Here is a 251272-nt window from a genome sequence, read left to right as displayed (position 1 = left end):
TTCCTCTCTCTGAAATAAATAAAAACACATTAAAATTTTTTTAAGTACTTAAGAATTTTTCTTTTCTTTTTTTTTTTAAATATATTTCATTGATTTCTCACAGAGAGGAAGGGAGAGGGATAGAGAGTTAGAAACATCGATGAGAGAGAAACATCGATCAGCTGCCTCCTGCACACTCCCCACTGGGGATGTGCCCGCAGCCAAGGTACATGCCCTCGACCGGAATCGAACCTGGGACCCTTGAGTCCGCAGGCCGATGCTCCATCCACTGAGCCAAACCGGTTAGGGCAGAATTTTTCTTATATATGTAGATTTAAAATTACATTTTTGAAAAAAGTTTTCCACTGCCATCTATTTTTCATAAGATCTATTACTGTCTTATAAATCCCAAGTGTTTCATGGTACAGTTTTGGGGAGATGCTCCTCTAAGTAGAGAGGGACAGGAGGCTCTTGAGCAAGATAGAAGCATGATGGGAACAGAGCACAGGAGCAGAGAACAAGACCAACTGTCCCCTTATTGTTGGGTAGGAATGCCTGCCTCTGCCCTCTTACGCTTACAGAGTTATTCAAAAAGCCTCGAGTGGCTTATACAATGGCTAAATTTATCATTCCATCAAAAGGCCTTGTCTCATCCAGACCTTTAACCAAGCTGACATCATCCTGCAAGCTTCTCTGCCCAGGAGCTAGCAGGGGCCTGGGAACCTTCTTTCCTGCATACAGCACTGGGAATTCTGTATGCCTACCTTCACAGGTGCACTATTCTGGCTGTTCTAAAGGTTTGAACATTCTGGAATGGAAGCGAGGGGATTCAGTCCGGTGTGTTCATTGTAGTGTACCTAAATGACTAAGGATTATCAATTGATCACTAAATGCCTAAACTCTAGCATGGCAGAGGAGGCTTTGAGCCCCAACTTCCTTTCCTCAGATTGTCAAGGAAACATTTCAGAGTCCTTGTCAAGTTTCATCCTTTACAGATAGAAACAGGAAGAGGCTCCTTCGTGTAACTCAATTCTGACCCTCTTCCTTCTGTCAATTACAGTCTCAGGTGGCCGACGTTGATCATTTAAGTGATTTTTACTTGTCTCATTGTTTTCCACCTACTGTTCTTTTGACTTCTGTTCATCTTAACACAATTCTAAATTCTAGATTAATGGAGTTAATAGTAAGGTTTTCTAGGCATGGTCAGCTCAATGATAAATATCACATTCATAGCAATAAAAAAGTTACTAAAGCATAAACTAATTTAATTTAGAGATTATCTTTTCAAATATCATAATTATTAAAAATGTTTTAATGAAAGGAATTATTGAATAATTAAACCAAATATTAAACAATTAAGAGAAAAATACTAAGTAATCAGACCAACACAATTAATAAGACAAATTACTAAGGACATGAGATAAAACCAAGGCATAATTTTAAAGCTTCAAAGTAAATGCCTATAGCTTCACATGTACATAAAGAAAAAAATAATTTAATAATAAATTAACTAATAAATAAGAGCAGTGATTTGGCTTGTTTCACTATAACATACTTATTTTAATATTTTATCACCACCTTGTAAGCCCCATTTTCTTTTCTTTTCTTTTATTATTATTACTAGAGGCCCGGTGCGTGAAATTTGTACATTCAATGGGGGTGGGGTCTCTCAGGCCGGCCTGCACCCTCTTACAGTCTGGGGGCTCAGGGGATGTCCGACTGATGGCTTAGGCCCGCTCCCTGGGGCTGGCAGTTAGACATCCCTCTTGCAGTCTGGGCCTAAGCTGGCAGTCGGACATCCTTAGCGCTGCCGTGGAGGCAGCTCACCAGCTGTGAGCCTGGCTCAGGTTTTCTGGCTGAGTGGCGCTCCCCTTGTGGGAGCACACTGACCACCAGGGGGCATCCGCTGCCCCCTGGTGGTCAGTGTGCGTCATAGCAACCAGTCATTCCGCCATTCGGACGATCTACATATTAGCCTTTTATTATATAGGATTATTATTAGTAATCCTCAGCCGAGGATATTTTTCCATTGACTTTTAGAGAGAGTGGAAGCGAGTGAAAGAGAAATACCGATGTGAGAGAAACACATCACTTGGTTGCTTCCTACACCAACCCTGACCAGGACTTGGGCCAGGGAAAAGCCTAGAACCGAGGTACATGCCCTTGACTGAAATCGAACCTGGGACCCTTTGGTCCACAGGTCGACACTCTATCCACTGAGCCAAACTGACTAGGGCTTTCTTTTATTTTCTAAAACATATGTTTCATTTATTTTAGAGAGAAAGGAATAGAGATGGATAGAGAGACAGAAACATCGATGAGAGAAAAACATCGTTTGCCTCCTGCACACCCACCACCAGGGACTTATCCACAACCCCAGTATGTATCCTGACTAGAATCAAACTCAACCACTGAGACATGCCAGCCAGGTTCTTTTATTCTTCATTTTTGCACAATCCCTCCTCTTCTCCCAACACCCTCCCCACCAAAAAACACACACAACAACACTGTCTATCTGATCTCTGAAAGGTTCGGAATGGGCCAGGGTCGCACACCTATGACTTGAGGCCACAATGTATCAAAAGACTTTTATTCCAGGCACCTGGGTGCAGGTGGGTTGAGTCAGAAAAAGGATATTTTTCCATTGATTTTTTTTTTTTTTGAAAGTAAGGGGAGGGAGGAGGGAAGGGAGAGAGAGAAACATCAACGTGAGAGACACGTCAATTGGTTGCCTCCTGTTCGCACCCTGACCGGGGCCCAGGGTCCAGCTTGCAACCCAGGTACATGCTCTTGACCGGGAATTGAACCTGTGGCCCAAGGATCCTCCAGTCTTTGGGCTGACGCTCTAATCACTGAGAAAACCAGCTAGGCTACATTTCTAAAATTAACTCTAAAAAAGGAAGTTATGTGTATACAAGGGGATATAGCCATTGTTTGTCGGTATTTTTAATATTCTCCTTTTCTATTTTTTTTCTTTCTTAATTTTCTAATTTTGCTGGTTCCTTGTCTTTCCCTAGGGCTCAGTTCTTAACAGTGTTTTCTCTGCATTCTCTTGGTGACCTCATCATGCCTCATGGATTTAAATATCAACTATGTGTTGAACAAATGTATATGTCCAGGCTAGAGCAGAGCTCCAGACTCAAACATACAACTGTTTGCTCAATATCGCCACTCGGACATCTCAACGTCATCTCAAGCATAACATCCCAAAGTGAGCTTCCGGCAACCCCCCTCCAACACACAAGTCCTCCCATCTTAGTCCATGGAAAAGCCTTCCTTGCAGTTGCTCAGGCTCAAAACGTGGGAGTCATTCTTGACTCATCTTCTCACATCCCACATCTCAGGAAACCTTGCTGGTTTTACCTTCAAAATGGATCTAGGTTTTCACTACTTCTCATCACCTTCACAGCTGCCACCTGGTCTGGCACCACCGTGTCTCGCCTAGATCACCTAATGGTCTCCAAACTGGTCTCCTCTCCTCTGCTTTACCGCCTATGGTCTACTCCCAACAGCAGCCTGAGGCAGTGCTCTATCACACTGCAGGCCCAATCATGTCACATTTCCACTCAAAACTCTTCAGATGCTTCCATTTCTCAAAGGGAAAAAGCTCAGACCCTTAAAGTAGCCTACAAAGCCCTAAAAAGTTCGTCCATCCCTTCCTCCACTCCCACAGTCTTACTCACCGCTTCCTGCTCTTTCTCACACTGATTCCTCTCAAGCCAGCCTGGCCCCCTTCCTGGGCTCTACCCTCCAGGCAAGCTCCCACCTTAAGCCATTGTGCTGGTCCTTCCTCTGCTCTGACCCCAGGTAGTCTCACAATTCATCTCCTCCCTCCCTTAAACTCTTAGCTTAAACCTTACCTGCTCAAGTAGATCTCCTACTGTCCTATCTAAAATTGCAACTGCCCACCCATAATCCAATTCTTCTTTCCCAACACTATTTTTTTCCCTATAATACTTATCCCTGTTTATTCTGTAGAAATGTTTTGATTATTGTAGTTATTTTTTTTAATATATCTTTTTTGATTTCCAAGAGGAATGAAGAGGGAGAGAGAGATGAAAACATCCATGATGAGAGAGAATCACTGATGGGCCATCTCCTGTATGCCCCCCACTGGGGATTGAGCCCGAAACCCAGGCACCTGCCCAGACTGGGAAATGAACTGTGGCCTCCTGGTTCATAGGTGGATGCTCAACCACTGAGCCACGCTCAACCACTGGGCATTGTAGTTATTTTTTAAAATAATCTGCCATGCTCACATTAGAATACAATCTATCTCCATGAGAACGGATTTTTTTCTGCATTGTTCAGTTCCAAAACATGTGGCATATAGCAGATGCTCAATAAATATATGTTAAATGAATAAGCTTGTATTATCATGTAATAAAGAATAATTTTGAAATGAAAGTCACTATATGAATGAATGCTACAGTATCTATTTATTTATAAATTGAAGGTTTTTTGGAACATTTACCCATGGTATGTTTTGCTTTAAAAAAACTTCTATTTTTGTTTCCTTAGGAAAAAATATTTCTGAGCTTTATTAGTTTCTCCTCCTTATTTATCAGGACTGGAGTAGCAAAGGCTTTTTAAAATTTTCATTCTGGATAAAAGTGTACACCATTTCATTTCAGCGACTGCATTTTCTCCTGTAGGCAGCAATGCAGAGGGAAGATCAACCGCGCGAGGGCTAAACGATCGGGGCGCCTATGTCCACCACGATACTAGCCCTTATGTGCTTTCAAACAAGTACCTTCACCCCCTGAGCCTCATTTCCCACACCCATAAAATGGGAATGTACCTCACAGGGTTGTGAAGATTAAGTGGAATCACAGTTAATATTTGCCAGGTGCTGACATCACGAGGTGGATAATATCATCTCTGTTTTCATAGCTTAGGAAACAGGGGCCAAAGGTTAGAGAACTAATTAGGTAGCAGGGTCAGGACTCTGCTCCCCAAACATTAAGTCCAGAATTCTTTTCCCTCCACCCTCACTACCTCTTCTCTCGGTGGGAGAAGATAAAGGGTGGACAGAGTGTCTAAAGACAACTAACTGGGGATGGGGATTTGACGCCTCCTTTGGCACGAGAGAGACGGTCTCCTTGAGCCGGGCCTTTGGGAAGTCCGCTATTGCCACCACTGGGTGGTACACGAACCACCTCGGGTTCTCGCGAATCTGAGCAAGTTAAATAGGACTAATAATATCCCTCCCACTTCTCCTTTCCTATTCATGTAGATAATTATGGAAAGCCAAACTGTCCGCTCTTTGACTTTTCTTTTTAGGTATCGGCTCAGTTATTTGCACTCCAGAAATCTCTTTCTCATACCCCACTGCCATCTCTTTAATCCACTGCCATCTTTCATTAATTCTTATCCAGTTACATCTGGATAAATCTTTCTCCCTCTTTCTAAAATCCTTTGTTCCACTTACAAACTCCAAAATAGTTCCATTCTGGTCAGAAAGCACAAAAGTAGTATTCATAATACAGCTAAATTAAGGGAAAGACCAACCATCCACTTTGAACTCCTCTAGGTTCAGTGTACTACCTCGGACAGTGAGCAGCTGTCCCTTCAGAATCTTCTCAGACCGTTCACTTCCCTCTTTATTCTAAACGAGGGTGACTGTGGGATACAGTGGTTAATGCAGCTGTGGGCTGGCTCAGAGCCCAGCTCTCCCACTTAGAAGCTGTATAACTATGGGCAGCCATTTGACTTTTGCCCCAGTTTTCTCATCTGTCAGGTGGGATCATAATGGAATCTACCTTCCAGGGTTATAATGAGGATCAAAAGGGTTAATTCACTTAAAGTGCTGAGAATGGTTTTTGGCACAGACAGAGCAAGAGCAAAATACACACAGGTATTGATATGTCTTCAAACCTGAATATTCAATATTCAAAATTTTTTACTCTTTAAAATACTACTATTGCCCTAACCGGTTTGGCTCAGTGGATAGAGTGTGGGCCTGCGGACTCAACGGTCCCAGGTTCGATTCTGGTCAAGGGCATGTACCTTGGTTGCGGGCACATCCCCAGTAGGGAGTGTGCAGGAGGCAGCTGATCGATGTTTCTCTCTCATCGATGTTTCTAACTCTCTATCCCTCTCCCTTCCTCTCTGTAAAAAATCAATAAAATATATAAAAAATTTTTTTTTAAAAATACTACTATTAAAATAACCTTTAAAAAATAACAATTTTTGACTACAAATAAAGTGGTTCAGTCATATGATCATTTAAATACACTCTCACCAGGAAACCTGAAGATCCGATTACCATTCATAATATTGTTTCTATGAAAAGCTTATTTTGAATTCAGAAATATTTACAGCCCGGCCGGTGGCTCAGTGGCTGTGTGTAGACCTATGAACCAGGAGGTCATAGCTGGTTCCTGGTCAGGGCACATGACTGGGTTTCAGGTGGGGGTTGTGCAGGAGGGGGAGTGCAGGAGGCAGCCGGTAAGTGATTCTCTCTCATCATTGATGTTTCTATTTCTCTTTCCCTCTCCCTTCCTCTCTGACATCAATAAAAATATATATTAAAAATATTTACAAATGAAATTTTGAAGTGCATTTTATTTGAAAGATAATGTTTATATTAAAATGCAAATACATGTCACATAAAACTGTGACATATGATTTACCAGTAAATTCTTTTTGAAATAGGACTTACATCATAAGCAATTTGTTTTTTTCCATTGACATAGCTGGTATGGATCAGGTCCCTCTGAGAAGTGTAAATCAGAGGTGAAGGGTCTGGGATCTCCTTCCTTATTCACAGAGTGGGGCTTTCGCAAGAAGATTCACAAGTGCTATAAAACAGTGCTTGCATGGTAGAGCTGCGTTAGGCTGCAACAATGGCACTTGCCAGGGTGGTCAGTTTCCTGCAGATGAATGACTTCGCTAAGGAGCTCTGCGCTGCAGGGGGAAAGTCCCAAGAGTGTTAAAGTCAGACTCAGGAGGAAGAAGCTGACCCCACCAGCTGTTTCCCTTTTCTCTCTCCGGGCTTGGTAAAGTTCTGTTTATTTTGGAATTAGCAACACCAAAATATTTGTCAGTAAGATTGCCAGATTTAGGTTAAAAAACAGATACTAGTTAAATTTGCTTTTCAGATACACAAGAAATACTTTTTTTGGTATAAGTCTGTCCCAAATATTATATGAGACATATAAATAAAGTATCTTTTGTGTGTCTGAAATTCCAATTTAACTGACCATCTTGTATTTACTCTAGTCATCCTAAATGTTGGGAGATGGTTTACTTTTAGACGTTTTACTTCTCTCTTTTGCTCTCTCTCTCACACGTTTTCATACCCTGAAAAAGTACATGTGTTTTGTAAACAAAGTACACCAATTTGTATTTACCTTTAAGCTTCGAAATTACTAGAATAAGAGAACTACCAGTAGTTTTCATTTGTGTTTAAGTTGGGGAGAAAATCCATAATAGCATGTAATTATATTTTATTTCTTAGTTGGCTCTGCACAATTACAGAAATAAGCTACAGAATTGTTTTTAATTCATACTTGTTCTCAAAAGTTAAATGGAATCTGGTCTTGAACCAATTTAACATGAGATAATACTGCCACCTAAAGATCAGAGACAGGCATGACTAAGAATCCACCTAATTTCTAATTCCTGAATAAAACATCTGAGTTATGGTGACACTTGATCTAATTAATAATGCCATTCTGCCACTTGCCATCACATAAGTCTAATTGTCCCTCACTTATTCATTCATTTAATGAACATCTTCTACATTTCTACTGTGTTCCAGACACTATGCTAGACTTTGAAAAATTAAAGATGTCTAAAACCTAGTTCCCTTAAGTAGCTAAAAACTACTGGGAGATACAAGCAGATTATCAGATGTCATCCCAGGTACCCTAGCCCAGTGGCCGGCAAACTGCGGCTCGCGAGCCACATGCGGCTCTTTGGCTCCTTGAGTGTGGCTCTTCCACAAAATACCGACTTCTGCGCATGGGCCACGAAGTTTCAACCGCACTGTACGTGCGCGCCTGTACAGTGGTATTTTGTGGAAGAGCCACACTTGAGGGGCGAAGGAGCCGCATGTGGCTTGCCAGTCGCAGTTTGCCAACCACACTGCCCTAGTCCTTTAAGAGTAAGTGAAATTAAATATAATCCCAATATCCATATGGTAGAAAGCTCATCTCTCTCGCTCTTTTTAAGATTGTACTCTAGCCTGCCATTTGTAAGCTCCACATTTACCTTGGTCTGTAAGCTCCGACTTCATCCGACATAGTGCCTTTGATGGATACTTCATTGTTATACACACATTGCCCTTGTTTGCCACTCGGTCTCCTACACATGTAGAATTTGATATTTCCCCCTTGGTTTCCATGAGTAATTCACACAAAACTCTGAGTTTGGGGGAATTTATCTTGATGTTTGGAAGCATGGAAGGCTGTGTGTGTGTGTGTGTGTGTGTGCAGAGCAACATTAATGATTACAAATCGAATAACAGACTTCATTGCTCTTTTCAAAGACCTTCCCACCATCTGACTCTCCTTTCTCCCTTGCTCCCTTTCCTGCTCTTTCCCCCCAACCCCCACACTCGACCAGTGACATTCTTCCCACTTCGTCACACACACTGAGTGGCCAGATTATGACCACCTGGTGTTTGTAGGCAGATTAGCCGTACACGGCATCATATAGGATATGGAAGCCGAGGGCCTGTCCGAACACCTTTGCTGTCTGCAGTCACCAAGGTAAAACGTCTCCAATTCGCACAGGAACACAAGGATTGGACAGTGGAGCGTTGGAAAACAGTCATGTGGTCCGATGAATCACGTTTCCAGTTGCATCATGCAGATGGCAGCGTGAGAATTTGGCGGAAACAGCATGAAAGCACGCACCCCACATGCATGAGTACAACCCTGTAAGCTGGTGGGGGCAGTGTTATGGTTTGGGGCATGTTTTCCTGGCATGATTTGGGCCCTTTAATTCGTGTGGAACAACGTCTGAATAGCACAACATACCTAAGTATCATTGCTGATCAAGTTCATCCTATCATGTTGATGGTGTATCCCAATGGAGATGGCTTCTTCCAACAAGACAATGCGCCATGCCACGGTGCTCATATTGTGCAGGAGTGGTTTCAAGAACATGAGGGAGACTTTACCTTGCTTTGGTGGCCCCACAATCACCACATCTCAATCCAATTGAGCATTTGTGGGACGAAGTTAAAAGAGCCATCAGGCAGCTGGTTCCACAACCATCAAATCTCACAGAACTGTACAGTGCTATTCATCAGGCATGGTGTCAGATTCCTCGCATCACCTTTCAACATCTCGTGGAGTCAATTCCAAGAATTGCCGCAGTATTGAAGGCAAAAGGTGGCCCACAAAGTACTGATGGGGTGGTCATAATAATCTGGCCACTCAGTGTAAAACAATTCAAGATTCTCAATCTCACGTTCCCAAACTCAGACTCCTGCCTATGTGTGCACATACAACTCTCACTGTTGTAGTATGGCACACAATGGGCCATCTACCTGGGGCCGAGTCTCATCCCTTTTCCTGCCCCTATATAAAGATTTATGTCTTCACTGACAGGAATTATGGCAACCCCTTAAGAGACAGAGTGATAACAGTTTAAGTTTTTAATGACGTTTTAAAATTTCCTCTTTAAATAGAGATATAAACAAAGCCTCATGGGAGTCCTTCTTACTCCTCCATCCCTTTCTTCCTTCTATTTTCTCTGCCATATTATGAGCTATTCGTATGGGTATTTCTTAGCAGTCTGTAACAGTCCATGGTAATACTGCTGAACTTGAACTAAAATTCAAGAAAAGGAGAGAAAACTGATGGAAGGGTTGTATAGCTAATTTGCCGGTCCATGGTACACATTCTTTTCTGGTTAAACTTGTAACACAAGGCTTCTCTCAAAAGCTGGACATGACAAGAGCTTGGAGAAAGGATATTAGATGAATCATCCTCACGTCTTGCTGATCATCATTCTCTAATCCTGTTAACTACTCTTGGTCTTAAAAAGGAAGTGTAATGTGAAATTGGACTAAAATGTTAATTTTGTAGTCATAAACTGAAACTATCCCAATATTAAGTTTAACAAGAATAACTCAATTACAGTTGGCATTCAATATTATTATTATTATTATTATTATTATTATTATTATTATTTTTAGTTTCAGGTGTACAGCATAGTGGTTAGATAATCATAAACTTTACAAAGTGATCCCCCGATATTTCAAGTATCCACCTGACACCATAGGGTTATTACAATATTACCTACTATGTTCCTTATGTTATAACTTACATCCCTGTGACTGTTTTGTAACTACCAATTTATACTGCTTAATCCAGTGGTTCTCAACCTGTGGGTCATGACCCCTTTGGGGGTCCAACAACCCTTTCACAGGGGTCGCCTAAGACCATCGGAAAACACATATATAATTATATATTGTTTTTGTGATTAATCACTATGCTTTAATTATGTTCAATTTGTAACAATGAAAATGCATCCTGCATATCAGATATTTACATTACAATTCATAACAGTAGCAAAATTAGTTATGAAGTAGCAACGAAAATAATTTTATGGTTGGGGGTCACCACAACATGAGAACTGTATTAAAGGGTCACGACATTAGGAAAATAATTTTATAGTTGGGGGTCACCACAGCATGAGGAACTGTATTAAAGGGTCGCAGCATTAAACCAGTGGCTTAATCCCTTCATCTTTTCCACCCAGCCTCCCAAGAACCCACCTCTCTGTTAATCAACAGTCCATTCTCTGTGTCTATGAGTCTGTTTCTAATTAAAAAAATTTTAAAAGAATCACTCAGTCAACAATTTTCCTAAACTTTTGGATTAATTCTCCATTAGAGCCCTTTGGTATGTTTGGTATGAAGGCTGATGTACCAAAACATAAAGCAGCATTTGCCTGGGCATTAGTGATGCCATCTGACTGGCAATGTGACTGGGCCTATATCATTGGACTTTGGGATATAAAGAGGGATTGCATGAATCACTTCACTATCAGAAATAAAACCAGAGGACTCTGATATACTCTTTCTCTCCTACTTTTTGGGAGGCAACCTAATTTTTGGAGGCCTTGTTTCAACAAGTTGAAAAAATAAATTAATAAAGCCTGTGGATCTGTTATGTTTGCATCACCATCACTACCAATTCACACCAACACTCCTCCTTGCCTACCTATGCTATAGAGTGTATTAGTGTTGGGGTGGGGGTCTTGTTGATCCTCTAAATATCATCCTTGGGAAGAAAGTATCTGATTAGAGCTATGCATTTAACAATCAATCCAAAGGAGGGATTTTGCAGTTGAAGGAAAATCTAGTAAATCTCAAAGAATAAAATTTCTTTCAGGAAGAACTCTAGATGTCAAGTAAAGAAATCACACTCAAAAGTGTGCCTCTGTGACTCATGTCACTGTGACCCTAAATCAATACAACCCAGCAACACCAAGCCCTTGCTTCCTCAAACATGCCAAGCTCATTTGTGCCTAAAGACCTATGGTTTAATGAACAACATAAACTGATGAACAAAAATAGAGCCAGAGTCATAGAAGCACCAAACAGACCATCTAACCTATGAGGGAAGGCGGAAACTGGGGGGTGGGGGGGTGGGGAAGGGTAAGAGATCAACCAAAGGACTTGTATGCATGCATAATTAGCATAACCAATGGACACAGACAGTAGGGGGGTGAGGGCATGTGCTGGGTGGGGGCGGCGGTGGGATGGGAGCGGCTGGGGAGAAGTCAATGGGGGAAAAAGAAGACTTATGTAATACTTTAAACAATAAAGAATTTAAATTTTAAAAAAGACCTACTGTTTAGCCATACGTTTTGCCCAAGAATGCTCTTCCCCCAGACCATTCTATGGCTGGCTCCTGTCTTTCATTGATATCTCAATCCCCAAAGTTGCCTTCTCAGTAAGGCCTTCCCTGACACTCCCTCTTCAGTACTCCGACCCCTTAAAACAACTCCCTATGACCTTAAGCTATTATTTCACATAGGCACTTATCACTAAATGAAACTGTTTTGTTTACTAATTTATTGTTCATCTCCTTATCAGGAATGTAAGATTTCTAACTTTAAGGTTCTTATCCATCTTGTTCATGGATGTCCCCCGACATCCTATGAGAGAGAGAGTGTCTGGCCAAAAGAGGGACTCAATACAGAACTTTAAATACCCAAAATATGTAAATTTTGAAGGTCACCTCCTGGTGTCCCTATTTTATATTGAGGGTTGCAGATTCAAATACCACAGGACTCAGATGCGCACTAAAGGCGGAGGGACTGAGAGAGAAACTAGAGATCACTTGAGCTGACCCAAAGGAGGCAGCTGCTCATCAGCTTGAGCTGTTGTTTCTGGGCTGCAGTGCAGACGTAGTGTGGCCAGAACTTCCCATGATTATTGGGATGCCAAACGGATGGGATGACATCATTTTTTTTAGTCTTCCAATTTTAATTGTTAGCAACCAATGTGAAAAAAATAAAATAGCATGTAGATCACCAGTTTGCCAGCTCTGCTCATACAGATAAGACAATTCAGAAATTAGTTAAGAGACAAGATTAGTTTTGAGGAAAGATACTGAGAAGACTGTACCCTCCTGCACTGTTTGTAATGGTGAAAAATGAAAAACAACCTAAATATTGATCACTATGGAAATTCACAAGTAATTCGTGGCAAAGTTATTTAATTGAATACTATCTAGTTAAAAATTTGAAGTCTAGCCATATGTATCAATGTGGGTAGTTCGCCAAGACACAGAATCGGGTGAAAAGGTTAAGTTTTAGATCAATATACAAAATATAACAGCATTCCTATAAAACTTCAAAAGCCCCAAGTCATTCTCACTATTGTTTATAAATACATAGTAATAGTGAAAGTATACAAAACCTAGATTAGCAAGATGCATATCAAATTTAAGATCGTGGTTGCCTTTCAAAAGGGAAGTAGAATGGCACCGGGAATAGGTGGCTCCTGCTTTATCGGTCATGTTCCACTTATTTCATTAAAAAACTTAAGACAACAAAACGTAACATCCATTCATTCTGGAGAGAGGGCACATGAATGTTTACTCTGTTTTTCTTTGTAAAACATTTCAGAATTTGTAACTATGGGCAATCAGGGCCGTCTGTGCTCTGCTTCCCTGGCACTGATACACTCTCTAGGCTCGGTATCCCATTTCCTCACCAGCAGATGCGGGGGAAATGCGTGGTGCACTCCTGCGTCTCTTCAATCAAACGGTCTGAGTCTAAAACCTCCCCACCCCCATCCCCGCGCGGGAAGGATGTGAATGAGGCATGATGTCTCCCTTCAGATAGACTAGTGCCATCCCTTTCAATCCGCAATTCGTTCTCCAGAAGCACGATGTGTAGTGGATTTATCAATCCTTCTGAGTGTTAGAGCCCTCTTTTCTGAAAAGAGTTAGCGAAGTTTAGAGAAAACTTCTGTCTGGTGCCTGAACAGAGTAGCTATTAAGAGTAATAGAGTCGCATTTAGGTTCTAATGGGGCTCAGCATCACGGTTTTTCACGTTGCCTTTCAAATTTAAGTTGATCTACCTGGCCAAATACGGGCAATGTATCGGAAACAAGCCAGGAATGGTTGCTATGGCGACACTCTGGCTCCGCCCCGGGCTTACCAAATAGCATGCTGGGAAATGTAGTGCGTAAAAGAGGACACTCGCCGAGGGGCGGGGCAACTTCCGGAAAGGGTGCCTCCACCGCCATCCTACCTTTCTCTGCTTTTGGGCCACAAAACCCTCAATGAACACCCAGCTATGGGTTCTCCTTCCCACGCCCGCAGAAGGCATGGCTGGAGGCAGGCCAAGTGAAGGAACACGATTCCCAAGAGCGGTGACCCGCGCGGGACCGGTGCCGCCGGAAGAGGCGAGGCTCCGGCTGGGGCACGGAGGCTCCACCCCCTGACGTCACTTCCATCAACAAAGGGCGCAGTGGCGGCGCGGGGTCTGGGATGTGACCTCTGCCGAAGGTGCTGCAGCTGCGGCGGTGGCTTCCGAGGCTTCGGGTGTTTGCAGGTCGAGGACGAGGACAGATCCCCGCTTTCCTCAGGTATGAAGTGTAAGCAAAGGCACCCCGGCAATGGCCCCTTTAGGCCCCTCCCACCACCCACTCAGGCCACTGCTGGATTCCGGGCGGTGAAGGGTCGGCTGATGGGGAGGCGAATGGGGCGAAGTCGGGAGGGACGCGTAGTGGTCCGGCTTGGAGGCTGTGGGTTCCTGATCTCAAACCAGTGAGTAAACCACGAGCTGTTTGTAAAGGCCTTTTCTGAATGGTCCCTCGCTTCTTGGTACACAGGAAGGATTTCAGTGCTCTTGCGACAGAGGTCTTACCTTCCTTAACGGGTACTTTTCGAGCCCCTCGGAACATCTTGGTTTAGACTTCTATTGGTCTATTTGCATTGCTTTGATTCCTCAGTTTTTCTTCATTTTCGAGTATCACCAAATGTGTATTAGCATTAACTTCAAAGGCCAGTGTGTTTATATGTATCATAATTTTATACAGATCTTGCCACTTTGGAGAACTTATATCCCATTGTCTCTATTCAGTTGTGTGTGTGTGTGTGTGTGTGTGTGTGTGTGTGTGTGTGTATTGATTTCAGAGAGAGGAAGGGAGAGGGGGAGAGAGAAAAGAGAAACATCAGTGATGAGAGAGAATCATTCAAGGGCTGCCTCCTGCACGCCCCCTACTGGGGATCGAGCCTGCAGCCCGGGCGTGTGTCCTGATGGAAATGTGAGCTCCTGCTCATGGATCAGTGCTCAACCCCTGAGCACACCAGCCGAGCACTATTCAGTTTTTTTGTTTGTTTTTTTAGAGTTCCATTCCATTTCATTTCATTTGTGCTGCATGCTGAAACAACGCCAAAATGGCTGTTCTGTTACTAAAAATGCTTCCTTCAAAGGAAAATTGTTAGCCACGATTTCAGGGGATTTTCACTGAGTATCTGGGATTAGAGACTGGGCATTGGAGCCTTTCCTTTAAAACCTCCCCTTTGGAGGTATTATAGCTCCAGTTATGATTGTCTAGAGTCAGCCTGAGCCAACTGAGCTCATGGGTTTAAATTCCAGTGCTAGGCGCACCAATTTCAGACAGTGGCACAACATCTGTTTTTATTATAATGCTGAATTATTTAAGTGACATCAGTGGATCTGAATCTTTCTGAACATCATAGCATGATTACATCCAACTCAACATACAAAACAAGGCCTAATGCTCCTAAGGCACTTTAGGATCTGGTGAGGGAAATAACCATATACATTTCTCATGACACATGAAGCAATATAATTAAGAATAACTTAATATTATGCATAAATAAAAAGGAAATGTAGGGGATATTTTTAGATGGATGACTTAGGAAAATAAAGCTGGTTAATATGTAAAGTAAGGGGAAAGTATTGAATAAACACAAGACCTTACTTACATTTATACTCTATGGGAGGGCCAGCTGTAACTTCATAGTGTAACCTTTTTGACATTAGCAAAACTAAATATATATAGTAAAGTTCCATGTTTCTGTGGCAATAGGTAGAGAAAGTCTATTAAAAATAGTTACGGAATAAATTTAATTTTACATAACTTCACTCTTGGTCAAGGAACTAGAATCAGTATTATCCCTAGGCAGACACTGAGTTTTTGCTTGGTGGTTGAAATAAGGTTTCTAGTTACTAGTTAAAATGCAGATACCCCTGTCAAGTATACATCTGTTTGAATCTAGTTGGTTCTTCTAAGAATACATATATACATATTAAATATATTTTTATTAACTTCAGAGAGGAAGGGAGAGGGAGAGATAGATAGAAACATCAGTGATGAGAGAGAATCATTGATTGGCTGCCTCCTGCTCGCCCTGTACTGGGGATCAAGCCCGCAACCCAAGCGTGTGCCCTTGACCAGAATCGAACTTGAGACCCTTCAGTCTGCAGGCTGGTGCTCTGTCCACTGAGCCAGACCAACTGGGGCTAAGAATATATTTTTGAAGGGAGACCTAAAGGCCATTTGAAGCTTGAGTCAGGCTGGGAATATGAAGTGGCTGTTTTGTTTATTTTTTTAATGTATTGTTCCCCTTCAGTAATGTAGGTTTTGGAGGGCAGGGACTTTGCCATCTCCCCAGTGCTCAGAATAGTGCCAGGAAACTGGAAGAGAGTTAATATTTATGGGATGAGTGAATAAAGGGGTGAAAAAAAATTTGTCACTTTGGCTTAGGGCTTCTGTGTAAAAATACGGTAGATTAAATGTAAGGCACCCTGTTCTAACTTTCTTTAACAGTCTCTGAATTTCTTGATCGTCTTTAGTCTCTGAAGTGGGTATCGAACCTTTTTCATTTTGGCATATTACAGCATGCATGTGTATAATTTTGCCCTGTTTCCTTAGGTCATAGGAAGCTGGCCGTGGTGCAGTAAGGAACTTACTGCAATGGAGGAGCGGAAAGTGAAGAGGAGAAGTCCTAAGTCTTTCAGTGCCCACTCTACTCAGGTTGTTAATGCCAAAAAAAATGCCATTCCAGTTAGTAAAAGCACAGGGTTTTCGAATCCTGCATCACAGTCAACTTCACAGCGACCAAAGTTAAAAAGGTGAATATTTTTTCTTTCATATTATCACAGCAAAATGCTATGGAAGTAAATACTAAATCCTTTAATTGTTATATTTTTTCTCTTGACTTTTAAACCGTTGAGGCACATATTATATGTGTTTTAGGAACACATTATGAAGTTTAAAGTGCATGTATAGAGATTAGACAGTGCAAAATGAATGATGGGTTTGAAGGTCCTAACTTTGTCTCAGATTAAAATAAACAGAGCACGAAAACTTGTAGAAAAAGTTGGTGAGCTAGCCAGAAATGAGATAAAGGACATACGGGATTTTTTTGTTTGTTTGTTTTTTAACTAAGATGAGTGTTTGTGCTTTGGTAGTTTTTATGTTTTAGAAAGTGTGGTTTCATTGTTTTTGTAGAAATGGTTTGTATGGATTGTAAAAATTCAAACACAGGAAGAATTCAAAGCAGAAATTTAAAGCACTAAAATTTCATCACCTAGAAGTAATCATTACTGTTTGGTGAACATCCTTCGTCTTCAGGCTCTAAAGGAAACAGGAATGGTGTTTAGATGTGTTACGTATTACTGTTGTAAATGTGTGAATATTTTGTAGTATTAAATATTTGGAAAGCAAGATAACATTTCTTGAGAGAAAAAAGCATTTCATAATCTCAGTTGTTTTTCTAGTTAGGATTAAAGAAACTTACTTCCAATTGCAAGCACCTGGTGGACAGTCGGTTGAGGAAGTAATGCGTGTAGTACTCTGTGGCCATTGGGTTTCCACTGAAGAAAAGATTCTTGCCTTGATGATGGTCTCTCACTCTGAGGAAACAAAAGGAACATTCCAATAGGAATTAAATGATAAACAACAAGAGTTATGAGGGTTTCATAAATTATCCCATTGGAAAAGGGTTTTCCTTCTGGAGGAGTTTGACTTAGAGTCAAATTTTGAATATGGTTTATGGTTGGTGGAAAAAGAAAACTAGGAGACTTAAAAGGCAATCACTCCTCTTCCTAAATTCTTACAGCAGTTTATTTATATCTCATGGTCAGTTTCTACCTTGTACTTTATTTCCTACCTTCCTCAGGAGTGTAGGCTTCCTGAGGACAGGGAAATCTTGATAATCCTTATGTGTCAGACAGTACTTACAATGTGGCTTTGCACCTAGTATGATCTCAATGAGTGATTTTTTTATTGAATTATTTTAATATAAAATGAGACAGTGTAACAGATCAAAAACATTGAAGTGAAAATAAAACAAAGCTACTGAAGGGTTTGAATTAAGTAAATTTATATGATCTGATTTTACTTTTTAAAAAATAAATTTTCAATGTGAAAGAAAAGATAAGCATTTGATATACTAAAACCTTATAGTCAAAAGTAGTTTATCTCAGATTTAAAATATATATATATATATATTTTTATTGAATTTAGAGAGGAAGGGAGAGGAAAAGAGTGATAGAATCATCAATGATGAGAGAGAATCATTGATTGGCTGCCTCCTGCATGCCCCCCATTGGGGATCAAACCCGCAACCCAGGCAGGCGCCCCTGACTGGAATCGAACCTGGGACCCTTCAGTCCGCAGTCCAACACTCTATCCACTGAGCCAAACCAGCTAAGGCTATCTCAGATTTTACTGTGAAGATAGATCTCTTGGGAATCTTTTTACAATGCAGATTCCAAATCAATTAGTCTGGGGTAGGGCCCCAGATAAGCATTTCTAATAAGCTCACAGGTGAAGTTGATGCCAAGGTCCTAAATAACAATATTAAACCTAATATGTATATAAGACACAGGTCTTGCTTTGTGACGAGCTGTTGCTAACCTACTGTCTGCAGCTGATTTTTTCTAAGTTGATTTCTTGTAAAGAGTATTAGTTTCTTTCTTGCTACCCCCTCTGCCTCACCCACCATCTTCATTTTATCCTTATTGTGGTGAGTGCAGTTGTGGAAAAGATGTCTTCATGCAACATTACAAAGAAACTAATTGAGTACTGAATATGTGTGCATGTCAGGATTATAGTATGTAGTGGGGTTCACAGATAATATACAACCCTTCTTCCTTTTTTGCCTGGTGAGCTCCTACTTATTCTTTACGGCTTCACTCACATGTCACCTTTAGGAAGTTTTCCCTGGCTTTCCCTTGGTTGAGCGAACTGCTGTCTCTGTCCCCGTATCACGGTGTGTATAGCACCATCACTCAAGTGTTGGAGAGCCTGGTATACGCTAGATACATGTAGTAAGAACTAATCTAGTCTAGGAGTCCTAAAACGGCCTTCCGGAGGAAGTTGCATTTGAACTGAGATAAAGATGGCGGTGAGGAGGAGGATGCTGCTGCAGACAGAGGGTTAGCATGTAGTTAGATAAGAGACTAGAATTCTAGGGAGCAAACGGGACTCAGAATGTCTAGAGCAGCGGTTCTCAACCTGTGGGTCGCGACCCCTTTGGGGGTTGAACGACCCTTTCACAGGGGTCGCCTAAGACCATCGGAAAACACATATATAATTACATATTGTTTTTGTGATTAATCACTATGCTTTAATTATGTTCCATTTGTAACAATGAAAATACATCCTACATATCAGATATTTACATGACGATTCATAACAGTAGCAAATTACAGTTATGAAGTAGCAACGAAAATAATTTTATGGTTGGGGGTCACCACAACATGAGGAACTGTATTAAAGGGTCGCGGCATTAGGAAGGTTGAGAAACACCGGTCTAGAGCATACATAGACAGGAGAGGATAGGGCTTCTTAAGGATATTGGGCTTTATCCAGCAGGCGGTGCAAAGCTACTGAAGGGTTTGAATTAAGTAAATTTATATGATCTGATTTTACTTCTTTAAAAATTGACTTGGCTCCTCTGTAGGGAGGCTTCATAAGGGGCTCAGAGACAACACATAGAGACAGGAAGACCAGTTGGGAAGTGTTAGAGGGTTCAGTCAAGAGATAGGGTAGTGGCAGTGGAGAGAGAGAACTAGAAAGATTAGAGAGATAACTATGATTATAATCAATAGGACTTCATGACTGCATGTTGGGGCCTTAGAAGTTGGAGGAGTCAAGGTTAATAACAGGCTTTTAGCACTCCATCATATGGTGATTTGTAATTTATATGACTTCCTTTCTCCTTAGACTGGGCACTCTTCCATGCAATGATTGATGTCGTGTGCATCTTTATATATCCAGTATCTGGCATGGTGTCAGCTACGGAGTAGGGACTCCATAACCACTCGTTGAACGACTGATAGATAGTTCAAGAAACAAATAGGGTAAAGTTTAAAAGGGAAAGGTGTATGTTTTACTGAGAAATAAAATATGAAACATGGCCTTGGCTGGTGTGACTCAGTTGATTGGAGCGTTCTGCACACCAAAAAGTTGCGGGTTTGATCCATGGTCGGGATGCGTAGGAGAGGTAACCGATCTATGTGTCTCTCTCATATTGATGTTTCTGTCTCGCCCTCCCTCTCTAAAAAACAAATCTATTAAAAATATATGAAACCATAGGATAGTAAAAATACTAATTTTCTTTTCAGTTTTTTGTAGTCCAAAGAATGAGCACAATATATAAATGTATTAACTAAACTTTTTATCTACCTTAGTAGTTATGTTTTATACATTTGTTTGAGATTTTTCACAACTTGTTCTTTTAATTTCTAGCTTGGTTTTATTTAATACTGAATTTGTTCTGATTTCTTGTTTTTAAGGGACAATTTAATTCAGAAATTTTGCTTAACCGAGAACAGTCTGAAAATAACCATCTCTTTTTAAAGACAGGTATATGCAACCAACTTTTAATTGTATCTTATTTGCAGGGTGGTGAAGGAAAAGACAAAACCTCAGGGAGGGGAGGGAAAAGGAGCTCAGTCAACCCCGATTCAGCATTCCTTCCTCACTGATGTCTCAGACGTTCAGGAGATGGAGAAGGGGCTTCTCAGCCTTTTGAATGATTTCCACTCTGGGAAACTTCAAGCCTTTGGTAAGCAATAGATGTTTGTATTTGCCACTTTGCTTTTCAACAGGTTTACATCCTATTTTCTGTATGTATTTTGTTATTCCTGTTTACGGTGTCATTTTCTTTTGTTTTTTTAAAAAAAGAGTCCAGAGGCATAAAATGCAGTCCTCTTAGATTTCATTTATCAATTAAGTTGTACTACTGTGTAAACAATTGGAAATATTGCATTGTGTGCTTCATAACATTCTACATGCTTCATGAATGTTTTCATATATTTTTCTTAAAGGAGGAATACCTAATTGGTTGACAAAGGATTTGTAGTTGAAGTATTAATATGACTCTTAATTTCATCCAGATTATTATAAAGTGTTGGATTACTTGATTCAAATGAGAGTTGTCAAATTGGAGATAATTATACCTGAGGGATAGTTTGTTGTTTTTTTATCTTTCCTATCTGATTTGTTTAGTGCTCATGGTCATTTCTTAGGTTGTCATTGTTTTTCCAGTCAGAAATTTGACTTACTATGTCCAGAAAATATTCAATCACTAACAAAACAATTTATAAAAGAAAATGATAATCAATTTCTTTTGCAGCACCTAGAGTTTAAGAGTGTTTCCTCCATCTTAATCTTTATTAATGTTTTGGAATGTTCCCCCAGGAAATGAATGTTCCATTGAACAGATGGAACATGTTCGGGGAATGCAGGAGAAATTAGCTCGCTTGAATCTGGAGCTGTATGGGGAGTTAGAGGAACTTCCTGAGGATAAGAGGAAGACAGCTAGTGACTCTAATCTCGATAGGCTTCTTTCTGACGTGAGTATAGTTCTTTCTCTTTATTCTTTTTTTTTTTTTTAAGATTTTTATTGATTTCAGAGAGGAAGGGAGAGGAAAAGAGAGAGAGAAACATCAATGAAGAGAGAGAATCATTGATCAGCTGCCTCCTGCACACCCCACACTGGGGATCAAGCCCACAACCCAGGCATGTGCCCTGACCGGGAATCAAACCATGACCTCCGGGTTCATAGGTCAACACAACCTCTGAGCCACGCCAGCTGGGCTCTCTTTATTCTTAAAAAATATTTTTGTTGAGATAAAATTTACTATTTTAACTATTTTAAAGTATAAAATGCAGTGGTTTTTAGTATATTCACAATGTTGTGCAGACATCACCACCAATTTCAGAACATCTTCATCACTCCAAAAAGAAACCCTAATAACTCTCTGTTCTCCCCTTCCCCACCCCCTAGCAACCCTGAATCTACTTTCTGTCCCTATGAATTTGCCTATTCTGGACATCTATCTGTAATAATAAAAGCATAACATACTAATTAGACTGGACATCCTTCCGGATGACCATCTGGATGAAGTTGGGCTGCGAGGGAAGCCCGGGTCCTGGGTGCCAGAGGGAAGCCGGTAACGGCAGCCAGGGGAAGGAAGGCCTACTCTTGCATGAATTTTGTGCTTTGGGCCTCTAGTATATATGTAAAAGCCTAAGCTACTGTTATGACAAAATGACCAGAATGACTGGTTGACCAGTTGCTATGATGCGTACTGAACACCAGGGGGCAGACACTCAATGCAGGAGCTTCCCCCTGGTGATCATTGCGCTCCCACAGCCAACCTCCCAAGGCCAGCCAACCTGCCCGGTCCTCCCCCTTCCCCCCTCCCGTCCAGCAGGCCGGTGGCTGGCAGGCCCCCAGGTCACAGCCCGCAGCCGGCACACCTCGCTGGCCCAGCCCCTATTGGGACTGGGCGAGATGGCCCCGATAGGCCCTGATCACTGGCCAGGCCTAGGGACTCCACCCGTGCACGAATTTCATGCATCGGGCCTTTAATTTCATATAAGTAGAATCATACAACATGTGGTTTTTTGTTGGGATTCTTTCACTTAGTTCAGTGATGGTGAACCTATGACACGCGTGTCAGAGGTGACACGCGAACTCATTTTTTTGTTTGATTTTTCTTTGTTAAATGGCATTTAAATATATAAAATAAATATCAAAAATGTAAGTCTTTGTTTTACTATGGTTGCAAATATCAAAAAATTTCTATATTTGACACGGCACCAGAGTTAGGTTAGGGTTTTTCAAAATGCTGACACGCCGAGCTCAAAAGGTTTGCCATCACTGACTTACTGTAATGTTTTCAGGTTTCATCCATGCTGTACTTTACTCTTTTTTTAAAGAAACCTAATCCAAAGAAACTATGCATATATTCTGAGAATGCTGGCTAACCTTCAAGCAAAATATTACCTCCTGTGCATATATGATAATATCTTAAGATGTAGAAAGGTAGTATGTCAAAAAATCCCAACATGATTAATATATATTGCCTTATTTATTCAGGGTAGTTACTTATTTTTAAATATAGAACTACGCTTGGTAATTATGGTAGCTTAACACATTTCCATGTGTACTAGCTTGCTAGAGTTGCCATAACAAAGTGCTGGGTGGCTTATACCACAGAAATACATTTTCTCGTAGTTCCGGAGGCTAAGAATTGAAGATAAAGTTTTGGCAGGGTGGTTTCTTCTGAGGCCTCTTTCCTTGGCTTGTAGATGGCCACCTTCAAGTTCTCCTTCTCTGCATGGGTACCTGTGTGCACATTTCCTCCTCTTGTCATTTTGGATTAGGGCCCAAGCTAATAACCTCATTTTAACTTAATTACCTCTTTAAAGACCCTATCTCCAAATACTGTCACATTCTAAGGTATTTGGGTATAGGACTCAAAAATGGATTTTGGGAGGACGTAAGTCAGCCCCATAACACCAACTATGATTCTTACACTGAGAATTGTGAACTAAATTTGCCTCTTTAAATCTTTTTTTGAACAAGAATAGATAAAAATTGAATTCAATGTACTTTAGTTTCAGAATAGTTTCCTAGTCACCAATGACATTTTATTGCTTTTCTCTATCTTTTGAATAAGTAAAAGTGAGGGAAATTATATGCCCATACTTTAAAAATTTCATGCTTATACTTTTTATTTCAAGTCTACTATTTTCAGTGTTGCAACTATTTCCTTTTACAAATATAAGCTTAATGTATAATACATTTAGGAGAGTGACTGTGGTATGCTGAAAACAACACTGATTTGAAACCAGAAAGCCTTGGTTTAGTCCAGGGTCTGCATTTGTAACTCTGAGCAATTTGACATTTCTGTAACTCAGATTTTTCCTTGTACGAATGATTAATTAATTCTACCTCATACTGAAAACTGAATGTCCTGTGCAATCTTTTTGTAGTCCATAAAGGTTTTAAAGATTTTGATTATTAAAATGGCAACTTTTGTCTTTTAAAAACTATTATTAGAGAAGACTATAATTATGCATGATTTTAAGCATAGTTAAGAAACTCCAGTTGTATCATCTGATTTAATTCCCTCCACATATTCTTATTTAACAAATGCTAAAGCTACTTTATAAGTGAATTTTCCAGTCTGGAAATTTTAGCATTTTGCTTTTTCATTTAAAGAAAGCTTACATGAAAAAGAATTTATTTAAAAATGCATAGTTATGATATTTATTATGTTTATATTATAAAAATTAAAATTAAATGTGTTTCTTTATGTTACAGTTAGAAGAATTGAATTCTTCCATGTATCCTTTGTCTAATGTCAACAGTGAAAAGTCTACAAATTATAATTTCTGGTGAATAATCCCAATCGTGTTTTAGAAAGATGTGATTTCTAGATGTATTGAACAAAGATACCTATTATTTACTAGGGCCATCTCTCTTCCCCTTTGTTTTCCAAATGGAATTTTCTAGTTGTTTTGTTTGTTTTGGTTTGTTCTGCTTTACTTTGTATTGTTTTGTATTTTTAAAACAAATTAAAAATACTTTTTCATCAAGAGAATTGAGGATTAGGCTAGTTGTCATATAAATTATTTTGAATCTTATATTCTGAGGCTAAATGGCAGTTGGATAACCCGATATACTATGCTTAATTTAATATTATTACATATTGTAAATGCATAAAATTGAGAATCAGACATTTAAGGGATACTTCCATAGCTTGTGAAGTGACATTTTCACAATTAAGTGTACAACGTGTATTATAAGATTGCTTAAAGGAAAGCACCAAGGTACATGTAAAATATTCAGGGTTTGACATTTTAATTCAGAGCAACTATTTCAGGAACTTAAAAAGAATTTTTTTAACATAGTGATAGGCGCAATGTGAGGTACATAAGAACACTAAGAAATGATTCTACCTACAAAATAATTTCATTTGAGAGGTAGGACATCCCCTTTGAACCAAAAATGAGATATTAGAAAGGTTAGAGTCAAGAGATTTAATTTTTGAAATTTGGTTCCACATTTTGGTAATGTAACCTTGGTCAAACTGTTTAACATCTCAGTGTCCTCTGTAATATGTGGTGATTGCTACACATAATAATGTGTATGTGAAATTTTCCAAACCACATTGTATATATGTAAAATGTGTATATATATATATATATATATATATGTATGTAAATTACTCTTATTACTGTAACATATACTGTTATTAATTGCTGAATTTTAGTCTTGAGTCTGATTTTTTCTTGAAGTCTTCAAATTCTAGGTATAGTTATAATTACTTCACTACATTTAAAAATTGTCTTACCACTTCTAAGCTTCTCAACAGCACATAGGCACTTTCCCTTTAGACATACTTCTTTTTTTTTAATGCCCCTGTCTCTTAGCTCCCGAATGTAATTTTCAGAAATTTAAAATAATTACTTATTGTAGAATGAAAATCTTAACTCATGAATTCAGACAAAAACTGCATTTGACAGATGCACAAGACGTTCCAAATACTTCTACCAGCTAAAATGAAATGCAGTTGTTTTCTTGTGGTTTGAAGAAAAGCAGCATTATTTACTTTTCCAGCTGAATCCAGCAGCAGAATCATCTCGCACAATAAGGAATTAAAGTAATTAAAGCGCAAGTGTAATGATTTTCTCATAACTGCTTGTGGTAAACTTGACTTGCTGTAATTCACCACAACTGGAGGCTAGGCCTTGTGGAAGGCTTAATCAGGAAACATGGTACACAGGCTGTGCTGCTATGCTTATTATTGTTGCCTTCTGGGTTATACTTGAAATGCATTGTGCTAAATGTTGTTGATAGGGCCGAGGGATTATCCTTCCTGAGCTCACCAAACTTACTCCACTGTTGATCTAAGTTGATGATGCCCAGGCTTTTGTGGCAGCCCAGCTTCAGTTTACGTCAGACAATCATACACACACTGGTGTGTTTGCCAATGGCCAGTGGTAACAAAATGTGAAATGAGTATTTGTGAAATTTGCTATTTTTAATAAAGTGATTGTTTTAAATTTGTCTCTGTTGTCTGTTTGGAAGAAACCCATAGTCTTCGATCTGGGAATGTAAGGTTCAATTCTCAAAAGTAAACTGTTCTTATAAAATTTGAGGTTCTGTAACTTCCTTGCAAATTTTGCACCTTGTGCCCATTTACATGTGGGTGTAATGAAAAGAGTATGGGCTCTAAAGTCAGACCTTGATTTGAATCCCCATTCTGCTCCTTAGCTTTGTGTTCATGAACATTTAGTTTATCTGAGTTTAATGTTTGTTTTTATCAAGAAAAAGAGGTTAATAACCAACTCCCAGAGGTTTTAGGAGGAAGTAAAAAAGTGTGGACTAAGATGCTGAGCACAGTAGCTGACACCAGTAATGTTCAGCCAACAGCCTCATGACCCTTTTTAAAACAATTTGATTGAAATAACCCATACACATATACCGTAAAATTTACCATTTTGGGGTGTATAATTCAGTGGTTTATAAGTGATGGTTTTAGCAATTTGGGGGATTCTGAGTTAAAAGAATTTTGATCAATTTATCAGTCTCTTGAATATCCCTTTTAAAAATGAGGAAATCACTAGAACATCAACTACAATCCAGGAAATGTTTCTGTTGGGTGGAGAGAATAGGGATTTGGGGGGAGAACTAGCACTCTAGGGTCTGACAGAATAAAAGGAAACTGGCATGAGACATGTTTTTCCTGGATGGGTGCTGCCACGGAGAGCTGAAGCTGCTTCCTGTGGGTCAGTGACAGAGCAGCAGATTGGCCTTGTTTACCCATTTGTCCTTCCATCAAGGGACCCCATGTCCCAGCTAACAAAATTTTAGCTTATCTAATAATTTGTATCTCTTTACACAACTTTTACATGTTAAAGGCAACCGGGAAAATAATGAGGTGCCTGGCTTAGAATAAAATGTATAGATGTTGCATATTATGTATAAATTTTAATTAAAGTGACTTTTAAAAAATTCTGCCAGAGCACACCAACTTCCAGACATCTTAAACTTGTTCATTTATAAATATTTGATCATACTATATATATATATATGGTTTTCTAACCTCCTCATATTATGGATCTCTTTCCATGGTTACAACTATTCATCTCCATAGAAAAGAAAAAAACTTGCAGGCCTCACAATAACTATTTAAAGATATTTTGACCAGAATCATTAGAAATCGATTAGGAAGGGTGCGTTTTGGTTTTGGTACCTTCTGTATCATTCTAAAATTGACAATAATAAGTATTAGAATATTCTGAGGATTTAGTGAAGATAAGAAACTGCCTTTCCCACGCGTGGCCTTAAAATTTCTAGCTTTCTTTGGGACCAAGCAAACGCTGGCTTGGGCATCCAGGTCTCCTCCCATAGCCCGGCCTCCCGGCGGCTTACCCCTGCTCCTGGGCCCTCAGGCCAGGCGTGCCCAGCGGTTCTGCGGGTCTCGCTGCAGCCCTGGCCCTGGCGCCGGCCCAGGGGAACTGCGACCTTCCCTCCGGGTGGGAAGGGAAGGGGGCGGAGCAGGTCGCTCCCCTGCTGTCAGGTCTCTATGGCGACAGCGTGGGGCCATCTTTTCCACCCTCCGCCCAGGCTGCAGCGGAGGTCTTGCTCCAGATTTTCACTACAAGATCCAAAAGGAGGCAGCCGTGGGCGCCGTCTCTCGGCCACCTTCCCGAGGTAAAGCCCTTGGCTGTGGCCGCGTCTTCTGCTTGGGGACATCACGGGCACTGCGCCCGGGCTGGGTTAGTTCCCCCTGCAGCCTAGGACGATCCCACGCAGAGCTGAGATAACCTGGAGAACCTTGGAACTCTCCAAGATTGAGGTGGCGCTGGGGAGAAGCTAACCGGTTTCTGAGCAGGGGCAGGTCTGAGTTGCGCGGTGGCAAGTAAGCGCTAATCTCCCCCGCAGCACTCACTGGGGGATGGAAATAACGTCAAGTTATGGGGCCCCATGGAAAAAAATGATTTTCTTAGGACTCCAAAGTGGGTTTTCTTAGGACTCCAAAGTGGTTACACCATCAAACTCCCTCCATCTGCCAGTTCTCACCCTCTTTCCTACCATGGAGTCCAAAATGGGAGGGGGGGGGGGCGGTAGGGAGGGGATCCCCACACCCCCATCCCCAATGAGTACCCTGGGGGAGGTGAGCGTTTACTTGTCACAGCCCAGTCCTAACCTGGTCCAATGCAGAGATTGTTTTGTTTCTCCTGGAGCCACTTCAGTCTTTTGGAAAATGATGAAGCTGCTCAGGTTCTCCGAGGTCATGGGTGGGGAGCCCAGTGCCCTGCCTGGGAGGGTAGTGAAGGAGAAATAGACTCTACAGCGAATACGGTGCGTGGGAATAATTGTATAGCTCTGAGTTCATATGCTAAGATTTGAGGAATAGGACACATAATTAAACCGTGGTAGAAATATTCATCTTTTTAAAGCACTTACCCCGTGCTTAACAAATCTCGCCGTAAGCATCAGAACAGAATCTCCAGACCTCATCTGTATTAGAGTTAGCACAACCCATCTTGGTTACAGGCCCATCCCGATATTTGTGCACCTCAGGAACCTCAAAAATCACACTCTAAAAATTATTTCAGTGAGAGAAAGTAGGGTTAGAAATTTGAAAGTTTTAGAGCAACATAATTGGTTACTCTTCCTGAATGAATTTAGGTAGGACAGTTGCTTCTCGTTATAGCTTTAATTTTACAGCTTTAAATTGAGCAAATCAGCATTTGATTATGTCCAGTTTGGGCTTACAGGCGCGCAATTTCCTATCACCTCCTGTGCTACCCAAAAACAAAAATTTCCTCAAAACGTGCTATTGCTTTCATTACGTGTGTGCATTTAATAAAAATGATATACTGGTTTATGCTCAAAATAAGCCATGCCTTGAATAGGACATTTTATTTAACTGGAATAGTCTTTAATTTCTGTTTTTTACTAATCACATGCACTTTTCTTTTACTCTGTCCCCCCCCCCTCCCCCCCACCGCGATCTTTAGAACCAGATTACTTCTTGGGGAGCATATTTAAGGGATTAATTTTTTTCTCCACCCCTAGTAGTTTATTTCTTCTTCATGCTTCAGGAGGAAGGACTTGCTAATAGATTTTTCCCCAATGCATAGAATCTAAAAGTTTCCTAAGGAAGAAATGCCAGGTACATATTTCTAAAGGTATGAGAAGATATGGACTACTACCATGTAGTAAGCATAATTCAGTCAGTGTTCTTGCCCCAGAGTGAATTCTTATCTCAAGTACCCTCAAATACTTCCCTTTCTTCCAATTCACTAAAGTCATGAAAGAATAATCTGTCAGACCTACCTAATACTTCAATTCTAACCTGATTTTACCATATAACTCATTTAACATAATGATGAAAATTTTACTAATAAGAAGATCACATAAGTTGATAAATTGCCACCGTGGCGACATAGTTGTCAAATCCTAATAATCAGTGAAGGAATTTTTCTTAGCTAGTAACTTGCTTTTCAGTCCTGGAATTTGGAAAATTGATAAAATGTGAATAATTATTCAATTACTCATCAGATACTCATCAAATGCCTACTCATGGGCAGGTGTTATGTGGGAGGCAGCTTCTAAATGACTCCCAGTGGCCTTAGCTGGTTTGGCTCAGTGGATAGAGGATTGGCCTGTGGACTGAAGGGTCCTGGGTTTGATTCCAGTGAAGGGCACATGCCTGAGTTGCGGGCTTGATCCTCAGTATGGGACGTGCAGGAGGCAGCCGATCAATGATTCTCTCTCATCGTTGATGTTTCTAACTATCCCTCTCCCTTCCTCTCTAAAATCAATAAAAACATTAATCCTATATAATAAAAGGCTAATATGCAAATCTACCAAACAGTGGAACGACCAGTCGCTATGATGCATACTGACCACCAGAGAGCAGACGCTCAATGCTCAGTCAGAACCCCTGAGCCAGGCTCATGGCTGGGGAGGGCAGCAGCCATGGCGGGAGTCTTTCCCGCCTTCACAGCAGCACTAAGAATGTCCGACTGCCGTGGGGAGCAGGCCTAAGGCATCATTCGGACATCCCCCGAGGGCATGAATTTTGTGCACCAGGCCTCTAGTATAAAATAAAGTAAAATGACTCCCAATGATCCCAACTTCCTGGTGTCCATGCCCTTGTGAGTCCTTCCCTTGTGGGTCGGACCTGCTTCTAATGCAGGAGAGCCAAAGTTTTCTGTAAAGGGCCAGGTAGCATATATTTTTGGCTTTGTGGGCCATATGGTCTCTCTTCCAATCACTCAACTATGCTGGTGTAGTTATATTAGCTGTGTTCCAATAAAACTTTATTTACAAAAATGAGTGGCAGGCAATTATGGCCTGCTGACCACATTTGCTGATCTCTGTCTGACTAATCAAAAGTGATGTAATCACTTCTGAGACTATGCTACACAAAGACTCTGGCTTCCATCTTGCCTACCCTCTCTTGCTCTTTCACTTGCTCACTTGGCCAGATACCATTTGTGAGCTAACCTATGGAGAAGCCTCCATGGGAGGGGAGCCTCCAGCCAATAGCCAGCAAGGAACTGAGGTCCTTGTTCCAAAAACCACTTTCATGAGCCTGGAAGTAGATCATCCTCCCATCTGGCTTTGGGATGACTTCAGCCCCAGCTGACACTTGGAGCATGAGAGATCCTGGCCAGGGGATCCAGTTAAGCCATGCCTGACTCCTGACAAAACTGAGATAATAATGTTTGTTTTTTGAAGCCACTAAATATTGGAACTATTTGTTACACAGCATTAGATTTGTTACACACAAGATAACCAATACCATTTTCTCCTCTTGGAAATATTAAATATTAAAGTTTCCAAAACATCCTACAAAATGAGACATGTTTAATTTTGTTCAATCAAGTCTTTCTCAAGCATATTGAACCATGGATCCTGTTTTTCCTGGGAAACACCTATTAATATTTTATGGATCTGTTGGAGAAATAGAAAATGCTTGAATATGAAAAGAAATCATTCCATTTAAAGAAGTAGTGATTGTCAGCATTCCATTTCTCCATGGGTTAAGAGTCAGCAAAGTTGATATCTTAGAGAATAAACATAATCCTGTGGGAATTTATCTCTGTCCATATCTACATTAATAATATCTATATCTATATCTATATCTATCTATCTATCTATCATCTATCTATATATGATGTAGTGTACACCAGCAATGTTTGGCTCAGTAAGCCGTTAACATGAGGATAATAACTCTGAGAACTGCCTACATAAAATTCCCTTGTTTGGGCTCTTGGAGGGATTTCACATAACAACAGCTGGGCATCTGATGAAGCTAAGGGTTTGTTTTGATTTAATGTTGATTCAGAAGTAGGTATTCCCACATTGCCATGAGGTTTTCCTCTGAACCTCACATTATTACACTATAGTTCAACAAAACACATCACTGCCTTGATTTACACACGAGGAAACGGAGGCTCAGAGACTAAGTTACTTGTAAAGCTTCAATTGGGGGAGGAGTTAGAGCAGGGACACAAATTTGGTGCTGTCATACTGCTCTTATAATATTTCTAAAATTGTTCCTAATATGGTATATGCATTTCCAATATATTCATTTTCAAAATGTGCTTCTATCTTATAGAAACGTAGTAAGAGTAGAGGCACTGCAAATGTTTGTCTTATGCTTGAAATCTTCTGGCTCTCCAATAAAATGTTCTCAGCTACTCCAGGCCCCATTGTTCTCTGCTTCTTGGAATTTATAGCAACAGATGGTTGCTTAGAAACATAGACATTTCTGATGCTCGAATCCCAGCTAGAATTTCACTGACAAGTGGTCAGTGAATTTGTGTTTTAATATCTTCAGTAATGGACATAACCTCCTGAGACAGCTAAAGCTGCTGAAGTGGTTGTTTTCCCACTTAGATTGATCCAAAATCTGTTTCTCTGACATCATCCATTGTTTCTAATTTTGTCTTCTGGGGATTTACAAACCATATGAAATTGATTATATATATAAAAAAACCTTCAAATAATTGGTGTGTGTGTGTGTGTGTGTGTGTGTGTGTGAGAGAGAGAGAGAGAGAGAGAGAGAGAGAGAGAGAGAGAGAGAGGGAGAGAGAGAGGTCCTTTTTTTTTTTTTTTAAAAAAAACAGATACTCTGTTTTCTATAAATGTAAGAATCCACCTCTTCCTCTTTGATTTATCATCTTACCAGTGTCTGTCTCCGTACTAATACCATGTCATCCTATTACTCTAGCTTTACATTGAGTCTTGATATCTGGAAACACATCTCCCTCCCTTGTTCTTCCAGACTGTCTTGATTATTTTTGGCCCTTTAAACTTCATAAATATTTTAGAATCAGCTTTTCATTCACACACACACCCCACAATATTTCTTGGGATTTTAAAAATCGAGGTTGCATTGAATCTGTAGATCATTTTGAAGAGAATTAAACTCTTCATTCTTCCGAGTCTCTAATTCATGAATAAAATATCCCTCTCCAGTTATTTAGGTCTTTGAAAACGTTTTTCAATAAAGTGTTATAATTTTCTTCATAAAGTTTGTACTTTTATTTTTTTAGGTACTTCATAATGTTTAATGGTATCATTTCTAAAACACCTTGGTTGAAAGAGAAGACATAGAAAAATATGCAACTCATAAGTGTAGAACTCAGTGAAGGCCAAATGACTGACATGGGCTCCCACCACTAGATGGGTACCAGCACCTCAGAATCTCCTTTCGCGTCCCTCCCTGTCTTTACCCTCCTTTTTCTCCCCAAAGGTAACCGCCATCCTGACTTCTAACACTATAATGTAGAACTCTGTATAAATTAAACCATAGAAAATGTGCTATTTTGTTTTCAGCTTGTTTTGTTTAATGTCTTCCGTATGTCAGCCCTACATATTTTTGTGTGTAGCAGCATCCTGTTACATGAATATATGACAACATGGTTATCCATTCAACTGTAGATGCGTGCCTGGGCTTTTTCCAGCTTGGAGCTCTCTGACACAACTGGGAATATTGTGGATGTAACTGGTCCACATGTTCATGTTTTTCTGTTGGGTCAAATGTATGCACATGTTCAACTTTAGGAAACAATGCCAAGCAGTTTTTCTAAGCGCTGATGTCACACCAGCTGTATGTGAGAGTCCTGGCTGCACACCAGCACATGGCTTCGTCAGTCTGTGCTGGATAACAAACCACCCTGACATTTAGTAGCCTGAAACAGGAACCTAAGAAGAGGTCATGAAAGTTAAATGAGGTTGTAAGGTGGGACCTTAATCCAACAGGACTTTTAAAGAGAAGAAGAGACAATAGGTCTCTGTCTCTGTCTGTCTGTCTGTCTCTCCCATCCCCTTCCCTGTGTGTGCACAGAAGAAAGGCCTTATGAAACTACAGTGAGGAGATGGCCATTTGCAAGCCAGGAAGAGAGGTCTTACCAGAAACCAGCCCTGATAGCACCTTGATCTTGGAAGTCTAGCTTTCAGAACGGAAAAAAAATAGAGCCACCCAGTCTATGGTATTCGTTATGGCAGCCCTAGTAGACTAAGACAGTATTCCACTAAGCTGTGCCTAGACTCCTGACCCATAGAAACACTGAGTTTTAGGTAATTTGTTATATAACAATGGAAAACTAATATGTTAGCCTATTTTTCCCTCTACATTCTGTTTGACTTGTGTCCTCAAAAGATAGGCAGGTGAGGTGCTGTCTTTGTGGCCTTCTTGCTTTCCAGGGTGGGGGTAGGGTGTGTGTGTGATGGGGGAGTCAAATCCACATCCCTGTCTGATACGGAATCACTCCAATTTTGGAGTCATTTCCCAGCCAAGGGGAAAACAACTGGCTTTGATTCACATTTGGGTGAAATCAGAGGAGGATAGAATAAATTACAATCACTTGGAGTACATGAACTTCCTGTGTATATTTGTATGGATTCTCTTCCATGGATATATATGTCCATGCATTGCTGTAATTATGTAATTTCTATAAGGACAATATTAATATACTGGATGTTTCTAGGTGATCTTAATGAAACATCTTTTGAAAGGAACCTATAGTTTCTAGGACTGGAAGAAAATAATTTGCTGGAATGTCAGCTGGGGATTCTTCCAGGAAAACCCTGGAAATGGAGAGCTTCCACACGCGATTCAGTGCCTGGACACCATGTAGCAACAAGGCATTAAACAAACAGGTGAGTTACACACTCTAGAATAGAACAAGTTTAATTTGTAAGGCTCATTTTCTATGACATTTTGGGTCTCATGTTGCCATATATTTTCTAAAAATACCCCTAAAGGATTTAGTTTTTGAGTCACTTTGAATAAAAATCAACCTACATTTGTCTCACCCTAATCCCCAACTCCTACCTTATGGAAGGCTCCAGATCTGTTTCCCTTTGCTCTGTACCTCCAGGGACAAAACAGAAACCTCCAGAACACACACTGTTTACAGTGACAGGAAAGAGAAAAGCGAGGTGCTTTTGGTGTGGAGTGTTAACATTCCAGGGTGGGCAAAGGTTTACAGCCCTGGTCAGGTGGCTCAGTTGGTTGGAGCATCTTCCCGTGCACCAGACAGGCTGTGGGTCCAGTTCCCGTCAGGGCACATACTTAGGTTGCAGGTTGGATTCCCAGTTGGGGTATGTATGGGAGGCAACTGATCGATGTTTCTCTCTTACGTGGGTGTTTCTCTTTCTCAAATCAATAAAAACATATCCTTGGGTGAGGATTTAAAAAAAAGTGGGTTTACAATTGTGAGTATGTGAAACAGAGTTTATTCTTCTATTATTTATTTGTATTATTAATATTAGTTATTATTTCATATCCTTATTTATGATTTATCTTTTAGGAAATAATGAATGGCAATTTAAACCGCCCTTGGATAGTTGTCTGTGTATTTCTTTAATCCGCTCTTCCCTCCTGTGCCAGCTGTGTGGCCCGATGGCCTGGGGATGTCCCCTCTGACAGGTAGCGCAGGAAGTAGTCCTTGAACGGCTCTGTCAGACCTTGATGCGGAAGGCTGGCTGGGCCTTCAGAGCTCGTGCGTGGTTCAGGCCCGCTCACAAGGGAGGGAGACCACACGAGCTGGGACCAAGGCCTGACTGAGTAATACTACAGCGAGTGTGTCTATGTCATCTGGGCAAAGCTGGGCTGACACCCAGGTTTGGGGGGATGCTGGTTCTTGGTGAATGACCTCCTGGAGACACGTCTAACAATGGCTATTTAGCAATATTTATTAACTTTCATTTTGGTGGGTGCCATGAAGCTATAGGACTGTGGGTTAGTAAAAATCATGCCTACTTCAAATGGCCTCGTTTTCACAGTTCAACAAGGGTAGGTAGCCTGCTTGTGCTTTCAAGATGAAATATTTGGAATCTGTTTCCCCAGGCTATATCAGCCAAGGTAGAAACAAGAGCCAGGATTCCTTACCTCTGTGTGTTGAAAGAGGCCTCCATGGGCCCCTCTGTAATTATATCTCCCACCAGCACATCCAGCAAGCCTGGGCTTGTCTGTGCCCCGGGATACAAGCAGGTGAAGCTGGAGGGAGAGACCTCCACTACGCATGTGCTCTGTGAACTGTAAACTGCTGTGCAAATATGAGCTGTGAGGTGGTTAACTTGCTTAGCAACTAAGAATATATTAAACTACACAGAAAAATGTCATTCCCCCTCCCCTACAGCTCTTTCAGGAAAGAGTTGCTCTTATAAGTCATTGGTTTGACCTCTGGACTACCAAGCAACGTCAAGAGTTCTTATTCACGATACTTTTACGCTGCACTAAATCACAACTAAGGTAAATGTAGCTGATTGATGTAGTTATTATTGGTTCTTAATGAAAACAAAATGTTTCTATAACCTTTAAGGGTATTTTCCCCTGGAAATAAAACAAAGCCATTGGTATTTTGACGTTTGAAGGTTTATAAACACGCTTCTGCTGCCGATTCCTTGAGAGCGACACGGAACCTCTGGGGCTTTAACATCTTCATATCACGGGGGGATGTTTAGTTTTTGCAAAAACTTGTCCACAGCCTCAGCCGGTGAACGTTTAACAATGCCGTCGTGTATTAAGTCCCCTTGGGAACTATTAGATGATGAGATACATCAAGTAGATACCTGGTACATAGGAAGACACTCCACAAATATTTGTTACCTGAATGGTTGTATCGGAAACACATCTGAGCAGTAACCATGGCAGCAACACATAGGGACATGGGCAAGACTTGCACAGCAGTGGTCACTGACGACCTGTGTGTCCTTGTTCTCGTTCGTACCCTTCTCTCCTACTATGTCTACTGTCTCCTTGAAACCCTGCAGCAAAGACGGTGTGCTCTTTGAAGGTGTTAGTTGAAATGCCAGGGGTTGCTCATATTTTGATCAGGAATTAATACTCGGGAGGTAGTTAGCTAACTTTGTACTGTCTCAGTCATTACCAAATGTCTTACTAATTAACGTAGCAAATATCTGGCATTAGTTATTATCAGAGCAACTAGCGGCTGGTTAACTTGCCAGATGAGTGTTAGGAATGGAGTGTCTCTGGTGAAATTGAAGATGTGGGACAGACCCGAATATTCTAGAGAGCCCTGCAGTGTGCTTGGACATGGTTGAAGAATCCAGCCCCGCTGGTAGCTGGTAGAGAAAGGATGGTTTCTCGGGTTTCATCCCCAAACAAACAGCCTTATCAGTCTGGGGATTTCTGGGAGTCTGAGGTCAATCACGAGGGTGATGACAGACTTGTTTCTGGAATGTGAACTGCTTCTCGTCCTTTCTCATCCGAGTGAACCTTTCACCCAAAGGACAGAGCGCTGGGACTTCAGCCTACAGGAGAGGCCGGCTTGGGCTTATTCACCCAGGTTTGCTTCGTAAGCCTCTAAGTATAGCATCACTCGGTGTGAGTAGCTTTCCCTACCACCCGGTGGGAAGGCTGGGGGGACTCTGAACCCCTCAGGTAGCCACTGAAAAGCACTGGAGACTTGCGCAAGACCAAATTGGCTTTTCCAGTTTGCAGTACCCGCCCCCCACTTTTTCTCGCACTTTTTCCTGCCCATCTATTACGCTCAGCCATTTCCTCTCTCCTACCCACTCGCTCACCTGCTCCGTTGCCAGCTTTCTCCTGCATCCTGGGCACATAGTGGATTGTTCATCGACTGTCCCTTATGAAGCCACTGAGTCACTGGAGACAGACAGACACCTTCTTGGTTGTGTTTAAAGAAGCTGCAAAAACAAGCCACAGAGAAACAGCTCTCCAGTCAGTGCTGAAAAGTCAGGGAAGGGAACTTTTTATGGCAGTCATTGGCCAGGTTTGCTTCTACTCCAGCTTGACAGCTCTCAAGATAAGAAAATTATAGGCCTATCCCCATATCCATATTGCTTTGTGGTGTAGTCTCATGTATCATAGACCAAGCAATTTTTGTTGTAACCACTAGAGGTCACTAGAGAACTTCTGGTATATTTTGAGGCTTATTAACATTCTGGCTGACATTTTGTCACTGGAAATTGCATCCTTTGTCTAGTACCTGAATTCTTCTTTCTATGGGACAAGGGTATGGGACTAATCTATTCAGGTAGATTACTTTTCTTTGTTTCCTAGCAGCTGTGTTTCTGCAGGGCGCTGTTTGTATTTCATCATTCCACAAATCTGTTATTACATACTCTGGGCTGCTGATTTTAGGGGAAGTTGTATGTCAATTTCTGGTCTCTATATTTGGCATCCTGAATCCATCTTTAATTGGTAGTGGTGGCTTTTCTTGTTTAACATCAGTCAGTTCACTCCCCAAAGTCTGGATTCAATCTTTCTTGTACCACCTCCTCCCCATTTCTTTCAGCTAGCCATTCCTTCTCTCCTACCAGCATCTGCAGATCCCATGGGTTCATAGTGTTATCCAATCTGAGTGGTGCTAAATTTTAATTAAATCTTAAAAGCCCAACTTATTTTATTTTTTAGATTAAAGTAAGATCAATCACCTTTCTTTGAAGCATCTTTATTGAGAGATAATTCACATACAACAAAATGTATCTACTTAAAGGGTATAGGCCAACGGTTTTAGTAAGTTCGGAGTTGTGCAACCATTACCACAACCGAAGTTTAGAATGTTTCCGTCACCCCAAAAAGAAACCCCATACCCATTAGCAGTCACTCCTTATCCCTACCTCCCAGCACTGGGAAACCACTAATCTACTTTCTGTTTCTATAAATTTGTCTTTTCTGGGCTTTTCATATAAATGGGATCATACACTTTGTGACTGCTACTTTCAAGTATTACAATATTCTTACCATTCACCCATCTTGTATCATATATCAGCACTTCTTTCCTTTTTATTGCCAAATAATATTCCATTGTATTGATATGCTATATTTTATTTACCCACTCATCAGCTGATGGACATTTGGGTTGTTTATGCATTTTGGCTACTGCGAATAATGCTGCTATAAACATTAGTGTACAAGTTTTTCTATATGGATGTGTTTATTTCTTTGAGGTATATACCTAGGAATGGAATTGCTGGGTCAAATGGTGGCAGGACAATTGACTTTTAACTATTAAACATTTCTTTTGAATCACATTTATTCCTCTAGTCCTTGTTCCTTGGTAACTGTGAATAAGCCTGTGAATAAACAGGAGGATTTAGCATTTTTTATAAATAAGCCAAGCTATAGTTATTCAAATTACCTTGTTATCAAGGCAGAGAAGCCAAGCTTTAGGTGTTTTGCAATTCCTGAATAAGATTTTTTAATTGTTGACAGTATTACAGATGTTCCCCATTTCCCTCCCGCCTTTTGCCTCCCTTCACTCAGCCCCACCCCATCCCAGACCTTCCTCACACTATTGTCTGTGTCCGTAGGTTATGCATAATATTGTTTTTAATTCAGGCAGTTACAGCTATAACGCTTAAACAAGATATGCAGTATTGGTCAGAAACATGCTATCACCTTTAAAAGTTTCCTTTAAAAGCTTCTTCTTAATCTCTATGAGATGTAGTCAAACATCTAATATTTTTTTTCCTAATAAATATTCCGTATTGTTATGATTTAAGAAGATTTCTTAAATGGAGTTTATGATAGATAAGACATTTTTCAAAGGTTCAGCTTCTGAAATTACCCCCTTGGCAGAGATTCTCCCTCTCACCTCGACTTAAATGTCACCTCTCCCGGGAAGCCTTCCCTGCTCGTTTTTCACCACCAGCAATTTTTACAAACCTCTACCACGGCATTTCCCCAGTACATTATGCTTATATGGCCACGTGTCTCATGGTTTCCAGTGATGTCGTCCCCCTGCCGCTTGACTGGGCTGACCCCTCCTGCCACTCCTTAAAGGAAACGGGGCTGCTATGGCTGTCACACTCGGAGAACCCTAGGAGAAGTTTGCTTCGGTCTCCTAGCCACACTGGTGAGACCGGTTCCAAATTGCCTCTGCTCAGTACCAGGGAACGCCCCACGCGAAGGCCTCTCTGGAGCTGCTCAAACTTGTCGCTTTCCCTGGTGGGTGCGGCCACATTCATGCAAATTCATTCCCCAGAGATGGATGGAATTTCTGTGGGTGTGTGTGTCTCAGGGGAGAGAGGGATAATGATCAGTGACGGGCTCTAATTATTGGTTTCCCTCGGAGCCACTGGAAATGGGGTTGCAGGGCAGAACACCCACCAACCAACATACAGATGAGAGAGCACCCCCCCCCCCCACCCGCATCACCTCCCACTTCAGTACACCCGCCCCTCTTCCAAACACCCCTGGGAGGGCTCAATGCAGGATGCATAACTCAGTTGTGAGGGAGTCTTGTATATAAATTTTTCAGAGACAATGTACTTCTAGGTTAATTTTGAATACAGAACAGCTACATCACTGAGTTACTGCACACCCGTTAGAGAGGATATTTATGTGAGGAGGCAGTGGAGAGGAGAGGAGAGTATTAAGAGACACAATGGGTTTCTGACTATCAAACACAGTCTTGAAATTAGAGTCATCTTGACTCTTCCCTCCCCTCAGCTCGTAGTCCGGACATGTTCCTGTCCTTTGATATAGACCAGATGGTCATAGGCAATTGTATGGAATACTGTATGTCAAGCATGTCAAACTCACGGCCTGTGGGCCGCATGCCTCGTTTATTTGGCCCATGTTAGCCTTTGAGTTTGACAAGCTTGCTGTATGGATTAACATTCATTGTTGGGGTGGTTTTTAGGGGTGGATAAAGTTAAGAAAGAAAACCCCTGAGTTTAAAAGAAAAAAAGGAGAAACCCAATTAAAAACCCTAAGCTGTTTAATTGGGTGGGAATGGGGACAGAAGGAGAGCAGATGGCAAACCTGTGCATTGACGTTCTCACTTCCTATTGGGTAAATGATGTCTCTACTTATTAATGTTTCACTTATCTTTGTAGACTAAGCACCACCTGGCATTATGCTATATACAGTGCTTGCTGGTTTATTTCCTGTCTACATGTCCATGGAATGTAAGAACTTCTTCTGGTGACTCTTTCTGTCCCTAGCACTTAGAGCAATACCAGCTTCAGAGTAGCCATTCAATAAATGCTTATCGAATGAATGAAGATGTTTAAAACACACCCATTACAACAATAATCAAAAGGTGATCAGAAAAAAATATTTTTCATTTGATAATTTGTAGGAGGAAACATTTTTTAAGATATGCCAAGTTTTTGAATAGAGGCGATTACTAATACTTTGCTTCATTCAAAACTTTTCATTATTTAATTAATTCCAGACCTCTATAGAGCAATCCAAAGGAATTGTGCACAACAATACGACCTAAGGGGCTCCTGCCACACAACTCCACGGGCTGCTATTCCACACTGTCATCTGTGTGAATGGCACCTGTCGAAGTTCGTTGCACAGCTTCCCAAACGCAGCAGCCCAGATAGTACGACCAGCCATTTATAAAGTACATGATATTAGCTTTCAGCTCCACCCAGTGTCCTCTTAACCTCTGTGCAAGAGGAGTCAAATTCACAGATAATCAGGGGAAATGGAAACAAGGTTTTAAGAGACTATTTGTGCTCTGTATTTAAGAATCTCTTTAAGAAATGTCCAGGAGGGTCGCAGCAGAATCAGGTTAGAAGTGGCAGCCCGGGAGACCTGCATGGCCTAGCAAGTCTCAGAAGCAGAAGTGGCCTGCCATGGCGCACAGTGAATGTTCAGTGACGTATGCCATCACTCCTCCTACTCTCTCTATTATTCTTTTAAAAAAATATATTTCATTGATTTTTTACAGAGAGGAAGGGAGAGGGATAGAGAGTTAGAAACATCAATGAGAGAGAAACATTGATCAGCTGCCTCTGCACACTCCCTACTGGGGATGTGCCTGCAACCAAGGTACATGCCCTTGACTGGAATCGAACCTGGGACCCCTTAGTCCACAGGCTGATGCTTTATCCACTGAGCCAAACTGGCCAGGGCTCTATTCTTTTATTTCATAGTCAGAATGCTTTCAGGTGCAAACAGCAGAAATGGAATTCAAACCAGCTTAAAAATAAATGTGAATTTATTGACTTAAGATTGGTCTAGCTGCCTGGCCCAGTGGTTGAGTATTGACCCATGAACCAGGAGGTTTGATTTCCGGTCAGGGCACAGGCCCAGGTTTCAGGCTCGATCCCCAGTAGGGGGTGTGCAGGAGGCAGCTGATCGATGGTTCTCTCTCATTATTGATGTTTCTATCACTCTCTCCCTCTCCTTCCTCTCTCTGAAATCAATTAAAAAAAAAAAAAAGGTTGGTCTAGCTTTGGGCTGGGCTAGATTCTTGGAATCAAATGATGTTACTAGATCTCTTTCTCTCTGTGTGTCTGTTTTTCCTTCCGCCCCCCCCCCGTGCCTCCTCCTTCTTTCTCTCCCTTCTCCCTGCTCTGCTTCCCTATCTGTGTTGTATACAACTAAAAAGATAAGTGCAAGGCCATTAATCAGGAAATTATAAATTAGTAGTAAAGGGTAATAAGAAATAATCCTGGATACTATGTTTAAAGATGCCAATTTTCTCTAAGTTAATCTTCAAGTTTAATTAAATCTCAGTAAAAATCCCCCAATAGAATTTCCTTATGAACCTTGAGAAACTTATTCTAAAACTAATCCAGAAAAGAAATGGACATAGTTAAGAAAAATTTGAATATAAAAAAAATGAGCAAGAATTGTACTGCCAGATAATAAAAGCACTTTTATCCATTTAATAAATACTCCTTACAACCCAGCAATTTCACTTCTGGGTATTTATCTGAATAAAAACAAAAACACTAATTTGAAAAGATATACACACCCCTATATTCAATGCAGAATTATTTAAAATTCTCTAAAATTTTTTAAAATAAGATATGGATGCAACCTATTTGTCCATCAATAGATGAATAGATAAATAAAGCGGCGGTACATATATACAATGGAGTATTACTCAGCAATATAAAGGAATGAAATACTGCCATTTGCAACAACATGGATGAACCTAGAGAGTATTAAGCTAATTGAAATAAGTCAGACAGAGAAAGACAAATACTATATGATTTCATTTATATGTGGAATCTAAAAAAAATAAAACCAACAAACAGAAACAGACTAAGATACAAAGAACAAACTTATGGTTGCTCTCTTAATCGCTGAAGACTTTAGCACTTGGTTCTTCATTTCCTTTGTACCCCAATCCCAGTCATTATTCTATGTATCACTGGAATGCACACGGAAACCCATCTCATACACACTCTTACCATCCCATAGAGCAGTGATGGCGAACCTTTTGAGCTCGGCGTGTCAGCATTTTGAAAAACCCTAACTTAACTCTGATGCCGTGTCACATATAGAAATTTTTTGATATTTTGCAACCATAGTAAAACAAAGATTTATTTTTTTGATATTTATTTTATATGTTTAAATGCCATTTAACAAAGAAAAATCAACCAAAAAAATGAGTTCGCGTGTCATCTCTGACACACGTGCCATAGGTTCGCCATCACTGCCATAGAGTGTTTGTAAAGCCACCAGACAAGACTCAAGAGGTGCTACCTTGGCAACTAGGAAACGGGTACCTCTACCAAACCCACTTGCCCCCCTCTAGGCCACCTCCCCAAGCTCTTCCCCAGTCACTTTCATCACAGTTTTGACAGCTTCTTTCCACTTCGTATCAGAAAAGAGCAGAGAATTCAAGTCCCATATTACTAAGCCTTGTTATTTTTGCAAAGTACACATTGTACATTCAGTAGCACACTGCAAAACATTAGCATGAATTATTTAAAAGAAGCTTTCCTTGTCACAATAAATGAGCAAAGCACATTTTGTTCATTGTCTCCTTTCTCTTCACAGATTTATTCCTTTGCAACACTAACTAAAATGCAACTAGCCACGGTGTCATTACTGCAAACTCGCCCGTTCTGCTGCTCATGCACTGATTTCTTAAATGTGACTGAAGCATTTTCTTTCCTTCTTGCTTAGGATTCATTCATTATGCTTTAATGTGTCCTTGTAGGCACAGACTAGGAAACATCTATAAAACATGTATAATTGGGGTTTTTCTTTAAAAAGTAATTCAATTCTTCCCTTTTGCTCTGCTGGTATGAATCAGTAGAAGCAGTGGGGTGCGAAGGGGATGGGAATAAAAACTCCAGAGATACTGAGTCCCCTCTTTGAAAAGGAGGCTGAAGACATTCCTGCTTTGCACCTTATTTTATTGATGTGTTTTGTAATTCCAAATGAGAGCAAATTGTCTGTCAAAAGCCAGTGAAATGACTGAGAAGCCTGCCTCAGACAGTGATGAGTTAGATCAGTGATCCATTGGGGTTAACTGTTCTTGGTGTTGGCATAGTCTCATTCAACTTGAATGTTAATCTCTATCAATACTGAGAAGAGCCCTAACCGGTTTGGCTCAGTGGATAGAACGTTGGCCTGCGGACTCAAGGGTCCCAGGTTTGATTCCGGCCAAGGGCATGTACCTTGGTTGTGGGCACATATCCAAGAGGGCGTGTGCAGGAGGCAGCTGATCGATGTTTTCCTCTCTCATCGATGTTTCTAACTCTCTATCCCTCTCCCTTCCTCTCTGTAAATAATCAATAAAATATATTTTAAAAAAATACTGAGAAGATTCCCCAAGGGAAATTTCTGTCTGCAGACACTATATGCTGCAGGACATGCACCACTCCATTCTTTGCCCTCCTGCTTACATCACGCGTACATGCATACATGAGCACACAGGGACACATGTGCGTGCGCACACGCGCGCACACACACACACACACACACACGTGCTTTCCCCAGACTGACATGCCAACAGGTTCATTTTAAAGCCACTTTGTTTTGTCTCAGGTTGTGACAAAGCTGCATGGGCAGGAATCAAGAGAGCTGGGCCTTAAAATAGAGCCAGGGGAATAGAAACACACACAATAATAGGCAATCATTACACCTTGGAACTAAAACAGGCAGCCTCTTTTCTTTTTTAAAAAAAGTCCTTTTTGTTTTGCAATAACTTTAAACTTACAGAAAAGTTGCAAAAACGGTATAAATAATTTATTTACACTGTCCATCTGGATTCCTCAATTGTTAACATTTTTTGCCATATTATTCCAAATCATTTGAGAGTAGATTGTAAACATGTTGCCCCACTAACCCTATGCCTTTCAGTAAGTCCTAAAAAAGCAAGGACAGTCGGCTGAAAAACCAAGTACATCCTCTAATACCAGGACATCAGCATTTATTGAGCACTACCATCCAACTCACAGACTCCGTTCAATATTCCTGATTTTTCCAACAATGTCCCTTATAAATTATCCTTTCCTTCTCATTCCAGAATCCAATCCACAGTCACCGATTGTATTTAATTTTTATGTCTCTATAGCCACTTTCAATTTCTCAGTGTTTCCTTGTTTTCTCTTGACACTTGAAGAGCAGATGTGCTACTTTGTTGAATGACCTTCAGTTGGTGGTTGGCTGACATTTCCTCAAGATCACATCCAGGTATTACGTTCTGGGCAGGAAGAACACAGACGTGATGCTGTGTTCTCAGTGGATCACATGGGGGGCCAGCCATGTCCATGTGTCCCATTGATCATGATGTTGACTTTACTGCTTGGTTAAGATGACTAATTATGGCCCTAACCGGTTTGGCTCAGTGGATAGAGCATCAGCCTGCGGACTCAAGGGTCCCAGGTTCGATTCTGGTCAAGGGCATGTATCTTGGTTGCGGGCACATCCCCAGTAGGGAGTGTGCAGGAGGCAGCTGCTTGATGTCTCTCTCTCATCGATGTTTCTAACTCTCTATCCCACTCTCTTCCTCTCTGTAAAAAAATCAAAATATATTAAAAAAAGATGACTAATTATGAAGTATTTTGTACTGATTCATTAATAAGTAAAAAGTATTGGAGTAAAGATGACTAATTATGAAGTATTTTGTACTGATTCATTAATAAGTAAAAAGTATTGGAGTGATTACTTTGAAATGAATTAAAAATATTTGAATTCATGCAAATATCCTGTTTCTCATCAAACTTGTTTGCTGCATCCATTGGTGATTCTTATCTGAAGCATTTATTACTATGATAGCTACCAAGTGGTGATTTTTCTAACCTAATTCCTCTACATGTGTGAGCTGGTGTTCTGTTGCAAGGTAGAATTTGCCCTCCTCTCACGACTTGTAGATGAGGCTCTAGCTAAGCCAGCAGTTTGGGTAAATTCCTGGTCAAGACTCTCTCTGGGTCTAGTGGATGTTCAGCAACTTGTTCATGAATGTAGCTAAGGTCTTTTTGTCCCTAACTGGAGGTGCCATTTTCATTTCACTTGGAAAATTTCTGAGGCTTGACCCACTCTATGGGAATGTAGGTCAAAGAAGACCCACAGGAGAATGAGATCTGTTCAGAATCATGACTTTTCTTGCATCTGTCCTTTAGGATCCAGTAACAGGGCAGCAGTAGCCCCTTAGAAGAGAGAAAAAGTTCTAGTCTCAATGGCCTGAGGGAAATGATTTCTGGTAGATTCTTATTGTCAAAGTTTCCAATCATCTGTGAGACTGGTCACAAATGCCTGTAATTCCTTGAAGTTTGGAGGAGATGAGAAGTTCCAGAGAAGAGTTTGATTTACTGGTACCTGGATTGCTCCCAAACTTTCTTATTCTAGAGATTCTTATTCAAGATGACCATCCTCTGGTAGCTTGGGACTGTGGCAGATGTTTATGCTAATATCCAAAAAGGACAGTCATTTTTGTTATTTGTTTTTATACAGTTGGTGGCTGCAGGGCCAGCAATGCATTTTTCATGGGCTGTTGAATGTCTCTTTGGCCTCTATAGCCCCAAGATGATCACTTTAATAGGGCCTTAGATTTTGTCTTTATTCAAGAGCTGTGCTGAGGCAGCTTGAAATGCAGTGTAAGAAGTTTTCTTGATGGATGTCATATAAAAAAGTTTTCTTTATAGATGTCACATTAAGAAATTATTGAATTTCTTTAGGTATGATGATAGTATTAGATAATATATTTTTTAATGTTCTCATTGTTTAGTATGCACACTGAAATGTTTACTGATAAAATATGATGTCTTGGAGTTATTTTAAAATAACATGGAAGTGGGGAAATGAGGAGGAGGAGGAGGAGGAGGAGGAGGAGGAGGAGGAGGAGGAGGAGGAGGAGGAGGAGGAAGAATTTTAAAAAGCTGTGTATCTGTCTCATTGTGAATACCTTAGAGTAGGGGAGCGCCATAACTGACACAGCTCTATTTGAGAGGTGTCTGTTGCCCACATTAGGATTAATTACACAATTGGATCATGATCATATGTAGTCTCTTAAAGTGCCCTAGAAATTGTCAGTGGTTTACATGAAGTGGCCCTGGGTGTCTGAATGCCGGGGTCCAACCCCAGCAGGTCCAGGGGTTCCCAAAGGTGTGGACGGAGTTGGCGAAGAAGGAATGACACGGAGAAGCGTTCAGTTGATCAGCAGCCTAGCCAGGATCTCCAGCCAGGATCTCCAGCCAAGTTCTGGTCTGGATCTCCAGAGAGGTTCTGCTTAGGATCTCCAGCCAGGTTCTGTGTCCATGTTCTCTTGCTAGGTTCTCCAGGTTCTCCAGCCAGGTTCTGTAGTCATGTTCCCTCGCTAGGTTCTCCAGCCAGGTTCTGTCCAGGTTCTCCAGCCAGGTTCAGTCACCAGGTTCTAGTCAGGTTCTCTTGCCAATTTCTGTAGTCAGGTTCAGTCCAGGATCTTTTGCCATGTTCTCTCCAGCGAAGTTCTTCTGTCTCTAGGTTCTGTGTAGGTTCTGTCTTCTAAGTTCTGTGTGTAGGTTCTGTCTTCTAAATTCTGTCTTGTTACAATTGTATTTATACCAGTTGATTCCAATCCTATCAATCTTTATTCCAAAGGTTAGGGCGTTTCTTATCTCCATTCCAGGGAGTAAAGATTATGTAGCTTAAGCATGATTGTTTGTAGTTAAAGTGATTAATTACCCACCTGGCACTTAGTTAAGAGGTTTTATTCCTTCCCTAACTTCAGGGGAAAATCCCTACTTGGGGAAACAACCTTTCTCAGAGACCTTGGTTAAAACACATAGTGCCAAGAAGGTGAGCAAACATTTTAAGAACAGTATGCCATATATGCCAGGTCCTTTGAAACAGCAAGGATGGACCGGCTCCCAGCATCTGAACTATATCAAAGTTGTACATATTTCCAAACATTTTTAAATGAAAAGGCTCTCGTGTTCTCCTCACTCCGTGCACTTTGCAGTTGATGTGAGAAGACATTTAAAGATGTTTCTGGCATTTTCTTTTTTTTTAATCTGTAAGGTGGTGTTAACTATTTGGTTATTGGCTAGAAGTTCTGAGTTATCTATATCTATAGTTTGTAAAAAGAACAAAACAACCGAGACAAGCTCTTGATGCTTTTTGCTTGGCATCGAGGCTGTGGGCAAGGTGCTGTGAAGAGTGGACCATGGACACTGCAGTGGGCATCCATTTAGCTTCAGGTTGTCCTGTTTTTGTTCATAGTGACATAACACTCTGCTATTCTTAGCTCTGGAAAAGGGGGGTCAGCTGGCGTGAGAAGAGTTTGGGTCTTTTTTAATTAAGTGTGGTAGTTTTAAACTGTTCTTAAACTGTATAATTTTTTATTTTCAGCAAAGTGAAGACTCACTGCATCAATGAAAGTTCAAGAACCTTCTGTACTAAACACAATTTGGAATTTTTTTTTTAACTTTTATATACTTAGAATACCAAAATATTTTTTGAAGTTAAATAAACAGTATTACATTAAAAAATATTAGAAAAAATAGCAATTTTTACCCAAAGCAAGTAAAAGGAAAAGAATAATGAATAGTAAAAATAAATAAAATAGAAAATGAACAATTTAAAAAATCTATGAAAACAAAAGCTGTTTTTTTTTTTTAAAAAAGTAACTAAGTTGACAAACTGAGTAACAAAGAAATAAAGAGAGAAAACATAAATTATCCAATGTCAGGACTAAAAAAGGGGGTATTGCTATAAATCCTACAAACATTAAAGGGTATTATAAAAAAAGTTTCAATAATTTTATACTCATAAGTTCAACAATTTAAATAGATGTTTTGTTTTGTACAGTTCATGGATATTAGTGTTCTGAACTAAATTTCTGTATCTTTCTTCTTAGGTTTGTTCATGACCAGTTTTCAGAAAGGATGAAAGTGTCCAAAGTGGATTTCTCCACAGTGTTACCACGCTTCATTTCTCTCTACATCTTTTCCTTTCTGAGTCCAAAAGATTTGTGTGCAGCTGCACAAGTCAGCTGGCCCTGGAAGTTTTTAACTGAACAGGTTTACTACTTGTTACTTCCTAGCTAGGGTTCAAATACAACAGTCATCTGTAATGAGGCTACTGGGATAACTTTCTTCCCAGAGATAAACAGGGGTATCTGAACCATACCTAACTTATCCTTAAGGAAAAAAACAGGGATAAGTATATTACTTTATTTTGTAAGTAACAGATATACATTATTCTAATAATTCATGTAATTATAATATTTTTAAGTACTCAATTATTTAGAAAATATTTTACCTTGGCTAAAAATGTCCATTCTTTCCTAAAAATTATTTAAGCTTTGGTTTTTATATAATACTAGAGGCCTGATGCACGGAATTTGTGCAGGGAGGGGGGCTCCCTCAGCCAGGCCTGAACACTTTCCATTCCAGGATCCCTCAGGGAATGTCCGATGGCCAGTTTGAATGACATCCCTCTCACAATCTGGGACCACTGGCTCCAAACTGCTCACCTGCCTGTCTGCCTGGTTGCCCCTAACTGCCCTCCTCTGCTGGCCTGGTCACCCCTAACTGCCCTCCCCTGCTGGCCTGGTCACCCCTAACTGCCTCTGCCTCAGCCCTCGCCACCGTGGCTTTGTCCGGAAGGATGTCTGGAAGGATGTCCAGTCTAATTAGCAAATTAACCTTTTATTAGTATAGACTAGAGGCCTGATGCATGAAATTCGTGCACGGGGGATGGTGCTCCCTTAGCCCAGCCTGCGCCCTCTCGCAGTCCGGGAGCCTCGCGATTGATCTTCCCACAAAGGGAGGCCCTGCCCACCCGCCTCAGTGCCACCCACCAGGTAGCCTGGGCCTCCCTCTTTGGGGTGATCGATTGTGGGGTTCCACAGTGGGCCCCCAAAGAGAGAGGTCCTGCCCACCTGGCAGGGGCTCCGCAATGGATCACACCCCGCAGAGGGAGGCCCCACCCACCTGCCACAGCCCGCTGGTTGGTGGCCTGGGCCCCCCTCTTTGGGGCAATTGTGGAGCCCCTCCATTGATCGCCCTGCCAGCCGGTGGCCTGGGCCTCCCTCTACAGCAGTGGTTCTCAACCTTCTGGCCCTTTAAATACAGTTCCTCATGTTGTGACCCAACCATAAAATTATTTTCGTTGCTACTTTATAACTGTAATTTTGCTACTGTTATGAATTGTAATGTAAATATCTGATATGCAGGATGGTCTTAGGCGACCCCTGTAAAAGGGTCATTCGACTGCCAAAGGGGTCGCGACCCACAGGTTGAGAACCACTGCTCTACGGGGTGATCATGGGGTGATGGCAGGGCCCCCCAACCAATCACATCATACCCACCTTGGCTGGCCTGGCGTCAGTGGGTATCATAGCGTGGTCAGTCCAGGTGGTTGTTCTGCTATTTGGCTGTTTGGTCAATTTGCATATTACAGTTTTATTATTATAGACTAGAGGCCTGGTGCACGAATTCATGCACCAGTGGGGCCCCTCAGCCTGACCTGTGGGATTCGGCTTAAACCGGCTCTCCAATATCCCCTGAGGGGTCCCGGATTGCAAGAGGGTGCAGGCCAGGCCAAGGGACCCCACTGGTGCACGTTCGGAGCTGGCAAGATATGCGAGAGGTTGGCTAGCCAGGAAGAGACTGTAGGAGGGCTCCAGGGCATATCTGGCCCATCTCACTCAGTCCTGATCGGCTGGACCCCAGCAGCAAGCTAACCTATCAGTTGGAGCATCTGCCCCCTGGTGGTCAGTGCACATCATAGTGAGCGGTTGAGTGGCCTTAGCATATCATTAGCATAGTATGCTTTGATTGGTTGAGTGGCTGACTGAACAACTGGACACTTAGCATATTGGGGTTTTATTATATAGGATTATTTTATCCATGGTAATTCACAATTTCAACTGAGCTCTCTTTGGCTAATATCTGTAAAGAAGATAAGCCTGCCTCTGACATATTTGTCCCTTCATTTCTTTTTAAAAGGCTTAATAAAATGTGATGGGGACATACTTTAAAAACAAGTCAATAACTTATTTCTAGAACCTGTACACACTTACCAGGGTGGCTTATGGGAGATTCTGATCCCAGAGGACACCTCACTGTCTGTGATGGGGCCACATGCAAGAGCCAACTGTGGACTTTTTTATTGCTACAAAAAAGCCCAGGCTTAGTGTTTGCATGGTATATTGTTCTCTTTCTATTTTCAACCTTTCTATGTCCTTATGTTTAAAAAATATGTCGTATAAGCAGAATATGGTGGTGGTGGTTGTTTTTTAACATTTAGCAGTCTTTGACTTTTAGCTGGGGTAATTTGGTCTGTTTACATTTATGTAAATACTGATATATTTGGGCCCAACTCTACCATTTTACTATTTATTTTTTGTTTGTTCCATGTGTTTTGTATTTCATTTTTCTCCTTGTCTTCTTTTGGAGTACTTAAATATTTATTTATTTTTATTGTTAATTATGAATTCTTCAGAAGTTCTTTCATGGCTGCCCTAGCGATTACAGCGTGCATGCTAGGATTATTATTTCACCACTTATGAGATAAGGCAAAGAGCTTAGAATCCTTTAACTCCATCCCTCTCGTCCCCCTTGGTTTCTATGCTTTTGTTGTCAGATATTCTAATGCCATCTATAATCTACAATATAAAAGACAAAGATGTTAATTGACCGTACCTTTGCTATGCCCTAAGCCATGCCCACCAGCTAATCAGAGCGACTATATGCAAATTAACCCAGCCAAGATGGTGGTTTGCAGCTACAGAGCTGGAACAAGCAGGAGGCTTGGTTGCTCGGGAGATGGAGGAAGCCAAGCTTCCTGCCTGCCATGAGCCAGCTGTGGCCTTCGCTCATAGCAACAAAGTTTCAATTATAGAAGACAAATAAACCACAGATACCTGCTTCCAGCCAGCCTCCACTGGGAGCTTGGGTGGCTGGGGGTTGTGGCCAGCCTGCAAACAGCCATCAACCCCTCACCCAGGCTGGCCACACCCTCATGGGGTGAGGGTCCCCGCTGGGGGGCTTAGCCAGCCTGAAAACGGCCCTCAGCCCCTCACTCAGACTGGCCAGACACCCCAGGGGAGACCCCCACCCTGAAGTGGCTGTGGCCAGCCTGCAAACAGCCATCAGCCAAACAGCCAACATATGTAAAAGATACAAACACTTAAATATATATGTTAATCTCACATGACTTTATTACAATTATTTTTTAATTATTATTTTTCAATTACAGATACATTCAATATTATTCAGTATCAGTTACAGGTGTATAGCATAGTGGTTAGACAATCATGCACTTTACAGAGTGGCCCCCCCTGTAATTCTAGTATCCACCTGGCACCATGCAAAGTTATTATTGACTATATTCCTTATGCTGTAATTTACATCTCTGTGTCTATTCTGTAACTACCAATTTGTACTTCTTAATCCCTTCACCTTTTTCACCAACCCCTAACCCCCTTAGTAGTATTATTTTATATAGTCAATATATATTTTTTATATAGTCAATATTTATAAGTAACAACATATTTACTTTTTTTGTTGTTGCTCTTCATACCTTCCTACATCTGAGTTTCCATTTGGGATCATTTTCCTTCTGAATTCTCTTTAATATTGCGTTTCATGCAACATGCTGATGACAAATTCTTTTAGTTTTTATTTTTAAAATGTCTCTTTTCACCTTCATAACTAAAGGCTAGTGTCACTGGAAATTTGAACTCTAGGTTGGCAGTTAATTGTTTATAGTATTTGATATTTTTCCATTGTTCTCTGGCTTCTACAACTATTTTTTGAGGTGTAGGAAGTTTTATAGCTGTTCCTTTAAAGGTAATATTTCTATTTTCTCTAGTTGCTATATGTTTTTTCTCTCTTTTGTTTTGTGTAATTTTATCATAATGTACCTAGAGTTTGTATATGTGTGCATGTGTGTGTGTTTGTACATTTATCCTGTTTTGTGTTTTGCAGTGATTTTTGAATCTGAGATTTAATGCTCTTTATCTATTTTGCAAAGTTCTCAGATGCTATCTCTTTAGATATTGCTTCTGCCCCATTTTATCTCTTTTCCTTGTGGGATTCCAATACTTATCTTAGACTGACTCACCATATCCCATAAGTTTCCATTTTCTCATATGTCTTTTCCTTCCATTGACTGTCATTGTTTCAGTCTGGACTTTTCTTCTGGCCTGTCATTTAGTTGACTAATTACCTCTTGAACTGGATTCTAATTTGCTCTTAAACTGGTCCATCGAGTTCTAAATTTTAGTTATATTTTTCAGTTCTAGAATGTTGATTTGATTATCTTGCCAAAATTTTCTACCTAGCCATTTCATTTCTTAGACATATTAAGTATAGGTTATTTTTTTTAAAAAGTTTATATCTGATAATTACAACATCTGGATCTCCTGAGGGTCTCTTTCTATTTACTCAAAGACAAAAGAAGAAATGAATAATTGTCTTTTTGGTGGCCTGCTATTTTTGATTGAATACCACATACTGAGTATAAGTAGTTAATGTGATCATTTGAGTCTCTGGATGATGTTATCTTCCTCCAGAAAGAATTTGCTTTTGGCTCTGACATTTGGTTTGGTTAGGAATAGATCCCTGAAATCCAATCAGAGAATGAGCTGTTTCAAAGCTAGCTTCAGTCCTGGTGATAGTTTTCCCAATTCCTCATCGTCCTTGCTGAAAAGGATCTCAACTGAAAGCCTGGTGTGGTTACCAGGGTCCCTCCCCTTAATGAGCCCTAAATTTTAATTTGTTTCCTCTCCTCCCTGTGAAAATGCCTAGAAGTCTTCACAGCTTCTAAGTCGTTCACTTGTGGCTTTCTGCTCAGCTTGTCAGCCTGAACTTCACTTTGGAGCTGTCTGACTCCCTGCTGTGAGAGTGATGCCCAGGATCAGGCTTCTCTGGATTCCCTGATCCCTGTGTCGGGGCTCACAGTCCTTATTGCCCTGGTAGCTCTACGATGACTTCAAATAATCGTTGTATAATATTTTGTCAAGATATTTAATTAGATTCAACCACATGAAATCCACTGTTTTTATATATCAAAACTGGTCGCATATGGGCAATATCATATGGTTCAATCAAAGTTGTTCTCTCTGGGAGGATTGGTCTGAAACAAACAACTACATCATTGCTAGAAGCAGAAGTCCCAGAATCTAGGCTTAAAGTAACCAAATGCTATGGGGCACTGGATGTATAGACCGAAATGACTAATACATATATTCATACATAACCAAAGGATAGTTTTGCTATGGAGAAATGAATGTTATTTCTCGGCATCAAGATTAGATGGCAAATCAACTGCACTAGAAATCTGAAAGTATTAAAAAACATTATTTGTGTACCTAAAAGCATTATAACTAGGAAACTGACCTTTAAAAAACTCACAACTCATCTTTCTCCGAAGGACTGCATATGGATGCCCAAATGCATCAAGCTGGGATGGTTTCTGCCCTATACGCCAACGGATCATGAGTACGGTGCTTGGAAGCACCATTACATCGCGTGTGTGTGCAACTTAGACTGGCTGACACCTAGGGAAGCCGCTGCTGTTTATGGGACCCTGAATGAACCCAAAACAGACGACGAGGAGCTACAGGAGAGACACAGAGAAAAGTGCCTACGGAAAATAATTTGGGGGGAAATTGCACTGCGTAAGAGTGAGTAGCGTTTAAAAACTTCACATCCTAACCAAGTGCTGTAGAAACCAATGGGTTTTCATACAACTTCCCAGAGGAACAGCATGTGGATGGCATCCTCTGAAGTATGTTCAGAACAAGCTCTTTTTTTCTTCACTGTCTATTTCAAGATAATGGATAAGCAAAAGGGATTTCAGATGAATTATATAAGGTCAATTGTCATACCTCCATTGCTGTCCTAGTTTTTCTTTTACTTATAAGACCAAAGATAAGGAGGAGAGAGAAGTACAAACACAGGCAAAAGCAAACAAATAGGTTCAGAACAGTGCAGAAGAATTGGGATTGGTGAAAAGGGAGGAGAAATGAAAGGGAATGAAAATAGGAAGAATGGCTTTTTTTTTTTTTTAAGTGGAAAGGGAGCTGGGACAAGACACATGTCCAGCTAAGCCTACTGATTTGTGTGTAAAGTTAATTGACAAGGCTGACTTGAGTTCTCCCATTTTGTTTTTGTCTTTTTACTGAATCGCCCTCTGTGAGATTATAACAAACGGGAAATTACTTGAAGCCCAGAAGAAGGACAGAAATGGACGGGAAGCCTATAAATTAACTGGCTTCCACAAGAAAAGAGTTGCTTGTTTTCTGAGCTTTGTTTCTTGACCTCAAATGACTGGGAACTTGCAGCCACAGTGCTGACAGGATAAGAAATCCAAACAGAGTCCATGAAAGTGGCTATAATGATTGTCGTTTGGAATACTGCCCTGGGACAGCTTTATTTTTGATGCCTTTATCTATGGAGCCTTGGCTGGGAGAAGCGTGCAGTCAACAGCCAAGCCGGCTGCTGTTTGTTTTTCAGAGGAGTTATTCCGAGCCCGACCCCCCTGGGTGAGCGGAACACGCTGCTCTAGATTGTTCAAATCCCGATGCCAACCACGTCTCCCCCAGACTGTGAGGGACCGAGTGGGATTACATGAAGCTTTGGAGAAACAGCTTGTTTTGGCTTCCTTAGAAGCTTTGCCCAAGCGGTAAGCAAACCTCCATCTACTGAAGGCTCAGGACCATCCCCTGATACCAGTTCTAGAATAATCTAGCTAACATGCAGGATCTCTCGCCATTATATGGCTCTTAACCTTTGATATAGCAAGAACAGTTGTCTTTTTTGTTGTTGTTAATCCTCACCTCAGGATATTTTCCTGTTGATTTTTAGAGAGAGTGGAAGGGAGGGGGAGAGAGACACAGAGAGAAACATTGATACTAGAGAAACACATCAATTGGTTGCCTCCAGCACACGCCCTGATGGGGGCCGGGGATCGAGCCTGCAACTCAGGTACATGCCTCTGACTGGATTTGAACCCAGGACCATTCAGTCCGAGGGCTGATGCTCTATTCACTGAGCCAAATAGGCTAGGGTAACAGTGGTCTTTAGCATGCTTTCTGAAGAGAGTAATATATAACAATGGTCTTTAGCAAGCTTTCTATAAAAAGGCTGTATGGTGGATATAGTATATTTTCCATATAAAGTTATTGAGCAGAAATATCCTTTTTTTGCAGAAGTGTGTTTAGGGCTTAAGCATATCCCAGTGGTAATGTGGGGGTGGGAGTGAGTGGAGAGAATGGAGTTGTCACTCAGAAAACCGTGAGGCCTGGATGACCGAGGAAATATAAAATCTCCCTGCTGCCCCTTTTCAAAAATGTAGTCTTGAACCCCTAAGTAAGCCACTACCTTCATGTTCAGAGCCCCACGAAAGCTAAGCTGCAAGAGAACTTTCTGGCATCCCACAGATGGAGGGAGGGAGGCCTAGAGAGCCGCTTTGGCCCCAACCTGCCCAGGAGACCCATTTGCTTCTGTCCCCAAACTACAGGGAGAAACGGAAGTGCTGAGGCCACTTGCCTTGTGTACAATATAACTGATGACCACAGACGACATATTATCAAAGTCAAATGAAGAGAACATGAGCCCTGCCAGGGTGGCTCAGTTGGTTGGAGCGTCATTCCCACACCAAGGGATGGCCGGTCTGATTCCCCGGCGGGGCACATACCTAGGCTTGCGGACTCAACCCCGGACAGGCGCATGCAATGTTTCTCTCTTGCCCTTCCTCTCTCTAGAAATCAATAAACATTAAAAAAAATTTTTTTTTAAAGAGAGAGAAAATGAGAACTTCATTTATTTCCTCTTCCCCCCTACAGAAGTCATGTTTTTGGAAGACATTCCTACCCTTCATTATCGAAGAAAAATTGGCGTGGAGTTTTAAAAAATGATGACAGCCCTTCGCATGCTTTCCAGACACACTTCATATTAATATCATCTCGGATTCCTGCGCATGAGGTATAGGGCTAGAAGGCCAGTCCTTTCCGGAATCAAGTTTTTTCACTGACATTAGAAATTGTATGGCAATCTTTTGGCCACCATGTGTGTGAAAATGATTCATCTAAAAGAAAATTGGTATGATCTAAGTGGAAATTTACAGGCCCAAGACAGTTTTAAAAATGAGAAGCAGTAAAGATAACCATAAATTAAAATTATTTTTTAAAAGGCCTAACCAGCAGGTATCCAATAAATTCTTATTGAATTGAATTTGTTGCACTTAAACCACAAAAGAGCAAGGTTATTACAGATTATTTTAAAACTTCTTTGGAATACCAAGGAATTTGATAATATCACGTACCCACTATCTCTCAAAAAAATAATGACAGAAATCCTATTTTTCGATCTATTTAATGAGGGTGTCATTAAATTAAATATGCTCTTTCTATAATGAAGTTATATATTTTAATTTTAATATGAATAAGAAAAATAAAGGAAGTACACATATACATGAATATACACGCAGGGCATATGTAAGCGATAACATTTAGTAGGTTATATCCATTGACCTACTTAAAGTTTTCCAATAAAATTTCTATTTACAACAAAATGTTTGTTTTCAAGATATGAAATCACTTCTATCTCTGGGCATCTAGGAGTTGACCTTGGTCATTCACAGTGGCTCACTTAGCATGTCCACATGGAAGCAAGGTCAGAGTTTTGATCTCCACATGGGCCACAGATAGTTTCCCTAATTGTTTAGAAGTGCATCATGCTGCGTGCACAGAGGATAATTGGTGACAGGGTATGGGTGAATAAGCAGGTATGAAGTAAGTCCATTCTCCTATTTGTCTTCTCTATAAAAGACTGTCATAATTACTTATTTGATTATCAATATAAAGGGGGGTTAGGTAAAAAATAGGGTGTAACCATGTGGTAATTCTCTATTCTGTTGAACTGTGACCTCTAGAAAGTGGCATGAGGTTTGAGAAAGAAAAATCAATGACTTCAATTACTTTTTGACCTGTCTGCTCCTAATAAAACTTTATCACAATGAAAAGTTTACTTGTTGAATTCAAGGAACAGTGTTTTAAATTTTTATTTAAATAGAAAATATTTATAATTTAAAAATTCAGCCTGGCCAGTGTTGCTCACTGGTTGAGCGTTGACCCAGGAACCAAGAGGTCACCATTCGATACATCGTCAGGGCACATGCCCAGGTTACCTGCTTGATCCCCAGTAGGGGGCGTGCAGGAGGCAGCCAATCAATAATTCTCACTCTTCGATGTTTCTATCTCTCTATCTCACTCCCTTCCTCTCTTTCTATTTTTTAAAAAGTTCATAACTTAGGAGAAAAAAAAATCTAAGAAGTCTGTTGCAAAATTGAATGATCTCAATTTTATTATTTTTTAAAAGTTGTATATATGTCTCTGTGTCTAAGTGGAAGAAAATAACTTAATAGAATTTATCTCTAAGTGCTGGCGCTACAAATGTATATAATTTTCTCCTCTTATAATTAGAAAAGAAATAATTTTTAAAAATTCCAGTGAAGGAGAAAGCATATCGTTCTCTTTCCATAATTTCTGAAAAAAAAGTCTTTACAAATCACAGATTACAAATTCATTAAATTCCTTTCATTAGCAATAGTCTAAGGTAATGGGCTTTGGTTCCTACAGCTTCGGTTTTATTTTCTAGATGGTGGTGGACAGTGTTAAGGCAGGTGTCATTTCTGTGGTGTACGAACACAGTGGCATGACCTTGGAGAGCCTGCTGTATCTCACAGATAAAGCCCTGGGTAGGCAAAAGGCACAGAGCATGGGAATATTCACCGATGGAGATAGCAGGGAAATCAATTTACTCCAAGGTAATATGGGGTTGGAAAGAACAACCCACTTTACACTGTTGTGGTATTTGTCCCAGTCAGTGTATGACCTTCAGAGTACCATTGAAATTCCAATTTGTTAAGAAGGTTGATAACCCAGCTCAGAGAAATCAGGCAGGAGTTCTATTCAGGCCTTCCACTGATTTCATGAGGCCCACCCACACTAGGGAATCTGCTTTACTCGGTCTATCTATTCAGATGTTAATGTCACCCCAAATCACCCTCACAAACACACCCAGATTAATGCTGGACCAAATTTCTGGGGAAAGTGACAGGTTAAATTAACCATTACCATTACACCATTAAACAACAACTCCCTTTTCCCCCTCCCCTGAGCCCCTAGGCATTACTATCCAACTTCCTGTTCCTACGAGTGTGACTATTTTAGATATCTCATATAACTAGAATCATACAGTTACTTTTTGTGACTGGCTATTTCATTTAACATAATGTCTTCAAGGTTCACCCATATTATAGCATGTAACACGATTTTCTTCCTTTTTTATTTTTTAAGGCTGAATAACATTCTACTGTACCCATAACCACATGTGGTTCATTCATTCATTAATGAATGCTTGGGTTGCTTCCACCTCTTGGCTATAGTGAATAGTCCTGTTAAGAATATAAATACAGCCCTAACCGGTTTGGCTCAGTGGATAGAGCGTCGGCCTGCAGACTGAAGTGTCCCAGGTTTGATTCTGGTCAAGGGCATGTACCGTGGTTGTGGGCACATCCCCATTAGGGGGTGGGCAGAAGGCAGCTGATCGATGTTTCTCTTTCATCGATGTTTCTAACTCTCTATCCCTCTCCCTTCCTCCCTGTAGAAAATCAATAAAATATATATTTTTTTAAAAAAAAGCCCTGACCGGTTTGGCTCAGTGGATAGAGCATTGGCCTGCAGACTCAAAGGTCCCAGGTTTGATTCCAGTCAAGGGCATGTACCGTGGTTGCGGGCACATCCCCAGTAGGGGGTGTGCAGAAGGCAGCTGATCAATGTCTCTATCCTTCTCACTTCTGCTCTGTAAAAAAATCAATAAAATATATTTTTAAAAAAGAATATAAGTACACAAATATATCTTAGAGATCCTGTTTTTAATTCCTTTATATATACCCAGAAGTGAAATTGGTGGATATATGGTAGTTTAATTTTTTGAAAAAACATTATGCTGTTTTTCATAGTGGCTACACCACTTTACAATCCCATCAACAGTGCACAAGGGTTTGAATTTCTTTACATCCTTACCAACACTTGTTATTTTCTGTGTGTGTTTGTTTTTTTCATAGTAGCCATCCTAATGGGTATGAGATAATATCTATTGTGGCTTTGATTTGCATTTCTCTGATGATGTTGAGCATCTTTTCATATGCTTGTTGATCATTTGTATAAGTTCTTTAGAGAAATGTCTATTTAAGCCTTTGCCCATTTTTTAATTTGGTTCTTTGATTTTTTTGTTATTGAGTTGTAGGCATTCTTAAATAGTCTGAATATTAACCCCTTATCAGATATATAACTTGCAAATATTTTCTTCCATTTTTTAAGGTACCTTTTACTCTGTTGATTATATCACTTGAACAAAATTTTTCAAATAGCAAATAACCAAGACCTATACATTGGTGTGCACTCACAGCATTCATTATACTTCCAATGGCTATGCCACAAAGGAAAGGATTGGCTGATAGCATTAACTTGTTATGGGCCATCTTTTAAAAACTTTAATGGTTACCTTTTTTGGGGGGGAAGGAGATGATAAATGTTTTAGAAATAAACTTTTAGTTTCTATTCTTCCTCATACTATAACTCGCATCCTTCCTTGCTTATACCTAAAATAGAATTGTTTTAAGTTTTGCTAACTTGGAATCTTCCATCTCTGTGGGATGAGGGAAGGAGATGGCCAAGGATCCAGCTGGCAGGGATCTCACTAGATGGCAGAGTGAGTCCCTGAATCACCCATCAAACTGCCATCTCTGCGCTGGAACTCAACAACTTGGAATAGTTTCACTGAATTGTATTATTAGCAAAAACTAACTGCTTTTGGATCAGTTTCACCTTATTTTTGGCTTTTCTTGTTTAGTTTACCTGTGCCTGAAGCAAGTTGTGTTCCACATTAAACTTTTATGCCCCAACAGTAGAGCACAGATGCTATTTGGCATTTAAATTTATGATTAATTACATGGTGGCTCCTCTCTAAATGGTGGAGAAGTAGCAAGTGCAAGTTTACACTGTGGTAGTTGGTTCACCTCCTACGGAGCATAAGAGGCTGGTGGGGTTTCCTGATCTCAGCTTTGTTTGTTCTCCAGGTGAGAAAAGTTTCCAAACTCTGCTTTTCTTTGTTTTCTTTTATTAAAGAAATAGTAACAATAACAAAAATACCTCAGGAAACTAAAGTTTCCTTTTATATAATTGTGGTGTTTTCTCAAAAGCTTTTGCCTTAAAAACAATAGAATGAAATCTCTTAGTCCAGTCACCTGAAGAGGACCTTTCCTTACGTATTTAGACATCAGGATTCCTGTGACTGACTTGATTTGCATTATGTTTCTGGGGTTCAGGAATGCAGAGTCTCCAGAACTGGTTCAGAAATGGGTCCAGACACACTCAGTTTAGCTGAGTCATCACACAGATTCCTAGGGAGGGGGCTCCTTCTCCTGGAGCATTACTTCTGCTTGGAACAATTTATTTTTTTTAAATGATCTGTTTAAATCCTCACCTGAGGATATTTTTCCACTGATTTTTAGAGAGAGGGGAAAAGAGAGGGAAAGACAGAGAGAAATATAGATGTGAGAGAAACACATAGATTGGTTGCCTCCTGCAGGCGTCCCAACCAGAGTCTGGGCCAGGGAGGAGCCTGCAACCAAAGTACGTGCCCTAGACTGAAATTGAACTCAGGACCCTTCGGCCTGCAGGCCAATGCTCTATTCTTTGAGCCAAACTGGGTAGGGCTGAACAATTTATTTTTTGATTGACAACTGTGGGAAACATTTCTACTTTGGAACTTGGTTGTAAAATCCCAGGACTTGACTGGCCATCCATTCTCAACCCTGTTGTGAGCCTGGTACCTCACACCGCTACACAGCGGAGGCAGAAACAACATCGTAAACACAGTGCACAGTGTCCAATAAATCCAGAATGTGAAGGAGACCGAGGCCACGCTGAAGTCCAGCGGTACCTTTGGTGGCCTTAGCATGGCATGGCGTTGAAGCAGAGGTGCCATACGGATCTTGTTCTTAGGAGCAGAGGTTGGCTTTTTCAATTGTGGTTCCATTTTCACAAACTGCTGAGAGTTTCTTTCTGTCCACGATAGTGTTACAAATTGATGTGACTTTTCGATTTTTTCCTCAGGTTATAAAATTGGTATTAAAAATTTATTGAGGCCTGATGTGAGAGACTTCTGGGAGAAATTAGGAAGCTTCGTGGCCCCTAAGGAAGAAGGGGGTCACATGGACCTCTTTGTACCACTGGGAGCATCCGGTCAGTTTTGAAAGGTCGTGGTCATGCCTAGTTTATGATGATATTTGTTCAAATGATTCTGTCACACTTACTCTTTATTTCTTTTTTGCTTTATACATCATATACTTGGGGGCTTAGGGGAAATGGGCATTGGGGTTAGTAGTCAGAGTAACCTGTTCCTGTAGAAATAAAGCCACTAGTGACAAGAGCCAGCCAGGAACATTATTTCTATTTCTTCTGGAAAACACAGTAAAATCAGCCTGCACAACACAGAGGAAAGGGCCTGACCAGCACGGAAATCTGAGAAAGCTTTCCCTGCTGTTTCTGAACCCGGGATGCGTAAGCCCGAACTTGGTGACAAGAACCTGGACTGGAACCCCACTCAGCCCACTTCAGCTGTGTGGCCTTAGGCAAGTTTGTGAACCTCCATTTCCTCCTATGAGTGTTAGGGTAGTAGCACCTTACCTTATAGGACTTGTGAATACCCAAATAACAAAACTTCAATTACACAAATACATAATAATATAAATACCTAATATTAGAATATTAGAAACAGTGAAGTGCTTTGTGAAGGTGAGCATGGTTGCTGATATAAGTTTAAGTGCGAACTTATCTAGTATCAAAGTTGATTTCAGTACTTGAAGGGAAATTTTGAAACATTAAATTAAATTCACTTTTGGGTTATCTGTTAAATAAAAGCTCTGCATTCATGGGCACTGGGTTTGTTTGTTTGTTTGCTTGTTTGTTTGTTTACTAAGCAGAACAGGGGAGAGGGAGTGTGAAATTCAATTTTCTCATACTGTTTCTTATTACCCATTCTTTAGAGCATTGTGTGTTTTTAAAGTTCTTAATTTTCAAGTTTCACTGTCAAGCTTCAACAAGGGGAAAGGATAAAAACCAAAGGAGGTGAAGGGGTTTAAAAGAAAATGAAATACAAGTTATTGTACAAAATTTTTTTACAGTTATTACAATTATATAATCTCAACTATGCATAGAAAAATCGATGCGGAAATATAGCAAAATATTAACAGAATCTATACATTTTCTTTTATCTTATTTGCCTCTATTTTCTGTAATAAACTAGTATTACCTTCTTTTATAATGAGAACAAAGCCAATTTTCTCGTTGGAGTAAGAGGAGAAAAAAAGGATGCGGGAAAGTATAATATTGAAAGGCAGACAACAAAGGCAAAAGAGGAAAAGAACAATAGTTTTGTGATATAAAAACTGTCTCAAGTGAAATTTAATGGCACTCAAACACTAGATTTTCCACCACTATTCTGGGCCCTAAAGCCATCCCTAAACTTCTTGTCAAATGTAATTTCCACTTGGATGAACCCTTAAGACCAGTGGTTCTCAACCTTGGCTGCACATTAGAATCACCTGGGAATCTTTTATAAATCCTGATTTCTGGGCCTCATCTTCCGGAAATTCTGTTTCTTTGTTATGGGATGGGGCCACAACATTAGTAACAAAGAAACAGAATTTCCGGAGGATGAGGCCCAGAAATCAGGATTTAAAAAAGATCCCCAGGTGATTCTAATGTGCAGCCAAGGTTGAGAAACACTGCTTAAGACCCTGGTTCAGTCAGAAGACCCTGACTTCTCTTTGAGAACCATTGTTCTGTGCTGACTGCCTCTACCTTCCTCACCTGTCATTCGCTCCTCAAGCTCCTACAAGTCGTCTATCCCTGGTTTCTCAGCCCAAAAACCTCTTTCCCATCACCTCAGGCATCACTCTTGAGCTTGTCATCCCTGGTAGCTGTGTCACCTGTGATATCTTGGATTTCAAGCATATGTCTCTCTGAGTCCCACTTCCAAATCATGTACCAAGTATTCCCATTCTTTATCGATTTTTTGCCTGAAGACCTCCAATCCATACTCCCACATTTTCAGTCTCCACTATGCTTACATGCTTGGTTTCTTCCTTATTAAACTTGGACTTAATGGTTTATTATTACAGTACTCTCTTGCAAAGACTCTGAACCTCTTTGTCTTTTTCCTGGCGAAATCCCCACCATTTGGCTAAATCCCAGTGCTGGTTAAAACACAGCCATCTGCAAAAATCTATGCCTGCCTGCACGGAGACAGCTGAAGACTGTTAGAAAAAGGAACACACCTGTTTGTATGGATCTAACTTTATTTAATGGCATAAATATCAAATGGGATTGCTGCACTGATAAGCAATCCTACCACATTTCCTGGTAAATTCATTCTTCTACTCTTTGAGATGACTGTTTATTACATCCCTTCTCCTCCCTAGTCAAGCTTCCCAACAACGCTCTCTCAGCTGTTGACCTCACCTTCGACTTCCCTAAGAAAGCATCCTAATTTCCCTCCCAACACCAAATCCACCACCTACTTCCCTCTTACCTTCATTCTCTGTCTTCCCTTCTGTTGACGACGGAAGAAGCACCCCTGTTCATGTCAAAGTTTGACTACTCCACTTAGACTCTGTATCCCACCGCCTTCCACCTTCTGACTGCACTTCCATGCTTCAAGCTTCTTGGGTAGCCTCAGTCCCCTGTCTTTATTGGATCATTCATATTCAATCAGGAACACCTGTAGTAACTCTGTCCTAAAAAAAGGAAGGAGAGATCATAAACTTTTCCTCACCACATTTTGAATTGACTATACCAGTGGTTCTCACACTTTAGTGTGTTTTTTAACCATTTAAAGGTCTTGTTAAAATACACATTGCTGGGCCCCACCCTAGTGTGTCTGATTCAGTAAGTCTAGGATGGGGCCTGAGAATTTTCATTTTTAACACGTTCCCAGGTGCTGCTGAGGCTGCTGATCCAAGGGCCACACTTTGAGAACCATTGTTCTATGCTGCCTCTACCTTCCTCACCTGTTATTCGCTCCTCAAGCTCCTACAAGTCGTCTATCTCTACTGAAATTGCTTTCGAAAGAATATAAACAACTTCCACGTGCCCAAATCCAGTGGTCCCTTCTCCATCCTCTTTGCTTTGACTTCTCAGCAGCACTTGATGCAGATGGACACTCCTGAAACTCTCCTTCTTCTCTTGATTTCCCTAATACCACGCTCTCCTTGTTGTCCCCCTGCCTCAGCCGCAGCTGCTTCTCATTCTCCTCTGTTGGCTTCTCCTCCTCAGCAAGACCTTTAAATGTGCCCAGATCTGGGCTCTCCTTTTCCATGACTACACCTGTTTCCTAGGCAGTCTCATCTATTCCTAAGACTCTAAATTCAGTATATATGCTGGACACTCCCAAATTTATGCTTCCAGCTCTGATATCTCTGAGCTGCAGACTCATATCTAGCTCCCACTTGATATCTTCATAGTGTGCATTTCTGCTAGCTTCTAAAGTTAACACAAACTCCTGGTTGCCTCTTCAGCACCAGACCTCCTCCTCCCCAGGATTCCTCAGTTAAGATGTTGTCACTCTCCCAGTTACTTCATAAGCCAAACACCTAAAATTCATCTTTTGGGAGCATTGTTAAAATTTTAAAACAGCTTTATTAAGGTATAATTGACATACAATATTTAAATGTATAATTAGATAAATTTTGACATGTGTAATATACCCTGTAAAGCCATAAAGCAATAAAGATAATGAGCATACTTCCATCTACACAGGTTACTGAAGGAGTGAAATTAATGCCATGCTAAACTTTGACCATTGTATCCATTCTGTGTTTAACAGTTTTAAATCTGCCCCTTTACAATGAGACTTCTCCCTGGTGTCACGCTATTTTAGAAAATACATGCAGACTTTCTGTCTGTGCCCTGAGTATTCCAGATTGAAAATAAGCCCCAGGTCAGACCTCATGCCCTCTTTTCCACCCTGTTGTGCAGTCCTCATAAATGAAGTGTTTGGACTTCAGCTCTCAGGGGTGAACTGTAACATGCTGATAAACTATTCCACGAGGGATCTGAATTGAGAACAAGAATTGCTATGGCTTTTCCTGGCCAGCTCATTAGTGCTCTTCAGTAACACTTAACTGTTCCCTGGCAAAACCTGTGAGTAAACTAATGAAAGTGTTTTTGTGCAGAGGCAGGAATAGAAGTTCTTTCCCAGCTGTCTCAACTAACCGGCACACTCTTTACTGCCCCCACTGGGATTGCAACTGGCTCTTACCAACACAGTAAGTGTATATGGGGCTGACCATCGTGCCCACGCACTAACACGGGGATCACCAAAGATGAAGCGCCGCTGAAGGATACTGGTTCTGGCTGATGCCAACAACTGTCTTGCATTCCTTCTCTGAAACTGTCATTTCCCAGCACTCAGTCATTTGCTTAGAAGGGGATTATTTTTTGCAAATATTTGCTTCAAGCCATCATTTGTAAAACTCAGTTGAAAACATCATCTTTAACAGTTAAACAAACATGTTTAGTTGCTGATCTAGAGACATAATAAGTACAAAGAATAGTTTTTTAGTAAATATAATTAATATGGTTTCATTTGGAAAAATGAACAAAGAGATGATTAAGAAGAGGCTTGCTCAGGTTCCATTGGTGTAACATTATCTGAGAGGAAAAACAGTCAATGATATTATACACACAAAAATGTGTGTGTAATATCCCTTTGGATATGAAAGCTGAAGATATTGGATCAAAACGTAACATTGGCTGACCAACAGGAGAACCAAATTTCTTCGTTTGCTCATCATTCTCCCCTTTAAAACTCCCAGCCTCTTATCAAAGAAGGTTTGGGGTGATGCAGAAACTATATAAAGCATTTGTTCTCTGGTCTCAAATGCCAGGGGCCTTTGAAGACGGGAAAGCTGCCATGATTGGGGAACTTGTACGGGAAATGATGTAACAGAGAGCACATTGACTTAATAGAGTTTTATAACAGAAGTCACTTGTTAGCTGTAGTTTACATTATGATAACATATTTGGCCCCGTGGAGAGAGGAATCCCCCTAGCAGAGCAGAGCAGGGTGCAGACACTGTCGTTTACAGAACAAGTTTTCTTCTTTTCTGCTCCTCTGTCCCCTTTTCCTCCTGTTCATCCTCTTTCCCCTACTCTTCCTATTCCCATCTAGAAGAACTGTTATATAGATTTTTCACATGTTTAGCAATAAACATAATGGGAGGAGAGTCAAACAAGTCTATTCAGGAAAGAAAATCAAATTTAACACGGCACTGTGTCTTTCAGTAACTGGTTTTCAAGGAGAGAAACTTGCATAAGCACCCACTAGAGTCGTGAAGAGATATATAGAGAGATAGCAGCTTGTAAGAAAGATACAGGGTTGGCTATGACACGGAGGACTTTGGATGGCATGATGGGGAAGCCAGGCAGAGTGGATGTCCCTGTATTTTCATTTTGAAGATATAAATATAAAACAGTATATTCTTATTCAGATGCCTACTTCACTTATCGATGCACAAATCCAGCAGCTATTTAATTTTTAATGTCAAACATAATGACAACCTTATCTATCAATGAATAGATAGGCATTTGCTACTATTCATTGTAGTCTTTTTGAGTTTCTAATTTTATCTCTGAAAGCAGACTATCTTAGTTTTGTAATGAGAAAGGATAATAAGCTTGATATAAATACAGTTATAAATAAGAAGTAGAATTGTTTCACCCAAGCTTATGTCTGCAATAATAAAAGAAGAAAATAATGTCAGTTCTTAGTGACTGGCTGGGACAACAGCAGGAAAGGGCGCCCCCCTCCATCTACTTCAGCGAATCAAAGCTGCAGACGTGGTCCAGCCTCATGGACTTCCTGGAAGACACCTTGATATCAGTGCGGAAACAGTTCAGACCTCTCTTCAAGGAGCTGCAGAAGAACGCCAGTGGCAGGATAATAGGTGAGAGCTCTTGCTACTCCTGTTGCAGATGTCTAGTTGACTCCTAAACATCTTCAGTACTACTTTATTCCGTTTGGTTTTCATATCTTCCTTCAAATATAACAAATGTACACTAAGAATAAATATTAAATATTATTTACTAAGTATTAAATAATATTAAATAAACATTAAGTATTATTTAACAAACATTAAATATTCTCTAATAAACATTAAACCTTACTTAATAAATATTAAATATAAAGATGAATAGTTATAGTCATCTTCAAAACACTGAAGCTAGTTCCTGGTTTCAGATTTTACCATCTTATTAATCCTGTGTCAGTCAATTATTTACCTAGACAAAATTCACTATTTGCTCAGCCATTGAACTCTGTCCTTTTCTCATTGCAATTTGCTCTCAAAGCTAAGCAACTCTTAAATCACAGCACCCATTACTTAAATTGTTCTGCAATTGTGTTCTATTTATTTTTTTACTTAAAACGTATAACTGGGTGATGGATTCCATGGCCTTCTGTGGAACCTGTTGGGCATTATTAAAGCTCTCATTTATGTCCCATATCCATGATCAAATTATCACAATAGAGGCTTTGGAAACAATGTCCTATGTCAACTGCATCTTCACCTAAATCAGAGGTTCTCAACCTGTGGGTCGCGACCCCTTTGGCGGTCGAACGACCCTTTCACAGGGGTCGCCTAAGACCATCCTGCATATCAGATATTTACATTATGATTCATAACAGTAGCAACATTACAGTTATGAAGTAGCAACGAAAATAATTTTATGGTTGGGTCACAACATGAGGAACTGTATTTAAAGGCCAGAAGGTTGAGAACCACTGACCTAAATCAATCCATTATTTAAATAACTTAAAAAAAATTTTTCTTATTGATTTCAGAGAGGAAGGGAGAGGGAGAGAGAGAAACATCAATGATGAGAATCATGTATCGGCTGCTTCCTGCACACCCTCTAACTAGGGGATCGAGCCCACAACCTGGGCATGTGCCCTGACCAGGAATTGAACCGTGATCTCCTGGTTCATAGGTCGATGCTCAACCACTGAGAACACCAGCCAGGCAAAATCAGTCCATTGTCTAAAGTACTTTTTTATCATATGGGTGAATGAATTTTCCCTCCATCTTTACCTGTTCGGCTTTCCCCTAACTCTTCCCATCTAACTAAATAAAACACCCTATAAATCAAGTCTTTAGATATCTATATCCTTATTTTTTTCCTTCCCTTCCCTAGCACTCCTTCTTATTTAAAATCTATTTATACAGTCACTGTCTATGCAAGAGCAGGAAACACAAGTAAGTATGCAGATATTTTCTGTCAATATATAACATATTGTCAGTATATATCTTTACATAAATGCCTCTAAAACAGGGATTTGTCTTCTTGGTTTTAACTCTACCACATTTAGTAGATGTTCAACCAGTATTTTCAAATAGTTATTAAATAATAAATAGGGAGAAATTATTTTTCCTGGTATTTCCTTGATATAAAAACTATACATAAAAGTAGAAAGATGATCTCTTTAAAGATAGAAGTATTTTTTGATGATATATGTAAGCATAAGAAGTAGAATAGAAGATAATTCTTTTCATATAAATTCAAGTTGTCTAAAACATTTTTAAATGTAAAAGATATCTGTGTATGTATGTTAGTATATTATTTTCTGTGTGCTTGAAATCTTTATGTATTTGAGTGCACAGAAAAAGGGGAGTGTGGAGGAATCTTTGGTGGGATTGCGATTCTACAATTTAAACTTATTCCTGGCTGGTGTGGCTCAGTGGTTGAGTGTTGACTTATGAATCAGGAGGTCTCAGTTCGATTTCCAGGTCAGGGCACATGCCTGGGTTGCAGGCTTGTTCCCCGGTGGGGCACCTGTGGAAGGCAGGCAATCAATGATTCTCTCTCACATTGATATTTCTATCTCTCTCTTCCTCTTCCTTTCTCTCTGAAATCAATAAAAAAAATTTTTAAACTTAAAAGTTTCATTTTCATGTGTTCTCTCCTTACTGTTCAATTTATAGATTTTATTCAAGACCAGCTCTGTCAGTGTGGGTACTTTTTATGCGCTGCGCATTTAGTTGCTATTACTTGTTTTATATTTTATCATGGAAGATAATCCTCATGGCATAATAGAATTTTAATTTTTATTCTTTGCATTTTTATCCACTAAAAAGCAACTGTGAGGACTGAGCTGTGTTCTTTTTGACCACATCTCTTACATAAATTAATTACAGCGCATATGGCTTTATATTTACAGGACAGTTTATGTCTGACACCATGAGTGTGACTAACATTCTGAATAACCAAGAAATTGCACAAGCTCTGGCAGATGGATTGGCGGCTCTTTCAAAAGAAAATCCTGTAAGTATTTTTTTTTAAAGAAAGCACACTACAAAAACCCTAACACTTAAATAAATTTGTAGTTTGTGTTTATTTATTGTTTAATTTGTATATCCATCCAGGGGCGCAATTCCTTAGAGAAATTACATCCGTTTGTAAAAACAGCTACTGAGAGATTCTGGGCCCAAGATCTATTAGGTACACAAAATAGGCAAATAGTAAAATCTAGGTTATTTAAAAGTTGACTCCATGGTGCACTGTTTTCTGTCTTGTGATAATTTCAGTCAGAAGTGACTTATTTAAACACATGAGTGGCTTTATATTTCACATAAACATTATTCAATAGTTAAAACAATTAAGCGTATGAAAGGGTAAAAAGGCTAGATGAGAAGAAGGAAAGCGAACACAAAAGAACAGATCTTCTGAGCAACTGGAAAGTGCAGTAAGCCGCCTGGCTGGGGAAGTGGAGAACAGGACAGGGACTAGGGATGACATTAACACGCTGGATGCTCTTTCAATATAAAACATTTTGCCAGGTCTTTAGTTTTCAAAGGAGAGATTCTCAAATCCTTCTCTTTCACTGAGGTAATTCAACTTTGTGGGTAGACTTAACGTTGTCTTTGCATATGTTTTCCTTATCTCTCATGTGTGTTTTGGTTTCACCTTGGCTTCCTGGGTAGCCACCAGGTGTCCCCAGGGTTAGCTGTCCAGTGTGGAGTCGGAGAGACTGCAGGTGGCCATGATTTGCCTCTGGAGTCTCAGCTCCCAACACTCGCCAACCCAGGGCAGCCCAGTGCTGAAGGCCCTGGTGAGCTTTGCCGATAAAATGATCAGGGGAATTCACAGGGATAACCCCGAGGCTTTGAGAGATCCTGCACTGTCTCCCGAAATATCAACGATTTACTAAATGCGTTTGGTGTAAGTTCAGTGTACTTACTGCCACCTCATTATTTAAAAGTAACCTGGTATGATATACTTTCGATGGTGCTCAAACTATAGCCAGAGAGGGAACCAAATTTGAGTGTTTTTCCCAGTAATTCAGCTGCTGTAGCCTCTCTCAAGCCTTCTTTCTCCTGAAAGACAAGATCCCTCCTGTCCCCTTCCTCATCTGGCCAAGAGGCCGGTAGGGGCCACTTTGGTTCTGACGATATTGAGACCCATACCATGAGGCCTTGGCAACCTAACTGAATGGTGACAATCGGTTGAGAGCCAACAGTGTACATGGTAATTGGAATATGTGATGAAGTCAGAAGTCCCATTTACTGACTACGTGAACAGTCCTTACTTTGCTTTCTGGACTTATACATAAAAAAACTGAAAACTCTACCAGAAAAAATCTGTCCTCTTTTCTACTGCACTTTTGTTGCCCTATATTTCCAATGAATGCTTTAAATATGAATTTTTGGGGTTGGGGGTGTGGATTTTTCAGGACAAACCTCTGGAATTTTTGTCATATTTTCTGTTGAAGAAATGTAGTGAAAAGAGCAAAGATTTGGAAGAAAATGTTATTCTGGAAAAATCTGACCCAAAGGCAACATTCAATTTATACATGAAGGTAAAGTTATTGCTGCATTTTTATGCCATTGCTTCGCTGTAGAGTTAGACACATGTGCTTGAGAAATTCATAGACAATAATGATAATTATTGTCTTCCAACTGGTCATTTCCTCTAAGAACTTTATTTTCTTGAAAAGGTATTTGTAGGATCATGAGTGACATTAAAGCCACTTACAAGCATCAGCTACACCACATTGACTAGAACAGTGGTCGGCAAACTGCGGCTCGGGAGCCACATGTGGTTCTTTGGCCCCTTGAGTGTGGCTCTTCCACAAAATACCACGTGCGGGCTCACATGTACAGTGCGATTGAAACTTTGTGGCCCATGCGCAGAAGTCGGTATTTTGTGGAAGAGCCACACTCAAGGGGCCCAAGAGCCGCCTGTGGCTCGCGAGCCGCAGTTTGCCGACCACTGGACTAGAATATACTCTGGGTCATGGAGGAAAAGTCGGACATTTGCATTTTGCTCTTTTTCAGTTGAGTCCCGAGATAACATAAAGTTTTTTGGTTTTTTTTCATTTGCAGCCCAGGACAGTGTGTGTGTGTGTGTGTGTGTGTGTGTGTGTGTGTGTGTGTGAAACTAAGAATTCTTCTTCTTTTCTTAGTTGAGATTCAATTTCATAACAGAAAAGTGGGTTTGAAGCTAGTACTTCAGGCAAAAAGTAATATTCTGCCAGTACTGTATTCAGAACCCATACTTTCTTAAGTGAAATCATCAGGATTCAGAAAACACGGAAAATTGCATTGTCAGAGAGCCGATTTCTATAAAAATGTCATTTTAGAACCATTTTATGCCCATAGAAAGTCATCTACCTGTCTTGCATGATCACAGGCTTGGGTACCAGCCCCAACACAACCCCCCCACCCCCCCCAATGGAGCCTGGTAATGGGTGTAGACTTCTGGCATCTTAATAAAAGTCAGGTACCCTGTGTGCCTTTGACTGACAGGAGCAGAGCTGAGGCAGAGGCCTACCTGGACCATGTGGGACCCCCTGCCTGTGAGGAGCTTCTGAGCAGCAGACTCACTCCCCCAGCTCCCGGGGTAAAGGGAGCTGCCCGGAATTTACTTTCTCAAGCGTAATGCAGTGCAAAGGAAGCTAAAGGGTTTTTTATTTTTCACATAACATTTGTTTTAAAAGAGGCATCGATTTTGTCCAGTGCTGCTTCACTGACTCAGAACACCGTAGTTAGGGCTGAAAGGCAGGGCCACCGAGCCTCCTGCGGGCACAGCACCAACTCCGTGTAATCAAGTCCGCATTGAATCCTCAGGAAAGAAATGTTCTGGAAGACAGTCCTCGGGACACAAAACCAAGTCTTGGCAAAAATGATCCAAATGTTGAGGTGCTGGTTCAGCTGGTAAGCCAATTATTTCATAATAAAAATTTTCCACTTGTTTTCCTCCTGAGGCCCACTCCTCCCCACCAACCCCCCCAAAAATCCAAACAAACCCCTACAACAACACCCAACCACTTCCACCTTTATTCTGGTTAGTTCTTTTTTTCTTGAAAGTTTCAAGAACAAAGTAAAAATATTTAAAGGGAGGAAAAACTCCCAAATGTAATTGGGGGAATCCAGTCAGTAGCTTTTTCTTTTCTTTTATTTGTTTGTTAGTGAGAGAGAAACATTGATGTGAGAGATACACATTGATTGGTTGCCTCCCACACAGGTCCCAGGACTGGGGATCGAGCCTGCAACTGAGATATGTGCCCTTAACTGGAATCGAACCTGGGATGCTTCAGTCCCCGGGAGAATGCTCTATCCATTGAGCCAAACCAGTTAGGGCAGTAGCTTTTTCTTTTGAATATTTCCTGGTCTGAAGTGAAGTTGAGTTGAGGAGATGGAGGTATCACATCTTGGGAGCAAAAGCCACCTCTGCTACTCCATGCTTTTCTAGCTAACATGGCACGAGGACAGCAGGCACAAAGGAACAGTGCAGGCACAAAGTTTTACAGGCTATCCGATCCACCAATTCACGGTCTGACTTCAAACGCTGAGTAGAACCAGTATAGCGTTTAGGGCTCCGTCTCTCAGGCCAGAACGGTAGGGCTCAGTACAGCAGAGCCTTGGTCCATCCTGCCCAGTACACAGCTGTGCGTGCTGTTTTGCTTTTCTTCAACACATATCCACATTTATCATCATATTTCATTCTCGAGATCCTCTAACATAGGTATTAGTAACCACATTTTTGTAGATGAGGAACTAAAGTTAGAAGACTTAAATGACTCCTCTAAGGTTAAATAATTGGCAGACATTTGCCAACCATATCCAAGGACAGATGAAGAGAATAAACCTCATTTTGGTACATGAGCATAAAGCTTCTGAATATTCTATTAAGATCCTCCCCTAAATACCCAGCCTTTAAAACCTCCCAAAACAAAGGTGCCTGGGCATGCTCTCCCTCCCAGGATCACACCCACATCCCCCCCTTGCCCCCAAACTTCTTTTCCCACAGGCACGCATCTCCTAAACTCTCAGGGACCCCTGAGACTTGCAACCAGGACAGCAAAGGGAAGCAGCATTTCATCCCTGGAAACCCCCGAGCCTGTCCCCAAGGCCCCTCTCCCTCTGACTTCATGGCCAAAGCAGCCCAGCTGAGGCACGTTTCTCCGGCCCTTTCTGGTTTCACTGTCCCCAGCTTTAACAAACGTCCTCTAAAATTAAAAAACAACAACAGCTGGCAGGAAGAAACTTGAATCCCATGGCCCTGGCCTCAGCCCCGAGGCTGTTTTTCAGCCGACAACACCTAGGTGGGTACACCTACTGCAGTGCAGGCCAGCCTCACTGGCTGGGTGTCAGAGAGTATGACTGGGAAATAAATACCTGACAACAGTCTTAAGACTACAAAAAGTTTGACAACTGAAACCTTAAGTCAAAATCATTATAAATGTTGGATGGCCCCAATGAATAAAAAATATGCAAATACACATAAAAATATAATATGGGCTGCAAGCCAATCCTCAAGTTGGAAGCAGTTGTATTTTTTAACTCATTAGATATATCTAAATAGGCATTATATACAGACCATGTGTTTGAAAGATAAAATTAACATAGAACTGCGTGTTTATAGTATTACAAACAGAGAGTTTTCTAATTTTTCTCTTAAGTTACTTTTCCATTTTAATTTTAGTTCATAAACTTCTGGTTGACTTGTTTTGAGTGAACATCGTGTGGCACTAGGCTTTACTCCTGTCATTTTATTTGAGGCTTGGGGTATACTAAGGGCTGGAATGGAAAGAGGAAATTGTGTTCTAAGAGTATTAATAGTTCTAGGCTCAAATACAAGTCCACTAAATTTTTAAAATTTAAATATTATAATTGTTTTCTTTTGTAAAGGCATTGCTCATTTTACAACTTTTGAAAGTACAGATAAAAGGAAAAGAATTACCTATTCCCAGGAATGAAAACTAATTTCTCCAAATATACACATAGCACACATAATAATAGGGTGTGGAATTTCTTTACACCAGTGTATGACCTTTCCCTCTGCATTAAGAAAAGAAAACAAGACTTTGAAATATAGGAAACAGGACATTTGGCAACCTAGCTACCCAGGGAAGATGGGTTCACAGTTCCCAAGCTAGGTGCTTCTCCCTAAATACTGAAAGAAGTGCATGAGTTTCCATAGTTCATAACGTGCCCGTGGGAAGCAAATTACTTGATAATGAGAGGGCTAGCTCATTTCAGTCTCCTGACTGCGGGATAATCAATAAAACACTACTGGGGGAAAGCACGCACAAACAAGAGTGGGCCACCCAAAGGCCTCCTCACCAAGCACGAAGGCAGGACGCTGTCTTCTCATCACTGTACAGCCAGCAGCTAGCACAGGACACAGCATGTATTCAAAGGACAGATTGAGAAAAGTAAAGTCTTAATCTGCCCTCTCAGGATCCAAGAGTAAAGTCCCATCTCTACCACAGCATCACACTGGCCCGGTGGGAGGGGCTATTTGGAGATACTACGGACAAGCGATGTTCAGCGAGGTCCTCCATAGTCCCCTGTAAAGATTCCCTTCAATCCTGCATGTCACAGACCAGCCAGGGCCATCTCAGAGTGACTGCCCGACTGCTAGTACTTCCATTGCTCTGTCTCCCTCCACTTTCAGGCTTTTGGGGGGCTGTAAGCCTGGAAAGAATCACTATGCTTTCTGAGTTCTTAATGCTTTTCTACAGGAGAGAAAGCTCCAGGTGGACTGGGCCGCAAAACGAACTAGAGTTGCCGGGGAACTCTTACAGAGTGAGAGAAAATACGTGCAGATGCTGGAAATTGTGAGGGATGTTTATGTTGCACCACTAAGAGCAGCGCTGTCCTCAAACAGAGCAATTCTGAGTGCTGCAAACCTCCAGATCATTTTCTCTGATATCCTGCAGGTTTTAAGTCTCAACAGGTAATTCCTGAATACGTATTTTCTGAAATACTATGTGGTGGGAGGAACCCACACTTACCTGGACCAAGGCTCAGGCAGTCTCTGCCTCTCCTGGGGACCCTGATTATTGCACAGAAGAGAGAGAATTTTTGCCACTGGGCTGCAACCAGTAGTGATGATTCTCAGGGGCTGATCCCTGCCTCAGTTCAAACCCCTGGGACTAGGAGTGCAGGTCAGTGCCAGGTGGTTTTGTAGTCAACCTATTGTTCATGCAAAAGACAAGACAGTGTGTTTAGTTGAGCAATGAGAAAGAAACCGAAGGATTTGAAAGGACTAAGTTACTAGGATATTTTGCTTGGAGAACCCATGGTCAGCTTAATAACAGTAGATGTTTTGAGAATATCATAGGACACAGAGGAAGTGATCATTTGATCTGTGGTAAAGACAAACTAAGCTTGTGGTTCTCTGCCAGTAACCTTCCAGAAGAAGCATGTCAAACTCAAAGGCTAACTCGGGCCAAATTAACAAGGTTTAAGTCTATGTGGGTCGAAAAAACCCAAAAGCTTCAATTTTCATAGAAATGCAGGTTTATTTCGATAGAGACATGCTGAATACAAAGGGCTGAAATAAATGAGTAACTGTTAACATAAAATAATAGAACATTTAAATAAAAATTAATATTTTTTCTTAAACATTAGCTTACCAGAACTGAATAACTGCACAAATTAATAAGCATAATGCAAATAAGCCTATTTTTCTTGTTCTCCAAAAGCAAAGTATTTCCTGTTGCGCACACCAAACAAGTCAGTCCAAGACTAATGACTTGGCCATCGGCTGCTAAAATATTTGCTGCTAGTGTTAGTGGAGAGAAATGGTGTGCCTGCGCGTAAGGCGCGTAAGGGAAATGAATGCAACACGATTACAATAATCAGTTATTAGCAAACGTTGTAGTTTGTTATTAATAATTATGTATAACAGGATATTGTAAAATTAAGCTAGGAAATTTTTATTAAACCATTTCTTACATACTGTTATATTGGCTGGGCCGCGAGTTTGACATGCTTGTTCCAGATGACTGGGAACAAGTTCCTTACCTTCCCTGGGCACAACTCCTACAAAATAAAGAGGTTGAACGAGGTCTGTTCTGTTTTCAAGGCCTGTGATGGCTGAAGGAAGGACAACCTTAGATTTACAGGGAAATGGCCTGAGGGAAGATTGTGGCCATTTAAAATGAATTGAGCACTCTGCTCTGGGGACTGTAAGAAACCTTCCTTGCCTGCCTGGCCGTGTGGGAATGGGAGAGTCAGGGGCAGCCTATGGAGGCCAGCGTGGGGTTCAGCTTCAAGGGATTAAGGTGAGGGGGTGGGATTCCCCCACAGTCAGCCTAGTTCCTCCCTTCCCAGCTCCTCCTGTCCTGTCGAATCTGTACGGCTCTGTCTTAGCACAAAAGTATGTGACAAAAGCCCAACCATAAAATGACTCGGCTGAAGCAAGCAGCAAACTGATTCATTTGTTAAGTTTATAGGTTATCACAGGCCAATATTTCATGGTCATGCCTTTCCCGTTTTGCAGGCAGTTTCTAGATAACCTGAGAGACAGACTACAGGAATGGGGCCCAGCTCACTGTGTGGGAGAAATATTCTTAAGGTTTGGAAGCCAGCTGAACACATATACCAATTTCTTCAACAATTACCCTGTTGTTCTGAAAACCATTGAGAAGGTAAATGATTGAGTTACCATCAAGCATTTATGAGACCTGAACTTGAAAGGAAGTGCTGTGTGCAATCCAAAGAACTAAGACTAATAGGGCTTGGCTTCCAGACCCACGCCTCCAGTTTACTGTGTACGCCGAGGACGGGGACCCGAGATTTAATTTTGTGTCACGAGTGGCTAGCACAGTGCTTGACAAAGCAGGGCCCAGAAACTGGTCGTCGGACTGAACTAATCCTCATGCAAATTGCCAGACTTCCATTAGCTGCAGATACCCTGTGGGTCACTTACAGGGAAGTGTTTAACTGTTAGATACAGTGGCGCCCGTGAGCTCCGATCCCACTTTGCCCCCACAGACCTGTGGACCTTGACAAAGGTGGCTGTCTTATAAAGAAAAGAAATTAATTGTCCATGTTTCTTGGGGTAAGGCTACTCAATTTGTGAAATTTCACTATGCATAAGGAATTTCTTTGTCGTACATTTCTCAGAAAGTCCATTGTGACTTGTGCCATCTGTAGTTGAGCAGGAATATTCGCTTCCCTCTGCATCCCTTGCTGTTCTGGTTGGGAGCTCTTCTAACGGCAGTAAGAGCCCTTTCTTCCCTCCTCAATTTGTATCAGAAGTGCAGCCGAAGGGCTACCTTGAGACTTGGGGCACACTTCTGCCAGTGGCTACTTCGGCTGTGTCCCCTTGGCTGCACTGAGCCCCCCGGGGCCGTTTCCTGACCTTGGGCACCTCCCTTTATGGTACACCTTCACCCTGCCCAGAGAGTTTAACACTGCTAGACATACTAATTATGTATTGGGTGAAAATTGCACAAATAAGGCAATTTCATAGAACTGACCATGAGGACAAGAATTGGAGTAAAGTGTGACATATTATCAGAAACAGATTTGTGCCAAATTTTTTACAGTTGTGGATTATAATGATATCTGGCTCAGTAAAATAGGGTGTGCATTTAAGTACTCAATAACTGTTAGCTATTACTCTTATTGAAATCAGTCAGTATTTATTTGATTTCTAGAAATTAGCTTTACTGTCATCTTTTAGGCATGTCCCCACTGAGAAAAATGGGTACTTCCTGGGCACTTTACTGGTGATGAATGAATACACTTTAAAGCAGATGTTAAATACAATGGAACACTTTTACAATGATTAGCAGCAGGTATTATAGGTGAATACCATCAATTGTCTTTTACTATAAGGAAATAACACTTACTGTGCAACAGGCATGTTGTGGACAGGATTTATTTTTCCTTCACAAGTGTTAGGTATGCTATCCATGAGGAAACTGAGGCTCAGGGAGTTAGGTAACTTAACAAGTTCACAAAGAATGAGGTAGAATTAGATTAGAATTCGAATTCTAATCCAGGCCTCCCTGGTTGCAAAGTCTGTTTTCATTTGTCAACACTGATTAAGTTCAATGAACAGGGTTATCTCCATGGTATGAATAAATCACTATACTTAGTGCATTATATTAGTCAGTACTAATAGTACTTTGACTAGAAGTAGATGTTGCCCTCTTGCTTTGAGAGCTTCATAGATCATGTCTGCCCGGTGTAACAGAATGCTTTACAACTGTCGCACAGAGCGAAGTTTTGACAATATTATGCTCACCTTTAGTGCAGAGAGATGGTACCAGCATTCCGAGCTTTCCTGAAGAGGCATGATAAAACCATTGTCACCAAAATGCTGAGGTAAGTTCTGAGGGAGAGCACAGCTGAGGCACCCGAAAGGCAGGGCCTTCTTTGACCTTCAGAAAGAGACCAGGTTCCTTTCTCTGTGCCCCACACAGCCTGCCGGAGCTGCTCCTGTACCCGTCCCGAAGATTTGACGAGTATGTTCATCTTCTCTATGCTCTGAGGCTTCATACTCCTGCAGAACATGCTGACCGTGGGGACTTGACCACTGCAATTGACCAAATGAAAACATATAAAGGTTATATAGATCAGGTTGGTTGCTGACAAGAGTCTGTGTCCTTTAAAAACGCCACAATGCTTTTTTGGTAGTCTCACTCAAATTCTTCAGCCTTTGCATGTGAAATTGTTGTGTTCAGAGACTTGGAGCACTACAGGCATCTATTTTAAACCAAGCAACATGAGACAGAATGTTTTCATATAACTATACAAGTACAAGAAAAGCTTTATCAGTATGAAAGTGTGAAGAATGGGGTATTTGGATTGATTTTTCTAGAGGACTAAAATAAAAAAGTAAAATCCTTTTTTGCTGAAAGAACTTAATGTATGAGATTTCCTGAACTAAGTCAGCACCTGAGTGTGGTACTATCGTTCTGAACAATTTTTGTGATGAGCACCCTGCACAGGTCCAGGCTGAGTGTAAACTGATGACATATTCTGCCCAGAAGATGCTTTTTGAATACAGTCTTGTCATTTGCCTCTTTGTTTTAAAACACTGGGTCTATGAAATTAGATTCTTATTATAATGTATGGAAATAGCAAGCCCTGTATCAAGTGCCCTTTATGTTTACACATTTCACAATTTTATTTCCCTTAAAATCACTTTGTTTTCTAGATGAAGCAAAACATCAACATGAAAGATCAGCTGTCAGACATACAGAGAATCATCTGGGGGTGCCCTGTACGTATTCTGATGTACTTGCTACATCTCATGCTCATGGGCAAAACCTCATATCATTGGGAACAGGAGACATTCAGATATCCAATCAGCTAACCTCTGTTGAATGCCTGCTGTGTGCCTGGTGCTGCCAAGCCCTCATATTTCACATCCTTCTATCGGCAAGGATGCTACGTGGGCTTGACCCCATCCCTTAGCTCCTTTCGTGGTACTACTGTGATCATGACCCCCTCTGAGGAAAGGGCCATGTATTCTATTGCTTCATATTTCTCTATGCAGAGTACCTGGTTAGGATCTTGCACACTGAGGATACCTGAAAAATCTTAGAAGCCCTCTGTTGGCTGTTACCTACAGAATATCACCTGGTCCCATTCTATCTTTTCTTTTACTGCCCTGCCTACCACTTTATGAGCCAACCATACAGATCTACTCATGATTCTCCAGTAACGTTAGCCTCTCCTCACACAGTTGTGCTTTGCCGATACTCTTTCTTGAAAATAACCTTCTTTCCTACCCTGCTGGATATACTCCTATTCATCCTTTACAAATCCAGTTCAATCATCATCTTCCTGTAGTTGCTCCCACCATCTCCTGCTGGGAATTGCCCCTTTCTGGGTCTCCTGCAGGACCTTGAACATCTGTCACATTTTATTACAATCCTTTATTCACCAGACTGGGAACTCTATCAGGTGTGAGCTACGTTTTACTTGTCTTCTAGCGCTTGGCATATAACAGGAGCTCGATACATGAATTATATTGAATTAAATTATTAATTGATTGGAGATGTTATTTTTATTTGGTCAAATTGGGGAAGCAAGATGGAGTTATTTTGTTGTAACTTAGATCTGCATATTTTGGTAGGGAAAATTAAGTGGAGTTGATTGAAATACAAAAAGTTCAAAATCTTGGAACTCACAGAGCCCATGGAACTTCATCTCTAGATGACTGTTCACACCAAGTGACCATCTCCATGGCTACCGTACATCAGGGCAAAGGCCTGACTTCTTAATTTGTAACAATTCATTCCCTTCCTTTTCTTGATAGTTTACTTCTTTTTCACCCCACTTCCACTTTATTTATTTATTTATTTTTTTATATTTTTTTATTGATTAAGATATTACATATGTGTACCCTCTACCCCCCCCCCCCCCCCCGCTCATCCCCTCACCCCCCCCCCCCCCCGTTGTCCGTGTCCATTGGTTAGGCCTATATGCTTGCATATAAGTCCTTTGGTTGATCCTTCCCCCTTGCCCCCACCCTCCCCTACCTTCCCTCCAAGGCCCGACAGTCCAATCAAAGCCTCTCCGTCTCTGGATCAGTCCTTGTTCATCAGTTTATGTTGTTCATTATATTCTACAAATAAGTGAGATCTTGTGGTATTTATCCGCTCTCCAGTTCCATCGATGCTGTGGCAAATGGTAAGAGTTCCTTTTTCTTCTTCCTCTTCTTATGGAATACCTTTCAGCATTTCATATAATGCTGGTTTGGTGGTGATGAACTCCTTTAGCTTTTTCTTATCCGTGAAGCTCTTTATCTGACCTTCCATTCTGAATGATAGCTTTGCTGGATAAAGTAATCTTGGTTGCAGGTTCTTGCTATTCATCTCTTTGAATATTTCTTGCCACACTCTCTTCTGGCCTGCATGGTTTCTGTTGAGAAATCAGCTGACAGTCGGATGGGTACTCCCTTGTAGGTAACTGACTGTCTTTCTCTTGCTGCTTTTAAGATTCTCTCTTTATCTTTTGCTCTTGGCATTTTAATTATGATGTGTCTTGGTGTGGTCCTCTTTGGATTCCTTTTGTTTGGGGTTCTCTGTGCTTCCTGGACTTGTAAGTCCATTTCTTTTACCAGGTGGGGGAAGTTTTCTGTCATTATTTCTTCAAAAATGTTTCCAATATCTTGCCCTCTCTCTCCTTCTGGTACCCCTATAATTCTGATGTTGGTACCCTTGAAGTTGTCCCAGAGGTTCCTTACACTATCTTCATATTTTTTGAATCTCTTTTCTTTTTTCTTTTTCGGTTAGGTCTTTTTTGTTTCTTTGTATTTCAAATCTTTGACTTGATTCTTGGGATCCTCTTGTCTGCTGTTGGATCTCTGTAAATTATTCTTTATTTCAGTCAGTGTATGCTTAATTTCTAGTTGGTCCTTTTTCATGTCCTCCATGGTCTCACTATACTCCTTGAGGGATTCATTAAATTTATCGGCGGTTTCCATAAAATTCTTGACAAACCTTATAAACGTGGCCTTGAACTCTATATCCAGTCGTCTGCCCTCCTCCGTTTCTGTCAATTGTGACCTGTTTCTTTGTCTCCACATTTTGGCTGCTTCCCTGTGTTGATAGAGTGGCCCTGCGCGCCAGGTGTCCTGTAGGGCCCAGTGGCTCAGCCTCCCCAGTTACCTGGGGTGGACACTCTTGGTGCACTCTTGGTGCCTTGGTTGTTGTAGGATCACTGGGAGGAATTGACCTCCAGGCCAATTGGCTGTGGGAAGCAGCTGTGTCTGAAGTGGGAGAATGGTCCCCCTCTGACCACTGGGTACAGTGGCTCCTGGATCTAAGGAGGTGCTAATTCAGCCCCTGCCTGAGGCCACACAGCCGGAGCCATGGAGAGGTTCAGCTGTGAAGCAATGCAAGCCGCTGCGGGGCCTTGGGCCTTCTCTTAGAAGTTCCGGGTCTGCTTGGCTGGGCTGTAGTTAGGTACATTCACATGCAAAAGCCTCTGCTGCAGCCTGGGTGGGGCGGGGTTTCAGGGAGTCAAAAGGGAGGAGAAAGAAGCTATGGCTGATTCTCCGCGCCCGGAGTCGCGCGTCTCAGTGTCCCCGGCTGCAAGCACCTCTGAGGGAAATCCGCCCTCAAGTTCGCCCGCTGCCGTCTGACAGAGCAGCCTCTCCCCGTATGAGTCCTGGGTCCCCAGAGACTTCCCAGAACCGAAGTTCAGAGCAGTCGGGAGCTTGTGATTCAAAAAGACAGCCGCGTCCTCAGGTGCCACCCCCCTTCCGCGCACGCGAGCCGCCGCCGTACCTCTGCACTCAGCTTCCGCAGCTCCTCTGGCTCTCAGCGTGCTTTTCTTTTCTTCTAGTTGTAGAAATTACACTCAGCCAGCCTTCCTGTTGTTCTGGACGATGTTTGCTCCGTCCTTTGAGATATTTTTCAATTGTTGTGGGAGGCGACTATTTCCCGGTGTTTATCTATGCCGCCATCTTAGTTTCTCCCCCACTTTATTTTTGATGCTAAGAAAATATTTATAAATAAAACAATTTCAGTAGCTTAAGAAATTAGACAACACCCTAAAATAAAGTTTTCATTGTTAATTCTGTGGTCTTTATCTAAAGAATGCCTATTTTATAAACAAAATCATTGGCTTTTTTATAATTGAACTGAGTTCTACCCAACACTTGCATATTCTGGGATACAAAATGGTTCTGCAGTAGTGGGGCCTTTTATTTTCTAAAAATGTATGTATGTTTCTAATTTTATTTTATTTCATAGATTCTATCAGAAGTAAACAGATATCTGATTAGAGTCCAAGATGTAGCCCAACTTCACTGCTGTGATGAGGAAATAAGTTTCTATTTAAGGTAAACATCTAACTATCTTGCAGCTGTCACTGTGTCTTACTCACACCCTGTATCCTGTACAATACAATGTCTGACATAGTATAAGTTTATGATAATCTGTATGTTGAACTGAAAAGTTACAACCTCCCCCCCCCCCCCCGAGATGCTTTATCACCTTATGTGAATTCCAGGCAGCTACTGGGCAAATGGGAGAAAATAAATAGTTTCTGCCAGGACCATGAACTACACAGAAACAGATATTCTAGTTAGTCACTTCCCTACTGAGAGATGATCCAAGTGTTGTGGGATAGCACATGTATGATCTGCTCAACTATAAGAAAGAAAACACCAGTTTATCCTCATATTTACTATGGTCAGTATTTAAAAGGTGTCACCATAAGATCACCATGATATTGCGGTCTCACCATATCTAGTTTGCACACTGCTCAGAGTAATGTAAGCACAAAAGATGGGAGGGTGTCAATTTCCATAAACTAGCATCCAATTTTCTCCTGTGGAAAAAAGATGGGCAATTTCTGTAAAGGGTCAGCTAGTAAACATGTAAGTCTTGCTGGCCAAATAATCTCTATGGCAACTACCTAATTTAGTCATTGAGGCACAAAGGCAGTTATATAACCAACACAACACATAACAAACACCATCTTTATAAACAATATAATACATAAATGAATATGGCTGGGTTCCAATAGAACTTCATTTACAAAAACAAGTGGTGGGGGTGCCTGGCTGGTGTGGCTCAGTGGTTGAGCCTCAAACTACAAACAAGGAGGTCACAGTTCAATTCTTGGTCAGGGCACATGCCTGGATTTTGGGCTCAGTCCCCAGTAGGGAGCGTGCAGGAGGCAGCCTATCAATGATTCTTTCTCATCATTGGTGTTTCTGTCTCTCTCTTCCTCTCCCTTCCTCTCTGAAATAAAAATATATATATATATTTTAAACACACACACACACACACACACACACACAAGTGGTGGGGCCAGTCTCAAACAAGTGGTGGGGCAAGAATATGGATGGAGTTCTTTTGCCTATTTGAAGTGGCCTTTCACTGCATATCACCCATCACACATACTTGAAATGCACCCTCTTTCTTGCTTCCTTTCTTTTATACTTAGTTCTATTTGATCCATTATTGTTAATTATCTAGATTAACTTGATCTAGAACATTATTTTTTGTAAGGTATCAGTGTATGTGCAGCAACCCACTTCTTCCAGCTAGAGTCATAACCAGAGATGGGAAGGAAATATATGAGAGTTGGCTCTAGGGATTGGATGACCATGTCCACCTATTCATGCAACTAATACGACCTGAACTCCTAACACTTGTCCAATAGCTGAACCCGAGGTATAGTGCTCTTTAGAAACGTTGAGCTCCCTCATCCAGTCCTCTGCCCAGTTTACAGGATGGTTGTAACTGGTAAGTGCCTCACTACTCAGTATGGCCTGCTTACCAAAATACCCAGGGCGCTTTAGAAATAGTCTCAGGCTACTCTTGCTCTGTTAAATCAGAATTTGCATTTTTAACAAAATCTTTAAGTAATTCAAATGCACATTAAAATTTGTGCTATGTACAAGTCAGAGACATTTGTCACATGAAGTAGACTCTAAATATGAAATTTAGCAGCTTCTATGGAGAACAATCTGGAAGTCTTTGATTAAAATGAATACACCCTTTCGCCAATCAATCCTACCCTTGGTAATCCTATGATAGAATAGCACATATAAGAAATTTGTTTCTATGTAAGGAACAAAGCAAATGTCCATCAAAAAGGGACGAGTTGAATAAATAATGGTCCATCTACACCAGTGGTTCTCAACCTTCCTAATGCCGTGACCCTTTAATACAGTTCCTCATGTTGTGGTGACCCCCAACCATAAAATTATTTTCATTGCTACTTCATAACTGTAATTTTGCTACTGTTATGAATCGTAATGTAAGTAAGTATCTGATATGCAGAATGTATTTTCATTGTTACAAATTGAACATAATTAAAGCATAGTGATTAATCACAAAAACAATATGTAATTATATATGTGTTTTCCGATGGTCTTAGGCGACCCCTGTGAAATGGTTGTTTGACCCTCAAAGGGGTCTTGACCCACAGGTTGAGAACCATTGCCATATTGAGTCACGGAATCTCTCCAGTCTGCTTTTCCAAAGCTGGAGAAGGCTTATCAACTGATGAACTCAGTAGTACACCAAGGTTAAAGTCCCTTAGAGCAACTCCCAAACAATAAGGGATGTGAGTCAGTGGATGAATGCCGAATCTTTTCTATCCTCAAGCACGACAACTCTGTGGTGCATTCTACATGAATCTTTAGAGAGCTCTTAGCAAAACTAAATCCCGATTGTTTATAGCTGTAATGAGCTCATTAATACCTCTTGATTGTCTTTCTTTCCTAACTTGCCTCACTGTTACCATCCCCTCACTTTTGTTTTCTGAAATTGTCTCTCAACAAACTAACTGTACTCAAGTCCTTATCTTAGGTCACCTTTGAGAGAAAAACTAAAATATATGATAAAATAAATTTGGGAAATCTTCATTTAACTGTAGTTAAACATGTTTTCTTTGCTACAGAAATTTAAGAGTTTTAATATGCTAATGTTGATCATGGCTCTCCAAGAGGGGATAAAGAAATTCGGGCTTCCCAAACTTGAACTGTAAACTTTTATCCCAAGGCAACTTGCAGAACTAGCACTCCCTGAAACTCATGTTAGGGATGCTCTCATGTTAGAGATGCTTGATCTAAAGTTTTTGCAACTTCTCTTATTTAAAAAACACACATGATATTTTATTGATTTTTAGTACAAAAGGGGGAGAGAGAAAGAGAGCGAGAGAGAGAGATATGTGGGAGTGAAACATCAATCAACTACCTCCTGCACACCCCCAACCAGGGATTGAACCCACAACAGGGGCATGTGCCCTGACAGTGAATTGAACCATCAACCTTTAGGTGCATGGGATGATTCCCAACCAACTGCGCCACACTAGCCAGGGCCAACTTCTCTTATATTAAAGAAAAATATATATTTAAAATACTAAAGGTGCTTAAGAGTAGATAGGGGAGTGAAAAGGATTTAAAAATGTATCCAAATACAAGTACCTCATTTTGTACCACCATCAAGAAAAAAATGGCTACTGTGCTGGTACTTAACCCCAAGAAGATGTCCAGTGGCAGGTCTGAAGAGGGGAAATTAAATGGCTAGACAGTCCATGGAAAACTTCCTGCAACTTCCATTGGAAGATGGAGCAATGTGCTCCTTAGTTGAAAAGAGCAAACTCCTCTCACCGCACCACCCACCTCTTCCCTCTAATTACTGTGCTGGATGGTGAAATTAAACCCAGCAGGTACGCAGCTCCTATACAGATTTCTAGAGCTATCTCATGCTCTGGTTAATTGTGTCAGCCTGCAGAGGCTGATTAGCATAATTAATCTTATCTTGTGATTACCCTGAGGAGGAAGTTCTGAATGCCCAGGTGGGATGTGGTGAATGAATGACTGTGTCTTCTTCCAAGTGACAAAGCAGCACAGGATGGAGAAGTTTGAGAACAAGAGCTAGAGTCATTTGGGGGAGCTTGGAACTAGGCTTCCTGGGATAGGAGAAAAGAGCTGAGGAAGGGCTATTTGCACAGGTCAAGGCTCATGGGCCAGATGTGCCCACACATCTGTATACATCTGCGGAGTTCCATATCTCCTCTCTTTGCTAGGAGCTCCCTGAGAACCAGGTCTTTGTCTTCTATATTTCTCTCATCACTTAGTTCAGTGATGGACCTCCTGTTAGTTTTGGGCAGAGTAAGATATCTATAATAATAAAAGGGTAATATGCTAATTAGATCAGACAGCCGAACGACCTTCTAGATGTCCTTCTGGATAACCTTCCTGTGAGGCAAGCCGCCACAGCTTTGAGAGACATGGCTGCGAGGGTTGAGCCCCTTGCACGAATTTAGTGCATTGAGCCTCTAGTTTAAGATAAGATGGGAAAAGCAAATAGAAGAGAAGAATAGGATGGAATCAGATGGAGAAATGAAAGTACTATATTAGAAAAGATGGAGAAAGATAGATGGTTAGGGAGACAGATGGTTAAGTAGATGGAAAGATGGACTGGTGTGTGGCACCAACCATGTGCCAGGCTCTGTGCTATAAAATGGCTCCCAAATCCTTTATATAGAGCATCTTGTTCAATCATCACAACCCACTACACCCATTGGCTCTCAACTTAAAGGTGCATAAGAATCACTAATAATACTTGTTAAAATGAAAATTGCATGTAAAGAGATTTTAGTTTTATAATCTTCTCATAGGAGCTAGGAAGCTACATCATTAATAAGTAGCCAGGTAGTTTCCATGCAGTTGGTCCTAGGACCTCACCTTGAGAAATGCCATTTACTGAATAAATGAATGAATGGATGGTTGGATGAATAAATAAACATACCCTTTGAGGCAGTTATTCTAGGAATCATTGGAAAGGTAGAGACTGAGGGGCAGAGCAAGTGAGTACTTCTTCATCTCTCACTGTTAGTAATTGAGAGCATTTGTATTTGCCCTCCCTACTGTAGGAGACATTTAGAGAAGGTTATATAAGAGACTGTCCATGCTCTTCAAAGCATTTTCTTAGAGTAGAAAAGGGCAGAGGCTCAGGTAGATGTATCTGATTTGAAGAATTTCTACCCTTATTCATTCAACCAATATTTTAAGCACACACTCCATACCGGGCATGGAGGTTATACTAATGAACAAAAACAACAACAGAAGGACAGCCTTTTTGGAGTCTAGAACAGATAGACATTAATAATCTCACAAATACAACCTTATAAACTGCTCCAAATATTTTTTTATAAATGCCCTGTTTATGGTGTTAACAGAAGCTAAGAGTCAGGGAAGGTTCTTATTTGCGTTGTTGTCTTAAGTATGAGTCTGAGTTAACCAAATGAGCAGAGTAGGAAGAATAGTCCTGGCAGTGGAAAAGCATATGCGGAACGCTGGGGGTTGAGGGAGCAAAGGACTTGAGAAACTGAAAGGCCAAGAATCAGGCTGGAGTATCCATAGAGCTGCATTTGGGGGGAACCAGAACATGGACAGGCACATCTTCAGCTAAGAAGGATGGAGCTCCAACCATGGTTGGGGATGGAGAAAGGCAAAACGATTTGGAGGCAGTGTTATATGCAGGAGAAATGAAATCAGAGAAGGAGACTCTCAGAGGTGAGAAGCTGTCCTGGAACATAAGGAGGCCTAAGGAGAAAGATTTTGAAGATTAGCTTGTAAATGAAATGAGGGTATTAGAGACCTGCTTTCTTTGATGCCAGCTACAAAATCCAGGAGCTTACTGGGGTCCTGTGGGACCAAGGGATTAAACAAGCCTTTTGAAAGGCCCATCATAAAGGAGAGTGGACAAATTCCTACCAGTCCCATTGTCCTTTATAATGAAAGCAGCTGCTTTTTTCTCCTCCACCCCAGAGCCTGAAGGCCACATTGGCTAGTTCGTCAACACATGACTACTTCTATGGCGATGAAGAGAATGACTAGCTCCGTTCTCATTTTCATGAGGTTTATGGAGAAGTGGGAGAGACTCTCAATTAAATAATCACAAATGTGATCAGTGTGATGAATAAATGGTACAGCTGGCTATATTTCTGATAGTCTGAGAAGTCAGTGGTTGATGGTGGTTGCCTTGGGGACATTTAAAATAAGACCTAAAGAATGAGAGAGGATTAGGTGGGTGAACAGTGGCTGGTAGGGTGGGCTAGGACGATTGAATGTGGGAAATACATAAATGCACAGACCCTGTGATGGGAGGTATTATAAACAGTACAAGGAATGGACAGAGGGTGTGTGTGGCTACAGAGAAGAGGTCCATTGAGAGAATAAACCAACCATTGAGAGATCACCAAGGTTTGGACTATGGGGTTTTCAGCCATGGTCCAGTGAGTAACTCTCTCCTAAGGGAAACAGGTGAATATAGAGAGATTTACACCAGACAATAGCAACAGCTGAACATGTTAATTCTCTAGGGTGCTATATCTCGGAAGAGCATAGGACAGGAATTCTTATTCCAATCAGAGTCTGGGTCTCACTTCAAGGGAAAGTACCCAATAGCTATGAGAAGAAAGAAAGTACACAGGTGACACACTAACTTAGCTATGTGACTCTGAGCAAGTCATGTCCCCCTTCTGAACCCCACCTCCTCCTCTAGCCACCAAGAATTTGGGTCCAACACTTCATAAGAATTTGTTGAATCTTTGGAGATAAATAGACTCACTTTCCAGCCATGAGCTTTGTCTAGAGTGGAGCTATTATTTTTCCCCTTTAAAAGGTGTCTTGAAATACAACATCATTTAAAAGTGAGATCTTGCTGTAGATGGGTATGTTCCAGTATTAGATGAGAAGGGGAATAAAACCACATCCATTTAAAATCTGACAAAGGACCAGGGAGAATAAAACCCTCTTGGTCTAATGACAGGACTAAATTGGGTTCTGTTTCAAGTTGCCATTAAGTTTCTGAGTTCTTTAGAAGGAAGATAAAACAACCTCAAAAAGAATGATGCATATAACGGATTAGTTTCCAGCGCATTCAAAGATGCCATTTATGTTGCAAGTCTTCCTTCCTGAATTGTTTTCAATTTTCAATTGAGGGCTTATTTTAAAGAAAATAGATGAACCTGGTGAAAGGGAGAAAGGGAGAAAGAGAGTGAGGAGGGAGTGTGGGAAAGAGAGGCTTTGTAATGACTTCCATGTGAGGACAGCCTGGAACCCCTTTCTCCAACCTCATCTCCTTCCATCCTTTCTCTCACTTTATGGTTGCAACACATCATAATTCCCCAACTTATACACTATTTCAAGCCTCTGGGGTCTTACTTAGACTGCTCTATGTCCAAGTAGAGTTCTTTTTCCCTCCTTTTGGTATGGATTGAAAACCCTCTGCCTTTCCACTTTCCTTCTACTAGGGAAAAAGCAGAGAGGAGAATAGCCGTGACTGGTTTGGCTCCCTTCTACTAGGGAAAAAGCAGAGAGGAGAATAGTGGATTGAGCGTTGGCCAATGGACTGAAGGGTCTGAGGTTTGGTGAGAGAGAGAGAGAGAGAGAGAGAGAGAGAGAGAGAGAGAGAGAGAGAGATATATGAATATTACCATTTTTGTAAAATAATGGCAAACTACCTAGGTGTGTATATGTTCATCTGTGTGATTACCTGAACAGATAAAAAATAGGAAATATATGTACTAGCTTGGTATCTAGGGTGATCTAAGTGGAGGGATGTGATGTCACTTTACATTTATTGAAACTGTATGTGGATGTAAATTGACAAATTAAAAGTTAAACAGAAAGTGGTGAAAGTAAAAAAAAAGAGGTTTCCTCTGAACAAGCCAGTAAATTGACTCCCTTCCTCAGAGTAACCAAGGTTGCTTGATACTTTTAAGAGAAAATATTTTTTTTGGTAACCCTCCATCAAAATATTGACCTTGCTTTACTTAGTGACGCCTGGTGGGGTGGGCCTCCCCCACGCTCCTCCCTGGCATGTCACTTGATACGCGGTTGAGTACTTATACCACCCATTTAGTACACAGTGACACCTACCTGACCTGGCTCCAACAACAGAACAGCAAAGAGGATAATAAAGAGATGGAGGCTGTGGACACATTTTGCCTGTTGATACGTATGTCTACATTTGACCCTGGTGGCAACCTCAGTGAAAATCAAGAGCTACTTAATTCTAACCTATCATACTCATGAGGTTACACATCCATTTCCCTCTCTCCAATCAAAATTAGAAATTAGTATTTCCTACCAGCAGTTCAATGCTTTCTACTTAAGACACCTTGCGCCTCCCTAATTCTTCACCCCAATCTGTTACCCTTAAAAAATGAACCCAAACAATTTATTTTCCCCAGGTTGCCCAAATATATCATACACAAAATATCAAACTCGACAAAAGTTTAAAAACACCTTTAGCATGATGCATGTTATAAAGGAGGGAAAGCTGAATGTTCACTTTCCCCACATTGCCTATGGAACGCTTCTGAAAGCGTGCCTTCTGCATTTTAACACAGGCTCTATGAACACACCCGAGACCTCAGTCTTTTCCTCTTCAATGATGCACTGCTTGTTGCTAGTCGGAGCACTTCTCACACCCCATTTGAAAGGACTTCAAAATCAACCTACCAGTTCATTGCATCAGTAGCTCTTCATAGATTACTCGTAGAAGATATTCCAGATTCCAAATGTATGTATTCTTTTCCTACCAAGACTTTAATACCTTTTGAAAGCTTTATTATGTAGTAAAGCTCATTAACTATTACAATAGAAAAGTGGAAAAAAGACTGGAATTATACTTGGCAGTTTGCAAATAATTCCCCAAATATTTTTAGGATTTCATTCATGTAAATTTTCATCTACTTAAAAGAGCAAAAGAAGGGAATGCAGACATGCACTCTAGACATTAAGACGTTTCAAAATTCACAAAGGGGCATGACTCGACATCATCCCAAGGGATTCTTTGAAGTAGTCTGAGAAGAGTGGGAGCCCCTAACCACTACCCCATACCCTATACTGCCTGTGGATGTTACAATTGTAGACTTTTATCTATTACTTTTCCATTCTACTAGAACTAAGTGATTATTACATATTTGACTGTACCTTTTCTTAAATTCATATTTAAATTGCAAGTAAAGAAAGAATAAAAGAAATCAACAGATTTGCAAAGGATGTTTAGTAACAAACATTTCATTCATAATAACCTCAATAGAAATAGCCTCTATAATAATAATAAAGCATAATATGCTAATTAGACCAGACATCATTCTGGATGACCATCCAGATGAAGCTGGGGCTGCAGGGGAAGCTGGTGCCAGTAGCCGGGGGAAGGAAGGCCTACTCTTGCACAAATTTTGTGCATCAGGCCTCTAGTTTGTTATAAAAACAATTTTGACTTAAACCTAAACCAACTGTGCCTATTTTTAGTTTTCCTACCCTTTACTTCCCACACCTGAAAGGACCTATGTCTCTTTCTTTTATTTGTTGGGCCAGACAACCTGAAGGGAGCACTCTCATTCCAGTATTTTTCATGCATGTAAAGGCAGGACTCAAGGTTAAAGTGGAACCAAGATCTCAGAGAAAAAAATCTAAAAAGAATTGCTTCTCATTAGCTTCAGTCTCATTTTAAATATGAGCCCAAGAAAAGAAGAAAACCAAGTGTGGGAATAAGTATTTCCACCTAGAAGACACACTCAGATTAAATGGGTTACCTATAACCACTGGGTATGTTTAAAAGTGTATGACTCCCCTTAATTAGCTATGCCCTATGTTAAAATATCATCATGTACCCTAAGAGATAGTGGCCATTCATCTAAGTAGTTGCCTTAATTCTGTCATCAGTCCTCCTAACAAAGTTGTCTAGGTCTAGCTCTCCACATCTCCATCTATTAACTCTCAGTGAAGACCTTTACAAGTTCCAGTTCTTTCTGGAGTGGCTAAGGCAAGGATTTAAATAACATTACTTATCTATCACTTAGTCTTTAAATATAATTGTTAATTAAAATCAGTTATAATATAAAGACAATATTATTTTAGATGTCATATATTTGAGTTATTCTAAACTTGTTATATCCTAAACTGTATTTGTTTGAATTCCTTTTAATATTCAAAATATTCTTGTAAATAGAAGACACTGGTCAATTCTTGAATTTTAAACAATTTCTCCTTTTGATTGTTACCTGCTAAGATTAATTAGTGAACCTCAAATATTTTTACAGATATCAAGAATGCCTTTATTCTTCAAGATCCAAAACATGAATGGATTTGTGCCACAGAAGCTGAAGATGACAAGTTCCTATGGTTGTCAGTTCTCCTAAATGCAATAAAAAGTACCATGGAGAAGTGAGACTGGACTTTAAGAAAACATCAGGGCTGCCAATTCTCCTGGCAAAGATAGACATGTATTTTTTGTCCCATGCGAGGACAGTCCATAAGTTTCCTCCTATCTTTTAAACTTTATCATCTGTGTTCAAGTATGTGAAATGCACAGTAAGTTGAGTCCAACATTTTGAACCACCTCTTTTGGTAGTTATTTTTCATGGACACTATTAGATAGAGTTACCTAACTGACAAAACCTAAGACAGAACAAGCATATTGTATATTTAAAGTTTTCTTTTATGATCTAGTAAAAAAATAAAATCAGAATGAAGTTTCTTAAATCATCAGTCTAGGCTAGCCGTGGGCAAATTACGGCCTGCAGGCCGGATCCGGCCCGTTTGAAATGAATAAAACTAAAAAAAAAAAGACCGTACCCTTTTATGTAATGATGTCTACTTTGAATTTATATTAGTTCACACAAACACTCCATCCATGCTTTTGTTCCGGCCCTCCGGCCCAGTTTAAGAACCCATTGAGGCCCTTGAGTCAAAAAGTTTGCCCACCCTTGGTCTAGGCCATGGTCGGCAAACTGCGGCTCGCGAGCCACATGCGGCTCATTGGTCCCTTGAGTGTGGCTCTTCCTAAGCCTTAGGAGTACCCTAATTAAGTTAATAACAATGTACCTACCTATATAGTTTAAGTTTAAAAAATTTGGCTCTCAAAAGAAATTTCAATCGTTGTACTGTTGATATTTGGCTCTGTTGACTAATGAGTTTGCCGATCACTGGTCTAGAGAAATATTTCAATTTGTTGGTGATTTATCAATCATCTTTAACATTTTCATGCATTATTAATTTAAAAATATGTATAGGAAATATAAATGGCAATTCACTCAGTAACTTGTCACATATATCCTTAATATGAATGTAATCTTCCAGAGAGCATTAAAAATATACCACTACAAAGTACTAAAAAGTTTTCTGTAATTTTTAAGTGTTCTTTGATTGCTAAATAAAATTCTTAGATCTTCCAAATAAAAAGCTTTAACATTTGGTGATATTATTACATTGAAAAGCTGCTGGAAAAAAACAACAACACTTTTAAAAAAAGAAAAATAAATGGAAGCCTACCAAAACTTACCTGTAATGGAATTTAGTTGAATAACAATAAGGAAATGAAGACAAGTCTATTTCAAAACAGAGAAACAGCAAAGTAGGTGTTGCGCAGTTTTCTGGGCTGTTCTTTAAAGTCTTCATTTATGTATTTAAAAAACTGAAGCCATAACCTTTTAGGTACTTGGAAACTTTAGCTGATATATGTAGTAAAAATATTTTTATTTAGTTAATGGTAGATAAAAAGGTATATTAATCTAGGAAGGTTTTGGTTGTCAGCTTCCTTTTAGTTTCATATTCTCCTGTAAGGTAATACAATCTATTAGTACACTATAGGATTGTGAAATAGGCTATTTGAAACATTTTCTTTTTTTCAACAATGAAAATATAAATTTACTCTAATTATTAAAAATTTAAATTCTTGTTAAAAATTGTATAAAACTTTGAAAGTTTCATTAGTGTAAAACCACACTTTTGATTCAGTTATGATATATCCATGCAGCTTACTATGTATGATCTCACAGACAGAATAAACCATTAAAGGGAACATCTGCCATTAGTCAGCAGTGAATATAAATTTACAAATTTGACCAAATGTATATATATATCATGTGGTCTGAAACAAATCCTAAGACAGTGTATCATCCTAAATAGGGCACACTTCAGAAACTCCGTTAATAAGAAAAACCTGTCTACATGGCAAAAGAGTGACAAGACAGCTGAAGATAAACTAGAAATCCTAAGACATTTCTATTTATTTTGTGAATAATTAATGTCCTCAGAAGTTTTAAAACATATTACTTGAAAATAATCTCTGTAGAGACTGATGAGTATAAGCTTTTAATTGAGAGTTAAGTGTATAAGTCATGCAAAAAGCAGTGATGTTTGCAAGTGGATGGTACTTAGGTTGTTTGTGAAAGTTCAACACTTTCTCTTCAACTTTTAGGGTATCTACTTACATAAAAACCCTGGGTGTAACATCACGGCCAGATGCGTGACCAACTGGAAGGAAGTCAGTCCTGCAGGGGTTGTCTTGGAAACGGCTGGGCCCTCCCCCAGCTGTTTCCTGGAGGGTGAAGTTTCAGGCAGGAACCTGCCCATGGAGCAGAGCATGGAAGTGAAATGATTTGTAATGGATCTATTATTGAAGCTACCTTTGGAAATACTGTATCTATAGATCAGTGGTTCTCAACCTTGGCTGCACATTAGAACCACCTGGGAATCTTTTTAAAATCCTGATTTCTGGGCCTTATCCTCCGGAAATTGTTTCTTTGTTACTAATGTTGTGGCCCCACCGCATAACAAAGAAACAGAATTTCTGGAGGATGAGGCCCAGGAATCAGGATTTTAAAGATTCCCAGGTGATTCTAAGGTGCAGCCAAGGTTGAGAACCACTGCTCTAGATAATATTAAAATATATCTAAATGTGCAATTCTTTGTCCAAAAAATGAGCATGTTCAAAAATTAAATGAAGAAAATTTGGATATACTCGGAGATTTTCACACATATTTGAGTGATGATTCCATTGATTCCACAGATGATGCTGAAAAGGAAAATTTTTCCCATCAAATTTCTTAATAGTATTACTCCTTCGGGAATGCCGTGTCATAAATTAAAATTGAAAGTGGGTGTAATCATCATGGTATTGAGAAATCTCAATAGTAAATGGGGTCTTTGTAATGGTACCAGATTTATTATCTAAAGATTACGACCTAACATTATCGAAGCTGAAGTATTAACAGGATCTGCAGAGGGAGAGGCTGTTCTGATTACAAGAATTAATTTGTCCCCGTCTGATCTGGCCTCCCATTTAAATTGATTCGACGACGGTTTCCGTTGATGCCAGCATTTGTGATGACTATTAATAAATCACAAGGACAAACTCTAGACAGGGTAGGCACGTTCCTACCTGAACCTGTTTTCGCACATGGTCAGTTATATGTTGCTTTCTCTCAAGTTTGAAGAGCATGTGACATTACAGTTGAAGTTCTAAATACTTCATCACAAGGGAAATTAGTCAAGCACTCTGAAAGTGTTTTCACTCTCAATATGGTGTGCAGGGAGATATTAGAATAAGTTTAATCACTTTATCAGACATTGTTTGCATCACTGTTGTTTTTATATCATGTTTTTGTTGTTTTCATATCATGCTTTTGTTTTCATATCATGCCTCTGTTGTTATATCCTTTTGTTACTGTTTATTAATAAATTTATATATTATTTTCATATACATTTTACTAATTTCCTTTCATCTCTCACACTTCTATTATAGAGAAAGGGCAAGTAGCAATATTAAAATATCTCTGCTAATTAATTCCCTTTTTTTAAAAAAAAATATTTTATTGATTTTTCACAGAGAGGAAGGGAAAGGGATAGAGAGTTAGAAACATCGATGAGAGAGAAACATCGATCAGCTGCCTCCTGCACACTCCCCACTGGGGATGTGCCCGCAACCAAGGTACATGCCCTTGACCGGAATTGAACCTGGGACCCTTGAGTTAGCAGGCCGATGCTCTATCCACTGAGCCAAACCGGTTAGGGCAATTAATTCCCCTTTAATGTGCATGAATGTCGTGCACTGGGCTACTATTAATTAAGAAAGTTCTATATTCATAGCTATTTCATATGTTTGAATGCTGCTGAATTAAAATCTCACACAAAACAATTTTAAGTTACTGGTGAAACTGATAAAATTTTCATAAAGAAAATATAGAACCTGAACTCCAAGTTGACATGGAGAACGCTGAAAATACCAAGGACTCCAGAGAATGTTGATTACTGTACAGCTTATGGTTAAAGAAGGCCTTATCCAACACAGTTCTTTCAAATAAAAAATTTAAATAGAAAACTAATTTTAAAGAATTTTACAAAACAAATATAAGATACTTTATGTGAAACATTTAACTTAAGAGAAGACAAATTGAATTTACTTAATTTTGTCTCCTTTTGCAAATATGCTTGAGATGTAAAAAGAAGCCCATTTTGTAAATCAAATCAGTGTGAAGTTTTGGCCACATAAGTCTAATGGACCAATGTTATGTACTACTGATGCTTTGGAATAACAAGGGTGGGCTGTGCCAACAAACACAATATACCCTGGAGAAAAAGTCGTCCTGACCCTTTTATTGTTGAAATTAAAAAATAAAAGATACTTAAATACAATGGTGAACATATAGGGCAAAACAGAATCATAAAATTTAATGTTGAGTTAAGCAGTGAGCTGAATGTTTGGGCCTCCAAATTGGCTTGAACTCAAAACTGCTTAAAAATGGGTATGTTCACAGTTAACGGCAATTGGCTTATAGGTGAGAGAATGGTCGAAGTTGTTCCAGTTGAACTTCCAGGGAAATTCTCTCCTCAAGAACATCCTGAAAAAGATGCAAAGCCAAGTTATGTTTCAACATTTATAAAAATTAAGGCACATCTAACAACAGCTCTGCATCAAAAAAACAATTTAGATTTGTTAAGAAAACAAAGGGACAGCTATTCATTTTTTAAAAAGACACTTTAGAAATGTTTCTTTATGCATGTAATATTAAAAGACGCTATTAAAATATTTTATTATATAAATCAGGGTAATAAAACGTTTTTTGTTGTTTAATAATTAGAAAAGCCAATATTTGCAGCAAATGATGGTGAAAAGGAAAATGGGGGGCTTACAACCTCGTTCAGTATCTGGTTAAAACTGTAGTCTTACTTCCCCACTCTGATTTGAGCAGAGCTGCAGAGACTAACCCAGAGCCCCGCCACAGCTGACCAGGGTGGAGCTGCGGAGCACGCCCCCAAGGCCCCCGCCAAGACTGACTTGGGCAGAGCTGCGGGACGCTCAGGGGCCAGCCACGGGAGGAGTTATACAGGTCAGAGCCTCCCCACAAGTTCAGTTTAGGCTTTGGATCCAGAATTCTCCTGAACAATCAGATCTGCAAAATAAAGGTTAAACTTTCTTCCCTCAGAGTGCTGGCTGATCGTTCTCTGTGCATTCTGCCACAACAATGGCTATTATGCGTGAATCTTATCCCTTGCAGTAACTGTAGATAAGTTAACTAACATAAATTCTTTCCCCCGGTGATTACATCTGGTTATAGCAATGCCTGAACCTCATTTTGAGTTTCAGTTTCACAAAGAATAAACTTATTTTGCAATAGAATTTCTAATCACTGTTGATTTTGAGCAGTCTTTGCAGATAGCCAGCAAATTCTAATTTATCTACTCCCCCGCCACCCCATAATACTGACAATATCATATTTCAACCAGAACTACCTTTCCATATTTGTTACCATATTTCCTATTTTCTATTCTCAGAAATAATGAGAAGGGTGATTCTTAAAATGGCTCCTATATATATGTTTCTATGGTTTTCTTTAGTTCTTCAGAAAAACACCTATGAACAAAATTTTCATCTTCAGTTTGGTACTAGCAAGCTTGTCCTTAGTTTTATATTATTCCTTTACAACAAACCAAATTTATAATCATAGACCAACTATGTCTTCTTCAATCAAAGAATTTTGTAAGAATATCATTCATTCAACAGACATTTATCAAATGCCTAATGTGATATTATGATTTATAAGAAATAATACATTTGTCATTCAGATGCCCAAACACTGTATATCTCATACATATTTGGTCTTCATCCACAGTTCCTGGCTCACAGCTCCCAAAAGCCCTAGGAATTTCCCAAGCATTTGGGTTGGGGGAAAAAGGTATCTTGTTATACTAATGAAAATGACTTTTGGAAAGCACCTAAGGCTGGTTGCCAGGAGAACCAACCAAGCAATTAGAAAGTTGGAACTTTCAGTCCCATTCCTGGCTGAAGGTTGAATCAACAGGACCAGCCAATGACTTAATCATGCCTAAATAATGAAGCTTCTATAAAAACCCTCAGGACAGTATTTGGAGAGCTTCTGGATTGGTGAGCACATGGAGATGTGGGGAGAGTGCCGCCTGGAGAAGGCATGGAAGCATTTTGCCCCCTTCCCAAGTACCTTGCCCTATACATCTCTTTCATCTGGCTGTTCCTGAGTTGGAACCTTTTAAAACCAGTGTTCTTAATAAGGGACACATTTCTCTGAGTTCTAGCAAATTAATGGAAGCCCAGGAGAGGGCTATGTGAACCTCTAATTTACAGCCAGTTGATCAGAAGTACCAGTAACAACCTGGACTTGTGATTAGCATTCTTAGTTGGAGGAGGTGGGGAGTGGTGGTACTGGAACTTCCATCTGTAGCCAGTTGGTCAGAAGCTCTTAACCTCTGGAACCTAGTATTATCTCCAGGTAGACAATGTCAGAATTAAGCTGAATTCTCAGAGACCCTGCCAGTGTCAGAACTGTTTGCTGGTATGGGGGACCACCTCCTAATACTGGAATTGGGTCTGGGAACCCTAACGACCTAACATGTGCTAGGTTTAGGGGATGGAGACAAGATAGTTACAAGTTTATCTAGGACAGTTCCAGTTTACCTCTGATGTCCTGGCCTATGTACCAACACCTCACTCCCTCTTTGTAATCAAAAGTATCTTTAATCAAAAGTTTAGGCATAAATTATATAGTTATCCTAAACAGAAATAATTATAATTTATCCTTGGTGAGTTCAGTTCAGTAGGGCAGAGACAAATGTGCCACAGATAATAACTCCAGGACAGTGTAACAAATGCTGGATGAGAATATGAACACATTATGGAAATGAATAAATTCTGTATTCATTTTACATTTTTTCAAACTCTTTTCTACTCATTTTTGTGGTTTATAACCTTGCTACCCAAAGCAGCTCAACAGCCCAGCAGCATCTCCAATATCTGAAGCTGATGAGAAACGCATAATTCTCAGGGTCCACTCCATACCTAATTTGCATTTAACACGATCCCAGATTAACTATACACATATTAAGGTTTGAGAAACACAGGTTTATAAAACATGAATGCTTAATAATGTTAAGCCATAAATGATTCTGGTTAATTTTTATTCACAGGGATTGAAAAAAATCTTGGCTAGAGTAAGAAAAATAAAACTATTTCTCTCAAGTACAGACGACAGGAATACACACTGGTCCTAAGCACTTCTATTTAAGGCTTGTCTTTTCCACATGCAAGATGATCTAAATTGCCTCCATCCTTCTTCTTCTTTAGACCTGTTTAGTCCCTTTAAGAGAATCTGAGTTATCTTTGATAAAAGGGTAAGTTGACGATACTCAAATCAGAATTAAATGAGAGTGTAGAGAGAGCCATGTATGTGATCTTAGAGGTCACCATATTTCCTCTCTGGTGTTTCATTATGAAAAGTAAAGGAACATTATAAGAATAGCGATGCCTTTATAAGGTAAAGGCATATCAGCATTTAGTATAAAATATTCTTTTTAATATTAAAAGACTCAAAGGCATATAAAACATTTTAGATACATATTTCTCTTGCTACATAGCAAGTTTCATAGTAGTATAAGCATTGCTGGATCACTTCTAAGTTCCAGTTCAACCCTGAGATGCTCTGTGCCCATGGAACTTCCCAAACATTCAGAAACCACATTACCTTTAATTGTTGCTGCAATTCACTATTCAATCTGGCCAAAACTGTGTTGGTTTCCTTATTGCGTCTAATTGATGCCTGAATAGCTTTTTTATCTTTCCCAACAGACCTGAGAGATAAAGAGGGCAAAATAAGTAAATAACCTTGTCATTTCTTATCTTTAAATTTTCTCCATTCTTCCATGATCTACCTGTAAACCAGGAAATAGGAGCATTTGTTGCCTTATCAGTCTAATGTAACCTCATTTACTCAGTTTCAACGGCAACCAAAAGTATCTAAGCTTCAGAAGCTTAATTTTTGTTATTGTTTTAATTCTTCTTCTGTAAAGTTAGTCTAGAGCAGGCATCAGCAAACTTTTTCTATAAATGGCCAGACAGTAAGTATTTTAGGTTTTGAAGGCCATATTTTTGTTCTCTCTCTCTCTCTCTTTTTTTTTTTTTTTACAAAAATGTAAAAGCCATAGCTCATGGCACTTACAAACACAGACCATGTGCTGACTTTGGCCCATGAGACCTAGCCTGCCATGTCATGGTCTAAAAGAACTAGAGTTAAAATATCAGTGTTACTCTACACTATTAATTTTTAAAAGTGTGCAATAGGGTACTAAAATGAAATTGGAAAAGAACTTAATAATAGAAGGGAAAAGTGGAAAGAATATTCTACCTACTCATAAATGAGAAAACTCTCAAAGAGCAACAATTAAGAAGCTTTCTTCAACTACAGAACTAGTCTGACCATAATTTCTTTCCGTTTGATATTTTTAATTGCTGTACTTTTTGTTCCTAGTAATTAACTGTATTTAGGATAGCTTTGATTACCTAGGAATAGAAGGCTGTGATGCAAGAACACCAGCTAAGACACCTGTCTTTTGTGTATGTTCATCAACTTCAGGCCTTAACTCATCTTCTGATTTTAATCTTCTTCGAACAGGTTTGGGTGGTGGAGCAAGAGGTGTTGTACCTTTGCCCTGGAAGACAAGAATTCCATTAATAATGAAGCATTTCCTGAAGACATTCATGGTTAGTCAGAATTTTGTCAACATCATTTGCTTTCCGTAAAAGCCACTTATTCTCCAAAAATTAAATCACTTTTCCTACTTTAAAACAATTTACAATTTGTTGTAACACCTGACTTAAGTTACAATAGGAGATGTTCCTACTTGACATCACAATTGTGAATGTACTGACTAGACAATTTTTAAAGGGTAATATCAGACCTGAATCTGACTCAAGTCTGTAATAGTCACAGATTTAACATGATTATGACACATGCTGTCATATATCTGTTCAATAAATATAAATATAAAAAAAAGTGTCCAGGAATGTACACCCATTATCACCATAGAATTTCCTACTCAAAAATACTAAAAATACATCATCTTAATGAATAAAGCCATTTATAAAGAAGTGATAAGTTAGGCACTGTTAAAAAAACCCTTCACTAAGGTGCATAATAATTATAACTAATGAAAATGAGTAGACATTTTGTTGGAAACTGTGAATCTGCCTTCAACAGAATTAAATATGGTATTTTAGTATTTACCATAGTCTGACTTGACTTGTTAATAAATGAAAAGACTCAACTGCCATCTCTTTGGTTAAGTGCTATTTTTAATTTGTTAACAAGAGCTGACAAAAATTAACTATTAAAAAACACCACAGAATTACTAATGTAGTAAACAATAAAGTATTCATAAAGTAGAATTTAAACACTTTCAGAAACAAATGCTACTTTAATAACTATCAGAAATGACTGGATGAAAATAGAGAAAAAAATTAGCAAAATTTTTCTTTCAAGGGGAAAGTATGCAAATAGCAGTTAAGGATTGACATAGATCAGTAATTTTCAACCAGTGTGCCACAAAAAATTTTAAACCACACAATTCTTGAATTCAGTTAGGGGCAGTGACCTCTTTTTTCTTACACTGTCAAACAGAAAAATGACAACAGCCAACACAATAGGCATCTGGTGTGAATGAATCAAAAGTATGTCTATTTTTATGCAAAATATATATTTTTTGGTGTGCCACAGATTTTTAGTAATTAGTTTATATGTGCCATAAGATAAAAAAGGTTAAAAATCGCTGATATAGATACAAGAATAGAAAGATATGTGATAAAGCAAGTATGGTAAAATAATAATTGCTATACAATGTAAAATTCTTTCAATTATCTGTATGCTTAAAAATTTTCATAAAATGCTGGAGAAAAAAATTATCCCTAAAACAGTTGAAGAAAAGAGCACAGACTATAACATTAACCTTAGAGGGTCAATATAATTTTCCCTATTATACTTAAAAAAACCCCACACCTGAATATGATCAATAAGGAAGTTCTACTTTATGTACTTAGAAGACTGTAACACCACATAACTTTCAAGAACTGTGGCGTTTACTTATATGGATGATAGACTCTCATCTAGAATATTTAACAGGCTGATCATATTCTGGGACAGACTAAAGATGCTACAGTGAAAGGAATGGGTTAGATGTTCTCTAACTTTATTTCTAAGATTTTTGTCATCTTTAAAATCTTAAAAAGTATAAATGATCTCCTCTTTTTTATGTACAAAATAATCAACATTATAAAAGACTTATTGCATACCACATTGGCGGGAGCACTAGCAGCTGTCTTTTCTTCAATTTTACTATCTGTTTTGGCAACTCGAAGAGAACTTGCAGGATCAGAAGCTTTTTCAACCTAGAAATGAATATATTATTACTAATTAAATATAAGTAATATATAATTATGCATAAATACATACATAAAGCACCAGAGTAAAATGTTAAGAAAATATTCGTTATGACAATAAGGAATCTGAGATGAAGATGAGAAGGAATTTGAGAAAACCCTGTAAAATGACCATTCTCTACGACTGAAGAGCAGAGAGGAGAAAAGGTAACAGATGTGAGGGCGAGGGGGATGGCTGAGGATGCAGCCATAGGGAATTTAGGAAGTTCTTTAGGTTGGGAGGGATGCATCCATCCAGGGGCATGAGGACCAGCACCCTGTGCACACTCGTACTTCCCCTCAGGTGCCCCCCTGCCTTCCTGGAGGTGCAGGCCATACCCTGTGACCCCACTGTGAGACAGGTTACAGGCTTGAAGAAGTGGCTAGTAGAAATTTATTACGGATCAGATCTATAAGAAACCTTTGGCTGAATGATGCCAGTCAAATGAACATGGATTTTGGGATCTGTCAGAGAGGCTCCATCTAGGTTGAGATAATCAGAATCAAGGTTTTAGAATTCCTTTGGTCCCTCCAATTCCACATTTATAGTTAGTGAGGTCAGGGACCCCTAGAGAAGGTTTTGCAACTAGAAGTAAACAGTCTCCAGGAGCACTGTACTCAGAGATTACGGTACATTTTGGCATCCTGTAGTCTGTAAGGCTAACTAAATTGACTTGCAAATGGAGTGTAGCTTTGGCAATCACAGCCTATTGCTATAGGGATATCTTCACCAAATCATACAGAAGCTTAGCATTAAGATGCAACCCCAGTCCTAGCTGGTTTCGTTCAGTGGATAGAGCGTCAGCCTGGGACTGAAGGGTCCCAGGTTCGTTTCTGGTCAAGGACATGTACCTCAGTTGCAGGATCCTCCCTGGCCCAGGCCTGGGCCCTAGTTGGGCATGTGCAGGAGGCAACCAATCGATGTGTTTCTCTCACATCAATGTTTCTTTGTCTTTCCCTCTCTAAAAATCAATGGAAAAATATCCCCGAGTGAGGATTTAAAAAAAAAAAAGCAACCCCAGAGCAGTGTTTTTTCACACTACAGCTACTCCCACCCAGATTCTGATTCTTATTAAAGTAATACACTGCAATTAGCAGGAGTTTAAGGACAATGAAAAAATTGAGAAGTACTGGCCTAGGGAATATAAATCCTCTCAAAGCAGCAGCAGCAAATATTTTGCTCACTGATGTTCACTCTAATATCTGCTCTTTTAGAAGCTCCTCTGTTTACAGACCGACTCTGAGCAGAGATATGGAAAGAGTCCCAATGGAAAATTAGATAAGCCCTTAAAAACTGACCGGCAAGACTTCTGGATGTTTCTCAGCTTCATCATCTTGTTCTTCATTTACATTTGATGCAGCAAATACTTCAAATTGGCTGAAATCTGCAAAATTTGGTTGTTCTGGTATCTGCTGAGGTGAGGTACTAGTGTGAGTTATCATGCCATCGGCATCCACTGGGCGATGCACTGTGGGACCAGGAGCCTGCACAATGGTTCAGAATAGAGGAACAAACAGTTCATTGGTGTACCAGTCACCAAGTGGCCTCTTTTCCTTCTAAAATATTATTAAAACAATGCTCTGTTTTATTATCTGTAAACTCAGGGAGATGAGCTACAGAAACATTTAGTTCTAAAAAACCCAGAAGAGAAATGCTAAGACACTAAAAAAAAAAAAAGATTTAAGATTCAAAACCCCAATAAGACAAATACCTTTACAAAATTCTTATTGCAAAGAAAGTGCATAAGGAGAGGGGAAAGTTAGGTTCTACTCTGTGATTCTCACTTGCATCTATTTTTTTCTTACTTGGGCTATTGTGCAATTGTTTGTTCTTCAAACAAGTTATTTTTTTTAATGTTTCATTATGTTTATAAAAAGGTTATTTTTTTAAAGTGTAGAAATCAGTGTGCTAATTATTCTTCTAACACTTCAGTGTGCTTCTCTTCAATTTATCCTCTACTCCATTGCCAGGCCAATCCTTCTACAATGTTCAATCAAAAATATTTTTTTGAGAATCTACTTTTGGCCAAGCATTATGGTTATAACAGTGAACAAAACAAATAAGGTCCATGCCCAATAAAGCTGACAGTCTACTGCAGGATGAGACATAGGTTAACAAGGAATTAAAATAGAGTGTGAAAGTTTTATGATAAAGGAAGTATAGGATGTTATAGGAATAAATCAGAAATCTCTTCCTTGCTTATCCTTTAAAAAGTTTCCATCTCTTCTGAGAAAAATTGTATCCTTCTTATAATGATATAGGAGATGCTCTGCCCCTTTCGGACCTCTTCAGTTTCCTTTCCCATCATTCCAGCTGTTCTAAACTAACTCATTTTTCCTTGAAGACTTACCCCACACTTGTATGACTTTGTGGATGCCATTCTGTCTGGTTGGAAAGCCTTCTCCCAAACCAATACAACTTTATCTTTCAAGTCTCTACTTAAGTGTTACTTCCTTCACTTTACTTATACCTTTTCACTGTGATCCCTGACTTTATTAACTAGTAAAGATGTAGCAAAACATTTCATAAACATATCTACTGTTGCCCTTACAATTCTTTATAGTTGTCTTCCCCACTAGACCGGTTCTTGAGTCAACAGACCAACTCACTGGGTTTCACAGCTTAACCCCAGTAAGAATATTTTTGCTGGCACTTTAGATAAAATAAATACTGGAATATTCAAATTTCAGCATCTTTTATGATTAAGCAACCATCTTTTTAACTGTAAATACTCAACTTCATTTTAAGACTCTAACTCAAAAAAATCAACCAAATTCATTCATGTAAAAGGTAGTCAGTCAGTGACATAAAACTAACAGCTAAAATCCAGAATCTACCCTGGAACATAATAGTTTTGTGCATATCAAAACAATTTCAACCTGGCAGGGATGCAGAGGTCATCTGACACTTCCTTCACTGATGCAGTAACACATCCAGACCGACGCAGTGAGGTCACTCTGAGTCACTGCTAGATCCAAGACACAGATGGCCATCTCCATCTCCTATCTCCCAATCCAGTTCTTCTAACTAAACTCTCCTTTGTCAAGACACTATCATTTGGTTCACTAGCAGCTTCTTTAAAAAAATAACTGAAATTATTATTGGAATTCTCTTTCAAAATAAGACTTATCTTCCCTGAATTAAATGCTCAGTAAGAATGAAAATTCGGTAATTCTGGATCTTCAAAATAATTCTAGAATAGAATCAAACACCTAATAGATAAGTTAATCATGAGGAGTATAATAACTGATGTTTAGTAATGAATATGTTGCAGAATACCTGTGAAGGCTGTGGTCTTGGAGGCACGGCAGGAGGATGGGCAACAACTCCAGCCTGTTGTTGTCCTGTGTGAATATACAAGTCTTCTTTTTAGTAAGTATATAATTACTTTGCTAGTAGAACAGGTTGAATGAATATGATCAAATGATAAAGATTTCTAAAAGATTGCTTTGTTAAGTATAGGAAGGCATAGATGTGATCTAATGGCCAAATCTCATGGTCTTTTCTCAGAATCCATTTCTCTTGTTCAATTGTACAGGGTACTCTTGACATGTTCCTCCTTGTTTCCATAATACTATACATTCTTGGTTTTCTTTCCACATTCTGACTGATTTTTAGCTATCAACTATGAGGACTTCCAATTTTCTCTTTTAATTAATACTTCACTCTATTATTTCTATGAAAATGATTCTCAAATAATGGATTAATCTTTCTTAGCCCACAAATCCAGTGGCCTGTTGATTATTTCTTTTTCCTCATAATTCTAAACTCACAACATCCAAATAGGACATCATTACCCAGTGTCCTAATTTTTTATTTTGATCAACATAATAATAATAACCAATTATATAAAAATTAAAATATTGGAGTAAGCTGTGGGTCCTCGCTCTCTTTTGTTGCTAATTTAAGACCTATTAGCTTTTCCTCCTTAATATCATCATATCATACTTTTACAATCTCTGTGGCATCTCTCAGGTTCCCATCTTTATCACTTGAATTCACAGTTTAGATAGACATTAAGAAAAAAATTCCCTCTCTGATACTTTTTAAATCCCAATTTTTTCTTTGGATAAATATAAAAACAGACATGTTGCGAAAATAAGGTGTTGTGTGTCCTTAATGACTTTAAATCAAATGATAATTTGATTCACAGCTCTCTAACCCCTACCTGTGGTGACTGTAAAGGTCCGATTCATGTCTAAAGATGACGATCTAGAATGCGAGGGCTGTGGCCTTGGAGGGGGAGGTGGTGGTGCAGTGTTATCAGGGGATGTTCCTGAATGAGACCTGCAAAAAGTCACCACATTACAGTTGGTCATGCTACTGAGACTGGAGCTTTTTCTTTTTAAGCATTCAAACTTGGCTAAGCAGCAAAAGATATTTTCTCAAGTAGGTATACACATATTACAATGAGTAAAGTCAGTATTATTTATGATGGGCATTCCACAAGTGGTTATTTAATATGGCAAATAATCTTTTTTATAAAGTATAATTTTATATTTAACAATATTTCAAAAAAATTGAAAAGAAAGTTATTAACAAGAATTTAAGGTAGACTGCAAAACTAGTGTAATTTTTTCCCATTCAATTATAGGCATTTGTTTAAAATATTTACTTTAAAAAAAACCCCAAAACTCTAGCCTTGACCAGTGTGGTTCAGGGTTCTGTGAATGCCATCCCATGCACAGAAAGGTAGCTGGTTAGATTCCCAGTCAGGGCATATACCTGGGTTGTGGGTTCGATCCCTGATAAGGGGCATGCAGGAGGCAGCCAATCAATATTTCCCTCTTACAATGTTTCTCTTTCTCTCCCTCCCCTTCCTCTCTCACTAAAAATCAATAAAAAAATCTTAAACAAACAAACTACTTTCAGACATGGACAGTTTTCAACTTAAAGTCTGGAGTTTGGCAAGTTGAGGTAGAATCTGGCTCACTATCTGCAGTTCCCATTCCTGTGTTCCCACAGGCCATCCCATTTTAGAGGTGGCTGTACTCACGCTCAACTCACCCTCAACTCACCTGGAGATGCACTTCTTTGCCACCAACTTTTTCTATATTCTGAAAAGAGTCTCATGGACTCTGGAAATCTAATCCTCACTTATAGGGATAAAAAGCAGAATAAAATCCAAGATGACTGAGAATTTTAAGAAACACAGGAAGAACTATGAAGAAGCAGCCTCTGACTCTGACCTCATTGGTGATTCTATATTACTAGCCTCTCTCTACATCCTCTAGGCACGTGGCAAAACGATACTTACCACACATAAGAAGTGAGAGGAGAAAGATACTTCTGTCCTGCACACAGTGTTCTGTGGACAGTAAAGCCCTTGAAGACAAACCCTTTCCACCCTCATCTTTTTAGTTTATGCCTGACAAGTTGTATGTAACACAGATCTTCAGGGTAAATAGGTAGCCCAACACTGGGCTGAGATTTTGGATAGCATTTTAAAACATAGAATTCTTTTGGTACTTGCCATAAGGCTATAAAAGAAAATCTGCGCATTTATCACTTAAAGAGACTCAGTTTATCTAAAGAAAGAACTGTATTAAATTGCTACTATCAAGAAGTTACCAGTCTTTCTTAAACCTTCCACAGAATGCCATGAGATAATAAGGGTTTCATCTGTTTTCTATTCAAGTTGGAAAAAAAATAAAAATTACTTCCCTTTTACATAAATCAATAGATAACCTAACAACCTTCAGAGAAGTGAAGAACTAAAGAATAGACAAAAATATGTAATTTATACTTGGTCCTACATAATTTTAAGTATTAAAATGTAACAAGATATTTTAATATGCTTTTTATTGACAGAAATACTGACCTTTGACGAGTTACATTGTTCCCGATCTGTTCTGGGTCTGAAGTAAAAGAGTCTGAACTACTGTAACCATCTGCTGATAAATGGAATATAGCCTACTTAATAATAATCATTTTTTTCACTTTAACTCTATGTGCCCCAACAAATATAACTGCATTATTGTTTCAAATCAGAGATATTCAGACTGGCTAACAGTTCATACCAGTTTTATTATAAAAAATTAAATGTATTTTGTATATTGTAAAAAAATTAAATATAAATCAAATAATTGCTTATTTATACAACAAAATACTATGCATTTAGTGTAAGTTATAATCTAGAAAAGTTAACATTTAATACCATAAATATTCAAAATAAGTCACATAGAAAGGATCACAAAACAGTACACACATTACAATTTCATTTTATATAAAAATATAGCATATGCACAGAATGGGGATTAAGCTTGACAATGAATGCTAACCATGGTCATTTGTGAAACAGTGAGATTATAAACATTTTTATTTTTATTATACTTCTACAGTAAGTGTGAATTACTTTTGTAATAAAAATCATTTTTAAAGAACAAATTAGAAATATTTTAAATAAAACATTTAAAAACTGTTAATGTGAAAAATTAAAAGTTTCACAAGAAAATAAAATGTGCTTAGGCAATAATAAAATTTATGAAATTAGCTAGAGGTTCCTAATTTTTCACCTGAGGAAATATCATTTTCAACTTCTTCAAAGTCCTATGAAGGAGCAGAGAATCCAGAAGCAGACTGACAGTTGTGACATAATACAGGAATTTTAAAATAGGAACTCGAGGAACAATATAAAGGAAAACTACCTATTCATTTTCAAGAATTATAACTTAAAGGGACTGGTTGTTTGGACATATTTCAAAATGTATCCCTTTTCTTGTCAAATCACTGAATTATTTAATTGGCAAAGAAAAAGGCTAACATATTTCTATTTGGATGTTCTAATGGGTATTGCAAACTTAAGATGTCTAAAACTGAATCCTCTTCTTCCCCCACAGACCTACTCCTACCAGAGTCATCCTAAATTCCCAGTTGCCCAGGCCAAAAATCCCATGAGCCACCCCGAGTCCTCTCTCACATATCCTATATCACATAGATAAGCAAATCCTGTGGTCTTTCCCTACAAAATACAGCCAGAACTTGGACCATTTCTCAGTATTTCTACTGCCACCACCATCGACCAAGCCATCATTTTCACTTATCTGCACCCCAAATAGTCTTTCCTGTTTTGGCTCTTGCCTTTTGGCTCGTTACCAGTATAGCAGCCAGAGTGATTCTGTTAAAGAAGGTCAGACCATGTCACTTCTCCATTCAAAACCCTCTAACAGCTTTTCATCTCACTCAGTAAGAGTCCATCTTAACCTGCTCTCAGGTTACTATTCTACATTTGCTACCTCTACCTGCTCAATTTGCTAGGTAGTTCTATTCTAGGTATTTGCTTGCTGTTCCCAGCAGAAGTATGGCATGTTTCCTAAATCAGGGCCTCACATTTGCTACTTCTGTGCCTTAAATGCCTTTGCTTCAGAAATTCACCCAGCCAAATCCCTCTACTCCTTTAAGATTTAACTCAAATGTCATCTTTTGGTAAGGCCTTCTTTAACCAGCTAATTGAAAGTCACTTCCTTTCCCCTTTCCCAACTTAATTTTTATCCAGGGTGTTAATCACCTCCTAGGACATGAGCTATTTTTCCCCCCTTTTCATCTTATCTCCCCTACAAAATGTAAGCTCCATAAAGGCAAAGGTTTTTGTTTGTTTATTTTACTGCTGAATCCTCAGTGTCTAGAACAGAGCCTGGCACATAGTATTCAATCAACACTGGCTGAATGACTGAATATATACACAATTTCTTGTGAGAGAAAGAAAGGATCTAGTGGGAAAGAGCCAATGGACTAAATCTGGCTAATTAAGAGGAATGGCAAACAGGAGATCTGCCCTGAAGAGGTTCAGGTGGCAATGGGGACACATTTACTCATACAGCGGGTAGGGTGTTTAAAAGGGTTGACTATTCTCTACTTTATTCAGTGAAAATAATATTAAATGGCTATACATTTGTATATTTCAGGCTCTAAATCCAGACTTAATAAATTTCTAGTGGAAGATGTTGTGGGATCTTTCACTTACCTACAGTATTTCCAGAAGCAAATTTCACTGATGAATTTATCTTATTTTCCTCTGAAAGGTCAGATGTTTTCACAAGTAATGGGCTAGTGGGATTAGTATGATCTAGTAGAAAAGAAAATTAGTAAGTAAAAATGTAAGATAAAGCCATTTGTATTAATAAATTTATAAAGCTCAGAGTATATGAGACCTAATTTAGATATTCCAAGGAAGTAGCCAATAAATCCATGGAAAATAATACAAAATAATATTTTTAATAAAAACAAATATAGCCTTGACCAGTTTGGTTCAGTGGATAGAGTGTCGGTCTGGGGACTGAAGGGTCCCGGGTTCGATTCCAGTCAGGGGCATGTACCTTGGTTGTGGGCACATCCCCAGTCGGGGGTGTGCAGGAGGCAGCTGATCAATGTTTATCTCTCATCGATGTCTCTAACTCTCTGTCCCTCTCCCTTCCTCTCTGTAAAAAATCAATAAAATGTATATTTAAAAAAAAAATTAAAAAAACAAACAAAAAAACAAATATAAATCTATTTATAGAGAATTTCTTTTCTGCCATATAGAAGATATTTTACAATAAAAAGTCAATTTGCATGTTCATATTTTGTTAATTTTATCCCTTTAGATAAGTTATTAAACAAAACATCACATAAATGGTTATAAGTAATTTATGATGTTGACTAATATAGGAAATTTATCTTTGAGAAACCCTAATTATAAAACATTTAATCTAAAATGAGGAGAAAATTGCCCTGACTGGGTGGCTCAGTTGGTTGGAGTGTCCTTCCATACACCAAAAGGTTGTGGATTTGATTCCTGGTCAGGACACATAGCGAAGTTGTGGGTTCAATCCCCAGTTGAAGCTCATATGAGAAGCAACTGATTGATGTTTCTCTCTCTCTCTCTCAAAAAATAAAAAAAATCAATAAATATACTCTTGGGTGAGGATAAAGAAAACTAAAACGAGAAGAAAATTCAAGAATTTAAGCAAAAGAATTTCAAAGCCAAAACTCACTTTAACATATGCTTCTTCAGTTACAATTTTAACATACTTTAAATGTAAATTCACAAAAATGATCATAAAACACAGTATCAGAAAATTCATATTTTCAATGTCCTTATTTAAGTTTTATAATTTAAATTCAATAATTTCCTTTTAAAAACTGTAAAATAAGTTAAAATATACATATAAGCACACACATATATGTATAACTGTAGAAAGTACTATGTTAAAAAATAAGCAATTATGAAAGAAATCTAAAGCCTGATAGAATAATTACTTCTGCATTTATGTAGTTGAAGCTGACCTAAAATCCTACCTGCTAACCTAATATAGACCAGCCACAGATTGCTTACCACTGCCAGTTCTTTTAAGTTCCATTTCCTGCATGTGGATTTTGCTTGGAGTCATACGAATGGGAACTGGATGAACAATAGCAGTATCCTAGGAACAAATGAGAGGAAATACAGAATTTGTATTAAAAATGCCAAATTGATACCAAGAAATAATAAAAATTAACAATATTTTAAAAACTGGTGAATAGACTCTCTCATTCACACTAAAGCAAGCATGAAAATGAATTTTTAAATTAAAATTATAGAATTATACGTAAAAAAATCAAGTACATGTCTAATAATCTGATTTTTTTATTAAAAATACATTTTAACTTTTGAGTGATTAAAGATTTGAATAAAAATAATAACCTTATAAAAATACAGTTTAAGATAGTATTCAAAGTGTGAAATGATCTGATGAAATCATACAAATTTGAACCTCTCAGGTTAAAGTGAGACAAACTACTTCATTAGAATCCAAAATTAAGTAGTAGACCAAACTCATTTTCAAGAAACTGCTCAAGAAAATTTGAAACTTTTCTTTTTCATCTATAAAACAGAGTTAAAGAGATACCTGCTATATTGTAACAGTAGGCACAATGCATACTTTCACTGATTAGTTTATAGAACTTTAAAATTTAGCCAAACATTTCCACCAAGGGATCCAGTTTTTAAGAGGGATAAGTAAGGCTCCTACTCTAAGATTCTAATATTTTCTTAAGCCATTCAAGATTATAATACATCTGATATTCCTAAACTTCATTAGTGACAAGTCTAGTTAGAAGGGTAAAGAAACTGATAGAAGAGACTTTTCAGAGTGAGAGAGTAAGGCCAGGAAGAGAAGATGAAGACAGATGGTAGCCTCTCTGAAAGGAAAGGAAGAGAAAGGTACACCTGGGTACACAGGTAAGCCTGACGCTGGGAGCTGCCATACCAGTGGAAGAACCAGAATAGGATCAAGCATTTGGCTTAAGAGCTACAGACCAGATGAAAAACACTGGGAAGGAGGCTCAGTTCCTTGTATGAGGAGTCAGTTCGCATTTTGTGTGTGCTGCTGCTAAGGACTGAATATTAGATCCTTAAATTTTGAATATCTAGTTGAGTTAAGTTTATAATTTAGTGTAAAGGATAATGATCTTTCAGTTTAAATCCAACACTATTTTGGTGACAGTACCAACACCAAGCCTCTGCTAGAGAAAGTTCTAGTATACCATTTCTTGTTTGCAGCTCTCCTTGGCTTATTCTTATAATCTCTAAATTCGAACAATTTATAACAAACAAATTAATTCTTTATTGCAATTATACTGATAAATCCTTTCATAGCATTTTCCTGTCTCTATATCAGTGAAATACTGGACAGGGTTCATGTATTATCCAATTGAAATGAACTAACATTTCCCCTACAACTCTATAATTACAGTTATAAAGGTGAACATTACAAGTGGATAGAAGGTTAGATTTCTCACATAATAATGAATCACTCACAGGGAAATATTTATAACAATACACTTAAAATGTTGTTATTGTTATAAAAACATGGCTTTAGAAATAAATACTATTTTCTTAACTTCCAATTTTAATAGCAGAAATAGCTGCTATGAAAATCAGAATTTAATATAAGGCAAGATTAAAGGAGAAAGAAATGATAGTTTGTGACACAATAAGTTCTTATTACAAACCCCCCAAAACTAGAAAAAAACAAGCAAGGATAATTTATTAGATGCTTTAAACTTGTAGTATTTATCTAACATATATTCTATGTGTATGTTTATAAAATCAAATTTATAAAGCTTATAACAGTTGGAAATATTAGTCTTTTCATATATTTTCAGTACAATAATGAAAATACATTAATGACTACAAAAAAATAATCATGAATGTTCTATTCACTATCCAAATAATTTCCTTAAGTTTCTGTACCAACAAAGCTTTTTGTATAGCATACTTCAGCCATACACTGACTGGTTGCTAAGAGCCTAAAATAGCTTTAGTCCAGCGGGTCTTAGCTACTTAGCAGGACAAGGTAATTCCTTGAAAACCAGAGACCGTATATCAGAGGATTCATTTATGACTGCGATGTTACAAATGAGTCAAAGCATGATAGAGGGCTCTGACTTTAAGCATTTGAACATCCCAGATGAAGAACCATGAATGCCTACTAGCCTCTGAGTCCTGAGTTACAAGATGTCAAAGTAACACTTTCTCTGCTCCAAACTAGCATCCCTAAATGTAAAAATAGAGATCACCTATTCAAATCATCCAAAGCCATTCGTAATTACTCATGGCACATTTGTGTCATCTATTTGGGTATTTGATTTCATACAATTTAGCATTTTATTGAATATTATATTAATGCTCACATAATCTATATTTTCTACTTGATTTAAATCCCATTATCCTGTCTATCTGAATCCAGCCCTGCCTACTTTCCATTTCTTAGTTCAGGTGCTCATCATCTCTCTCTTGATCCCATCAATCCTTCTTATTATAGCTCTTCCTTGACCCCATTTTATCATGGTACTTTTTAAAATAAATATATTTTTATTGATTTCAGAGAGGAAGGGAGAGGGAGAGAGAGATAGAAACATCAATGATGAGACAGAATCATTGATTGGCTGCCTCCTACACGCTCCCTACTGGGGATTGAGCCCGAAACCCAGGCATGTGCCCTTGACCAGATTGAACCCACGACCCGTCAGTCCCCAGGCTGATGCTCCATCCACTGAATCAAACCAGCTAGGGCTCATGGTACTTCTTATTAGCCAACAGTGTCAATGAGATTTAGTTTAGATCCTTGGTCTAATATACAAAGATCTTCCCAGTCCCATCATTCCCCCATACACATGTCTAGCCTATACTCTCACCACACTGAATTAATCCTGTTCATGATACTCGCTCTGCTTGGAATGCTCTTGTCCAAATCTGGCAATTCATAGTTCCATTCAAAACTCAGCATAAAAACTCCTTTATGGAAACCTTTTGGGGTAAGCTGGCCCATGATTCTCTGCCCAGAGTTTTGTTCATAGCCATGGATGGTAATTATCACAATCAGATGAATTACAATCATCAAGCTTATAATGAACTGTGGTGTGGTCTACTTAAGACTGGAATTTTGTTCCTGACATTTTTGTATTCCTAGAAAATATCACAGGCACCTAGAAAGGAGCTACATCAAACCAGGTGAGTTGGCTGGGCATAATCAGTGATCAAACTCACTTCCCTCTGTACTCTAAAGTACTCAGAAGCTCTATAGCACTCAAGATCAGGGATATCATGGAGAAGACTAGTGCATGACACTTCTCATCAGTCTAGAATTTCCTTCCAGAAGCAGATTCTTCCGGAGTCTATTAACTGATAAGAAGTTCAACAAAAGTAATCAAGTTTCTGGAAATGAAATGTCAGAAACTCAATTTCATCATTATTCCGGGAGCCTAATCATTAACCATTGCAGTTTGCATGTGAGGTCAGTGCACTGTTTCTAAGCGCTACAGAGCAGTGTGGAGCTCTTCATGGACTTTCACTTTATTGAGCAAATGGATAATTATTAAATTTTAGCTTTTAAAAAATATTACATTAAATATTTCCAACACTGTAATGTATGTTAAATTCACATTAGAACTGTGGTGTGTGTTTTTTTCCTAAATGATTGTTCTAATCTGAATGGACCTTATTTACTTACAATCCTTTACATAAACCTTGCAAAGGACCATTTGGAATTGTAGCTACTATCAGTGTATGTATAGGAACTATGTCAGTAAGTATTAAATGAGGGTTAAGAAATTCAGATCTTCAGTGAGAACAGTATATTCTCCTAATTCAAAATTTAAAGAGAAATTACTAGTTGGGGAGCAACGTTTAGATTTGTTTGCCACCATAAAAGAAAAAGGATGTTTCTAGGTACCATATTATAAATACTTAAGACTGGCAACTCTATCAAATTCAGAAGTCTAAATTGGAGTTTAAAATATCAATTAATAATTTTTAATTTTTCTAGAGCCTCCAGCCACACTAGAGATAACAAAAGAAAGTACTGAGCCATATTAAACCCTAGAGCAAGAATTCACAAATTTGGATATTATTTCCAATAGGTTACAAGAATATCAGTTATTAAGCCAAATATTTTCCTGCATTTCTTGTAAGTTATGAGTTAATTTATTTTGCCCCCAAATTCTATGTGTTTATATGTAATGTTCTTTCCTGGCCTGACAAATAATCATAATACTATGAATAATTATTTTCATGGCCTCTTAAGGGTTACAGACTAGAGAGTTTCTTTATTGCTACAGCAAACCTTTGCTTCCCAAGAAGTACTTTTACGAAGCACCTTAAATAAACTAACTTGACTGTGTAAGTAGAAGATAAGAATATGGAAAAATTTTCTTTTAGCTTATAGCACCTATCACTTCCCAAGAGATCTTAATAATAAGCAGCAAAAATTGTGTTTCCTTTTTATTTCTCCTTCACTTTTCAGAAACTAAAATAAAAAATTAATAAATGCCCTCAAAATAGCAAGAGAAGCCCTGACTGGTTTGGCTCAGCAGATAGAGTGTTGGCCTGCGGACTCAAGGGTCTCAGGTTCGATTCCGGTCAAGGGCATGTACCTTGGTTGCGGGCACATCCCCAGTGGGGAGTGTGCAGGAGGCAGCTGATCGATGTTTCTCTCTCATCGATGATTCTAACTCTCTATCCCTCTCCCTTCCTCTCTGTAAACAATCAATAAAATATATTTTTAAAAAAAGTAGCAAGAGAAGCAAAAGACACAGATGATTTACATATTAACTGACTCTTAAATTAATTATAAAACACTTCCATACATTATCTACTTGAATTCAATTTAACATCCTCTGTATTTCAAATAGATATAAAGCCTTTAAAATTATAAAACACACCAAAGATTCATTAAACTGTTGATGTACTATTATCTTTAAATACCACTTCTCCCAAATCCACATTAAATAAGAAGTCCATTTTTACATTTAATTCATGAATGCTGGCTGTCTTTGATCAAACATCTAAAAAGAATGCCTTCTCCGTATCTTTCCACTGAGCTCATTTTCTAATCCTACCTTTACACTCTTCTTCCCTTCCTACTTATTTCCTCTTTTCTTTTTGAAAAGTGGTTATTAGCATGTCCTTCTTTTTAAAAGAAAAAGCAGGAGTGAACAGTGAGAAGAATGATTAGCAACTAAGGTTTGGAAATGTTCAAATAACTTGAGGGACAGGTGGGTCATATATTAAATTAAATCTAAGGGAATATAATTTATTTTTGAAATCATGATGTGAACTTTGTAGCATTTTTCAGAGCAACACAGTAAACCACAGGAAGACAAGACAGGCTCCTTTGCACAATGGGAATCTTTGACTAACAACTCTGTTGTTTTGCTGAACTTGATTCTCTTCTAACAGAACTCAACATACTATTTAAGTCAAAGCCATACCATCTGGACTATTAAAATAAAAGATGACATTGCATATTTACATATGTAGTACATATTACATGATATGTAAGCATACAAATAAAACAGTATTTACTACGTGTAACTACACTAAAATAAATAGTATGTTTAATAGAACATACACTCAATTAGCAAATGAAAACAAGTCAACTAAATCAATTGTCACAAAATGCTTCTTTAGACACATGTACCAGCTTTTTAAAACATACAGTTTCACCAAAATAACTAGAAAATACAAACAATGGTAAAAAAAAAAATGTTCTTTCCACCATTAGGCACACAAAAATTGAAAAGCTTGCTACCATTTCTCTCTAAGCACTCCACTGAATCATGCATATCTGCTAAAAACCATAATGAATGGAAATTTGGGTTAATAAAATTAATTTCAAACAAGCAAGCTAAGTGATTGACTTACAGGATCAGCTGGTGCAATGTTAGAATCAAATTGGGTCAGAGTTTGTGAGCTTGAAGAGCGTTCACTAAATGTCTCCCACTGCTGAACAGACAGAGGAGAGACAAGTCAGCATGATGAGAAAGATGGAGTAAAAAGATCACTGGAGAAGATTTAGCAAAGTCATTCAGAGGTTGCACTGCAAGTTGTGTTTCATAGGCCTGACAAAATTCTGTAATTTCTATTTTTGAAATAAACATTTTATACTCATCTATGCTGGGTCATCTTGTAAGGTAAGGTGAGCACCTTCACAATCAAATGTATAGTAACAATTTATTGAAATCTCTATGAAGAGATTCAAAGCCTTACAGAGTTCAACCTCAAAAGAGACATAGGAACAAATAGAGTCTAAGTGGTATAAATAGCAACAAGGTAAAAATGTAAAGGGGTTTGTCTTGACTAGAGAAAGAATAACTTCAAATCCTCCTTTTAAAATTTAAATACTAATGCATTGATTTGGTGATGTTAGTGAATCTTGACTACCAAACTTTTGGTCAAAACAAAGCAAGTCATTGTGACTTGCCAGTGCCACCCCTGAAAGATGATTTTGTTATGTACGTGCACATATTTTGTACATATGTATACTTAATAAAATATAATTGTGATAAAGTGCAAAGAACTCTAGAATTATAATATATGTCTGAGCTTTTGTCAATCTGTAGCAAGTCAACCCCTGAAATCAGCACTATGAACAGGACCATGCCAGATCGAAAGACAGAGCTGCCAATCAGGCACCGCCCCCCGCTTCCCCCATGCTAGAAAAATCAGAGTGCGGCCACAATGAGAGCAAATCAAGCATCTGGGTATGTGTTATATATAGAGGATGTATTTTGATATGAAATACTACTCTCCTAAAAGAGGCACACAAATATCATACCTCTTAAAATTGGTGGAGTGATAAGACAATAATAATTATAGCAAATTCCATTTGTTTTAAAGATCTTGGTAATAAAATAGTATAGAATTTTTATATCAAAACTGCATTAAAATTTGATTCTTGAGAATTTTACTCTGAGGAGGGAAAAACATCTACACATATACAATATATACAAACGAATGTTTACACACAGACAAACCTATCCCATTAACCAAAATCCTCTTTTTGTAATTCAGCATGGAAAAGCATACATTTTTATGCTTCAAAGTTCGACTTATTTAAAATAGTGATATTCCATTTGAGAAGACTTGTAGAAATAAAATATTAGCAAATTAATACATTGATGAAAATTATCTACAAAAATGGCTAATACAATCATTCAACAACTCTGCCTACAAATTTTAAAATCATGAAAATTAAGACATTGATGTATTCAAAGTGATTCTTGAATAACAAAACTTCATTCTTATCATGGGACATCACTTCAAAGAAGTGATTTACCAATATTTGTTGTTAATAATTATTGTTTCTTCAATAATTATTGTTGCATGTGCATAGAGGAATTTTTAAAACCCTAATGATCTAAACTTTTACATGTAGATTTTTGCCAAAAAGAAGGGATTTATTTACCTATTTGGCTGTATGAAGTTTTACTTGGTTTCACAAGACTGTATGCAAGCTACCTAGAGAGCAGAGAGACACTTTTATCTTCATAACTTTAGTATAATGGTTAGGAGCACAGCTCTGGATCCAGACTACTGGAATCGTAGTTATACTGTACAACCTTAGGCAAGTTATTTAACCTCTCTGTAATTCAGTTTCACCATCTGTGAGATTAATAATACTATAAGATTGTTATGAGGAAGTAGAGTTCATATATGTAAAAATCTTTTAACAGAACTGGCACATCCCAAGTGCTCAACACATATTAAGGCTTATTATTAGTGCTGTAGTTATTAGTAGTATTATTCCTTGCAATGTCTCATCCATTTTTAGATGCCGAATAATTATCTGTTGAAAGGATCATTAGTGCTTTGTGTAGAGATTTATTAAGATGTCTCAAAATCAATGTTAGTTTTATTAGCATTTTGATTTTCCACAGAGTTAAAAGAAAAATAACATGACATTCATAGCCGAATTATTACTGAATACTACAAAATGAAACTTGCTCTGACTATCTAAAAAGAAAAAGTGCAACTGCTTAAATCAGAATATGGAAGGGACTTCTATTCCTGGTCTTTAATGATCACACACAATTTTATTTAGAATGAATATGGGCTTTAGAATAGAGATGCTTTAGAAAGAGCTGCTTTTATTTATGAGCTGGTATCAATGGAATAACTACTCTTAATCTGATATTACTTTTTAAAAATGAGCAAGTAGTTTCAAGAGTAATGACCCCACTCTTTATAAAGCCTCTTTACTAGTGAATTATTTCAAGGCTTAATTCCTCCCTCTAGAAAAACTTATATATAAGACTTTACATCCAACAGTATGACAAGTGCTATGCGTTAGGTACAGTATCTGTGATTATGTCATAAAGCAGCAGCAAGTACTTTAAACCTGCCAGTTACTTCTGTTTTTCAACTCTCCAAAATTAATGAATGTCTCTTTAATTCAGTACTTTATTACTGGTTTTAAAAGATATGAAAAGTCCAGACGTTTAGAACTTTTTCCTGAAAGTCAACAAACTTTTAAATTTTTAAGCACTACCTAAAAGTGATTTAAGGCAGAAAAAAGTTACTTATTCACAAAGAAAACTGCTCTAACAGGCTAGAACAGCTACTTTTTAGCTGAAGTTCTATAGAGCACTAAGGTTCTAATCAGAGTGGCCCCACTTTTATAGTTTTATATAATGGAGTTCCCAAGTAATGAGGAGGAGAGGGGGTGCATTTGTCTCAAATTCTGTTTTGCATGTTATCCTTAATCTTATATATAATATCCTTTAACCACTGCGTTTATTAGGGTTTAATTCCATATTGTATTAAATAAAACTAAATTATTATCAATAGCTTGGGTTGAAGAAAATACTTTTTTCATGTGGAAGGCAGGATTAGTGACTTCTCATATCACTTTCAATACTAAGATTCCAAAATTATTATCACATACAGGAATGAGAAGTGGTGTGACATGGTGGGTGTGGTAACTGACTACAGGTCAAAGGACTTGTGTTCAAATCTAAGCTCTTGTTCTTCAGTGGTTATGAGTTATCTTGGCCAAGACATTCACCCTTTTGACTATAACCTGCATGTTCCTGCCCCATCTAACTCACAGGGTTTTAGGAGGAATGAGTGGTGAAAACCAAATGACAGTATATATATATGAAAAAGTACTTTGAAAACCTCAGAGTCACATAATTACAAACACTTATCATAGCCCTACTTTATATGCTCTCTTAGCTATGCATACCTGCTGAAAGAGCTCTATGCTGAAATTACTGTTTGGAACGTCTTACCTTAACAAAGTTAATGTTAAATGAAAGGAAAGGGAAGCTTTGCTAACCTCACTGCTCTGATTCATCTCTGGCCAAGTCTGGTTTAGTGACGGCATTGATGGTGACTTGCTTGGAGGTGCTTCTGCAGGCGAGCCGGAATAACCTACCTCACCTGTCTGATCCCCAACATCTGCAATTGAAAAACAGAAATTCTTCATAAATAATATAATTTAGTTTAGGAATATTACTTAAAAAAAAAAACCCTGAAGATTTGACAAGTAGTAATTGATAATCTGAATTTCCTTTCCTCATGTTCCTAAAATAAACATTTTTATATTAAATGTCAACTGTAATTGAAAAATAAACATTTTAACAGTCAGACAAATAGGCAGTACTTATTCCTGCTACTTATTATCTACCCAAAACCAAAGCTTTCCATGAAAATAAATTCTAGTTAGGAATAGAAAAAGAGTATTAGGCATAATAATACATCTAGCACAGATGTTTTAATCATTTTCTGATAATAGGGCTGAATTTGTAGCAGATCCCAAAGTGTATTTTATGGAATATTAATGTGAGGTACTTTAAAAAATTAGGTTTAATAAATTTTTTCTATTCAAATTTGGGAATACTGTAACTCCCTGTTGGAGCAACTCCATGAATATTTGTATATGAAGGACTTGTAATGTCTCAGAGCAAATGAACTATTTAAATCCTTTTCCCCCAAACACAAACCTTTTTTTATCAAATAAAATCCCTCAATATTCTCTTGGAATATACTTTGGGAAATGCTAATTTACACTAAGTCACTCACATTTTCTCTACAAGGCTCCTGTGTTACCAAAAAGCAGCATATATTTGCAGGGCAGAGAGTAAAAGGAGAGGAAGAGTCCCAGGCATGAGTGAAAAGCAGTCAATGAGCCCACAACCAGAGAAAGTTTTGTCATTAAGCTCCTGGCACTTAAGCTTCACTGAGAACGCTACAAATCCATGACACCATTGCAAAGCAGTTTTTAAAGTATTATGTGGTAGCACATTCTGCTTGTGAGTAGTTAAGCCCTAATTTAAAATATCACTTGAATTTCAATTTGAGAACAGAAGGAATTTCAATGGTAACTTAATTCTCATTCCAATCTTCCCAAGCTTTACATATCTTTGAATATAATCCCAGTCTGAAAATGAAATAATTGCCAAATTTATGGGGAGTACTTAATCTATTTAGAACCTGTATCAAAACATTGTCCCAGCATCTGTCACTATCTCACTGCTTGACCATGGGCAAGCTGAATAAGACAGCACCTGAGTTTCTCCATCAGAAAGAAAGACATTTGCCATTAAACGTTAGCACTGTAGTTCAAATTCCTAAATAAACAGTCATACAATAACTTAGCAATGTATAGGTTTTAACCTTTCAATCTATTCAAAAGTAAATCCTTCACATTTTAGTGCCTAACACAGAACCTAATACATACTATGTACACAAATCTTTATTTAATGAGTTGCTTTTTGTGTTCTTCTTCATTAAATTCATTCTCCTTTGCTGTTATTTTCCCAGAACCAAAGCTAACTACCAGTATTTTGAAAAAGTACTCAATTTCTCTTTGCCCTTTATTACATGACTACTATCTCAAAATACTTCCCCTTTTTTGTAGTCATATCAAGTTCTAATTTGCAGTCTAGCAGCAGATTTTGATAAATTTTTGTTTTGTAAGATTGGAAATTGTTGCTATTTCTTAATTCCACCCCTTTCTTGATAAAAATGTTGTAGTATAAAAACAATAAGAGACAGAAAGGCTTCCAGTAACATTCTATGAAGAACTCTTAAATCAAAGCTCTTACAGAAAAAACTAATGAAATAATATTTATAATGAATAGTAGCAGCAAATTCCTCATGGGAATAGCTTGTAGCTTTAGTGTGAACAAAAATTATGGATTTTTTTCCTATGATAACAAAGAGAAAGAAAGTTAAGGAAAGGATATAATGGCTATAAATCTGAATTTAATGAAACTGAAACTCTGTTAGGAGGATGGTGAATGGAGAAGTGTCTTTAAGAGATCCAGCAAAGCAGTTGTTGAAGAAAAATAAATAGAATTAAAACAGTATTAACTATAAGGTGACTAATTTTCAAAAGAACCTATCTACAGTCAGACTATATTACTTGAATTTCACATATCATCTTAGGGTAAGCTGGGGCCCTGCCCTGGCTTTCTCATGTCAGTCTTCTACTAGCAAATTTAGGTCCAGACGGTACCCTACCCCCATATCAGGGCAGTTATAATTTGGGATAGATTCTGGGAACCTCTGTGATTCACTGGTACAAAGTTGTAGTGGATGTAGCCTCTTGAAGTATACTATTCACTCAAATAATTATACTTCATAAGTATTCCAACAGAGTCATTTTCCTAGAATAGCAGTTCTCAAACTGTGGATCATGGACTCCAGGGAATCCCCATGACTCTTTTAGAGCATCTGAAAAGTCAAAAAGATTTTGTAATCATCATATTATTATTTTTCTCTCCTGTGCTGGCATTTGAACTGATGATGCAAAAGCAATGGTGGGTAAAACTGCTGGCTTATCAGCAAGAAACAAGGCAGTGGCACCAAAATAATACAGGGGTGGGCAAAATAGGTTTACAGTTGTGAGGACACGAAACAGAGTTTATCCTTGTATTTTTATTTATTAATTATTGTATTTTTCCCCATAGGAACAATTGTAAACCAACTTTTGCCCCATCCTGTACTAGTCATTGTATTCTTCACCCCCACATATTCCAGTTTAAATAAATAGGCATGGCAATGTCACTGCAGAACGTTCACAATTAAGCGGTAAAAATTATTTTATTAAATCTCAGCCCTGAATACACATCTTTTTAATAGTCTTTGTAGGAAAAAGGGGAAATATATGTTTGCAATTTTATATAATGGAGTCCCAAAGTAATGGGGAGGTGCAATATATATTGCACTTTTGCTCTTTATCAGAGCACAGTGATGATCATCCCCAGGAAGTGGTCTTGAGTGATTTGGCTGTGAGTTGAACAGGCCACTTTTTTCATGGAACATGATTTTTCTTAAAAGAACAGCTGACAAACGAATTATTCAGACTTTTACACATTTTCTCAAAAATGAGTTAAGTGAGCCTGTCATTTCAGGAAAACAACTGTCTTTAGTATTGTTACTAATGACAAACTTTGCGCTTTTAAGAGAAAATTAGAATTTTGGAAAATGTGTATCCGTATCTGTATAACTCAATGAACCAATATTTTACAAATAATTATGTTATAAAATCATGCATGGGCAAAAGATTAATCCAAAGTATATTCAAAGTGCAAAACAGATCTATGGAATTTAACATAACAGTACAAATAATTCATTAATATGGTTTCAGCTTTCACATTGCAATTAACCTTTAAGAAATTACCATTTGTTGACATTTGGTATGGTAGCAAAGAATATCCATAATTACAAATTTGAATTTCATGTGTCATGAAATATTCTCTTTATTCTCCAACGATTAAAAAGAAAAAGAAATAATCACCACTTTTTAGTTGTGGGCTATAGAAAAACAGTCGGCTGACCGGATTTGGCACTCAGTGCTTAGTCTGCAGACACCTGATACCTCAAACAAAATAATATCTAACCGCCTGAATGCAGAAGCAAATATGAAAATCCAGCTGTCTTCTACTAAAATAGATATTAAAGAGATTTACAAAATGTAAAAACAATGCTATCCTTTTCATAATTTTTTCTTTTATTTTGGGGAATATAGTTATTTTTCTAAAATATGTATGCTAATATTTAGGGAGCTTATAATTGTAATTTTTAAAAAGCTGTAAATTTTTTTAAAATTTATCATTTTTAATTTCTAATAGGGCAACTATTGATAGATCTAAGTCACATAAACAGAAGTTCTTTAGGATCCACAATAATCTTTAAGAATGTAAAGGGGTTCTAAGACTAAAATATTTTTTAAAAAATTTAGTCTGTCTTTGAAAACCCCAAAATTATTTCTGGATGAATTAGCAGAATTACACATTGCTTCTTTCCCATTTCATATACAGAACAACAAATGGCAGTAGAAAAAGAGCAAATTACCTATGTTCTAGAAAATAACAGTCATGAGCATTAAGTCTGTAAATAAGCTATATCCCCTTCTACCAACCTGGCTCCCTATGAATATTCCAACAAAGAGCTTCAGGCCCGCCCACAAATGTTTGTCTACAGTCCGTATCCTCACGGAGGCAGGGGTATAGTTTTACTCTTACCTGATGCAGTGTTCCAACCTAGCCTCCTGCTGGAACACTGTGTCAACCCTGCCTCCCTCCTGAGGGTTCTGCTCTGCCCCTGACATCATCAGAGCATCAGGGCTGAAAAAGAAGAGCATGAGCCTAAATTATTTGTTAAAGTCAACCCCAAAAGGGCTTTATGCAAAAAGTATTTCCATGTATAAGAGTGTGCCTGGAATACACAACACTGTGTGATCATATTGACTGACATACTGTCCGGCTACATTTAAAAGTTAGCAACAAGTGCAAATTAAATGAGTGCAAACCATATTTTCTGTATTGCACTAGAAAATAAAAATGCTCTCAGAAGTCTCATCCTTCTAGCCTCGAAAGACGCTGAAAAGTCTGCAGATTCAATTCAGTGCAGTGTACCTGCCAAACCACCTTTCTCAAAGACCTTCAGGTTTTTTAAAAAATATATTTTATTGATTTTTTACAGAGAGGAAGGGAGGGGGATAGAGTCAGAAACATTGATGAGATAGAAACATCGACCAGCTGCCTCCTGCACACCCCCCACTGGGGATGTGCCTGCAACCAAGATACATGCCCTTGACCGGAATCGAACCTGGGACCTTTCAGTCCACAGGCCGACGCTCTATCCACTGAGCCAAACCGGTTACGGCAAGACCTTCAGTTTTTACCTGGGCTTATCACCTACCCACCCTGGACTTCTGTTATTTTCTTAGTATTATATTCAACACACTAAAAAATTGTTTCAAAAATGACTTGTCAGCTATTATTAATCTTATAGAAATATATACTAGTACATACATTCCTGAAAGTCTTATGGTTTTAAACTTATTTTGTTTTCAAGTAGCAATACTTGTTGGAAAAATTCTTCAATCATAAAGACTCAAGGTTCCAATTTCACTTAATAGCTTCCTCAAAGCAAAAGTAAACTATAGCTTTTATTTATATGAAATAGCAATATTATTCTTATGAAAACAAATATTTAAAAGATACACAGGTTTTGATAAATTTTAAGTCTTCAATAAAAACTAGAAATGGGACCTTTTTCATTCATTCTTAAAAGACAGGAAAAGAAATTAAAGAAATTAAAGACAATTTCAGATACACTTTGTTTTGAGTATTATATACATCAAAAACTATATTCTATTTCCAAAATTCATTCCATTTCTCTCAACATGCCATAAAATGGAACTTATTCAGTATGCTGACCTTAAGAATGTCTATATAGAAATCTACAGGTTTTAAATTAAAATGAAAGATTAAAAAAAAGGAAGTAAAATGGGTCCAACAAAGTTTGAAATGAAACAAAGCAATTACCCAAAATATGAATTAAATTGTACTGACTGCCTTTTTGGGCAGTACTGATCAACATTTTAGAGAAACTACTATTTGATTCAGCTATTCTACTTCAAAGAATATTACCTACAGATATATAGGAGTTTTGCATTACCCAGGACAACTAAAAATGGAAAAAGCCCTTTTAGATACAGGGGAGAAACCAAGATGGCGGCATAGGTAAGCGCCGGAGTTTGCTGCCTCAAACAACCACTTCAGAAATACAACTGAGGGACTGAACGGACATCATCCAGAACCACAGGAAGGCTGGCTGAGTGGAAGTTCTACAACTGGGAGGAAGGAGAAAAGCATGCCGAGACTCAGAGGAGGTGCAGTGCTGAAGTAAAATACTAGGGTGTGGAGTGCATGCAGAGCGGGCTGGTGGCTGAGGGTGTGGTTGTCGTTTTCAATCGGGAGGGAGTCTCAGGCTCTGAGCTCCAGTTCCGGGCGGGTCTCTGGGGACCCAGACTCATGCGGGAGAAGCGGTACTGCCTGGCATCGGTCAGAACCCGAGGGCAGCTTTCTCTCCGTGGGGCCTGTAGCAGTGATTACTGGGACACTGAGAAGCAGAGCCTCTGAGGACAAGACTGAGAGCAGCCATAATTGCTAACCCCGCCCTGTTGATGCCATGGGACCCGCCCCATCCAAGCCCTGCAGGGAGACTTTTGCTGGATAGCTTCAGGCAAAGGCTAGATTAGCACCTCCCTAGAGATCCAGGAGCCAGGAAGCCCAGAGGTCAGAGTGGGACCATCCAGTTTGCACCCGTGGAACCATAAAAGACACACTCAGGGGGCAGACTCAGTGAGCACCAAAGGCCCATCAAAGCAAGTCTAGCCCCAGAGGGGTGTCTCCAGCACAGAAGCTCTCCCACTGCAGACACAGCTGATTCTCACAGCCAATTGGCCTGGAGGTCAATTCCTCACAGTGATAACTACAACAATCAAGGCTTAATTACAACAAGACTGTGCACAAAGCCCACAAGGTCGTGCACCAAGAGTGTCTACCTCAGGTAATTGGGACACTTAGCACAGAAAGGCACTCTATTGACACAGCGAAGCATAAAAAATGCTGAGACAAAGAAACAGGACACAAACGACAGAATTGGAGGAAAGCAAACTGCTGGATATAGAGTTCAAAACCACACTTTTAAGGTCTTTAAAGAACTGCCTAGAAGCCGCCGATAAATTTAATAAGGCCCTCGAAAAGACTGGTGAAACCGCCGATAAATGTAGTGAGATCCTCAAGAAGACTGGTGAAACCCTCGATGTTGTGATAAAGAACCAACTAGAAATTAAGCATACACTGACTGAAATAAAGAATATTATACAGACTCCCAACAGCAGATCAGAGGAGTGCAAGAATCAAGGCAAAGATTCGAAATGCGAGGAAGCAAAAAACACCCAACCGGAAAAGCAAAATGAAAAAAGAATACAAAAATCCGAAGATAGTGTAAGGAGCCTCTGGGACAGCTTCAAGCGTACCAACATCTGAATTATAGGGGTGCCAGAAGATGAGAGAGAGCAAGATATTGAAAACCTATTTGAAGAAATAATGACAGAAAACTTCCCCTACCTGGTGAAAGAAATAGACTTCCAAGTCCAGGAAGCACAGAGAACCCCAAACAAAAGGAATCCAAAGAGGACCACACCAAGACACATCATAATTAAAATGCCAAGAGCAAAAGACAAGGAGGGAATCCTAAAAGCAGCAAGAGAAAGAAAATCAGTTACCTACAAGGGAGTCCCCATACGACTGTCAGCTGATTTCTCAATAGAAACTTTGCAGGCGAGAAGGGAGTGGCAAGAAATATTCAGAGTGATGAATACCAAGAACCTACAACCAAGATTACTTTATCCAGCAAAGCTATCATTCAGAATTGAAGGTCAGATAAAGAGCTTCACAGATAAGGAAAAGCTAAAGGAGTTCATCACCACCAAACCAGGATTATATGAAATGCTGAAAGGTATTCTTTAAGAAGAGGAAGAAGAAAAAAAAAGGTAAAGATACAAATTATGAACAACAAATACACATCTATCAACAAGTGAATCTAAAAATCAAGTGAATAAATAATCTGATGAACAGTATGAACTGGTGATTGTAATAGAATCAGGGACATAGAAAGGGAATGGATTGACTATTCTTGGGGGGCGGGGGAAAGGGTGTGGGGTTGAGGGAAGAGATTGGACAATAATTGTGCACCTATGGATGAGGACAGTGGGTGGGGAGTGAGGGCGGAGGGTAGGGTGGGAACTGGGTGGAGGGGAGTTATGGTGTGAAAAAGGAGTAACTAATGTAATAATCTGAACAATAAAGATTTAATTTAAAAAAAAAAGAAAAAGAAAAAAGAAAAAGCCCTTTTAAAGTTAGTCAACTTACAATAAGGACTTTAATTTCATAAAGTGAAAAAGAAATTTGATTGGCATTTTGTCTTCAAAACGTACACAGAAAATCATAAAAATGTGCACAGAAAACAAAGAATGAAAGATGTTAAATTTTGTGGGTGCAATTTGGTGGCAAAATAAAGGCATGAATTCAGTCAATAAATTTACTGAGGACCTACATAAATACAGTAAATAAAAATATGTATTGAGCAAAAAGACAAGGCTCCCATTTCCATGGAGTTTTCTTTTTAGCAGAAGACAGATACCCTTTACTTCACTTTTGACTTTTACAACACAATAGTAAAGAAAAAGGCAATTTCTAAAAAAAAATAAAAAAATTAAAGGTACAATTAATTATTCCAAGAACTTTTACTAATCCACTGATATTTAAACTATCATCTTTTAAAGCCCCTAGTGTGTCATCTTGTAAAGGTTTGCTCAAGTATCATCTATCCAACCTTGCTTGTCAATGTCTTTGCCAGAAAATCAAGCAGTTCTAATTATTATGGCCAATTTCATTAAATGGTGCATCTTTGCCAATATTTGTAATTGTATTGATTTCTGAGCTATAATACCCAACTATCTTGAGATAAATAATTCTAGTGTTAAAAGTGTATTTGTGTGTGTGTGTCGGGGGGAGAGGCTTGAGAAGTAATTCCTTAATTTGAAAGTTAATGAGCAATATTAATGCATATTTTCATTATTTTTTTCCTCTGCAACTAAGGGCACTTGGAGAGTGAATTTTCAAAAACAAAAAATACTGAGTTCTTTATATAAAAATATATGTAGAAGCATATCCACTGCAGCACTGTTTTAAAGGTAAAGCCAAGAAACGACCTCAAAACCCATCAATAAGAGACTGGTTAAATTAAGGTATCAGGTCTGTAGATGACAAAGTGCAAAGATGTCCAATATTATAAGAAAAAACAATCAAGGATGTACAGTGTGAATGCAGTTGTGTTAAAACAGATATCTGCATGTGCTACTTGTGTAAGCTTTTATGTTTAAATTTTCTGGATGAATACAGAAAAACTCTTAACAGTGATTAACTCACATCAGTCTAGTTTCAACTATAAATCTGCATAATAAACATCATTAAAAATTTCTGGCTTTTAAAAACATTCATTTTAGAAGTACTTTTAGGATTTTGAGGATTTACAAGAATAATATTAACAATAATGAAAATTTGCTCAAATTTACTGTATAAAGCAGTGGTTATGAAAGAGAAGACAGAATGGGGAGCACATTCCTTTCCCTCTTTGAGTGTTGAGTCAGATATTGAGTTGTTGACATGAGCATTGTGCGTGAAAACAGAAAACAGTTTTAAAAAAAAGTAGTTCAGCCATTTAGTCATTTAAAAAACATCTACTTATGTACTCAATTTGCATCCTCTAGGTCAGTGGTTGGCAAACTGCGGCTCACGAGCCACATGAGGCTCTTTGGCCCCTTGAATGTGGCTCTTCCACAAAATACCGACTTTTGCGCATGGGCCACAAAGTTTCAATTGCACTGTACGTGTGCGCCTGCACGTGGTATTCTGTGGAAGAGCCACACTCAAGGGGCCAAAGAGCCACAGTTTGGCGACCACCGCTCTAGGTGCTGAGATAAAATGAACAAGACCAATCTAGTTACCCACCCAAGAGTCTCTAGTGTAGCTTAAGAGAGATATATCCTATCTAATAATAGACAAACATGGTAATTAACCGAACCTCTGATATGCTTCCCATTGGCTAATCAGGGCGATATGCAAATTAACTGCCAACCAAGATGGCGGCCTGCAGCCAGGCAGCTGAAGCGAACAGGAGGCTTGCTTGTCCAGTGATGGAGGAAGACAAGGTTCCCCGCCTGCCGCTGCTGGCCTCTGAGCTGCAGTCTAAGAAACAATGTTGCAATTATAGAAGCTAAACAAACCCCAGAAACCTGCTTTCGGCCAGCCAGGCCTCAGAGCTGGAGTTGCAACAGTGTTTCAATTATAGAAGCCAAACAAACCGAGGTCTCAGAGCTGGAGCTGAGCCTCAGAGCTAAAGCTGGCTCTCAGCTCCAGTGACAGCCACAGAAGGTAAATAAATCCCAGAATAAAAAAAAGGAGAGGTTGGAAGTTTCAGTCACCTGCCAGCCTGAAAACGGCCCTCAGCCCCTCACCCAGACTGGCCAGGCACCCCAGTGGGAACCCCCACCATGAAGGGGGTGTGACCAGCTGCAAACAGCCATCATCCCCTCATCCAATCTGGCCAGGCACCCAAGCGGGACCCCCACCCTGATCCGCGACACCCTTCAGGGCAAACCAGCCGGCCCCCACCCATGCACCAGGCCTCTATCCTATATAGTAAAAGGGTAATATGCAAACTGACCCTAACAGCAGATGTCCACCTCTTCCTTGCCCCGCCTGGCTTCTCAGATCACCGATCACCAGTGATTGGAGAACACCCAGATGCGGGGCCAGAGGCTGGGCTGCATCGTTGCCTGGGGAACACAATCTGGTCCCTGGGGGGCGATGCAGCCAGGTCCAAGAAGGAGACCCAGAAGGAGACCCAGGGGCCAGGGCTGCATCGCCACTGGGGCATGCGATCCATGTGGCAGTGCAGCCCCGGCCCCAGAAGGAGACCCAGGGGCCTTCCAAGAGGAGAGTCTCCGTGGTCAGAGGGCGCGGTATCGGGACAGGAATAAAGACGTAGGTGACTCAGATTCCTGGCTGAGGCGTAGACCAGCCAGCAGGGCCTTTCAGCCGGGACTGGGGTGTGGGTGGGGCGAGGGAGGCGACCCGGAAATAGAGAACTAAACTCCCAGGAGGCTTAGGTGCCTGGCCATGAAATCGGATGGAGCCTGTTGTTTTGCAAGCCACTTTAACCTAGAGGCTTGCAAGGTTGGAAGTTCTGCTCCTGGAGCCAGGGAGAAATGGAGCTGGAGCAGAGAGAGGGGTCCATGGCAGCCGTGAGCTTTGAGGAGTCCTCAGCACCTCCCAGCTCGGAGCTGGCGCTGCCTCCGCTGTTCGGTGGTCACGTCCTGGAGAGTGAGCTTGAGACCGAAGTGGAGTTTGTGTCTGGGGGTCTGGGCAGCTCCAGCCTCCAGGAGCGAGACGAAGAGGAGGAGGCAGCCTGAGGCCGGTGGCGGCGGTGCCAATGGGAACTCAATTGCAGGAAGTACCAGGCGCTGGATCGGCGCTGCAGGGAGATCGAGCAGGTGAAGGAGCGGGTCCTGAACAGGCTCCATCAGATATAGAGGATAACATGGCGATTCCAGCAGGTGTGGAGGTTCCTCATGAAGGTGCTGGACTCCTACGGCGATGACTACCGGGCCAGCCAGTTCACCATCTTACTGGAGGACGAGGGCAGCCAGGGCACAGACGCCCCCACCCCAGGCAACGCTGAGAAGGAGCCTCTGGAGAAAGAGGGGCTGTCCCTGCCCAGGAGGACGCCAGCGCCCGTAGAAGCCAGCAGTCCGGCCACTGGCGAGGGGCCCAGCGGGCGGAAAAGGCGGTGAGCGCCATGGAAAGGGCGCCGGGTGGGAGTCCCGCTGACTCCGGAGCTGGCCCCCATGCAGATAAAGGTGGAGTAAGACTTTGGCTTCAAAGCAGTCGAGGCTCTGGACTCAAGTTGGGTTTCTCGGGGGCCAGACAAGCTGCTGCCCTACCCCACCCTAGCCAGCTCCCCCTTTGACTGACCCCCCCAATAAATGGATCCAATGCTCTCCTCGGCAAAAACAAAAAAAGCTTATAGAGGCATGCTTACAGGATCAAATAGTATAAATATAGATGTAACAGGACAATAAAAAGAGAACCTGGCTATGATGATAACCTGAACGCTGCCTCTGTGTCATTCCTTCTTCGCCAACTCCATCCACACCTTTAGGAACCTCTGGACCTCCTGGGGCAGGACCCCAACATTCCTCTTTTTATAAGGACTTCAGTGAGATGGGCTAATGGTCCCACTGGAACTGCCTCAATTTAATGTAAGCCCCTCTTTAAAGATCTTATCTCCATATACAGGTACATTCTGAGGTTCTGGGGATTAGGATTTTAACATACATTTTGTTGATTACCCAAATCAGCCCTTAACAACCAGCATGCTTCAGAAAGTAGATTCCTACAGGGTTATTTACCGAACATTCAGAAGTATTTTTAAAAGAGCTAAGCCCCTTGCCCACCGTGCGGGCCCCTCCCGGCGAAGAGCGAAGGCCTGGGTTCCGGGCGCCGGAGGAAAACTGGTGCCAGCAGCCAGGGGAAGGGGCCCCCAGGGGGCTCCAGATTGCAAGAGGGCACAGGCTGGGCTGAGGGACACCCCCCCCTCCCCCCCCCCCGCCGAGTGCACAAATTTTTGTGCACCGGGCCTCTAGTCCTATCTAATAAAAGAGAAACATGGTAATTGGCGTACGACCTCTACCCTTCCCATTGGCTAATCAGGGTGATATGCAAATTAACTGTCAGCCAAGATGGCAGCCGGCAGTCAGGCAGCTTGAAACTAACATGAGGCTTGCTTGCTTCAGTGACGGAGGACTCCAACATTCCCCGCCTGCCTTGCCAGCCTCTGAGCCTGCAGTTTAAGAAACATTGTAACAAATATAGAAGCTAAACAAAACCCCAGAAACGAGCTTTCAGCCGGCTGGGATCTCAGAGCTGGAGTTGATACAGAGTTTCGATTATAGAACCGAAACAAACCAGATACCTGCTTTCAGGAGCGGAGGCCTAAGAGCTGGAGCCTCAGAGCTAAAGCTGGCCCAGAATAAAAAAAGAAAAAAAGGAGCAGTTGGGAGCTTCAGTCCCAGCCTGAAAACAGCCCTCAGCCCCTCACCCAGACTGGCCAGGCACCCCAGTGGGGACCCCCACCCTGATCCGGGACGCCCTTCAGGGCAAACCAGCCAGCCCCCACCCATGCACCAGGCCTCTATTCTATATAGTAAAAGGGTAATGTGCCTCCCAGCACCGGGATCAGCGGAGCCGCGAGGTCTCCCGGCACCGGGATCAGCATGACAGGGGGCAGCGCCCAAACCCCCTGATCGCCCTGCGGCTCTGTGTGTGACAGGGGGCGGGGCCACAACCTCCCTATCAGCCCTGCTCTGTTCCTGACAGGGGAAGGCGCCCCAACCCCCTGATAGGCCCAGCTCTGTGCCTGATAGGGGGGAGCTCCCCAACCTCCTGATCGCCCTGCAGCTCTGTGTGTGACAGGGTGCGGCGCCCCAACCCCCCCACCCCACGGGCCCTGCTCTGTGTGTGATGGGGTAGAGCCATAACCTCCCCATCGGCCCTGCCCTGAGTGTGACAGTGGCGGCGCCCTAACCCCCTGATCAGCCCTGCTCTGTGGGTGATAGAGGGCGGTGCCCCAACCCCCTGATCTGCCCTGCTCTGTGCGTGACGGGGGAGCTCCCCAACCCCCTGATCGGCCCTGCTCTGTGCATGACAGGGGGGAGCTCCCCAACTCCCTGATTGACCCTGCTCTGTGCGTGACAGGGGGCAGCGCCCCAACCCCCTGATTGGCCCTGCTCTGTGTGTGACAGGGGGTGGCACCGCAACCTCCCCATCGACCCTGCCTTGAGTGTGACAGGGGGCGGTGCCCCAACCCCCCAATCGGCCCTACCCTGAGCGTGACTGAGGGTGGCATTGCAACCTCCCAATTTTGCCCTGCTCTGTGCATGACAGTGGGCGGTGCCCCAATTCCCCAATCGGCCCTGCTCTGAGCCTGACCAGGGGCTGCACCTAGGGATTAGGCCTGCCCTCTGCCACCCGGGAGCAGGCCTAAGCCAGCAGGTTGTTATCTCCCGAGGGGTCCCAGACTGCGAGAGGGCAGAGGCCGGGCTGAGGGACCTCCCCTCCCCCCGAAGTGCACAAATTTTTGTGTACCGGGCCTCTAGTTTATATGTAAAAGGCTAAGTGACCGTCTGACCGGTAGCTATGACGTGCAATGACCACCAGGGGGCAGACGCTCAATGCAGGAGCTGCCGAGCTGCACTGACTTGGCAGCGGTGGTTCTTGGGTGACGCACCCCAGAACCAGAGAAGAGGAAGCCCGATTCTGGGTGGGTCACCCGAGAACCACCCTCTCGCAATCTGGGACTCCTCTGGGGATACCAGGGAGCCAGTTTCAGCCCAATCCCTGCAAGCCAGGCCAAGGGACCGTTCCTGAGGGACCCTGCTCCCTCTGCAGATGCCCTTCAAGCCACAGTGCTGCCCCAGGTGTGGCTGGCTGGGGAGGGACCGTGGGAGGTTGGCTCCAGGGCATGTCTGGCCTGTCTCACCCAGTCCCACCCCGCTGGCCACCTTTCAATTAATTTCCTTTCAATGTGCATAATCTGTGCACCGGGGCACTAATCTATCAAATTTATATATATAAAAGCCTAAGCGACCATTCTACCATTTGACCGTTAGCTATGACATGCACTGACCACCAGGGGGCAGATGCTCAATACCCAGGCATGGAAACATGGAACAGACTGATGAATCTCAGAAGGATTCATGCATTGGTGGGGTCCCTCGGCCTGGCCTGAGGGGATCAGGCCAAAACTGGCAGTCCAACATCCCCCAAGGGGTCCTGGACTACGACAGGGCGCAGGCCAGACCGAGGGACCCCATGGGTGTATGAATGTGTGCACCGGGCCTCTAGTAATCACATAAAATACAGTGTATGTAAAACTGCAACTGTGCTACAACAAAGATTCTTTGGAGACTGAGATTAAGATGCAAAGTATCTTAACATGCTTTTCCCCCCTTTATGATACACTGTTGTGGTAGGCTAGCAGGTCACCTTAACCGTTTTTTATTTTAAAGAAGATAACCATTCTTGGAAGATAAACATACTTTCTTGAATTCAGGTTCAGAAAACTGTTTCCACAGATGAACTTTTATATGCTTTCTTTTGTAAGACAACAAAAATCAAGTTTCCCTTTTTATTTACTTTAGTTGCCATATTTAGTGCTGATGATAAATATAAGTATTTTAATTCAGGTCTGTGTACGTACTTATACCTATGACCCTTAGCAATTTTATCTATTTAATACCATAAACTTGTTCAAATAATTTTGGAAAAAAATATGTATCTATCCCACCCATGTTTGTATGTTTTTAGAAAGCCTAGCTCATTTCTCCAAACTGTAACTCAAGTAATCACTTTCACCATCTATTTTTCTATGAGTTATTAAATTGTAAATATAAAATACTTATAGAGTGAATATTTCAGTATGTCCCAACATTACAAACATATAACAAAAGACTATATTTTCAAAGACAGAAATATGTTAAGAAAAATATCCTACTTTAAAAATGGCACACATTTAGCATTAATTCACTCAGCAGTTATTTACTGAGCAACTGAGCACATGCCTGCGAAGTGCTAGAGCCTGGGGATACTACAGTGAATATGACATATTTTCCTTTTTTCTTTTTTTTAAAATTAACTCAGAATGTAGTGGTGGAAAGAGAAAGAAAAAAAAAGAACAGTGTGATAGGTGCCACAATAAGCAGCATGTAGGAGATACTATGAGAGATCAGAGAAGATAGTAACTACTTTTGTCTGAAAGTCAGAAAAGCTCCACAGAGGAAATATTTATGATCAATTTTTAGGTCAGCCAAAAGGAACTGCTTGGGTGGTTTCCCCTTCAACTGTGAACTTCTAAAAACACAGCTACTTAAAAGGATTTTTACAGATCTTGATTGATCCACAGTGTCACATGACAATTTCTATATTCAAAGGACTTGTGGCATATGAATCTCCGGCTTATGATAGCTGGGAGAAAAAAAAAGGTTAATCATTCCCCCAACCCCAAATTAACAAAATTCCAAATTTATCACTTAGTGGTTAGGCAAAGAAGATTTGAAGTTAATATTGTGTGGTCAAATGTTTACAATAAGTTTCATCAGAAAATTACATAGATTATGTGCAAATGGTAAAAAAACACACAACTATGAGCCTTTAATGCCTTTAAAATTATAATTAGAACAATAGTATAGAGGTATATGCAGGGGGGAAAATAAGAGTGACTCTGTGCTAAACAGATCTAACAGGAGTAAAAATAAAAATGCCCAGAAAAGAACTTCTACTTAAATCATTAGCCTTAAAATTCAGGCAGTAGATGAAGTTTACAAAGAATCCCAGATTTTATTTAAATTAAATAAAAGAGAGGAAAAAAAGACTACATGCAAAAGCCAGATTCACCCATCTATATGCAACAGATAACAGAATCAGACAAGTCTCAAGAAAATGACATACAACAGAATAAGCTTGATTTAAATTATACTATGCTGTCAGTTTTTAAAGGATTAAAGTCATAGAAAAACTCTAGACACAAGGCCTAATTTTAAAATCAATGGCACAGTAAATATGTGGCTACCACAATTTCTTCCCTTTTGGCTACTATGAAATAAACCAAATGAAGTTCTTTTAGAGGTTAACTGATACCTAATAACTGCCTAAAATGATCAGGAACACTCTAGGATTCTCACAGGATAATGGTTCTATAAAAAACTAAAACCAACCCTAAAATTTTAAATAGACTTATTGGTTGATAAAAGGTCAGTGTGTTCAGGCCCTGAAATGTGAATAGCATCAAATACACATTTCAGGTAGAAAAACAAAAAGAACTTGCCCAAAGTCACAGGAATAATTAGCAAAACTAGAAGCACACAGATTCTTGAATCTAAGGAGATAGTCCTCTTTTTGACAATAATAATACGCATATGATTCCTACTGAATAATTTACACAATAAAGTCAGATCATATGCAATTCTGGGTTAAACAGAAGCTGCCCAATAGATGAATACCCTTTCGAGAGCCAAATTCTATTTTAACTTCTCTTTTAAAAAGTATAAAAGTCCTTCCATCATAATATCTAAAAAAGAATTTAGATAGAAAAACCAAAGACAGTAATTTAGTTTTAATTAGACTCATTAATTTAACATTAGATTTCCTTTTATTCATTCAGAATTTTAAAGAAAGTACTCATTTTTTACCCCCTATATTCTATTTCTTTTAAAATAAAACTATCTGTAAATATGAGCATTTATAAAAGCATTCTTATAAACATGACAACAATGTAGTACTATCTACATCAAACACAAAATTTCCAGATTTCTTTAGCATCTGAAGAAATTGGCTTTTTAAAAGGAAAATGCTTGCAGACTGCAAAGGTCTAATGATAAACCAGGTATTTCCCTTCAACAAATTAAGATGCATTAAATGGAAAAATGTTGATAATGAAGACAGGCTACTTTCCCCACTTCAGATAATATAAAATGTAATTAAAGGATGACAAAATAGCAAGACACTGTGAAATGCTCTTCAAATCTCAGCAGGTCACAAGTGTAAAATAAAATAGTGGCATATATTCTTTATCTTTGTTTACAGTTGACTAAACAGACAAAATATTGATCCAGTTCAGGCTGTACATCTTATTCTAATGGCAAATGTACATGCCCTTGATGAAATGCTTATGCTTTTAAGCTAAGTTTTAACATCTAGATTGTGCTTTGAGAACCAAGTGTTATTTGTCAAGGCACGCAATCAGGTCTCTTCAAGCTCCTGGATCTTACCTGCTGAGTCTTCCAAATCAATCAGCTTGGGCATTAAGCTTTCAGGGAGTTTTTCTGGTAAGTCATAGCCATTCTTCCTAGCAACTACCAGATGAAAAGCAGCACAAAACTCATCCAGTGTTAATGCTCCATCTTTATCAAAGTCTGAGAGTTCCCTAGAAGAAAAACATCAGAAATGGATTCTATTCTACTTTGGATCCCTTTATGTCTCAGAAAAAAAGAAAAAGAGAAATCCTTTCTCAGAAAAAGTGCAAGCAATCAATAATTTAAAAAATTCCATAGATGGGAAGATGTGTAACAAAGTGAATATAGCAAACGGTTATCTGTAGATTACAGGCAATGGCCATGTGGGTGGTTTAAGGCACAATTCTTTCAACTTTTCTAAGAGCTTGAAATTTTCATAATAAAATGCTGAAAAAAGAGCCCCCCAAAAATAAGGTCACCAAAGAAATGGCCTTTAACCATATGTATCTTTAGGTGCAGGACTTAGTTGAAATCAAGCTTTTTTAATAAGTCACTAAACATTTTTAAAACTTTGTTTTTATTGTTATTAAAAGTCTATATGTATTTTAAAGAATCCAATACAATTACAAGGCTTGATACAAAAAGACAGCAGCCCCACCCTGCTATCCTTCCATTTCCTAGATGCAGGAACAACCATTTTTTTAATTTATCACCTTAAACTATAAATAGCATGTATATATTGCTAGTTCTTAACATTTTGGTTTTAGGCATTATCTACCTATCTCCTACTATAGCATTCTATGCTACTAAAAACCCTATTAATAAAATTTAGAATTTAGAGAAATATGTAGATATAAAGTGGAAACAACACGTTTATCTGACAATTGTTTTTTAAAAGTAATTTGTGATTGTAATTTAATGACTGATTCCAACCACACAGCAACCATCCTGAGTCTTCAGTTGGTATTTAAATGGGTGCTAAGAACTGTTCTTTTTTTTTTTAAATTTTGTTTTATTGCTTAAAGTATTACAAAGAGTATTACATATGTCTCCTTTTTTTCCCCTGCCCTTGACAATCCCCTGGCCTCCCCTACCCCTCAGTGTCTTGTGTCCACTGGTTATGCTTATATGCATGTAAGCACTGTTCTTAAGCTCATGGCTGGTATAGGACTTACTAAATTTTTTTAAAACCAAATGGAATAAATACAACCATGTATGAGCAAACTAGCTTTAATTCCATGCATTATACTAGCAATAAGAAACAGCTACTATAGATTAAAGACTTTTAGCACTTTTTAAAGAACTACTCTACTGGTATCACTTTATTTCTTCTCTAGAGAGTGAGAGAGAAGCTATTTTAAGACAATACGGAGTTATAAGAACATTCTTTAAAAGGTTATTCTAATAGTTTATTTTTAAGGTTAAAAAAATCTACCTGCTGGAAACTCCTTTGAAATAACCCACATTACCCAACTAATATACACCACACTTACCAAATATGAGAAAGTTCAAGAATAGGAAGCTTTGATTTTGTAAAAAACTCTTTAGCTGCAGATCCTGAAATATTAAAACAGTGTTGTTTAGCATTATTCTGAACCTACAGACCCAAGAATCAAATGTGGTCTTAAGACCTTTTTCATTGGAAAAAAAGGTAACCTTAACATGTGTATATGTCATGTTTTTGGTCTCTAGTAATTATAAACTCTTTTTAGACAATCTGAGAATTAATTATCTTATATAATAGAAGCCTAATATGCTAAGTGTCTGGTCATCCAGTGACAAGTCGACTATTCAACCAATCAAAGCGTAATATGCTAATGATATGCTAAGGCTGCTCAACTGCTTGCTATGAAGTGTACTGACCACCAGGGGCCAGACACTCCGACCAGTAGATTAGCTTGCTGCTGGGGTCTAGCCAATTGGGACTGAGCAAGATGGGCTGGACATGCCCTGGAGCCCTCCCGCGGTCCCTCCCCTTCTGGCCAACCTCCTGCGTCCCTCCTCAGCTGGCTGGCCCTTACTGGCCTCGATCAGCCCCAATCGGGACTGGGCAAGACAGGGCCAGACATGCCCTAGAGCCCTCCAGCAGTCCCTCCGCAGCCCCTGCCTGGCCCTGATCATGCACTGGTGGGTCCCTTGGCCTGGCCTATGCCCTTTCACAATCCGGGACCCCTCAGGGGATGTTGAAGAGCCAGTTTCAGCATGATCCTGCAGGCCACTCCCCTTGGGAGGGCACCAGAGGCAGGGCTCACGGTTGGGACTGATTGGGCATGAGCCACTGTACCACAGCAGGTACAGTGGGGCCAGGATGAACGGGAGCAGGAAGGAACTGCAGGCGGTGTTGGATTGAGGGTTTGGCCCGATCCCCACAGGCCACCCCAAGGGAGCCCACCTGTGCACGAATTCGTGCACCGGGCCTCTAGTCTTTTATAATCTCTGACCAATAAAACCATGTCTTTGAGATTATGAAACTGAGACTTTGAACTGTCCCATCTAGAAAAATTTGTTTTTTAACAACTCACCTGGAATAAATCCGTTTAGATCAGGCTGAATGGTTTTAAACTGATTTACATAATACTGTCTTTGTTCATCTGTTATTTTCCAGGGATCATCATAGCTACTGGATTGCCTACGAATTTCATTGGCAGTTGTAGCTGAAGCTACAGTTCGTACTGTTGTCTGGTCCTGTAATGAAACATTTTTTCCTCAGTACAGTATCCATCTATATGATTACATGGACCAAGATTGCTAAGTTATTTATCTTTGAAAGTAAAACTTACTTTTTGTGGATGTTTAAAATATAAGAAGTCTTCACAAATCACATACTTATAATTAGGTTACTGAATGTTTTTGGACAATGATTATATAAATGTATAGAATGACAGCAATGTGTAAGCCACAGAAAGTTATGAAAATGTGCCAAGAAAGCCAAGCAAATATATTTCTAGATGCCGAAACCTTTCAAAAGTTCACTAAGAAATTAGAATGGAAATCAGTCAAAACTTTTAGTGAAACATTTCAATGATAACAGACTTAAAGAAAAGGCATAGAGTAGAATTCTGGTTTTTGTTTGTTTTGTGGTTTTTAAATAAAAGTGAATTTGCATTCATAAAATTCGCAACAGCAAAATATAAAATAATGACTGCAGCAGTATTTTGAATGAAGCAAATAAAAATGCAATACCAATAAAATGTCACACCTGGACAGAAGCAGGATGCATGGTTAAAAGAGTACTGGTTGGTGGAGTATCTGCAAAACTGACCCAGTTTTCTTGAGGTGGAGGTGGAGAATGCCCTGACCACATTGCATCACCAGCAGCAGAACCTACAAGCAGAATGGGCAAACATGCTGACTCACTTTTAAAGAATATAAAGTTATCAGGTTTTTTATTGTAACAATTCACCATACACATATTATATAAGTTTTCTTTCGAGTTCTAACTTTGTAGAAATGTTAATTTCCAAAATGAAATATTTTCTGTCAATTTAAAATTATCTCATTTAAATCTTTTAAATTGTTACTGAAACTAATCTAATACATATATAATATTTTAGGAAATAATCACTTATTCATTTTACCTTCAGAGAATCTGGTATCTATAAACTTTAATCTAAGCATCATAGATATAAATAAATGCAATTACCAATGTTCAAAGTGATACTACTTATAAATTTTCACAGTTGGCATTTGCTTTCATTTAAGGCAACTCTTAAAGGAATGTTATCAAGTTTCCTTCAATTTACACCTTTAATAAATGACTGTTACATTTAGAACTTCTAAATACCTGATTGTGCGTCACCAAAGGGAGACCAAAATGGCCCAGGTCCTGCAAGAGGCCTCTCACCATTCCCCCCACTGGGGTGGCGGTTGTGTTTCCTCCATGTGTGTGGAGATGTTGGTGGGGACTGCTGTGGTGAAACTACTGGAGATGCAGGTTCCTAGAAGAATATCATTATTTTAAATTTTAATTTTAAGATAGCATTTTCACTGTTAAGGCATTCAGTAAAAGTTTTCGTGAAAACATCTACACAGGATGTCAACTGATAATACTGACATGCACGTGACTACCTGTTGATCTGTAGATGTACGAGACTGGACAGTATCATGGCTTACAGACCCCTTTTTCACTTGCCCCCTTCCAGGTGGTGGAGGAATAACACCAGAATAAGACCCTTGATTTTCAGAATCTGAAGAATATGAGGCTGCATGGCGAGAGTCTTGTTCATTCTTTGAAGCAACAAATCTTGGCAGAGGAAGGTCCTTTACTATTAACGGCAAAAATAATTATTACTTTAAAATAAAAAAGATGCACACATTAAAACCTGAAGTAAGAGGTGAATTAGATATTAGAAAGAATTTTTGCAAAACTGATACAGAAACAACAGAAACAAAATGTCTATCACTACGAAATTTAATTCATCCTCTTCCTTAAATTGTTTAGTGAGACCCTAACCTAGAAAGAAATAGTAATACCAAATTGTCCTTCCAAGGGGTTATAAAAATAGCTGTATTAAATGTCCATTGCATGTCTGGTCCTATGTTTGCACTCATAACCATATCAACCCTGCAAAGTCCCTATTTTACAGGTAAGCAAACTGAAGCTCATTGACAGTAAGTGACAAAATCTAAACCCAGATCTGTCTGATCCCAAAGCCTATGCTGTTTCTACTCACACTAATTCTCTAAAGTAATATGTTCGAGTGCTAAGTAAAACACAGTATATGTCACTAAGTTTGAGACTAGATTAATCCAAACATTTTCATGGCAGAAATTCCTGAAAATATCTTACTGTTCACCTACCAAAGACACAGTACAAGCAGCTCAATCTACAAACTCTAGCCTGGCCTACTTCACTCCTACAGGCAGATACTCATCAGGGGTCCTCAAACTTTTTAAACAGGGGGCCAGTTCACTGTCCCTCAGACCGTTGGAGGGCCGGACTATAGTTTAAAAAAAAACTAAGAACAAATTCCTATGCACACAGCGGCGGCAAAAACACCCGGCAGGCCGGATAAATGTTTTTGGCGGGCCGCATGTGGCCCACGGGCCGCAGTTTGAGGACCCCTGCTCTACATTCTGTTTTAAATAAAGAAGAAAAATAAAAAACTAAGAATTCCGTAGGTCAGTCTAGACCAGAATAACATAGCAGAATCATTTTCAGAAGAAAATGTACTTCCTTCCACTAGAATTCCCTGAATCTCCCCTAGAATTTCCACACTAAGGAGGAAATGAAGTTTATTCAGTGTTTATGCAAAGTACTCAAAATTACCTGAAAAGAACGTAAACTCTCAACACGAGGAGAAGGATGTGCGTCACACTAGGGGTCCACAATGAAAACCTCCAACTAAGCTGGCATTAAACACTGAGCACTTAAAACTCAGCTGGTACTAATACTACTGGATAAAAATCCTAACGTTACAGAAAATGCAGTTCTCTCTTTCCTCTTTTCCCTAGGAAAATCACAAAACTCTCTGCATTTAAGTGCCTACCTTATAAAATTTCCATCTACTTCATTATCAACACACCTCCAAATAATAGAAAAACAAATTTTCCTAGTGATACGCATAAGGCAGTCAGATGCCTATAACTAGGTTTTAATCTGCCAATATTTTAATAGTATCTCTATCAACCAGAAAGTTTTGGTTAACTAATGCTTTCTAATTTTATATGGAGCGTTCAGTTTTCACAAACAAGAAAAGAAAGTGTAATGTTGCTTTATACTTAGAAAAATATATAAAGAAAGCATATATCAGGGTCACTGCAATGCACCCTTTACTTTGATAAGATTACTTACCTAAATTCTAAACAAGTCTTAGTAAATTTATGCTATAACAATCACCATTTTAACAGATTTATATAATCAAATATGCAGGAAGTACATATATGCCATAACACTTAAAATAGATATAAATGTGTTCTAATATTTACAAATTTTAAATAGCAAGGTGGTGAGAATAAAGTCATGACATTTTTCTCAAGGTCACAAATGCCACTGTAATATCAGAAAGACTCAACTTCATTTGTGACTTGAAGTCTATTTTCATTTCAATTACTAATGTGCCGCATATTTACCTGTATTAATACTTTCCACTCTTAAAGGGAAACCGGACTGGGCAACAGCTACAAGTTTCAAAGCAATATAGAACTGACTTCTTCCAAAATAGCCAAGTCTTGTTGCACCACAAAGCTCCATAATCTATAAAAGAACACAATGTAACATAAGATTCATGACAATAATTCTTTGAATAAGCAACTAACTTCTGTTGATAACTTCTCCAAAATACACAGCTGACATATTACTCTCACCTGACAACCAACTTCCTCCTCAAGTTTCAGGTTCATATGTTTGAAAACAAAAAGGCACTGACCTTAAATAAGAAGGTTATCGTTTGCCTACTTATTAAAACCCATGTGCTAAACAATTTTATTTTATTAGAATAACTATTTTTTTCTTAAGAATCATATATGTATTTTTAGAAACACTCTTCTATATTAACATTGTGCATACAACAGGGTCATGCAACTAACAGATTAGTATGCAGCCATTTTAAATAATAGTCATAAAATGACATATTCAGTGGGGAAAAAGCAGGACACATTTAAACCACATAAACACAAATTTGAAAACAACCAAATATATGAAAATTCTATGAGCAATTTTGTTAAGTGAGATTAAGAGTAGGACTTTTGCCTCTTATTTTCCAGATTGTATTTAATGTGGTTATACTCTTTCCTTTACAACAACAATTTGTTTGCTTGTTTTGTTTTTTTAAAGCAGTTAGGCTTTCACTGACATTCTAGTCATTCAATAAGCATTTCTAGATTGGCTATAGCAATTACATATCAGACTACAAAAGCGAATTTTATGTTACAAGATTAAATTATAACTCCAAGCCAAAACTGGTTTGGCTCAGTGGATAGAGCGTTGGCCTGCGGACTGAAAGGTCCCAGGTTCGATTCCGGTTAAGGGCATGTACCTGGGTTGCGGGCACATCCCCGGTAGGAGATGTGCAGGAGGCAGCTGATCGATGTTTCTCTCTCACCGATGTTTCTCTCTATCTCTCTCCCTTCCTCTCTGTAAAAAATCAATAAAATATATTTAAAAAAATAAATTATAACTCCAAAAGCTGGAGGAGATGTCTATTATACAGACATTATAATCTTAAAGTAAAATAAGCACTAAGTATCCTTATCTCAATTTCTCAAAATATATAAATTCCTGTAGAAAGGAAGCGTATTTAGTCTGTTTTCTTTTCCCTAAAACATTCAAAGGAAGATTAAGGTACCTTGGAAGTGATAATAAATCAGAAGTAAAGTTCATATTTACTAGAATTCAGAAAAGCACCTATCAGTGGTTCAGTAATGTATAACAATGATAATTTTTTTACATTCACAAGAAAATACAGTAATTTTGGCTGTGATTGATCAGCACTGGAAGAAGTTCCTTTTTCTTCCCTTAACAGCCATGGTCAAACTACGGCCTGCAGGCCGGATCCAGCCCGTTTGAAATGAATAAAACTATTGAAAAAAAAGACCATACCCTTTTATGTAATGATGTTTACTTTGAATTTATATTAGTTCACACAAACACTCCATCCATGCTTTTGTTCCGGCCCTCCAGTCCAGTTTAAGAACCCATTGTGGCCCTCGAGTCAAAAAGTTTGCCCACCCCTGCACTAAGGGGTATCATTCCTGTGTAAATTTAAGAGTAAAGAAGATAAAAAAAGCAGGTTTACATTAAGGGAACTACGAGGAAAAGGACGGCTGGAGAGTTAAGGAAGGAAGGCACATAGGCTTGCAGGCTGCACAGGATTTCATTAGGATTATTGCCTTTATCTACCACCCTTTTCTGCACACTTGACACCCCTTAAGGGAAACATGTAGTTTATTTATCCTTGTTACATCTGTTTCAGGTACCTGTGGGAGACTCAGGGGCCGTGAAAGGAAAATCAGGAGAACACCACAACCTAAAGGGCAGGTGTGAAAAGAAACCTAAGAAAGAGGCAGGGGAAAAGTACAAAAAAGAGAAGCAAACTAAAATTACCACAAAAACCAAAACCGATAAAATGAACTGTGGAAAAACCATATAATAAGAAAACTACACAGCCTTTAAAATTCACTGCTTACAATATTAATGTTATTAAAACAAAAAACAGGATACAAAGCAGTGTACAAATATAATCCCAATTTTATTAGATATCTACAATAAAAGCATAATATGCTCATTAGACTGGACATCCTTCCAGACATCCTTCTGGATGACCTTCTGGACAAAGCTGGGGCCGTGAGGGAAGCCCGGGTCCCGGGTGCCAGAAGGAAGCTGGTGCCAGCAGCTGGGGGAAGGAAGGACTACTCTTGCACGAATTTCGTGCATTGGGCCTCTAGTGTACATATAAATGGCAGTGAATATGCCAGTGTTTTTCTCTGGGTGCTGAAATTAAGGAACAGTTCTATGTTTTCATTACATGAGTCTGTATTCACTACCAATTTACTCAGAAAATTAATAAATAATTTTTAAAAAGGGAGAAACAGCAGGGCCAAATAAAAAAGGGAGGAAAATGTACTCTGTATTTTGAAGTTAGGAGGTGTTTGCTGCTTGAGTAGAGATGTGGCAGGGTAAAATCTAGTTTGCAATGGGTTAAGGAATGAACTGGAAGAACTGAAGTAGAAAGACAGGTACTAAACAGGTTAAGATGCTTGGCTCTGAAACAAAGTTTATTGCCGGGAGCCGTTCCATCCTTGCTGTTTCAAGGGACCTGGCATATATGGCATACTGTTCTTAATATGTTTGCTCACCTTCTTGGCACTATGTGTTTTAACCAAGGTCACCTTTCTGAGAAAGGTTGTTTCCCCAGGTAGGGATTTTCCCCTGAAGTTAGGGAGGGAATAAAACCCCTTAACTAAGTGCCAGGCGGGTAATTAATCACTTTAACTACGAACAATCATGCTTAAGCTACATAATCTTTACTCCCTGAAATGGAGATAAGAAACGCCCTAACCGTTGGAATAGAGATTGATAGGATTGGAATCAACTGGTATAAATACAGATGTAACAAGACAACAGGACACAGAACCTAGACACAGAGCCTAGACACAGAGCCTAGACACAGAACCTAGACACAGAACCTACACACAGAACCTAGACACAGAACCTACACAGAACCTAGACACAGAAGAACTTCGCTGGAGAGAACATGGCAAAAGATCCTGGACAGAAACTGGCAACAGACCCTAGAGACAGAACCTAGCGAGAACATGGCAAAAGATCCTGGACAGAACCTGGCTACAGAGCTTGGCTGGAGAAACTAGACAGAACCTGGCTGAAGAACCTGGCCACAGAACATGGCTGAGAACCTGGCTGGAGAACCTAGTAAGAGAACCAAACCAGAACTTGGCTAGAGAACCCAACCATGCTGATCAACTGAATGCTGCTTCTGTGTCGTTCCTTCTTCGCCGACTCCGTCCACACCTTTGGGGACCCCTGGACCTGCTGGGGTTGGACCCCAGCAGTTTATAAGGGTCATTTTGCTTCTCCCCAAATCTCAGAGCTTGTCAGTGGAAGAACTGGCACTAGAAACCAGGTTTTTTTATTCCAAACCTAAAGGATACTATCTTTTTACTGTATTAGACATAACAAAATTTTAAGTTTGCATGCCAAAAATTCCACCCCAGGAAGCATGAAAAGAAGTTTGAAAAGGGGGAGAAAAATGGCTCAAAGGCAACATTTGCAGTTATTTCTCTACAACTGATCTTGGTTGTGCCACCTAAAAAACTCACTTTATCACTAATTATCTCTTCAAGCTATACCAATTTTAGGGGCCACAAGCTCTTGAAAGCAGGAGAAAGGAGGGAAGGGGCTGTGACATACAATTTACAAAAATGATTCCTAATGAAACAGTATCGAGAAGTCTGATTTATCATCACAATTTGTGAATTAGACAAAATGTGTCATTAAAGAAATATCTGGTACCAATTCCTAAAGGCAAAACTGCTAGACCAAAGTATTCTTACATTTGAAATGTAACAGCTATCGAATTGCCTTTCAAAAAAGTTACTAAAATTTATTCTCCCACTGTCAATATGAGAGTGCTTGTTTCTCATCTTTTCTCCAGTAACTTGAAAAACCACTCACACTTATAAGTATTACCAGAGGTCCCTCGGCCTGGCCTGCACCCTCTTGCAATCCAGGACCGCTTGGGGGATGTTGGAGAGCCCGTTTTGGCCTGATCCCTGCAGGCCAGGCCAAGGGACCCCACTGGTGCACCAGGCCTCTAGTATGCACATAAGATCTTTGGTTATTATCTTCCCACCCTCCCCCCTACTCCTTCCCTCTTCGATTCATCAGTCTATTTCCATGTTTCCATGCCTGTGCGTTGAGTGTCTGCCCTCTGGTGGTCATTGCACATCATAGCTACTGGCCGGTTGGCTGGTTGCTTAGGCTTTTATTTATATACACTAGAGGCCTGGTGCATGAAAATTCATGCACTGGAGGGGGGTCCCTCAGCCCGGACTGACCCCTCTCACAGTCCAGGAGCCCTCAGGGGCAGGAGTTGAGCAGGCGATCATGGTAAGGCGATGCCCCATCACAGCTCTGCTGCTGCCACTGCTGGCAGCACAAGCCTTGGCCGGCCCTGGTTACCTGAGCCTCAGGCAGCCCTGGGAGGCTGGGCAGCCACCATCCGAGGCTTGCCTGCACCTCAGGCTGGCCCTGGGCGGCTGGGGGGCTGAGGGGACTGGGGGACTCCAGTCTTGCCGCATGCCTGCCACCCCGGTGGGGCTTAGAGGACTGGGCGCCGCCATCTTTGAGGACATGGCAGTCAATTAGCATATTCCCTCCTTATTGGCTGTGGGTAATGCCATCTTTGTGATGGTGTGAGGGTCAATTAGCATATTCCCTCTTTATTAGATAGGATTTCTGGCTCCCTATGTTACACAGTTTTGTATAGCGAACCCTAGACCTCTTTTTTAATTACTTTAGATTTATAATATTTAAATTCCAATAAGGTTAGTGCAGCCCTCAATTTTTTTTCCTTATTTAAAAATTTCTGGACTATTCTCATATTATTCTTCTAAATAAATCTTTAGAACCATTTCTGGGCTATTCTCATATTATTCTTCCAAATAAATCTTTAGAACCATTTATCAAAATAAATTGAGATTTTAATTGGGATGGCATTTATTAATAGTCATACTCCTAACTTCAACAGGACAACATCTAGTGTTTTATCATTAAGGATGATACTGGCTAACACTGTGCAATATCTTTGTTATATTAAGAAACTATTCAGCTAGTTCCACTCCTCTAGGAGTTTTGTCTTTGAGTTTCATAGTCTCAAAAATCACAAGTAGGTGTTATTTTATTTTGTGCATGTCTGGGCAAAAAACTAAGAGATCCTAATTTTTCTCTTTGGTCTATTAAGATTAATAATTCTAGTAATAGAGTTCTTAAACATCAAACCATCCTTTGATCCCTGTAATGAATTCTATTTAGTAATGGTGTATTACTTTAAAAACATAATACTTATAAAATTTTAACCACAGTCTTAAAATGATTAAGCTTTAAAAAAAACACCTATAACCCTGGCCAGTTTTGCTCAGTGGATAGAGCGTCGGCCTGGGGACTGGGGGGTCCGGGGTTCGATTCCAGTCAGGGGCATGTGCCTTGGTTGTGGGCACATACCCAGTGGGGGGTGTGCAGGAAGCGGCTGATCAATGTTTCTCCCTCATCAATGTTTCTAGCTTTCTATCTCTCTCCCTTCCTCCCTGTAAAAAGTCAATAAAATATATTTAAAAAACAAACAAACAAACTAACAAACAAAAAACCTAAATGTGAAAGGTTTGGCTTTACTTTTTTCCTCTCTGGTCTACAATTCTTTCAATAGATTAGGAATAATGTAATCCTTAAAAATTTAGAAGAATTCACTTATGACACAAGGTGGACTTGTATACCTTTGACATGTGTCTCCATATTATTCCTTATTATTTGGTATAAACTAGGTTTTCTATCTATAAAATATATAATTTCCTAGAAAATCATTTATTGCTTCCAAAATTTGATATTAATTTAGCATATTATTCAAAGTAGTGTCATTAAAAGAGAACCAAGATGGCGGCATAAGGTACAAACCTGTACGTGCTGCCCCCCACAACAACATTAAAACCACAACTATAAGACAAAACAGCTATCATCCAGAACCACGGGAAATCTGATCAAGTGGAAATTCTACAACTAGAAGGAAAGAAAAAAGCGCATTGAGACCAAGTAGGAGGGGAGAGGTGCCAAGAACAGAGGTAGGGGGCTCGCGCGAGGCTGCTGCATGTGGGTGCGCGGTTTTTTCAATTGGAAGGGGACAAGCTCTCGAACGCACTGAACTCATTTACGGCGAGACGCTGGGGTCCCAGGCTCCTACGGGGAGAAACGGGACTGTCTTGCAGCGGGTCGGAAAGCGAAGGTGACTTTCTCACAGAGCTGCTTGCAGGGCTGTGGGGGCGCCCGGCACTCGGGGAATCTCGGAGTCGGAGTCCCAGGGTCGTTGACAACACCATTGCTGTTTGCCCTGCCCTGGGAACTCTCTGAGACCACGCCCCACTCAATTTACATCCCCTCCCAAACTGTGCTCAGAGGCACAAAGGAGGCACCTGCGCTTTTGCAGCCTAACTGCAGTGAATCAGAGAGCTCCAAAACTTCCAAACAAAGAGGAGAAATCTGTTGATATTGCTGTAGCCCCTGCTGGGTGGACCCACACACATAAGGGTGTCTCCAGCAGACAGTGGCTCCTCGCAGTCAGCCAAAAATGCGAAGACAAAGAAACATGTCACAAATGAAAGAAATGGAGGAAAGCAAACTAATGGAGGATATAGAGTTCAGAACCACAGTTATAAGGTTACTCAAAATCTTCTAGGAACCTCCGAGAAACTTAGTGAGACCTTCAAGGATCTTTTTTTTTTTTTTTAATATATTTTATTGATTTTTTACGGAGAGGAAGGGAGAGAGACAGAGAGTTAGAAACATCGATGAGAGAGAAACATCGATCAGCTGCCTCCTGCACATCTCCTACTGGGGATGTGCCCGCAACCCAGGTACATGCCCTTGACCGGAATCGAACCTGGGACCCTTCAGTCCGCAGGCCGACGCTCTATCCACTGAGCCAAACCGGTTTCGGCGACCTTCAAGGATCTTAATGTGAATGCCAAACAAATGGAAAAGGGCCAGTCAGAAATTAAACTGAAATAAAGAATTTAACTGAAATAAAGAATAATATACAGAGATCCAACAGCAAACTAGAGGATCCCAAGAATCAAGTCAAAGATCTGAAATACGAAGAAGCAAAAAACACCTATCCGGAAAAACAAAACGAAAAAAGAATCCAAAAATATGAAGATAGTGTAAGGAGCCTCTGGGACAACTTCAAACGTACCAACATCAGAATTATAGGGGTGCCAGAAGAAGAGGGAGAGCAAGATACTGAAAGCCTATTTGAAGAAATAATGACAGAAAACTTCCCCTACCTGATGAAATAGACTTACAAGTCCAGGAAGCGCAGAGAACCCCAAACAAAAGGAATCCAAAGAGGACCACACCAAGACACACCATAATTAAAATGCCAAGAGCAAAAGACAAAGAGAGAATCCTAAAACCAGCAAGAGAAAGAAAGTCAGTTACCTACAAGGGAGTACCCAAACGACTGTCAGCTGATTTCTTAACAGAAACCATGCAGGCCAGAAGGGAGTGGCAAGAAATATTCAAAGTGATGAATGCCAAGAACCTACAACCAAGATTACTTTATCCAGCAAAGCTATCATTCAGAATTAAAGGTCAGATAAAGAGTTTCACAGATAAGGAAAAGCTAAAGGAGTTCATCACCACCAAACCAGCATTATATGACATGCTGAAGGATATTCTTTAAGGGATAAATACCACTTGATCTCACTCATTTGTGGAATATAATGAACAACATAAACTGATAAACAAGGACTGATCCAGAGACAGAGAGGGATTGATTGGACTGTTGGGCCCTGGAGGGAAGGTAGGGGAGGGTGGATGTAAGGGGGAGAAATCAACCAAAGGACTTACATGCAAGCATATAGGCCTAACCAATGGACATGGACAACAGGGGTGGGGGAGTGAGGGCATAAGGGGGGGGGGGTAGGGGATAACGTGGGGATGAGGACACAGATATAATATCTTAATCAATAAAAAATATATTAAAAAAAGTAGTGTCATTAATTTACTGAACTCTCCATGGTAATTTTCCCTTAATGTAAATTTGGCATATTTGTGCACATGCAACTCTTTCTCTAGCCCAGTGAAACCACTTAAATTGTTAGGATACAGATTCCCAGACCCCACCCATTGAAGTATAGTAGCAACCATTTCAGGTGGAAACTGTAGTTTAACTCTAACCCTGTTGTTTGGCTTAACAATATAAAAGTTACTTTGATTTTCTGAATTGTATAAATCATCCCATTCGATTGAATGCCTTATTGATTGTAACGTGACTATCCCATTGATTGTGATCTTACTGGTTATCGAAGCACATTCTTCTGTACCTGGGAACCAGGACAGCACAATTATCCCAAGACCCGAGGGTTCCAGATAATGTGTTTCAGTGACTCAGTGGTCCCGAGACCAGGACAGCACAATTACTCTAAATTGTCCTGACAACTCAGTGGTCGGGAGACCCAAGGGCTCTAGATAATGTGTTTCTATCAACTCAGTGATCCGGAGACCCAAAACTGTAATTTAGATAACATGCCTAAGTTTAACCCAGGTTACCCAAGGGCTCTAGATAATGTATTTCTGTCAATTCAGTGACCCCGAGACCTGAAACTGTAATTAACATGCTTAATTCTGCTTTTTTGGAGCCAGGTGCCTCATTCCAAACCCTGGGATGTAATCAACACCTTTGTGATTTTTGCCTATATAAGTCTGGTTTTGCCACCATCTTACTACTATGAGATTTGGGGAATGGCCCCTCATAGTCCCGAATTGCAATAAATGTGACTCTTTAATTTGACTTCTTGAGGCGTCCTTCTGTGATTCGCAGGGTACATTACACCACCATTAGATTCTAATTCAACTAGGAAACCCAGCTGGTGGTGGCTGGTATACTGCTGATAGTTACTGTGAATTATTAAGCTTTATTTTCTTAACATTATAAAATGAAAGGTGCTTAAGGATATAGAATGAAAAGTTCCTACAATTCCCATAAAACAATAACAATTCCTTTCGTCAGTTCTTTCAGCTAGTTCCACTTTTCAACTTTTTCTACATGTATACAAATACATGAGCACACATATGTAAAACACATAATTTTTACAAATATAGGGTCATTCTGTTATGGGTGGAATGCCTTCTGTGTCCCCACCTGTTACCTGTGGAAGTGGAGCTCTTAAAATGCTGCAAAGGAAAGGAATTTCCTAAGACTCACATAGGAGGATGAGTAATCTTTATTTCTGTGGAATTAAAACCCTGGATTTCCAAGGTCCCATTTCCCTCTGTCCTGCCATGGAAATGAAGGGGCGAGGGCTACGCCCTCCATCTTACCTTGGCCATGTGCTCGGCAAAGGCTTCTTGCCGGAAGCCCAAGCCTCTGCTACTCTGCTAGCCACACCCAGGACTTCTTTAAACTAACCAATGACCATCAAGGAACGTGCGCGCCATGGATGTGACCACATCCTGTGTGGCGGGACCCGACTTGCGCCTGGCCAATCGGCAGGGCCCACGGTCACCTCTCCTCCCCTTACCCCACCCTCCTATAAAACTCCTTCCCATCGGGTTAGCCCTCTCTCTGCAACTTGGCTTGCCATTGTGTCGGGGAGTGTGGTCGGGGAGCCAAGCTAGCTCAAATAAAGACTCTTTGCTTTTGCATTGGACAGGGCTGGCTCCCTGGTGTGGTCTATTGGGAATCTTGAAATCTGGGCATAACAGAAAAAGTCCGATCTTGTCTCCATTAGGGACAAGATTAAGGTCACTGCCCAGAATCTCCACTCCATATTAAAGCAAAGTCCAGTCTAGCATCTGGCTAGTTAAGCTTGTGCTCCCAGTAGTCCGCTGCATGTGGGGTCCACGTGTCCATGGACCATGCGGCTGCTTAAGATCACATGGCAAAAGAGTGCGGGTCACGAAGCAAGAGAGTGCAAGAGTGGGCAAGAGGATAAGTGAGAGAGAACTCTTTGGGGATTATAACCAGGAGGATTGATTTCACTACTCTGTTCCATAATATTTACCAAAAGCCACTAACATCTAGGAAAATAAACTTGATTATAGTTTACTTTAATGCCTATAGAGATCAATGTGACAAGCAAATCATCTGTATCATTCATAAGCACTTGAGAGCAAGTTATAGAACTTCTCTGTGCCTCAGTTTCCTCACAGGTTGTGGGCGAAAGGGGCCACATGCTAAACTGACAAGCTCAGGGAAGGCCTGCATGGCGGTCTTGCAAACTCAGAGACCTAAAGTAACCACAAAGGATGGTCTGAAATTAAACTTTAACTAAAAGCAGTTATGGTGGGTAGTTACATCCTAGGCTCGTATCTTCACTGGCAAGGTCAACCTTTACCTTAACTGAGCCTATCTTTTTACATCTATAATAATACACCCTTGCAATGTCTGGGTAACTTGTAACTTCCCTTTTTCTGGACCCCATGGGGCACAACCGAGTGCCAGGACAGATACCACAAATTCCTTCATTATCATGTTAATTGTTCCTGCAACCACCTAAGTATGTGTCTATCATTTTACTCTATATCCAATCCCAAGGGTTTCCCCGCTTTGCTTTCTCCGGCCTCTCTAGTCTATCACCAATGGATTTCATGTAACCCACCTACATCCCTTCCTTTGATTGCAATATATAAATATAGATGTAAACCTACCATCTCCGGAGCATTATATCAATTCTTTGAGGTTCTGCTTCCCAGCATATGTCAACAGTTTGGCTCAAACTCACAAAAATTCTTTACAGATTTGAATGTTTTTATGTTAACAAGGTAAACTGTGGAAATATACTACCTCATATAGTTGCTGTGAGGATGCAATGAGTATTTAATAAAGTATTTTAATAATAGAGTCTGGTCCACAAGTATCATTACTACTTTTTCTTCATTACTCTGATTATAATATACTGTCCAGTCTAGGACTTCAGAGACTAAGTTATTCTTGAAAACCACATTTTCTTGAGAGCTAAGAGCTAATGCCTTTAAGTACCAAAGTGGGTTTTATTATAATTTTTGATGAAAAGTCTTCTAAATTAGAGGATGCTCTCATGCATTCCTAAGTATTTTGAACTTCTGATTTAAGACAATAGACTGAGCACAGGAATTTATCCTCTCCCTTCAGAAATCTTATTAAAATGATACAGGGTATAAATACACAAAAATAAGAGGGAAGGGGGAACAATGAGTTGACAAGAAATGTCAATAAACTTTAGCAGTGAGAAAGCAGACGGAGTGGCACCTAATGTAGTAAGATGGAAGAATGAGTGCCAAAAATACCCATTGGAAAAGACTCAATCTTCCCTGTAAAATCCAGGGACTCACCCAGAAAAGCTAGGGTGAGCCTGGGACAGAGATTAAAATCCCTATTTCTACAGTTGCTTACAATACTAGCAATCAGACTTTACCCTCCAAATGAAAACAAACAAACAAAAAACTGGAATTTATATTTCTAAAAAAATAAAATGTCAGGGAAATACAAGGATGGAGGTTGTGGCCCCAGAGAAAAGCCTTTGTTTCTAGTGTTTAGTAATCCATCTTAAGAGTCAGCATCCAATCTACTCCTAAAGGCAGGCAAGCAACCTTTAGAGAAGCTATGCCCAAGCACAGAGCTCAGTTAGTTTTCTATTTGAAACAGAAATTTTTAGGGATGAAATAGGCAGGTTTAGGGAATTTTTAGAATTGGGGGTCCATAGGAAAAAAACACAGGGCTACAGAGTTGCAAAAGGGTACATTTCCATAAGACAAGGGAACAGGGAGTAGGAAAAATGTCTATTTTTACAAAATAAAGGAGGAAGAAAGCCAAGAGGGAATAGAACAGTGAGGGAGGAAGACCTCACATGCCCCACATGAGGTTTGACCTCTGAGCTCAGGAGTTACTATAGTAACCAATCTAAGGGAATAGTGACCAGAGGGGATATCATGGCACCAAGAACTGCAGCCTTTATAAATAGGGGGGGGGCAGGGGGAGAGGGAGACTCGATGTGACTCTTTCCCCCTCCTCACGTGGGAGTCTGTGCTGTGAGATTCTTTCCCCCTCCCCATGTGGGAGTCTGTACTTGTTCTTCAATAAATTTCCACCTTTGCTATACCATCTTCCTCGACTCTGATGGACAAAGAATCCAGGGAAGAGGAAGCCATCCTGCCCAGGGAAACACCAAGTGTTCCAGTCCAAAAATCTGTATCATATTGACTCATTAAGTATGAACAGGTGACCAAAATTCAACCTGGGCATGTGCCCTTCACCGGAATTGAACCCAGCACCCTTCAGTCCGCAGGCTGACATTCTATCCACTGAGCCAAATCAGCTAGGCATTTGTTTTCTGGCAAAGTGGCTCAACGTATTGAGAAAACTGGAGTAACCAAGGAAATTAATTCAAAGAAAATGCATTATCTCATCCTTCACTGGTGTATTAGGCATAGTCCTTACATATACATTTCCATAGTATAAATGAAATCTAAAACACCTCTTCCTTTTTTCCTTCTAAAAGTCAGTATTGTTCCTGCTCCAGGAACTTTGCACTTGCTATAGCCTCAGTATGTTTTCTCTGGAGATCTTGGCTTGGCTGGCTTCTTCAGTCATTCAAATCTCAAGTGTCATGATCTCAGAGGCTGTCCTTGAGCACCCTACAGTTTACTTACTTATTGTAAACATTTACCAAAAGAATGAGACTGCAGAGAACAGGGAAGAAAGATCTCTTATATTCTTATATTCCCAGTACCAAAATAACTTCTAATGCACAGTATCAATAGATTTGTTGGCTGGATGAATGAATATTTTTTATTAACTAGGCTGCAGTCTCTTTCCATGCCTATACACAAACTACCAGATTAACAATCCTTAAGTACAGCTCCAAATAATGTTTATTATATTTTAAAGAACAAACTTCTAAGTCTAGCATTCAAGACTCTCCATAACATAGCCCCAAACATCCTTCCCTGTTGTATCTGACCAATCTAGATTGAGCTTTCTTATCTCCATACTTTTGCTATCCTCTCACCAGATTACTCTCTAACCTATTTATGCCTATTTAAATTACACTCTTCATTCACAACCCACCATAAGAGCCTCCCCCTTCCTGTAACATTTTCTATACTTCTTACCCACAACCAAATGACTTTTTCTTTCTCTGTACTAGTACTCCAGGTTCTACCATTTGAGTTATTTGTTATCTGTGTCTTTATGTTAACTACACCACACACTCCCTATACCCCCGTCCCTCCTGCAAGCTTCTTGGGGGCAGAGACTATGACTTAGTCATACTGGAATTCCCCTGCAAAACCTGGCTCTGTACTTTGCACAGGAAGGCACTTAGTACTGAAGAGAATCGCTCCCTGATGGTGCTCACACTCCCCTGATTTACCAAATTCATTCTGTTAGACAGTCTTCACTTGAATTGCACCTTTTTTATTTGGAAAGATCATTTTTAACATTTCTTTAAAACTTAAATATTTTCTAATACTAAACATTGTTTGCTTTGTCCAGATAGTTTCTATTATACATGATCCACAAATATCATGTTCACCACTGCAATAAATTATGACAAGGAGAAAAGATCAAGAAAAAAAAAATCAATGGCAGAGAAGATAGGGGCATACATCAAAGCCCACTCATTCCAACATGACAATTTTCTTTCAAACACTGCTGTCAACACAAGCCATGTGGACACATTAATCTCTAAAACTTTCCTTTGTTACAAAAATAATTTAAATACTGAGCACAGTCCAACAAACAAGTAGGTAACTAATATCCATTACTGTATTAATGAAGCATGTTTGCAGATGACTAGCTATCATCACCAACTTCACTGCCAAATTTCTTTACTAAACTCAGGTCTAAAGTGAAATGCAATCTTACCAACCCTTTTGAGATCCTTAATTGTACTAGAGCAAATATCTCAACTCACTTTCACTATAATACGTTCTTATCCAAAATCTTTAATGTTTATTTCTTGGCTTACACAACTCAAAGGATCTTTTATTTCAAGCCTGCTGCTCAAGATCACATTGCTTCTTTGCTTTCTCCTGCTATGATTTTATCTTAATTCTTTGGTTTTTTTTCTTCTTTCCACTCATACCTTCATGTATAACCTCCTTTTCACATATCAACCACTGTCCTATTTCAGTTAAGGATGAGTTCTCCTTGTCTTTCCCCAACAGTATCCTTAGGTAAAAATAAGAAACTGTATACATTATTGACAAATGACATACATTAGTTTACAAACCACCTCAAAAAAAAGAAATATATAAAATCTGTCATAAGTACTATAGCAAAATAGACATATCAGACTTTTCTTGAGCCCTTACTAACTATATCAGGCACTGAAATATTAGGTAAGTATCGGATAAGTATTAATCCCCCTTCTATATAAGCAAGCATTTGTAAGAAGTAAATTTTTCCATACAATAACTTTTCAGCAGAAAAATTTCAAATATATTACATATATTCTTACCCCCCTGGTAATATTACCATAGAAATTTATCATATGAACACACTATAACAATACAGATTACTGATATAATACCTGGAAACTTAATATTTGAAAGGCAGATTTTATTCTACCTGCTAAAGAAAGGAGCCATAAGAAATGTGTTAAGTAATCAACATTCAAGAGGATTGAAGTAGATTTTAAGTTTATGAAGTTAGCCCTAGCTGGTTTGGCTCAGTGGATAGAGCGTCGGCCTGCGGAAAAAAGGGTCCCTGGTTAGATTCTGGTCAAGGGCATGTATCATGGTTGCAGGCTCCTCCCTGGCCTGGGCCCTGATCAGGGTGCGTGCAGGAGGCAACCAATCCATGTGTTTCTCTCACATCAACGTTTCTCTCTGTCTTTCCCTCTCTCTTCCATTCTCTCTAAAAGATCAATGGAAAAATATCCTCGGGTGAAGATTATTAACAACAACAACAAAAGTTTATAAAGTTATTGAGTTGAATTTCTTGATAGTATAGATAAAGAGATTCCTCTTAGCAATATCTGACTCAATTCTTTTTTAAAATTTTTATCTATTGACTTTAGGGGGGGAGAGAGAAACACTGATTTGTTATTCCCCTTATTCATGCATTCATTGATTGGTTCTTGTACTAGTATGTGCCCTGACCAAGATAGAACCCACAACCTTGGCATATGGTGACGACACTCTAAACAACTGAGCCACCCAGCTAGGGCTGACTCAATTCTTTATATTGCTTTAGGCAATATAAACTGTCATTGACAGTCTACTATGATAAGGCTAGTACATACAGACCAATAAATATTTTACTGCTTATAATCAGTATGTCATTAGTTATCTAAAATAAATTACTTCTGATAGCCTCAAAATGTAAGGACTCTGATATGAAAAACAATATGACTGCCTATAATGTTTATTGGTAGTTCAATTCAAATCTCAAATTCCCAATTACAGCAATTTTTCATATTATCTACTTTAACAACAACAAAAAACTTTAAAAAAGACTGAAATACAGACTAAAGGTAAAAACAACAAAAATGCAAAAGTGATTACAAGAATACCACAAACCATCTAAAACTTAAGGTTAAAATAGTAGAATTTGTCTTTAGAAAATACTGGAGCATGGGGATAGTTTAGTAAAATAAATCTGGCCAGTAAACTATACTTAGGGTGACCACAAAATTTACATCTAACCTGAGACATATGCAAGAATGAAAGGAAGCACTATTTATAGTAATGACTGGACAAAAGGCGTAAGTTGGTACTGTCTCAAGCACAACCAGACTTACAAGTGTCCTTCTAAAACACCTTTCAAGATAAATGGTCACATTAAACCAGTAAGATATATAACATAATATGAAAAGCCAACATCCACAACCTGTTTCCTTATAATATGCCATCTTATATAATAAAAGTATAGTACACAAATTGTCCTCTCAACCGGGAATTCTTCAGGGAGTTTGACCAGGGCGCGGGGTTGGCCAGGGAAAGGGAGGGAGGCCCTGGCCTGGGGCGGCAGGGAATATGGCAGGTGTCGGCAATGCGGCACTGGCAGCAGTGGAGGTGCTGCGAGCCTCAATGGGCCCCGATGACAGTGGGACTGCAGCAGGATGGTGGAGCAGGTAAGCCAGTGGCACCAGGCCAAGGCGGGGTGCCAGGCAGGGCTGCGGGGCTGCGAGGCTGGGGGCATGAGCTAGGGCCCAATCTCTGCAGGCCACCCTGAGGGACCCCACCTGTGCACGAATTTTGTGCACCGAGCCTCTAGTATTAAATTATAAATTTTGATTAAGGAATACTATTTTTCAGGTACCCAGTTACAAGTAATCAAACTTCTCTGTTTTATTTCATTTTTTAAAAATATTTTTATTAATTTTTAGAGACAGAGGGAGAGGGAGAGGGAAAGAGAGAAACAATGATGTAAGAGCAAACAATTAGCTTCCCCTGTACACCCTCTATCCTTGCATGCCCCTTACTGGGGATGGAGCCCACAACCCAGGCACATGTTGTGGGAATCCAATCAGCAACCTTTCGGTGCATGGGATGACACCCAACCCAGCCACACTGGTCAGGTCAAACCCCCCTGGTTTTCTTACTTGGAGGCTTAACTGACTATTCTAGAGTCTCAGCAATGCCTACTTAATAAAAAAATTAAAAAATATAATAGAAGTTAAATATTTAAACACCGTGGATCAGACATCATTTTAAGCACTTATAAATTAGCTCATTCAGTCTTCATAACAGGAATTTTTCTCCCTGAAAGACAGGGACCTTTTCCCCACTGTCACAGATGAGAAAACTAAAGCACAGAGAAGTTAATAGCCCACCCATGGTCAAAGTAAGTGGGGGAGCTGAGGATTCCAAAATGTATTTTTACCTACTGTACTATGTCACCACTATTGCTCCTGTAGTGGGAGGAATTGGGAGCCCATGATTTTTCATAAACACATAGAACAAGTGGAGCGCTGAAGTGTGTGTAGTCAGTGAGTAGAATCAGACTGAACAAATTTAAGTAACTGTGATATAGTTTCTGGTACATATTCTTTACCAGTGGTCAGGCAGCAGCAAACCTTGGCCTGGGAAATTTCTATTATTTGTGATAAAGAGACACCTATTTATTCCACTGTTACTATGATATTGCTTTAATCTGTGCTATAGGCTATTGCAGGCTATTACAGGGTGAGGATGATGACGATGATTATGATAAAAGCTAATATAAATGGTGTATATATGTGTCAAGTACTATCCAAGCTCAGTAACATATTAACTAATATAATCATTCTAACAACCCTAAGAGGTACTGTTTCACACTAGTAAGCTTGCTCAAGGATACACAGCAAGTAACAGAACATGGATTGAAACCCATCCCCTGAACAACTAATTTATTTTATAAGGGATCCTATTTGCCCAGAGGTAGGTTCATGTAAGTTGTATTATAAAATAGTTCTGTTATATTGTAAAACAAGAATTGTTAGTTTTTGGTGGATAGGCCACAGAATCAAGTTTCGATAACTGCTTGCTATGTAAATATAGGTAACTCAGCTATCATATTATCTTCTAAATAATATGAAAAGATTGGATTCTATCTCGAAGATCTTTTCTAGTGCAAATATTATTTATCTGAGTGTAAATTTCATATGAAGTCTATTACATATCATACATGTAATTATAACACAAACTACCCTCTGAAAACTATTTCTGCCAAAGTACCAATCATATATTATTATGTTTCCTTTAAAAAATGACACAAATGTATACTTAAATATGAATTACTAGAGGCCCGATGCATGAAATTCATGCATGGGTAGGGTCCCTAGGCCTGGCTGGCGATCAGGGCCAATCTGTGGGGTGACCAGTAGGGCGATCGGGGGGGCACCTGCTGGCACCGATCTTGGCTGGCCTGGGGCCTGCAGGCTGGGGTCAGCTTCTGCGTTGAGCATCTGCTCCCTGGTGGTCAGTTTACATCATAGCAACCGGTTGTTCCACTGGTAGTTCTGCTGTTCTGTCGATTTGCATATTAGGCTTTTATTATATAAGATGATAAACAAAAATATAAGGAGTGAAGTTAATTGTGTTAGGGATTTAAGTGGGAATAATAAAGCCACTGGCAAATCCTATAAATCAAGCTCCAAAGGAATAAGATCTGGTGTAAAATTCAAGTATCAGCACAGTGTTTTATTCTGTATTTTATCATGGTTTTGTATTAAATATTTGATAATGAAAAACTTTATGTACTTCATCTAGTTTGTTATTGTCTCAGGGTCAATTTTCCTCTTCGTAGGAAAGTACCAATTTAATAATTAAAAATAGAGAAATAATTTGGCTTATCATGTTTGTTTTATAACCAACATTTTAGAAACATAACTAACAATAATAATAGCTAATAGCTATATAGTACTACTGCAAGTACCAGGGACTATTCCAGGTATTTTATCAATTAATTTAGTCCTCAAAACAATCCTATGAGGCTGGTGCTATATTATTCTCAATATGCAGATGAAAAAAATAATACCCAGGGAAACTAAGGCCCAGAACAGTTAAGTACTAATGTGAGAGTAAGAAATCCTAAGAATTAAACTGTATCTTTAAAATTATATGAAATATTTTTTTGTTGACTAAATGAGGAAACAAAGTAACAAAATTGATAATGATGATGAAAAATTTACCATTTATAGAGTGGTATGCTAGTACTTATCTAAGATAATCCTCAAATCCTAAAAAGCAACCATTGTTACATTCATTTTAAAAATTAAAATAGTGAGGCAAAGAGAAAAGTTCTTGCCCAAGATCACAAAAGAGATATCAACATGGCCAAAATATGAGCCTAGCTTTGTGAAACCCCAAAGCCTGGCTTTTTCCATCGTGCCAGTGTTTCCCAAACTTCAGACACTGGCATATCACCTTCACAAATTCTGCCATGTTCATGGGCCACTTGTGCTACTATGTTCTTAATATTTCTTCTTTAGATCAAAACTTTTCAAAAAGTTAATAAATTAATTTTAAAAGGAAGTTATATCACAATATAAATGGAAAATAAATATCACTTGAAATAAATAGAAGATAACAAAAACAGTAATAAATTCAATAAAAACAAAACTGTTATTTAAGTTCTGCCAAATACCATTGTCTGCAAAACATGCTTGTGACTACATCAAGGCCTATTGCCGGGGTCCAACCACAGCGGATCCAGGGGTCCCCAAAGGTGTGGACGGAGTCGGCGAAGAAGGAAGGACACAGAGACAGCATTCAGTTGATCAGCAGCCTAGCCAGGATCTCCAGCCAAGTTCTGGTCTCGATCTCCAGAGAGGTTCTGCTTAGGATGTCCAGCCAGGTTCTGTGTCCATGTTGTCTTGCTAGGTTCTCCAGCCAGGTTCTGTCCAGGTTCTCCAGCCAGGTTCAGTCATCAGGTTCTAGTCAGGTTCTCTTGCCAATTTCTGTAGTCAGGTTCAGTCCAGGATCTTTTGCCATGTTCTCTCGCTAGGTTCTGTCTCTAGGTTCTGAGGCCAGTTTCTGTCCAGGATCTTTTGCCATGTTCTCTCCAGCGAAGTTCTTCTGTCTCTAGAGAACGTTCTGTGTAGGTTCTGTGCCTAGGTTCTGTCTTCTTAGTTCTGAGTCTTGCTGTCTTCTTACATCTGTATTTATACCAGTTGATTCAATCCTATCAATCTCTATTACAAAGGTTAGGGCGTTTCTTATCTCCATTCCAGGGAGTAAAGATTATGTAGCTTAAGCATGATTGTTCATAGTTAAAGTGATTAATTACCTGCCTGGCACTTAGTTAAGAGGTTTTATTCCCTCCCTAACTTCAGGGGAAAATCCCTACCTAGGGAAACAACCTTTCTCAGAGACCTTGGTTAAAACACATAGTGCCAAGAAGGTGAGCAAACATATTAAGAACAGTATGCCATATATGCCAGGTCCCTTGAAATAGCAAGCATGGACCGGCTCCCGGCAAATTCCCCCTTTTTTATTTTTTAAAAGCAGGCATTAAAAAGAAAAACCTGAAATGCTCTCTTGTATCCATTTTAAGAGTAGGACTGGCGCTTTCCGCTATTACCTGAGTCTTGATCTATCACCCCAGGAAGAGCTTGCCAATCCTGCACTTTCCCGGGGTGGAAAGGCTGCAGTGGGGTTAAGGATAAGGCTCCTTGGGCCTACCTTCTCCCATGCCTTTACATTTACCTTTCCGGCACCTTTCCTTCCTCAGAAAAGCATGGACGTATTTCTTGTATAAAATGTTCCATCTGACTGGGAGTAACCTTAATTCCTCTGCTAGCAAGCATATGTGTTAAAATATCAATAGAGTCTTTTTTCTTTAGACTCAGTATGGCACATCTTCTTAATCTAAAGATCAATACAGAGTCTTCTTTGGACTCAGTATGGCACATCTTCTCAATCTAAGTTCTGTACTATCCACCTTCTTACCCTACTTATTCTTTATAGGGGGGTCTGTAGCACCCTGGTGGAGTCCTATCTGTCCCGAGTGCGGGGCGCTTACCTTGGGGTCCCTGTTCGGGCGCCAGATGCCGGGGTCCAACCCCAGCAGGTCCAAGGGTCCCCAAAGGTGTGGACGGAGTCGGCGAAGAAGGAATGACATGGAGGCAGCGTTCAGTTGATCAGCAGCCTAGCCAGGATCTCTAGCCAGGTTCTGGGTCCATGTTCTCTTGCTAGGTGCTCCAGGTTCTCCAGCCAGGTTCTGTAGCCATGTTCCCTCACTAGGTTCTCCGGCCAGGTTCTGTGTCCATGGTCTCTTGCTAGGTTCTCCAGGTTCTCCAGCCAGGTTCTATAGCCATGTTCCCTCACTAGGTTCTCCAGCCAGGTTCTGCCAGGTCCCTTGAAACAGCAAGCATGGACTGGCTCCCGGCAGCCTATCTATTCTTTATTAAAAGACTAACACAAGTACCAAACTTAAAAACTTCTAGATGCTAAAGACATAATAATTTAGCATCATGGTGAACAAAAATAAGATGAGATCATTTCCATTAAGAAGTAATTCAGTGTTAATTGCAAGGGAGGTGGTAACAGAATAAGACCTAAGAAACGGTTACTGGATTTGCTGACTGGGATAAAAGTGAACTTTGAGAGCATCTTTTTTTTTTTTTTTTTAAAGGCGGTGGGATTAAGGGGAATAAAACCGTTAGAATACTAGTGTTTAGGGAGGGTACAGGCAGCAGAGAAGAAATCTGGGTCATCTGTTGTTTGGCAATAAAAAGAAGAAGAAAAATAGGAAGACAGCAAATGGGTCTGCAGGGTCAAATGAATAACACAGGAAGCGAAAGGCAACACTAAGCAGAAAATAACCATGACACAATGCAATTAGTAACTATGACAATCCTATTTTTGCCATTTGTTAGGTGCAAGTGGAAAACACCATGTTTGCATTCGCTCCAGAATCAAGTCTTGGGGGAATCAGCAGAAATGTGATTAGGGAAGTAAACGATTTCTGTCTCTAGGGGTTCAAAACTGTAGGTAATAATAGAAATTCTAACCATAAACTCTCTTCTCTGGTTATTAAATCCTTAGCTTTTTTGAAGGCAGGCACAGAATACAGTAGACTCTTAGATTTTAAAGGTTTAACAACTGCAGTTTTCACTATTTATATGGACCATGACAAGTAGCATAATCTGTAATTTTGACGTGGCACAGTATCAGTGGCCTGTGCTCGGGAATGTGCTATCCCTAAGTGGTACCACTGTGAGCGTGACCAGCATGCTCATCTCTACATGGATTTGTGGTCTTCCACATTCAGCCAGGTACACTGGGAGTCAACTCAAGTTGTGCTTTATTACGTTTTATAAAAGAATATAGAATGTGCCAAGATATCCAGATTCTGCCACAATTTATTTCTTTAGTTGCCAATAAATTCCTAGTTTTATTTTTTAAAACTTACAATTACTATGCTATAAAATAAAATATAGGGGGGAAAAGGTTTTTAAAAGGGAAGGAGGGGAACTGACAATATTGGTCAGCAAAGCAGCAAAGTCAGAGCTCAGAACGCTACTTGTTCCTGTTCTTTCAGCCGCCTTGTTTCTTTTCAAGCCCAGAATGTTGACTGGGCTGGGAAGAGAGTAACCAAGCCTTCTTACTTCCGAGGGTGAGAAGTCTAGATTTGCTTTAATTCATCATCCCAATCACATTTATGAATGCAGAGCAACAGCAAGGTTAAGCAAGTGGCTTGTCCTAAAAAGTGAGCTGTTTCCTAAACATCTACTATACACTTTTGCTGCCACAGAGCTCATGAGGTCATGAAAGAAAACAGACCTGAGTTTTATTCAGTTTGCTTACAGTATTGTTGGGATGTAAATATACTAGAAAGGCAGCTAAGCAATGACAAACAAAAAGCTATACACAGTGCAAAATTCCTACAAAAGGATGGGCAAATGAAAGCCTCAGAGTGAGGGTGAGGTTGTTCAAATTAAATTTCCAAAGTCTACAAAAACTAAGTCACATTTTGAAAAATGGGGAGGATGGAAGCATGGAAGTTGAGAGGGGAGGGTACAGCACATGGAAAAAGTAGCGTGATGAAAAGAAACTGATAAAGAGCAAGTAACTGTGAGAAACACAAAACGGATTTGCTGGGTTGGAACCCAAATTCCATGTTAGGAGAATAATAGGAAACAAGATGGTGAGATGTGAGGGTGAGAGTTGGCAGATAATTTTTAAGGCTGGTTAGGCATGACCACTCAGATTTGATGTGCTTTCACTATTGTCATGCATTTTATGAGAGTGCTATACTTTCCCTCCAAAAGAGTCAACTAAGTTAAATGAGAAACTACTGACTTTTCCTTATTTAAATTAGTTGTCTACCACTACCTGTTCATTGTCAAGTTCAAGAACTGGAAATTATACTTCAAGATAGGCAAAAAAACTCATGTGAGTTTACTAATAAAGTGAACCTAACATCTCAAAAAAATTAAGAGAAGAATAGCATTAAGGTACAGTACCTTAAAGAAAAGTTTTTAATATGCATGCTCACTATATTTGACTAGAGTTACCTGACTGAACAACTTCAAAAGTTTTCATTAACATACAGTCTAACTGAAAGATCTATACAATCTGGTCTCAGAGGTTCCACATTGTTTAAAAAGGTTCATAATTGGTGTTTGGAATTTTTAAAGTATTATGACAAAGTGAGAGGTGAGGCTAGCATTCACCAATGTACTGATGAGAAATGAAGCCCTGAAGTGCTAAATTAACCAGTCCAATGTGTTTTGGGTGCCTATCATGAACAGAATGATAGAGCGAAACAAACAAGGATAAACTAACACTTCAAGTTGCTTGCCACATTTTAAGAAAAACATAGACACCTGAACAGGAGGCTAAAAGTATAAGATGTATATAAGTGAAAACATATAGAACAATGTGGGAAGGTTACAGGAGGGTTATCTGATTGAGAAGATCAGGGAAAAGTTCAAAGAAATAGGATAGCAAATGAAAACAAAACAAAACATGAATGGTATTTTATAGTTTTTTAAATTATTATTTCAAGTACCTTTCTAATTCCATAAAAGAAAACACAATCTTTTAAAAAAATATTTTTATTAATTTTAGTGAGAGAAAGGAGAGGAAGAGAGGAAGAGAAACATAGATCAGCTGCCTCCTGCATGCCCCCTACTGGGGATCAAGCCCATAACCCTGGTGTGTGACCTGACCTGGACTGGAACCTGGGACCTCTTGGTCCATGGGACAATGCTCAACCAACTAAACCAGCGGTCACGGACCACCAGTGGTCCGTGGACCACAGGTTGGCAACCGCTGAACTAAGCCGCATGGGCCAGGGCAGATAATATAAGCTTATAAAGATGTTTCTTGATGACTTAGATTAGATAAATATTATACCTGGGATAAAAATTATGAAGACAAAAAAAACACTATAAAAAATAGACTGCAAATATCTCAATACAGGAAAGAAACTCATCATGAGAGCAAACACAATATGTACTCCTTTGTGTCTAGCTTTTGCCACTTACGTGTTTGCATTTACCTTTGTTGTAGCATTTATCAGTGATTTGTTCCTTTTTACTACAGAACAGAATTTCATTGCATGGATATATCATATTGTTTATCCATTCATCATATGATGGACATTTTTATTGCTTTTCAATTTCTGACTATTGTGAATAATGCTGTTAAACAGACATTTACACTTTTTGTGTGTGCACGTTTTCATTTCTCTTGGGTAGATTCCTAAGAATGGAATTGCTGGTTCATATAATACGTTTAACTTTTTAAAAAACAGCCAAATCATTTTCCAAGAGCAGTGTATAAAGATTCCAGTTCCTCCACAATACCAATACTATGTCATGTTATTCTTTTTAATTATAGCCACTTGAGTGTGTAACAGCATATCACTGTAGTTTAATTTGCATTTCCCTAATGATGAATACTGAATATCTTTTCATATGTGGTTTGGCCATTCATATTATCTTCTTTGGTAAAATATCTATTAAAGTCTTTTCCCCATTTTTAATACAATTTTTCTTTATAATTGAGTTGCAAGATTTCTTTATGTATTTGAGATTAAAGAACTTTATCATGTTTTTAACATGCTAATATTTTCTGCTATTCTGTGGCTTAACTTTTTATATTAAGTATCCTTTAAACTGTAAAAGTTTAAAAAATGCTAACGAAGTCCAATTTATTAGTTTTTCTTTTATGATTCATGCTTTTGGTGTCACATCTAAGAATTCTGCCTAACACAGGTTACAAAGATTTTCTTCTATGTTATCATCTAGAATTTTTATAGTTTTAGGTTTTACAATTAAGTATGTGATCTATTTTGAGATAATTTTTGTGTACTGTCTTAAGTATATAGCACAAAAATATGCCTAAGGCCATTTTTTAAACATACAGATATCCAATTCTCCCAGCACCATTTGTTTAAAGACTATTCTTTCCCAACTGAACTGTCCTGGCATTTTTTTCAAAAACCAAATGATCATAAATGTAAGAATTATTTCCGGATTCTCAATCCTGTTCCACTAATCTACATGCTCATCCTTTTGCCAATCACACATTCTTGATTATTTGAGATTAGTTAAATTTTAAAATTAGCTAGGGTCAGTCTCTTATTTTATTCGTTTTCAAAACTGTTTTGGCTATTCTAGGTCCTTTGCATCTCCTTATAAATTTTAGAATCAGCTTGACAATTTCTCCAAAAGTCTTCTGGGATTTTGATAAGAATTTTGCTGACTCTGTAGATCAATTTGGGGAGAACCATCACTTTAACAACATTCAATCTTCCAATCTATGAACACAGACTGTCTCTCCATTTATATAAATCTTCTTTAATTCCTTTCAGCAATGTCTCTGTAGTAAAAACATCTTGGTGCTTTTGTTAAATTTCTTCCTAAATATTTTATTTATTTTGATGACACGGTGAATAGTTTTCTTACTTTCATATTCAGATAATTTCTCACTACAGAATTGTTAAACTCGCCTCAGTTTGTAGAAAAAGTAAAAGCCATTAGGCTAGAATATTCTAATTTCCCTCCATTAAATCTATATACCTACTTCTCTCTGTATTTATGTTTTTACTTCTTTCCTTTTAAAATTGAGGATGATCCATTTCCTATCAAAGAACTGACCCTCTATGCCAGCGGTTCTCAACCTGTGGGTCGCGACCCCTTTGGGGGTTGAAAGACCCTTTCACAGGGGTCGCCTAAGACCATCGGAAAACAGATATATAATTACATATTGTTTATAGTAGCAAAATTACAGTTATGAAGTAGCAACGAAAATAATTTTATGGTTGGGGGTCACCACAACACAAGGAACTGTATTAAAGGGTTGCGGCCTTAGGAAGGTTGAGAACCACTGCTCTATGCAGTCAGGATCCTGAACTTTGTTTTCTCAAGGACTTCTCTCATCTTCCTTCCTTCTTTTATTAATCCTAACAACTAAAATCATGCTGCAGTATTTCTTACACTCAACAAAGACTTCCTTTATATCCTCATACACCTTTATCTTCTACCCCGTATCTGTTTCCTTTCAAAGGCAAACTTCTTTATAAAGCTATCTATACACCAAATTTCTAGGCCTGAGCTATCATGTAACCCCTCAAGTCATTTAAATCTGGCTTCCATCTCTACGAAGCCATGAAACTGGCTCATCTCAGTTACTGATGACCTCTAGGTTGTCAAAGCCAATGGCCCACATCTTCTCAACCTCTAAGTCAAACTCAATACAGTTAACTATCCTTTCCTTGAAAACTTGCATTACTTGGCATCCATGACATGATCCAATATACATTCCAATTTCCCTACAGTCACTCTGGCTGTCCTTCTTATGCCTCCTTCCTAGTGACCTTCCAGTTTACACAACCTTAAAATGTACAGAGATCCTCAGCGTTCTATTTCTAGCCAAACCTATACTCCCACAGTCTCTTCCTCAGAGATTTCACCTATTTTCATGGCTTTAAATATCACTAATACACTGATAATCTTCAAATTGATGTCTCCAAGCCAAATATCTGAGTTCCTTAAGATAACTGGTTCTCTCTGATAGAGGCCTACTTGACAATCTCAGAGGCTTCTGAGAACTCAAGACTGACTAAAGGAAACTCCTAAATTCACATTATCCCTCCTCCAAAATAAAACAAGCAAAAAACTAAAACAACAAAAAAACATTCTTTCCCCAGCAATCCAATAATGACAACATCCAGCAATACCCCTGAGTTCTTCCCTCTTCCTTAAGTTTCACATCCAATCCATTATCATGACCTCCTATTTCTACCATGTAAAAATATCTCAAATCCAATTCATTATCATGACCTCCTATTTCTACCACCTAAAAATATCTCAAATATGTCCACTCCTCTCCATTCCACTAATGTAAGTCATTGTCCCCTACCTAAATTACTGCATATCCACTAGTCAATCTATTTCTGCTTGTCCCAGTATTTTCTTCTCTATACAGGAGGGTAATTTTTTAAAAATGTAATTCATATGATGCTACCTGAACAAAATCTTTTAATATTTTTAAAAAATCTTTATTGTTCAAAGTATTACATATGTTCCCTTTTTCTCCTCTTGACTCTTATCTAGCCTGTCCCCATCCCAGGCCTTCACCACCCTATTGTCTGTGTCCATGGGTTATGCATATATGCATACAAGTTCCTTTCTCTCTTCCCAACCACCCTTCCACCCACACTCCCCTCACCACCTTCCCTCTGAGATTCAACAGTCTGTTCCATGCTTCTATGTCTTTGGATTTATTTTGTTCATTAGATTCCACATATGAGATCATGTTATACTTGTCTTTCTCTGACTGGCTTTGTTTGCTTAGCATAATAATCTCTAGGTCCCTCCATGCTGTCTCAAAAGGTAAGAAAGCCTTCTTTTTACTGCTGCATTGTATTCCGTGGTATAAATGGAATACTGGGTCAAATGGCAGTTTCATATTTAATTTTTTGAGGAAACTTCATACTGTTTTCCATAATGGCTGCATCAGTCTGCATTCCTACCAGCAGTGTACTAGGGTTCCCTTTTCTCCACATTCTCACCAGCACTTGTGTCATTTGTAGATGGTGGCCATTCTATCAGGTGTAATACCTCCTTGTCGTTTTAATTTGCATCTCTCTGATGATCAGTGACTTGGAGCATTTTTTCATATGTCTCTTGGCCGTCTGTATGTCCACTTTGGAGAAGTGTCTATTTAGGTCCTTTGCCCATTTTTTAATTGGACTGTTTGTCTTCCTTTTGTTAAGTTGTATGAGTTCCTTATATATTTTGCATATTAACCCTTTATCAGATGTATCATTGCCAAACATGTTCTCCCATACAGTGGGCTCCCTTTTTGTTTTGTTGATGGTTTCTTTTGTTGTGCAGCTTTTTATTTTGATGTAGTCCCATTTGTGTACTTTCTCCTGTTTTCTTTGCCCTAGGAGATGTATCGTAAACATATTGCTACCAGAGATGTCTGAGACTTTGTTTTTCTTTCTTTTTTATTTTATTGTTTAAAGTATTACATATGTCTCCTTTTTCCCCGACTGACACCCCGCCCCCCCAAGATGTCTGAGATTTTGCTCCTATGGTTTCTTCTAGGATTTTTATGGTTTCCCATCTTACATTTAAGTCTTTTATCCATTTTGAGTTTATTCTTGTGTATGGTATAAGTTCGTGGTCTAGTTTCATTTTTTTGCATGTATCTGTCCAATTTTCCCAACACCATTTATTGAAGAGACTTTTTGACTCCATTGTGTGTTCTTGCCTCCTTTGTCAAATATTAATTGAACATAATGGCTTGGGTCAATTTCTGGGTTCTCTGTTTTGTTCCATTGGTCTATATGTCTGTTCTTATGCAAGTACCAGGCAGTTTTGATTACAGTGACTTTGTAGTAAAACTTGACGTCTGGTATTGTGATTCCTCCAACTTTGTTCTTCTTTCTCAATATTGCTGAGGCTATTCAGGGTCTTTGTTTCCATATAAATTTTTGGAGTTATTTGTTCTAGATCTGTGAAATATGCCATTGGTATTTTAATAGGGATTGCATTGAATCTGTAGATTGCTTTGGGTAGTATGGACATTTTAATGATGTTAATTCTACCAATCCATACACATGGTATATTCTTCCACTTGTTTATATCTTCCTCTAGCTCTTTTTTCAATGTCCTGTAGTTTTCCAAGTACAAGTCTTTTACCTCCTTGGTTAAGTTTATTCCTAAGTATCTTAATTTTTTTGTTGCAGTGTTAAATGGGATTGTTTGTTTAGTTTCACTTTCTAAGATTTTAGTTTTTGCCCATTGAGTATGATGTTGGCTATAGCTTTGTCATATATGGCCTTTATTATGTCGAGGTGTGCTCCCTCTACCCCCACTTCGCTGAGTTTTTATCAAAAATGGGTGTTAGGTTTTGTCAAATGCTTTTCCTGCATCTATTGATATATCATGTGATTTCTGTCTTTCAATTTGTTTGTGACATATCACATTTATTGATTTATGAATACTGTACCAGCCTTGCATCCCTGGAATAAATCCCAATTGGTCATGGTGTATGGTCTTTTTAATATATTGCTGGATTCAATTTACTAATATTTTGTTAAGGATTTTAGCATCTATGTTCATCAGGGATATTGGCTCCTTTAGTATTTTGTAATTCAAACTGCTTATCACTGTGTACAAGACCTGTAGCCATTCTCCGCTCTTGTTCATATTACTCCAACTTTTCACTTTCTCAAACACATTGAGCCCTTCACGGCATCAGGCCCTTTGCATGCTGTTCCCTCTAGTGAAACAGCTCATTCTCTCTCCTTTACTTTATGTCTATGTCTCTTCAGTGAGGCCCTCCCTACACCTAAGTAGATCCCCCCAGTCTCCCATGATACTCTATTAACTGTACACAGTTCTTTTCCATTTTTACTTTAGCACAAGTATAATCCAAGAAGGCAGGGGAAGATTTCTGGTTTTTCACTACTGCATATACGCCCCAAATATAAACAGTAACCATGAAGAAGTATTTATTAAAAATATACAAAACTTTAAGAAAGACATGTTCATTCAGCATTTCACAGATCCGTCTGCTCTTCCTTAAAACTTTCTTACTGTAGTAGTCCATGGGATGAACTTGACTAGGTTGGGGGGAGGTTGAAAACAAAATTATACACAAAATTTTGTTTAACTATGTTGTCTAAACAGATGTCCAGTGTGTATGCCAGAATCTCAAAGGAATCCAAAACCTAAGAGGTTAGAAGGAGATAAATGATAAATTCCAGTTTCATCATTTAACAAGATAAACTCAAATTCAACATACAATTCTTGAAACAAAATGAAGAAGAGATGTAATTTTTTTAAAATCTAAGTCCTATAATTTATCAAATCCCAATGAAATCTGGTGTATGGTATGAACTTTAAAAAAGATCTCTGAGTCAAACTTATTATATCCTGATTTTTTAGGTCATGCCTATACGTATGCAATCCATCAGACAGAAATTCCTTACACAGAGGTAAAGCAGGGAAAAGAAAAATGAAAATGCATCTATCACAGAAAAGACTATGGAAAAATGAAACATATATGAGGAAAAACACTAGAAATGCAAAGTCTGTCACCCATTTAAAATTCTCATTGGCCATCTAGATGCCTTAAAGAACCAAGCACGATGGACCTCAAATCTCCCAAAGAATATAAAAAGAAATCAATTCCAGTGTCAAAATCATGAAGCAACTAATTTCAAGTCTTTGTGCTACTTTCTTAAGGTTGTGGTGAGAGTCTGAAAATCCAATCCAATCACTTCAGGTAGTGAGAATACCCAGATAGTAAGTGATTTTGTTCAAGGTCACAAAGCCAGCTAGAGACAGGACTGGAACTTGCCTCCCATATTTAGTGCTCCTTACACAGATCTCTCATACTCTTCACTGTTCCATCAAAATACTTAGCATGAATTCCCAAAATACTAAGATTCTAACCGTGGGACTTGGTTAAGGAAAAAAATAGACCAAAACTAGCACAATGTAATATAAAAAAAGAGACATTTTTAAAGTAAATATTACACTACATAAAGTCATTAAGTGTGACATTTTTCACAGTGTATGGTTTTTCAACTGTGTATAAGAAAGTGTCTAATTAAGGCAAGATTATTTTTATAGTTTCTTATAATTCTTTAGGGATTCAGGAATTACAAATGAAAATAATCCCTACTCCAGAATAACAAACCTGACATTTATTTGTATTAAGTTTATAATTTTCAGTGCATAATGAGGCTCTGTTTCCTATTTTAATCCTATCACTAATGAGTAGTTCTTATAATTGAACAAATTTTAAGAGAAAGACAAAATGGTTTATGTTTAATTCTTGTCACTTTCCCCCCATTAACTTAATGTGTTATTCAAATAGTCTAACAAGATATTGCTCAACACAAATGATCTAAAAGATTTTTTCAGCCTCATTAATAGGGTACATTGTTTATAACCTTCAACAAAGGAACAGTTAGTACTAGAAATTTTTATCAAAATCTTTACACATTCAAAGTTTGTAAGAAGCTTTAAAACATTTCCCAGCAAAGAGGTTTTAAGCAAAAGCTAAGAAACATACTTATTAGTGTGGTAAATAGCATACCTTCCCTAATCTTTAAAAAATAAAATAAATTATTTCTGGGAAAAAATATTTTTAAACCTCTGAATATTTTCTTGTGCAGCAGACAGCAGAATTTCTTACAATTAAATCCTATAAAGACAGATTTTTCTCCCCCTGAGTTCTGCTCCTTTCTGGTGTGGAGCATAATTCTATAAAGTGTTAGCTATTCATATTCGCTTTGTGTATTGCCATTCTGTCTCCATAAACAAACCCTTAAAGTCAGAACATACCTTAAGATGTTTGACAGTTGTAGTAATGTAAAATTGTGTGTCTGTGTGCCCATGATACCAACTTCAAGAATCTTCCTATTTCTCTTAAGTGGCTGTGTCTCAAGACATTATTATACATAAAACTATATACTATGTGAAGGAGAAAATCCATATATAACTCAAAACAAATAATTTAGAATATCCAGTCTTCATAAGAACTTTGGGCAAAACAATCACATGAACTGTGAAAGTACAAAAGAGCTGAGCCCAGCCGGTGTGTTTCAGTGGTTGAGCATCGACCTATGAACCAGGAGGTCACGGTTCGATTCCAGGTCAGGGCACATGCCTGGGTTGCTCTTTCACTGATCCCCAGTGTGGGGAGTGCAGGAGGCAGTCAATCAATGATTTTCTCTCATCACTGATGTTTCCATCTCTCTCTCTCCCTCTCCCTTCCTCTCTGAAATCAATAAAATATATTTTTTAAAAAAGAAAGAATTGAGAGGTGCCAAGGGATAATGATAAGAGAGACTCTGTTCACTAACAAGTTATTTAATTTCTCTGCTTATCAAGTTCCTAGTTAAAAAACAAAAATAATATCCACTTCAGAGTTGTTGCAAGGATCAAATGAATTCCTCCATGAACATTACTTGCCTGGTAAAAGAAACATAATAAGCACTCAATAAATGCCAGCTCCTTCCTCCTTCAGTTTTGGGCCCTCTGTTCTTTGTTCCTAGACTCATTCCCCAAGATGACTCAGCCTTCTCACGACTTTTATTAACAAAATGCTGAAAATGATTCCATCAATCAAAGCCCTGATGTATAGATGCATGCCCACAGTATGAGGAGCTATCTGTCCCCTGCCCCCAAGCAAGACACTTAGGTGATGAAAAAGAGACCCCAGACGCCTGAACTTCACTGTAAGAACCAGCACTTAGGTGGACAAATCTCTACCTGTTTCCAACCATCTCCTGGAGATTTCCATTGCTATCTCAAAATGCCGACATCAAACTCATTATCTCTTTTAAAAATTGGGCCCTCTTCCAGCCCCTTTTCTAATTGTGAATGGGGTCCAACAGAGACTAATCCTTGTCCTAGTCTTCTTTCATCTTAATATCATCTAAATATCACCAAGTCTACCTTCATAATCTCTATCTCTAGCTTCATTTTCTGTCCTGCCACCACAGGTCCAATCTCAGCACTAGTGATATTTTGGGCCAGATAATTATTTGCTGGGGGGTTGTCCTGTGCATTGTATGAAGTTTAGCAGCATCTCTCCCTTTTACCCACCAGATGCCAGTAGAACTGCTCCCTCTCCCCAGTTGTGGCAACTCGCCCGCCCAAGGATAAAATAATTGTCCTCACCAATGCCTCCCGTCCTCCTATATTGGAGTACCATGGTCTAGATCACCACTTCGTACAAGCACTTAGAATCAGTCCCCAAATTCACCTCCAGTTTCTTCCCTCTATCTCCTGTTGTACTGATCTCCTAAAGACTTCCCAAAGCACTGTTTTTATGTGTCATTTCTCTTATATCTACAACTACCTGTTGCCTTCACAGTTCAAAGCTCTCCACCCAGCCTTGATCATCTGGCCTCAATTAAACATTATCCCACAAAGCATCTCACATAGTGACTACTCAGAAGCCCTTCAATAACAGACCTGTTTGTTCATCCAGCCACTCCTTTTCTATTCCTCTGTTGTCACCCTAGTTTGGATGCCCATTACCTAGCATCCATTTCAGACCACTGCACCAGCCTCCAAGCCCAGCCTCTACTCTCTTCCTCACTCAAAGTAAAAAACTACCAGTGAGCTCCACTGCCTACTGAAACATGAAATCTTCCACCTGTTCTTATAATCTTTCCTAATATGGTCTAATTCTATGTTCCATTACCCGGAAAACATACTCTACCTAGGGTACAAGCTATCTGCTAGTCCTTGGAAAGGCTCCTACACTTTCCACCTTTGGTCATGTTTTTTCTCTGCCTGTAAATCCTCTTAATCCCACCGCCCTTCCTCCACACTAAACTCCATCAGAACTAAGAAGCCTCTCCTGATCATCCTTCCTTTGTACCTCTCCTATGGTATTCATGTTTTGCTTTATGTTACACATGTATATTCCTGTAATTTACAAGGTCCCTGAGAGCTTCTTACCCTATTGATACTGTGCAATGCCCAACCAGTGTTAGGTAGGTAACTCAACAGTATGTGAGTTTCCCCAAATGCTTCCCATTTAGAAAGCAATGGAGGGCTATGTTTTCAATCTCAAACTCCCTTAAGCCAATTAAGTTCACATTCCCTCGCTTTTATCCCACATTTTATGTCTTAAGCCAATTTTTAGATAAATTGCCTTCAAGATACCCAGAATGCCACTGCAATATATGTTACTGCAAGAATTCCACTGTAGGGATTTCTTATAGCTTCCAACTTGCAATTAAATCCTGAATATTTATGCTATTTAAGCTCTCTCTATATACAAAAAGGCAATAGATATTTTTCAATGTTAATAAAATTAAGCAAAACATGAAAATAAGTGGATTGAATTAAACATATTTTAAGCAAAGGTTAATTAACAAATTTGTCTATCTGAAATAATACATTTAAAATCCTAAATAAATGAGTCAGTGTATTTCCGCTCCCCCCAGCCCAAAGACATAACCATGGGTGGAGAATAGCCGGCCCTTGGGGCATGTAAGGCCCGAGAAATCATTTGGTCTGGCCTTGCCAAGGCAACCGTAGGTGGGATTCAAAATTCAATAAACCTAGGAGCTTTTTTCATAGCAACATAAATTTATATTAAGTTAATTCTATTAAGCGAATGATGTTATCAATATCCAAATGGCCCTTAGCAGAAAAAAGGTTCCCCACCCAGGACATAAACCAAAATATAACAAGGGAAGTTTCTCCTGAATTTTAGTTCCTAAGTGAGTTGAAAGTATGTTTTATTTCTACAAAAAGACCATGTTCTGACCAGACCAAAGCCATACGAAGAGAGTATATACCCCACACTGCAACTAACAGTCTTTAGAAAGGTCAGCAAACTATAGGCCCTCTTTTGTGTGCCCCTGAGGTAAGGCTGGTTTTTCCATTTTTTAAAGGCTTGTAAAAAACAAAGAAGAATATGCGACAGAGACTGTGGCAGCCAAAGCCTAAAACTCCCTGTTCAGCAACATGAATTTGAGACTCCTCGCTATGTAAGACGCCCAACTTTTTTCCTCCCAAGATTTTAAAAAAGCAATATAAAACATACATGATTATGCAAAAAAGATAGAATTCATTCATCTTAGCCACAGTTACTGCACAGGTAACTTCTAAAAGAGAGGCCTGTGTGAATTTTTATACTTCCCAGAATTTCTGTTTGGAAGAACTTGACTCTCATGGTATATGCTTGAAGAGTGAAGGTGCCTGGCCCCAGGTCACAGCGTCGGTTAACAACAGAATGGTGTCCAAGACCCAGGCCTCAAACCTCCCGAGCCAGTGCGCTCTGCACCGTAACTACGCATCGGGCTTTAAGTTTTGGAGATTTTGACAACTAGTTTCAACCATCATAAAGATGAAAGCTAAAAACCTGTTCCTGATTTGCTATTCAGACAGGCTCTTACTAGCAGTTATGAATCATTAAACAGTTAACATCCATGCCCACCACGTCCATTAGAGAAGACCTTCTAGGAAGCCTTTTATTTTAAAAACGGATGTGATAGAGAAAGCTTCAAACTCGCTCGGCTTGCTCCTCTAGGACTACGGATGGAGGCGAATAAACACCTCCGACCCCCAGCTGCTCAATGCTCACCTCCCACCCAAATCCACAAGTTCCACCAGATGCCGATCGAGACCTGCCCCGTTCACACCAGCCGCACGTTCTCTTGTTAACTGCAAGTTCTTCTTGTGAACTACTCGCTAGGAGTTCCCATTTGTTAATCTCGCTAAGAATTTCACTTCTTTGTGGGGGAAAAAAAACACACCCTGCTTCTTCGATTTTCAGATCTATGAGATCCACTTCACCGTGTCTGCTCGGTTAATTCAAGAATGAAAAAACAAAACAAAACACACATTTTGCCTCTACGGATGACAGGACTACTCTGCACGATCCGAAGAGCTGTGTATACACAACAAGACTTGGGACTCAGACATGGCAACCACCCGAGAGTCCTCACCTGAAGCTGCTCTTCCAGGCTGGCCATGACAGGTTCCGAGGGGCGGCCGCGAGAGATGGTAAACAGACCCCCGCCCCCACCGCCTCTCTGCCTGACTCTTCTCCCCCGAGAGCGACCCCCTACCCCTTGACCGCGGCCGGCGGAGCGCGGGGCCCGGGCACCTGCGGCCCCCGCCGGGGACGGTGCAGCCGGGGCGGAGGAGGGGTGAGGTGTGCGTTTGGGGGGGAGGAGGAGGGACCTGCCCACCGCCGTCCGCCCAGGAAACGGCACCCACTCCCTCCGCGGAGGCAAGGGCAGGAGGCCCGAGCGGCCGGGAAGACCCCGCGGAGGCCGGCAGGCCCCGGGCGCAGCGGAGCCGGCGCGGCGACCTCACCTGGAGGACCACGTCGCTGGGCAGCTGCGCGGCCCGGAACAGCTCCAGCACCCGCCCGTTGGCCGCCACCTTCTTGGTGCTCTCGATGTCGCAGTAGGAGAAGAGATCCGAGTAGTATTTCTGCTCCGCGTCGCTCAGCGTCAAGCCTTCCATCTTCGCCGCCGGCTCACGGCCCCCGGCCCGCAGGCCACACGCGGGGCCCGGCTTCCTCCGCGGCCCGCAGCGCCCGGGAGCCCGGCCTCGCGCGCGCGGGGGGCGCCCGAGCCGCAGGGCCCGGAGGTCGCCCGGCCGGGCTCGGCCGCCGCCGCCGCCGGCGAGGCCCGCGCAAGTCCCGGGCTCGGCTCGCGCGCGCGGCTCCGCTCGGGGGCCGCGGGGAGGAGGCGGGGGCGCGGCGGCGCGAGGCTCGGGAGGACTCCGCACGCCTTCGCCGCGGGTTCGAGTCTCCCCGGCTCCGCGCCGCTTCCCCCTGGACTTTCCGCCTCGGCTTCCCCTTCCGTCCACGCCCCCGGAGCGGCCGCACTTCCCAGAAAGTTGTGGGGCTCCGAGCCTAAAGTTTGGGGGTCTCCGGGCTGAGCGCGGCCGCCGCCCCGCCTCCCCGCGCCGCCATTGACTGCGCCCGGCCCGGCCCCCGACGCGCCGCACCGACACTGACAGCGGCCGCGCTCCAGACCCGGATGTGAGGCCGCGAGGAGAGAGCGCGAGAGGCAGAGAGGAACACCCACCGGGCGGCCGGCCGCTCCGGGAGAGCGGGGCGCAGCGCCCCCTGGTGGCCGGAGCCCGCGGCGGGGCCCGAGCCGCCCTCCGTCGGCGGGATGAGCCGGGACCGGGGGGAGGCGGGATCGGGCGGGAGCAGCGTGCGGCTCCTAAGGCTCCTAAAGAGCCGGAGAACCAGAGATCAGGGCTGCAGTGCGCATTGTTTCGGAGCTTCTGGCGCTCAGCGTCCGATCAGTATTTGATCGCGAGGGAACGTTGTTCAGGTTATGGTAGCCCTTCGTGCCTTTGTGATGTCAGAAGTTTCTGAGAACGAATTCAGCGGCTGTGCGTGCTCTGGAGGGCTGTGAACACCCCATGCCTCTGGAAACTCTCCTCATCCAGACACGAGCACTGGGACGTTCTCCCCCCCGCCACTCTGGTTTTAAGCCATGTTTACCTGAGAACACCTGCTGACTGGAGGGAAAACGGACGAGTTTTCTTTGCACAAAGTCGTCCTGGCACCAGGAACGTGGTGCTATCAGTTTACACCATCAGCTCCATAAGCCCCTCCTTTCTCCCTCGGGAAGCCGCTTGCACGGCTCTGTGGGTCCCCGACGGAGGGAATTCTGAAGGTATCTCAAGTAGAAAATCTTAACAAGAGTTTATACCTAACAAATACGAAGTATCTCAAAAGCAGCAGCTAAGTATCTCAAAAGCAGAAGGATCCGGATTTTCCAGTTTGGGTTTTTATTTTTCTTCTACATGTTGCTCTCCAGAGGGCTGATCCTGCAAATTATTATTCTGGAATTCCAAAATAAAAAAGCAATGTAAAGCCAAGCTGCTTTTTTTTTTTTTTTTTTTTTGTAACTCTCTGGCAGCAAAACCTGATGTGCCTCATTTGGAGGCAAAAATCCTAACTCACATGAGACTATTTGCAGTCTTTATATATGCCCCTTAGTGTCAATATTTATTCATTTTACTATAGGCTTTAATTTTATATATATATATGTATGTATATGTATATATGTGTGTGTGTGTATGCACACACACTGTTATAGGCATTGTGTTACCATTCTTTGTTTAAAAAGATGAGGGACTGCGGAGCTGTGAATATTTTCTAACTGAATAGTAGCATTTTATATAGACACAAATATCACATGCCATTTAGCACATATTTCCCCATCTCTAAAATTTTCAGTTTGCCACAGAGATACCTACCTGCACACCCCAACAGGGCACCTGCCACAGGTGGTCAGAGCCCCACAGGTGGCCAGTCTTCCACAGGTACAAATGGGAGGAACGCAGTGGAGTAGGGACTGGTTCACAGTTGTCTTCAGCGCCGTTTCCTCCACCTCCTTTCCCAGGCACTGAGGTCTCCCTTCCTGCCACTAAACTACTCTTGCCCACGGACCTTTGCGTGGCTTGTTCTCTGACACCACTCAGGTCCCTGTTCACATATCACCTCCTCAAAGAGACCTCCCCTCGACACCTAATCTAAGATAACCCACTACTGCACACTAGCCCCTATCTGAATTATTTTCCTGTAGAGCACTTTTTACTACTGTACTGGGCTGCATATCTGGCGCTTTGGCCAGACGGGTCATGCTGTGCTGTCTGTTCCTAAAACACATAGATAGGAAGGTACTGACATCAGGCCAGGCCTTGAGATATGGTCTCATGGCCCCTTCCCAGCACGCAGGCCTTCTTTCTCAGAAGACCCGGAAGTCTCATTCCAAATTTGGGAGACAAAAGACTGTAAAAAGTATAAATAAAGAGAGTTTCCTCCATACTGGGGGGCCCAGAATTTGAAAGACACATTTTTCTCTGGGCTTCCACAGAATTTAATAATAAAATGTAACTCTTGCAGTCAGCACTGCAGTCAGCCTCTGCTTCGGCAGGGTGCTGTAAATGTAGTCGCTGGCCATGGAAGTCGGCGCTGCAGTTCAGCCTCTGCTTTGGCAGGGTGCTGTAACTGTAGTCAGCTGGCCAGCTTAATAAAGGCTCCTAAATTTAAATTCTGAGTCGGTGGTCTATCTCGCTGAATGAACCCATAACACTACCTGATATTAAAGTATGTATCCATTTATATTTTTAATAGCTAATAATTATGGAGTACTTACTGTGTTTTAGGCACTGTTCTAAAACTTTACACTAATTACTGCATTAATCACAACAACTCTAGGAAGTAGACCCTATTAGTATTTTTATTTGACAGATGAGGAAACTGAGGCACAAATGTGATAAGTAACTTATAAGTCACATTGTTATTAAGTGTCTGGATCTGGGATTCAAGATCCAGACAGTCTCAACTCCAAAATCACTATAGTGCCGTTCTTACTTGTTTAATTAAGTCTCTCCAGCTACCATCCCTGCATTTACCAGAAAATATTTGTTCATTGCCTGCCATCACTCCAAGGCCTGGTATGTGGCATGTAGTATTCATCAAGAGTTTGTTGAATGAATAAATGAACAAATGGTGTGACGAGCCAGTCAAGACCATCAGCTCCATCCTCTGTGGCAACCTGAAATAATTATAGGATTGCTTCACTTCCAAGTTCTGGGATTCTGACATTCCCTTCTCAGTCCATATGTGCTACCCTTTTACTCTCGCCTCCCATTCCTCAAATAAGCCTGCTCATTATAACCTTCAGGTTCTCCTCTCTACCCAACACATAATTCATGTATTGAAAAATACCCTTGGAGCACCTTGTGCCAGTGTGAAAGGAACCGCAAGATCTTCTCCTCAGGGAGCACTCACTCCAGAGGCCTCCCAGTCAGCCATGCCAAGCACCCTCTGCAGCACCCCGAATCCTCCTTGTACTGTCCTTCCTCCCCACTCCCAATTCCTTGCCAAAGGCTAACACTGAATTGGCCACATGCGTTACAGGATGTTGAGTGGTTCTCTTCCTGTGGTCCTATTGCTCTGTGAGGCTTTCCTAGGACAGAGTAGGAGTTTTCCTGTTGATGACCAAGACCAACTTGAGGACAAAAGGTACCACATGTTCTAAAGAAAAACAATCAAATCAGACCCCCCCCCCTCCCCCAGGTAAGGGCTTATTAGAAGCAACCGGATGGGCCCTACAGCTAGCAACCACAGCCTCAGCCCCACTCACCCACTCCCCAGGTGGGGAGGAACCTGGATCTGTGTCAGCTCAACACCAGACTGAGTTTCTGAGAGCCCTTCTAGACAAACACATCCTTCGTGGAGGCAGGAGCTCAAAAAATCAGGGAGGCCTGGATGAAGGGGAGACCTTCTGGGCCCCTGGCTGGATACTGGGTGGGCTTGGTGCTGGAGGGTTTGACAGTTTCACAAGTGAAAGAGATTTTTCTCTACATCTGTCACTTAAATTGATATTTCCAGGTTTGAAGGGAAAGAAATGATTTAACACATGGGCTCTTTGAGGTCAAGTCTATTTTCTTTCCTTTACATTTCTAGACATGTCAATTTTAAAAAGTGACATCATGAGAAAGCTATTTTAAAACACATGTTCTATACTATATACATTTAAAGATGTTGGTTTTCAGGTAAGATCAAACAGTTGGTTACTGCCTGCAAATATCAACTGTTTTTTAATTGGAAATCTTTAAGTTTTAAAAATAAACTACATACAGTAAAATGTATTGTTTTTGATACACACTTCTACGAGTTTTGACAAAACGTATATAGTCATGTAACCACCACCAAAAGCAAGATGGGGAACCATTCTGTGTCCCCCAAATTCCTTTCTGCTGCCCCTTTGTACTAACTCTGCCCTCTACTCTCAGCCCCTAGCAACCACTTTTTTCTTTTTCAATACCTTTTGCCTTTTCCAAAATGTACTTGTAAGTGAATTACCCATTTTTTATTTAAAAACTTTTTTTGTTGTTGAGATGTAATTGACTTTATTATGCTAGTTTCAGGTGTACAACATAATGATTTGATATTTGTATATATTGCAAAGTGATCACCACACTAAGTCTAGTTAATATCTATCACTACACATAGTTATAATTTTTTTCTTGTGATGAGAACTTTTTAAGATTTACTCTGTTAGCAATTTTCAACTATGCAACTTAATATGAATCATTTCTTTTCCTCTTTTGGAGTCACCCTAAAGGACATAATCAATTAACTTTAAAAAATATTGTGTAGCCTCCAAAAACTGTATGCGGCAATCTTTATACTACACTACCAATGGTATCTATTTTCATTACCTAAATCAGAGAGAATCATGAAATTATCACTTTTGTGGACGTTGCAGTTGTAAATTGGTGGTTTAATAATGAGATAGAAAATGCCAGGTAAACTTAAGATCCCATAAGATCCCATGAGGTTCATCAGGAGCAAAGGCATAGAAATCTTAACAAAATTGTTGGCACAGTAAAAGTAAATCAACTCTTTATATAAGTAGAATTCTCAGGAGAGATAAACCAAAATGAAAAGCACTTTTCTCTAAATAAAAATCAAACCAACAGATATTTATTACTTACACTAGGTAAGACAGTTTTTCCTCTACGTTTCCTTTGTAAACGCTTTTAATTTAGTGTGCTTCTACTATTCTGAATTTTTAACATGGAAAAAGTCAAATGGTGTCCCTATTCTTCATTATACTAAAGCATGCAGAGGTGGTTGTAGAAAACGCTGAAGCATGCTGCTTGCCATTAGCACTGGGTTTTTTTTGTTTGTTTTTTTGAGTCAATATCATAATAATATCAGGTGTTACCATGATCAAAATACATCAACATCTTTTACAATTTAACAAAATAGAGAAAGTCTATCAGTGCCCTACAATAGCATTTACCCATGCATTTGATATATATTTATGTATTCTTTTTTTATTATTATTAGTTAAGGTATTACAAATGTGTCCTCATCCCCCCCATTAACCCCCAACCTCCCCCCCCTACACACACACTCATGCTCCCATCCCCCTGTTGTCCATGTCCATTGGTTTGGCTTATATACATGTATACAAGTCCTTCGGTTGATCTCTTCCCCTTACCACCACCCTTCCCTACTTTCCTTCTGGGGATTGATAGCCTGAGCGCTGTTTCTCAGTTTTTGGGTCTGTCCCTTTTCATCAGTCTATGTTGTTCTCTATAATCCACAAATGAGTGAGATCATGTGGTATTTATCTTTCTCTGACTGGCTTATTTCACTTAGCATAATGCTCTCCAGTTCCATCCATGCTGTTGCAAAAGGCAAGAGTTCCTTTTTTTTTTTTCTTACCGCAGCATAGTATTTCATTGTGTAGATGTACCACAGTTTTCTAATCCATTCATCTGCTGATGGGCACTTAGGCTGTTTCCAAATCTTAGCTATGGTGAATTGTGCTGCTATGAACATAGGGGTGCATATATCCTTTCTGATTGGCGTTTCTGGTTTCTTGGGATATATTCCTAGTAGTGGGATCACTGGGTCAAATGGGAGTTCCATTTTTAGTTTTTTGAGGTAGCTCCATACTGTTCTCCACAGTGGCTGCACCAGTCTGCATTCCCACCCAGCACTGTTTTCTAAAGCAAAACTTTGCACGTGGGCAGAGTCATCTCCAAACACTTCAACTTCTTAAACTATTAATTTAACAAAAATAAAACAAAGTAATCTGTCCTTTATTCTATTTCTATAACCTATATTAGTATTTGTTATCCTCCCATCACCTGGCCATGAAAATATTTTAGTGTCTTGGATTCTATAAGCTTCCATGGTGCTTAAGAGCTAGAAGTTTTCTGCTTTGTGAAGTATTTTTCGATTTTAATCCTAAATCATACTATGCTGTTGTCAATATTTCACTTTCCAAGGACACATGGAGGTAATCTCTGTACAATCTTAAAAACTAAAAATGTGTAAACATGAATATAAACCAATCTTAATGGCTACAGCAATAAGAAGGTATCCAATTGCAATGGAAACAGAATAGTTCCAGTTTCCATTACAAAAATTGCTAACAGAGTAAATTTTAAAAAGTTCTCATCACAAGAAAAAAAATTGTAACTATGTGTGGTGATAGATATTAACAAGACTTAGTGTGGTGATCATTTTGCAATATATACAAATATCAAATCATTATGTTGTACACCTGAAACTAGAATACACTTGGATTGAAGCCTGATTTTGGCAATTATTAGTCAAGTAATCTAGGGCTAGTTTAAACTCCCAAGCTCAGTGCCTTCTTCTGTAAAATGGGATACTTTATTTGGCCAGTGCAGTGCAAGAACCAGAGAAAATGAATAATGAATGAAAAAGATTGCTATTTAATTGGTGTTTTACTAATGGCAGCTATTATCAATGACAAACATGATCAGTTAACATCTAGATTGTTTATATTTGTTCTTGTTCTTTGTTCAAATAATTCAAACAATCCGGGAGGATATTCTTTAAGATATAAATAATTATTTTAAACATATCATTATTAGTTATCACATCCATTTCCCCTTAGGCTTTAAGCTGTTGCCATACTGTAAAACTATGGACAAAGAAAGCCTGGCCTGTGGCTAGTGATTTTGGGTACATATAGCAAGTGTAATAACCAATACCAATTTAGTGCTTAAATCAACTTATTACTTTAAAAAATAATAAAAATATGGGTATATGATTTTATTGATTTCAGAGAGGAAGGGAGAGGAAGAGAGAGAAACATCAATGATGAGAGAGAATCATTGATTGACTGCCTCCTGCATGTCCCCTACCAGGGATCAAGCCAGAAACCTGAGCATGTGCCCTGACCGGGAATTGAACCATGACCTCCTGAGCCACACTGGCCAAGCAACTTATCTCTTTTTTTAAAAAAAATAATTATTTCAATACAGGTATGTAAGTAGTTGGATCAAACATTTTAAACACTATAAGTGGCTTTTTAATTTTCTCTAATGAATATAATCTTCCTCAGTAGCAGCATGGGTTGAATTTAATTTTGTCAATTATCTTAGGATCTTTCTGGTAAAGTGTAATCATTTAAGTAATTTAGTCTTCCACTTAAATGCTCAGCCTTTCATATTGCATGCTCTTTCCCCTGGCCTTCTCCCAGATGTCATGGAGGGGTTTATGGGGGGGGGGGGGAGATAGAGACAGCTTGCATGATTTCTTGACCGTGAGAGAGAATGGGCCTCAAATCTACAGGATTCCTTGTACTGTCCTCTGGTTTCACTATAAGGGGGCTGGTGTAGTGTAAGTCTATGATGAGGCATCCTTAGAGTTAGCTGATCCAGTTTGCCCTTTAAGGACATCAGGCTGGTATCACAAAATCACTTGTAGCCTTTAACCTCTAATCATTAAGTCTGCATTTGATGGACTGTCCTTCACCAGTCTTTCCATTAGTAGTTCCATGGTCCATATAGGAACTTGCAGGGGTAAGCACGGGGGTTGCTTCTTAGAATTGAGATTTTGGTCTAGGCAGGTGGTTTGGTTATCTATTGTTGCATAACATATCTCAAAGTGAGTGGCACAAAACATGATTTTGTGGGTCAGGGATTTGGGAAGGGCTTGACCAGGCCCTTATCTTTTATGTGCAGTTATCTGAAGGCTTGACTGGGCTGCATGTCCAAGGTGACTCCTTCACATGGGGAGCCATTATTGCTGGTAGTCATCTAGAAGCTCATCTGGGGTATCTCCTGCAGCATCTCATGGCATTTCCATTTGCTCAGGCTTCTTACAGGATGGTAGTTGCATTTTTAAAGGAAGCATCTGAAAAGCAAGCATTCCAAGCAATCAAGGCAGAAATTATGCATTATCATTTCAATGCATTCTATTGAATATAGGTGTTATGAAGGCCAGACTAGATTTAATGGGAGGAGAATTATTTATATTCCACCTCCTAATGGAAGTGTCCACTGTTTTTCATTATAATGAATAAATTATATAAAATGACTTGTCTTTTTAAACCATATATACTATAAATGACAAAAAATGAGTACAACTAACTAGAGATATATTTTAGGTTGGGTTTCTTTTTGTCACTCAATCAATCTCACATCTTGCTGTTGTTGGCATTTTACTATTGCCAAGGTTATATTTAAGTCTCCAAATTAACCTTTTCTATTTATCATGGGAATGATTCATCTATAAAACTATTTGGGCTGTGGGTTTTGTGGTTTGTTTGTGTGTTTTTTTTGTGTGTCAACTTTATCAGTTTCTTCCTAGATTATTGGTGTAGTCAGATTTTTTTCTTGTTGACTGAATTTTTTCCCCTCATAAATTTATCCATTGCATTGATATTTTAAAATTGACATCAATCTTCTTTAATGTGCCTTATGTAACTATTTTAAAGACAGACCATAATTAAGTTTCAAGATATAAGACAAGTTTAATTACCTTCTTGGATTATTTAAAATAGATTTATACTGCCTTTAATTTAAAAAAAAATCTCATTGTGAAAATGTTCTGCTTGAACAGTAGCAAAGCTGGTTTTACCAAGATAAGTTATTTCAGCTAAGAGCTATAAAATTTACTGTATGCTACTTCCTGTGGCACATAATAAAGAAACTCATAAAGGTCAGTTCAACAAGAAGTCAATAAGCACACTCAGATTCAGTCTCAATGGGCCCAGGATCCACGCTACCCATGTGTCCTGGAACAATATTTTGATTTAAAGACACAAAGTTATTTTACCAAAGTAACTCAATAAACCAGGTAAGTCACTCAAAGAGAATAATTTTCAAAGGATTATTTATGAGAAAGGTAGTCATTAAAATAAGCATTATATGTACAAAGCGAAATAACAAAAGAGAGAGAAATGTAGCTAAGGAATCAAAACTACAAGTTTCCCTGAAATTGCCTGAAAACAAAAATGAAGTTGGTTGTTTGGTTAGTTTGACTTAGTATTTGTTGTTGGGGCTTTATTTATAGAATTTGGAATCCTTAAAAAACAAGTAGTTGAGAAAAAACCAAGATGGCGGCATAGGTAAACACCGGAGATTGCTGCCTCCACAACCACTTCAAAAATACAACTAAAAGACGGAACGGACATCATCCAGAACCACAGGAAGGCTGGCTGAGTGGAAATTCTACAACTAGAAAGAAAGAGAAAAGCATACCGAGACTCAGAGGAGGTGCGGTGCGGAAGTAAAATACAGAGGTACAGAGGCGCATGCAGAGAGGGCTGGTGTCTGAGGACACGGTTGTCTTTTTCAATCAGGAGGGAGTCTCAAGCTCTGAACTCCAGTTCCGGGTGATTCTCTGGGGACCCAGACTCATATGGGAGAAACTGGACTTTCTGGCATCGTTCTCTCAGGGGTGCTTGCAGCGATTGCTGGGACACTGAGAAGCAGGGCCTCTGAGGGCAGGACTGAGAGCAGCCATAACTGCTCACTATGCCCTGTTGATCCCCTGGGACCCCGCCCCACCCAAGCTGTGTACAGAGGCTTTTGCATATGAAAGACCTGGCCCTTTGCAATCTGATAATTACCTAACAAACTGCAGCTGGCCCAAGGCCCCAGGGCAACCTGAATTGCATCACAGCTGGCTTCTGTTGGATAGCCTCAGGCAGAGGCTAGATTAGCACCTCCTTTGAGATCCAGGAGCCAGTGTGCCCAGTGGTCAGAGTGGGACCATCCAGATTGCAGCTCCTCGGATCCATAAAGGACACACTCAGGGGGCAGACTCAGTGAGCACCAGAGCCCCATTGAAGCAAGTCTTGCCCCAGAGGGGTGTCTCCAGCACAGAAGTTCTCCCACTGCAGACACAGCTGATTCTCACAGCCAATTGGCCTGGAGGTCAATCCCTCCCAGTGTTACCTACAACAATCAAGGCTTAACTACAACAAGACTGTGCACAAAGCCCACAATGGGGTGCACCAAGAGTGTCTACCTCAGGTAACTGGGGAGGCTGAGCCACTGGGCCCTATAGGACACCTAGCACAGAAAGCCACTCTATCAACACAGGGAAGCATAAAAAATGCAGAGACAAAGAAACAGGACACAAATGACAGAAATGGAGGAAAGCAAACTACTGGATATAGAGTTCAAAACCACACTTTTAAGGTTTTTCAAGAATTTTCTAGAAACCACCGATAAACTTAATAAGACCCTCAAGAAATCTAGTGAGACCCTCGAGGTTGTGATAAAGGACCAACTAAAAATTAAGCATACACTGACTGAAATAAAGAATATTATACAGACTCCCAACAGCAGACTAGAGGATCGCAAGAATCAAGTCAAAGATTTGAAATACGAAGAAGCAAAAAACACCCAACCGGAAAAGCAAAATGAAAAAAGAGTCCAAAAATACGAAGATAGTGTAAGGAGCCTCTGGGACAACTTCAAGGGTACCAACATCAGAATTATAGGGGTGCCAGAAGAAGAGAGAGAGCAAGATACTGAAAGCCTATTTGAAGAAATAATGACAGAAAACTTCCCCTACCTGGTCAAAGAAATAGACTTACAAGTCCAGGAAGCGCAGAGAACCCTAAAACAAAAGGAATCCAAAGAGGACCACACCAAGACACATCATAATTAAAATGCCAAGAGCAAAAGACAAAGAGAGAATCTTAAAATCGGCAAGAGAAAGAAAGTCAGTTACCTACAAGGGAGTACCCATACCACTCTCAGCTGATTTCTCAACAGAAACTTTGCAGGCCAGAAGGGAGTGGCAAGAAATATTCAAAGTGATGAATAGCAAGAACCTACAACTAAGATTACTTTATCCAGCAAAGCTATCATTAGAATTGAAGGTCAGATAAAGAGCTTCACAGATAAGAAAAAGCTAAAGGACTTCATCACCATCAAACCAGTATTATATGAAATGCTGAAAGGTATCCTTTAAGAAGAGGAAGAAGAAGGAAAAGGTAAAGATACAAGTTATGAACAACAAATACACATCTATCAACAAGTGAATCTAAAAACCAAGTGAATAAATAATCTGATGAACAGAATAAACTGGTGATTATAATAGAATCAGGGGCATAGAAAGGGAGTGGACTGATTATTCTTGGGGGGGGGGATAGGGGTGTGGGGGATGCGGGAAGAGACTAAATAAAAATTGTGCACCTATGGATGAGGACAATGGGGGGGGAGGGCGGAGGGTGGGGTGAGAACTGGGTGGAGGGGAGCTATGGGGGGAAAAAGAGGAACAACGGTAATAATCTGAACAATAAAGATTTAATTTAAAAAAACAACAACAAGTAGTTGCCTTAATCTTTACTTTAATCTGCAGACTGGCACATATGTTGCATGTGAGGTTAACTTAAGACGTGCTCCCTCATGAGCCAGGTCATTTCAAGTGAGCAGACTGAGGAGTAGTTACAGTGATTTTGTTGTAAGAGTGCCTATGAATAATTGACTTCCACAAATTTAGTATCATATTTTCTTTTATGAGTACAATTCACTAACTTCTTTCATCCTCTTTCCTTTTTTGTTTTGTGCCCTTCTGATGTCTCCCTTCCTTCCTTTCATTTGTCAATTACTAAATAGTTACTATATGTCAGGCTCTATGCTCAGTCTGAGGATTTGAAGAAAAGATGTCTTGCCTTTAAAGAGGTAAAAAGCTAGTGAGGCTGACATTCACTACGAATACAATTCAGTGTGGTACATGGTTTAAGAGAGAAACAGAATGCTCCCAGAATATATAGAAAAGTTGCCCTACACAGACCTGCAGTGGTAAGAAATAAGGTCAGTTTAATATTTGGCTCTTGACTACTCCTTCAGGAGGGAACGGTACAATGATTATCAATACTTTGGCTGGTAGAACAGGACCTGTGATAGTTAATGAGATTAACGTGATGGCATTTCACATTAAGTCATTGGAGATGGGGAAATGGAGAATGGAACTAGAAGTGATGCTGACGGCAAAAGTAAATGAAAGATAGTGAGGAAAAGTAGGAGAAGGTGAAAGGAAAGTTACCAAAGATGAATAAGTGCCAGTGATCTGCCGTACAGCATACATAACAAAGCTATATTATGCATCTAAATTTTTTAAATGGTAGAAACTCATGTTCAGTGTCCTTACCATAATAAATTAGAAACAACAACAGCAGCAACAATATTCCCACGATACAAATCCTTGTGCTGGCCAGGCTGAGCCTTGGCAGAGGGTGATGCCTGGATCTCCATGCAGCCAGACCCCAGATTCAACTTGCTATGTTCCCCTTTGTCATCCCTTCTCCACCGCTTTAATCATTTTGAGAAGTTTTTTTGAAACTAAGATTGTAACTCGATGTTTCTAAATCTGCTCTAAAAAGATCAACTAGCATTAACGGGATTGTTTAATGTAATTAGCTTTGGAATAGGAGAGTCACTGTTTATTTTTTAGAACCAGGTACTTTTCCGCCCACTTTCTTTCTATTTGTCTTCCTCTCAGTCTAGGACATTCACTGATATGCATTTATTTGATGTTTCAATATATCTCTAAACCTTTAAAGCAGTGATTTTCAACCTTTTTCATCTCATGACACAAATATTAATTACTAAAATTCTGTGGCACAACCAAAGTTGAATATATATATATATTGCCTATCTGACAAAAAATAGGTATAAATAAATATAATTTTTTATTCATTCATGCCAGACAGCTATTGTTGTGTTGGCTGTTGTCATTATTATTTTATTTGACAATGTAAGGGAAAAGAGGTCAGTGTCCCTGACTAAACAGCCGAGTATTGTATATTTTAAACATTCTTGTGGCACACCAGTTGAAAATCGCTGTTCTAAAGGTTCAAGAGTTATCTGAGATGCGTAGGGCTTTTAAGACATCCTGGGGCACTGTACATAACTATAGTCCTGTGATGAAAACAGTTTGGTAAGTTCAGTTCATTTCAAGTAAACATTTATTGATCATCTACTATGAGTTAATAACTGTACTATATGCTGAGAACAGAAAGTTGAATAGCATGATCACCATCATTGAGGAATTTATAGTTTCTTAGAGGAGACAAATATACAGGGTATCCCACAAAAATGTATATACACTTTAACAGCTGATAGCTCAATCTTGAAAATGAAATGTATTTTAATAAACACTGCCTTTATATTTATTCAAAGTGTGGTGTACATTTGTGGGGGACACCCGACATACTGCATAATTGTTTTCCTTTCCCGTGTTGTACTTTATAACTATGGACCTCCCCCGCCCCCACCCTCCACCTCTGACTGCCAGCTTGGTTTTGTTCCTGGTGTGAGGATGTCTGGTTCTCCTCTAATGGCCTTTGATCCCCTTTTATGTGAACATTTTGCAGTAGCTTGTGAGTTTTCAGACTGCTTACTATGCAAGTTTTGTTTTCCCTTGCTTGGGTGCACAAAAAGATGGCATGCAAACATTTCGCCTCGCTTCCAGGGAGGATTTGGAATTAAGCTCTGCTTGCTCTTAAGGAGAACTACATTTTCAGTTTTTAATTAACAAGTTAATTTCCAAATGATGAAAGGCTACTGTGAAAATGGCACAAGAGAAGAAGGCAACATGAAGGGGGACAGGGCTTCAGAGGGATTTTCTCATGAGAGGAGCTTCCCACAGGGCCCCTGGGAGTCTGGGAGTTGATCCTTAGAGAAGCAGCCTGGGAGGCTTTGGACCATTGCTCCAGAAAAGCAGGGTGAGTAGACCTCAGAAAGGGCAACCAAGAGGGTCACTGTTTGAGGTCCCAATAGTCATAAGTCTCAGGACCCCTGACTTCACCAGAGAAGCATCTTGCCTAGACACAGGGACCAAACCAGCCATTTCCCTATCTATACCCAGTACTGCCCAGCACAGCGAAGCCCACTCAAGTTTACTCCCCATGTGATCACCCAAGCAGAACCCCCTCCAGTCTTTCAATGAACCAGAATATTTATACAATCAAGAGAAAAGGGCAAGGGCTTTACTCATAGTTAGGGGGAGGGGTGGGGTAGTTCTCCTGTACTTGAAGAGCTGAACCAAAGAAGTTGAAAATCAGCCTGGGCTGAAATAATAACTGACTTCCCTATTACCTGTTTGCTTTCCCCAGGCTGTTTAAGCTCTGCTCATCCGCATGCCCATTTGCCACCAATACCTTGTCAGTACCCATAGCAGTCCCCATTAGATGTAAACTATAAATGTCAACTGATATTCTAAAACCTTTTCAGAAACACCAGTCATTCCTTTCTTTTATGCACCTCTTTACCACATTTTAAAAAATTGTTATTTGTTGAAAGAGAAACATTGACCTGTTCCACTTATTTATACATTCATTGGTTGATACTTGTATGTGCCCTGATTGGGGATCAAACCTGCAACCTTGGTGTATCAGGACAATGCTCTATCCAACGGAGCTACCTGGCCAGGGCCCATCTACCATATTTGATTTCGCCTTTCTTATATTATTTGCCTTTTCTCTGAACTGGATCTTTGTACGAGACCCACAGCTTTGGTGCTTCTCTTACTTCTGACCTTCGGAATTTGGCTATCCTGTGTGATTTTTGACTTTTCCTACTTTTACAGCCTTGGTATCCCCTGCCCTGCATAGAGCCCAGTCCAACACCTAACCCTTGGCCCATGTTCTAATCAGGCTGTGTTCTCCTTTCCCCTCACCAAATGGAAGGGTGAGATTCTGACCCTGTTCCTGAGCCCCAGGACAAAGTCCAGGTTATGACAACACTGTCCTGTTTCCAATTAAACCTACCTGAAAGGGATACCAGTCAAGTTCCTTAGTTACCATGCAAATTAGTTTCCTAACTCATCCCAGCTTTCTGGCAATTTCAGAGGAAAAACTTTTTGTATTCTGCCCTAAAGATAGAAAACCAGGCCCTGGGTGAGCTGATGTGCCAGGTAACTGTGAAAGCTCAGACTTGTGGCTTTCATACACACCTTTACTTGTTCTCTTAAACACTTGATATGGTTTGAAAGGAACTCATTTGCAAGTCCTGAAATGTCACGTCCAGCTGATGGGAAGGAGGCTCAGAGGGATCCTATGCACTCACACAAGGTTAAATTACAGATTAACTTTAATGTTACCATGCAGCAAATTTGGGGTGTTTTCAGGAGTACATGTCATTTGGCAATGGTATTAAAAAATTATGGGCCCGAATTAAAACTGATGCAAACATATGATATATGCTAAATTAACAATGATGTATTCAACTAAAAGTCATTTCTAATTACTCATAAACATATTTAACAATACATTTTTGATCATTAAAAGCCATATAACAGCAACCAAAGATAAGAATCATCACAGGATAATACTGATGCTTAATTGATAGTAAAGTGGTTTACTTGATATGGACCAATTCCAAATCTTTGTCTATGGAAGTGCAAGTAGATGTTTTGAAACATAGCCTGGCAACCATTATTCTTAGTAGTAGATCTTTTTAATCTCAAATTTTCTACACTAATGGCTGCCTTATCTATGTTTACTAAGGCCTCTCTACCTTTAATTGGTTTGAAAATAAGCCTGGATTTAACGAGCTATCAGAGGCTCTCTACTGAGGGGGGACAGAACAATAGTTTAACAACTACAAACAGAAGATCATTGTAAGGTACCAAACCGGGAGAGTTTAATAAAAGACACACAATCTGTTGATGCATCATCTTAGATTCCCCATCAGAGTAAATTATCCTTCCATGGCCTGAATATCAGATCAAAAGCCCCCATTAAAGGAGTCACCTATCAAGTTCATAGTAGGTACTCAATAAATATTTGTTTAATAAATGCTTTTAATGGTTATAATCATCAATGACCAATATAACTGTTTGAACTGACAAAATATTACTATCAAACTCTTATATTACTACTAGAGGCCTGGTGCACAAAAATTTGTGCACTCGGGGGAGGGTGGTCCCTCAGCCTGACCTGTGCCTTCTCGCAGTCTGGGACCCCTCGGGGGATGACCACCTGCTGGCTTAGGCCTGCTCCCTGGGGGATTGGGCCTAAGTTGGCAATCAGACATCCCTCTGGCAGCCCGGGAGCCCTCGGGGGATGTCCACTTGCCGTGGGGAGCAGACCTAAGCTGCAGTCAGACATCCTTAGCGCTGCTGAGGAGGCAGGAGAGGCTCCCACCACCACCGCTGTACTGGCAGCCATCAGCCTGGCTTGTGGCTGAGTAGAGCTCCCCCTGTGGGAACGCACTGACCACCAGAGGGCACCTCCTGCATTGAGCGTCTGCCCCCTGGTGGTCAGTGTGTGTCATAGTGATCAGTCATTCCCAGTCTTTCTGCTGTTAGGGTCAGTTTGCATATTACCCTTTTACTATATAGGATAGAGGCCTGGTGCATGGGTGGGGGCCAGCTGGTTTGCCCTGAAGGGTGTCCTGGATCAGGGTAGGGGTCCCCCTTGGGTACCTGGCCAGCCTGGGTGTGGGGCTGATGGCTGTTTGCAGCTGGTGACACCCCCTTCAGGGTGGGGGTCCCCACTGGGGTGCCTGGCCAGCCTGGATGAGGGGCTGATGGCTGGTTTCAGGCTGGCCACACCCCCTTTAGGGTGGGGGTCCCCACTGGGGTACCTGGCCAGTCTGGGTGAGGGGCTGAGGGCTGTTTTCAGGCTGGCCGGTGACTGAAGCTCCCAGCCTCTCCTTTTTTCTTTTCTTTTTTTTTATTCTGGGATTTATTTATCTTCTATAATTGAAACTTTGTTGCCATCACTGGAGCTGAGAGCCACTCCTGCTCACTCCAGCTCTGAGGCCACGGCCTGCTGAAAGCAGGTATCTGGGGTTTGTTTAGCTTCTATAATTGAAACTTTGTTGCTTTCAGAGCTCAGAGCCGGGCCACGGCACGTGGGGAACCTTGGCTTCCTCCATCACTGGAGCAAGCAAGCCTCCTGCTCACTTCAGCTGCGTGGCTGCTGGCCGCCATCTTGGTTGGCAGTTAATTTGCATATCACCCTGATTAGCCAATGGGAAGTGTAGCGAAGGTACATTTAATTACCATGTTTGTCTATTATTAGATAGGATAGCATATCTAGCCATCTTACTTTTCTCTCATAAGTTTTGAATTTCTATTAATATGAAAGTATTAGATAACTTCTAGAATAATCCAAGTTGTTTTGTCTTTAATTCTGTGATTATGAAAACCACTTTGTGGAAACCAATCTTATTTTGCAAGTACAGTAAATTATGGATGCCCCTCAGTAGATAAAAGGAATCTAACTTTTTATATAGTTACTGTTCTTAAAATAATATTGATATTTCAAAGAAAATAACCTATGTAAATGGTTAATACAGCAAGTTTTTCTGATGTCATACCTGGATGAGCATCCTGAAACCACCTAACTACTCAGAAAAGAAACCCATCTAGAAACTGGATGTTTGAACTTTTAAACTGAAATCTAAATGTTTGAATAAGTATTCAGTCATTTGAATAAGAAGTGTGTGGCAATAAAAATCATGTTCTGAGTTCTTAAGAAATCAATGAATACATTGCAACTAAAAAATCTCTATTCATCAAACACTTTAATCGGCACTGCCAAGACCAAGAAGTAAGAAAATGTGGTATACGTGCCTTCCCCACATATTTTTGTTGTTCCCCCCTTAGCTAAATGTATAGAACAACTGCCACAAAGACTTGAAAGGTTTACTCTTGTAGATAGATCTTTTAAATTTATGTTGACAAAACATCAAACCATGTTTCTGCTATCTTTCTCTGAAATTTCTTTCAGGAAGAGTTAATAAATGTGTTTGATGTTTGAATATTTATGAATCACTGACAGCTAAAAGGCAGTTGTTATGAAGAACTTTACATGCATTCAATATTTAAGATTCGCATCATGTTAAGGGGGGGTGGAGGTGGAAGAGGGCATAGAGGGGATAAATGGTGATGGGAAAAAAATAAAACCTAAGAATTCTTTAAAAAATAAAATAAGAGAAATATTAAATATAAAAATAAAATAAAATTCACATCATATTGTAAATGATGATATCAACGAAACTTTCATTGTTGTGATTACTTGGCACTTTATCCCATTAAATTTGTATCCAACTAATTTTACTTATTTTAGTGGCGTATTTTAATTGAATATGATCCAAAGGCATTGATACTGAGGGCAGAGCTGCTAAACATTAATCTCATAATAAAAAGACTCTGGAAATGGAATATAAATGTTGCTAATATGTACTCAATACATACTATTCTCTTATATTAACTCTTCCCCAGAAACTTGTTTAAATTTGGGTGAAATTGAAAAAGATATTCAGTCTACAATGGCTAAGATAGCTGGCTTACACGTCTAATCTTTCATTTTAAATAGCCCTGGGAAGAGCCAAGAAGTTAGAGAGTCAACCCTCAAGTGCACTCAACCAGTTCATTGCCGAGCACCCACTCCCTGCCATACTTGGTGCCAAGCATTGCAAAGGATACAAATGAATAAGGCACTGTCCATCCTCAAGAACTTTATAGTCTACTAAGGGGAAATGACTATGGTACAAGTTCCAAAGCAAATTTAACTAAATGTCCTATTTAAAACAATAGACTACAGCAAATTTTGTCTTATTAAGAGGGTTGTCATAATTCACATGAAAAGAATTTGCTTTAGGCTTACTTTCACTGATACAAAATAATGATGGAGAGCTTCCCCACCAAAAAAAAAAGAATAGAGAAGCAAAGAAAATGAAAGAAAGAAAAGAACAAATAAGGTAAAATTAAAAGCTCTTCTAGGTTTCCAAGATGCTCAGGGGTCAGTGAAGAAGTTTTTTTAGCAGAGCACAATAATGAGACGGTTTTCAACTAGAAAGCTAAACTGCTCTGCATAATAAAGGGCGTAACTGGACGCTCTGGAGCCTGAGCCGCAGGACTTTGGAGAACAGATGGGGAGATGTGAGGACAGTGCCCCACAGCAGATGGGAGGCTGGAGCTGCCTGGAGAGGGGTCAGTAAGCAATTCCAGAGGCAGGACAGTGAAGGGACTTTAAGAAGGATATCTCGTAGTCCATTAAAATTGCTTGCCTTGCTTGCATTAAATGGCCTTCATCCTTAAGCCTTTGCTGAAGCCTGACATCCAGCACATATGCCAAATGTTAGTGTTTTGAGGGGCAAAGAAGCAGTTGGTGTGTGGCGGTGAATTAATGAAATGAAGCTCTTCATGTCTATTTTGGGTGGAAATGGTGAACTGTGATACGTAAATAGGATTAGAGATCTCAGAGCCAGCAGAAAGCAGGAGAACATGCATCTTGAGAATTTGCTAAAATGTAAGGAAGAGCACTAGACTTCCTACAGGATGCATCTGAATTGATTTTTTTTTTTTAAATTTCAAAGATGATGGTGATATTTGCATTTCATAAGGTGTCATGAGATAACTGTCCTCAAAGATGTCCCAAGTGCTAGAGGACTCTCAAAGAGACACCATTTCATTCCATTGTTACAACAACCCTGCAAGTCGGTTTTAGTATCACTAATTTTTAAGTTAGAAAACCGAGGCTGGTCAAAGACACATAGTCAGGCCTGGAGCCAGCTAGGGTGCCTGGGTCATCTCTGCCTTAAAGATACATAACACACGGAGCTCTGTGCAAGAGCTGGCATTCGGATTTGCCCTTGGATTTCAGGAGGCAAAGATACGATATGTTGGAGGGGAGGACTCATCAGGGCAAAGGCAAGAAAATGGGCATTTGGTGGTTTCAGGCCTGGGTGAGGAGGAGGAACAGGTTGTATGGCGAGCACACAGAAAGTACTAGCTACACGTTTACAGAACAAAACTAATTTCCACCTCATCTCCACACTGCACTATGGGCCAGATGCAGGAACAGGATATGGTTCAATTTTACTGACTCATGGTTTTCACAGATGGTTTTGGGTGGTCAGGAATCTGGAAGGTAGTAGGGGCCAAGTGGTGGAAGATTTTTAAAGGCGTGGTAAAACATGTACAGTACTTGATTTAGTAGACCATTTTGGAGGCACTGAGGATTTTGAGCAGGGGTATAATTTATTAAAGCTGTACTTCCAGAAAATTACCCTGGCAGTAGGTGAAGGATGTCCTAGAGCAGGACATCTCAGGCTTGAACGCAATGCTGACTCCGCGGTTCTGCATTTCTAACAAGCTCTCTGCCTTAGAGACTGACCCAGGGAGGTGGGTGGGCTTGAGAATCTGAGAACCCCATAGAGAGAAAGGAAGAAATGGCAATAGGGGGTGCCTCAAGAGAGCTCTTTGTCCATCTCCTGATACAGGAAGGGATCTGACCTCATGCACTGTTCTGTCCCTTCCCAGGCTTTCTGTGTATACATGGGAGCATTTTCCGGTCGGTCGTCACTCTTCCCCCTTAGTTGATTAAAGGAAATGGAGGCTGTCTGACTCCAGCTTTTCTGAGAGTCCCTTGCAAAGGGGAGGCTGCCCACCAGTGTGCAGTGGTTATTCACCAACCTCCTACTGAGAGCTTTTGGGGAACTGACCTATGATTTCCTCTGCTTGGGCCCTGGCTTGGAGCTCTTTTCCTCCCCTCCATCCCCAGCCTGGACCCAGTGGCAAGATCTCTGCTTCTGTTCCTGCATCTGGTCCAGGGTATAGTGAGGGGATGGGTGGAGATCAGTTCTCTTCCGTAAATGTTTATTTAGTGGTTTTTTTCTGTGTGCTAGGCATACAACCTTTTACCTTTTCTCCCAAGTCTCAAACTTCCAGATCAGAACTTGAACTATGAACTGTTTCAGCTGTGCATCTTTTGAACTCAGCCTTAGAATTTCACTTCCTCCCAAGAGACTGTGCTTGCCCTTGTTTCCTGCATTCCCCTGCCTCCTGCTCTCTCCCTCCTCTCAAAAGGTCCCACTTCTTCCTGATCTCTAGCAGCCTAGAGCCACTTACTCTCCCTTACTGGGTAATGGGCATTAGCCAGGGGAGTGGACACAATGCCAAGTGTTACAGAGAGCTACAGGACAATCAGAACTGGAAACAGGCCATTGTGTTTGCCAATCAGGAGTCATTAGTGACCTTAGACTAGAGAAAGTAGCTTTAATAAAAAGGTGAAGGCAGAAACCAGATTACAAATAGTGCAATATATGGTGGATGGTGAGGGTTAGAAGCAGCTAGTATAAAGTGTTTGAAGACGTTTGTCGATAAAATAGAAGCTCAAATTAGAGGCAAGCCGAGGGAAGGAATTGTGAATACTGTATACTAGAGGATTTACCAGGATTGTGGAAAGAGGAAAATGCTCCAAATGGAGATAAGAGAGAAAGGAAACCGTCTATTGCTACTTACAGGGACATTCGCATTTTGAGAAGGGACATTTCCAGCTTGTGGGTAAGTTTTGTTTTGCCTGGACAATCTTTTAAAAGTATTTCAATTGCCTCATTTTTTTAAAAAAAGAGAACTGTATATATTTTTAAAATCCAGATTTCTATTTTTTCTTGAAAAAATGGTAAGAGCTAGCAACTTTGGGTGCACATTCCTGCAGCTGTCATTTATATTATTTGGCTATCTCTAAGGGCATTTGAATTTGCAATGTCTGTGTTAAAGCAATCTACATTGATTGAAATTCCAGGCATAAATTATGGTGGTAGGTGAGAAATAAAACCTTTCTGATCACCCCTCACATCTTATAATGACTCCCTACTTTGCCTAGGTATCAGACTGTCCTTTGCTCACCCTGAAAAGTTCTCCGCCCAGAGATACTATGAGTGAGGGGGCCTGGGCAGAGACCAGAACAGACCCTTTACATTCTGTGGAATGGACTAAAAAGACATTAATGAACAATTACAGCTGAAAAGCAGCAGAAATCCCTTAGATTTCCTTGGAGCAACTGCTGCCTAAGCTTGCCCTGGCTGCTGAATTCACAAGTTATCTAGATCAGTGCTCCTCAACCTCAGCTGAAAATTAGAAATACTTTGGGACCTTAAAATACAGATGGCCCAGAGATTATGACTGAATTAATTTTAGTAAGTTTGGGGCCCTGCTTCTTAAAATTTGGCAGGTGGTTTAGCCAAATTACCTACCAGTGTCATGCTTAGTGGCATTAACCCCTTCCACTCCAGGCCTTCTGTAACCCCCAGACAACACCCTGGACATCTGAACTAGTCATTGTATTTCTTAGCCCACCTTGACACCTGACTCCACTGTCATCACACAGCTACCAGTTTAGCTGCTCTTTGCACTCAGCATTTACCCTCTCATGACTAAGTTCAATGATCTAGAAATTTTAACTCTCAGCTGGCAACGCTGACCATTTGGCCCAGGTTCAATAAAGGATAATGTATCCTCTCTCTTACTGGAGCTACAAAAAAGACTCAGGAAAAAGAAAGTGGAAGAATTGAAAACCAAAGAAACAAATCTACAAAAGAGAAGGGTGAAATATGGGTCGGGTGACCAACTGTCCTAAATTGACTGGGACCGTCCCAGATTTTACCTTTCTGAGTAATCATTTTGAGGTAATAATTTAGATTTCTTGTCAGAAAAGTAGAAAACCTGGAACAAAGGTAATTTATAATTATTTTGCTTGGTGGGTTAGGAGTGGGAGAAGAATTGCAAAAACTAAATAGTGTTTATCAAATTATTAAGTTTTTAACAATTTTCCAAATGTTGTTGCTTTTATTTTTGCTTTTTACCATCCATAACAGCTTTAGTCAATAGAACTTTCAGGGGAAATAGAAATGTTCTGTGCGATAAAAAAAACAGCAGCAATTGAGTAGCACTTGAAATGAGGCTACTGTGACTGAGGGTCTGAATTTTTAGAATTATTCCATTTCAATTAATTTAAATGCAAATGAAAATGTCCACATGGGTCTAGTACAGTGATGGCGAACCTATGGTTGATTTTCCTTTGTTAAATGGCATTTAAATATATAAAATAAATATCAAACATATAAATCTTTGTTTTATTATGGTTGCAAATATCAAAAAATTTCTATAGGTGACACGGCACCAGAGTTAAGTTAGGGTTTTTCAAAATGCTGACACGCCAAGCTCAAAAGGTTCGCCATCACTGGCCTAGTAGCTACTTAGTGTACAAGGCAGATCTATGGAGATGCTGCTGTCTATGGTAAACATATTTTGGTGTGATTCATCTCTCATACCGTCACAGAGAAATTGTCTCATTTACAGTTTTTGGAAAGAACAGCCCTATGTATTGGACATCAAAGCTTTAACTTGGCCTATCTGAACTGGGTCAATCCAAACTGAGTCCATCAGTTTCTCTCTTTTATGACTCTGGAATTGAGATGCTGAAAAGCTGCATCCATTTGCTACTAATGAGCTGAACAAGTAGGGTTGGCACTGGAGACTGTGCCATGGAAAACCAAAGCCTTATGCAACCTGAAGTTATGTTAGGGTGCAGACTAGAAACTATGTAGTGAAAACAGGGGAGTTGGGGATGATCAGAGAGGAGGAGGGAAAGAGAGAGAAGAAATCATGTGGGAGTGGTACACATAATACCTGAGCTTTGTTAAAAATATTGTTTCTAATTTGGGGGTTAGAGAAGAGAAAATATATTTAAGAATAAATAGAGGCAAGAAGAAAAAATAAGAAAACATCTTAGTGTAAATTCTAGAAGTAATGGTGTTTATAAAATTAATGTATATCATCTAATAAGCCAGCTTAGAAGAGCCCCATTCTTCAGGTGAGAAAGAAAATTTCTCTTTCACATGGGAAAGTTGTTCTCTTTGACCACTCTCTAAGAGACACACAGGCTTGGCTCATAATGGTTTGCAATAAATATTCGTTGAAGGAATGAAGAAAAGAAGGAGGGAGCAGTGGGGGAATACAGCAAATAGAGCATCTTCCTAAGGTAGTCAGATTAATCCTTTTGTTCAACAGTTTTTGTTCATTTGTTTTTCAGCCATGGCATTTTTATCTGTTCTCTGGTTTGGTTCTTAACTGTTAATTGTCTATTAGTCTTAACCTTTTGTTACCAATGAGATGACAGGACCTCAGTTCTTGTCTTCTTGAAAGTTTTCAATCAAGAGACAAAGTGTAGCAAACTAAGTAAGAATTTATTGGACATAGCAAAAATATACTTAGGACAGTGAAACAAGGAAGGGCATGGGAAAAGTAACAGGAGAGCCTAGGCTGGGCTGCTGCGGCTCACTGAGAGTCAGAAAAGGGGGCCTTGCAGACAGGTTCAGGGGGTTAGCCCAGGATGAGTTACTGCTGCCCACTGATCCCCTAGTTGCAAGTCTCCTCAGGTCCCTTAGAGGGAAGAAGAGGAAAGGGAGAGGCTCTGGGGAGCTCCCCTGGGGAAGAGGACGAACTGAGTCCTCCATCCTGAGCTTATTTATCTCTCTTGCAGGTGGAACATCTTAGAGGAGGTCTCAGGGGAGGGTCTCCATAGAATCCTCATCAGCTTTCCGGGTGTGCTCTTTCAGGGTTGCGTCTCCACTGATTGGTCAGCTCCAGAACAGGGGTGAGTCAATGCAGCTGGTCCTGAGGCAGCCCCTCACTGGTCTGGTTTTGTTGCTTTTCTGGGCCTGGAGCTAAAATACAACCGAGGCCTTGATGCTATCTTTAGGGAGGAAAAGGTCAGGGGGTTCTAAACCACGTGACCAGCAGTATGCTAGGGGAGGAAAGGTTACCCTGGGGGCTGGGGAGTTCTTGCTTTTCCCCTTGCTAGGCATCTGGGGCTTTTTGCCCTGGTGAGTTTCTGTACCTGGCTCATTGTCCTTGCTCTGCTCATGTCTGTCTAATTGCCTATAACATTTTCATTGTTTCTTATTCAAAAACATGTAAATGGACATATAATTCATATACCATTAACCTCATCATTTTAAGTGTATAATTCAGTGTCTTTTAGAGTATTACAAGATTGTGCACACTTCACCACAAATTCCTGAAATGTAAGTATAAAACACAATAGATTTTTGATGGCTCAGTATAAAAGTAAGAATGTATAATGAGTCAGTAATAATTTTTAAATAGCCATTACAGGTTGTAATCATAGTATTTTGGATATGCTGGATTAAAACAAACATATTATATCAATTTCACATGTGTGTGTTTTTTAATGTGGCTACCAGAACATTTTACAGATGTGCATCGCCGTTATATTTCTATTGGACAATGATTGTCTACACTATGCAATTAAATAAATGGGTAAAGATTGTTTTAATATTTTATATGTACACTAGAGGCCCGGTGCATGAAAATTCGTGCACCCGAGGGAGTCTCTCAGCCCAGCCTGCACGCTCTCACAATCCGGGACCTCTCAGGTAGGGTCCAGTCCCATCGCAGCATGGCTCTGGTTCCCCGGAGCCTGTGGGCCGGAGGAAAGGACCAAGAGGCCAGTCCGATGGCAGCATGGCTCTGTTCCCACAGCTCCCTCCTGCTGCTGCGCCATAGGCGGCCAGGACCCAGACTGACTCCCACCGTGCTGACTAGGACCCTAACCTGGTGTTCGGTCATCCATTTGGTCGTTTAGGTTGTGACGGACCCTGGCTTATTATATATTAGGATTAGGATTACCAAAAGTTCTTTTTGACAAAGATCACTTTGTATCCTCTAGGACTAGCACATGCTTGATAGTTAATGAATACTTCTCAGCTGTTTGATAAACTTTATTTCTTTGCTTTTTAGATTAAAATTCCACATTTTTTAGCTACCTGGTGAAAATATTCCTAAAATATCAAGAACAGATGGCAAACATATGCATGGAAACTGAAAGTAGAAATTAGGTATGAAAATATTAATTGGCAAAATCTATAACATTTCTTTTATAAAAAACAACTTTCCTGAATTATAATTCCTTATAAATTAACATGAAGTTTATGTTATGTTTAGTGTAGCATATGTAGAAACAAAGCATTTTTAAAGAGTGAATCCAGTTATATATTAACAGAGACTTCTACTTGTTTAGGTAATCTATTTCTTTTTTTGCTTGCTGGCAGAATACTGTGAAACACTAATTACTTAGTCATAACAGAAGTGTCACACTACAGATTAATTATTCATTTCATTGGATGAATGGAGAATTGTGATCATGGACACTGGCCAAAATAGCCAGGTCCTGCTTGGAGAATCGCTAAATACAATCTTTTTAAAAAATTATCAATTTTGTATTATGTAGATTTTTAAAGATATAAAGTATAACTTCTCAGATTTCTTTTAATGAGAAAAAAATAGGCTTCAAAGGATCCTGGAGTCACCTTAAGCGTCATATGACATGAGAAACCTAGACGCATCAGACCTAGGCTGAAGAGGAATCTTTTGGCCCCAGGGAACAGAGGCTCATTCAGAGTCACACCCAGGCGGATAGATGCTCACTGTGAAGGGGTCAGTAGAACAGTTTGGGAAGTGGATGGATCCAGTGCCCCTCCAGGGACTGGATACTCATAGGTCCCTGGGGAGCAGGTATTTGTTGATCTTATTCCATCACTGGGTCTCAGCTTCTCTTAGAGTCGGTGTCTACCACTCCCGCCCCACCTGCCCCTACTTCATCCTCAGGTGTCTGCTCACTCAAATAATTTGCTTTCTGGAGGCCCATTCCGCCCCCCGCCCCCCCTGCCCCCCCCCGCCCCCCCCCTCTCAAGCCCTCTTTCAGCTTCAGCCTTCCTATCAGATGGCTCACTGTCAGTATTCTCCCCTTTCAATTTCCAAGGGAGAATCTGAATGGCTTACAGAATTACCAGAGTCACTATTCGGGAGAACTGCTTGTTCCAGGTGACCCCGGAAGATGAGGGCCAGTTTACGGACTGTGTTCTTGGACCACAGGATCACTCCTTGGAGAAGGAGGTGCTTTCTGGGTGGTTGTTTGTGCAACCTCTGCCCTAGGAGTGGTTTGGGTCACCTCAGCAGAGCCTCGGTTTCCTTTCCAAAGGGACTCCAGCAAGCATCTCTCTCTCTCTCTCTCTCTCTCACACACACACACACACACACACACACACACACACACACACACGGAAACAACAGTGACTGAATCGTATGAATAAGTGGGTTGCATTCAGCAGTTAAATGTAGGAAGTAATGAATGAAGAAGGGAAGACACCTCTATCGACCCAGAATCCATGTAAAATTTCTTTGCAGAACAAATCGGTTTTCAAGATGAGTTTTGTTTGCACATCACACCATCCTGCTGTCCTGCTGATTTCTGGAGACCCCTGCTCCTGGCCGAGAGAACCGAAGTCCCGTTTCTCCGGGGAGACCTCAGCATTCAGCACGTTGGGGCGCTTTATTTCTTCTGCTAGAAGCGGGACCTTGGCAGGAGATCAGGCGTCAGATGCAGGGGGCTGGGGACTACTGTCTCCGGGGAGCGCGCAGGAAAGGTGGCGGCAATCGAAAAGGTGGAGGTCAGGGTCCCTTTCCCACTTGCCTGGACTCTGTACCCTTAGCGGGCGTCTCCACTCCCCGAGTTTCTTCCTCATAGGCTTGTCCCTGGGAGTGTGGGCGGCCCACTTCCTGAGCGCAGAAACTCTTACCACCCCCTTCCCTCCTCTTCCTCCTCCCCTCCCCGCACACCAGCCCTTCTCGGTGCCTCATCACTTCCTACCTCAGCCTCTTCCTCCTCGGAGCGGTTCATCAGACCACCCGCCCCGCGGACTGCACCGGGTTTTCTACCGACCAGCCTGGGAGGCGGAGAGGTGAGCGAGGCCCCTGGGAAGAGGTGGCCAGGTGTCCGGGGCGGACCCGGCATCCGGCGGAGGCCCAGCGGCGGGGGAATCGTGGGCTGCGGGTGGAGAGGCAGGACCCGGGGGCGGCTGCGGCGCGTGGATGTTGCTCCTGGAATTGGGCTGAGTGGGAGTTGGGGGCGGGATGGACGCGCCCCACGCCCCCACCTCTCCGCAGACTTCCGCCTTCGGCTCGGAGGTGCTCAGCGGGCCGGGGGCGCACGGGGAGCCCGGCTGCGGTGCGGCGTGTCGGGAGCCCGATCTGCAGCGCAGGGAGGGGGTGGGAAGGGCTGCGGGGCGAGACGCCCAGGAGCAATTTGATGGCCTCCTGGCAGCGGGCTCTGCGAGCGGGCGGTGGTGCGGCTCTGTGCTCTCCTGCTTGTACGTGGGGTGGGGGTAGTGCGGGACACTAGGGGTTTGTGGGGCGGAGCAGGTCGGTTTTCCTTGCGGGGTCTCGGGCGCGCTGGGGCGCTCGGGGCTCGGGGAGCAGGGAGACAAAGGCTTCCGGGACGCGGCCCTTCCCGGGGAGGCCGCCCCCGAGCCCGCGGTGCTGGCCCAGAGCAGGGGGTCGAATCCCGCGTTCCCCAGCTCTGCACCAGTGCGGTGGTGAGCGTGTGATGATGGCCTTTGGGGACAGGGTCTGGGGACACCTTCGGGGCCAGCTCCCAAACTTGGAGCCGAGATGACCAAATAAGGAGTGTGCGCGCCCGGGAGCAGGCGGGAAGGAACCCAGCCACCCTCTGACCCGCACCAGCTGCTAGTCTGTGATTGTCTGGGAAGGCTGGAAAAGTGGCCCGCCCTAGCACATGGAGTTGGCTCCTGATTCCCAGGAGGCTGCAGTCCTCCAACATTAGAAAATGCCCATGTGTTGCCTCCAAACTTAAAAAAAAAAAAAAAAAGATTTATCAAGGTCCCTACATAGATGTGTATTAACGATAGAGCATTTTACCGTATGCTGAGTCCTCTGACATCCCGTTTTCTTTGTGATTCCCACGCACGCTGCCCAATCACATTCTGTCACAATTAGAGGGCCGCCCAGCATCTGCCACCGCCTTGCCTTAATCACTCGCCCCCACCCCCTCCCCTCCTCCTTTTCTCTCCCTTCTCCCGCCTATTGGCCCATTGAGGAGCTCTTTCTTCCCTCTGGACTTGCCTGCTTCAGGCCTCTCATTGTTTTTGATCTTGCTGCTTACTCCAGTCCCAAGCCTGATAAAATGCCATGGGCCTTCCAAGGATTGTGTAACAATGGATATTTCTACCCCATTGTCCCCGCTAAATAATAAAATAAATAAATCATGCCGAACTGTGTATGCTAGCAATAGTTCCTATACCTGTTATTTTTCTACTTGGAGGGGTCTGGGCAGGGAGCCCTTCTTTCTCTGCAAGTGTTCTGCCTTAGTAAATACTCAGTTTGTAATATTTCATACAAATGCAACTCTATTGCATTTACTGCAATTTGCATAATAACTAGCAAAGAAAAAGAGGAACAAAAGGAGGGGGAGATGGAAGAGGATGAGGATGTGGTAGCAACAGCATTTAATTGTGCTAGCATCCCCTCACTACCCCTCCCCCACTCACACTCCCCGGGACAACAGCCAGTTTCATCATTCGTAAAATGGGGATAAATAATAAATACTCAGCAAGGCTCTTAGGATTACATGAATTAACAGATAAGGAGCCTCATATGTAATTAATTATAAAGAAATGCTGGTTGCCTTCCCTTCTTAAAATTGGATGAACATACATCTGTTTAACACGGTGCAGGTATTCACACTATACATAATAGAGGGATTTCCATTTTGAGTCTCATTATAAAAAGAGAGCTTTGTCTGAAGTGTGTGATTAGTGGTAGGTGGAAGGAGTGGAGAATGGTGTTAGAGAAATTTTCAGAATGGGAGGAAATCATAGAATCTGAGAATTAGGACCATAATCCCCTTGGACATTTCACTCTCTCTTCTAACCAATGTGGGCTAATTTCCTCAACAACCATCCCAGATCCACACTACTTCTGTATTCATGTTTTCAAGAACAGGGTGCCACCTTTATTCATTGTTAGGCAATTTGATTGTTAGAGAAATTTTTCTTATATGGAATTTGATTGTTAGAGAAATTTTTCTTATATGGCTCCCAAATCTGCCTTTCTATTACAACTATCCATCTTATCTGATAGAGCAACATAAAACTCTTCACATAGGTACACAAAGGGAGCTTTAATTAAAATAAAAATAGTGGTAGATCTTCTCCAGGCTAACTTTTTGGATCAAGAGTCTTAATAATGCAAGTGACAGAAACTCATTCAAAAACACAAAACCAGGAAAGTTGATTGGTTTATGTGACTGGAAAGTCCAGGGCCCTGTATTGGCTCAATCATTGTTATGTGGTTGGACTTTTCTTTGTTCCAGCTTTATTCCTGTAAGATTCCTCCCAATGGTAGCTGTTTACATCAGGGGCTGTAAACTTACATCTTAGAACCCAGTGGGACAGTACCTCATTGTTCGGGATGAAATCATTTACCTATGCCTCCCAATCAATTATTCTGGCTCTGAACCATTACTGGAGTTTAGGGCAAGGCTCTATCCAAGGTACATGAGTTTAGAGGTAGGAAGACTTGATCCAAACAAAATTAGACTAATGGTTCCAACATGGGGAATGGGTGCTGGGTAGGTAAAAACAGCAGCTGTCCCCCATGCTGACATTTACAGGGATGTGTTTTTTCTACCATAATTCTCATGGTATGCCTTTCAGTGATGTCCTTTGGGTGTATTTTAGCTTATGAGTATCTCTCTTAAACTGTATCTTGAATTGAGTATATAGTGTTATAGATAAAATTCACTAACACAAGTTCCTAATATTTGGATGCTATAATTTTTATAGTTTTATGTGCATTTCATTGCAATACAAGCTTCTTAAATTGTAATATTCTTACATGTAATGTAGCAGACGGCAGTTGTGCTTTTAATTATTAGCTGATGGAAAATCTGAGGTCCCAATCAGTATAGTCTAAACCTAGAAGTCATTCTTGTTTTTAAAGCTACCAGGAATTAGTTACAATCTGTCTGGATAATGTTTTTTGTTTTTTTTTTTCTAAATTGTCACCCCAAAGTAAACCATTCACACAACCACACCTTTTTAGTCTCTTATCTGATTTGGAGAATTTAGGATTGGAAACAGAATGATGATTGATGCATACTTTCTGACCCTCCTGTTGTCCTTTTCACTGTAGATTACTGCCTTCTTATGGAAACTCTTCTTCTTTTACTTCTTTGACCCAACTGGGTCAGGGTTCTTTCCTCCACCTCAGTCTGCTTTCCCCTCTTCTTGCTGGTATTTCTCTCCTTTCACTCTAGCTGTTTGCCAGGCCCCTTTACTTTCCCTTTTCTGTCTCTGTGCTCTTCCTCTGAGAGCTCCTCTCTGTTCTCCACTTCAATCCGCAGCTTTCTGGTGACAATCCCATTGTTGTAGTTCCATCCTCTCTCAAGCCTTTGCTATTTCAGTCCATAGAAACAATATTTATTGAACCTGTGCTCTTGGTGCCAGACAACACAGCAGACAGCATTACAATCAAATCCCCGCTTAGAGGAGCTTTACCTTGCGGTGAAAGCTAAGAAAGCCGTTATTCCAATCAAATGAAATGATGAGGGTGGACAATGCTTTGGGGACACTCCGTGGGGGAACTCTCCTACTGCAGGCTTCATGGAAGGCTTCGGAGGAAGTTATATATAAGCTGGGACTGAATGTGTGGGAGTTAGCCCAAGAAAGAGGAATAGTCATAGTCTGGGTTGAAGGAACAGCATATGGGAAGGTTGGATGTGAGAGATTGAGGGACATTTGAAGGACAAAAAGAAGCCCCATGTAGCTGTAGCTAGAGTTCAAGTGGAGTGAGTAGAGGAAGCTGGAACGGTGGGCAGAACCCAGCCTGTGGAGGACCTAATAGGCCAAAATAAGTTTAATAGCTCCCGTTATCTGAAGATGAATGGTCTTCACCACTACTTTATTGTCGTCAGGTACACTGTGCATTGCCCAGGTAACGACATGTCCCTGTGTGTGACCCAGGAGTCATTGTTGCACTGACCTGACATTATTAAAATTGCCTTGTATCAATCTTCCTTCCCCAATAGACTGCAGGCTCCCAGAGGGGAGGCGGTATGTATGTTTATATTGGTATCTCCAGCTCCTAACTTAGGGCCTGCCTTTTCCCCTTTGCTTCTATGCTTTTGTACATGCTCTTTCCCATGCATTGAACACTCTTTCCTAACTATCTACCTGGCCTATACCTCCCCAGTGACTTCAATGAAGCCTATGGCTTCCTTCTTTGTGCTCCCATAAAGGAGTACAGTCACACTGCTATGCATTCCAGGCCTTTCTTCCTTTCTGGAGGGTTAGTTGCCCTGAGGGCAGGTCCTTGTGTCACTCACCTTTGTATTATTTTTAAAATCTTTATTGTCGAAAGTATTACATATATACCCCTTTTCCCCCATTGACCTCCACCGCTCAGGCCTTCACACCCTATTGTCTGTGTCCATGGAAGAGATCAACCAATGAACTCACCTTTGTATTTTTGATGGCCTGCAGCCGCACTATGAAAAGGATGGACTTAGAATTAAGAGTGGGTGCAAGGAAAATGGCTGCATTCTTCCCAATAGAATGTGTAGACTAAGAGTGGGATCAGCCCAGAGGGGAGTTATGCAGATAGAGGGAAAATGGAAGTACTCTAGTGCCACGCACATCACACAAGTAATTTTAGGAAGAGGAGCATCGTAAATTAATTCTGACAATTGCTACATAAAAGAAAGGACCCTTGGATTTGGCAAGAAGTGCTTAATGGAATGTAGAAATGGCAATAATACAGACTTTTTGTTTTCTCCCTCAGGCAGCAATGAATGTGGAACACGAGGTTAACCTCTTAGTGGAGGAAATTCACCGTTTGGGTTCAAAAAGTAAGTATCATAACACAGATACAGTATTTCTATTGGGTTTGCTTCAGAGCACGTAGGACCAGCATTTTTGGTAGAAACCTAGGAAGGAGTCGCCAGGCCTCAGGACACAACCATGACAGCCCTTCCCTCAGTCACAGATGACAAGTGCCCTCAGCCATGAATTAATATGTGGAGACACAAAGCTTGTGGGGTATTGGGGTCCTGATGCAAAGAATGGTTAAGATATTTCATTATCCTTTGAATGGAATAAAAATTGCTGTGCCTCTTTAATCTGGCTGCATTGAAATCTGGTAATTGAATCATATTCAAATTTTTTTTTGTCACACTACTAAAATATATTTTCTGCTTTATCCTGCCAGCATTTTTTAAACTTCCAAGTGTCTAGGGACTAAAATTGAAATTATATTAAATTTTCTTTATTTTCTCCAAATTCTTGAGTTTTATATAATCAGGTATTTATGTACATATAACTAAACCAACCTTTAGGCAATTTTTTTTTAAAGTCAGCTTTTCTTCAGCAGCATCTAAGAAGCTACCATGAAATTAGTGATATGTAAAATTGGTAGTATTAGTGTTCCTTTCCCAAAGTGAAATGAAAGTAACTATTGTACTTGTACCTTTGGGTATTTGTACATCTCAGGTAAGACATGGAAGATGTGGGGAATGTTTTGAAAATGTAAGAGCACTAGACATATTCAGCAATAACTAGGATAATGGAACTCAAAGTTATAAAATTATATCATATTAGTGAAAAACGGTTTTAAATTACCTCATAAGAGTTGTTTTATTATTATAGCTTAATTCTTCTTACTTACGGCTCTATCTGCTTATGAATTACAAATCATTTGAAATAACAAGACATACTTTGAAAATTCTATTAAGCCATTCATATCAAACGTCCCTGTATTAGTTTTGTATTGTTGCCATAGCATTACTACAAACTTAGTGATGTGAAACAATGCTTTTAATATCCGAAGAGTAAAGTAGTTTAGGAGTCTTTCTTAGTTTATTGGTGCTGCTATTACAAAATACCACAGACCAGCTTATAAAGAGCAGAACTATATTGCTCATAGTTCTGGAGGCTAGAAGTCCAAGATCAGGGTACCAGCATGGTTGGCTTAAGTCCTCTTCCAAGTCACAGATTTCTTTCTTTCTTTCTTTCTTTCTTTCTTTCTTTCTTTCTTTCTTTCTTTCTTTCTTTCTTTCTTCTTTCTTTTTAAAATATATTTTATTGATTTTTTTACAGAGAGGAAGGGAGAGAGATAGAGAGTTAGAAACATCAATGAGAGAGAATCATCGATCAGCTGCCTCCTGCACATCTCCTACTGGGGATATGCCCGCAACCCAGGAACATGCCCTTGACCGGAATCGAACCTGGGACCTCTCAGTCCGCAGGCCGACGCTCTATCCACTGAGCCAAACCGGTTTCGGCAGATTTCTTTTTTTATCCTCACATGGTGGATGGGGCTTCGATCTCTTTGCAGCCTCTTTTATAAGGCATTAATCTTTATGACTCATGACTTTAAATCCTTACACCCTCATAACTTTAGCATCTTCCAAAGGCACCATCTGCTAGTATCAGACCTTTAGCAATTCAGAACTTAAGGGTTTGGAGGGAGGAGGGGAACAAAAACACTTAAACCATAGCAGTGTGATAAGGGTCTCCCTGGATTAAAATCAAGGTGTTGGCAGGGTGCATTCCTTTCTGAAGGTCCTAGAGAATCTGAATCTGTTTTCTAGTCTTTTTCTAGCTTCTAGAAGCAACCTGTATTCTTGGCTCATGGCCCTGTTTCTCCTTCTTCAAAGCTGGCATTCTGATTTCATCTTCTGCCTCTCTCTTCAATTAAAAAAAAAAATCCTCACCCAAAGATATGTATTTTTAATTGATTTTAGAGAGAAGAAGGGGGAGAAAGAGAGAGAGAGGAAAATCATCCCTGTGAGAGAGAAACATTGATAGGTTACCTCCTGTGCGTGCCCTGACTGAACCGAACTGAAAACCTGGGTATGTGCCCTGACTGAGAATCAAACCTGCAACCTTTTGGTGTACGGGATGATGCTCTTACCAACTGAGCCACACCATCCAGGGCTCTCTCTTCCACTTTTAAAGGATACTTGTGATTGATTACATTGGGCTCACCCAGATAGTCCCAGATAATCTCCCCACTTCAGGGTCCTTAATCACATCTACAAAATTTTCTTTACCATGTAAGGTAATATATTCATGGGTTCTGGGGATTAGGACATGGATGTGTTTGGAGGCCATTGTTCTTTCTGGTCTTCTCTAGTCTTTTTATTTCTTCATTAAACCTAGGTCATCATCACTGAAATATACCAAGAAAAAAATAAACTAGGCATATAAAAGTTAGTGTGGGCTCAACAACCGAGCTTAATCATATGGTCAGTTACTATTTGTTGGAAATCTGTGTATGCAAGCACTGTGTTAGGTACAAGTGACATAAAGTGTGTTCCTGTCCCTCAAAGACCTTACTACTTAGGTGAGAAAAATAGGTTAAAAACACATGAGCTAATTATCAGGAAAAATGGTATGCTAAGCTGTGAAGTGCTGTCATCCAATTTAGTATGGTCTCAGAGAAAAAGATTCTTGAAAACTGTAGTAGTTGGGGGCACTCAATGAATCCTTGGCTATTAGGTAAGACTCTGGAGTGTAGGACAGGTGAGTTCCGGAGGAAATCATGAGCTGCATTTGGAATGTTTGTGGAGAACAGGAGGAGACAGCGGAGGTTGTCATTTATTTAGTTCCTCAATCAAACCAATGAATAATCTTTCCTAACCCCATTTTTCTCCCACCCACTTCATCATACCCACTTGGTGGAAGTTTGGTGAGTCTTCTTTTCAACAATGATCCATCTACGTGGGTCCTCCTTTTTTTTTTTTAATTTATTTTTATTGATTTCAGAGAAGAAAGGGGAGGGAGAGAGAGATGGAAACATCAATGATGAGAGAGAATCATGGATCGGCTGCCTCCTGCATGCCCCACACCGGGGATCGAGCCCACAACCTGGGCACGTGCCCTGACCAGGAATCAAACTGTGACCTCTTGGTTCATAGGTCGACACTCAACCACTGAGCCATACCGGCTGGGCTGGTCCTCCTTTCTACATTCCCAATTTCTGCGGAGCTCTGTGAGATCATGTTACTCTAGGCCCTAGAGTCTAGGAAATAGAGTAGCACTATTGTTTGGTTGGTTAAAGGTATTAAAGATGTATTTCCAAAGATTCATAGCATTCTTTTTTCTCTTAGATCTTTCTGCGTGTCAGCTGAGTGTTAATTGGTCAGATTCATTGCATTTAAAAGTCTAGCCCTAGCCAGCTTGGCTCACAGGGTCTTGGGTTCAATTCTGGTTAACCTTGGTTGCAGGCTTGATCCCCAGTCCTGGTCAGAGTTTGTATGAGAGGCAAACAATTGATATGTCTCTCTCATATCAATGTTTCTGTCTCCCTCTGTCTCTCCTCCTCCCTTCCACTCTCTCTAAAAATCAATAGAAAAACATCCTCAGGTGAGGATTAACCAAAAAAAGATAATAAAAAAATAGTTTAAAAGTCTAACCTCTATCGCTTCTCAGCCTTTTGGCTAAGATGGAGTGTAAAGGTGTAGCCTCTATATCCCTAGCACAGTGTTACTGTTCTGCAAGGGTAAACTGAGCCCACACTTCAAAATTAGCAGCTTTACAAACTAGAAGACAACGAAGTAATTGTCATAACTTCTATAAGGATGAAAATATTTTGAAGATTGCCGTTTCACCAGGCCTTCTTTACTTACCTGTTTCTGGTAATGGATGACTTATGAATTGGAAAGTATTTATGGAAATGTGTTATCTACTGACATGCTATGGTAAATTATTTAAGTTGTGGAATAATTTGATGGATCTAATTTATGATATAGATTAATCATATTTAGACTAATCTCAATATGATATATTAGCTGAAGCTGGAAATTGATTTAGTTTTATCTGTTTCTTTAAAAATAAAATTCTGCTCTCATTTTCCACCCAGTAGAAAAAAATTAAGTGGATAAAGATTATCTGGAGATTTAAATTCTTTCATTCAACAAATATTTCTTGAGTGCTGCTTTTGTGCTTAAGTGCTGGAGATGTGAAAATAAACAAAATTCCATCTCAGCCCTAGTGGGTCTCTTAGGCAGCAGGGAGAAAGACAGGCAAACTGAAAGCATGTATTGGGAAGCCTGGCCTGTTCATCTCTCCCCACCCCAACTCATGAAAACCACTGATCATTTTACTTAGTTTTGTCTTTTTTTCATAGCTTTTCCTTTTCCAGAATGTTCTGTAGTTGGAATCATTCAGCATGTAGCCTTTTCACATTACCTTCTTTCACTTTGTAATATGTATTTAAGGTTCCTCCATGTCTTTTTATGGCTTAGTAACTCATATTTTCTTTTAGTATATACCTTAATTAAAATATATATATATATATATATATATATATATATATATATGTATATATATATATATATGGATTTCAGAGAGGAAGGGAGAGGGAGAGAGAGATAGAAACATCAATGATGAGAGAGACTCATTGATCGGCTGCCTCCTGCATGCCCCCTAGGGGGAATCGAGCCTGCAACCCAGGCATGTGTCCTTGACCTGAATCAAATCCACGACTCTTTAGTCCACAGGCCAACACTCCATCCACTGAGCCAAACCAGCCAGGGCTATACCTTAATTTTTAACATCTGTATTAAGAACTGGTCGCCAATCTAGATAATCTAGGGATCTCAGTAAATACAGATTTTTTTCATTTTTAAGGTCATCACTCTCTCCCTGGGGGTTCTGAGTACATATATAACACATTGAGAGAAGCATTGCTCCTGACTCTTTGTTATTTTTATTGATTCAACAACTAACACAATTAAAAACATCAAAATTTAGAGAGAGAAATTGGTCCATAGTAGTAGCACTAACACATTCACCTTTTGCAAATGTTGCTTGGTTTTCTTCCCAGTCTTTTTTCAGAGGATACTGAGGCTAAGAGGTGTGCAACATGTTTTATTTATTTCATCACTTTTTGGACCTGGCAAGAGGTTACACTGAAATAAAGACTGTTCAGTGTTAAATTGTAATTTTGGTTAACCTATGGTTAGATGTGTATTAAAGATTATATAATTCTTCCATACATGGGGACAAGAAACAGACTTTGCATCAACTAACATTGTATTTTTTCAAATTAGATGCTGATGGGAAGTTAAGTGTGAAATTTGGGGTCCTCTTCCGAGATGACAAATGTGCCAACCTCTTTGAAGCATTGGTAGGAACACTCAAAGCTGCAAAACGAAGGAAGATTGTTACATACCCAGGGGAGCTACTTTTGCAAGGTGTTCATGATGATGTTGACATTATATTGCTGCAAGATTAATGTGGTTTGCATATCATTGTTCATTGTTATTTTCTGCTAAACTGGAATATTTTCAAGTCAGAGGAAAAACATGAGCATAGTTAATGTATTTTTATAGAACTTTGTAAACAAAAGGAGACTCATTTTAGAAGTCCATCCTTTTCATATCTTGAAAGAAAATTTATGTATTACACTGTAAAATAAACAAAACTGATTATTTTTCTCAGGAATCTGGTTGAAAAATGTAGGCATTGAAGTTTTTGTGGTGGGCGTGTGAGAGTTTCATAAATCATTCTTAGACAATTTCCATAGATAATTGATATTCTGTGAAAGCAAGAAGCAAACTAAAGACCAGCTCCCACAAGGAATATTTTAATGTTTATGTAATAAAAACATGTTACTATCTTAAAAGTGCCTTATTGTTTTATTTTGTCATTGAAGATTTATGTTCCTCTCAGAATCGAGTTTTTGCATCAAGAGTCGGTAACTTACTCTTGCAGTGAAAGTTATCTTAATTTGAAGAAAAATTCTCTTAAAACTACAGAATAGTTTAAAAATTAAAAAGTTGGCCATAGCTGTTTTGGCTCAGTGGATAGAGCGTTGGCCTACGGACTGAAAGGTCTCAGATTCAATTCCGGTCAAGGGCATGTACCTTGGTTGCGGGCACATCCCCAGTGGGGGTTGTGCAGGAGACAGCTAATCGATGTTTTTCTCTCATCGATGTTTCTGGCTCCCTATCCCTCTCCCTTCCTCTCTGTAAAATATCAATAAAATATATTTAAAAATTTTTAAAAGTAAGGGTGGTTCATGTTATGGTGGGCCCTATGAAAAAATACTGATTTTGATGCCTGTTGTATGTTTATCATTGAGTTAGGGGACACGCCAAAACATGGAACCTAAAAACTTCACTTTCTAATTGGATTAGTTAGCACCTGACACAATACAGGATTGTCTATAATTGCATGTTGCAGCCTGTAGTACAGGATTGAAAGTGATATAGAATCTCAAGGAGGGTGAAATCAGAGAAAGCATGACAGTTGGCAAAGGTATCATAGAGGAGGCAGAATTCACATGGTCAGAGTTGATTATCCAGAGGGGGAAAATGAGATTGTGGGAGGGTAATGACTAAAGGTAAGACAGAGAGACACAAATTAGCAAGGCATGATCTTGTGGAAGGTCAGAGAACATCAGGTTGACGGGAATATGAGGGAGAGGGGTGATTCAGATTGGGTAATTGAGGTGGAACCTGGGAATCAGGGAGAAGAGTCTGAACAGAAATTGGAGCAGGAAAGTTCCACAAGGACAGTGATGTTCAGTGAAGGTCACTCTGTCACTGGTAACTAGGGTGGATTGTAGAGAGTAAAGATGCAGTCAGACAAGCCAGCTAAAACATTGCCCAAGAATATCATGGGGGTAGTGATAATGCAAATATTTCCCTTTAGATTCGAGAGCCCTTTGTAATGGCTTCATATATGGATAGTAGTTTCTCTTATTTGGATCCTGGCCTTAAAAATTCAGAATCATCAATTTGATTTCTTTTCAAGCCAGATTCACAGTGCAACTAATCCTTTTGGCCATAAACTGCATTCCAGTTAATCATCTCAGTAATGAGTGCCATTGGCTATAGGTGGGTGGGAGTTAAAAATGTAAATAGTGTACACAAACATTGTCATTCATGAAATGAAATTTTATAGCATCTACTTTGGGCAAGTCACTGTGGTAGGCAATATGGATTATTAAAGCAAAGCAAAATAAGAATACAATTTGATTCCAATTTTCAAAGAAAAACCATTTGCGCAATATGTATTAAATATAGAAGCGTTGTGTAAATGACATAGGGATACGGATGCACAAATCATGAATTATTCCAGGGGGGAGCTGAGATGAAGTGAAGTTAATCTTAAAGCAGCACAATGATTGGGAAGGACTCTACTGATGGTCGTTACTGCCTACAAAGGGAGAGAAAGGCCAATAAGGAAGGGAGGAAAGAGGAGTATTGAGAGCTGTGGTTGGAAAAGTTGGTTGAGGCATTATATTGTACTCCTGAGACAGAAAAAATAATTTTAAGTGTATGTCTTAATAATGATGCATTATAAAGAACTATGAAAAATGTGAAATAATTTGGTAAGTACCACTGTTTATGACATAACTTTAATTGTAGGTTTCCACAACAGTGCTATTTTGTATACTGATATTATGTAAGGCAATCTGTAAGTATAGCTCATCATCTTATAGTGAATGACTGCTAATTGAAAAATTGATGTTACCACTTTTGCACTCAAGTTTACTCAAGTTCCCATCACAGAAAATCCAAGCACCCTTTTGTGGCCTGGAGGCACATTTAAAAATAAGTTATGGAAAAGTTGACTTGAGGAATTTGTCTTAATTAAACACTAACATCTCGGATTTTTCTGGTGTCTAAGCTGTTTCCTATGGTTCCAGACAATAAGGAAAAAAAGGCCTATGGACTGATAGACAAAATACAAACATATGTGATGGCCAAGGGACAAGCCTTTCCTCTGTGGCATGCGGTATTGGCCTCACTCACAGATAGCCTCGTATATCTAGGAAAAGTCAAGAGAAAGGCATGTGCTGTTAAGTTATTTACGATCAAATAATCTTGGAGTTTCCTCTTCCTTAGCAAAAGATATAAATAACTCTTCAAAGAAAACTCACTCCTCAAAAACTTTTTATGTATGATGAGAAATCAGAAATGATCATATTTTTCTGGAAGAGGGTCTATATGAAGACCATATCTTGTAGTTTTTCTTTAGCTGCCTCAACAAAAGGTCTTATTAAAAAAAAATTTTTTTTCTGTAGTTCTCCTTCTAGTGAAGACACTTTGGGTTGGAAGGAATGGAGACTCACTTAGCTAGGTATCCGGGATTAACAATTAGATCTATATGTGCCAGTTAGGAAGATAAGGTAACTAGCTCACTGTAATTCAAGTTGGGGAAATGTGCCCTGGTGGAGTTTCAGGAGATGTGGGACAACTAACCAGAGAGCATCAGGATAGCTTTGGCGATGCAAAAATTTCTCAACATGTACGTGCTGGGGAGTAGAACTGGTGGGGCCCAAGCATTTCCCTGAGAAAGCATCTCCTGGGCTGATTCCCCCAGGCTCTTTACGATGCACAGCCCTGGGAAGGAAGCATCCCGCAGGGCATAGAGCTTCCCTGTTAATAACACCTCTCTACTATTTTCATGGATCCAATTCTACTGACTGGCTTCTCCTTTTGCTTCTGATAAGATTCCTCATCCCTTAAATTCATAGCTTCTATTTAAACTTTAGTTTGCCCCCTTATTACTTTATTAGTGTCCCTTGCTTCCAGCTATCTCATATGCTGTATGTCTGAATTAAAATGCTTAACATAAAGAGCCTGAGTAGCTCGGTTTGTGCGTAGTTGACAGAACTTTCTGTGCCAAGCCACTCCATTGGTCATTGGCCAGGTTAAGGATTGACTGGGTCAGCTGCCGTCCCCTCATCCAATCAGTTACGGCTGAAAACAGGCGAGGGCAAGGCATGCAGCCTACAGCCACTGCACAGGGCCTGTGAGCTAACTGCCTGAGACGTGCCTATGGGCCTGGCAGGCAGTATGATTGCAATCTACCAAGACTTTCCTGAGAGATCTCTGTGATTTATGGTAGTCCATAAAGACAGCAACTTCCAGTTTGGAGAATATGCATTTAAAAATTCCCCTTTTAAGAATAAAAAATATTCCCTTCACAAGTGTACTTTTAGTATCCATGATTAAGAGAATACATAATACAAAATACATACTAAAAAAATAGAAAATATGAAAAGCTACTATGACTTCGGCAAAGATTTTAAATATTTGCATTTTATTAACTATGAGGTCAGTATGTCTACTTTAAAGATAACAGTACATTTATTTATGTATACAAGGCACAACATTTACCCACAGAAAATGCTAGGTGCACATATGGTTTCCTGGATTCCTTGAAATAACTCTGTGGCTCCTTTAGGGTACGAGGTCCACAGGTTAGGCATGGTCTGTGGTACAATAACCACAGATCCTATATCAAGAAAGCCTGCATTTGCGCCTCAGGGCTTACCACTCACTAACTTCATTTCTCAGAGTCTGTGGTAGTTCTCCTCCTCTCCAATCTAGGTAGGCCTGTGACTGCTTTAGCCCATGGAATGCAGTGGAAGTGATGCTAGTGATTTCAGAGGGTAGGTCCTAGAGATCTTTGTCTCTCTGTGAATGTTTCATAGTAACTAAAAAAGCTGCTAGGAGGCTCTGGATTGGTGGGCAGTATTTGCCAACTCGTACTAGTGAGCTTTGCTATTTGGTAATCAGATGGCTAGCACGTTTTTCATTGTGAAAATCCCAAACATCAACTTTGTGTTTGGTTTTGTGTTGTTGTTTTTTCCTCTGAAGCCATTCTTTTTCTCTTGAGGAGAATCCAGCTGTTTCCGGCCTGGGTGTGTCTCCTGGTGCTGGCATTCTGGAAACAGAGTTGGGGAAGAGGCTGGTCCTACTCTTCAGCCAGCTTCCCTGTTTTCAGCTCTTCCCATCACCCTTGCTCTGTGCCATATTTGGGTTCTCTGGTGTGAAACTACTTGCTCTCCATTTTCCAGACCTTAGTCTCTGTGTAGTGGGGAGGAGGGGTCATTGTCTGGATTCATTGGAAGGGAGATGGGACCTGGGGAAGATCCATCCGTTCAGTGTGCAGATGATCAACCAACCCCCCTGACTTCAGTCACACATCTCCTTTCTGCCCTTAGGGTCCCCTGGAAGTGCCATGTTCTGAGCCTTTCTAGGGCTCTGTGGGGTGGGAGGGCTTAGTTCCTACTGGTATCCCTATCCATAGGTGTTTAGGTGACAGCTTTCTCAAGTCTATTGTTATTCTTCCAATTGCTTTGTAACCTCCAAAGATTATTGATATTGCATATCAGCTATTGTCTCCTCTCACATTCTCATTGTCCTTGTGAAATTTTGACTTCCTTCATTTGTTTGCTACAGTTAAGAATTCAGAGCTAAAAGAATATAAAAAAGCTGACCAATTTACCAAATTTAGTTGGGAAAATCTCTTACTTTTTCTTAGACCTAACTGTTTGCTCTACTCTTTTTTCTCTAAGATTCCTGGGAATCTTAAATGCAGGAAATCCAGAGTTCATTTTTAGTTCTGCTTCATCATCACCTGGGTTGGAGGTCACTGCCATGCCAGTTCCCCAATGTATGCTACAACTGTAACCCTCTCAAGACCACCTTCGCCTGATTCTTTCTGTCTATGAATGCTTCAGCTTCCAGGTTATCCAGACAGAGATGAGGATGAGGATGAGGAAAGTAGGTGTGGGTGCCAGGAGAAGCCCAGAAAGATCTCAGCCCTGGAGCATGTGGGACTTAAGTCATTAGCTAACACAATCTAGGATCATCATATGTTACTTCACGTGCATGTGTTCTGCAGAAACTAAAGAGGAAGTGGAAAAAGAATTAGCATACCACATCAGGAAATAGTATATATTGCAAAATAGGAGCAGAAAACATAATTATTTGGGAGCAGAATTTATTGGGACAACTTTATCTAATTCCCATACAGTTCAATAACAGGTATGTATCTCATTAAATAGGTGCCAAATTAATTTTTTGGAATGCACTACTTGATTAAAATAGTAAATAGTCTAAACATATATTCAGTATTTATTGTGTGTTGATGTTGTGATCAACAGAGAAGGAGCTTGCTGACATCTGACTGCAGAGAGAGGTATTAATGCCAAAAGCCCATAATAAAGGCGAGGTATTTTTGGAGCTGGAGTTAACCACAGAGTTCAGTACTTTACCATTATAGCCAGGAAGCACTCAGCAAATCAAATAAGTAAATCCTTGAATTAGAGTTGTGGACAAATCTAATAACCTCTAAGCCTTGATTTCTCCTCATCTGTAGTATGGGGAAATAATAATAATAATAATAATAATAATAATAATAAAACTTTTAGGCTTATTGTAAGGATTAACGGACACACAGTAATTGCTCAATCATTATTAGTTGTTACTATTGTTTGTCGTGGCAGGGACACTGTTGTTGGGGTTGTAATTGTTATCATTATGTGTTTCATGCAGTACTGAAAGTAACCTGAGCATCAGGGGTGACTTATGGCAAGCAGGGGACGCGGTCACAGTCAAGGTTTCACTATATCATACTTCCAGGGGAGGAAAGAAGGCTCACTGCAAGTCACAGGATTAAATTCAGAGACAAACTTAGAAATGGTAGTTTTCTTTCGGTGGATTTTTGTTTGAAGGTTAACTCTCCTCTTCCCATCACGCAACATACCATTGTCCACCCTATGGAGACTTGGTCTTTTTGTTCACTGATGAACTCCACTCCCTAGAACAGTGATGGCACTTAATAGATGCTTAATAAATCAATGTTGAATGAGTGGATGAATGAAAGGGTGGATGGATGAATTAGTTTAGAAGAAGAGCTTGGTTGCTGTTCTGAGCATCAGAAGTATGCTCATGTATCATGGTCACGTACAACTTAAAATAACAAGAAAGAATATGGATTGGCAGTTAAAGTTCTTTGATTTGGCGGTGTGCTGTAGTTTTTTAAAATCTCTTTTGGCAGTTTTTATTACAAAGTGTTTGGATGATAAATGAGTACTTTCTTACAGAAAGGTAACACATGGCTCCTGTATTTTATGAAATAACAAACCCCTCGTTTCATTGCCAGGTTTTTAGAATATGTTTCATAATTAGAGAAATAAAAATGAGCCTTTGCAAGGCTGTGCCAAAATTGAAAAGTTTTGGGATGAATCCAGAACAATCTAGTCTTAGGTAGTACATATTTAGGAACTAGAGCCCCACATACACAGGAGCTTGTGATGCAGGAGGAGATAGGATGGCAGCTGCCTTCTCAGAGAGCTGTGGCCAGAGAAGTGTCCACAATGATAGGTCTGGCTGATGAGGCTCTTGTTGAGTAGGACATTCCAAGGTCATTAAAGAACAAGAGTAGGAGATGCTAGAGTTGGATAAAGGTTTGGAGAACTTTTATTTTATGACAATCAGTTTGGAAATTTGGGGAGGCTTCAAACTGGGTTGAGAGAGAGGAAATGACTAAGATAAGACTAGACTATAGAATTAAGAAAAGACAGAGTACTTAGTGGGTCTGGGGCAAAGATACCAGTGGAGGAGGTACAGGGCAGCAAATGGCCTAAAGCAGTGGTTCTCAACCTTCTGGCCCTTTAAATACAGTTCCTCATGTTGTGACCCAACCATAAAATTATTTTCGTTGGTACTTCATAACTGTAATGTTGCTACTGTTATGAATCATAATGTAAATATCTGATATGCAGGATGATCTTAGGTGACCCTTGTGAAAGGGTTCGCAGCCAAAGGGGTTGCGACCCACAGGTTGAGAACCACTAGCCTAAAGGAAAGGTTGTTTGCATATTCTTCCTTAGTACCATGGTTTGCAAAATGGGGTTCATTGTAAGGTCTTCATGAGGAGTCCACAACTGATCTAAACATGCTAGGTATTTCTTGGGTGCTTAGGGGAAAGTTATTTTCATTTTACATAGGGCCAAGAGATGCCAACTAATAACCTACAAAGGAAGCTAAGGGTTGATAAACTTAGTTGTTTGTAAGCTGAAATTAAGGTAACTATCAGAGTTGACTAAGCATCTGATTCAGTAGCCTATTGAAAAAGCTGGTTGCACTAGCATCGCAATGTTATAGAGCTCTTATTGCATGCATACGTCATGACGGTTGGAATTCCCACACTTTCTTTGAATGAGTGTTTTGTTTATGGCGTGTCATCAGTGTTTTATTGACTTGATCCTGATTTCCAATTGCTACCATTCTGGTTACTTAATGACTAACTGCGGATTTACTTTCATTCTTTCAAATTTGCTGGTTGTTCAATTAGAACATTGCAAGTGATGACACATATTTGAGGCAATGGTATTTTCGGCCTATAATTTCCCCTAAAACTAGACTTTGAGATAAGAATAACCCATATTATTCTATTGCTAGAGTAGATGTAAATATAAAACCCACAATAAGTGCTTATTGAGCAATAGTTTATTTTTATTACTCAATTTTTTCTCCTACAAGAAAATGAAACTTTTTGGTGGCGCGTGGGTCATTTTCCTTGCTTAAATGTGCTGTGGTCCAAAAAGTTTGAGATACAATGTTCAAACAAATAGTTTGATAAAACCTTTAACAATGGACAGCTACTTTTTATATGTTGATGACATTAAAAAAATGTCCTGAAAAGCTGAAATTCCCATGAAAGAACCTTCACTTGTATTATCAAGTTCTTGGAAGTCTAGGTGTTACGATTTAGCAATACTTGAATGCAAAACATGTTGATAGACCAGCGTCAGGCAGAAGGGAAGAGGAGCAAGCCAGGAGCTGGTCAGCCCAGGAGCAAGAGAGAAAATACATCTGTAGCAGTGGGTTTCTAAGAAGTGGTCATGGTATCTGGGTATGAGGGAAACTCCCCATTGACCGGATGATGTTGAAGGCATCAATCCCTATAATTCAGAGATGTTGACATTGGTGGCTACTTGAATGCAGAATTCTAGTCCAGAATCCTAGATTTTCAACTAGGCAAAAACATAGATGCTTCTGGATTATTTGCATCTCAGGCCTAACTACTCCCTGTTGTGTTAGAGTGATTACAAGACTCAACTCAACCCAAATCTCAATGGGACAACATGAGAAGGGAGGGACAGGAAGGCTGAGAAAAAAGGTCTGGGCCCAGGATGATTTTCTGAATGGGTTCAGGTATTTTCAGTGGCTTTGTATACAGTGACTCCTGTAATGAAAGGAGGGAAAGAAAAGGCAAGAATAGATTAAGGTTCCCCATAGCAACTTACTAGCCTCTCTTTTAGAATCTGCCAAAATCCAAGATGACTCCATTTTGGGCTAGGTTCAGGTTTCTTCTAAGTACAATAAGGCAAAAACTGAAGAACACCAAGAGAGAACTTTGAGAGGGTTTCTTCATCATCAAATCAAATGCTAAATGTTCAAGTATAATCTGCTTTGTTTTCAGTCCTCTGCCAAAAATAGAGTGCTTTGAGAGTTTGAACTAGGGCAGTTGTGGCTCATTCATAGAGAGGACATTTACGGGGTGGACACATTATAGTTTTACCCACCCGGGTAAGTGTTCCAGCTGTGAGGGGAGGATTATGACCTCTGCTATCACCTCCCCTGGAGCAGAAATCATGGACCCATGTGACATCCTTTTGTAATTTTCCTTTATTTGATATGCAAATGAAGATGTTTCTTTCCAATTTATTTATAGAGGCACACATATCAAAAGAACAAGAAGGATTTCTTTTAACAGAGTTTTTAAGCAGGAGATTTGCAGGTGCTAAGTTTTCCCTTTCATTGGTGCAAGCTGTCTCCAGGGAAGGTGTGAAAAGATCTTGGCATACCTCTTTTACTAACAGTGGTCTCAGCCCATCTGGGAGGAAAAATCAGTACAACTGTGGTGCCAGATATCCCTGGATTCAATGAGGAGATTTCATGTATCTGTTTCCTGAGATCTGTCTTAACATTCTCATCTGCTACACCTTCGCACAAGAACAGAAACCCGAAACAAGCAAGGATTTTGGGGGGGGGTCTGTTTTGTTCAGAGTTGTGTCCTTAAGTGCTTAGAACAATACCTGGCACATAGGTGCTCAATAAACATATTTTGAAGAAATGAACAAATGTCCTTCGCCTCAGTCACCATGGAAGGTCATAGTAATAGTCAACATTTATTAAGCTTTTACTATGTATTTAACAATGTACTGAGTACTTTACACATATTACTTAATCTTTGTAAAACTCATCGAATAGGTAATAATAATATTATTATTATTACAATTCTTGCTTTATATTCTGAGGCTAAGGGAATCTAGTAACTTCCCAAAGTTACTCAGCTAAGAAGTAGCATAACTGGGAGTCTGAGCTCTCCACCACTATTCTACACTGTCCTCAAGAAGTTTACAATCTAGTTGGGAAGATAAATAGATGCATGTGAAATGGTTAGTGTCATTGTTGTCTCTCTCAGTGCTTCTACTTTCCACTCAAGCCATCAGAATCACCTGGAAATTTTATTAAAATATAGGTTGTGTTTCAGTAGGTCTTCAGTGAGGCACAAGATACTCCCTGTTGGATAAGCTTCCAGGGGTTGGCCCCAGACCACGCTTCAAGAAACTGGGATTCATTTCTCTTCCCTTCCCCAGGTATTGCTGTTTAGAAGTGGCTGTGGGCAGTGTTTTTCAAGTGTCTTTTAGAAAGTAACTCCTGCCTTCTTAATTCTTGCAATATCTAGGAAACATAGGAATTGTTCTTAATTTAGAATTCTTGATTAAATAAATTCACTTTTAAAAATAAAAATATTTATTTTAAATTTTAGTGATTTTTCTAGAATGAATGATAAAGTACATGTCCTATGGGTGCAGGTCCATGGATTTTTACACACACACACACACACACACACACACACACACACGATTCCCATTCATATGTAGACATAAAACATTTCCAGCCCTAGAAGGCTTCATACCCCTTCCCAGTGAATATCACTCCCTCAAGTAAACACACTTCTGGTATCAATCACCATAGATCAGTTTTGCCTGATGTTGATCTTCATAAAAATGGTATTGCACAGCATGCATTCTTTTGTGCTTCCAATATGTGATCATCACAATGTCTGAGAGATTCACCTATGTTGCTGTTCGTAGTAATGGTTTGTTGCTTTCGTATTAGTGTGTAGCATTCTATTATATGGATATTCCAGAATTTATGTATTCATTTTGCTGTTGATGGAAATGTAGGTTTGTTTCCAGTTTGACTATTTTTTTCTTTATTGATTAAGGTATTACATATGTGTCCTTATCCCCCCATTACCCCCTTAACCTCCTCCTCACTCGTGCCCTCACCCCCTAGGGTCTGGTTATGCTTATATACATGCATGCAAATCCTTTGGTTGATCTCTCCCCCTTTTCCCCACCCTCCTCTGCCTTCCTTCTGAGGTTTGAAGGTGCTTCTCTGTCTCTGCTTTTGTTCATTGTTTTCTCTTGTTCATTATATTTCACAAATGAGTGAGATCATGTGATATTTATCCTTCTCTGACTTATTTCGCTTAGCATGACTATTAAGAATGAAACTTGTACTTATACTTGTCTATTGGTGGATATCTACATAGGAATAGAAGTACTGGGTCATAGGGTAGACACAGGTCGAGCTTTCAAACTAAACCTATTTATAAAAAGGAACTTCTATTATGGACTTGATGTGTTACTTTTTCCTAATACACCTTAAAATAAAAGCATAGTTATTAATATTCACCCATGTACCACCCAAAATGATTTCACATTTGCTACTTTGGAAAACATTGGTATAGCAGAAAGAAGGCATGGGCTTTGGAGTGAAGCATTACTGGGTTGGACTCTTGGCTCTGCAGCTTATTATGGCTGTGTGATCTTGGTCACATAATTTATATGATTTAAATGGTGGTTTGCAATCTCTGAGTCTCATACTAACATATTAACTTTATGTTAACATGGATGAATCTTACTAAAGTAAATGTCGAGGAAAAGAAGCTTGACCAAAAGAAGAACACATCGTATGATTCCATTTATCTAGAGTATAAAAGAAGCACCATAATCCTTGCTGCTGAAAGTTAGGATAGTGGTTACCTTTGAGAGGAAGTAGAGATTGGAAGAGGAACTGCCTGGATGCTGGAATTGTTTTATATCTTTTTTTAAATATATATTTTATTGATTTTTTACAGAGAGGAAGGGAGAGGGATAGAGAGTTAGGAACATCCATGAGAAAGAAACATCGATCAGCTGCCTCTTGCATACCCCCTACTGGGGATGTGCCTGCAACCAAGGTACATGCCCTTGGCCGGAATCGAACCCAGGACCCCTCAGTCCGAAGGCCGATGCTCTATCCACTGAGCCAAACCGGTCAGGGCTTGTTTTATATCTTGATCTGAATAGTGTTTACACCCAAACACACATGTGTGTATACAGTTACATACATGCATAGTTATATACACATATATACAACATAGTGCTTGGGGGTGCTGGATAGGTTCTGTTTCTCAGTCTAGGTGCTGGCTACACACGTGTGCTCAGATTGTAAAAACTCATCAAGCTCAACATATTTGATATGTGCTCCGGAGATGCTTTCCTTCTCTGTAAAAGTGGGAATAATAATGAAAATAAGGCCTACATAAGACATCTGTTTATGAAGTATAAAAAGTGTCTGCTCCATAAATATTAGTTTTTTTGCTCTTATTTTTCCATTGACTAAAGAGATGCAGCCAAAGGTAGAATTAGAACTTGTGATGCAACATGAGAACAGCCCATCACGAAGTATTAACTTTATCACATTCACACTTTATCAGTTAAAAGCCTTACACTAAAGAAAGAATGCTTCAGGGTAGAACTGGTGAACAGGTGAGAGAGACTAGCTGACTCTAGACTCATAGGTGGGCATCCTATCAGGCAGCGTGCTCCAGAGAAAGAGAGCCAAAAGGATATAAATGCATGTATATACAGGCATGTGCTGCATAGTGACATTTCAGTCAACATCGGGCCACATATACGATGGCGGTCCCATCACATTATAACGGAGCTGGAAAATTCCTATTGCCTAGTTATGTCTGTAAGCAAAAAAGGAAAGCTGTAATAAGACCGCAAGTAACCTCATAAGGTGATCGGATCATAAATTCCTAACTGGGCAGGTCTTGGTGAGTAGTCAAGCCTCAGGCCTATAACTTTCCTAGTAAAAAGGTTTATCTTTGCCGTAAGCAAGCGCTGGCCAGTGTGTGTGTGTGTGTGTGTGTGTGTGTGTGTGTGTGTGTGTGTGTGTGTGTGCTCGCGCACGCAACTAGGCTAACACCTTTGAAATGCCTCTTTTTAAGTGGCACTACCTTCTCTAGAGTACATAATATTTTTAACTACCCTGTAATCCAATCCCTGCCTTGCTTTTCCCGCACTTTCATGTAATCTTTACTGCACCTCCTTAATTCCAAATGCATTAAAAACAACCCCTACAAAACTGTCATTGCTCAGAACATTTGAGATCTTGCTTCCCAGCCATTGCCATTAGTTTGGATCAAATAAACTCTTATAAAAATTCTTCACAGATTTGGACTTTTCTTACATCAATATAATTTGTAGAACATTATTCACGTGTTTGTGGTGATGCTGGTATAAACAAACCTACTGTGCTGCCAGTCATATAAAAGTATAGCGCATACTATTATGTACAGTACATAATACTTGATAATGATAATAAATGACTATGTTATTGATTTATGTATTTACTATACTATCCTTTTAATAATTATTTTAGAGTGTATTCTCTCTATTTATAAAAAAAATAGGTTTTACATGCCATGGTAAAACATGCCATGTTACACCAGCAGCAGCCTCATGCATCTTGTGTTTACCACTTCTTTTAATTGTATCATTTTTCTCTTGCAATTAATTTAATCTCATGCTGTTTTGTGCAGTAACAAACCATACAGTTTTGTAACTTAGGAGCAAAAGGCTATACCATATAGCCTACCATCTAGGTTCCTGTAAATGCACTCTATGATGTTCAACCAACTGTGAAATCACATTAAGGATGCATTTTTCACATTAAGGAACACATTGCCATTGTTAAGCAGCATATTACTATATTGAGAGATTTATTGGAACAAACTGGCTTTTGTGATTATAGGGGCTTGTGGGAAGAGCTCAGGAGATTTATCTCAGTGCAGTGGCAGATGCAATGGCGTGAGCACACTCCGCCTGTACAAGCTTCCTCGGCACACCGGGAAGTGGCAGCGCCTGCCTGAGCAAGCCTCCTAGAGCCCCTACATAGTACCCTGATCTTTCCTACTATTGGTTGCCCTAAGGATGGTGTAAACTTCTGATTGGTCCAAAATGTTATATATACTTCTGCACTTACACAATAAACTTAGATCTGTGTCACTGAACCTGGTCTCCGGAGTCGGGCATGCTTCCTTAGGATTCCGTCGGCCTCACCCCCGCAGGATCCCCTGCTTCAGGGACTGGTTAAATCTGACATTTTTAGGGCAAGTGAACAGCCTGCCTGGTGGGAAACACAGGCAGGATTTCTATGTTATAGTCTCAAGACAGAATTTCTTCTTCTCAGGGTAATATCAGTCTTTACTCTTCAGGCCTTCAACTGATTAGATGAGGCCCACCCACATTCCGAAGAATAATTTCCTTTGCTTAAAGCCAACCAATTATAAATGTTTACCACATCTAATAAATGCCTTCAGAGTAATATCTAAGCCAATGTTTGGGCTCCACCGGCTGGCCAAGATGACACAGAAAATTAACCATCACAGCATCTATAAATCCTGTTTAAAGTTAAGACAGACAGTTATGTACCCTGCTTAAATGGCCCTGCCTATACATTTAGTCAGAGCACATTAATCTTCTGGTAGATATTTACATTTTGTTCCAAGTGCTATTATGATCTTATGGTTTAATGTTGCATGGGCCACAGGCAATGATACTATTCTTGCCTAAGGTATCTTTGCTGCAAAGGAAATTAGATGTCCATATTATCTCAAAAACATCAGCTAGCTTGTGAAATCTTCAGGAATTCTCCAAAATATTGCCAGATCATATTTCATAGAAAACTCTCCCATTTGCTGAACACCAGGGCATCCTTCAATGAATGAAAGGGCTGAGTTCCAAAAGTTTATTTATTTTTGTTGTTGTTGGAACTTGAAACATGATTTCCCCCAAAATCAGGTTATAAAACATTCTGTGACACCTTTTTGGGGCCTCTGTCACACATCCAGGCTCCCAGCAAAACTTAGAGAGATAGTATCTCCATTTGTGTTGTCAATGTAAAAAGTGTCCAAACCTGCAGAGAATTTTTATGAGGTTATTTGAGCCAAAACTGATGACATGGCTGGGAAGCAAGATCGTACATGCTCTGAAGATGACAGTTTCGTAGTTTCTTTTATACATTTGGAATTAAGGAGGGAACATAAGGAAGATTACATGAAGGTGAAAGAAAGCAAGGCGTGGATTGGATTATTAGATAGTTAGCAAGATGATGTGGTCTCTTGAGGGTGGTGGCATTTTCTAGGGGTCTGGAAAAGGGGATTACTTCTGACATTTCAAAGGTGTGTTACCCTAAATGCACAAAAACACTGGACTGGGCTTGCTTACATCTTTTACTAAAGAAGTTATAAGCCTTGGGTGTGACTACCCACCAGGACCTGCCCAGTTGGGAATTTATGATCAGATCATTGCGTGAGGGTATTTTCAGTTAGATTTACTGCAGAGCTCCTTTTTTGGTCCAGTGTAATTTTAACAATTTCTTTAGATAATTAGTTGCACAATTAATTTCCAGATTGCCTATTTCCCTTTTTCTGACTTTCTGAAAATATCAGAAATGACTGATCAGGTGTTTCTATCACAAAGTTATATGGAGAAGTTCACTGAACAGAAAAATGTTTAATTGACAAATGGCCCTATGGATTATGTCTCGTTCACAGAAGTTCTTCATTTTGATCCATATGTTAAAAAACAATTAAAATTCATTATTGACATTTAAAAGTCAGGAGATCTTTCAAACCAAATCGAACTAGATTCCCTGGATTCTCTTGGGAAACACACACACACACACACACACACACACACACACACACACACACCGGGAGATCTGGTTATACGAGGCCAGGACCAGCTCACAGTAAATACTGGCGTGAGCAAAGTAATGGAAGTCCTTGGTTTGTGAGCGTTAGATCACCAACCTCTGGCTGGCTTCACTGCTATGTTACTAGCGGCCCCTGTAGGCATTTGAGTTGTGACCTCTGTCATGCGGACACCCTGTGACACCTTGTTAGGGGCTCTGTCACACATCCACCATCTGCCAGTGCACTCACTACAGATGAAAAGCAGGGAGTGGTGCTTGGTGGGGAGAATGAGAAGTGGCGAAGGGGACACAATGAGCTCTGGCGATGTTTGGAAGGAGGAAGAGTAAAGGGACATTGTGTGTAACCCTGAAAGGGAGAGCCCTTTCTGAAGCAAGCTCACACTGTGTGTGCTGAGGGGTAAATGAAGGTGCCTTTACTTTGTATATTTTGCACCACATCCCGGGAGCACTGTGCCCTGTCACTTTTTGCAGGTGTGTTTCAAGCGAGTATATTATATGATAATTAAAAATAAATCCCCAAACAAAGCTAAGGAAATACGATTTTAAGTCCAATCTTCTTTCTCTATGTGCATTTCATGCCAGATTTCCAGCATTGCAGGAAGGACCTTTAAAATAGCAACTAATCATTGTGTATTCTAAGGAATAAAGACTGGCCAGATGTTTGAAACTCAACGTTTTTTTTAATAGAGTCAAACTGAAATCTCAGTATCATTGTCTCTTCTCAACTCTGAGTATACACTCAACACATAAGGCATGATGGTGTCTGTATTATGATGATTAAATGTACAATTCATGTTGTTAGTATTCAATTACCCCCAAATGTTTATTAAATGCTCACATATTGATGGAACTGTGAGTAGACTCTATACAAACCAGACAGGTAACCACCCAGGTATCATTAATTATTCCAAATAAACAACAGTGCCAATAAGACACAAAATAATAACAGCAGTCTGATAGACATGGGCTGATTCCATTTTACCTTTAGCTTCTGTGAAAATATTAACTTCATAAGAGTTATGAAATCCATAAACAATTACATCAGCTAAAACAGAGTTAATTAGGGTATAGTTTGAGTTATAATTCATATAAATGAATTTTTACATGTATAATATTCATATTTAATTAAAAGCAATTTTTATACACATAGAGATTGTAGTGTTTTAAATTTCCATTTCTCGGAACATAATAAACTTATTATTAAATCAATTCGTATTAATCCCTTAATTATCTTTCTCTATGTGTTTCAGCAAAGGAGGGTTGGGATCAGGAAAGCCTTCAAGAGAAATATAAGTTGAGTGTTAAAAGAAGAGTAGATGTCTATCATGGTGATGTGAAGGATGAAGGTCATTTTAATGGACACAGAGAAAGAAAAGGTCTGAAAACAAGAGACAACTTCAGTGTAGCTCAGTTTGTCTGGAATGAGGAGTGGGAGAAGCATGGTCAGAAGTTAATTTAGCAAGGCAAACAGGATTAAGTTCATATTCTGGGACCTAGTTTTCATTTGAAGAAGTTGCCACTTCATTCTACAGCCAGCAGAGGCCATTTAAAGCTTTGGTGGCAAGCTGAGGCTCTAAGGAAACAACCATCAGAGAAATGGACAAACAGAAAGGCTCAAACTAAGGCCATGGTTGTAGGACGGACAAAATGTGCATGACGGTGGTGAGGTTAGGGAGATAAAATAATCAGGGCACGCATACCAACCAGGTGGATGGGGAGAGTGAGGCAAAGGAGTCTTGGAGCATGATATATATTCATATATTTACTTGAACTGAAGTCACAGTTTTTCTGAAGAAAGTAATTAGAATGTGACTGGCCTTGCCAGTTAGATTAGATGGTGAACATTTTCACAAACTCAGTGAGCTAAATCTCTTGTTCATCAGGGTTTTGAAAAAACATATTTAAAATATGTGGTAAAATAAAATAATTTTTTGACAAATAAAATTTTATTAAAAATCATGACAATGCAAAAAATATAAAAATAATGTTTTCAACCCCTTTTGAATATATCTTATTTCAGAAAGTACCTTAAAGTCAAAACTAAAATCTATAATTAACAGTAATTTCATAAGTCTTGACAAAAGCTTTTTTGGCAAAAGACCTAATAACTAGATAAAAATTTGATTGCAAGCCAGGTAGTTTCCAAATCTTTTCTTCCAGCAAAACTCAAGGCAAGCCTAATCAAGTTGTCATCTCATAGAACATGAAAATAATTTCAAGGCAAGTCAGATGATTTTTGACACAAGAACTGAGTGACTTCATTTCAGCAAAACCTTTTCTATCCCCATATAGAGGGGCAGGCAAAAGTAGGTTTATAGTTGTTCATATAGAAAAACACATGCAGCTTATGATTATTACAATAGCTTCATTAACTCTGTTCTGCATATTCACAACTGTAAGCCTCCTTTGCCTATCTCTGTACTTATTTATCTTAGCAAGATTTCTTGGACTTTACATTTATAAAAATAAAAAATAAGGGGGGGGAAGATACCAAATCATTCTCATATTAATAAATAATATTCATGGTTCAATATCTGAACTAATTTTTTAAATGCAGCCTCACTCATCTCATTAAGAGATGCATTTCCAACAAAAATTTCTTTTATGCTTAATAATTATCTATCAAAAGTGTCAGCATATTGATGTTATTTTGATCAACTGTGTACTAGTAATTTTAATGATAGAAAATTTTAACATTTAAAGCATAATGGGTGCATAAAGTAAAATTTTTTCAATTTACATATTAAAAATATATATTACATGTTGAAAATATATACATGTTTTGTTGCAGATAATTTAAAATGGTTCTCTACAAAAGGCTTTCAAGCATAGAATGATATTACATTTGGATACATTTATGTGGAGAACATCGAATGGATTTAGTGTTGGGGAAATTTCCCAGGGGCTGAGCGACCATAGGAAGAGGCTGATAACTTTATTACATTAAAATTTTATTAAGGGAATTTACATACCAGACACCATGGATATCCACCCCTATTTCGCTCTCTCTCAATCCCAATACATGTTTTCCCCACACAATAATACTCACCTATACCATGTACAATGCACACTGATATTTTATTTTTTGGTATACTCTGTTATATTTTGTTTATTTATTTTTGGCTAATATTGGGCTATGAATATATTGATTTCATTAGGATATCATGCTCCCTTTAATAAATCTGCAGTATGGAAAGCACTGAACTAGATATTCCTAACGGAAAGAGAACACATAATACATTAGCAAAATACCTAGAGTGCTTAATAATCAACACAAGAAAAAAAAAAAGCCACCAGAGTCACATGCATTATATTGGCATCCTTATTACATTAATTAAAATTGCCCAAAGGAGTTAAAAGTGTTAATAATATGCTTCCAGTCATGGGTTAATATTTCTGTTCCATGACTCAACGGCTCTACACAGAACACAAACAGGAATTCTATTCAACGTAGAGACACCTGGAATTATACTAATAGAAACATGTATAACTGTAAATCTTCAAGTTTTAGTGAGAGGGATTGATTTTCACACACTTATTAGAAAAGTGACTTTACGAGTAGGTAATAAATATCTCTGAACTGTACTTTTCTCCTCTGAGAATGAATGATGATAATACTGTCTACCTCACATCATATATAGTGTCAAGCATAGGGAAAGCGATCAGTATATGTGAGTTGTCCTTTATTTACCATTTATTCTAATGGCTTCAGAGAAGGGGTCAATGGAAAGATAATGAGGACACCAGAATCTGAAAAAAGAGGAGGAGGTGGAAATGAAGATGCACTGGGGACCACCACAGATACCACAGAAATGGAAGATCCCAGGGGTTGCAATGGTAATGACTGGTAGTTATCATATGGCGTTCTAATTTTAATTTCTAGGTTGGCCAGATTTTGCCACCAGTTCAGCTAAGCCATTACCTTTTGTATTTGTTTCTAGATTCATACAGTAAACCACAAATGTTAAGAGTACAAGATAAGCTTTTGGAACAAAGTAACCCCCATATATAGTGGCTTGAATAGGACAATGGTATATAATTCTGTCATGTAACAGTCCAGAATTAATTGTGTCAAGGCAGGGGGAGGCTCTACCATCCCTAATAAGTGTCTCCTCTTTGCTAAAGTTCCTCATTTTCCACCCAGCGGAGATGGGGAAAGGGCAGGAGAACACAATGCTCTCCTATTGAGGGGTACCACTTTGAGGAGACACAAATCACTTCTATCCATGTCCCATGGGCCAACATTTAGTCATAAGATGACACCACATTGTAAGTGTTGCTGAGAGATATCTTTTACACCTTGGCAGTCCTATGCCCCCTAGAACTTGGGAGTTCTATCATTAAAGGGAAAAAGGGATTTGGTAGACACTGAGTCCCTGCTGCAGTTCTCCTCTTGCCTTTCAAATATGCATGCTCTTCTTCCCACACACTGAACACATTCACTCCTTCACCAAAAGCAGACAATTCAAACGTCCTTCCAGTCACTACAATCAGTTCAAAGCAAAGAGCTCTGGGTGATGAGCAGTCCTTTCCAGCTGGGTTGGAAGTGCATCATTTGGTTTGTTGGCCCATAAATGAATAGGAAGGTGTAGTTCCCTCCACCCAGTGCCCAAAATGCAATGGAAAAGTAGAAACAGGGTAACTGTCATTTGGAAAAGAGGAGAGAAAGCACATGGTCATTGGTCAATGAGAATTATGAGTATCTGGAGTTCGGAGATGTGACAACTTGGGCCCTGGGAATGAAGTGAGGTCCTTGGTTAGACTCACCTCTCTCCCTTGCTCTCCACAGTCCCTGGCTTTGTTCTCCTGGTCCATTAGCTTCACTGGCTGCATCTGGAGAGTGTGCTCTCCCCAGGGCCGACACCTTTCACAGCGGATCTGTTGGTTCAGGATTGAAGACCTGCATTGCTTTCAGGGTCCAAGAATCATGTGGCTCTGACACTCAGGGGATGCACTCCCCCTGAGACTGTCACTGGAACCATGAGTTCAAGCATCCAGCTTTGCTGCTGTGTTCCAGTGGCCAGGAAGCTGGAATCAAGGCATCATCATCGCTGCTCCAACTGCTCTCGCACTCAGAAAGCTGAGAATAGCACCTGGAACACTGCTGCAGAACAAGACAACCAAAACATGGCAGGAAAATGGGCTTCATTTCTACCTTCTACCTCTCACATGATTGCACGCACCAGACAGAACACAACTCATGTCCAGAACCCTATCTGTAAGGGAGTTTTGGAAAGATCATTTTCAGATTCCCAATCTTTCCAACCAGAAGGAGCAGGGTTGAACGTTGAGCTAGCTAACCCACAGCATCCATCACAAGGGTTATAAAAGAATGTATTTATTTTCATTAGGAAGTTCACTGTGAGTCTCAATGGTGTTAATTTAGGATATCTTGGTGCACGGTTAGAAGGCCTTAAGTCCTATAGCTTGGGAGGTGTGTGTTTGGAAATTTCCAGAGCCCCACTGTTTACTCAAAAGGAATTTTTGTGAATGTCAGTGTGCAACAGTTGGTGCTCCCAACACCTCTGCCAGGGCAGGCAATACAGACTGTGCAAACAGTTATCCAGGGCTAGCACCTGCTCAGCAAGATGGGAGAGGGCCTAAAGTGGTCCTAAAACTTTACTATCAGTGTAGGGATAAATCAGGGCTTCCTGGACCTATTCTGGGACTGAACATCAGTCATTTGCTTCTTTCCAGATAAATGGCAGAATGACGAGATGGATGTGTCATGTTCTGGCTTTGTAGCTTTAATAAACACCATCTCCATGAAATAAAGATAGTATCAAGATTGCTGTTGCTGCCACTACAATGACTCACTGCCAACACTGTTATTAACATTATAACCCTCTTTACAATGAAATCTGTGTAAAGTGTTTGCCTCTTTGTCACTCTGAAGTGGCACTACACCAAATGGTAATTTTTTAGGTGGAAAGAAAAACAAAAAAAGAATTCAACTTGCTGGGCACCTTACCATGAACACATGATTTGGACTTAAAGGATTATCCTGTTTATTTGCTATTTGTTTCTCATGAATCACATTGAAAAATCAAAGCAAATATGTTAATACTATGTCTTAATAAATTTTCTTGTAACCTTGTAAAACTATATAAATGATAGGCTATTTAGAACAAAAATAGCATATTTTAAGCTGGCAATGTCAAAAAAGCCAAAGCAACACAGTAGAAAACCATGCATACTTTTCATATGTTGAAGAGTGTCCATAGATTTGAATCTGAGTACATCTGTGGTCTGAAAAATACAGATCATGAATTAAGGAAGATTTGAGGAGGTTACTTTATGAGAGAACAAAAGACAAGTCCTCTTTAGTGATCTGAAAAAAAAAAGTGTCCCTTCTATTATCATACTAGAGGCCCAGTGCATAAATTTGTGCATGGGTGGGGTCCAGCCAGCCCGCCTGATGGGGGTCGATCAGGGCCAGGGCTGGCCAGAGGGAGGGAGGGGCCATGGGTGCTTGGCTGGCCTGCCCCACCCCTAATTAGGGTGGGAGGGACTGATTGAGGGCGTGGCCATCAGGGGGGAGGAGTCATGGGCTGTTGGCCATGAGCCCCACACCTGAAGTGGGGGGCAATAGGGAGTGGGGCAGGCTGGAGGGAGGGGCTGCGGGAGGTTGAGGGGGGGGTGATGGGGCCCTGATTGGGCTGGTTGGCTGCCCCAGTGAGCGTCATAGCAACTAGTTGTTCCAGTTCTGGTCATTCTGTCATTCCCTTGACTTTTATATATATAGATGAATGGAATGTTCTGAGTCTTAGCAATAGTGGCATTGTTTACAGTGGAGTTCCACACAAGGGAATCTGATTGGGGTAGGAGGGTACTGAGATTCAGAGGACTTCTTACTCCACATTTCTCTCTCTCTCTCTCTCTCTCTCTCTCTCTCTCTCTCTCTTTCTCTCTCTCTCTCTCTCTCTCTCTCTCTCTCTCTCTCACACACACACACACACACACACACACACACACACACTTTTTATCTCTACCTAGTTTGGGGAGGTAATGTCACTTAATAGTTAAGATTTGGACTTTGGAATCAAGCTCCACTGTGGCCCAGTTCTGGGATTCTGCTAAAGTTATGTAACCCCTCTGAGCTTCATCTTGCTCATTGGAAATTATTATTATCATTCCAGCCTCTTAGAGTTGTTGAGGAAGTAAATGAAATAATGTCCATAAGGTGTTCAGTGCAGAGCATGGCATGTAGTAAATTCTTATTAAGTATATGCTATTTCTTTCATTCTTAGAGAATGATTACAAACAACCTTGTGAAATTTTAATGGACTAGAATTGTGTTTAAAATTTAAAGGGTACATTTTTGGAGGAAATAGCATTAAGAACAATAATATACCAATGTTATCAGAGCACTTGTAAAAGTCTCATGATAAAATAACAACAAAAAGATGTTTACTCTTAGCTCCAAAGTTCAAGTCTATATTTTGTAAGTTAACTTAGATGCTTAAAGAGCAGCATCAGTTCTTTGAATACACTGCAATTATAGAAAATATATTAAAAGATCATTAAATTGTTTATAAAGTTGTTGCAATAAAAATGTGTAAGCCATATGCAAGGGGGCAGAGCATGAAGAAGTACAAGAAATATTTACGTATTAAAAAGGGCTTTCTGCAGCAATAGCAGTTGGAAGGCTGGTTGCAAGGCCTGCATATTAAGTAAAGTTCTCTTTGTCCCTTGTCCTGAAGCTGTGGAAGAAGAGAGAACTTTTCAAAGGGGATCCAGGAAGCAACTACAGAGAAAGGAGTCACCTATTTCTAAGGAACTTAAGCCTCGTCACCCAAAACCACAAGAAAGGTAGAAACAGCTCTTCCCAAGAAGGTGTGAGCAGGGATCCAAGATTCTAGAAGATAAGAGGAACGTTGAGAGTTGGTAAGTCCGGAGAGCCATAGCCAAATGCAGAGAAAGATCAGCCCTGAGATTGATGATAAAAGTGAACCAGCAGGTTAAAGAAGTCCATAAAGAGGTTCTGACCTTGTGATCCGGGAGCCAAGATGCATTCCCTTGGGAGAGTGTCTTTGAGGCCTGGTGAGCGGAAAGAAATCACAGTTTTGAGAAGGAAGGAAAACCAATCACAGATAAAACCAGAAGTTTTTGGGATCACAGAGAGGGCAGGGCACTAAGTGCTGGGTTTTGTATTGGGTACCAGTGGAGATGACTACCAACAGTGAGTGATAGGAGGTACAAGATAAAAGCACTGAAGTAACTGTGGTTGCCCGAGGAAAGGCAAAAAGCCTAAGAAAGCTGGGGAGAATCTTGCAAATCCGTGACTACTACAAAAGACAGAGTAATCCAGCCAGGTCAGGCCCGGAACCCAGGAGAGTACAAGGCTGAGGACCATGACAAGGTGTGAGGCCGTGCCCCACTCACCTGTGGCTGAAAAGGCTCACCAGTCCTTTAATGGAAAAGCATGTGGTGACTGCAGGAAAGCCAGTCCCGTGTTTTCCTCCTTATTGACAGCAGGACACAAATATATGGCCAAGTTAAAAGCTTGGCAAATCTATAGTGTAGCCTGGATTCCTCTCAACTCATCTCTTTAAATTTTCAATGCCCATCATACAGAACCCTATCTGGATGTTTCAATAACATCTGATCTTTTAATAACTTTAGTTTGGTTTTTCCAGAGGAAACTGAATGAAAGTAAACAACTAAACCTCAATGGGTCCAGGTAACCATCTGCTTGAAAAAGTAGTAAGGTGCAATTGCAATCATAGTGAGGGCATATTTTGGAGTCAGCCGATCCAGGTCTGAGACCTGTCTCTAGCACTAGTTAGAGCTGTGGGCACATTTTAAACCTGTATGTGCAACATGGGGACAATGATGGCAACCTTGTTGGGTTGCTTGTTTGTTTTTTAAAAGTAAATGACCTTACACATGAAAAGTATTTGGAATGGAGTAGGAGCCCAGTAAATATTAATCCCATTTGACATTGCCAAGAAATAGACCCAGGCAGGCATTCCGACAGGTATGACCCCTGGGTCAAGTATTGCAGAGTTGTGCAGGCTTCTAAAGGAGCTGCTAAGGTGTCTGGTCAGATTGCCTGAGCCCAGAGCCACTCAGTAGTGTTATGATCTAGGAGGAGTTACTTATCCTCTCTGTGACTTGCATTTCTTATCTATCAATGAAGACAGGAGCACCCACCTTACCGGGCTGTTTTGAGTGCTCAATGAAATCATTCGAATCAGGTACCTGTAATGATCTGAGAAGTGAAGAACTGAGGTGAAGTCCATGGTGACAGAGGTCCCAGAATGTCAAGATCTGGGTAGCAGTCTCTGGAATTGCCTAGTTTGGCCTTGGTCAAAAGCAGCCCAGGAGGCTAGCGTGGCCCTTACTAGTCCTTGTGGATGATTTTTTTCCCCATCTGCTTTATTTATTTATTTATTTATTTATTTATTTATTTATTTATTTATTTTAAGTTCACAAAGCAGTTTGTTTGCTTATTTATTTATTGTTTAAAGTATTACAAATAGTGGGCTGTGAATGTTTTTTAATAGGCCCTAGTTAACATCATTGTCCCTAGGTTGCACAATGCCCTCCAGAGAGACATTGTGGCATGGGTACAGAACCTGGGGATGGCCTTTACTACTCAAATATAATGCCATCCCATCTGGGAGAGCCACCCTCTGTGGAACTCTAATTCCCCAGGGCCAACTTTGGGTGGGTATCTTTGACTTAAAATTCTACTCTGTTTATTTTCTTACTTGCTTATTTTCTTTTCTCCCCACTAAAATGTAAGTTTCTGAGAACAGGGACATTGAATTATGTACTTCTGTGTATCCAGTGCCGAGAACAGAACCTGGCACAGAGTAGATGGGTAGATAGATGCTCCATAATACCTGCTAAATGAATGTACAAAATTTCCTCTGCGATTCTGATACTTGTAACTGAGCTGCTACCATTAGTCACATCTCTTTTGGTGAAAGTGACAGGAAGCTAAAACTAAATAGCTTAAGTAACAAAAGGAAATTTATTTGTTCATAGAACCAAGAGATCCATGGCCTCAAATAAGGTAATCTGGATCCTAAAATATCGCTTCCCTCTGTTTTGGTTTCATAGGTTTGAGATAAAGATTGGTTTGCATGAAGTGTGTTGGGAGCGTTCTTGATATCAACATATGTGAAGAGAGTGAAGAAAGTAGGACTGGGCAGAGGGACACAGCTGATTCTGGGAGTAGTTCTGGAGTTGGCAATCCCTTTAAGGTTGTATTGCTTGGAGAAAAGGGGTCTGGGCATTTGTAAGACCTCACCTCCACATTATTCAGTCACTGAGCCAGGTGGCTATCTTTGGCTGAGAGTCATCAGCAACCAATATTCCAAGTAACTGGGAATATAAGTGCTCCAGTTCTGAAGGAATGTGCCACACATACAGTTGGTTGACTTTATTCCCAGGCACTGCCTTTTCACATGCCACTAAAGACAGGCTTACGTGATCCTTAGCATCTGTAATCTTTCTTTGTAGTTGCAGTAAAAGTCCCAGTGAGGACTTTGGCTGGCTTGATTTGAGTCATGTGCTCATCCTAAACCATCATAATGTCAGGGAGGTGTATTTTTTGGATTGTTGAAGTCTGGATAATATGCCTACCCCTGGAAGTAGTGGTGATTCATAAAAAAGATTACTGATAAGAGAATTTCAGTTCAAGAAGAAAGTGCAATGGACGCTGACCAGGCACAACTAGCAGTTGTTTACACAACCTTGTTATGGCCTGAATTGTGTCCCTCCAAATTCAGATGTTGTAGTTCTAACCTTCAGTCCCTCAGAATGTGACCTTATTTTGAGATAAGGTTTTTACAGAGATAATCAAGTTCAAATGAGGTCACTGGAACGAGACCTTATTTAACATGGCCAGTGTCCTTACAAAGAGGTGAAATTTTTGGACACTGACAGCCATACAAACATGCCATGTAAACATGAAGATGGCCATCTACAAGCCAACAAGGCTTAGAACAGCTCTCTCCCTCACAGCCCTGAGGAGAAACGACCCTGATTTCCAGACTTCTAAGCCTCCACAACTGTGAGACAACACATTTCTGTTGTTTATGCCTCTCAGCTTGTGGCACTTTGTTATGGAAACTCTACCAAACTGATACAAACCTGGGCCACTAAGATTTTTTTAGGTTACAAGATTTCCTGAGGTCATAACCCAGATGATAAAAATACATTGTCTTGTAAGTTTTGCTGTCCAATACTTTGTATATTAAAACATCAAATTGCTCAAAGAAAGTGGCCCATTTGCTTGGTATAAATTTAGCTATTCTTCTCAGGCCCTTCTCAACTAAAATTTCACAAGAGAATTAGCTTTAAAGCGTTCAATGTATGTAATGACTTAACTTTGCTCCTCTGTGTTTGTAATGGCACTTGTAATGTATCATCGAGGGATAATCGAGAAAATAGTCATTCCAATCATTTTCTGCAGGGTTTCATTTTGTCAGAGGACTCCAATTGAGAAAGACCACTGGACCATAATAGTCTAGGTGTTCTATTTTGTGCTATAGAACTCATCTAAGTCATACAACTGCTCTGTGATTGACACCCGTTCTCATATATGCAACATGGAAGTTGTCTTGACTTCATAAGCCAACGTCATTAAGAAGCGGCACTGAGAAGGGTTGCTACTCCCTCTGTCTTCTTATGGCGACTATGACACTCATCTCATGTTGGGAACCTCCATTCTGATAGTATAGAGCTGCATCCAGCCAGAAAAAGCCAGGATCCAGCCCAGACAAAAGTAAACAAAACATTCAAAGCCTTAATATCCTTCTATTCCTTGAATAGGTCATTTTGGTAAAGTTAAACCAAGTGTAGAAAATGCACAAGTTAAAATTATGACAATCTTGGATGGAGGTATTATCAGATTCAGTATTGGCTTAGGAACTTGAATTTTAATATCTACATACCCATAAGGCCAAAAATATTCTTGGCTATCTGTTTTGTACCTGGATCTGTCACTTTGTAAGAGATAATTTCTCACCCATTTCTTCCTCTACATAATAAAATAAAATAAAATAAAACCCCCAATAATTGCTGATATGCTTTATTATCCCGAGGGTCTCTTCACCTAGAATTTTGATGCACTTTCTGGCATCATGAAATTTTTTTTCACATCTTTGAGTTTATATAATTTCATATCTAGTTTTTCTTAGCCTAAGAATATTTTCTTTCATTATTAACAACTCTGTGTAAACATCATTTTTAATGGCTTAATAGCATAGTTTCTAGGAATATGTCAAGTTCTTTAAAATAATTTCTCTATAATTGGATATCTAAGTTATTTTCAATTTTTTATGCTTATAAATAAATGATGCTTTATTAATGTTTTGTGCATAAGTCTGTTCACATTTCAAATTATTTCTTAGGATAGATTCCTACCAGTAAAATAACTGGATCATAGAATATGGACATTTTAATCCTCATTATTTATAACAAATGCAAATGCAATAATTGCTTATTATAAAGTATTTATGAAACACATGATATTTAGCTTATACTTTTCTATTAAGAAGTAATTAATATACATAACTCCCACCCAAACAAATTCTTACTGCAATCATCTGGACTTTTATTTCCCAAGGATAATTATTTTGTTTTTTTATCTTAGAAATTTTTTCGTTGTAATTACATCATCATCACTCATTCCAACTTAACTCTAAGTTTTACAGATTTCTTTGCACTCAGCTTTACTTCTTTTTGTTTTTCTGTAGATGTCTATTCTCTTCTTGCCCAATCTTCAAAGTCACAGAGGGAGCAGCCATGTTCTATACATGACTTTGCCATTCAAGTTACAGTTGATTATATCAAGGGTGAACTTCTGACCCAAATTAGGGTACGAGTTCCTTTCCATGAGAACGTTATCATTGAACTCAGAGATTTTACCTCAGTTTGGCTTCTCTCTTGAGCTAATGGCTTAAGAATTCATTTCTCATCTGAATAGATGCAGATAAAATTTTTAATGCTTTCTTGTGTTCATAAGGAAGAATTTGAAATTCCTGAATCCCAGAGACTGAGAGTAGTAAAAGCACAAGCCCCAGATTGAGGTATTATCAGATTCACTATCAGCTTAATAACTTAAATTTTAATGTCTGCATAATGACCAGGGACATCTTAACTATCTCTTTTGTACATTGATCTCTCATGATCTGTTTATTCTTTTGCCAAGCCAAGTATAATTAGATATATTTTAATAGCTAGAAATTATAGTTTCTTCATATTGCCATTTATTTTCATTTTTAAAAGTTAATGTCATTCATTTCTTTTCCCAGCTAATTTTAAGATCCTACTCTAAATTCCATTACAATAGAGACTGGGATTGTAATAAATCTATAAATTAATTTGAAATCACTGACTCCTATATATTTATATGATATGTTCCTTCTAGTTATTTATTTGTTTCTTTTTTTTTTTAACTTAGGTTCAGAGAGTTGAGTGAAACATACTCCTCCTCATGTTTGGTTTGTTCAAGACTATTCTCTGTTGTATTTTTAATTTCCCTTCATTTCTGAAAAAGTCCATCTGAAGTCTTAGAGAATAAAGCTGACTTACAGAGAAAAGCAAAAAGAGAAATGAAAATAAGGGCAGCTGTGCTCTTCCTGGGTCCCAATCACTGTTTTTAGTTTATTCCAGAGATCCAACCACACCCCTTTTCCTGGACTCCACCAGAAAATCTCTAGAAGTGCATCTCAGAACTTTTCAACTCCACTTATCTCAAGTCTCTGGCCAATTGTTGTTCTGATCAGAGAAATAAATCTCTGTTCTGTAGCTTTAGGTGGGTTTCAACTTCACATAGGTAGAGCTGGTTGGGATTGCTGCAGGCCTACATTGCTTACCCTCACCTCCCTCTTCTCACTCCACTTCTTGGAGCTTCCCTTTTGATACTAAAGTGTAAGAAATTTCAGAATCTGTGTGCTCAATTTTGATGGTGCAACCTAGAAGTTAGCAAGTACTTCTTGAGGCAAACCATTGTCCTCCAATGGAGTCAGGAGCTGTTGGACAGACTGACCTGACATTCAATCATTCATACAGCTTCCTGGAAAATATACTCCCGTTAGATCTCTCTTGGGATGCCAAGTACGACCAGATTGCTAACATACTCTTCTTGTATTGGTTCCCTTCCTTCCCTTTGGCTTCCTTTCCCTCACTCTTCCTTAGGCTTGCATGCTCCAGTTTAATAATAGCACATAAGCTATTGCTTCCGGCTTCGTTTTCTAGGGGACTGAATCTAAGACGGATTTTGTAAAATAACTTTGCATCTTTATAATTTGCCCTTTTGCCCAAGCTAGTTCACATAGATTCCTGTTACTTGCAAATAAAATAAATTTAAGTAATTAAAAATTTTTTTCTATTATTTATTTTAAATTTTCTCTGGAGGAAAATTTTTAAGACTATTTTTTCAAAAAGTGTATTTGGCAGGCAAGCGTTTTAGAAAAAATGTATATGTATCATTTTTTTCCTTTGCACTATGTAGTTTGAATATAGAACTATGGTTTCTGTTATCCTTAAACGTTTGTGAAAATTTGCTCATAATTTCAACACTCTGTTTAGCAGCTAAGTCTGAAACCAATATGATTCTCATTATTTTGTTTTATATGTTTTTAGAATTAAAAAATAAAAAAATAAAAAAATTCCATGGTTATATGTATAGCTACGCCAGTTATGACCTCTGGGAGAAATTGACCTGAGAAGGTGTTTGAATATGAGATTTATTTGGGGGTAATGCTTGTGAAAAGTAAAATGAAAAGAAAGAAGGATTTGTCAGGGAGAACATTTGGGTCATGATACAGAGCTGATAAGTATGAAACTAAAGGGCTGAGGTTGTTATCTGACAGATCTAACCAAATCTTGGCCAACCCAACAAGGAGCTCTGAAACAAAGTTGCTTTTTAGAGGAATCCCTCCTTGGACAGAAATGGCCAGTACTAGTACCTGCCATTGGCTGGACACTCTAAAAAGAGCAAGGCCTCTACTTAAAGGTGAGGTAGATCCTGAAGGCACCACTAGCTGGAGGCTGTCAGCTAACTGCATTCTACACAGTTGAACAGAAAATCCCTTCTATAAGTAAGACTGGAGCAGCTGGCACCTCCTGAGTCTTTTTTCATTCATCCTGCTTGAACTTAGCCCTTTTGACATGATGACTGAATATTTTAGTTCTGGGAAATCACTCTATATTATTTATTTTATTGCACATGTCTTCCTAAACTTGATGTTTATTACTTCTGAAATACCTCTTCTCTACTGAACATATTATCTATGTTGCTTAACTTTTCTATCATTTTCATTAATCTTTTAAATCTATATTTAAAAAAAAAATGTCCCCAATCTTATTTTCTTTTCCCTATGTTATCTCTGGTTATTCTGGAATAAGCGTTTGTTTGTTCATTTTGACCTATCCTTTGCATGCCTCAAATGTCTGGTGATCTTTGAAAAACTGTTTATAAATAAGGGACATGGCTCATCGCTTAGAGTATCTGCTTGGGTTTGCTCAGCAATTGTAAA

At 39.8% G+C, this 251272-nt stretch overlaps 4 protein-coding genes, 1 long non-coding RNA gene and 1 pseudogene across 15 annotated transcripts; 4 read left to right on the top strand and 2 right to left on the bottom strand.

Moving 5' to 3' along the window:
* The first annotated feature begins 13917 nt into the window (after nt 1–13917).
* CCDC28A (coiled-coil domain containing 28A) lies at nt 13918–25805 on the top strand. Of its 3 annotated transcripts, none has more exons than XM_081094559.1 (6): nt 13918–14045; nt 16365–16564; nt 20345–20508; nt 21144–21298; nt 24061–24083; nt 25246–25805. In XM_081094559.1, exons 2-6 carry the CDS (start codon nt 16407–16409, stop codon nt 25298–25300), a joined length of 555 nt encoding a protein of 184 aa, XP_080950685.1. In that variant the 5' UTR covers nt 13918–14045; nt 16365–16406; the 3' UTR covers nt 25301–25805. The 3 variants fall into 3 exon arrangements, with proteins under 3 accessions (XP_080950685.1, XP_080950687.1, XP_080950686.1); XM_081094561.1 differs by having other exon boundaries at nt 24061–24106; XM_081094560.1 differs by lacking the exon at nt 13918–14045 and adding an exon at nt 14107–14226.
* LOC308521471 lies at nt 16582–95192 on the bottom strand. Of its 2 annotated transcripts, XR_013996181.1 has the most exons (6): nt 94618–95192; nt 79080–79370; nt 75832–76012; nt 64066–64270; nt 36826–36948; nt 16582–17347 (listed from the first exon to the last, which is right to left on the bottom strand). It is a non-coding gene; the product is annotated as an uncharacterized lncRNA (long non-coding RNA). The 2 variants fall into 2 exon arrangements; XR_013996182.1 differs by lacking the exon at nt 94618–95192 and having other exon boundaries at nt 79080–79931.
* On the top strand, nt 33832–94508 carry ECT2L (epithelial cell transforming 2 like; the record flags this gene model as incomplete). Its single annotated transcript, XM_081094562.1, has 21 exons — nt 33832–33933; nt 35418–35530; nt 48309–48471; nt 53834–54086; nt 54919–55087; nt 56250–56388; nt 58063–58231; nt 61587–61715; nt 65708–65800; nt 67298–67480; nt 69751–69854; nt 71263–71388; nt 72659–72745; nt 75559–75773; nt 77325–77472; nt 79086–79159; nt 79258–79414; nt 79995–80060; nt 83545–83633; nt 91676–91848; nt 93377–94508. The coding sequence occupies 21 exons, from the start codon at nt 33832–33834 to the stop codon at nt 93502–93504; spliced, it is 2880 nt and encodes a 959-aa protein (XP_080950688.1). The 3' UTR covers nt 93505–94508.
* Nucleotides 95193–97697: 2505 nt separating the features above from the next.
* Nucleotides 97698–181914, bottom strand: REPS1 (RALBP1 associated Eps domain containing 1). Of its 7 annotated transcripts, none has more exons than XM_081094525.1 (20): nt 181756–181914; nt 145867–145990; nt 143863–144059; nt 143579–143732; nt 142994–143118; nt 142317–142479; nt 141288–141351; nt 139831–139985; nt 122416–122537; nt 119001–119081; nt 113151–113238; nt 111801–111902; nt 109659–109731; nt 108006–108124; nt 107117–107199; nt 105136–105321; nt 103711–103806; nt 101926–102074; nt 101111–101216; nt 97698–97957 (listed from the first exon to the last, which is right to left on the bottom strand). In XM_081094525.1, exons 1-20 carry the CDS (start codon nt 181906–181908, stop codon nt 97889–97891), a joined length of 2409 nt encoding a protein of 802 aa, XP_080950651.1. In that variant the 5' UTR covers nt 181909–181914; the 3' UTR covers nt 97698–97888. The 7 variants fall into 7 exon arrangements, with proteins under 7 accessions (XP_080950651.1, XP_080950653.1, XP_080950652.1 ...); XM_081094527.1 differs by having other exon boundaries at nt 107117–107181; XM_081094526.1 differs by having other exon boundaries at nt 109659–109728.
* Nucleotides 133213–133977, top strand: LOC308521779 (TCF3 fusion partner homolog; annotated as a pseudogene). Its single transcript has one exon. The product of its transcript is annotated as a TCF3 fusion partner homolog (transcript).
* Nucleotides 181915–209594: 27680 nt separating the features above from the next.
* On the top strand, nt 209595–220687 carry ABRACL (ABRA C-terminal like). The gene is made up of 3 exons (XM_081094945.1): nt 209595–209775; nt 214673–214739; nt 219945–220687. The coding sequence occupies exons 2-3, from the start codon at nt 214679–214681 to the stop codon at nt 220127–220129; spliced, it is 246 nt and encodes an 81-aa protein (XP_080951071.1). The 5' UTR covers nt 209595–209775; nt 214673–214678; the 3' UTR covers nt 220130–220687.
* Nucleotides 220688–251272: the final 30585 nt, after the last annotated feature.

The sequence above is a fragment of the Myotis nattereri genome, assembly GCF_964212035.1.
Source record: "Myotis nattereri genome assembly, chromosome: 6".
NCBI lineage: Eukaryota > Metazoa > Chordata > Mammalia > Chiroptera > Vespertilionidae > Myotis > Myotis nattereri.
The sequence above is the reverse complement of the archived record's forward strand: the minus strand, read 5'-3'. Positions and strand labels throughout refer to the sequence as shown.

Bases quoted from the DNA above. Each gene is read 5' to 3' on its own strand.
- CCDC28A (XM_081094559.1), top strand. From the start codon at position 16,407: ATGGAGGAGCGGAAAGTGAAGAGGAGAAGTCCTAAGTCTTTCAGTGCC. The intron at 16,565-20,344 runs GTGAATATTTTT...TCTTATTTGCAG, and splicing joins CAGCGACCAAAGTTAAAAAG to GGTGGTGAAGGAAAAGACAA. The intron at 24,084-25,245 runs GTATCCTTTGTC...TCATGAATTCAG, and splicing joins GAAGAATTGAATTCTTCCAT to ACAAAAACTGCATTTGACAG.
- REPS1 (XM_081094525.1), bottom strand. From the start codon at position 181,908: ATGGAAGGCTTGACGCTGAGCGACGCGGAGCAGAAATACTACTCGGAT. The intron at 119,082-122,415 runs GTTAGCAAAGCT...CTGTCTGTTCAG, and splicing joins AGATGAATCAGAGCAGTGAG to CAGTGGGAGACATTTAGTGA. The intron at 113,239-119,000 runs GTAAGTCAATCA...ATTTGTTCCTAG, and splicing joins ACATTGCACCAGCTGATCCT to GATACTGCTATTGTTCATCC.
- ABRACL (XM_081094945.1), top strand. From the start codon at position 214,679: ATGAATGTGGAACACGAGGTTAACCTCTTAGTGGAGGAAATTCACCGT. The intron at 214,740-219,944 runs GTAAGTATCATA...TTTTCAAATTAG, and splicing joins TCACCGTTTGGGTTCAAAAA to ATGCTGATGGGAAGTTAAGT.